The following is a 288,358-nucleotide window of genomic DNA, read 5'->3' on the forward strand; positions in this document are numbered from 1 at the left end:
GAGTATGAATTACCTGTGTTAGAGGCAGACGGTCTTTAAGATCTGCGACTCGAACCCAAAGCATTTTACGTTTAATTGCGCTGCCTTTAGAATCACGATAATCATTTTGAGACTGTTAGACCGGTCAGCCTTAAGGTGGTCTTCCCCTACAATTTTTTGCCCTTTTTGCCTCATTAATGACCGCCATTTCTGTTGACATAACAACCGAATAATCCGTGGTCTATAAACAACAAAATAATATAACTCTAGATACAATTCTAGAGTCACAAACCGCCTCTAGTGCTAGTGTACTAAGTGCAAACAAAGAAGGTCAAGATGCAGAGTAGAGATTCATATAGAAAAAGAGATAACCCATTCAGGATTATTGGTATCACATCAGTGTCATCATCTGGGATTCCAAACAACTCTTCTTCTTTCCTCCTTAGTCACAGAGGAATAATGGATGAGTTGTATCCTCTTGTTGAGTTCTTACCAGAGGAAAAAAACAAAGAGAAATCTTTCCTTTAAAAATAAGAAAAGTGTAGTTAAAATAGGATAGGCAAGAGGCAAAAAATGTTATTCCTCTTTCTTATAATCTCAAATTGCGTTCCTACTTAAAAACAGTGCAGGAGAAAGAGCAGTTATAACTATTCACTGCTTGTACCTATGGTTGACATGTTTCAGCCAATGGGATAACTCTCCCTGGCTTTCTTCAGGACCTCACCACAAACAATCTTTGCTACTGCAATAACCAAAATTTATACATACTGATGGGATATTACTATACCCTTATGTTCAGTGTTCAGATCCTCTGTATATACAAGATGTATAGGGCATCAATGCAATACGAGGACTAGACCTCACCTCTCTCGGCACCAGCTCCAGTCAAAAAAGCCCGCTCTGTCCGTCGTTGCCTGTAATCAATAGGAATAAGGGGATTTAATCCGTGTTAGTCTTTAAATGTGCCCTCAGACCCTATATATAGTATATTTGCCATTTTTGTTGGACACAGGACTCTGGGCGCCTTATCGCTGCTAAACAGTGCTAAGGTGCAGGTGTTCTCTTAACAACATGGTTGCCACTGGCCCCTGCTACTGCGGTGAGGCCCCTGTCCTATCTGCGTACTAGTAGTTGGGACAAGGTTGGGACTTAATGCTACTGTAACCTTGGCCGTCCCGCCTCATGTCACCATAGACATAAACCACAGAGTCCCCAGAGCCTTCTAGAACCTTCCAACCCCCCCAGGTTGGCACTAGAACTTGCCGCCTTTTTGAAGGGTCACCTGACCTAGGGATATAAAAGTGAAGGAGGGAAACATGACAAGTTAGTTACACCACTGGACCTGGGAACCCACCGCTGGAGTAAAGGCTGCTGAGCTAGGGGGGATTGCTACATTACTGAGGCTGACTGATCCCAGGACCTGCTGCCCCAAGTCAGATGAGTTGCCCTGCCTGCCGACCTTGCCCTGTGTGAGGGGAACCAGGGACACCAGCTCCAGTGTGCCTGCCCTGGACTACCCTAATCTCTTTCCCCTGCCACTGAAACATGCATTCCACTCCTAGCGCTGAGACTGGGAAGCGCTGTGCTGCTGCTGGCCCACCCCTTGAGGTACCGTAAAGCGTTGTATTGCCAGAGCTTGCAACTGTTCCCCCAGCGCTGTGCTAGCGAAGCGCTCAGTGCCCCAGGACCTGAACGTGCCGCCCGGCGCTGTGGCAAAGAGCGCCCTATGCCCAAGATCACCGCCCCGGCCCCTGCGCTGTAGAAGAAGCGCCCCACGTGGGAGACTCATCGCCACTGGCCGGGGAAGCCTTGAGTGAGTGCTGAGTGAGGAAGCGCTGCTGTGGCCATATCACCGCCGCGGCCCAGGCGCCGCTGGGAGAAGCGTCACTGTGTCCCCGTGTACCGCTGCGGCCCCTGACCTGAGGGGAGGGCCGACGCAGTTACTACCGAGGCCACGCTGGGCCTGAGCGCGCGAAGAGGAACGATGCTAGGCAACCGGGGCGCCAGCCGTGTCATCTGCCGCGCGCCCAGGAAGCCACGCTCGGATTGGTTCCCGGGCCCCGGGTCGAGCAGGAAGCCCGGAGCCCACCCAGGCATCGGAGATAGAGGCACCGAGGAGGCCAGGAGCCCTGATCTTCCCCCCACCGGGTCCCACAAAGCAGTGCGGGCCGGGAGATTCCGCCTCCCCCAGTCTAACCCCCGTGTGTAGGAAGGAGCGGGCTGACTGGAAAGGAGGTGGCCGGTGCTGCCTCGCTAGCGGACTTCCCCCACAAGGACTGTCGGGTGAGTCCTGGAGATCGGGGGCCTACGCTCACACGGAGGCCCCTTTCACCGACAGTGGAGGTAGCCCAAGGGGATCCTGGGGCCTGAACACTTGACCACAGAAGCGCAGACGCCAGCAACAACTGTCTGGGAACTGCCCCTGTGGGAAGGTCCCTCTAGCCTCGGTATTGTGCCCCTGCCTAAGAAATATTGCCTGTATTGACGAGATGCCTAAGAAATATTGCCTGTACTGAATAGATGCCTAAGAAATATGTCAGGTAGTGGATCTCTGCCTAGGAAATACTGCGCATATTGAAGGTCTGTCTAAGGACTGCTACCTGGAATGAATGTACATTTGCACTAGTATAGCTACTGAAATGTTACACTTGAATGCACAGTGCTCCCTGCCTGACCCATCTGATGGCGCCTGATTACCTGCATTGAATAGAGGCTTGAGAATGTTCACCCATATTGCCTAGTGGTTTAAAAGTGATTACCTGCCTAGGAATTGTTGCCTGAATTGACCTAATGTTACAGAAACCGTTTACCCTGCACACTGTGCGAATTTTGCATTTCTAGTCCTGACAAGAAATAGATAGATACACTTGTTCTTGTAAATGCAACTAGCGTGGTGTCTCCTTATTGTGTGCGCTTTACTGGGTCAATGTGAGAGTGTGCTGCACAACTACTTCACACACAGCCGTGGGCGTGCCTACCTGCCTTGCGCCAAGATACTGTGTTGGAGTCAGTGGTCCCCGGGACCCCGATTCTAACAGAGACCAAAAGAATAAGTTGTCATTGAAAGACTGAACACAGTAATATGAATCGCTTTCAATTAAAGTCATCACATTTGAATCCGCAAATTCCAGAGCCAGTACCAAAGCACGCAGTTCTGCTAATTGGGCTGTACAGTCTCCTAGTGCCTGTGTATGGACAACTTTGGACTTGAACTCCCCGTTCACTATGGTACCTGCCACTATAGCACAGGCCGCAGAGTAATAATGCTTCGACCCGGCTGCGCTGAACCGTCAGTGTAAATGATACATTGGCACTGCTCAAGGGGGGGCATTGACAGAGGAGGATGAACAAAATCATACTCCAATAACTCCTGTGTATGCAATGACGAGTCAAAAATAAACGTGACATCTGGAGAGGTCAACGATGTGGCCCATTGTATCCAACGGGGATGCAAAGCCTGACAGTTTGGTACACTTGCCTTTGTCACCGCTTCAAGAGCGGGACATGATGTTACAACCAATATTCGTTTCCCTTGTGCCAGTGCGCGTTCCTTTAGGATCGCCATCTGGACAGCTGTCAAAACTTTTTCAATAGAGGAAAACCGCAATTCTGCTGAAGTATACAAATGTGATTTGTAAGCAATAGGTACTGTGTCACCTTTATTAAACGTCAAGTAAGTGAAACCCACATGGCCAGGGACAATTTGTATCACCAGGTTAGCATGGTTATCATAATTCAATAAGATCAGACTGCAAAGATTGTAGTATAGTAGAATGTTCCGGAAGCCAGCAGGCATTTGAAAAAGTAGGTTGTATCAAAGCATACAAAGGCTTGATACGCTGGGCATAATCTGGAATGTAAGTTCGACCGAAATTCAAAAAACCCAGCAAAGACTGTAATTTTTTCAGTTTAGTCGGAGGGCACAAATGTGTGCAATTTTCCAAGCAGTGAGGCACCAAGCCTCTTCCTTCATTGTTGAGCTCGTAGCCCACATACAACACTGTGTACTCTGCAATGTGTGATTTTGCAAAGTTAAACTTGTAACCGTGTTGTCCTCTCAATCCACTGCCGGAAAGGTCACAAAAGAATAAAACACATCAAAGTGGTGAGCTGGATATGCCCCTACCACAAAAATGAGTGAGATACCTGCGTCGGGCACTCCAAAAGCAGTCAAATGACGACAGAGCGCCCCGCGGCTATATGCTTGGCAGCGCAATAGGGTAGTAATTCAAAAGAACTATAAAACCATTTCATCTTCAAGCTTGAAGAAAAACCATAAAAACATCAATATAGGTTGGTTATGCCGTCACAGCTGTTTACCGGAAAACAGAAGCGAGGGTATCATGGACAAGCATAAGGACTACTAAAGTGCCTCGTAAATAAGAACCAGACCAAACGTTAGGTGTGCCATGTTGCAGAGATTCTGCACATACACAGAACTATGGGCAGGAAACCAGGACCTCAGTGTGTACTGGTATAACAAAATACCCACCTCGGTGCCCAGAACCCCAATCCGACTAGCTATAGTGTCTCATTCGTTCTCCGTGCTACAGCAAAGCTACCAATGATTAGACATCCTAGAACATGCTACTCCGTCCCTCTCAGAATACGTGGGAACAAGAACACACTTTCCTTCAAACTCTCGTACTTGTCCACAACATGAGTAAATAGAGCTAAGGAATAGTTCAAAAAGTTTATTTTAACTAACGTGCTCTATAATGCAGTACACTAGCCAATACTAGCAGCAAAATGCATAAGATCAAACAAATCAGCATTGTTACAATTCCATATAGAACAAAAGGGGCAATCATATTATAATGATGGTGGAAACAGGACTATAGCGCCTATTCACCCTCCCCATGCTAGAAGCTAGTTTATTATAATTATAGAAAACCTCCATGCTTTGTCAGGGGGACCCCATACCTCAGAGTTCAGCTGCAGGAATTTACATCACCGGACGAGCACAGCTCTTCTATCCTGGAAAGCGTTTCTCCAAGTGTGTTAACTTGCATGAAAGGCAATATTAAAAGCACCAGATTTCCAGGTTTGCAGCTGTGTTCTATGTTATGGCTAGGGACGTGAAACTGACCAAAGCAAATCAACAGAGCTCATTGTTTTTCGACCTTGAACACGCTGTACAGACAAGGAGCAGAGTGTTCAACTAAATATGTGCAATGCAGACAGTTCTCATTTGAAAGCGAGCAAGCAAAGTGTTTACGAGAAATGTGGCATGTAGTACCGTGAGAAAAAGTGGCAAAATGGCGGTCGAGCATTTTCTAACTTAGCAATGTCCGCAGGTGTGTCCATATCCTCACTAAATCTTAAAAACAAAATGTCTAAGAGAACTTGAATTAAAAAAAAAACAGGCAGACACAGACAAAACTTCCCACAGTCGGCGCAATACGAAGTAAGGCTCTGGTATAGAGGTTTACAATCCTGAGCCACAGCAGCATCAGTAGGAGCACTGTCCCCAACTTGAACTGTATGAAAAGGACATGTAGAACCTCCCTTGTTGGCACCTCGCTTCCTCTTCATAGCAAATAGCTGCCTGCTGTGGTTTGTTCGCATGTGCTGCTACATGCCAAATGTATCAAATGAATCGTTTTTTGGAAGCCCTCTGAAGAACCCCTGCTCACACATCTTGCACATTACAATCAGTGCTGAGACCCTCTTCTGTCTCTCCGGGATGACAAACTAATTCCCAAATGAAAGACCCATGTGTGGGCTGTGGTTGAGTCTCTTGGTCCTCCTTCCATGCCCTCTCCAGGAGATGCAATTTTCATTCAATTACAAAAGAAATTTAAAAATTCCCCAAAAAAGCCAGGCGACATGGCAGAGGGTATGAATCTTCTGCAGTGCCACCTCCTAATAATAGAAACAGGTAAATGAGGAAACTTCCAGTCAACAAAATCAACCTAATGACACTAGCCAACAAAATAGTGTGCAACATCGAAAACACAGAAATTTCAGTAAATATTTCAAGACAACTTCCTTAATTGCGCCTGTGACAAAACCTCTAGTCTCACATTTAAGTTCAAGTCACCTTCACACCAATCCAATTATTATTTTTTAAGTTATTATGGTCCTACAGTACTTCAGCGGGACCCGTAGCAGGAAGTAAAAACCCACCAAGTTACTCCTGGGTGACACTCATTACTTGTATGAGACCCACTGGAGTACTGCAGTACCTATGGGAGGTAAAAATAAATAAATTAAGAAATCCACAGTTTTGTAAACCACTTGTAAGATACTACTATTAAGTACAGAAAAAAATGTACTTCTGTTATTAAAAAATATCTCAAATTAGTTTAACAACTAATGATTAAATGGACATCCTACTTTGGTACAGACAAAAAAAGAGCATAATGTATTGTAAACAAAATCCCTAGAAATTCACTGAAAACAATGGTTAGAGGGACATTACAATTTGGTGTCAATGTCAGACATGTCACAAAATTGATAGTGGAGCACTCGCTGTATGTATGCACCGATTAATTTGTAAAACTGACACCCTATTTAATACCAATGCAACAAATGAATGGAACAGTTTCCAATCCTGGTGTATTATATTAACAATCAAATGTCCAAACTTCAGGTAATGTGGTAAGTTTTTGTATTACTTCTTGATACAGCCACATATTCAATACTGTTGTTCCGGAAATGACAAGCTATAGATGATTCAGCCAGTAATAATAGTTACAAATAATTCAGCCGACATGTTTTGTCCGACCTGTGAACGTCTTCAAAGCTATATCAGGGAGGGTATTGACATTCCAGACAAAGTAGTAAGAAGTAGATGACCAAGATTCTTTTGAAAAATAGACAAAATTATACTTGAAACAGATCAGACCTGTTACAAACATGATTTTCCTGCCTTTTAACTGGACTAGCCACTGAGCATCATGAGTAAACCTCCTAATATGAGACAAAAATGCGCTAGATTTCCTGATTGGATTGTTTCCTCTGAAATCAAATACTGCCAATGATCTGTCTCATATAGGAAGAGATCAGATCCAAAGAAAGAGTGTCCAAGTAATCCGCAATGGAAGTTAATTGCATTGGAACTTGGGAAGTCTTAGAGCGCACCATGATTTAGCAGGGTGCCCCAGTGGTTGGCGTCAAATCGCCAGTAATATGCAGCATTTGATTTCGGGGGGTTGGACAATCCAAACCACTTATCAGGTTACATGAAGTCTGGGCTTTTGATTGTTAAAGTAATAAGCAAGAATTGGAAACAGTTTAATTGCATTGCTAGTAAATAGAGTGTAATTTTTATGAATTAATCTGTTCATACACTCCACTATCAAATTTGTGCCAGTGTTTGGGCTAGGGTTAAGGGCCTGTCTGGGAACTTGCCAAAACACACTGTGGCAACTGATGTGGAATAGTGTATGAGCACTAAATCAATTGTAATCACTATGCCATAAGAGTGGGGATTTGTGACACTCACACCAGAGTTGCCTTGGTTTGTTTATTAATGTCAGAAATAATGTTAATTCATCAGTTATAGTTCCGTGAGGTAACTAGAACTTACAACCCTACCATGCAGAGCTTATGCTATTACATCACTCATGACGTGTACAATGAGATCATTGATGACATTTCGATTTCATCAAAACATTTTTTATAAGGATTGGTAAAACAGAACACAATCAATATTTCTATGGAAACGTTCTGACCTAAAGACAACCGGACCATCAACTGTTTAATCTCATCAGGAATTTAACCAGTAACTGTAAAATTTAAGTACATTTAATATCCACATAAGTCCTCTTGGACTGCATAGTATTCACTGCCCAGCTTGAAATCTACAAATTTTGTTGACAAGGCAGCTTTCATTGTCACTAAATCCAAATGTCCACTGACATCTTTTTTCTGCATGTGAAGTTATTGATGCTTGATTTTTTTTCTATCTTATATTTACTTCAACAGTATTAATATAATCAGATGACCTGCCACCATACAGACATACATTTCATAGACATCTTTCAGTTTCCTCCTTTAAAAATATGGCCTTGTAAACTCCCTACCTGCACAGGTGCCGGAACCTCAGAAATTCAACTCTTATCTAAAATCATTATTGTACTAATACCTTAGTCTCAGCTTTAGTTTTCTCCCATGATCTAACTATGATACCATATCTAGGAGGTCTGCACATTCAGGAGGATTGTAAGCCTATACACGCAAGTCTTTTAACTCACTTTGTAGCTTGTGATTAAATAATGATGCTCTTTTCTGTTCAGGCCAACCAGTCTAAACCACAGATGGTGATGTTTCAAATTTAATAACTCATTATCCTGAGAAAGAGTCTGTGACTTCCACATCTGTTCGTAGAGAAATTAAATAATTGTGGACCAATTCTTTTCATCAATGAAATACCTCTATTCGCAGCATCACTCTTTTAATAGGACAAAACAAAGGATTCTTTGTTTTAGTCACCTGGAAAAGTTAAAGTTTTACATAGTAAAAGGAACCAACACTGATTTAGAAATAATATGAACTTTTCTGATCTCCCAAAGAGGCTCTAAAGGTTGTATAGGAGTAACTTGGGGATATGAACGCAAGTAACAATTAAGGGTCCGATTAGGAGTTTGGCGGTCTTACCGCCGTCCCACTGCAGGACTAACAACTCTGCTGCCCTGAAGGCCTTCCCGCCCGCTGTATTACGATGTTGTGGCTGTTAACATTTGACAGCACTCTGAGACTACTGTCTTGGTGGTAATACCGCAGAGCAGATTACAATGTTCCCGATAGGCTGGCTGACTCTCAGCGGCGGTGTCCCTGACAGCGGGGGACCGATGCAGGACGCGGTCAGCAATTCAAGTCTAGTCAAAAGAACTTTATTTCGGCAATTACTGCCATAAAAGCACAATAATATAACATTATGAATACAACATCATAAAATAACTTACTAAAATTAAGAGAAAGTGGGAAGTAGGGACAAATAATAGTACTTTTTACATATTAATCCCAGGTAACAAGAAAATGGCGATGAAAAGAGGTTCTCACTCCCTCAGATTATTAAATTGTAGAATACTTTAGGCATGGGCCGATATGTTGATTAAGGGCGATTTTTAACAGTGTATGGGAGAATGTCATCATATGGCACAATTCATTTAAAAAACATAAATAAGCTAAAAAAACATGATTTAAAATGTAAACAGCAGTTAATAACATTTAAAATCAAGGGAAACATTAGTTAAAACACCACCATCCAAGTCTCAACCCTAACTTTTCACTAGACATCTGCGTTTGCACTACAATGCAAAAAGAAATGTTGTTATAGCCGCAACAAAAACCGGATGTGTATCATACTTTAGTAGCCTAAAAACCTCTCTGAAATTTCTAATTCCCAAATTCCTACAAAGTTGGAGAACCCATTTAGATCTAGCAGCCTTGTATGCAGGAAAAAAAAAAGATCACATGGGTCTCTGTCTCTTCTGTCTCATTACACCCAGGATATAATCATTTATTGGCCTCCACCCAGTTGTTAGTGAATAAATAAAGGGGGAGCATCCCGTAACGGAATTGAAGGAACAGTTTCTTGGCTACAAGGGGTTGAATGAGGTCTAAAGCCGGCTCCAATTTGTAAAATAATTTAACATCTAAAAACCTAGAGGTTAGACTAGATGTCTCAGTCGCCCTACTAATGCACATCAATCGGTATTCTTTAAGAGCAGAAGTTAGTGACTGTTTGGAAGTAACAAGACATGATTCCTCAGGTGAAGACCACAAGTCACTCCTCCCTATTTGATGGAAAGCATCCGGAATATAGGACAACCAAGGGATTTTCCCCGTTCCCTGGATGTGCATGACTGATTTTAATTCCTCTCTATAAATAACCAGCTCTGGGGTGCTCCCTAGCCGTCGCCAATAGAGTAGTGGACGAGAGGCAATCACTTCGGCAATGGGGAGGATGCCCAGGTCCATCCTTAGAGGGATTAAGGGAGTTCTTTGAATTATTTTCGGTCACTGCCAGGGTTTTAATCTGGCAGTTACCCCATAGTTCAGCTCCGCACAAGGTGGCACCCCTTGCTTGAACTTTATACATTTCTACAGGGGGGCCAATAACCTTTACGGCGCAACTCCTATGAACTTTTGGAATCACCACCACTGGCCTGGATAAGTTTTAAGTTCGCCTTGGTGATCTGCGGCCCCCATTTCATTTTGTCATTTAGGGTAAGACCTAAGTAGTCAAAAACAGGGACCCTCTCTAGGGGCCTGTGGTCCATTTTAGGGTGTGGGCAATTTGTAGAGTCAGCATGGAAGACCATATACGTTGTTTTCATTATATTCACCTCAAGGTTCCTTTTCTTGCAAAACGAGCTAAATTTCTCTAAAACACGCTGCATCCTCATAGGTGTTTTAGATAGGAGCAGCGTGTAGTCCGCAAACATTAATGCAGGAATTTTGCGGTTAGCAAGTTAAGCGGAATCTATGTCCTTAACTGCTAAGAGATCCTCAATTAGCCCTTTAGAAAGAGGGAGAAAAGGGTTGGTGCGAGAACGCAACCTTGTCTCACACCCTTCTCTATGGGGATCTGAGCTGAGAGTTCCTCTCTATTCCCAAATCTAATTTTAGCAAAGGTGCCTTCATGGAGGCGTTTAAACTGTTGACAGAGGTAAACTGGAGCCCCCCATCTCTAGCAGGAGGCCCCACAACTGGTCTTGATCTACCAAATCAAACGCGGATTTAAGGTCCACGAATGTGAGGTAGAGAGAACCTCCCTCCAGCGTGATGGTTTTCCAATAGATCAGTTGCTCTATAGTTGAGATTTTGGTTCTAAAACCAGCTTGAATAGGGGTGACTATATTATGATCGTCCATCCAAATCTGCAGTCTTCCCAAAAGAACACGTGCAAAAATCTTTTGAGTTACATCGATTAGGCTAATAGGCCTGTAATTAGCCGGTTCTATGGGAGAACCTTTTTTGTAAATGGGAATGATCTTGGCACCCGCCCACGTTTGAGGAGGGGGGGGGAGGGGTGTCAAGTCATAAAGAATTGCATTAAAGAGGGACCGCAGGTATGAAGCCCAAACTACCTGATCGGTTTTAAATAGATATCCCGGGACCGTATCCAATCAGGGTACCTTGTTTGGCAAGACTTTGGCCAAGGCCGCTGTTACCTCAGCCAGAGAACAAGGGGGGGGGGATGTCAGCAAGGGGAACGTGAACAGAATCAATAACTGGCGGCCCCATTACAACAGTTCCTATTTGGGACTTTGTGTATAGCATTTTAAAATGGGATCGCCAGACTTCATCCCCAAGGTTTGGCTCAATTGCATTCTTACCCTCTGGTTTACCTGTCTTCACCAAATTCCAAAACCCTCTAGGGTCCCTGTCGTCTAGGGCTTTCTTAATGGCCTGCCACCTCTCAGTTTCCCATTCAGATTTCGCTTCTAAAATAAGTTTCTTGAAAAAAACCCTTGCCTCCCTAATACGTGGAATATCGCCCTCACGCAGTTTGGTCAACAGGGCGTTCCTTGCTTCTCTACATGTCCTATTGTACCAGGGACTAATACCTTTTTGTTCTTTTCTTTTATGGGTTGAAGTAGTATAAAAAAACTCTGCCAGGGTTCCAACCATATCCTGGTGGTTATCCCCCAGCTCCTCTAAAAAATCAGTACCACCGCATCTATCTGTGATAGAGCTAGCCTTTACCAAAAAGGGTATGATAGATTTATACAGTGAAGCCTTTGCCTCAGGTGATTGTAAAAAAGTTACCCAACGGATTCTTCTACCTCCCTCTATTACAATTAGATTAGAAGGGGGCGGGGTAGTCTCAGCTTGCCCTGCTACCAGTTGACACCAGTCCAGGGTAACAACCAGCGGATTGTGATCGCTTTCAGCACGAGGCTGTACCAGGAAATTCACTATCCTGGGCCAGATATCCACCTTCACCAACATTTAATCAATTGTGGATGCCTGGTCATTTTTTTCAAAGGTGTGTTTCCCTGGATTATCCGCAGGTAATCGACCGTTACATGCCCTCAGCGAGTAGTTAAGAGTGACTGAGGTCAACTGCAGGGCTAGAGGGGTCCAGCCCCTCAGCGGATAATGATTAGACAATGGAATTCCCCACGTTGAATCCTCATCACTCGTTATAGGATGGGATAACCCATTTAAGGGTTCAAAGTGGCAATTAAAATCCCCAGCGATAATAGGAAAAACTTGCTAAGGCAACGACGAGAGAAAGACGGACAGACAGTCTAACGTCTGTAAGGTCTGCCCATACCTTACAGGGCGAGAGTAAACATTGATAATAGCCACTTTAGGGAAGTCGTTAAGAGAAAGAATAATACATAGGATATCAGGGGAGTGGGTATCTATCGGCTTAACTGAGCAACCAAGGTGTGTACCGACCCAGATGCCCAACCCCCCTGATGGCCGGCCCCTGAACGGCCGCTTTACAATAAGTGGCAAACCCTACTCTATGTAAAGACTCCAATGCCCAGGTCTCCTGAAATAAACAGATCTCGTGGGTATCGATGAATTCACCCCACTCAGGAATAACCATTTTGGCATTTAACCCGGCTATATTCCAAGACAACATACTTAGCCCTGATGGTAAAACTGCCTTAGTTCTCTGCAGATCCGTGATGGTGATCCCTCTCTCAAGGGCCACAGACAGGGTCTCCTCCTCATAGCCACCAATGATTTCCACAGTGGCATCAAAGTGACTGACTAGTTTCCCTTTAGCATACTCCGTTAGTACCCTATCGTTGCTTATCAACGGAGGATTATCAAGAGCCACTACTCCCTGAGATAGTTGGGCTTCTATGGCCTGGGGAGAAAAAGTAGGTTCTCCCTGATTAATGATATTACCGGGCAGACTCCCCACCCTACCAGGCGGACTACTATATATAAATGTAAATGTCAAGGTACTTATAGAGCGCACTGTCACCAGACGGACACCTTGCGGTGTCGCCTTTTGCGGTTTCCTGGCGCTGATACTCATACCGCTGTGGAACCCCTCCTGGCTTTCCCTGTGAAGTGTCCACTCCTGGGCACCCCCAGGGTGAAGCCAGGCATCCTTAGCGCTGTTGGGGCCGGTGTGGAGGCTAAGCAAGCTATTGCCCAGAGTTGCAGCGTGGGGCCCGTGATTAGAATAGGCACCGAGGCGAAAATAGACAGGACCGAGGAAATTGAGCCCGAGCCCCGCCGAGGCGGGAATCGAACCCTGGTCCCTGGCCAGAACTCTGCTTCAGGGTCTGCCGCTCTAACCATTGAGCCACACTCCTCCATAATACCCTCAGTCTCATCAATGGATCCCCTAAAACTTTCTTCGCTCGCTAGTTCCCTATTCAGAATAGGTGTCTGGTCATTAATCACATCTCCCTCATCAATTCGCGGAGTTTGACTGCCAGAAGTCAGTCAATCTACTTGATCTAAACTGCTAAATCTATTAGTTAGAGGGAGGACAAAGGGTGAGAAAGTATCAGTTACGTCTATTGCTTGCTCTTTCCACCTGTGGCATAAAATCCCTACCTTCCCTTCGTTGACCCCAACTATCTGAAGAGAGGTAGGGAAGGTGAGGGGGATAAAAGTACGTTAAAGAAAGGGACCGTTTCCCTGTAGCCGCCCGCATCTGATGCCAATCGCATATATGATCGACTATCTCTAAAGTTAACCAAAATGCAATCGCCCTCTATGAGTTTCTTTCTTTGCCCCACCCAACTTACTCTACGAGCAAATAAAATGTCACTGTAAACCTGTGATGGAAGTGGTCTATTAGTGTTTAACCAGTGGGTACACTTGTTTTTTAGGTCAGAATACGATTCCTCTTTACCTTGATCCAACCCAGGGACACCAACCAAAACAACATACGGAATTGATTCGGGTGGCAAATCTATGCGTGGCAGGCTAAAGCTCTTTAAATCACAACTTGGGAGGCGCCTACGAGAATCATCAGCTTTATCTTTTCTCCTTGGTTCTGGCATTGAACCACCCTTATGGGTAGAAATCGCTAGATTCATGACCTCATTAGATGCTCCCTCACCATGTATTACATTGACAAGATTCCCAATGGTACCAGACTCAACAAACCCCCTTGAAGGGGCTAATGTTGTATTGGGAGGCAATGGGAGGGATAAACTAATAGGGGCAGGGAGATTGGGCATTGGGTTAGAAGTTACACCAGAAAACGAAGAATGGCCCCCCCGTGGCAAATTATTGTTCGAATGATTGTTTGTAAGACATGATTCAAGATGCAAGAGTTTGTCCTCTATTAAAGAGAGTCTTTCAAGGAGTGGTTGAAGGGATAAAGTGAATAAAACTCCCATTTTCGCCCAAAAATCCTCTCCGACTAGATGTGAATGGGCATCCATTGTATCTGAATTTGACGAGCCCTTCAAAAGAGTAGGTAATCGAGCCACCGTCCCAGGTGGTGTTGCTGTATGCTCCGTCACACCGATTCTAGTAGGTATTTGGATCTTCGTGTTTTTAGGAGTTTTTTCCTCTGGGGGCCCCCGCCCCGCTTTCTCTTTGTGGCAGGTTCCGGGAGTAGGGCCGTAGCTTGCAAAGAGGAATTACAAATTGAAATCGTTAAAGGACGGAGAGGTGAGCAACAAACATGCTCTTTAGATGCTGGAACAACAAGCTTGATGGTAGGAGCAGGCTCCGATAGAGACGAAATGATAAAGCTCTCTGGGGCCTGTAAAGGCTGGTGGCTTCCTCCAGACAGGGGGGAAGGGTTACTGTCCATGACAATATGTTGCTCTGGTGACCTTGCATGCATGAGCTCACCCAGAGATGATCGCTTTGATAGCGTAGGGTCCAGTGATAAAACACCGTTCAGTCAGGGCAATTTCGTGGTCCAGTACCGATGTTGCTCTAATTAGGAACTGATCCAATGTCCCCACCACTGACCCCCCTGTAACAGAGTTTCTCCCCTTTCCTCCTTTGGGGGCCATTAATGGATTACGACACTACAGCTGAACCATGGGTCAAAATGCCAGATGAAAATAATGGCACAACAGAACAAATCAACTAACAGGCACTGACCTTATAGTAGTAGTTGTGTCAGAGGGGAGAGCCCGACCCGACCTTTTACGATCTCAAACGGGCTCAAACGGGCCCACCCTTGGCCCGCGCTTCGCCGGGCGCGAGCCCGCACGGCGAGTGCCGCGACGCGTTAAGTAGCAGCTGATGGGAGGCAGGGGGGGCTAAAGCACCTCACGTGATGTGGCAAGTGGCTGCTGGGTTCTGGAGTCCATCTCTGACGCGCCCAATCTCCCTCGGAAAAAAGACACCTCCTGCGATGCGGCAATTCACAATATATATGTGTCAAAGCAGGTGTGTGACATGTACACATATGCATGATACATGTGGAAAATATTTAGCACGAGCACTTTAACATTGCTGGAGTCTGGACTATAAGTGACCAGTCCAATCAATGAGAGCAAAGGAAGAAAGAAATTACTTGGAGTTTGCACCCCATTTCCTCAGTTTCTGCTGACTCGAAGCAGAAGCAGGCTGTCTTCCTGCATAGTCGGCTCAACGGAATGCCACTTTGTAAGTTGGATGGCACAATCATGGTATGTACCGCCCTCTGGTAGATGCTTTCCCCATGCCGCCATTGAGGCAATCTGCGAATGTCTGGCAGTGGCATTTCGTTCTGCAAACAGCCAACATAGTCATAAGGCGGGCGGACCACCAACTAGGCAGCGGGGTGTCCAATGCCGTTTCAATGGCAGTTACTTCACTGTCAAATTCGTAATCAGGCCCTAAGAGTACTGTGACAGGTCGTAGGTCCCCAAAGTCTGTTTGTAGGATCTGAATGTCAAGTTATGTGGCGGGGTACAAATGTTTAAGTGGTAACATCTAGAGACAAGAAAAGATGTGGGATTTCTTATTGCTCTCATGCAACTATGTCCAATACTTTCGGTTACATATGATATACATTGAGAATTTCAATACGCAGCTCTCTAGGTTCTGCTGAATCTAAATATTATCAATGAAACAAATATTAAAAGTATTTGACTATCTTATTGCTTGTACTGCAGATAGCTACCTTATTTTATGAGAATACACTCCCTGATTCAAAAGCAATCACTTTTCCAACCTAAATCTTACCTTTAGACAATACTTTGTGCAAGAAAATATGAGTATATAATTCTTAAAGAATAGTTTTTAAACGGTACTAGGAGTTTTGGATTCCTGAGAAGTCTTCTCTAAATTCAGACTTCCATTGATTCCAGAGACGATCACAAAATGTTTCCAAGGGTTTTCATAACTGTGGAAACAGTCTTGCTTCTGAAAAAATTTATATTGATTGCTTGGAAAGAACTATCTAGATTATGAGGAACTTCGACTCAGTAACTTCAAAATGGTTATTTCCATTCTCAAACCCCGTACGAGTTTGGTGGCTTGAGGGGACACATCATTTTATTGACTATATTAAGGCGTATCCTTCATCTGAATGCATACACCGCTTGAAATTGGGACATATAGCACTCACTATATCCTGCCAAGGGACCTACTTTTAAAGACACCAGTTCCTGGCTAGTTTAAGTAACACAACTATTCATAGTGGCATAATGCAATGACCCACAACAGTCTAAGACCATCTGGACACTAGACACAATTTCATTCCGATGGACACAGGTGAAATACCCTGAATAAGACACAAAATTGGTCATCAAAAGTAGCCCTCTATCAAAACAATGTCGCTAATAATGAGTTCATCCCCACCCCTCAAAGTGGTTGCTGAACTGTAGCAGACCATTTGAAATAGTCTGAACAGACATTTTCTTGGCAGCAAGGAATGGCTGCTAAAAGATCTCCTGAAATAATAAAATGCATAAATATTTCAACTCGGAGACTGGGGACAGGTTATGCTTATTTTTCAATAAACCTTAAATGCTAGTTTACCAAAGGAAAGTATTTAACTTTTGCCAACTTTAACGTAAAACTGATTCACATCTGCATATTTAAATAATGTATGCACTTATTGCTGTAAGACAATAGGTGTATTACCTACCTAACATATCAGCAGCACAAAATAAGACTGGTACTATGATTGGGTTCAGGGTTGTGGATTTATGCAAGCTAGGCCTAAAGATTACTTTCAAAGGTACTAAATAAATATGGTGACAGGAGACAATCTTGTCACACCACCCATGGAAAAATTTATTTTATTGGATCCATTAAAATAAGTATCAGGTTTTAGAACTGTACGTGTATTTAGATGTAATTATGAAAGAATATGAACCAGACAGGACTGGGGAGCACCCAGGAAGGCTACTGTTGTAATATGGCACCACAAAGGCAGATTACTTCCTAAACTTCAGATCAATTTTGCAATTTCAAAAAAAGAATCCTAGGAGAATTAATATTAAAATTAGACAGTACTTGCCTGGGTCACTCCTCTATCCTTTCTTGAATATAGGGACTATTCTGTCTTTCTTCTGCCAGGATTCAAATCCATTTTCATGTCAATATGAAGTAAAAGATGCAATAATGTTACACACCATACATTATCAGCTTCTTAGGATGTCACTCTGCCAACTCTTCAAGTCAGACACTTTAAAGCTTTGCCTATTATCTGCGATGAATACGTGACCCTGAGGTATAAATATTTGTAATAGGATGATATTATGATAATAAGCAATAGAGCATTCATCAGTTTCATACAGGCCTCTAATATACTCAGACAACGTATTTTCATTTATGGGACTGCTACATCTGTCTACTCTGGATGTTTCTTCTAGGTGTTCTTATTCTACTGATCAAGATTTTCTTATAAAAATGGCGGCAATACAATATTGCATGACTGAGCAATTCTGGAGAAACTAAATTGTTCTTTAATAACCAATAGTGTTCTTAAAGAACCAGTTATTACTCGCCAATAATAGGGGAACACACATGCCATAATTCTTGCACTTTCTGGCTAAGGACATATGTTTTTCATTTTAATTATACTTCTCTATTAAACGATGGTGCCCAAAGCAGGTTTATTTGTGACTTTACTCTTTTTGCACTGATTGCTGCGTTAGCCGAATACATTAATAACCGCTCAATATCATCAAGTGATTTGACAGTCATGTTCAACCTTCAGATAACGCTCTCCCTTCTTGAAACTTCTTACGTTTTATGAAGGTCTTAAAAAGTCTTATATTTTTGTACCCCTATAGACACATTACAAAGCTAGTAACTGACATGCAACTTTGAATGGGCACAATTACAAAACAGGGACATTTTTATTTCAGACACACTTAAGGATCCACAAGAAACCCTAACCCAGTGCCAGAAATAATCTTCAAAGTCACATTAGTGGAATAAATGTAAACTCGTACAGATGCACAATTAAAAAAAATGTCTTCAAAAGTATCTTTAATTTACATGTTTTACATATTTATATACAATTCAGTAACAAAGTTTACATACAATTGTACCACTTTGTGCAGTGAAATATTTAACAAGTCTCCTGGAGTGCTGCCTAAGATGAAAAAGGGACTTGGCTACTGCAGTAGCTTTGCCATTTAAGAGAACCTTGTTTAACCATACATGGAAAAATGAGAACAAAGGCTTTCAGCAAAACATTTGAGGTCTATCAAGTTGCTCTGGATTTCAGATGGGATTTGACAAGCTTAAAGCCTTGTCCTGTGTCCAGCACAGCAGGTAGAAACCAATTCATTTTTAATCGTTTCATGCATTTGTAGCACGTCTTGCAAACCCAGAAAAGATTTAGACCACAAAACCAGTTTGCTAAATGTACCAATGGATATGTAATGCGTGGGAAATAAATCATCCAGTGCTTGGCAATGTCGCTTTCTGTTGGTAAATGTAGAGAATAGTCACTCCAGTGTCTTGACACCCCATACACTGCTTTCACCATACGCCCTTTTTCAGACCAGCTGATGTTATTTTCTGGGTTACAGTTGTATTCCACCCATTCTTTAGTGAAATCTCCTATTTGAGGAAAATCTGCATCCTCAACATCTACAATTTTGGTCATTTCTGCTCCTTGCACAGCAATGTAAAGGTTACTAACTTTTTTTATGTCTTTTACCCACGGTTGAGAATTTTCACAATCAAGAACAATTATTAGTCGAGAACAAAAAATGCCATTCTTTTCCCTCCACCATTCCAAAAGCGTGTCCAGACGGAACGTCTCACCACCTGCAGAGGAAAAACAAACTTTTACTAAACAGACCGTTTCACTTGCCAATCAGATGGAAACCATGACATGTAGCAACCATTCAGACGTGAACTGTTTACTTTGTTAGGTCAACTCAAAATATGTTTGTTCTTTGCCCTTTTGGGCTTTACTTAAACTTGACATTCAAAAAGTACACTAGAACTATCCATCAACATTCTGTAAAATCAGCATCACACATGCAGGGTATCAGATTAGCTGAAACATGGAGTAGAAACAGAGCAAGTACTTGCCCTGGTGAGTATTTACTGGTTCAGCAGCTTCTTATCTCATAGGATTGGAGAAAGATGCCAAAACTTCGTTTTAAAATGCTATATAGCTAATAGAGCTGGATAGTAAAGTATATCATGTTACAAGACATCTGCAGTAAATGCTAGGGCAGTCAAATGTAAGAAAAAAAGCAAGTAGGTGTCAGTCACTCATAGACCTACTCACACACCTACTCACCCACTTAGAGTCACTCACACAGCCAAGTACTCACCTTCGCAGTTATATGCAATCACTCACTAGTTCATACAGATACTAACATACTCACTCACCTATAGAGTCACTGACACAAGCACACACTAACCCATACAGCTATCACAATCCCTCTCCCACACAGTCACTCATATACTCCAACACTTACATATACTGCCTTTTACATATCCAGTTACTCACCCATATACCAATGACACACTCATTCACTCACTCACCGACACACCCATACACACACACACTCAGTCACCTATGCAGCTTCTCACTTACACACTCACTAACCCATACAGCCACTGATTCGCCCACTCACTCATCCATGCAGGCAGGCAGTCACACACCCTCTCACCCAGCCACTCATACAGATACTCAGACACCCAATCAATCACCCATCCAGCCACTCACGTATGCACTCACCAGCCCATACAGCCACTTACACCATCTGACAGAATGATAGAGACATTCCCAAAACCTAGTCACTCCCCCATACATTCACTGAGACAGCTAATCAATCACTTATTCGGTCAGTCATGCACCCACTGAATCATCCATACAGGCACTCATACAGCCACTGATTCATCAATACACCTTGTTATATACACATACACATATATATACACACATATATATACACACATACATACACATACATATATACATATATATACATATATATATATATATATATATATATATATATATATATATATATATATATATATATATATATATATATGTGTGTGTAACCCCTTCTGTGCTCATGACAGAATGGTTCCATCATGAGCACAAGTGCAATGAATGGTGACGGTATGTTGATGTTAGTGTACTGTTGTGCGGGATTGGGCCTGTGGCTAGTAGTATTAAAATCCTGTGTGTGGCGTGTTAATGGAGCGTGCATTGCCCATAAAGTGGTTGTTGCCTTGTTGTAGCTTTATGGCTAACCTTCAGTCGTCCTGGGTTCAAAATTCTGATACTGTGATTAGTATTTGCTCTTTGAAGCCAGCACTTCTGCAGGTGCCTAAGCCAACCTGTCTAAGTGGTGGTTTTACTTTGCAAGTACAGTTACAACCCCTCACATTTTTGAGAACTGAATACCCGGAGTTGTCCAGGGTAGTGTAACTTGCATTGTTCACATTCGCTTTCTCACATTGCCCGGCAAAACTTGAAAATTTGTGTTCATGGGTAAGATCCCTCATTTATTTACATTTTGTAATGGAAATTTCTGGAATCTGTTGTGATCAAGAAATTCTCAACCACTAGGAGTTTCCACCTCCACATAAAAATGGTACCACATTTTTGTTGGGGGTCTAGCTCTGGTGATGGAAGAGGGCACAAAAAGCCACATGGACAAATCACATTTTCCCACCGAAAGCAATGTGGGTAGCTCTGGATTTTGGGGCTTGTCTGTTCTGCCTCCCAAGGAAACCTTTCAAACCCGAACATTTTTTAGAACTTTGCAACCAGGGGCCCCCACAGTGGAGTGGCTTGCATGGACCTCTCAAGGTTTTCTTATCCAAAAGTCCTTACAAACCATGGCTAAAAAAAACACAGATTTTCCACACATTTCTGTGTTAGAAAGTTTTGGAATCTGTGGGATCCACAAATTTCCTACCACACACAGTTCCCACATGTCACCCTATGACAACGGTACACCACTGGTCACGCCACCCTGGACTCTTCCAGGTGTCTAATTTTCAGAAATGTGCGGGTTAGTAAGTTTCCCTAAGTGTACGCTGAGCTTAGGCCCCAAGTCCACAGCTAACCACACTGCAGAGAAAGCATGGTTTCTGCTGGTAAAATAGGTTGTCTCCAGGTTGCATTTTTGGGTGTATTGGGTCGCAGGTGCTAGGCCTAGCCACAAATGTGGATTACCATTATTTTACGGGAAAAGCGTGGGAACACAGCAAAGAATATTTGTTATTACCAATTGGATTTCTCTGCATTTGTGCCTTCCAACTGTAAGCCAGGGTATAAGAAAGAAGACATTTGGCAACATGTTCGCTGAATCACATGCTAGTATGGGCACCCACAAATTCAGAGATGTACAATAACCATTGCTACTAAACTTCAGCAACTGGTGTATGGTTCAAAAACACATGGGTATCTTTACACCCATTTTTCACCCTCTATATATTAACATGCAAGTTGCTCTATTCTCAGTACACAATGGAAAATCATTGTGATGTGCACCTCTGTTGTTGTTGGGTAACTCTGGTTCTTGGGGAAATCTACAAACTGTATATATATCCCCACAACGAAAAGGACCTAGCGGGCGCACTAGTGCATTTCTTTTGTAAAATCGCTCATTGTGACAAGAAGTTACAGATGAAAATGCTGTCACAAATGGATGTTTTTTCCTACTCACTTTTCATGTTTTCTTTTTAATTTCAACAGTTGGTTTATTTGGGAAAACCTTGAGGGATCTGCACAAATGACCCCTTACTGAATTAAGAATTTTGTCGTCCATGGGTTCACCTCTATTTTCAACACAAACTGAAAGTAGGCTGAAAGCACAAATACTCAGAATAAATGCCAAAACGGTCTTAAAAATGTGTTTGATACAGCTCCACATGCTCCTGAAATCTGGGAAGATGGCGATTATAGCACACCAAACCTTGTGGTGATGCAGTTATTAGCAAAACAAACCCAAACTTTTTGGCAGAGCATTTTTCCTGAAACCCCGAAACTTAAGCTATATTTTGGCTTTTTTCTCTGTCCCCTCCAACGAAATCCACCAACCCTGGGTATCTTTAGACTCCCATCATGTTGTGGGGGGGGGGGAGGGGAGGAAGGGAGGTAACGGATGAAAATTTGGCGTGGACATCTTATGTGGGGAAAAAAAATTATGAGTCCTCAGCGTAAACTACCCCTAAGAGCTTAAAAAAAAACAGGGCTCAGCACTGTGGGGCAAGGTCTCTTCAGTCAAGGTGTTAAGTGAAAACAATTTTGTGTGTGCACGGTTTCAGACTGGGGCCATTTCATGATGAACTGAGTTGGCACAGCGCAGAGCTGATCACCTCTTTTTTGCGATCTAAGTTCATAAATGTAACTTTAGACAAAATAAGTTGTTAACAGGAGGCAATCTCTTATCGCCGTTTCTGCCTTGTTCGGCCTAAAGTTCATGCCTTAACTCTGAGAAATTCTGAGGTACATATAGGGACTTTAGATGGCTCAGGCGCATGAAAACTAGTGCTTGGCTCAGCCTTGAACCAGTGCACTTGATCGCGATACGGCCCTATGAATGTATCACGAACAAAATGCACTTTTGCACAAACCTGTTTGCATGCTTCATTAGCACAGGTGGAGGCACATTTCTGAGATTTCTGCACTGACTCATCAGTGCGCACAGGTGCTCCCCTCTAATCAGTGTAAAAGCACATACTGGTTCATTAGTCAGCGCATGCACTCTGCTGACCTGAATATACTGTGCAAAAGGCATAACATGTCATATTAGAGGTTGAAGTGTTTCAAATACGAAGTTATTTTGAGCTGTATCACAGTTTGTTTCTGCAATATATGCATGGGCAAAAATACAAGGGAAATCGAAAAAAAAAAACCATGCAGCAGCAGCCAAGCCTTATATTTTTGTTTGTAACGGGGGGACGAACATTGAAGGGGACCCCAGGGGGAGCGGAGAAACAGTCTCCCCTTGGGGCTTTTCGCCCGAATGGAACGGGCCGCGCTAGCAGCGCAGGGAGAGGCGCGCGCGTTAGTTTTCAGTCAGGTGCGGTAGTGTAGGGAAGCGCGAGCGTGGGGGAGAGGGAAAATTGAAGTCCCACCCTCCCAACCCTAAAAAAAAAAAATATATATATATATATATTATTAGACAGGTTGCTCTTGGGCAACATTAATTTAGTATATGCAAGGTTTGGGGTGGGTGAGGCAGGAGCAGTCTTACCCGGCATCCCAGGAAGACGGGTAGGAAATAGAGGAAGAAAATAATGACAAGGTAAAGGTAACACAGAGAAGTTGGAAGGTTGGTTTAAAGTTTTGAAATGGGGAAATGTGATGTTAGAAATGGTTTTGGCTCAGTATTCTAAATTAAAAAAAAATAAATAAATCACTGAGTTATTTGAGAGTTTACCTGTTCTAAATAAAGTGGCCTTTCTACTATGCAAAGATGCGTGAGGGTCAGTTTGTTTTGGGCGATGCTTCCCCTGATAGAAACACTTCCTCTTGCCTTCATTACGCCCCTGCATACGTTCATCACCTGCTCAAAGCAGGTGGTAAAGTCAGATGGGACAGGGGATCCCATGCAGTTATACAGTGGAGCGAACAGAAGGGTAGTGGGGACCGGCCCAACATAGAAAATCACCATTCCATGACCTTTTAATCATAATTGTATAGTACTGGACTGATTTTACAAAATTGCTCAAGCACTGTACAATGAGTAATTATGCCTAGCCGAACTACCATTTCAGAGTCACTGATCAGACGTGATGAATTTCAAACAGCCATACTAGTCTTTCATTATCAAACCTGTTGTGTGACAGACTTCTAACCTGCTCTCACAGCTGCATTGTGGCTCCAAAATCCTACACGTCTTTTAGGGTTGAGGCAAGGATAGATAGATAGGAGAGATAGGAGAGAAGAGATAGAAGAGATAGGAGAGAAGAGATAGAAGAGATAGGAGAGAAGAGATGGAAGAGATAGGAGAGAAGAGATAGAAGAGATAGAAGAGATAGGAGAGAAGAGATAGAAGAGATAGGAGAGAAGAGATAGAAGAGATAGGAGAGAAGAGATAGAAGAGATAGGAGAGAAGAGAAGAGATAGGAGAGAAGAGAAGAGAAGAGATAGGAGAGAAGAGAAGAGAAGAGATAGGAGAGAAGAGATAGAAGAGATAGGAGAGAAGAGATAGAAGAGATAGGAGAGAAGAGATAGAAGAGATAGGAGAGAAGAGATAGGAGAGAAGAGAGAAGAGATAGGAGAGAAGAGATAGAAGAGATAGGAGAGAAGAGATAGAAGAGATAGGAGAGAAGAGATAGAAGAGAAGAGAAGAGATAGAAGAGAAGAGAAGAGATAGAAGAGAAGAGAAGAGATAGGAGAGAAGAGAAGAGATAGGAGAGAAGAGAAGAGATAGGAGAGAAGAGATAGGAGAGAAGAGATAGAAGAGATAGGAGAGAAGAGATAGAAGAGATAGGAGAGAAGAGATAGGAGAGAAGAGAGAAGAGATAGGAGAGAAGAGATAGAAGAGATAGGAGAGAAGAGATAGAAGAGATAGGAGAGAAGAGATAGAAGAGATAGGAGAGAAGAGATAGAAGAGATAGGAGAGAAGAGAAGAGATAGGAGAGAAGAGATAGAAGAGATAGGAGAGAAGCGATAGAAGAGATAGGAGAGAAGAGATAGAAGAGATAGGAGAGAAGGGAGAGAAGAGATAGAAGAGATAGGAGAGAAGAGATAGGAGAGATAGGAGAGAAGAGATAGAAGAGATAGGAGAGAAGAGATAGAAGAGAAGAGAAGAGATAGGAGAGAAGAGAAGAGATAGGAGAGAAGAGAAGAGATAGGAGAGAAGAGAAGAGATAGGAGAGAAGAGAAGAGATAGGAGAGAAGAGAAGAGATAGGAGAGATAGAGATAGAGATAGAGATAGAGATAGAGATAGATAGGAGATAGAGAGATAGATAGATAGAGAGATAGATAGATAGATAGAGAGATAGATAGATAGATAGATAGATAGATAATTTTCTAAAGTCCCAGCATCTTAAAAAGCAAAAAAACTGTCTCGCAAGGCCTGCCAATCCTGCTGAACATATACAGAGGGGTTCTGTAAGATCAACTTTCAAACATAATTCACTTTGTGTGAGTGCAGAATACATACCCTACCAATGAGCCAAAATGGCGCCGACTCCTGTCGCAAATACGTAGAAAGAGTCATGTAATAAAAACAAAAAAGAGGAGATCATAGCAGTCACTAGGAGATTGTATTTGTTACTAAACAGCCCAAAGAGCTGTACATTGTACTATTGGACAGATTGTCAAATATGTGGAGATCAATTGTATATAAGCAATTGTTCTAGCATACGCACTTCTTTGCACGAGCACTTCATTAAAAAAAAAAAGTGTCAGTGTTTATGTGAAAGGTGTAGGAACTACTTTGGCTCAGTGGGAGGATATATATAGTTACATTTACTAAGTAAATTTTATTTGAAAGTTGATTTAATAGAACACATTTATATGTGTTCTATACTTTAACAAGGTTCTGAAGAACGCGGGGTAACCCTATACTGTGTTGCGTACCAAATAATTCAGAGGCAGGTTAGTGTGAGGTAGCCCAGTGCCATACAATAACAAAAAAGCTTCTAGTATGGCAAGTCGAGCACGAATGGTTAGAAGATCAAACCACGGTCATCTAAAGCAATACAGAAATTGTGATGTGGCATATTGAATTTACTAGTAGTGTTATACAATGATTTCATTCCTCGATCAGCACAAGTCACTCACAGCTCTGCTTGTAAATCTCAGACTTTAAAAATGAATTAAGTTGAAAGAGATACGGCCACTGCCGTATTAGAATACTAGTTGCTTTCTTCAAGTAAAGAGACCAACATACATATCAATAAATAACTAGCTAGGGTGAGAGAGTAAAAACATTTTTCGAGTTGTGCAGAATTGCTTGCAGTTGTACTGGTCTGGAACGTAGATATACTCTTTAAAGACCAAAATAAAAATTATAACCTAATAAGAAATGTTATCGAAATTAATTACACACCTAACTGCTTACCTGTTAATGCCCATTCTCCACTACTGTGGGAGTGTCCACTGTAGTACAGAATATAGGTATCATGTCTAGGTCCATCTACTGTACGGAGTTCCAAGAAGGATTTAAGCTTAGAATGAAGAGTGTCCAACGAAAGCCCACTTGTCGAATAGTCACAACCATAAGTCTCTATCATGTGATGAGCAAAAAACCTCTGAATACAATTCAGCATGCCTGTAGATCTCCAGTTCAATTCTTGCACATGTTCAGGTGGAAGAAGGGTAGGCTGGCCTTCTGGACTATAGTAAAAGGAGAAGAGAAAATATATACTGTTAATGTTTTTTTCACACACGGACAAACTTGTTCTTATTCACTCTACAGAAACACAAAGACACACAGAAATACATCCCCTCCCAAATTACTTCGATTGCGTATGGCTACTATTTAAAACCTGAATGTGAAGGCTGGATTTGAAATACAGTTAAACACTGCTATTATGCCACAAAAGTGACAATCAAACCTTTTTTTCCAGGTGCTGTGATATTACTTGAAAAATTGGTAATTTCCCTGCTTTTCCTCCGTGTAAGAAGCTGGGTTATAAGTTGAGAGGGGTGGCAGTCCCAGTCAAGTATTAAACACAACCTTGTCAAGATGAACCATTAAAGTCACTAAAGTAACCTGTCCTTAACCATCTGGTAGCTTGGCATAAAGATGTCCAGCATATGTAAAGGCATCATGTAAAGCATTTATGCAACGCTCAAACAGTAAAAAAGTGAAAACACACTACAAAAAAATAGAGTCAATTTTACTTAAACAAAGACAGCAAAACTAGCAAACTCTCATTAGTAGAGCAGAAGATGTGCACTTTCAAAGTATAAAGTAAAGGCAATGCCAAAAAGTACAAAGCGCCAACTGTGGTTATCTGGTTGCACCAGACTGGGACAAAGTCTAGGCCAACCGTGATGGGGCGCAGGCCGGATACAGGGACCAGGTTTGTCCCACTGAGAGTTGTACCTTGTGTCCTCGATGCGAGGTCGACTTGTGTTGGTTCCAATGAAGAGCGGCAAGGCGATATCTGGTGTCAAACTGTTTAGGTTTTGAGGAGGCCGCTAAGCAGGAGCTGTAATGCGAGGTTCGGTATAAAGCTGTGTTGTGCTGTGTAGGGTCTGATGAAGCCGTTGATCAGCAGCCATGAAGCGAAGTCTGGTGTTAAACTGCAATGCGAGGTCTGCTGTCGGTTTGCGGCGGTCAACTTCAACAAAGTTGCTGACCAGGCGATGAGGAGTGCACTTTGATGCCAACCTAAGGTCCAGTTCCCAGGAGGGCACCTCATGGGGATCCGGACTCAGGCAAGCAGCTGGGCACAGGCAGGTCCAGTTAAGTCTGGTCAGCTGGGCAGATGCAGTATAGGTCTTTGTAGCTTGTTGTGTCCCTATAACTCACACAGAAAGCCAGCCAATTAACCCTTGAAGTCACTCTGGTGGTCCAAGTTTCAGTAAGCAGGACCAACCTTCGTTTCTCAGAGAGAAAGGTAATTTTTTCAGCGGAAGCACATCCCTACCAGTGGCAGGGCAGTCCGACTTCTGAATTTTCCACAGCTTCCGAAGTGGTCTGATGAGTGGCTCAGGAGGTCTAATATTTATACCATGTGCCACCCTTTGAAGTAGTGAGATTCCATATACTGCCCCCCAGCCTGTTTTTGAAAGTTTTTCCCTCACCCCGTCAAGGATCCAAGAAGTCTGAGGTGACTAGTGTCAGGTTCCTTTGTGTGCACTGGACGTAAGACCCTTGAAGTGTAAGTAGGCAAGGCACAGCTCTCTCCCTCACCCCCACCATCCTGGTCCATCCTGCCCAAATTGAGTACCCTGTTGAGTCACGTGACCCAGGAAGGCACAAATGGTTACAACACCTTTCTAAAACTGGTATTTTCAGAATTGTGACTTAAAATACGATTTTATTATCAAAAAGGAATTTAAAATACAATTAATTTGTGTAAACATCAATTTCCCATCTACAAACTTCACTTATTAAATGGCAAAAGGTTTATTGTGCCAGGTTTAAATGGCAGTTTAAAACGGCACTGCAAGCTGCAGTGGCAAACACAATACATGTTTTATCATGACCCGCCAGATTAATACAGTCGCCCCCACCAGCTACTACTGCCTCCGCATCCTCCAAAAGACCTTCAAATGGATCCCCACCGAGCACAGAAAAACCATCACCCACGCACTCATAACCAGAAGACTGGACTACCGAAACGCCCTTTATGCTATCAACAGGACCCTTCTACACAGGCTCCAAACCATCCAGAATGCCGCAGCCAGAATCGTTCTCAGGACCCCTCGGCACGAACACATGACTCAACATCTTCGTGACCTTCACTGGCTCCCCGTCGAGAAGAGAATACCCTTCAAGCTTCTCACCCACACCTACAAATCCCTCCACAACATCGGACCCAAATACCTCAATGAGAGTCTGCTTCCATGCAGCCAAAAGAAATCTCCGATCCGCCGACCTTGCCCTAGCAGAGATCCCCAGCATCCGCAGAAGCAGAGCAGGAGGAAGGGCCTTCTCCTACATCGCAGCCCAGACCTGGAACGAGCTCCCAATCAGCATCAGACGCTCCCCGAATCTGCACGTCTTCAGGAAGGACCTCAAGACCCTGCTCTTCGACTGAGCCGGAGCTGCCTACTCCCTCCCCCCCACCCTCCTGAAACCTCACGGATGAGTAGCGCGCTCTATAAACCCCCTGATTGATTGGGTGGCACAATGAGTGCTGCAGGCCAACTAATAGAATTACATTTTCCGGCCCTGAGTACATGTAGTACCATTTAATAGGGATTTGAAAGTAAATTAAATGTGCCAAATAGGTGTAGACTAATTGTACAGTGCTTGAGGGAGAAAGCACAAACACATTAAAACTGGCTGGCAGTGGTACGGTGCACAGAGTTCTAAAGCCAATAACAATGAATTCAGTAAAACAGGAGGGGTGAAGGCAAACCAATTAGAGGTCTACCACCCAAGGTGTCAGGTCTAGCACCCCGCATCACACACAACTCCAGAGACCAGAAAAAGCAATTGAATAGTATATGATAAGCTGGCCCCAAAACCCACATAGCTCTCAAGTGACTAGAAGGCAGTGGTGAAATGGAGAATGGCTCGACATACTTGCCTTCCTCCAGCTCCTTTGGGTTTATCCAGACCTGAAGAAGACATGGGCAACATTAAAGAATCCCCAATCACCATCCTCCATCAGTCATAGTTTTGTGCAGACATCACGCCTGATAGAGGATTTGTTTCCATTCTTCCAGTGACTAACAAAGCATCTATAGGAAGTTTCCTTCTCTCTGCACTGCCACTGAGAGAGGAGAGAATCACTCCAGAGAACACTCCCCTTTTGAATATTCCTTTTAAGCTTTTTCCCACATTTACTCTCCAGCAGCGTAAGATGACACCACACATCTCAAGCCCCGATTCCTGTTCCAAACATGACAACACTGGGCTACATTAGGCACCAACGAGAGGGATGACATCCGTTTCTGAAAATCTTTTTTGCTCAATTAAAGTGGAAGGAACTGAGAGTAGCACAACAGCAATAAATATGGCACAGAACATTTCTGCATACCTAGGGATCTTATTAATCACAGAACTAGCTGAACATGGGTGAGAGGGCAGGGAGCGGTGAACAATCTGTAGGAAAATTATGTATCCACCAGAAGGAAAATGCTACTTACTATGTAAGCATCTGTTTGTAGTGTGTAGTGCTGTATGTTTGGCATACTCCTGCTAGCTAGTGTTGGGCCCGAACATGTAAAAGGTGTTTTTTCTCTTAGCAGTCTCTTGATTCATAAGTTGTGGAGTGGCGGCTCCTCTAAGTGAACAATGCACTTGGGCACGTACTCCATGTTAGATCGTTTTTAGCACAGCTGGTTAGAGTCTGTATGGAGTGTGAATATAAATTAAGGTGCAGCAGTGAAATACAAAAAGTACAAGATCTACAAAAAAACATGATGAGCAGGGCGGGTGAAACCGAATCAATAGCACTACACGCTATGAACAGATGCTTACAGGGTAACTAGAATTTTCCATGAAAACACGTTTACCATTGACTGTAAAACAGTGCTCTCCAGAAGAAGTGGTGGTTAGAGTGTGAATGAAGCAGATTTCTAAAAAAGGTTTTTAACACCCCCGTCTGCCCCCCCCCCCCCCTGGAATATTGACTTGCTAACATGTCCTCACAGTATGCTTGGTAAAGGTGTGTGGTGTTGACCAGGAGGATGCTTTAAAAATATTCACTGGCAGGATGTTTCCTAGGAAGGCCATGGTCACTCCTTTTTAGGTCGAGCCTGGGCAGCGCATGCGCTACTGCGAGGCATGCAGTAGTGGAGTATGGCTTTGAAGCCCCACCCACTCAGCCCATATTTTTAATTGACTTGTGTCATTGTCCTTTGTAAATGATGGCTTCTGAATTGTAAATAGGCTTGTTAGTCCCTCCTTGGTACCGCCTTGTCTGCATTTGTTACCTCCCATACTGACTGGCCCTTTTACTTCGGTTGCTACACAGTGAGTCTTTGTTTAGTCTGTAACCACCATGTTCTTTAAATCGTTTCTTCTACTGCAGGCAGGACATGCTTCCTGCAACATTCAGAGCGCTGTGCGAGATTTCACTTTCTAAGCAGCCCAACACAATGGAGGCCGCTTCTTTGAATAGGTCTTGCATTTACACGAGTTTAAGCTATTGGCATTGTACATGACAATGCCCCAATGCCAATAGCTTAAACTCTCGCAAATTCGACACCTAATGCATTGCAAATGCTCGTCATTCAAGCACACGTTTATGCCATTTAAAATTACAACTGAGTTTTGCTCTCTTTCTAAGAATAAAAGTGTTTGCAAAACACTGAAATGGCGACTCATAACAGCATACACAGTAGAGATCTGAAAAAAAAGATAAGTGACTTAAGCAAGAGGTCTTCATCTTTTTAATTATTTTTTGACCATGCACTTAGGTGAAAACTAATTAGCTGGCCAGAGGCCTTTTATTGGTGTAATCTCAGAATGACTTTCAAAGCTCTTGCGCAAAGCGTACCAAATGCATTATGTGCTCACTTCAAGGGACAGTGCGCGCAAACAAATGCGTGCTAGCAATGCAGCATGTAGAGAAAAAGTTACATGGTAATAAATTGCTGTGCTTCTTCGCTGTGCAGATTGGTGGCTGTCATCCCACAACTGCACTCATTTATAAGAAAAGAAAAGAGGCTAATTCGGCACATGAATGAAAATGGTTGAGCACATGTAAACGAAAACAGGCACATTTTAACTCCATGTCCCTTGATCTATTTCTTTTTGATGAACCTACATACATGCCCACTGCATTTCTATGGGCTGGACGGGGGCCTGCAGTTGATCCGGGGAGATAGAAGGGATTACATATTCATTTTGTTTAGCAAATAACCTAAGCATCTGCACAGCTTCTCCATTCATGGACCAGTACCTTATTTTTTCCGTTCAGAGCCAGGAAAAAAAAAGCTTTGTTAAAGTCAATAGGCATTGTCATTTTAAATGCCAATAGCTCAAGCGAGACCTATTGCATTGCAAATGCTTGTTTGTGGCTGGAGTGTGCTCTGGGTAGAGCAGGTAGAATCCTCTTTGCTTTTTGGATAGCCTGTATAAAATATATTGGACTATCCACATAGGTATGCACCTACCTTGGAGATGGGTTGTCCTCTCTGACGCTTTGCAAAGGAGACAAAGAGTTGACCCAATTAATGGAATGGAACATCTTGTCAATATAGTACATAAGATCTTTTGACATCTAATGTGTGGAATGCTGTCTGTGCAATAGAATCTGGCTGCCCCAAGAAGACTGGGAGGTCTATGGTGTGGTAAAGGTAAAAGGATGGTACCACCTTAGGGAGGAACTTCAGACTGGTTCTAAGAAAAACCTTGTCCTTGTGGACCTGGATGAAGGGCTCTTGATGGGTGAACACTAGCATTTGTAAATTCGTCTAAGCAATGTAATGTCTACGAGGGAGGCCACCTTCCAGGAGAGGAACTGAAGGGAACATGAATAAATAGGTTCAAAAGATGGATCCATAAGCCGTGTGAGGACTCCATTGAGATTTTAACCGGAAGCAGGAGGCACTCTAGAAGGTATTACCCTCTTGAGACCCTCCATGAATGTCTTAATAACTGGAATTCTGAAGTGGGACAAGTGGTTCCTGTTCAGCATGTAAGCTTCGACTGCAGCTTAGTGGAGGCGAATAAAGGTGTTTGGAAAGGCCTGCTTTCTGTAAGTGCAAAACACAGGCAATAATATCCTGAACATTAGGGTTTATTGGTCCTGGTTGTTGGTGATGCAGTGATTAATAACCTTTTCCGTTTTGCTGTGTAACAAGCACGTGTTTCTACGGGCCACAGACAGCAGTAGGCTGTTGCTGCGGGCTATTGAGCTTCTTAAAAATGGACATACATTATTGAGGAAAGCTGAGGTACCCGAATTCTAGGACCTCCAGTGCCAAATCCCAAAGCTGGGCTGTTCGGGACCCAGAAGCCCAACTCAACCTGCAGGACAAGGTCCGGCAAGAGTGTCTTGTGATGGCTGATTAACATCTCCAGGAGGGTGGAATACCAGGATTGGTGACCCAGGTTGGTACTACTAGAACGAGGGTTAGTTATGTTTTCTTGTGTTTCCTCACCATGTAGGAAAGAAAACGGAAAGGTGGAAAAGCATAGGCAAATAATACTAATTCATCCATAGTGCATTGCCCATGGACTGAGGGTAGCTGTGGGCAGAGTTTGGGCATTTTGTGTTTTCTAGGGTTGGCATCAGGTCTATCTGTGGGATGCCCCAACAAACCCACTGTGGAGTTGCCACTTCTGGATATGTAGATGCATCCTGTTGAGCAGGTATGGAAAGTCATTTTCCACCTTTGCAGATGCTCTGCCATGAGGTGAATTTTGTGGTGGAGTGCTGGAAGCCAAATGCCCTGGACTAAAACAGATATCTGACAGAGAATATGTGCCGCCCTGCATCTGTGGGTAGTACATGGCGATCAAGTTGGCTGTTTTGATGAGGACCATTTTGCACTGAATGACTTGTAAGGAGGCTTGCTTGAATGGCCAACAGTTCCAAATAGTTAAAGTGGCAATCCAGTTGTTGAGAGGGCCACATTCCCTGAACAGCCACATTGTTGAGATGCGCTCCCTGCCTTGTGAGAGGAGTCTGTGGTAATGGTGAATAGGTTGTTGCAGTTTCACCGCTGCAGTGAGCAATCCACTTTGGCCTATACCAACACTAGACAATCCCAGTGACCTTCCGCTTGAGACAACCCTAGTCGTGAGGTACTCCTGGAAGGGGTGCACATTAAGACTTGTGTGAAGAAGTTATAAGTTCTAGAAGGCACAACAGTCTGGGCTGTGAGCTGATGATTGACCTGAAAAAGAGGAAGCATGCACTGAAAGGATGTAAATGACTACTGATGTGGGTAAGCTTTCCATGTGACTGCATCCAATATGAACCCTAGGTAGGGTTGTATTTCGAGAGGCTACAATTGGGACTTGGTAAAGTTCATGATAAAGCTCAGGCTGTCCAGGGACGTTGCTGTTTGAATGTGTGCTACACACTAAGGCTAGCTGCTGCTCTTGATCAGTCAACTGTTGAGAGAGGGAAAGGCATGAATGCTTTCCAATCTCAAGTGCACAGCCACCACTGCTAGGCACTTTGTAAACACCCTTGGAGCTGCTGTGACGCAGAAAGGAAGTACTTTGAATTTGCAGTGTTGTCCACGTACCACAAAGTGAAGGTACCGTAGATGAGGAGGGTGGATAAGCATGTGGAAATAAGCACCATTGACATTGAGTGCCATCTTGAAATCGCTCCGTGAAGAGATGTCTAGGAAAGTGCTTTTAAAGGATGTAGCGATCGAGGGGCTTCAAGTCGAGGACGACCCTGTTGGATCCGTCCCTTTTGGGGACTAAAAAAGTAGAGTAGACACATTCCCTTGGTGTTGTGAGGACACCCTCTCTGTATGCCCTTTTATAGAAGGGCCCACACTTCTTCCTGAAGGAGAGATGTGTTTTTTGCTGAGTGTGTGAGTGTAGGCTGAGATGTTGGAGGGGTAGTTCGAGGTAACCGCCATGTTAGACAATGGCTAGGACCCATTTGTCGGATGCAAGTTCCTCCCAGCAAGAGAGGAAGTTGAGTATGCCCCCCTTCCCCCCCCCCCCCCGCCGGCTGATCGAGGCCCTCCCCTCGAGGGCCATGTCACAACCTCTGTTATCCCAGTAGGAGCACTTATTGTGTTATATTCACGGGTTAGGCCCATGCCGCGAAGCAGCTCATTTCTTACATTGTCCTCACAAATAACATTTCCAAGCTGTGACCTTTTGCAGACATTTGCATGCATGACAATGTTGGATTTGTTTCTCTGAAACCAAACTTGTTTTACATCTAGCTTCGCCCAACATTATTACAACTCCCTGAACAACATGTACAAAGTCTTGTTCCTTACTACGTACAATTGTCATCATTATCTTCATTCAAGGGGCGACAGGGCTATCTACATCTATGCGTACACCACAAGGCTGCTTTCTATTATAAAAGATGAGCATCCTGATGGATTAGTAGAGGAGACTCTTTTGCTGACACAGAACGTCCTTGCATGTTGAGAAATCACCATAAAGCAATCTGACACCTTGAAAGGGGTGTCCAGTTCATGACCAAGACAGGGTCCTTCACGCTATCCCATCAGGTAATAAGGTTGAATTGTCCCTTGGGGGGGATTCGTGGCTCTACACCTACACACACTCTAGATTTGCATAGATTAGGGTTGGCATAATAGGAGTATGCTAGATTATGGCCTTGTTTATATGTCTGCATATATACAATTGTTTAGCACCATGGTAGAACAATATCTACTATTTACCCTGTTGGTGCTTGTAATTACGTTTATCCGCTTCTGTCTACTAATCATTGTAACACACGTATTTTATGCAAGAATAACGTTGGTTCAAGAAATATTATTGAAAACGTCTCACTGTGTATTCTCTGTATATTGAGAATAAGTAAGCACAAGTGACTGAGCGTAAGGTCCTGTACCGTTTCCACGATTCCTGAGGAATCGGGGTTGTCATTTTCAGTGGTTGCCAGAAACCATTCGCTCCCTGGTAGGTAGGTTAGGGGAGCTTACGGTGGCACTGTGAGCTAGCTGGTCTATAGGCCAACATATTCTGTGGTGGTGTCTGGAATCAGTCTTGACACCAAATCCTTAGTTTATAGTTTATGTTGTCCGAACAATGAGCAGGACCTACGGATTGGTAGGAACTACACAGCAATTGTATCCCTCCCAGCTTGCTGGTGGTAAGCCTACTGCTGTCTGTGGCAGGATTTGAATTGCTCAGGTGAGGTGGTGGTGGCGCATTCCCTCTAAGCAGCTGCTTACAAAAGGAAACCCTATGCAGAGTAGTCTGAAGTGCACCCATGGACTTTGCTGTCTCCGAATCTTGTTTGATTTTCTTGAATATTCTTGTCAACCTGGGGCCCAAAAAAGTGCTCCCCGTCTAGTGGGAGGTTGAGGAAATGAGGCTAGACCTCAGGCTTGAACCCAAAAATATGGAGTCAAGCATGGTGTTCAAGTAGGACGCTGGTATTGATACCTTAGACGCTGCATCTCTGGTGGTATCAACATGTAGAGGATGCTGGTGTTAAAGGAGAATTTACCCTCAGACTCCAGGAGGTGCTTAAAGAAGCCTTGATTTACCTATCAATGTGCCCTGTTATAGCACGAGAAGAGTGCCAACAAACTGCCTATCAGACAGGGAACTGCCACTTTAACTGCCACTCTCTTGACTACTTCGTCTATCTTCTTGCGCTCCATTTCTGTAGGAGGAACATCACAGGAGGGCTGGGTGGAGGTGTGCTCATGGGTGGTATTCACTTACAGAGTTAGGTTGAACCTGCCTCTTAATATACGTTGGGCTGCTAAGAGAAGGTTTGAATTCATTTTCAACCCTCAGGGTAAATACCCTAGCCTTGACAGGCTCCTTGAAATGGTTAGGAGCAGATTTTAGAATGCCATTGAGAATGAGAAGGAGTTGGACAGTATATTCAGATTTGGAGTGCATCTCTAGAAGTCATCCTCTGCCTGGATGACATGGATGCCAACCTTGTGAAAGGCTGTAGCCATCTAAATGACCTCATGATAGGCTGCGGTGTAGTTAGGGGGTGAGGTCCTGACTGGGTAATGTCCTAGATTGGGCTCACCCGGGGGAGATCCACAGTGTAGTAAATCCAGGGATCATTAGTGGGTCCTGGGCTGACAGTTGGTCATAAGGGTGAAATGAGCCACAGGAAGTACTTGGCTCTCAATACAAAAGAGGACCCCCTTAGTGACTTTGCTGGAGGCAGGACGGCAGGTGTGCATTGGCCAGGTGGTAATGGTGGCGGAGCAGAGTTTGGTAGTGGAGGTGGGCTAAATGGCAGAGGAAGACAACTAGTGGCTGTGCCCTTGTACTTTTTTGGTAGTGGCTTGGTGAAGGGGGCCTGCACAAAGGTTCCCCTTGAATGCCAGTCTCCTCTTACGAGCAAGAGGTTCCAGAGGCGGTAGTCGAGACAGTTTTGTAATTATTTTGCCTGTGACTGGGTGGGTGAACTGGCACTTATGTCTGGCATTGAGATCCTGTTGGAGCCCAGACGTCAATGGAGACCGCGAGGTCCGCTTTGGCATTAAGGTAGGCTTCAACATACAAGCAGGTTTCACTAATGATGGGGTCTTGTGCACCAGCACCGATGGAGCCTCTCGTGTCGATTTTGGGTGGGATATTGTTCTGAGCCCTTTGAGCAGCTCGAATGGTTCATGGAGGTCAAAGAACCAGTGGCATTCGTGCTCTGGATCAGACGGCTGACTCCCTCAGCTGCAGGGCTCTATCTCAGCGTGGGACTTCTTTTGTAGTCCCAGCTTGGTAATATGGGGCTTAGGGGCCAAAGATTTAAAGCCCTGGGCAAGGGCCAGTCTTCGGCAGGGTCGATATCCCCCATCTCCTCTCTTCCTATAACAAAATCTCTGGAGTGGATGTCGGTTGTGCGGACGGGAAACCAGGCAGGGAAGTCTTTTCCTGTTCTTCAGCACAGAGGGAATCTTCACTGGAAATGCCTGCTGTTTAGATGTCCCTCTGAGGCATCCTCATGTGTCCCCAGTGTCGTTCCCTTCAATACTAGAAGGTCCATTGGATCAGAAGGTGAGGCACAATGGACAAGAGGCGTTGTCACACCTCGTAATGGTCTGTCAAGGGATATTTCAAGTGGCAGCGTGTGCAGTTCTAAAAGAGTATCAATTCTGTCACCCATGGAGCATTCTCTGTGAATCTTTCAATGCTATGGGGCATCAATCGTATTTGTTGCTGCCGAAAGCATCTGTGCATCGGAGAGACGAAGATACTGGAGTTTGATCGAATCTGGCATGATCGGAATGAAAGGTAACTGAACAGAGCCACCGAAAACATGATCAGGACACATGGTGCATATTCGAACCCGATGGAGAAAAAACAATCTAACATGAAGTTTTAAGACCATGTGCACTGAGTCCACCACTTGAAGGGAGGAGAATGCTAAGTATGGAGTATGCTAAGCAGATGTATCTAGAGCCACATGTGCTGCAAAGATATCATTATCAAAAGTAAGCAGCTTATTCTTTAGACAGATTTATCTTCCTGCTGTTTTACCTTATGAACGAATCCAAATTTAATACAGGCAAGGGATGTAGGGCTGAGTATTGCTAATTAACTAAATAACATAGAAACACACTTAGGGCAATATTCCAGTCACTGCTTGCCAGCAGTGTGAAGCAGTAAGGTTTTCCAAAAATTTGCAAGGACAGCTACACAGTTGCCCGGCAGATATCAGCAACTAGGACACCTCTTGAAAGAGCTGTTGAGGCAGCAATGGCTCATCAGGAATGACCACAAATGCCCTCATGAGGGAGCGTCTTAGCCAGGACATAGAAGATTTGATACATAAGATACCCCAATGTGAAATGGAGCATTTGGCCTTTTCTCAGCTCTCTTCTTGGCTCCAGCAAAGTCCATAAAGAAAAGATCACCTACAGACTGGGTCCTGTTAAATGCAGTAAACATGGTAGGATACCACACACCTGCGATCTTATCTATGCAGTCATTCTTCCTCCTTGGTTGATATGGAAGAGGAAAGAAAGTTGGAAGAGTGGGCAATAAAAGGCTGAATATAAAAAAATTAAAAAATATTTTATATTTTGTATTAATTAAAAAGATAGATTATGAACATATCAATGTGTTTGTGTCACTATATGCAGTTATAGAGTTGTCAGGTCAGCATGCTAAGTGTTTTTGTAATTCGAGGTAATTCTGTATAATTGGGAGTCAATTTGCAACTATTGTGCATCTTACACTGTGCCCGGTGTTCCCTTTTTCCCATATCAATAAAAGGCTGAAACCACCATGGTGAAGAAGGATGGTCAGGTTCGAGGAACCAACTTATGAGAAGAGAAAACAGTCAATGGTAGGTGACATGAAAGGACATTTATGCAGTAGTAATTGCCAACAACTGAACGGTTTTTAGAAAGAGTTAGAAGCTGAACCATGCAACAGCTCTAATGAAGATACCATCAAGAAATTCAAAACAAGGTTCAAACTGCACAGAGCACCCACAGAGTGGGAGTAAACAAATATGGCAAGCCTTTCGAAAAAAGCACCACTAGTGGCAATATAAACAGGGACAGGTGATCAGGAATGCACATGAATGTAGACAGAGCTGCTAGATAGCGTTTGAGCATAGCCACCACCAGATCCTGCTATACAAGGGGCAATGCAAACCTCCAGACTTCGGAAAAATAAGATAAGTAGAATCTGGTCGTCCCATCGAGCCGACGTCTGATCCCATTTGTCCTCCAGGTCATGCTGCAGAGGTCTCATCCTCAGTCTGGTGTAGGGGACAAGAAAAATGCAAGATGTCATTGACTCCCGGAGTGATGCAACCTGCAGGACTAAAGGCAGATGAACCTGAAGAAGATGACTGCACTCCAGCTTGATTGATAACAGTCTCTCCTCCGAAGGAGACACTTTTCCTGTGCTGGAGTTCCGAGTAGCACCCAGGTAATGTATTCTTTGAGTGGGCTGATGGATTTATTTCTCCATATTGACATGAAGGCCCAAGCCTGGCAGATTCGATAGTGATCTTTCAACGTTTGAGGAGATGAACTCTATAGGAGCCAGTTGTCGAGGTATGAATAGATGAACAGACCTTGGAGACGTAGAGCAGCGGCTACTACTGCCATGCATTTGGTGAACACTCGAGGTGGATATTTTAGGCCGAACGGCAGGACTCTGTACTGATAATGCTTGGAGCCTACCATGAAGCTCAGAAACTTCAAGTGTCGTGGAGCAATTGGAACATGGAAGTACGGATCCTGGAGGTCTATCCAGCACATTCAATCCCTTTTCTGGGGATGAGGATATATATTTGATGGAGCGCCAGCATACAAATTCTTTCTTTTCGGATGACTTTTTTGAGGAAACGAAGATCCAGTATGGGTCTGAAACTCAATTCTTGACCCTTCTTTTGTACCAGGGAATATCTAAAGTACACTCCTTTTCCTCGTTGTGATGGAGGAACTTTTTCTATGGCTAATTTCTGTAAGAGAGTGGACACCTTTTGACGCAACAATGCCAGTTGATGATCTCTTGTCTTTACTGGAGGAGTGTATTTTGGAGGAGAACGGAAATGTAGAGCATATCCACTTTGCAGTATATTCACCACCCATTAATCGTTTGTAATGCTGCACCACTCTTCTACATGGTAGGCAATACTTCCTCCCACCAGAGTGGGCAACGGCGATGGAGGAAGTGATTGTTCATTGCTAGGCAGTGTTTTTAGCCATGGAGGAGGGCTGTCAGGGAGCACCTCTACTCCTGGAAGGTCGACTTCCTTGTTAGTGGGGCTTGGACTGGTGATACTGTCTCTGAGACCACTGAGAGGCCTAAACCCTCTGATGGAACGGTCAGCGATCATAAGGCCGGTACCGTTGTCTAAATTCCTTCCTTGTTTTTAAACCCACAGCCTTGAGTGTTCATTTCCGATTTCATCCTGGCCATCTCTTCATCTGTGTGAGAACCAAAAAGAGAATTCCCAGAAAAAGGAAGGTTCAAGATGCACTGTTGGGCTTCCGGCTTCAAGGCTGTAAACCGCAACCAGGAGGATCTTCTTGCGCAGATGCCATGCGAGTAGGAGTGAGCAGCTAAACATGCTCCATCAGCTGCCGCACTGATCATCTGATTCGCAACTAGAGCTCCCTCCTGGAGAATCTCTCCCAAGTCCTGGTGGTCCTTTTCAGGCAGTCTGTCTTTGAAACACTCTAGTCAATCTCACAAAGCCCTATCATAATGTCCCAAAAGGGCTGCAGCACTAGACACTTAAGGATGCAGCTGCAGAGCCGCAAGCTCTCCTCCCCTATTAATCTTGAGCTCTGCTCTTTTTGTCCGGAGGGACCATTGAGGAAAAGGCTACTGCGTGGGTCTTTTTTGAAAGCAGCAAAAATCATTGAATCTGGTGGGGGGGTCCACCCTGAGGAACAGAGGATCTTTCTCCGATGCTCTATATTTCTTTAGGATCCTTGCCAGAGCCATTGTGAGCATTGCTGGGGCAAGAAAAATGTCCATGACTGGTTGCTAAAGGCCAGGAACTCTTCTCGTTGTGCAGGAGGAATGGTGGTCTGCGGAGTGGATTTTTGCACTCACCGTTCTGGAGACTGAGAAGAGGAACTTCTTGACATTGAGATAATCTGAGGTGATCATACCCTCGACACTGAAGCGTCAGAGAGGCCCTTCGATGCAGAGCGGTGTCTCACCGAGGTCGAGTGATGTGTGGACATCGGTAGCGGAGAGTGTCTCGACGTCAAGCGGCTATGCGCTACTAAGACTTTAGTTCACCGACGGAGATCTTGTCCTCGACATCGGAGATCGTGTAGCCGCCTTCCGTTTCGACGTCGACCAATGACGGAGACTTGTGCTTGACATTGGGAGAGGAGTAACCAACGGAGTACAAAGCATCGACGTCGTACAAGGAGAAAGTGATACGGAGCGTCTTCTTGATGTTGCATCCCCTCGGCACACCGTGGACCTAGGCCTCGACGTTGAGCGCCGTCTCGTGGGCTGCAACGGAGGGGTCTGTTTCGATGTCGAATCCCTCCTTACATCGCAGATGATCTAGGAATCGACGTTGACTGCCGCCGGGTTGACGGCAATGGGGGACTGCGCCTCAACATCTAATATCGTGGCGACAGTGGTGAGCGATGTCTCGACGTTGGGCGATGGACCGGAACCAACGGGGAACGGCTTCTCGACGCCGACCGTCGCCGGGTTGACGGATGGTGGAGAATTTCGTCATGGAATTTGACGTACCTCTGTGTTTCAAAGTTTTCGAAGATGACTGATGTTTCTCTCAATGGCGATGCCACCGTCAAATGAGTTGTCATCGTCGTTTTCTTCACCGTTGGCGGCATTCGACGCCGAGCCAGACGCTGAAGAAGAACAGACCAGGAATTTACTTGAGTTTCTTTTTCTCAGAGAGACCATAAAGACTAATCCTTTCTTTCTCCTTGAGAGTGCATCTTGACAAATTTTGGCAGTGTTGGCAGGTCTCAGGAACATGAGAATCAGGAAGGCAGAGAATACAAACAGAGTGAGAGTCTGTTTTAGCCTTCTTTTTGCCACAGGAAGGGGAAGAATCAAACCAAGAAGGCATCTCTGAGAGGAAAAAAAAATGCCAAACTGCCAAAAAAAGAGTCGTTTCTTACTCCAACCGGTGTTGAATGTCAAAGTAAATGAAGTTTAGTGAAAAAAATAGATCTTTTCTGACCAAAAAGTTAAAAAATCTGAGGAGCAGAGTAACCAGGGTCCTGAATGAAGGAGCCGGAAAGAACAACTGACCTAACTATCACCCCCGAGGCATGATGGGAAGCTAGGGGTCATGGCTGCCTTAAAGGCACGTTGTCAGTTTTGGATGTACTACATTTGCTTTCATTTCTATGGCATTGAAGTTTCAATGCAGCTTATGGGCTAACAATGTCTGCCTGTTTCTTTGAAGAACTACTTTTCTGCTATTCATTAAGGCAGTTCAAGTGCCTCTTGGTCCTCCTGGTTTGTTTGCTTATGTGCAAAGACAGGGTCTCACAGTATTGCTTAGCCTTTTATGTGTTTGTTTTTCTAGGAGGCTGCATTGATTGTTTTTAAAAATTATTATATGTATGTTTATATACATTCACTGAAAAAGACCATAGGTTTCAGGTACGTTATAGTTAGAAATGAGCATTTAAAAAACCTTAGAAATTCCCTGAAAAAAACATAGGTTTCAGGGACGTTATAGTTAGCTGGACATTTCACTCTTACAAAACCATAGAAATTCCCCCGTTCTAGTTAGTTCAGCTAACTATAACTCGCGCACCCGCAATGGACTGCTCATGACGTCACATATTACATCATTCATGACATGGTCAGTGACATCAATGATGACATCCCAAATGACTTCACTGATGACATCATCCAGTGACTGTGTGTTTCTGTAAAGTTTAAATATGTAAAGTTTAAAACATGTTTTATATTTATATATATGCCAAGGTGTATTGAAGAATGAGAATGAGTGGGTGTATAAGTGTTTGAATGGATTATTTAGTAAGTGCATGACTGTCTGTATAAGTGAGTAATTAAATGTGTCTTAGTAAATGAATGAGTTAGTCACTAAACTATGTAAATGTCTGTATCAGTCTGTCAGTTGTGGTGTAAGCAGTTGCATGGGTTGGTGAGTAGCTAAATTAGTGTCTATATGGGTTATTGATTGGTTGTCTGAGTATCTGTAGGGTGCCAGTGTCTATGTGGGTGGGTGGGGGGGGGGGTGTGACTCCGTGCATGGATATATAAGTGGGTGATTCAGTGGGTGTACGGGTTGAAGAGTGCATCTGTGAAGGGCAGTATGGATGGGTGAGTGTGTGTATGGTTGCGTTAGTGAGTGAATGGATGTCTCAATGGTACATGTGTAAGTAACTACATATGTGAAAAGCAGTATATGTGAGTGACAAAGTATATAAATAAACTATATCTGAGAGTGATTGATTGTGGGAGTGGCTGTATGGATGAGTGTGTGGTTGTATCAGTGATTGTATAAGAGAGTAAGTATGTGTTAGTGTCTTTAAGAATAAGTGAGCTTGTTTTTCAATAACTGTATAGGTGTGTGAAAGGAAGTGTGACTGATCTTTTGCATGACTGACTAGGTGTATGAGTAACGCTATGGATGAGTGGCGGTGTGTGAGTGTGTATAGGTGTAGGAGTACATATGATTGTGCTGTATTAATGAGTGACTGCATGTATGAGTGACTGTATGGGTGAATGAGTGGATGTGTGTGAAGACCTAGGAATCAGTGAGTGGGTATTTAGTAACTGGTATTGGTGTGTCTATGGTTTTGAAAATGGTCGTTTCTATTTTAGAGTAGGTGTATCAAAGGTTATATTAGGATGTGAGGAGGTGCTTCATATTATCACGTGAGTGATGTCATCAGTGATGTCATTTGAGATGTCATCAGTGATGTCACTGACCATGTCATGAATGATGTAATATGTAACGTCATGAGCAGTGCATTGCAGGTGCGCGAGTTATAGTTAGCTGAACTAACTATAACGGGGGAATTTCTATGGTTTTGTAAGAGTGAAATGTCCAGCTACCTAGAACGTCCCTGAAATCTATGTTTTTTTCCAGTGAATTTCTAAGGTTTTTTTAATGCTAATTTCTAACTATAACGTACCTGAAATCTATGTTTTTTTCAGTGAATTTCAAAGGTTTTTTAAATGCTAATTTCTAACTATGATATCCTGTTAAGTCCCCTTGAATCCTGAAGGTCCCTGGTGGCCAAGTCACCCACCAGGTACATCCAGTAAACACCACAGAGCTGCGTTTCAGAGAGGTGTTCTGAAGCCACGCCCCTTTTTACACCATGCTGCAAACACGGCTTCGGGCGCACTGCTGCTCCTCAGGACACAAGAGGACCTCATCACCCCACCAGCAGTGCACCAGAAGCAGCATGTGCAGAGTGTTGTAAAAAGGGGCTTGGCCACGGAGCACCTCTCGGCTACGCAGCCCTGTGGCATTTACAAGAGGTACCTGGTGGACTGGTTGCTCCCCCAGGGACCCTCAGGATTGAAGGGGAATTAATCCCCCAACTTAAAACGTACCACAGGGCGCGTTTGCACACTTGTAAAATCAGGCCCCTCCCCCTCCCTGCACCACTGTGCAAACACGCCCCCCTGGTGCGTTGTAAGGGTCCCTGGGGTTCAACTAGCCCACCAGGTCTCTCCAGTAAGTGCCACAGAGCTGCGTTGCAAAGGTGAAAAAGGAGCGTGGCCTCGGACCACCTCTCTGCAAGGCTGCCCTGTGGTGCATACTGGAGGTACCTGGTGGGCTAGTTATCCCTCAGGGACCCACAATTTTGAAGGGGTATTAATCCCCCAACTTAAAACGCGCCACAGGGTGCGTTTGCAGAGTATTGCTGGGAGGGGGCGGGGCCTCCAGCACAATGCCAGTCTTTTTTTATTTTATTTTGTAGAAGGGGATTTTGTGGCCCCCCTTTTTTTTCCTTTTTTGGGCCCTGGGGACCCCACCCCTTAGGGCCTGACCCATTTTAAAATAAAAAAAAATCTAAACGGGAAGGGGGCCGCGTGGGCCCCCCTCTTGTTGCCTACTTCGGCCCCGGGGACCCCATCCCCCGGGGAATGGCCACTTTTTATTTTTTTTAAGGAGGGGGTTGCGTGGCCCCTCCTCCTGAGGCCTCTATTGGGCCACATTCCCCAAGGCCGGCCTTTCTTTATTTAAAAAAATATATTTTTGGGGGAGGGGGTTCGCGTGGCCTCCCTCCTCAGGCCAATTACCCAGGAACCCCATCCCCCGGGGCTGGCCTGACTTTAAAATTTTTTTTTTTATTTTAATGGGGAAGGGGGCCACTTGGCTCCCCTCTCAGGCCACTCCTGGACCCGCGGACCCCATCCCTGGGGCCTGGCCACTTCATTGGGGACAATGGCGGGTACCCCAATGCCCCCACGGTCCCGCCGGCTCCTTGCCTCCTGCGGGAGCCAGCATTGATTTTTCACATGGGGAGCTGCTGACATGCAGCTCCCCATGTGGAAAAGCAATCTGCTTTGGATTTTGAAAGAGTGAGCAGGTTTCCCTGCTCTCTCTTCCAAAATCCAAAGCAAGTTTGCTATGACAGGGCGGGAGCTGCACGGATCCCGCCCTGTCATAGCAAACAGAAGTGTCCTGGGGTGGGCACCCCAGGACACTGCAGGAGCCGGCCCTGGGGGGTGGCGGTCCCCAGGGCCATAGAGGGCTCGAGGATGGTGGACGCGCAGCCCCCCTCCCTTCAATTAGAAAGCCCCGGGGTGGTCCCAGAGGGTCCGTAACGGACCCCTGCATTTGCATCTTAGTGCCCCGGGGAGGAGCCCCCCCCACACACAGGTTACTTTTTAATAAATAAGAAGCCCTCGGGGGTGGCGGTCCCTGGGGCTGCAGGGGGGGGCATGTGCCCCCTGCGAATATTTGAGAATAGCCTCGGGGGTGGCGGTCCCCGGGGCTTAGGGGGCCTCTGGAGGCCCCCCATATAATTTAGGACAATGCCCCCGGGACCCCGCCCACCCGGGGGCTTATAGAAAACGAAGCGAAGTGCCCGCGCTTTGTTTGTTTTTTTATATTACGGTCGGATTCGCGACCCCAATGCGATTTCCGCCGAAATTATTTTTAAAAAATGCTTTTTTGGGCCCTGGGGGTCTTTGTGGGACCCCCTGAGCAGGCCTGGAGGGGGTCAGGTTGCTTCTACCCTGCCCCCTTTTCCTCATTTTTCACTTTGTTTTCACTGTTTTCTTGAGACTCGGTTCTACCGAGTCACAAGATGGCTGCCAACACTTCCTGGTTTGGAATGTTGGCAGCCAATTACAGTGAAGCACATGGTCGGGAGGGTTTGTGAATCCACCGCGTCCCTATATATCGAAACTTTTATTTTTTCAATTTCTCAGCAACTACTGAACTGATTTACACCATTTAAAAAAAGGACGCTTTCTGAACCAAGCACTATCTTTTTGCCAAATTTGGTGTAATTCCATTCAGCAGTTCGAGCTGTAGCCGTGTCTAAAGTTTCCTATGGGATATTGATTTTCCAACCTCTATTTTTTTAATTTCTCAGGAAATACTGAACAGATTTACACCATTTAACAAAAAGGACTCTTTCTGAACCAAGGGCTACCTTTTTGCCAAATTTGGTATAATTCCGTTCAGCAGATCGGGCTGTAGCCGTCTCTAAAGTTTCCTATGGAAAATAACATGGGGAAAACACGTTTTGGGACCCCCTTTTTTCTCGGCCCCCACCTCACAATCACCCCGGAACTTTCAAGACCGGAGCGCCCCAAAAGTTATTAGGAAAACAAAAAATGCTTTTCCCATGGAAAATAGGTCCTAACTATAACTACCTACTGGCGACCGCCAGTAGGTAATATATAGAGCTGTATAAACATGTTTTCATATATAATTTTTTATCTATTTTCCAGGGTCCCCACATGTGGGAGGGAATATTCAAGTGCTTATGATCATTGATGAGGATCCCCTCGAAGAGAAACTTAACCTACTCACAGGTGTGTCCCAGCAGGTAGACAGTACCCATACGGACAACACAGTGGTGGGGCCCAGTCCACCCCCAGGGGTGTGACTCCTGTCCCCCTCCCAGGGACAACTCTGTCCACCAGGACAGCAAATCACAGTGGCCACTGACAGCAGTTAGTGATGAGAGCCAGGCCCCAGGCCTTTCATGGTTCTCCACCTCTGTGGCGTCAGAGAGTGGGGGGCAGTAGCCGCAGGAGCCTGGCACCCTTTGTCCACTCTCCCTCCTGTAAGGTCAGGGATGACATCCTGAAACTGACCCATCAGCCCAGGGTCTGTACCCTGAGACTGGACTCGCGTGGGCTCTCCCAAACCCGATCCTCCTCCTTGGGGGCTCTGCACCCTCCCACCTGGAGCGGTACCTCCTTCCAGAATTGTCAGGGGACCTGAGGCAGGTGTCCTGCACAATTCGCCCACTAGTTCAAGGGTTCTACTCTGCAACTGGGATCCCAGCCTAGGGTCTTTATCCTTAGACAGGGCAGGGGTCAGGAGCGAGGCTGTCCTCTCTGCTCCCCCCCCCCCCCCAAGGTACCAGACTGTTTGTGCTGAGAATGACTTGGGCCTCGTTGTGCTTGATCTTCAGCACTCTGGGTAGAAGTGGTACAGGCTTAAAGGCGTACAGGAGGCCGCAACTCCACTCGCAACAAAGAGCATCGCCTAGCTAGTGCAGCCTTGGAAATTCCAACGCTCAGAACTGCTGACATTGCACGTTCTCTTTGGTGACAAATAAATCTAACCAAGGCACTCCCCACTGCTGAAAGAGACCTTGCATCACTTCAGAGTGAGGACTCCATTGGTGATCCATCATGCACCGGCGGCTGAGCTCGTCTGTCTGCCCAGGCGTTCAGGGAACCTGCCAGGTGTTGAACAACCACAGACATGCCCTGATGTTCCAGCCATGTCCAAAGGCAAAGTGCCTCTTGACATAGGATCCACGACCCCACCCCGCTGTTTGCTGCAGTACCACATGGCTGTGGTGTTGCTCGTGAACACCAGTACTACCCTTCCCTTGTCAGAAGGAAGGAATGCCTTGAGTGCAAGTCTTGAAGGGGAGGGAGTATCCCCTTCTGACTATTTGCAAAACCCACCTGTCCGACGTGATTGTGCGCGAGTGGGGGAGGTGATGGCGGATCCTGCCGCCCACTGGCAAGTGGTGGCCCTGAAAGGTCAGACTGGGAAGGTTTGGAGGCTGCTGCTGAGGGGGCATTGGTGGATTGGCCCGCCCACTGGCCACCAGACCCACAGTGCTGGGTCCCACGTCCCCAGTCGTGCAGAGGCTGGGCAGCTTGCGCAGGCCTGAGGCCCAGGGTGGAACGTGGTGATGCACCCCTCCCGTAGCCACGAAAGGCAGACTGTACTGGACGAGAGGTGACAGCAAGACCCAAGGATCTGGCCCTAGCCCTAGAATCCTTGAAGCGTTTGGGCGCATTGTCTGACTTGTCGCCAAACAAGCGACGGCCATCAAAAGGCATGTCCAAAAGGGTCGACACGACATACCCAGAGAAGCCAGTGGATCTCAACCAGGCATAGTGCCTCAGGCCTACTGACGTAGAAATCGTTCTACCCAGCGAGTCTGTGGTATCAAGCCCACTTCGGATGGCAAACCTTGCCGCGTCTCCTCTGCGACTGCATGGAAGAGTACGACCCGGGCCTCCTCCGGGCACTGTGACAGCACTTGAGCCTCCGTGTCCTACACAGAGTGGGTGTAACGGCCCAAGAGACATGAGGTGTTCACCGACCGTAGTCCCAAGCTGGCGGAATAAAACATCTTCCCAAGATGGTCCAGCTTCTTGGATTCCCTATCTGGGAGAGCAGTAGGGAAAGCACCTTTGGAGGTAGAGGCTTGTACTACCAAGGTCTCAGGGGTAGGGTGTTGGGAGAGGAAAAGTGTGTCGCCTGGGGGGTGGTGTCGGGCAATCATCCTATCTACAGGAGCCCCTGTGCTGAGCTTGGACCAAGTGCCCAGAAAGATGTCAGTGAGGACCTCATTGAACGGTAGCAGGGGCTCCGAAGAAGCTGCTGCCGGCTGACGCACCTCAGACAGCAGGGTAATCCGGATTGCCACCGTAGGAAGCTCAAGGCCCAAGGCCTTAGCTGCCCTACGCAACACCACAGCGTCGGATGCCCGCTCCTCCGTGGCCACGGTAGGGGAAGACACCATGCTAAGGTCTGGGGAGGTATCCAAACCACTGGCGTCACCCAACTCCTCTCGCCAGTCCGGCTCCTCAATTGGTCAGTTAGAGGGTCACCAGACCCCTCCCAGTCCTCCTCACCCTCCTCTGGCTGCCACTCAGGGCAATAGGGAACACCAGGAATGAAAAAAGTTGGACAAAAGTACCCTCCAGCACCGGTACCGACGTCGTGTTCAAATCGGGGGTGAGGCTGGGGTCGACGCCGGTTGGGAGCACGACCGGCGTTGGAAGCGTCATCACTAGGATCAGCGTCGGGGAAGGTACCGTGAGGTCGACCGGCACCGATATGGATCCAGGCCTGGATCCATGGGGGCCTTGTGGAGCCAGGACTAGAGCCGCTGACATCGAAGGCCTATGGCCCCCAGCTGAGTCCGTGGGGCCCGGAAGCGAGGCTGTGGAGTTGGGCTGCAAAAACAATGCTGTGCAGCGCTTCGTAGAACTGACAAAGCTGGGCAGGGGACGCTCAGGCTCCAGTAAAGGTGCGAAGCCATCCCAGAATTGGGCTCCAAACAAGGAGCCGGAGAGCAGCAACGCTCCAGGTCCCACGTCGCGTCGGCCGACGTACAGGGAGAAGGCGAAGAGCGATGGTGCTTCTTCGCCTTGTTTTTGTGCTTCGACTTACCCGAGGAGTGCTAAGACTTCGATGACAAATGGTGATTGCTCCGCAACCTGTCCCGCGACCATCCCCTCGAGCACCGAGGAGCGCACTGCATGGCCTACAAAAGCTTATGAAACCGCTCCTGCAAAGACTTCGGGTTTAGGGCCCGGCAGTCCGAGCACGACTTTGGGTCGTGGTCGCGCTCCAGGCACCAAAGGCACACGAAGTGCGGATCGGTCACCGACATCAACTTGTGACAGGAGTCACAAGGTTTGAAGCCGGGTCAACGGATAGACATCCATCGTGCACCAGGAATCGAGAGACTCAAAAAGATGTCGCCAAAAGTCGAAAATTAGTTAGCCAAAAAGTGACTAAGGGCACTGCTCTCTCCAGATCTGCGCTGGCTGAAGCTGAAAAGGAAGATCTGAGGTCAGCGCGCAGGGGCGGCCTCTAAGTAGACACCGCGACGCAATCCCGGCAAACACGACACAGACGACGGACGCAGAGTCGACTGATGCCACCTACAGATGCGCACCGGTACTGCTACAAAAAAAGTTTCTCTGGATCCAGTCTGACGCCTGGGGATAATTCAAAGGTAAGGAATCTATAACTAATATTCTATTTCAAATTATATATACTTTGCAAGATATCCTTAAAATTGCAGAAATATCTCAAAAAACACTTCTTCCGAGTCAGTTGCCCCGTCCAAGGTTACCACGATGCTGAAAACAACAGAGTCTAACAGTTCCAGCTGACCGCGTCAGTATGGGCCAGCTAAAGCATTGACAGACTTGTGAACAGTAACTTTTTCATTGCAGCTGACATGTTGGTGTGACTCGGTCGGGGCAACCGTTGCAGTTGTGTTGCAAAATGGAAGAAGTGCAGGGAGTTGCACCCTCATGATGTGGTGCAGGCAGCGGCACGGTGACGATCATCCAGATGGCGTTGGTGAGACCAAGGCGAGACGCCAGGCGGTGCTCAATGCTGTGCTGGAAGGTTGCGGTGCAAGCATCAGAGCCGGTTAGCGGGAGGTGCGTCGGTCGGCCCGAACTGCTGTGTGGGATGAGGCGGTGCGTTGTGAAACTTACAAGTGGTGCCTCCTGCCATGAGGCGGTCACGGGTGTCGAAGTCAGCAGGCAACAACGGTGTCGGCAAGACCAGGGTGCCAAAGTGAAGCGAGGCGGTGCAGAGTGTAGAGTCCAGAGGTCACGGTGCAAGCAGTGGCTCGGTGGCGGCAGTCTTCGGTGAGACCAGGGTTGCCGTGAAGACGCGTCAGTGCCTTCGGGACATGCAGCCAACGACGGAGTCAGTAACAGAGTCGGTTGCTTTTCCCTTCTCTGTGGCAACTGAAACAGCGATTCCAGAAGCAGTACCCAGAGGTTGGTGAAGTCTTTGCAGTCCCCAAGACTTCAGAACAGGAGGCAAGCTCTGCTTCAAGCCCTTAAAGAAAGTTCAATCCAGTCCTTTCACTGCCCAAGGCAGAAGCAGAAGCAGAAACTGTGTATACTTGTTTATGAACTGGCTTTTAGAATCGGTTTTAAAAAAAAAATCTTTACAAAAAAACAAAAATCTCAGGTAATTTTTTTGAAATTATCTGTTACTTTATTTGCAAAGTCTTATTCCGGGTCGTAGTATGGATTTATATATGGATGGTTTAATAATGTATAGAGTTGTTTTAAGTCTAGTATTTTACTATGATTTTTTATAATATTGTAGTTGTTCACATGATGATGATGATGATACTCTCAACAATATTACATATCTTTATACATTTGTGGCTACAACAATAGAAACCTAAGAGGGACTCACAAGCAAATTTGCAAACTGCATTAGCACATTAACAAGGGATTTGCACTATGTGCACTTAAGCCAATGAATGAGTACATTTTATGTATTCTTATATTTATATATTTCATTATTTATCCAATTCAATTAGCATCTTGTACTAATCGGGTATTAACACCAATATCATTGGCAAAATATAACGGTGCACATGCATAGAAACAACAAGTAAAATAAAATAACAGAAAACCAAAAAATCAAACTACCAGATGGTGGTCGTATCTTAAATACCCTTGAAAGACCATGTAATTTGTCGGCATAAACACCACTGGGAAGTAGGGCTTCAATTCCCTTGCGCACAATCAACAATGAAACTAACACAAAAAAATACTAATTAAAAATGAAACGCAGTTGGAGATAGATAAATCTAACGTGACTTTGGTGAATACTTTGGGCACCTATAGCAGCACTTAGGACACAAACAATTAGCACTCTTGCACTTTATTAGCACATATCCACATACGCCAAACATTATGGATCAGAATATAGATTCAAAACAGGATATATATCAGGGTTTGATGTGGGAAATTTGACTAGATGTTGATTTTATAAAATTGTTATTTATTTACTCTTCTTTTTTCTACATCTACAAGACATTGAATCAAAATCTTAACCCGTTATTTATGTAATAGCTCAATAAGGAACTACAATTGTATAGCCCTAAAAAGGAAAACTACAAAGGTAACTTTTATATGTTTATGGCGTAATTTGCACAAGGGATTTTAATTACGTTGGAACTGGGTACTTTAAAAAGATCAAACATAACATAGGACTTTGTCATGTGATCAAGGCTCACGTGTGAGCTGAAATGCATCATGCCGATCTACACCAAATAAAGGAGATAAAGCACTTACTTATTGGTCCGGTTCCGTCTATGGGCTATACAGTGGTAAAACGGAAACGAGTGGATATGATAAGCCGATGTGGTCTCTTCGCGGCTTAACAAGGGGACCCCCTTTCCTCGAAGGAACGACACATTTGGAAAGACAAAATTTCCGGGGCAACCTGGAAGTGCTTAACGAAATCCGGAAGGAATTATGTGGTCATGACCCCCTGTGCCGTAGGAACACTAAAAAACCAAGGTACAACGGAACAAAACATATCGGAGAATTTGGAGGGACTGAGCAACTACCGAGGTACGGAATACTGGCAATAAGGGGTGGAAAGGTGTGCTGATATATGAGGTGAAGTCTTACAATAATATATGACGAATACCTCTTGATTTCGTAATTAGTAATCAACATTGTGCAAGTATGTCGGCTGACATAGTTCGTGAGAGAGAAGCTGCAGCGTTGGAGATGTTCGCCGACTGTAAACAAGTGACAGTCACTGAAAAAAATATAGACACTGTCACCAAAAGTCACGATGAAACATTAAAAGAAAAATACAAAAAAACTTGAAAAGAAAATGCGCGCTGAACAAAGCAAGTGGTGGGAGTCCCGCTCGCTAGAAAGATATATAGATTTGGATCGGATACCGCGGGGCTTGCGTATATTGCTGGCTCCGAGCTATGAATCTCCAAACCCCGCAATGTTGCAGGAATAGGCCCAATGTAATCTCGAGTCCTCCAAACGCCTGGTAACAATTTTAATAAAGTAGGCTGACATTGACAGGGCGACACTCTTGGAGGAAAATGATAAGATCAATGAGGAACTAAAAGAACTGGGTGATAGTGATGTGCAACACAAATTACGGCAGGAAATGTTGGTCAGATTAAAACGGGGGGGGAAGACAAAATCAAGGAGCGCAAGACATTTTAATTCCATCAGGACAAAACAGATTATGAACTTGGCCAGATATTCACATTTGCAAAAAAGTATGAGGCAATGCGAGCAGTCATAAGCAATAAGTCAACAGTGCAAAGACCTGGACTCTCAAAGAATGGAGAGCCAAATTCTAGTACCTCCCAATCAGACCTCAGCTCTGCCATTGATAGTGAAACAGAACAGAACATAAGGACAAACACAAAACACTCACTAGATGAAGAATTTGATTTTTTATGTAGCGACAGGAAGCAAACCCTACGACCAAGACCTCAGAAAACAAATTATGGCCAAGCAAAAGCCACAAATGCGGACAGAGAAGGAAGGCCAACCGAAACAAGTCAAAATGCGAAGAAACAAGGAGGTTGGAGGAGGGGCAAATAAATACAAATAAAACGATCGTTAATCTGACAAACTTAACTTTAAAAGATACAGACATAAGGATTTTAAGTTTGGACTGGTCTTTCTGCCCTGCTAGAAATTTTAACTACTCCAAAACCAGACTGGACATTTACAAAGGGGTAAGAAAGCTAATACTAAAAAAAAAAAACATGTACTTAACAAAGAAAAGGGTACCCATACTAATGTGGTTGGCACCGTGAGCAGTGACACAAACAGCGAAGTGACATCAACACAATCAGATGCTTCCTTCTCTGCAGAGATGCAGGAGCTTTGGCTGAACAATGAGGTTGAAATTGACACGGATACAACAATGGAAACAACCACATCAAACCGACCCAATGTAAGCAACAGACCGCCAAAGGCAATAAAAACAAACTTCTAGACAAAATCAACGTTTAACCCAATCATGATACGAGACTCTATCGACATCACGAGTGTGATAGAAGAATTAAAACAATGAAACTTGAAAACTCAAAATTCCAAATGGAAATAAATTAAAAGAAAGAAACTGAAGGAAGACAACAGTATAGTAATTCGAAACTCTGCTAAGAGTGGTAATATTGTTTTGATGTCTAAAAGTGATTACACCAATGAAGCTTACAGACAATTAAGAGATAACTCGTGTTACGCCAATAGTACTATGGCGGAAATGAAATCCATGAATACAAGATACTATACCCATTTGTTGGCATGGAAAACTAATGAAATATTAACAGCCCAGGAATACAAATACTTGAAAAATGAACATCCAGTCGTACCCACGATTTATTTCATTGCCAAGATTCACAAAGACCCACTCGGACCACCTGGTAGGCCAATAATATCAGCCAGGAACAGCCTACTAGAACATATCTCCCAATATGTTTACTTTTTTCTTCAAGACCTAGTGAAAGACCTACCATCTTATGTATGCGACACTGGGGATTTTCTCAGAAAACTCAAAGATTTCAACTGGAAACCTGGATATTTGTTCACAGCTTTAGATGTAAGCTCATTATATACCAGCATTCAACACCACGATGGATTGAGGGCACTGAGATTTTACTTGGCCAAACTAACAGGAATGCCAGTGGACCAAATAGAAATGCTCATTGCAATGGTTGATTTTTGTTTAACGAACAATATATTTATGTTCAACATCTTACTGTATAGACAAGTCAGAGGCATAGCCATGGGTGCCACCTTCTCCCCCAGCTATGCATGTTTGCATATGGACTGGTGGGAGGAGCTGGTACTAAATACCCAATATCAACAGGTGAGGATCACGAACATAAAAATATGGTTTAGTTTCATAGACGACTTGTTTGTGATCTGGGCGGGTGGTATTGATGAAGCCAATGATTTTATTAAAGCTATGGACATTAACAACTTAAACTTACAGTTTACAGCCACTATGAGTGACATAGAGGTGATCTTCCTAGATACCAAAATCTACGTGCGGGATGATAAAAGCGAGTCCAAACTATACCGCAAGGAGACGGCAGGTAACTCCACGCAAGTAGCTCCCATGCCAAGCATCTGATTAACAGCATCCCCTATGGGGAAATGCTTCGGCTGAGGAGGATTCACAGTAATGAGGATGATTTAAGGGAAGCTCAGACCTCAAGTAAGATCAGGTTTCTAGAGAGAGGATATTCTGGAAAAGTGATTGACAATGCCATCCTGAAATCAATGCGCAGGGACAGATACGAATTACTCTCCATAAATCGCCCCAGTGAGTCAATACACGATACAAAACTAGTAAAAACAGTAAGGAATTCAGAATAATTGTACAGTATGGCCAGCAACAAAAGCAACTTCAATCAATCATTTTACGCAATTGGCATATGGTACTAAGCCATCATAGGGAAGGATTTACCAACCCGACCTTCCATCACATACAGCAGAGGTTTGTCAATGAGGGATGAGCTGGTGAAAACCAGCCCAGAGGTCATTGAAAATACAAATTGGCTTCAGACACACAATGGTTTCTTTAGGTGTAAAACCTGTAAGGCATGTCAGCAGGGAGAAAACCGAACCACTTATATGACACCAGTCAGCACAAGAAGTACTAGAATATCCAAACTTCTAACGTGCAAAACCGAGTTTGCGGTATACATACTAATTTGCCCTTTCAACCTACATTATGTAGGGAGCACTAAATTACCGGTGCATAAAAGAATTTTACAGCACCTCAGGGTAATCAGTAATCAGGATAACACCTACCCAGTGACACGCCATTTTAAAAGTAAACACAACTCAAGAAGCCAAGACCTCAGATACTTTGTGATTGATACGGTCCCACCAAGTAGACAAGGGGGCAACAGGTAACATCGGTTACATCAATTGGAGACCAGAAATATTTTAGAGCTAAATTTTAAACAGCCAACTGGACGGAACGTGACCGAGGATATATATATTTGTTTATGAACTGGCTTTTAGAATGGGTATTTTAAAAAAAACCTTTAAAAAAAAAAAAATCTCTGGTAATTTTATCGCAATAATCTGTTACTTTATTTGCAAAGTCTCATTCCGGGTCGTATTATGGTTTCATCTATGGATGGTTTAATAATGTATAGAGTTGTTTTAAGTCTAGTATTTTACTATGATTTTTTATAATATTGTAGTTATTCACATGATGATGATGATGAAACTCTCAACAATATTACATATCTTTATACATTTGTGGCTACAATGATAGAAACCTAAGCGGGACTCACAAGCAAATTTGCAAACTGCATTAGTGCATTAACAAGGGATTTGCACTATGTGCACTTAAGCCAATGAATGAGTAAATTTTATGTATACTTATATTTATATATTTATTTATCCAATCTTGTACTAATCGGGTATTAATACCGATATCATTGGCAAAATATAATGGTGCACATGCAGAGAAACAACAAGTAAAATAAAATAAAATAACAGAAAACCAAAAAAATCAAACTACCAGATGGTGGTCATATCTTAAATACCCTTGAAAGACCATGGAAATTGTCGGCATAAAGACCACTGGGAATTGGGGCTCCAATTCCCTTGCGCGCAATCAACATTGAAACTAACACAAAAAAATACTAATTAAAAATGAAACTCAGTTGGAGATATATCAATCTAACATGACTTTGGTGAATACTTTGTGCATCTATAGCACTTAGGACACAAACAATTAGCACTCTTGCACTTTATTAGCACATATCCACATACGCCAAACATTATGGATCAGAATATAGATTCAAAACAGGATATATATCAGGGTTTGATGTGAGAAGTTTGAATAGATGTTGATTTTATAAAACTGTTATTTATTTATTCTTTTTTTTTTTTACATCTACAAGATATTGAATCGAAATCTTAACCCATTATTTATGTAATAGCTCAATATGGAACTACAATTGTATAGCCCTAAAAAGGAAAACTACAACTGTAACTTTTCTATGTTTATGGCGTAATCTGCACAAGTGATTTTAATTACATTGGTACTGGGTACTTTAAAAAGATCGAAAGTAACGTAGGACTTTATCATGTGATCAAGGCTCCCGTGTGAGCTGAAACGGGTCATGCCGATCTGCATCAAATAAAGGAGATAAAGCACTTACTTTGTTGTCCGGTTCTCTTAGGGCTATCCAGTGGTAAAACGAAAACGAGTGGATATATATACACACACACATACATATGCACATAAAAATGTACACATATACATACATATACACACACACATACATATACACACACACACACATATATATATATATATATATACACACACACACACACACACACACACACTATCTACTGGCGGTCGCCAGTAGATAGTTATAGTTAGGACCTATTTTCCATAGGAAATCCGCAACATTCTATTGGGAATATCTTTGGCGCCGATTGACGAATCTTCGCGAAATTCTCCAAACTTTTGGCCCGCTCCGCTCCTACCCTGAAAGTTTTGCGGTGATCCGTGAAGCGGGGGCCGAGAAAAAAGGGGGATCCCAAAACGCGTTTTCCCCATGCAATTTCCCATAGGATCTGTTGTCGCAGCTACAGCCCGAACCGCTGAATGTAATGACACCAAATTTGGCAAAGAGGTAGTCCTCAGTTCGGACTCGTGCCTTTTGCCTATTTGGTGTGAATCTGTTCAGTAGTTCCAGAGAAAATTAGGGTAAAAATGTTAGTGATATCTAAGGCCGCGGAGGATCCGCGGACCGTACCCGCACCATACGCGCACCCACCCAGAACCGAGGGCGCACCCTCCCGATCGCGCGCTGAATGCTAATTGGCTGTCGAGTGTCTCTCTACATTCGAAACCAGGAACTGTTGGCGGCCATTTTCTGCCTCGGTAGAAGCAAGGCTGAAGAAGCAAGGGGAATAAGTGTGTAAACATATAAAGGGGCAGAGTGGAAATACTCTGACCCTCTTGAGGTGCTTAGGGGGTCCCAGAAGGACCCCCTGGGGCCCCCCTTTTAAACGGCGAAATGCGCGCATCCTAACCCGTTGGATGCACGGATCCTCTCGCGGTGGGTTCGCGGATCCAAAAACATTGAAAAAAATATATAAAATAAAGTTGTGCACTTATAGTTAAAAAAGTATTTAGAAAAATATAAAAAAATATGTTTGAAAAACCCATTAAGTTCAAATATTTTTAATTTTTAAAAGAATTAATTGAAAAAATACATTTAAAAATGGTGATAAAAAAGTATTTTAACAAAAATGTAATTAATGAAATGACACACTGAATTTGAAAAATATAGAAATCCAATCAAAATCATTAAACATAATATCTTCAGAGATAAGTTATAGATAGGAATTAGCATTTAAAAAACCTTTGAAATTCACTGAAAAAAACATAGGTTTCATGCACGTTATAGTTAGGAATTGGCATTTAAAAAACCTTAGAAATTCACTGAAAAAAACATAGGTTTAAGGGGCATTATAGTTAGCTGGACATTTCCCTCGTACAAAACTCTAGAAATTCCCCTGTTATAGTTAGTTCAGCTAACTATAAGTCGCGCCCCCGCAATGCACTGATGATGACGTCACATATTACATCACTCATGACATGGTCAGTGACATCACTGATGACATCACTGATGACATCTCAAATGACATCACTGATGACATCACTGATGACATCACTGATGATGTATGTGTTTCTGAACAGTTTTATTATGTTTAATATATGTAGGGAAGGCCTGTTGAAAAATAAGTGGGTGTACAAGTGAGTGAATGGATGATTTTCTAGGTGCATAACTGACTCTATAAGTGAGTCATTAAATGTATCTTACTGCAGACTAGTGACTAAACTGTGTGAATGTCTGTATGTGTCTGTATGTTGGTGTATAAGTGGCTGCATGGTTTTTTGAATAGCTATACGAGTGTCTATATGGGTTATTGATTGGTTGTCTAAACAGAAGATCTTTGAGGTTTTTAAAACAAAACTAAATGATTTTAGAGATGATGCAATGGTGTTTAACCAAAAACATGTTCTTGTTTGGAGAAGAAATGTTCCAACAGGAACAAGGGTCGGCGATGGGCACCTGCTTCGCCCCCAGCTATGCCAGCTAACATCTTGGCTGGTGGGAGGAGCAGGTGCTCAGGGGCCCACCTTTGGAACACTGGAATGACAATATACTTTTGTGGGTGCGATTTATCGACGATGTTTTCGTGCTGTGGGAGGGCACGGAAGCATCAATCGAATTGTTTATTAATGAGATAAACTGTAATACACTTAATTTGAGATTCACTGGACAATACAGTAAATCCTGTATAGACTTCTTGGATGTAAGAGTAAAGGCTGCTAATGGCAAACTAGAAACTACTGTTTTTAGGAAGCCCACCTCAGGGAACACGATTTTACATGCTGGGAGTGCTCATCCTGCCCCCCTAATCAGAAGTATTCCCTTTGGTGAATTTTATAGAGCTAGGAGAACATGTAGTAAATTTGAAGAATACCTAAAAGTTGAAAAGGAAATGAGCCAAAGATTCCTACATACACATATACACACACATATATATATATATATATATATATATATATATATATATATATATATATACCCACACACACACATATATATATATATATATATACATACACACACACACATATTTAAGGATATGTAATTTTAGAGTATACCCACTGGGGTTTTATTCTTTTATCATATTTATTACATGAATGAGAATATATATTTATTTAGATATTTAGATATTTATATTCATGTATTTATACATCTATACATATATACATGGTTCCTTTAAAAACTGAACATTGTCTCGGTTTTTTCAGTAATTTGAGTAAACGGTTACTTAAATTACTGGCTCTTTTTGCACATTACAAAAACACGTTTCTTAAGATGTTTTTCATTATGATGACAAAATAATGATGCAAAGATGTGTGCTTTCTTGACATTATGCCAACCACGAGAAACTTGACTAGTTCGGTGAAAACTGTTTCTAGGTCTACGGTGACCTGATTAATATATACCACGTGATCATGCACTAGCACTTTAAATATGTGAATATCCTTCTCACATGTCATGTGATCAAGGCCTCTGTGTAGGCCGAAACGCGTAATGGCGGCAGTGCTGGGTGAAATAAAATAGAAACTTCTTGTACTGATACCTGGGTCTGTGTTAGTCTTTTCCGAAGCGACGTGGAAGCTGGTGACGAATCTTGCAATATTGATTCTACTGGGATTGCTTCCCCGGTATACACGAGACCCCTCCTTCAATTCTGGGCCGGTGGCAGGAAGCAGATTTTCGGTCATCCGGAAGGAACTCTACAGTCCTGTAAGGACCAGCCGCGGCAGCCCCCGGACTACGGAACAAACCCCTATGCCCTAGACGAGAGTGGTGGAGCACGAGTCGGAGGACCCGAGCAACGTCAAGGAACTCGCTAAGGTAACGGAGAGATAACCGTATGGTCTGGTGAAGGAGTGTGCGTGAGCTCAGCCCGTGATATTTTATCGGAGGCGCTTTGCTCGCAAGCTGACATTGCACCCGAATTATAGCACAATGGCCGCTGACGTGTTAAGGAGCCGAGAGGAAGCGGCAAACAAAATGTTTGAATTTCCACAAATACCCCAGGCAATGGCCACAGTAACGGGATCTCCCTCACTCAAGGAACTTTTTAAAAAACTAGAAAAGTTAATGCGCACAGAGCAAGCCAAATGGTGGGAGCATTGTTCACTTTCAAGATATCTGGAAGTAGGACGAATTCCCAGGGGTCTGCGCATTATGTTAGTTCCAAGTTATGAACAACCGGACCCTAACATGCTCAGTGAATGGGCAGAAAGCAGCCTAGATTCATCGGGTCGGCTAATGAAAATTCTAATTAAGTATGCAGAAAGTGACCGGATAGCACTACAAGTTAAAATTGAGAATGTTAATGCTGAAATAGAAAAACTGGAACCATCAGAGCATGCCAAGAAACTTTGTGAAGAAATGCTTAATCGCCTAAAAAAAGAGGAGGAAATAATCAAAAAAAGAAAAGCGTTCAAGTTTCAGAGGGATAAAATAGATAACCAAAATGGGCAAATTTTCACTTTTGCAAAAAAGTTTGATTCCCTAAGAACCCCGAATCGATTCCCAATCAAAACTACGCAGGTTTCAGAAAAAGATGTTTCAGAACCTACAGCATCTGATCTAAGCTCAGCAATAGATAGCGAGTCTGATAATGAACAACAACGTTCAAGATTGGGGTTTCCATGACCATCCCTGGCACAAGAGGTGGATTTTTTACGCCAGGGCCGACGATCAACACTACGGCCACGCACGGCAAATGCAGCCAAGCCAAACGAGCAAATGCGAAACGCCGTGAACGACGACTCAGCAACAGCAGGCGCCAAACAAAGCAGCAACAACAACAAAAAAATGGCATACAAACAGAACAAGCGATGGAACCGCAAATGAATAAACATGATAAAGCAACGAACCATTCACAAACAATCATCAATCTCACATCAACACCATTGAATAAAACAGAAACTGATATCTTATCACTAGGTTTAACCTACAGTTCAGCTAGTGATTTTAGTTACACCCAGACGCGGATTGACATTTACAAATTCACCAGAAAAATGAAGCTACGCAAATATTTCATTCTCAATAAACATCAAAGAGAAAAACAATCAAAGACTACGATGCAAATAACATCAGATTTGAGTGCCAACGATTTGCAAGCACTACAAAATCTTTATGATCTGGCTGAAGAAAGCAACAGTGATATCAACCAAGATGCTATTACATTGAACATGTCTGGTAATACACAATTTAAGGCTAAATCTACCTTTACCCCTATCATGCTCCATGATAATATTGACATTTTCTCAGAATTAACCACAATTGAATTAAAAAGACTGTATAAATCTATTGGTTATTCCAAACGCAGATACACGCATCAAAACCAATGCTATTCTCAATTGATCAAGAAGCTTCAATCCGATGGCAACATTATAGTGCGACAGGCAGACAAAGGGGGAAACATTGTTTTATGGTCAAGAGAATTGTATCTGGAAGAGGCAATGAGTCAGTTGAATGATCACAACTGCTACAGAAGGAGTGAAATGGGCAAGGTAAAACAAATGTGGTGCGATTTTTATCTAAAATTGACTGCCTGGAGAAGTGCTGGCCTGATAAGTGTTGATGAACTGAAATTTCTCAAGAATAATCATCTCGTCATACCGGCCATATACTTTATCCCCAAAGTGCACAAAAACCTTGAAAGACCACCAGGCAGACCCATCATATCTGCAAGGAATAGCATCACTGAAAACACCTCCAGATACGTAGACTATTTTCTACAAGAACATGTAAAACAGCTACCATCTTACATCCGTGATACCAGTGACTTTTTAAATAAGATCAAAGACATTAAATGGGATCCGGATTGTCTATTGATAACACTTGATGTTACAAGTCTGTACACCAGCATTCATCATCAGGATGGGATTAAGGCCGTAGAACACTACCTTGGCACCAAATCCATCCACATGAGCAATCATAACAAAATGTTGGTGACCATGATACATACATGCTTGCATAATAACTTTTTCATGTTTCAAAACCAGGTATACCAGCAGACCAGAGGTGTTGCAATGGGGGCTTGCTTCTCTCCCAGTTATGCCTGTCTGCACATGGGACTGTGGGAGGAGCAAGTCCTCAGATCAACATACTCTGAAACACTAACCACTCATGTAATTTGCTGGTACCGATTTATTGATGACTTGTTTATCATCTGGAAGGGCTCTGAAACACAGGCTAGAAATTTTGTTGATCAGATTAATGACAATACTCTGAACCTTGAATTCACGGTCAACATCAGTAGGGAAATTATCACATTTCTGGATGTAGAGATATACATCTGGGAGAATCAAATTCAAACTAGACTCCACAGAAAACCGACAGCTGGGAACTCCATACTCCACGCCTCTAGTCAACACCCAGGCCACCTGATTCGCAGTATTCCCTACGGGGAAATGTTGCGCATCAGACGGATCTGTAGTCAACAGAAGGAATGTGTAATGGCACAAAATGAAAGCAGAAAAAGATTTCTAGCAAGGGGTTACTCAGCAAAAGATGTTGACCAGGCAACTAGGAGAGCTAATCTAACATCCAGAATGGATGCCCTGAAAAACAAACAGATGGCCCCTAGTCCCACTGATAGCTCAACTACAGAGCCCACTAGATTGATACTGACTTATAATCGACAACACCGCACTATCCGCAGCATAATCAAACACAACTGGAATCTCATTCGCAATGACCCTGTGATAGGAAAACAAACTACACTGGTCCCAAACATTACTTTCAGAAAAGCACGTTCCATGTCGAGTGACTTGGTCAAAAGCAGTCCAGAGATTATTCCAACTAAAAATTGGCTGAATTCTAGGAAGGGATTCTTTCGTTGCACTAATTGCAAAGCATGTAAACATGGCGTCAGCACAACTACGTACAGGACTCCATTTCATATGGAAGAAAGAAAGATAAGCAAATTCTTAAACTGTAAAACAGAGTTCGCTGTTTATGTGCTGGGGTGTCCCTGTGGCCTGCAATATGTTGGGAGCACCAAGTTGCAGGTTCATAAGAGGATACTCCAGCACATTAGAGCTATATCTAACAGTGACCCTGCTTATCCAGTCGCGAGACATTTCAAAGAAAGTCACAACAATGCCATTGAACATTTGAAATACTTTGCGATAGACTGTATATTGCCACTCAGACGAGGTGGCAATCGTGAAGCCATGTTGCGCAAACTAGAAACCCGATACATTCTAGAACTAGATACCAAGTCACCAAATGGCCTGAATGCCAATGAGGATTTTTATACGTGCCTATGAAATTAATACCATGCGCTGTTACTGTTCCCTAACTACAAAAATCCCCAACGATAAATGATAGATGTATATTTTAACACTGGGTAGCACTTTATTCAACTTAGGCACCTTTGCTTTAAGAAACAGCTTTGATTCTTAAAAGGCAGTGTGATTCTCGGGTTTTAGCACCAGCACTTTATCCTACTGTATTTATGAAACTATGTGAATGATATGTGCATATGGTTGAACCATCATTATTTATTTGTGGATTTTAACTAATCATATGTAATTTTAGAGTATACCCACTGGGGTTTTATTCTTTTATCATATTTATTACATGAATGAGAATATATATTTATTTATATATTTAGATATTTATATTCATGTATTTATACATCTATACATATATACATGGTTCCTTTAAAAACTAAACATTGTCTCGTTTTTTTTAAGTAATTTGAGTAAACTGTTACTTAAATTACTGGCTCTTTTTGCACATTACAAAAACAAGTTTCTTAAGATGTTTTTCATTATGATGACAAAATAATGATGCAAAGATGTGTGCTTTCTTGACATTATGCCAACCACGAGAAACTTGACTAGTTCGGTGAAAACTGTTTCTATGTCTACGGTGACCTGATTAATATATACCACGTGATCATGCACTAGCACTTTAAATATGTGAATATCCTTCTCACATGTCATGTGATCAAGGCCTCTGTGTAGGCCGAAACGCGTAATGGCGGCAGTGCTGGGTGAAATAAAATAGAAACTTCTTGCACTGATACCTGGGTCTGTGTTCGTCTTTTCCGAAGCGACGTGGAAGCTGGTGACGAATCTTGCAATATATATATATATATATATATATATATATATATATATATATACACACACACATGTATATACACACACACACATACATATACACACACATACATATATATATATATACACACACACACACATACACATATACATATATATAGTATAGATGGCGGAAATAAAACATCTTTATATGGAGACCAGCAAAAACAACACACCGATTAACAACCAAGAGCGGAAATACCACCAACTGATGGAGAAAATAAACAAGAATAAACAGGTTGTAGTGAGGAATGCAGACAAAAGGGGAAATGTGGTGCTGTGGTCACTCAAAGATTACTCAGAGGAAGCAGCAAAACTATTGAATGATATGGACAGCTACCGCAAAAGCACCATGCAGAAGTTCAAACAAGTACAAGATAATTTCTTTGGGAAATTGTTGGCATGGAAGAGTACGGGCCTATTGAATTTACAGGAATTCAAGTACCTAAAAAAGGAAAATCCAATTATCCCCCTGCTGTACTTTGTTCCAAAGGTACATAAATCTATGGAGTAACCGCCAGGCAGGCCTATAATTTCAGCCTGCGATGGACCATTAGAGAACATGTCTGTGTATATTGACTCATTTTTGCAACACCATGTGAAAAATCTCAACTCTTACGTGCAAGACACAAGTGACTTCATCAGAAAAATAAAGAAAATCAGATGGCAGGAGGACTATTGCCTTATAGCCTTGGATGTAACAGCCATATACACCAGCATACAAAACCACGACAATGGAGTCAAAGCAGTGGAATACTTCTTGGCAAATTGACCCATCAAATATGCCAAACATAACCAGATTTTAATAGACTTATTGACATTTTGTCTGGAGAATAACTTGTTTTTGTACAAGAATCAAGTTTACCAACAAATACAAGGTGTAGCAATGGGGGCCGGCTTCTCCCCCAGCTATGCCTGTCTCTTTATGGGATGGTGGGAGGAGCTGGTCCTCATGAAACAATATGCCCACATATTCTTGAGCAATATAGTGGCTTGGTTACGATTTATCAATGACCTCTTTGTTGTTTGGAATGGGTCAATACAGAGTGCACAAGAGTTTATCGCTGAGATTAACACAAACAACTTGAATCTAAAGTTTACATACGACATCAGTTGTGAAACTATCACATTTTTAGATACTAAGGTTTACATTTCCCACAAAGGTCTGGCAACCACACTTTTTTAAAAACCCACAGCGGGAAATTCAATATTGTATGCGACTAGTGCCCATCCCCCTCACTTAATAAACAGCATCCCCTATGGGGAGATGCTGAGAATCAATAGAATCTGCAGTGAGGAACAAGATATGCAAGAGAAACAACAACAATGCAAAAATAGATTATTACAGCGAGGGTACAAGAATCACACTATAGAAGCAGCAATATCTAAATCCAGAGCTAGAGCAAGGCAGGATTTACTTCAATAAAAATCCAAGTCTAATGCAGCACCCCCAAGGAACCAACCAGGTTGATGCTGGGGTACAATAGGCGGGAAGGACAGATAAGGGCGATAAGACGCAATTGGCCTATAGTAATGGGAGACCCTGTCATAGGAGAAGCCATGCCTAAAAAAACATCTATCACATTTAGAAGAACAGCATCTATGGGTAATGCATTAATGAAAAACAACCCAGAAGATGTGGATTCAAGTACGTGGCTGGCCCCCAGAACAGGTTTCTACAAATGTGCCAATTGCAAGGCATGCCAATTTGGTGTGAATACCAAGACTTATCAAACAGCCTTTAGCCCTAAGATACACACCATATCAAAATATCTGTCATGCAAAACTGAATTTGCTGTTCATGCACCGATATGCAGTTGTAATTTTATATACATAGGTAGTACGAAACTACCAGTGCATAAAAGAATCCTGCAACACACACGAGCTATTGTAAATAAAGACCCCAGCTATCCGGTAGCTAGGCACTTTAAGGAACACCACCAAAGCAGCCTTAAATATTATGTGCTAGATACAGTGCCTTTTAACAAGAGAGGGGGCAACAGAGAAGCCAGACTGCGGCGCTTGGAGACAAGATATATTTTAGAACTGGACACCAAGCAGCCCAAGGGTCTCAATACCAGTGAGGATTTGTATACATACCTTTGATATCTTCCGGATTTTTCCGAGTCACTGTAATGATTTTACACATTTATTTAATATTTATTGTGCATTTATTGATTTATTTAGGTGATTACGCAGTATGATTGGGTATTTAGTTGCTGACCTGCCTATACATGGGGGATTTACTTTGTAAAGCTCTCGTATCGCTCTTAATTATTAGACAGTATAGCACAGGTTTCCAAAAACTTGTGCATATATATATATTTTTGATTCTAGAGGTACATATCAACAATATGGTTGCATCTCAAACTCACAAATTGCTTCCATTACCATACATTAGAATGTTATGATGTTTGAGAGAAATATATAACAGGAGGTTTTAGCTAATTTATTGAGATTTTAGGTTGAAATGATTTTATTACAATTTTATATTGTGAATATCATTATGTGGGCATCAGCCTATTTTTCATCTCTTTAATTAACTTACTGTTTTATCCTCCTTTGCTTAATGTATCAGTTGTGATTTACACTATATGAGGTCATTTTTAGGTAATTGGCATTTGCCCGTACCTATTATGCTGTTCGTACTTGTCATGCTGCTAGCAATCTCTTTGCACATATGAACTACTCTGCACTTTATATATATTTTTTGCACTTTTTTGCGCATAACTTTAATTCACACGGGTTTCGCACATTAGGAAGATGGGGGGTAATTTACTTAGCACTTAGTCACTTTATTGAATACGGCAGCTGGATTTTCTATCAAACCAGGACAAAAAGAAAAAAAGTGCCTGATACAGGGGTTCATACCAGTAATTTTGACTGTAATATATCCCCGCACCCATTATAACTTAGGATATTTCATCTAGTAGGTTTTTACAAGCACTTTACTGTATTTTACAGCGATTTGTTTTCCTGGTTTTTATTGTAAATTGTAATTTCATACACACATTTTAAACATGATTTTAGCACTTTGCTGCAATTTATGTAAATTGTTGAATGCGTAGTATGTTTACTATATCTATTGCTGCTGCATTTGCACTTTAAATGGAGGTAATGCCGCCCATGCGCTGTCTTGTGATCAAGGCCATCTCTACCAGCCGAAACGCGTCATGGCGACATGGTGATTGCTTAATAAATCACTTGGAAGAAACTGGGTCCACTCTTGCCTTTTTTCAAAAGCGGAATAGAAAAGCGGGCAAGCACACAGATATATATACATATATATATATATATATATATATCAAGTATCACCGTCCCGTCTGATCTCCAATTTCCGGAAAGAACAGGTACAGACCACAGCGTGTTGATGAATTCAGTGCAGTTTTATTGCTCAAAGTTGTCAGCAATTTTGGCTAAGTAGCAGCATAACGCGTTTCGACAGTAAACAACTGTCTTGATCACATGACATGCTGGCGGCCAATCAGAGCTTATATATCGGTGATCAAACAGTGAAAACAGACATTAGTTGCCGCCAATTTTTTGAAATCTCATAAGTAACTATATTACACAATATTATTTAACATATTCTTGGAGATTTTACAAATACGTATTTGTATGCGGACAAATGTGCAAAGATCGCAGTTTACACTAAAAGAATAAATATGTAAACATAGTGAAAGTGCAAGTGCTAAAAGTCTATAAGTTAATAAAAGATTAAATTCAAACACCGATAATAATAATAATTAAAATACATCCTGATAAAATATCCATATTAAAATCATATGAAGATTAATCAATGTAGAGAAGCTAACTGCGTATATTGTGCAAATATATATTATATAGAAACCCATACAAAGGCAGAGCTGGAACCGAAGTAAACAAATAAATGAGACTGAACGTTGCTCATATAATATCAGCCTCCTGTGAGGTTGTGATATAAACTTCATGTTCCAACTAAATGTGATATACCATGCTAGTGCTAAAGGGATATATATTGAAATTGGTGGTATAACATGCCTATAGGGAGTTTATAAGTAATAAATACGCACAGATAAAAGCAGATGCTAAATACGTATAAAACCAAATGTATCTGCCTGTATTGGCGATCATATCATTAATAGATTGTTTAAAACCATAAGTAAAACCGGAGCCCCAGTAAAACCCATGATAAGAAACACATCTAAAAAATTCAATAAAAGCCTGATAATATGGCACAATATAAAGGTTTAAAACATGGATGGCAGATATACAAAAGGATAGTAAGACAGTATATTAGTCCCAGATAAATAATACAAAAATAATTTACAGGAAATGGTGCAATTCTTCACTGTTATTCAGACCATTAGGCATTTTGGAATCTAGAGTTAAGATGTAATAGGACTCTAGTTGCCGCAGTTTTTTCTCCCTATTGCCCCCTCTGATGGATTTGGGTATCATATCTATGACAAAGTAGCTAAGGTCATTAAGGTTATTGTTATGCACATGTTTGAAGTGACGTGCTACTGGGTAACTGGGGTCTGAGTTAACTATTGCTCGCAAGTGCTGTAGGATTCGATTGAAGACTTGAAGTTTGGTACTTCCTACATATCTGAGTTTGCACGTACATTGTAAAACATAAACTGCAAACTCTGTACGGCATGTGAGCATTTTGGAAATTGTGATAGAATTAGATGTCACCATTCCTGTAACCACCTGAGTATTGATGCCGAATTTGCAAGCTCTACACGAACTGCATTTAAAAAAGCCTTTCTTGGTGGTAGTTAGCCAGTTGCTAGTGGCTTTGGTAACTTCTGGACTCGATCTTACTAATGCATCTCTCATGGAAGGAGCTCGTCTAAAAGTAATATTGGGCAATTCGGGCACTAATTGGGACATGGTAAGATCTGTTTTGACAATAGGCCAATTTTTATAAATAATCCTTTTGATTTGTTTATTTTGTTGGCTGTAGGGTGTAATCAGTCTAATAGTATTTTCAGATTCTGTCTTTTTAGTAGTGGGAATTGTTTCATCATCCTCTACATTAGCACTGCATGTGTTTGCTCTATTCATAGCTATGGAGAGTTCCTTTTTGTTATACCCTCGATGGATGAATCTATTAAATGCCTCACTCTGGCATATCTTGAGATCCTCATCAGTATTACATATTCGTTTGATCCGCAAGAATTCTCCATAAGGGATACTTTTGATCAAATGATAGGGGTGAAAGCTCGTAGCATGTAATACGGCATTACCCGCAGTGCTTTTTCTTTTTTTTGCAAATCTGTTTTTATTGCTTTTTTTTTTTTTTTTCTAGGTATAACAAAGAAAGCATACGTGGTTCAGCAGGATACATTACACATGGAAGTACATAAACATATGCGGGTCGCCGATCCGTGTCTGGCCTAGCCAGCCAGACATCCCCACAGTTAAGAAATGTACCAGTCGCAACCTGCCCGGGGGTTGGATGCCTGTGTCTCATCAGTTCCAGTGGTGTCTCTTAAAGGGGGGCAGCAGCCACCACACAGCAGCCACTTAGCCATACCAGCCAGTGTGAGCCATCCAAGCAACTTAGACGTGGAGAACCAATGAATCACAAACTGATCAAACGGAAAAAAAAACTCAGAACAGTGGCAGCCTGAACAGTTGTACACGGAAAGTCCCCCCCCCTTTCTCGCCCGCGACCCCCTCCCCCCCCCCCCAACCCTGAGAATGCAGTTGTCTCCATATGGCCGCAGGCGCCCTTGTCTACGGGTCAGAAGCATCAGGGACTTTGCTATCCCATCTACGGGGCAGCTGATCGCACGCCGACCCGCAGTGCTTTTTCTATGCAGTTTTGTATGAATAGAATTGTCCCTGATGTAAACTTCTGTGTCTAAAAACTGTGTAGACTTATCATTTATATCTGCCGTGAAATTCAGGTTCAGAGCATTGACGTTTATGGTTTCAACAAATTTGAAAGCTGATTCTTTGTTTCCCCTCCATATCACAAACACATCATCTATAAAACGCCACCATCTAATGACATGAGTGTCAAACAGTTCCCTGTGGGTGGCTCTGAGGACACGCTCCTCCCACCAGCCTACATGAAGACAAGCGTAGCTGGGGGAAAAACATGCCCCCATCGCCACCCCGCGTAACTGCTGATACACTTCCTTGTTGAAAATAAAAAAATTATTTGTTAAACATATGTTGATCATGTCAAGTAACATAACATTATGTTGATAAAACATACTGGGGCGTTTGGATAAATAATATTGATTGGCCGCTATGCCATCGGCATGTCCAATGCTTGTATATAAGGAGCTAATGTCCATAACCAAGAAGATGTATTCTTGATGCCATTCAATGGTTTGTAGTTTGGATAAGAAATGGGTAGTATCCCGAATGTATGAGTCCAATTTTTCTACGTGTTCATGTAGGAAGAAATCCACATATTTGGACATATTTTCTAGTAGTCCCTTTTGAGCTGATATTATAGGTCTTCCTGGGACTGGATTAATCATTTTGTGTACCTTCGGGATAAAGTAAATTACCGGGGTAATAGGATGGTCATTTTTTAGAAAATCAAATTCATTTTTAGTTAGCAACCCCATTCTTTTCCAATTGGATAGGTCCTTGAATATTTTTTCTTTGGTTTTTTTTAAGTCATTGAAAGTAGCTTTGACATAGCATTCATTATCTCCCAAATGTCTGTGTGCTTCCGCCATATACATTTGTCGTGGCCATAGGACAATGTTACCACCTTTATCCGATTTGTTAATAATTAGATCGTCATGTGATTGAAGTTTTCTCATCAATTTTGAGTATTGTACTTCCTTATATTTCCTTTGTTTGTTTGTGCGTAAAGTTTTTGAATTCCATTTTTTTAAATCTTCTGTAACGCAGTCATTGAAAATATCAATCGCATCCCGGGGCATCATCGGGATAAATGATGAAGGTGGTCTGAAAGGTGTTGGGATAATTACATTGTCTCGTATGCCCATAGCTAACATATCTTCTTGTGTTGTTAGGGGGGTGTCAGGTTCTTCTTGTGCTAGGGCGTGTACGGAGCGTAGCAATGGGATATCACATATATATATATATATATATATATATATATATACACACATACATACATCCCTCAGCTGAGCGTTGCAAAGCAATGTGATCGCCTCACCCTTGCGGCGTTCTACGGAGGGACGGCGATACAAATGCTGATTATTCCTTGTCAAACAGCACACCGTAGACCAGATCCATTGTGAAGCGGTTGTTTATTTCAGGCTTCTGACACACTCAACGCGTATTGGGGAGAACCCCTTGATCACAAGCAGAAGTGTCTTTGGTTTGTTGGTTTAAATAAACAATCACATGATACATAAACACAGTGAAAAGACTATATATATATATATATATATATATATATATATATATATATATATATATATATATATTCACTGAAAAAAGCCATAGGTTTCAGGGGTGTTATAGTTAGCTGGACTTTTCACTCGTACAAAACCATTGAAATTCCCCCATTATAGTTAGTTCAGCTAACTATAACTCGCGCGCCTGCAATGCACTGCTGATGACGTCACATATTACATCACTCATGACATGGTCAGTGACATCACTCATGACATCACTGATGACATCTCAAATGACATCACTGATGACATCACTGATGACATCATCCAGTGAATGTCTGTTTTTCTGAAAATTAAATATGTTTTATATATGTATATCTCAAGGTCGATGGAAGAATAAATGGGTATATAAGTGTCTAAATGGATGATTTGTTTTTGAAAAATTGATTGTGTAACTGACTGATTAAGTGTATCATAGTGAATACATGGCTTAGTGAGGAATGTTTAAATATGTAAATATCTGTATCAGTCTCTCACTTTGTGTATAAGTGGCTGCATGGGTTGGTGAGTAGCTACATGGGTGTCTATATAGGTTATTAGTTGGTTTTTTGAGTATCAGTCTGAGTGTCTGCATGGTTCGGTGGGGGGTATTACGTAGTGCATAGGTGCATGAATGAGTGACTCACTGTTTGTATGTGTTGAACACAGCATGTGTGCAGGACTGTATGGGTGGATGAGTGTGTGTATGGGTGTGTTAGTGAGTGAATGACTGTCTCAATAGTGTCTTTATGAGTAACTACATATGTTTTAAACTAGTATATGTGACTATTGGTGTATATAAGTGAGTATATGTGAGAGTGAGAGATTGAAAGAGTTCCTGTATGAATACGTATGTGTTTCTATAAGTGATTGTTTAAAAGACTAAGTATGTGTAAGTTTCCGTAGAAGTAAGTGTGGTGGTGTGTGTATAACTGTATATGCAAGTAAATGTATGTTTGATTCTTTATTAGCATGAGTGACTATGTGTGTGAGTAACTCTATAGATGAGTGGCATTGTGTAACAGGATGTATAGGTGTATGAGTACATATGATGAGTGAGTACATGTATGAGTGACTGTATAGGACTGTTGGTGAATGAGTGGATGTGTATGTGGATCTTAGAATTACTGAAGAGGTTGTTGTAACTGGTATTGGTATGTCCATTGTTTTGAAAATTTTAGTCTCTATTTTTGAATGTGTGTATCAAAGGTTGTATTAGGGTCAGAGGAGGTCTGCCACTCTATCACAAGGATGATGTCATCAGTGATGTTATCAGTGATGTCATTTGAGATGTCATCAGTGATGTCATGAGTGATGTCACTGACCATGTCATGAGTGATGTAATATGTGACGTCATCAGCAGTGCATTGCGGGCGCGCGAGTTATAGTTAGCTGAACTAACTATAACGGGGGAATTTCATTGGATTTTTACGAGTGAAATGTCCAGCTAACTATAACATGTGTGAAACCTATGGTTTTTTCAGTGAATTTCAACGGTTTTTTAAATGCTAATTTTTGAATTTTTTATTATATTTTTTTATATATTTCTTTTACAACAAGTTACCTATGTATATATTTATAGATTATCTGTATCCTTTAATTTGGAATGGCTCAGCTTTTTTTTTGAATTTGGATAAAGTTGAACAGCATAGTTAATATCTTCTATTAACTTATATACATTTTAATTCATTTTTTTTAATTTAATTTTTTTTACCGTGCGCGCTCGGTGCGCGCACCCAGTACGCATGCGTACGTTTTCCGTGTACGCATGCGTACATTATCTACGTACGCATGCGTACGTCATAGTGCGCGCTCGGTGCGTGCACCAAGTACGCATGCGTACGTTTTTCGTGTACGCATGCGTACGTTATCTACTTACACATGCGTACGTCTTAGTGCGCGCTCGGTGCGTGCATGAAGTAGGCATGCGTACGCAGATAACGTACATATGCGTACGTTGTCCACGTACGCATGCGTACGTTGTGTGTGCTCTGCGCGGTACGTTCGCACGTGCGCGCGTACTACACGCGCCGAGTTTGTGCATGCGCGCGTAGTACGTTCGCGCATGCGCGTGTGCTTCTTACGCGCGCAACGTACGTGCGCAATTTGCGTATAGATATTTAAAGGCTTTTAAATGCTATTTTCTCAGGAACTACTGAACAGATTGACACCAGACCTGCAAAAGGCACTTCCCTGACCTGAGGACTACCTCTTTGCCAAATTTCAAGTAATTCTGTTCAGCCGTTCGGGCTGTACCTTCGACTAAAGGTCCTATGGAAAAATGCATGGGGAAAACGCGTTTTGGGACCCCCCTTTTTTCTCAGCCCCCCCTTGACGAATCACCCCGAGACTTTCAGGGTAGGAGCTGAGCGGAGCGCCCCATTAGTTTTGAAAATTTCGCGAGGATTCGTCAACCGGCGCCAAAGTTATTCAAAATAGAATTTTCAGATTTCCTATGGAAACACGGTCCTAACTATAACTATCTACTGGCGACCGCCAGTAGATTATATATATATATATATTCACTGAAAAAACCATAGGTTTCACACACGTTATAGTTAGGAATTAGCATTTAAAAAACCTTAGAAATTCAGTGAAAAAACCATAGGTTTCACACATGTTATAGTTAGCTGGACATTTTACTCGTAAAAAACCAATGAAATTGCCCCGTTATAGTTAGTTCAGCTAACTATAACTCGCGCGCCCGCAATGCACTGCTGATGACGTCACATATTACATCACTCATGACATGGTCAGTGACATCACTCATGACATCACTGATGACATCTCAAATGACATCACTGATGACATCACTGATGACATCATCCAGTGAATGTCTGTTTTTCTGAAAATTAAATTTGTTTTATATATATATATCTCAAGGTCGATGGAAGAATAAATGGGTATATAAGTGTCTAAATGGATGATTTGTTTTTAAAAAATTGATTGTGTAACTGACTGATTAAGTGTATCTCTCACTTTGTGTATAAGTGGCTGCATGGGTTGGTGAGTAGCTACATGGGTGTCTATATAGGTTAGTAGTTGTTTTTTTGAGTATCAGTCTGAGTGTCTGTATGGTTCGGTGGGGGGTATTACGTAGTGCATAGGTGCATGAATGAGTGACTCACTGTTTGTATGTGTTGAAGACAGCATGTGTGCAGGACTGTATGGGTGGATGAGTGTGTGTATGGGTGTGTTAGTGAGTGAATGACTGTCCCAATAGTGTCTTCAGGAGTAACTACATATGTTTAAAACTAGTATATGTGACTATTGGTGTATATATGTGAGTATATGTGAGAGTGAGAGATTGAAAGAGTTCCTGTATGAATAAGTATGTGTTTCTATAAGTGATTGTTTAAAAGACTAAGTATGTGTAAGTTTCCGTAGAAGTAAGTGTGGTGGTGTGTGTATAACTGTATATGCAGGTGAATGTATGTTTGATTCTTTATTAGCACGAGTGACTATGTGTGTGAGTAACTCTATGGATGAGTGGCATTATGTAACAGGATGTATAGGTGTATGAGTACATATGATGAGTGAGTACATGTATGAGTGACTGTATAGGACTGTTGGTGGATGAGTGGATGTGTATGTGGATCTTAGAATTACTGAAGAGGTTGTTGTAACTGGTATTGGTATGTCCATTGTTTTGAAAATTTTAGTCTCTATTTTTGAATGTGTGTGTCAAAGGTTATATTAGGGTGAGAGGAGGTCTACCACTCTATCACAAGGATGATGTCATCAGTGATGTCATCAGTGATGTCATTTGAGATGTCATCAGTGATGTCATGAGTGATGTCACTGACCATGTCATGAGTGATGTAATATGTGACGTCATCAGCAGTGCATTGCGGGCGCGCGAGTTATAGTTAGCTGAACTAACTATAACGGGGCAATTTCATTGGTTTTTTACGAGTAAAATGTCCAGCTAACTATAACATGTGTGAAACCTATGGTTTTTTTCACTGAATTTCTAAGGTTTTTTAAATGCTAATTCCTAACTATAACGTGTGTGAAACCTATGGTTTTTTCAGTGAATTTCTAAGGTTTTTTAAATGCTAATTCCTAACTATAACGTGTGTGAAACCCATGGTTTTTTCAGTGAATTTGCAAGGTTTTTTAAATACTAATTTTTTTTTTTATTCTTCATTTTTTTCAAACATATTTTTAATTTAATTTTCTTTCATTTTATAAAGACTATGCTTACATTTTTAAAATCCTTAAATATTTTTTTTTAATATATTTTTTAAAATAAACATGTAAAATTTATTACCAGATTTTTATTTTTTTTTTTATAGTACGCGTACCGTAAGCTCACGGTAAGCGTACGGTTTACGCAACGTCCGCAATCTATCTACGCTGCTTGCGTATAGTTACGCACTTCGCGTAGCCGCGCGTACTGCGCGTGGGACGCGTGCGCGCTTACGCCACACGCGCACGTTACGCGGAAGTGCCGGGGAGTGACTGTTATGCGCATGCGCGCAAGCGCGTGTCTTTTTTACGCGCACGCGTACTTTTTGCCGTAAGCGTACCGTAAGCGTACCGTAAGCGTACGGTAGGTCATGTGATCTTGAAACACAACTTTTGATTGGTTGAAACTACTTTCAGTTCTAGAACTCTCCTACACCACACCCATTCCCCTCATTTCTGCTTGTGATCCCTTGGGAGAAGGAGCTGGTTTGTCTTTGGGATACGATGGCAGAACAGCAGAGCTCTTCTGAGAGTGAGGCTAGCACCAGCAGCACTGTCTTGAGGCAGAGATCGAGGAAACAAAAGCCTTCTTATGTTTGGGATTATTTTACTTTTCCAGAAGGCCAGCAAAAGGTGAATGCACCCTTAGTTACTTGCAAGCTGTGTCAGCGTGTACTTTCTAGAGGTAATCCTAACAGGAAGTATTCCTTTGGGAATCACACCATGAAGAGACACCTCCAGGATGTACACAGAAGGACACATGGTCATCTTTTTGGAGGTAACTCTTCAGAAAGACGAGCCAGTACATCCACAGCAGCTCAGCCTGGACCATCATCTGCAGGGCTGACTCCTTCTTCTGCAGGTCAGGTGAGCCCTTCATCTGTGGGGGGAGAATCGCCTTTTGCTGGCCCTCTGGAAATGAACCTTCGATTTCGGAAGGTTGATATTCATTGCACATTTTGTAAAGGTCTAATTTGTCATAGGGAGACCAGTGTTTCCCTAGTGAACAACAAAATAGATCAGCACATTTGTAGCTTTGAATGATTTTCCCATGCTTCCTTTCCTCTGTCCCTGCATGAACACAACGGTTCTTTTAAGAGCCAACCTTATCTTTCATCTTTTTTTTACATATGTTTTTTAAAACCTTTTTTTTTTTTTTACCGTACGCGTACGGTGCGCGTACCTTTTTTTTATTTTTTAAAAAAAACACTAAAAATCAATTATCAAATTACAAGGTCCTTGAGAGACTACAATTATTATTATTGACTTACCATACTCACTCAAAAAAATATTTATTCATTTGTTTTTAAAAAAAATAGTTTTAAAAATGGTTGTAGTTTTCGAAAATTTTCTATATCGATCTGAAAAAAAAGAAAAAAGTATTAATATTTTTTTAACAATTTATAATACAGTATACATATTTACATTTTTTTCAAAAAAATATTTTTGCCTTATTTTTGCTGTTTTCAGAATATATTGCATTTCACTATAAATTGTGAAAGCAATTGCATTCATCATTTTACAGCGGGCAAAAAAAAATAACAATCACAAAGATTGTATTAAAAAAGCCCAGAATCTCTTCTCACTTAAACTTATCATTACAGAAATGCATATTATTCTAAAAAAATATCATCTAAAAACAATACTTATTTCTTTAAAATACCGTCTGATATGTTTGTTTCAGAAGTATAATCACAATATTATATCTCAAATAACTCCAAAATACATCTGATTTCATTTCCTTTAGGCCAAATAGTATTTTTTTTTTTTTTTTGGAATAAATTTCCAAGGGAAATCCATTAAAATTCTAAAGTTTAATCTGTCCAGATCTCACCGATTCTCTGTAACATTTTGGTTCACGAAAATTTTTTGAATAATTTATTTAGTCCACAATAGAATTGCTTACTTTTCCACATGGCCAAATAGTAATTTTTTAAATCATTTTTGAAAAAATTTCCAATGGCAGTCCAATAGCATTCCAAAATTTAAAATATGCAGAAGTTACCGATTATCTAAAAATTATTGGTTTTTCTAAATTGCATTAAAAATTTAAAAAGTCCACATTACAATTGGTTATCTTTCCTTTAGGCCAAATGATAATTTTAAAAATATTTTTTCTACAAAATTGCAATGGTAATCCAGTAAAATGGTAAAATTATTTTGTCCAGATCTTGCCAAGTCTCTCTAAAATTTAGGTTTCAGGAAGATTAGATAGGAATTTGCTAAATCAAAAGGCAAACGTTGTTTGAAAATCAATTGGGAATCATTACACAGTGTCCAGCCTTTTTCACATTTTAGATAAACTGTGTAATGTCCAGAAGTAACAGTAGGTCCATCATGGAAAATTATTGCAACAGTTACAAAAGTTTTTCCTGAAATTGATAATTGCTGTCCTGTAAACTTCTTTATTAAAGTATCCAATTTTGAACCATCAGCTCTACATCGTTGCATCATTAAAATTACATACTGTCCGTATTCCCTTAAAATTAATGTTGAAAACATGTCAGAATTACACTCACCACATTTCATGCTATGATTAGCATCTTTAACTAATTTTGCAAAAGTGACTGTTTTACTCTCTGGCAATGTCAAATAAATAAACCTTTCATTATCAACAATAGAGCCACATATATTATAACAATTATCACAACTATGTTCCCATTTATAAGAGAGACCAAAAAAAATGTCAATGGGAACTCCTTCTTCTTCCACTACCTGAAGAAAATACATCAAAAATTCGTGTGCATCTTGCTGATCATTTTGAGAAAACTGTGTTCGTCCTGAACATACATCTAAAAGTTTTCTAATATCAGTAGCACTTTCTATTTGAGTTTTATCTTTACTCAGCTTTTGAAAAAGGAGACTCAGCTCTGAACAGAATCTTTTTCCCTGATTTACTATTATCTGCTCTTGCAAACTTTCCAGATAAAATGCAACATTCAGCACTACATTAGCGTAGCAGTTGACACCAGAGCTATTTTCAAAATGACATCCTACAACCTGTTCTTCATTGTCCTTTTTCTTTTTGCTTGCAATTACATCACTCCTCTTTTTTTTCCTCTTCTCTATATCTTCATTACAGATATTCTCATTTCTCCTTTTACGAGAAACTACACGTTTCTCCAACACAGGATACTGACCTAAATGAGGAGCATAGCTTCTTCTTAATCTATTATACTCCTTTACACAGTTTGTATCAGCACTAACTTTTGAGTCATCAAAGTCTATCATGAATAAACCTGATAATGTTTTGACTCGTGACAAAGCTACATATGCCATACCTTCTTTGAACACAGTTGAACCAATGTTCACAAATGCACAATCTACAGTCAATCCTTGAGACTTGTGGATAGTTACAGCATATGCTAGAGAAAACGGAAACTGCTTCCTACGTACATATAAGTCTTTCACAAGCATAAAACGAACTGTACAACGACAAATATCTTTAACTTCATCTATCTGATCAAATTTTATCTGTAAACATTCAATTCCTTCTTTTTTCTGATAATTAATAAAACCCACAACTCTTCCCATCGCTCCATTCACTAAGCCTTTCTCAACATCCAAATTTCTCCTTAAAAATACTCTACAGTTCATGCAAACATATAGATTTTTTTCTAATCCTGCTGTTTTGGAGATGTTCTTCTCTAGTGAGTCCAATTTATTTTTCAGTTTGCCTGTTACTGTGACAGTAATTCTTCCATCCTCAATTTTGTCCACTGCTTCCAATTTCCTGATCTCTTCCTTTTCCAATTTCAAAAGCTCCTCATTAAATATTGAGCATTCACGTAGAGTTGGCATTAAGCAGATGACACTTTTGTTTTCTGCAATATTCTTGTATATTTTCTCTGCAACTATTTCTTCCTTTGGAAATAAATTATGTAGCAGCCGACTCTGTAATGCTTTTTTCCCAACTTCTGTGAGTAGTCCAATTCTGATATCTTTCAGAATACTTCCATATTCTTCATCGTTTGCTTGCCTCATATTAGTTGTAAGTTCCTTGTACTCAAAGAAGGACCAAATATTTGTATTTCCAATGCTTCCCAATGACTTCTTCGTGTCTTCATGTGTCACAGTATTAAACACTGGTTGTCCTTTAACTGGAGTAAGTTGCAAAAGATCCCCAAAAACTATGACGTGTTTTCCACCAAATAACACGTCATAGTCTGTCTTCAAAATTTGCTGCATTCTTAAATGCACAAAGGCAAGCATTAAGTTTGATACCATGCTCACCTCATCAATAATGAGAACTTGCATCTTCTTCAATACTCTTGAAACTTCCAAGGATGCTTCTCCAGTTAGCTTGTTGAATTGTATTTTGTTCTCATGCTCCACTGGTAACATTAGCAAACGATGTAAGGTGATTCCTTTTATGTTTTACTTCTAACCCAGTTGGAGCAGTAACCACACAAGACAAAGTAGAATCCGTTTTTTGCTTTAGGTAGCTTCTGATGACTTTAATTAGGAAACTTTTTCCAGTGCCAGCTTGTCCGCTTACATACATCCTGATTGGATGAAATGATGTGCATGAGCACTCTTTTTTTATATGTAGAAATCCGTGATCAATTTTGTTTTTGATCTCTTCATAAATGTGTTGCTGCTCTTGATTCAGTTGTCTTTCCAAATTTTGTAAGTCTATAAATTCTTCTTGAGCTTGATTCATAGCCGTTTCCACTTCATTCATGGCTATTGATGCTTCATTTTCAACGATTGGTTGTCCTAGGGGATCTTGACTGTATGTTCCTGAACTTTGGCTGTCCTGAGAACTGTCTCTAGCTATTTCTGCTGCAATTGTAGTTTCCTGTTCTATTTCTTCATTTAACATTTGCAGATAAGTTGAGAATGTACTGCATTGTATGCTGTCTTTGCAAGCATTAAAAGAATCTTCATAGCTCTGGAATTCTCCCAGTAGTTCATCCTCTGTACGCCATGGTTTAAACAACTGTAAAAGAGCCAAGTAGTAAAATTCTTTCTTGTCGGTTGTGTCGCAACTCAGCTTCCGGTGATTTATCAAACTTCCTTTGGTTTGCTTCACCAAACATCCTTCTTCACCAACAACTTTATATTTTCCACTGTTGATGTCTTCTGCAGCTTTCCGTGAATAAATGTAGTTCTGCAGCACTTCATAGAGACACATGTTCTCCAGATGATGACTTCTCTTGGGATAATATGTGTCCAACATGTTTGTTTTCAATATATCTGTACTTTCTGGGTCATTCTCGGCCAAATATTCAATTTCTCCAACAGATTTCAGTACCCGATTTCTCATTGCTGCAAGGCCTAAACTTGCCCAAATTATTCTTCTTGACTTCGAGTAGAGACTTGCAGAAGATAACCTATCTGAACATTCGTAGGATCCAATTTCTCGATGCGATAACATCTTCAAACTGAAACTGTACAGCTTCTTACTGACAGTCTTCTCGTGAGAAATCTCTTCCCACATTTCCTTCAATTCTGTTTTTTCTGATTTCGTAATGTAAGACGTTACATATCGTGCAACAGCAATGGAATTGTCAGCTACATACTGTATATCCATGTTAGCGTTCCACATGGATAAAATGACTGGGTTGTAGTCATTTATATTTTTTGATTCTTCTTTTCTTTTAAGGTTGTAGGTATTCTTAGGTGATTTTCTTGTGATAGTATGTCTCACAGCTGACATAAAACTGTTGACTCTTCCATTTGAAAGAACAGGTCTAGGAAATCCAAATCGACATTTAGTGTAGTATTTTTCTTTGCTCTTGTATTTCCGTCGACAGTATTTTCCACACCGATGACTTTGGAAACGTAGAACTTGCTCCTTTAACTTGTTCTCTTCTTTGCTTTTTGGTATACCACATGTTGCATATTCTTCAATGTAAGAGAACACTGCTTCATCAGTATCTGTTCCAAACTTTGGGGCATCCTTGATCCACAGCAGCATATGAATATGAGGAGCACCTCTTGCCTGGTACTCTTTTCTCCAAAAGAAATCCACTACTTCTCCAAGGGGTGGATTTTTTTTATTGCAGATGAAGGACATCATAGCCTCAAATCTATGATTGAAATATCTGCAAACATTAACCGGATCCAATGAGCACAGTTCTCCTGCTGTCTTGTATTCGATGTTTTTAATGTTTGAATTGGCCTCTCGTAGAAAATCCAGTAAATCATCCCAAGCGTACTCGGCACAGCTTAGGGTAAGGAACCATGTTGGTGTTCCTAAATTGCGTAACATGCATTTTAGTTCACCATGGCGTCGGTACCAATATTCATTTGTCCCACGCTGACAAGCCATCAGATTGATCAGTTGTGTTTCCAAATGATCATCTCGGTGCTGCACTTTCTCCATAAAATCCTTAGCAGACACATTTTGTAAATGTACTCCACTTTTTAAAATGTGATTTACTGCATAAGACAGTGCAGACAAGTCGCTTTCAAATAAAAGATGGAACAAATAAGGAATACTTTGTCGAAATCTGGGATCTTCAGCATATAGTCTTGTAGTCCGATACTCTGAAGCTGGAATCTGTTCTGGACGTTCATCGTATCGTCCTCCTTTTCCTTTAGGAAACAGCTGGGGAAAACATCGAGCTTCCAAGCTCTCCTCCCATACACTCACGGGATTTCCTTTTGCTTTCTTCATCTGAAAGAGATCAATATTGTCTCCCATAACTTCTTTCGAATGGAGAGGATGTATGCTAAAATGTTCATAAATTTCTTCTTCCTTTGACTTGTCCACTTTTTCAATTTGTCCAGTTGGTGTTTCTGTGTGTTCTTGAAAATCTTCTTCTTCTTCTTCTTCTTCTATATAAATTGATTCATACCATTTGTTATTTTTTTTCAAATACAAATTTGCTCTTTGTACTTTCCGCACATCTACCAGCTCCTGCCAAATCTTCTTATTCTTTGTAGGTACACCATTAACCAGAATAATTAATGGTTCAGTTTCCAAAGTATCCGCATCAATAGTTTCCATATTTTTTTTCAAATCCAAGGGCAAATACACCACTCTACCTTTTAAACCTCTCAGTAAATCTGAAGGAGGTAATTTACCAGTTTTGGGCTCCATACGTACTATGGTCTGGAACGGATGAACACATTGAATGAGTATAGACTCATATGTATTTAATTCAGAAAGTTCAGCAGGAATAGCATCCAATTCTAAATTATTATGTACAGCTCTGGTCGGCATTCTATTTTCCTCTAACTTGTTGTAACAGTATTTACAAATACGCTGATCTTCACCCAATTCAAAACAATTTTCAAGAAATATATATGTGGCAAAATCCATCCACTTATAATTATCTTCATTTTCACTCTTTCTGTAGAGATCAACATTCCTAGTTTGTTTTCTATAATGAGTTCTGCGGCAACAAATACAAGTAACATTTGGTCTTTCATTAGAGACTATTGCAAATTTTGTTATGTGATCATTAAATGTCTTACTTACAGAGGGTTCTACATTCTCTTCCACTTCTGCCTCATTTACTGTGTCCTTTTCTGCACTGTCTTGTTCAGGACCAAAGTAACAAAACTGAATTTCATCAACAACCTTCTCTACATCTGATACCGTTCCTCGGAACAGAGCCCTATTCAATTCATTTAACTTTATTGCTGGACTTTTGGCAAAATACAACCGTCTCACAAACTTTCTCATTTCAGTATGATGAACAGCCAGCATCCTAAAATGATGGAAAACACTATTGCACACTTTTCTAGATAGACAAGCCAGAGAATGACCCTGCAAACCAGTATTCTCTCTCACTCTGCATGGATCCAGACTTTGAAGCACCTTAATCTTCTGTTTTACACTTTTTTTTACTATATTCTCTTAGAAACTCTCGAAATCTGTCAATAGATTCCTGACGCACAGTGCAAATACTACTACAATTCCAAGTGTACACTGGGGCTTTAGGACGTCTCCCCATTGCCTCATCTGCCATCACTTGTACCTCATCTCTTGGAACCATTATCTCCTTCTCCATTATGCAACCATTTTTTACTTCGTATGAACGACCTCTGGTGTCAACTGCATGCAGCAAACTATTACTTTGAAAATAGCTCTCTTCATTAAAAAAAGGTTCACTACTTGAACTATGCATCCACTTTCCTAAAAACACTTTACAAAAGTTTGTTCTGTTCACTACTCTTTTGCTTTTGCTTTGTGATTTCAGTACATTAACCATTTTATCTAATGTACGCATCCTATTCAAAATTAATATGAATAGTTTCCTTTTTAATTCTAATGCTTTTGCTGCAATGGCTTCAATTTCTTTTTTTCTCTTGAAATATTTTGCCTTTTGCTTATATTTCTTTACATCCTTTATCAAATTGGACATAACTCTTCTCTGAAACATTTTTCTACGTATCTCTTTAAACGCTGTTTTTCTGTTTATGTTAAACTTTTCAATTGCAGAAGGTATATTTGCATTAACTAAATTCTCAATTTTTTGCTGTTCTCTATGTTTTGTTACATTTTTCCGAGGACAGACATTTTGTACATTTTTCTTTGTTTTGAATAGTTTGTTAAGAAATTCTTTTTTCTGCTTACCAGAAGATTTTTTCTTTTTCCCAACATGAGCATCTTCTACTAACTTTGGTCCTCCAGTTGTCTTCAAATATAGTTTTTTTTTTAGCGTTTTTTGAGCTCGAGATTTTGTAGGCATCTTAAATTTTGTTCACTGTTCTTCAGCAATACCTGAAAAAAACTAAAAAAAAAATCCTTTATTGTATTTAAATATATTACTACATTTGTTTTCACAATAGTCATAAAACAAAATTTCTTTGCCAATTTGAATGCACACAAACTGCTCTTTTTTTTGGGCAAGTGAAAATCTCTTTTACAAACTGTCACATTATGAAACCACTTTTCAGATTTTTTAAAAAGCCCATGTCCACAGTGCTACACTCCAGCAAGGGCAACCAGCCTTAGTGAAGCTCAATGTATTTGCATTACAGACTGAAACCTGAAAACCCCACTCGCTTGTAAATACTTTGCATGACTATACACGGCAAGCACATGGGTGTGTGCTAAGCCTCTGCTTCTTCCCCCAAAAATTCGCTCCCCCTTTCCATCTAATGCAACTGTGAAATCACCAGAGCAAGACGCAATAAATCTCTGCCTATAATTCCTCTAGGCACACAGAGTCATGTTTTCACATTAGTCCTAAAACGAAATTTCTTTGCCATTTTGAAAGCACACTTACTGCTCTTTTTTTTTTCGGGCCAAGTGAAAATCACTTTTTACAATTTGAAAACACTTTTACAGACTGACACATTATGAAACCACTATTTTTTCTTTTATTTAAATGCACATGTCCAAGCTGTTTTTTCAGACCACCACCATGTGCATTCTCTGTGACTGCCTACACTCCACCAAGGGCAACCAGCCTTAGTGATGCTGAATGTATTTGCATTACAGACTTAAACCTGAAAACCCCACTGGCTTCTAAATACTGTGCATGACTATACATGGCAAGCACATGGGTGTGTGCTAAGCCTCTGCTTCTTCCCCCAAAAATTCGCTCCCCCTTTCCATCTAATGCAACTGTGAAATCACCAGAGCAAGACGCAATAAATCTCTGCCTATAATTCCTCTAGGCACACAGAGTCATGTTTTCACATTAGTCCTAAAACGAAATTTCTTTGCCAATTTGAAAGCACACTTACTGCTCTTTTTTTTTAGGGCCAAGTGAAAATCTCTTTTTACAATTTGAAATCACTTTTACAGACTGACACATTATGAAACCACTTTTTTTGATTTATTTAATTGCACGTGTCCAAGCTGTTTTTTTTTCAGACCAACACCATGTGCATTCTCTGTGTCTGCCTACACTCCAGCAAGGGCAACCAGCCTTAGTGATGCTGAATGTATTTGCATTACAGACTTAAATCTGAAAACCCCAGTGGCTTCTAAATACTGTGCATGACTATACATGGCAAGCACATGGGTGTGTGCTAAGCCTCTGCTTCTTCCCCAAAAAATTTGCTCCCCCTTTCCATCTAATGCAACTGTGAAATCACCAGAGCAAGACGCAATAAATCTCTGCCTATAATTCTTCTATGCACACAGAGTCATGTTTTCACATTAGTCCCAAAACGAAATTTCTTTGCCAATTTGAAAGCACATTTACTGCTCTTTTTTTTTCGGGTCGAGTGAAAATCACTTTTACAGACTGACACATTATGAAACCACCATGTGTAACTACAACAAAAACAATTCCCATTTCTATTATTCATTTCTTAAGTTACCACATACATCCCCTCTCAAACTGTAAACTCACCTTTAAAATTAGTTAGTTGTGAAAGAAATGTGACACTCAAACAGCAGATTATCAGAGCCAGGATCTCTGTTGTGTTCACCTCTCTCCTCTCAGCAGAACCAGATAATGGCAAACTTTCCCTCTATTTTTCCACACATATACATGTAAGTTTCAAATCTCAGTGCTTCCCCCTTTTTTTCAAATGTAATCACACATTTCTATTGGTTGAAAACCAACCCTTTTCCAAAAGTACCCTGCCCCCAACTTGACTTCTGCCTAGTACCCTTCCCCCAACTTGACTTCTGCCTGCTACCATAGCAACAGCTCATGGAACACTGCTGTGTGCAGTTAGGTCAGAAGTTCGACACACAATGTTTCAATTCCACAGAGCAAGAGTGCTTGACTTTTCAAACCTTACAGCAAATCCATAGTACTGTTCTTTGGTTACACATTTTTTTGTACCAATACAAAACATGCTTCTATTAATTTTCACATACAGCCTAGTTTTTATTCTAGAATGGTATGAAACAGCCAATCAGTTCTTTTTTTTAAAAATAAATATGTATGCCTCCATTTCCAAACTGTCTTTCTTTTCATATTGCCATTCTACTGAAAGACACCTCCTGAGTGCATCCAGTTCTCCTTTGAAGATGTTCACAGTGTGGATTGTAGGGCACAGCTATGTCTTCTGGAGTGAAAAGTTTGCAGAGAAAACAGATATGGTGAGAGACCTTGCTTTGCCAAATGTAGACATTAAATGGATTGGTCAGAGAGGGTTAAAGTGGCACCAATTGATGCCATTGGTGAAATCCTTCATTCAAATCCAACACCCTGACCTCATAATAGTGCACTGTGGTGGCAATGACCTAGGCACTTTGACTGGGGTAGGTCTGGAAATGCTTATGAAGGACACCTTTGCACAACTGTTTACACTTTTCCCTAAAACTGCCTTTGTGTTTTCCAACATATGCCAAAGGCAAAAATGGAACTGGTCCAATCATTTCTGTCCACAGATTGACAAAGCAAGAAAGCACGTCAACAAATCTGTTTCTGCTTTCCTCCGTGACTATGGTATGGGTGCCATTTACCACAACAACTTGCGTTATGACATGCAAGACATTTATAGAGGAGATAGTGTGCACTTCAATGATGAAGGGAACAGAGTCTTCCTCTTGAACCTTAGACTCTGCATCGGTACTTACTTGTAGGTACCACTAAAAAAATGACTTCATAAACACAACAGCTCTTTTTAGAGCTCCCTAATTTCTAAACTCTTAAATCTGCTTTTCATTTATTTATTTTTATTTTTTTTTACCGTACGCTTACCGTAAGCTTACCGTACGCGTACCCCGTGATTTTTTTTAAAATCAATAAATGTTTTTTTTGTACTTTTCTGTCCTTCTTTGACCCCCTTACAAATGTTAGGGGGTCTGTAACTCTCCTCATTGCCCCCTTTCCTTGTTTACACTCTTTTTTTTCAGAGTGAAATACACAAAATGGCGGCCGCCGCTTCCTGGTTTCGACCGATTCGAATGTTTACTAAGATCTAACAGCCAATCAGAATCGCGCTCGCGCACGCCGCCGTACGCTTACCGTAAGCGTACGGTAAGCGTACCGTAAGCGGGCTCAGATATATATATTGATTTAAAGGCTATTTTCTCAGAATCTACTGAACAGATTTACACCAAACCTACAAAAGGCACTTCCTTGACCTAGGGACTACCTCTCTGCCAAATTTTGAGTAATTCTGTTCAGCCGTTCGGGCTGTAGCTCGTTCTAAAGGTCCTATGGAAAAATGCATGGGAAAAACGCGTTTTGGGACCCCCCTTTTATCTCAGCCCCCGCTTGACGGATCCCCCCGAGACTTTCAGGGTAGGAGCGGAGCGTAGCGCCCCACCTATTTTGAGAAATTCGCGAGGATTCGTCGACCGGCGCCAAAGTTATTCAAAATAGAATGTTGAGGTTTTCCTATGGAAACGTGGTCCTAACTATAACTACCTACTGGCGACCGCCAGTAGGTAATATATATATATATATATATATATATATATATATATATATATATTCAGACGCTCTGTTTGTATTGCGTACTCCTTCTGGCAAACAAACGGATACGGACCACAAAATAGGTGCAAAAATTGAAATCGGTGTAAGAGGTCGCCATGATGCGTTTCAGCCCTTCCCACGGGCCTTGATCACATGACACAGTGTAAGAGTCTACATTGGTTTAAATAGCATGGATTTGCAGATTTAGTCATTGGAGCATTTAGGCATACAAAAGCAAATGAAATGGACGAAAGACTTATAGTGAACTACAAGTCTGTCGGTTATGTTCACTCCATAAAGTTAAAAGTTAATTTTAAACAAACATAAGTTATGAGAAGCCTAATATAACAAGATCAATCTTCATAATAATCAAAGCATGGAGTACAACATTGCTACAGATAATGCATCAGTAATAGCGTTCATTTGGAAGTCCAAGTCTATCGTAAATGACATACAAACTGCAAATCTTTATACAAAGAAACACACAAGAGAACGTGCATAATTAGTGCAAAATGTGAGCTAAAAATAAAAAAGAGATTCTTTTTTCAGACAAGTTATGGCACTAAATAATCAGGGAAAACTTAAAGTTTTGGTCAAATACCATTTTTGGATATGTAGATGTAAAATACATCTCGTCTGATACTGGAATAGCGATTTGAATATTTATTCAAAAAGGATATGGTAAAGGGGTAAAAGAATTGCTAGGAGCCCCTGCAATTCCCCTTCTATGTTTATCGAAAAGTGCAAGTGCAAAACGTCAGACAGTAACTTAGCTAATAGTCAACCAAGTGGGGGATTTTCAAGCATAATCTCACGTTCATTTCTAGAATGAGTATTTTGGAGATAACCCCATGTGGAAAATATATTGAAAGAAGTTGTAATATCACATTTATAATTTTAAGAGAATCAGTGACTTCCACACATAGATGAATGACTGCATAAATATTAAATATTAAATAAGCAAATAAAATACAATCTATAATAGAAAAAATATATGCTTATATATTAAAATATGCATCAAATAAATATGTATAAAAAGTCCACTACATCATTCTTCAATAATTAATAAATATAATGATAAAATTCACAATTTCTTAAAATCCCACATAAAAGGCTAAAAAAGATATGTAAAAGTATTATTTTGAGAAATGAGAGCAAATGGCAGTATTTATAAGTTATGAAAGTCATTTTTATAAGCATGTGAAAAGATCTTCAGTGATATTAAGGCCAAAGGGTTGTTTAGTTCAAGGATGTATCTGGTTTCCATAGAGCGTAGTTTTTGTTCCCTGTTTCCGCCCCTTCTGCTGGCCGGAATAGAATCAATTACAAAATATTTCAGTTCTTTACTTATAGAGTCATGTTTAGCCTTAAAATGACGAGCCACTGGGTATGTGTTGTCTTGGTTATTGATCGCCCTTAGATGTTGTAAAATTCTTTTATGCACTTGAAGTTTTGTGCTTCCTACATAAAGTAGATTGCATGGGCATGACAAAACATAAACCGCATACTCGATTTAGCATGTGAGTAGTTTGTCTATTTTATGCTTTTTTTGATCAAGAGGGGTGATATATGTGGTTTTATTTTCACCCTGTTGACATGCTTTGCAAGTTTTGCAATTGAAAAAGCCAGTGTGTGTTTGTAGCCAGTTTGTTGATTCTATGGTTTCAGGGCTTGTTTTAACCAGTTCATCTCTCATTGAGCGACCTCTGCTGTATGATATAGAGGGCCTTTTAGGCAAAATGGGGCCTATCACTGGATCACTTAAAATCAGAGGCCAGTTGCGAGTTATAATAGACTCGACCTTTTTATGTTGCTGACTATATTGGATAATGATGCTGAATTTGTTTTCATTATTCTCAGTGTTTGTTCCTATTCTAGTTTCTGTGGTGCTGGTCATAGTTTTTGTTTCTGTTTCTTTGAGAAGTTTAGCTCTATTCATGCGCATAGATTTTGTAACCGCATTGGTTATGATTTTATCAAAGTAGCCTCTTTCTATAAATCTTTGTTTACATTCCAATTGGGCTATTTGTAAATCACTTTCTTCGCTATGGATTCGTCTGAGTCTGAGCATCTCACCATAAGGAATGCTGTTCAATAGATGATTAACATGCGAACTGCTAGCATGTAGCGTTGAATTTCCAGCAGTTTCCTTACGATGGAGTTTGGTTTTAATTCTGTTGTCATTAACATATACTTCCGTATCAAGGAAGTTCACCGAGGTGGTACTGATACTGGCAGTGAATTGTAAATTTAAATCATTTTTGTTAATGGCCTGCACAAAATCCTGTGCGCTATTTAGACTGCCATCCCATACAATGAATAGATCGTCTATGTAGCGTAGCCATAACTTGACATTAACTGTCATAACCTCAGTGTGTTCTGTCATGAGGACCAGCTCCTCCCACCAGCCCATGTGTAAACATGCATAGCTTGGGGAGAAGCTGGCCCCCATCACAACTCCTCTTAATTGTCTGTAGAGAAGGTTGTTAAACATAAAGATGTTATTAATCAAACAGAACTCAACCATTTCAATCAACATCAATTTGTGACCCATCAGGTTACCCATAGATTTATCCAAAAAGTATTCCAATGCCCTTAAACCATCTGCGTGTTGAATACTTGTATATAGTGAGCTTAAATCAAGGGCAATTAATAAAAAACAGGGTTTCCAAATTACATTATCGATCTTACGTAAAACGTCACTTGTGTCGCTCACATATGAGGGCAGGGCCTTCACCATACTTTGTAAAAAGAAGTCCACATATTGTGATGTGTGTTCCAGACATCCATTCCTTGCCGAGATGATGGGTCTTCCAGGTGGATTTACAGGATCTTTGTGGATCTTGGGTAAGAAGTAGATGGTAGGCACCACAGGAAAGTCATTTTTTAAGAATTTGAATTCTTGTCCAGTAATCAGGTTGTTAAATTTCCAGGTCGATAACTTCTTATTAAAAATTGTGTACATTGTTTTTAGATCAGTTCCATTACATCTAGTGTAGCAAGTTCTATCATTAAGCTGATTGTAAGCTTCTTTCATATACTTTTCTTTGGTCATCAATACAATATTGCCACCTTTGTCAGAGGCTCGAATTACTATTTTATTGTTCTTTTTCAATTTAGACATCAGAGTTATGTAGTCAAATTTGTTTTTGTTAAATTTGGGTTTGCCACCAAATGTCCTCGTATTTAACTCCTTCAGTTGGTCCGTTATTTGTTCGTGGAATAGATCAATCGAATCCTTTAGCATAGTGGGGTTAAATGTTGATTTTGGCTTAAATTGGGTTAAAGGATGTCTATTTGGTAATGGCATGCTGTTGAGTTCGGTAGAGGAAATGTTTGGATCATCTTGAGAAGGGATTGGTGAATTTTCATTTTGTTGAGGGTCCCATAATTCCTGCATTTCAGTGAGAAAGGTGTCATCAGATTGAGTGACTTCTCTAGAAGCTGTAGTTTTTGTGACTGCATTAGAGTTGTTCATGCTAGGCTTCGGATTGAGTAAGTGAAATTTCTTTAGTTTTAATTTTCGGGTACTCTTGAATATGTCTAATCTTGTTCTTACATAATTAAAGTTGTTGGCAGGACAGTATGTTAGACCCAAACTCAGTGTTTTCATCTCATTGTCATTTAGTATCACTTCTGACAAATTCACAATCGTTCTGTTCGTAGATGTCGGTGCAATCTCTTTCATTTCCTCCACCCTCCTCTTTTTTTGCGAAATGTACTTGTTGCGTTTTGCCTTGCGCCGTTGTCGTCGCTTCCAGTTTTTGTTTGGCCATAATTTTTCTGAATTCGGGGACGGAGAGTTTGCCGTCTGTCCTCGCATAAAAAAGACAATTCTTCGTCTAATGTACGCTTTTGTCTGCCTTGGTTGGATGCAAGCTCCCGTTCTGAATCACTATCTGGGGCTGAACTCAACTCAGAATTTGATGTGCTCGAGGATGCCCACAAAATAGGTGCAAAAATTTAAATCGGTGTAAGAGGTCGCCATGACGCGTTTCAGCCCTTCCCACGGGCCTTGATCACATGACACAGTGTAAGAGTCTACATTGGTTTAAATAGCATGGATTTGCGGATGTAGTCATTGGAGCATTTAGGCATACAAAAACAATTGAAATGGACGAAAGACTTATAGTGAACTACAAGTCTGTCGGTTATGTTCACTCCATAAAGTTTAAAGTTAATTTTAAACAAACATAAGTTATGAGAAGCCTAATATAACAAGATCAATCTTCATAATAATCAAGGCATGGAGTACAACATTGCTACAGATAATGCATCAGTAATAGCGTTCATTTGGAAGTCCAAGTCCATCGTAAATGACATACAAACTGCAAATCTTTATACAAAGAAACACACAAGAGAATGTGCATAATTAGTGCAAAATGTGAGTTAAAAATAAAAGAGAGATTCTTTTTTCAGACAAGTTATGGCACTAAATAATCAGGGAAAACTTAAAGTTGGAATTTTCAGATTTCCTATGGAAACACGGTCCTAACTATAACTATCTACTGGCGACCGCTTCTAATATATTATGTCAACTGCCATGTATAAAAGTTTTATGTATTTATTCCAATATTATTGAAACGCCATCACGTCAAAAGATATTTTATTCTATATATTTTGCACATTTGTAATAACAGCCAAAATATTTTGTCTATGTCTATGCGAAAATATGCACTGAGCACTTGTCACTTTAAGGGCTAACAACACAAAAGTAAGCAAAAAAGAGGTGAAAAAAACTATGCGAATGTGAAAAGAGAAAAACATGGTGGTGTATAAAACAGGCTGCATCTGGTACATGCGCATCACGTGATCAAGGCCCTTTCGGGTACCGAAACGCGTAATGCTGCTAAACGCTAAGATGGACAAATGTAAATAAAGAAAATCTGCACCTTATTTGTTCGTGCTCCATGCAGGAATCCAGGAGGCAGTTGGAGTTTTTTGGATGTTTGTAGGGGGATCAACCTTTACAACGCAACTTTTACAACGCACTACACTTACAATGCAATTTTTACAACGCAACATCCACTACAACGCATTCCATTACATCGCATGACACTACAACGCATTTTTAAAAACTACCTTTACAACGCATTCCATTACATCGCATACTACCATTACAACGAGGAGCTGGTACTCTTAAAACAACACACCACAGTTTTTCAAACTAATGTTAAATGTTGGCTACGTTACATCGATGATTTGTTTTTAATTTGGCAAGGTAACGAGCAGGATGCTGAACATTTTATTACAGAACTGAACATAAATGATCTTAATCTGCATTTTACCTTTAATATTTGTTCCACTTCCATTAATTTTTTAGATGTAGACATTTATGTCCAGGCAGACAAATTGGAAACTAAGTTGCACAGAAAACCCACGGCAGGCAACTCAATTTTGCATGCCAGCAGTTTCCACCCGCAACCTCTTATTCAAAGTATCCCCTTTGGGGAAATGCTGCATTTAAGAAGGATTTGCAGTCTAGAAGAGGAACTAATAGAAGCACAACAGGCTTGTGCTAGCAGATTTAGAGCCAGAGGATATTCTCACAAAGTCATTGACCAGGCTATTATTAAAAGTATGGAGCAAAACAGGGAAGATCTAATAGGAGGGGTTAATAGAAAGAAAGAACAAGCTTCAAAACCTCCCGTGTTCAGATTTATCCTCAGATACAGTAAACAGGATAAACAACTAAAAAAGATCATCAGAAAATATTGGCCATTAATTCTAGACGACCCTGTCATTGGCCATACTTTACCTAAACAGGCATCCATAACCTACACTAGATCTACCTCAATGAGGGACGTCCTGGTCAAGAATGTCCCCTATACTCAACCAAAGAATACATGGCTATCACAAAGGAAAGGATTTATCCGTTGTAAAACATGCAAGGCATGCCAACACGGAGTGAATAAATCATCCTATACTACTCCCTTCTGTTCAGAAGAAAGAACTATAGAGAAAGCACTGACTTGCAAATCTGATTTTGTGATATACGTGGTGGAATGTTCCTGTTCCCTTAAATATGTGGGAAGCACAATTCTACAGGGACACAAACGCATACTTCAACATATCAGGGCCATTAAAAACAAAGATACAACTTACCCAGTAGAGAGACATTTTTCAGAGAAGTATAACGCAGACCCCAAAGAATTGAAATACTTTTTAATCAATGCCATCCCTCCATACAAAAGAGGAGGTGATAGGGAAAAAGCACTCAGAAGGTTGGAAACCAGATATATTTTAGATCTAGATAGTAAACAACCTGGAGGCTTAAACGTCACAGAGGGACTGTATACGTGCCTATAAAATCAAGGTTTTAGCTATTTTACCCAACTGAATACCCAGAAATATTAATATTAATTTTAAGATTAGGGTTATAAATTGGGTAACTTAGAACTGTCAGCCAAAAATATAAATCAGCTGCGGAATTAGTCCTCTCCCCCCTTTTTTTCAGATAGACATCAAATGCATGTATTATACACATTATTTTACATACACTTTTTTTACACATCTTTTACACATATTTTATACACTGTTTAAGGTAACTTTATAGGATTTTAGTAGGATATATATATATGGGTATTTAAATATTTTAGCATGGTTTTTAAATAAATAAATAATTTTGGGCGGAAAAATGAATGCAAATTTATAAGATTGTAAGCTCTACATCAAAGCATTGCAAAAAGATATTTAAATCTGAATGCTACAATGAACGCTTCTAATATATTATGTCAACTGCCATGTATAAAAGTTTTAGGTATTTATACCAATATTATTGAAACACCATCATGTCAAAAGATATTTTATTCTATATATTTTGCACATTTGTAATAACAGCTAAAATATTCTGTCTATGTCTATGCGAAAATATGCACTGAGCACTTGTCACTTTAAGGGCTAATAACACAAAAGTAAGCAAAAAAGAGGTGAAAAAAACTATGCAAATGTGAAAAGAGAAATAAAATGGTGGTGTATAAAACAGGCTGCATCTGGTACATGCCCATCAAGTGATCAAGGCATTTCGGGTGCCGAAACGTGTAATGCTGCTAAACGCGAAGATGGACAAATGTAAATAAAGAAAATCTGCACCTTATTTGTGGTCCGTGCGGGAATCCGGGAGGCAGTTGGAGTTTTTTCAGATATATATATATATTAAGCGGATGAAATAAACTAAGCTGGATGGTGAAGCTTACCCCTGTGTCGGAGTCCGATTTCTGCAGTAGGAGTCGGGAGTGGTTGAATATATATCTCTATATATATATATATATATATATATATAACTAATAATGTGATCAAGACAGTGTTTCACTGTCGAAACGCGTAATGCTGCTATGCCGGAATTGCTGATAACCTGAGCAATAAACTGCACTGAATACCTGAACACGCTGTGGTCCGTACCTGTTTTTTCCTGGGATTCTCAAGATCAGACGGGACGGTGATACTATATATATATATATATATATATATTCACTGAAAAAACCATAGGTTTCACACATGTTATAGTTAGTGGAAATTTTACTGATAAAAAACCAATGAAATTCCCCCGTTATAGTTAGTGCAGGAAACTATAACTCACGCGACCGCAATCCTCTGCTGATGCTAATACTGTATTTAGACACTTATTTGCCCATGTCTTCTTCCATAAATTTTTAGCTATACATATATTACAAATATTATTTTTTCATAAAGACACATATGTCATCAGCAGAAGATTGCGGTCGCGTGAGTTATAGTTTCCTGCACTAACTATAACGGGGGAATTTCATTGGTTTTTTATCAGTAAAATTTCCGCTAACTATAACATGTGTGAAACCTATGGTTTTTTCAGTGAATTTGCAAGGTTTTTTAAATGCTAATTCCTAACTATAACGTGTGTGAAACCTATGGTTTTTTCAGTGAATTTGTACGGTTTTTTAAATGCTAAGTTACTTTACGCCATTCGTGGCGTGCGCGCCCACTTAACGCAGTTCGTTCCGTGCGCGCACGGTGCGATTCGCGCACCGTGCGCGCACAGTGAGCACGCGGTGCGCTTCGCGCACCGCGCGGCCACTTTACGCAGTTAGTGCCGTGCACGCACGGTGGGCACGCGGTGCGCTACGCGCACCGCGTGCCCACGTTACGCTAGATGGGCCATGTACGCACGATGCGCTTCGCGCACCGTGCGCACATGGAGGACATATTATGCGCTTCCTTGTGATAGGTAATCTGTTGAAATTTTTTGGGGAAATGATGTGCTCTTGTATACCATGCACAAATGGTGGCCTTCGGCCACCATTTGCACACGGGGTGGAGAGAGTGGGTTTTTTTTGTTTTTAATAATTTTTTACCGTACGCGTATGGTAAGCGTACGGGAAGCGTAATCGACGAAATTTTCGAAAAATAAAAAATTACCGTTTTTTGCCTTGGGGGATCTTTGAAGACTCAACTAACATGGACTGCGTGTAATTCATAGACCTAGAAAACATGTATATGTGTGTATGCACCCAGGTGACGCTGGAGTTCAACACAATTTGCATATGTTATGGTGCTTTTATTGTTTTATTGCACAGAATGCAGTAGTATGAACCCTTATATCATAGGGAACAGTGACATTAGGATAATATTTTATGGTTGTTTGTGCAATATTGATTTCATCATCATGACAAATCTCAAACCACTATGCAGAGCTTTAAAACTGTCAGAGTTACGCTTACTATCATAACGTTGATCAGTAACAAAAACCCTATTGTTTGATAACATCCTACTTCCAGTATGTATGTCAACTTGCTGAACATTTCACGTGTCTATGCGTCTCCAAGTGCAAAGCAAAATTGACACTGCTTTTGCTGAATACATAGAGTCTCTTAAATAAAATACAAAACTACTCTGATCATGTACCCTCTGACAGAATTCGTCTTTTTACTTTGGTGAACTGGATAGCCCTATTTTAGATGAAGCAGAAAACCTCAAAAATATCCTGAATATTAAAAAAAATGCTTCACAAAAGTTTTCACCCCTGAAAGCAACAGAAACAACACAGTAAAACATGGGTGGTGTTCGCCAATGCACTAAATAAGGCTCTTCGTCTTTTTTATTTTTTTATTTTTTACAACCCACTCGACAACAGGTAATTGAATTTTGATGAAATCAGATTGGAAGGAAATCACTGACAGCACTGGAGTGGAGAAAAGCACTCAGATAGATACAGATTGGATCATCAGTACAATCTTCTAACTTTGCTATTTAATTTTTGCATCCGCCGACTGCCATCAAGTGTATGTGATGACACCTAGAGGCAACATGAGAGCTAGTACCACATAGACCAGGGATCACATATTTCAATTAATCAATTAACAACTTATGTCTCAGTGGCTAAAAACGGGTACAAGCACTGGGTGACACTTAAGTTCAGCATTACCTTCACATGGCTATCACTTTGGCATAGCTCCCGGGTAAGCATCTTGCCACCATTCCTACAAGACAATCTCTGCGTCAAGTTAATCAGAGCTCTGGACACTGTTCCTAACTACTACAATCTACTCCGGACTCACAAAAAACCCCATCTAATAGACCGGTTTTAACAAGCGCATAATCAGGAACCTATACGCTGTCCAAAGCTAAAGAGGTGAAAATACATGAAAGAAACTTAGAATACTAACATGCACTTAATCCGAATTATACACCCAGACATAGCCACAGACCCAGCAACGCAAATGTCATTACTAAGGATAGATTCAATCGAAAGACAAATGGAAGCAGATCAATACAGGTGACAGAGGCATAGTTCTGGAATGAGTTGCCCCCAGGCGTTGTCACCCAACCAAATTCTTTCATCATGCAAAGGGAAATCAGAGTATGTGCAGAAGCTTATTCCACATTATAGACGATCAGCCGCTCAAGCCACAAGTGTACAATCAGTAAAACTAAGTACAGAAAATATCAGCATGAGGGCACATCCCTCAGAGGAGGTGCATGGCTCTGCTCTGACCAACTTTATCTTTTCCATGTCTGAGAGCAGAAAAAAACGTAAACTACAAGCTCATTAGCAGAGCTCTAAAATAAACTACTTAAGCAAGCCGTGAACTAATGACAACCACTTAGCTGTGTGCAATGATCAAAGAACCCCTCTGAGTTCCATCTTTCATTGCCCACCTCAGACTGGCGTGTAACTAAAGCTCAAGAAGTGCACAACTACATTTGACACAACTCTTGGTTCAGTGCCCACCCAGCATTCCTTAATGGTCCACAGAAGCATTGGCACAACACTAGGGTCCTTAGTCTTAAATGAGATGGATGGCTACGGAATGATTTACAAATTGATACCAAATACATTTAAATTAATAAGTTTCAATTGGAACACCAGCAAATTACAGTCCCCATGTTACGACTGCGCTAGAAACATTTCAAGTTGCCAAAGAATGCCCTTCAATAAATATTGGGAAAGGAAAGTTGATTGCACCCTTCATGGTTTGTTATCAGCACAATACAGTGGAGCTTTCGGTACTCAAAAAATAATCTGTAAATTCTTGAAACCATGTAAGGTGATGTCCCCAAGACGACATAACTGGACGCTCCCATTTAAACTTAATAAGCTAGTAGTCTTGATCCATAAGAATATACACATACAGCAACTGGGGAATTCTCCATCTGATAACGTATTCTCCTCCATCTTGTGAGTTGCAGCCTACCTGTGCCCCAGATTGCAGCGAGCAGAGTCCAGGAAGTGGTAAGGAGGCAGACTAGTGCTGTCTCTTCCCTAAAAGAGTTAAAAAAAAAAAAACGATTTTCCCTATCTGTGATTACTGTCTTTGCCTGTGGTTGTTACAGTTTAAAATTATTATTTTAAGATGCCCTTGATTGCATATTTAATTACCTGTGTGCTCTGAGGTAGCAGTGATCTTCTGTGTGCTGTTTAAACTGTGTTTAATAGGGACTGTGCACTTAGTTTTTTGACCAGGAGACGGGAGTAAAGTTTTATACAAACACTATTTTCAGAGGACAAGTTAGGCCCTTACCTGCAGAAGACCAAAGTGTGGATTGAGCCAGTCTGTCTCCTAGGAGATTCTGAACAAGAGAAGCAGCTCCCAACTCCCTGGCCAGCAGACCTATGTGTGAGGTCGTTGGGACCTTATATAATCTGCTAGTGGTAGGTACATGTATACACCAATTGGTGGTTGTATCTGATGTTTCTATTGGATTAGGGTTAGTGTCCTCATTTGTTGGGTATTTGAGGGTTCTGATTGGTTTCTGGGTCTGTCATTCAATCAATGCAGGGTTGGGACTAGAGCTAGGGTTTCTATTGGAAGTAGGGACTAGGGCTTCCTGTGTTATTGGTTGTTGGGACTATGGTGGGACTATGGCTAGGGTTAGGCCTTTAATTGGAAGTAGCGATTAGGGCTTCCAGTGTGAATGGTTGCTGGACTAGGTGTGGTACTAAGAGTAGGGTTAGGCTTTCTATTGGTTGCTTGGACTTGGGTTAGGACTACTGGTAGGGCTAGGGCCTCTATTGGACATAGAGATCAGGGTTTTCGAAAGTTATTGGGTGCTTGGACTAGGGCTGAGATTGGCTGTAAGGTCATGGTCTCCTATTGTTTCTAGATTTTAGAGCTAGTGTTGTGATTGGATAGGGTTAGGGCTAGGGTTCCCATTGGCTGAAGGGGTCACCTGATTACTAGGGTTTTAAAAGGCCTAGGCTTAGGGTGTCTCAGCTAAGGGCAGAGAGGATATGGGCAATTACCTGTTTGAGCCTGTTCGAGACTGGTCGGAACTAGGGCTAGAAATGCTGCCCATGGTCACATTCAGTAATAGCTACCCCACACCATCCACAAACATAGTAACACATTCACACCAAATGTACATCACACACAACCCTATGCACGGACCAATGTACCAGCATGCACTACAAACCCAACCAAACCACATCAATACACCCTTCTATCCCAACTACCACGTTTCCACCATCACCTACAAACAGTACACAACTTTATCCTGTACCACTAACCAATCCACTCCTCACTAACACAACCCCCTTCAACACCATACATAACTACATCCCATCCAGACACACGCTCCCTGCTCTATTTACACCTAACAGACCACCTTTTATCACTAACATACATTCATCCTTCCATCATTTGTCCAACAAACACCCTACTACCATAATAATACTAACGTACAACACACACACTGCACACCCCCACACTTTTTAACTCATGCAACAAAACTATCTAAGACAAACACTTTCACCTATACTTCATTCCCTCCTACACACAACATACACTCTACTCATAAACACATCACCACCCCCTCTACCTTACAACCTCATCTCACAAACAATACTATACAACCAAATCCATTGCATGAAACAAATACACCAGCACCCCTTTTCACTACTCTGCAAAAACAAAATATATCACACACCAGCACACCAAGATCTTCAAAGCGAAACACCTCGAAATACATACCATCACAAAATACAAACATACACCCACCTATCAAACCACACAAAGGAACAAACTCCAATGCCAAACTTCCTCTCCTCCACCATACCCAACACAGATACAGCAACACAGCAACTCTCTTCTAACCGCCTCTCATCCATTGGACAATTTAGAACCTTACCACATGACCCACATGCTGCACCACCACCCCTGACTCATACACCTTCCACCAAAAACAAACGCAAACATAAGTGACGTGCCACACCTCACAACTTTGCTTTCCCATGTCTACTGCACAACAGTGTTACACCAGAAAAACAACATAGCACACCAACTCACTCTCAAACACCATCTCCACCACATACACACGCAGATCCATCAAAATGCCTTCTTAGCATGCTGGATGAGGAACATGATACAGAACAGCTACACAATTGCTATCCTAATACAGCTAATGCCAGCACTAAAAACACACCTGCCACAAGCACACACAATACTGTTCACTCTACTAAAAAACAAAGTCTCACTATCACCAAAGGCCATTCTCTAAACTGTGTACTAATAAATGCTCAATCCCTCTCGAAAAACAAACATCACATCTACGACCTTCTCACAGATGCAATACCAGACATACTATTCATAACTGAATCATGGTTGGGAGATGATATGGCTCCAGTCCTGCATGAAGCCATTCCTCTAGGCTATCAAACGATCACCCAAAATCGTACGGGCAATAAAGGAGGTGGTCTAACTGTTGTGTTCAGGCAAACATTACATATTACTAAAGTTGATGACATCTCCATAAAGAATTGTGAGGCTCTTCTAACAAGATGCAATACTATACAGTCTTCATCCTGTAACTTCCTGCTCCTTTACAGACCTCCACCTAGCAAGGCGACATTCCCAGATGCACTTCTAGACACAGTTTCTAACCTGATAACAATAAACTCCAACTTATGCGTTCTGGGTGACCTCAACATTTGGTTTGACAAACCCAATATGACCCATCCAAAAACAATAATCACTGGCCAAGAGGCACTGAACATGCATCAGATTGTCCACAAACCCACACAAATCGCTGGACATATCCTAGATGTCATTTTTGCTAATACTGAACTAGTTACCTTTCAAACTATAACCCCAGTCACATGGTCAGACCATCACTCGCTTGCTTTCCAACATAAAACAACATTAAGGGACTCACCTAAAACTAGCTTACATTCATCCACCTATCGGCTATGGGACCAACTCAATTTGGAACACTTAGAAACACAACTAACATCAAGTACAAATCTGGAAACAATAACTTTGGTTCAAAATCTATATTAGTGGCTACAGGAAGCTTTTGACATCCTGATACCACTCAAAACCACACAAGAGAAAAAAAGCACCTTGGGGAAACTTAGAAATAAAAGACATAAAACAACAAATTAGAAAGCTGCAATGTACCTGGCTCAAAACAAACGCCAAACAAGAAACTTCACCTACAAAAAATTAACAGATTATACAAGTCAGCTATCAAAAAAGCTAAGAAAAGGTACTATTCAGACAGAATTCAAAATGCTAAATGTGCAAATAAAGAATTCTATAAAATACTCAATGGATTTCGCAAACCAAATTGCCTAGAAGGAACTCATCCTGTTACTCAAGATTTTACAGACAAACTGGCAAATCATTACACAGACAAAGCAGACACATTGGACTCATACTTAAAACGGAAACAAAGCACCAGCACGAACCCCTGTACAAAACAACAATCCAAGAATACTCTAACCCAGCCTCTCTGTTCCTTCCGACACATCTCACACGATGAATTTATGACCCTGGTCAAAGCAAGCAGGCCTGCCGGCAGCCCTTCTGACCCCTGTCCAACACAAACTTTCAAGACAATTCTTTTAACAACCTCTGCTGCCACTCCAGTAAGAAGAATCCTCAACGATTCCTTAACTACCGGAATATTTCCAGAAGAACTCAAAATATCACACATCCGCCCTTTACTGAAGAAAACAAACTTGGTCCCGCTGAACCCTGACAACTATAGACCCATTACAAATGGACCTCTCCTGGGCAAACTGATAGAAAGAGCAGTGTTCGCCCAGATGTCACAATTCATTTAAGAGAATGACATACTCTCAGACTTCCAAACAGGATTCCGTCCGGGAAGAGGCCCTGAATCTGCCCTCCTGGGATGACGTGAAGAATACAGTTGACCACAGCGGGGTTGCTGCACTCCTCCTCGTGGACATGTCGGCTGCCTTTGACTCGGTTGACCATGACACTCTGAAACAAAGACGTCCTACCTTCGAAACAGAACTAATGTCATCCATACCCCACCTTTCTCGTCCAATCCATAATCCACAAAAGCAGGGGTCCCTCAAGGTTCTATCATCTCACCCATGCTTTTCAACATATACATGCAGTCATTACCGGTACTCAACCAATTTCCCCTCGCGTGCTATAACTATGCAAATGACACGCAAATACTCCTTCAACTGGAATGCCCCAAAGACATTGAAAAATTGCCAATTTTCAGTTGTCTCAGAGCCGTGGATCAGTGGATGACTTGGAGACATCACAAGTTGAATGCTTCAAAAACAGAAATGGTCACGTGTGGCGATTGGAAACATTACGACCCACTTGCCGCCTGACCTGATGTACTGGGATCACCACCTAAATTATCGAAGGAAGTAAGAAACCTCGGAATAATCATAGACTTCAAGCTGTCGATGAATGCCCAAGTGGAGAACCTAGCAAAATCAAGCTTTGTCATTATAAAAACGCTGCAACAAATTTTCCCTTATTTGGGATTTCCACACAAGGTCCAAGCTACCATCTCCCTTGTCCTGTCCTCCAAACTCGATTACGCCAATAGCCTCTACCACGGATCACCTTTAACGAGCATGAAAAGACTACAAAGGATTCAGAACTCGGCTGCCAGACTACTCTTGCATATCAAACCGCGAGACCACATTTCACCTACCTTGAAAGCCCTGCATTGGTTACCGGTTGCCAGAAGATCCACGTTCAAGCTACTTTGTATCACCCACAAAGCAATACATGGGATCGGACCGCTCTTCATCAGGAATAAAATCACCAAACACATTCAACAAAGGAACCTACGCTCTAAAGGGGCATCTCGCCTCAAAATCCCAAGATACAAGAATAAAACCATGGGTGGCACATCCTTCTCTGTTCAAGCAGCCAAACTATGGAACTCTTCCCCCAACATAAGATCCACCGACAACCACCTTATCTTCAGAAAAGTACTCAAGAATTGGCTCTTCCCCACATAAGCACCATACGCAAACAGAAATTTACAGCATAATCCTCTGTATATAATCATTTATTTTCACTATAGATATGTACCTAGCGTTGTATAAACATGTAAAATAATTATGTTGTAAATAAATAAATTAAAAAAAAAAAATATATATCATCTTGGTCTACATGTACTTACTTCCATTGTGCATCTATGTACCTTCCATGTACTTGGATCTGTGTGTCTGTTACCTTTCTCCTGAAAAAGCATATACAATGCACTACCCAATTTCTCATCCTGTACCTATATCAAGATCTTTAATCTATATATACTTACCTCCTTTATGCATCAATATACTTTCAATGTACTTATGGATCTATATGTTTATCACTTTCTTATAATTTAGCATTTCAAATGCACTACTCTATTTCTAAGCCTATACTTCTCTCAATATATCCTCTGGCCCAACCTTCTGACTCATCTCAAACTTCTTTCTACTACTCTTTCCAAGGCACTACCAAATCTCTCACCCTCTGCATCTATCAATATATCCTCTACATTCACTCTCTCATTTATCCCAAACCCCATACCACTACTATGATCCCATAATAACCCTTTCTAGACTCTCTCCTACTCTACCCCTCCTTGCATCATCTGACACCTATTTTACTATACCAATCCCCCAAAAGGATTAGTTACTTACCTGTAATCCTAGTTCTCTTCCAGGGGTATCCTCATCAAAGTCATAAGCACTAGAATATTCCCTCCCTTGCGCGGGACCCCGGAAACATAATCATATATGTGACAAACATATATATACACGTCTCTATGTACATCTCTAGGAATGCAAAGACAATTCAGTAAAATGAACAAAGTGAATACTTGAACTAGGAATGGTGTGAAATACACTATACCATTTAAGGAAAGAAAATAGTGAAAAATGTTGTCTTGAACTGAAGCGTTAACTGGTTGGTAGTATCTAAGAACTAAGTCACCATGTAATAGAAAGTGGGTTCAATACTGGTACTATACCAGGAACTGAAAATTATAATTCAATCGAATTAAATAATGTACTATACAGATGCACTACCAATGCCTAGTTGTTAAACACAGAAATATGTGATACAATGTTAAAATCTGTTGATATTAATAATATCAGGAGGATAATGTAATCCTAAGCCTAACACAATTGGTTAAAAATTTAATTGATTCTTTATTATAATGTATTCACTTGTTAATATAAATTGTCCAATACACACTACAAATCCCACAATGCATCATTGTGGCAAAAGTGGGTATAAATAAGTGAGAGACAAAGGACTCACTAACTGTGAAAAAAGCCGAGGGGCTGAAACGCGTTGGTTTGTGGAGGTTGTGAAAAGAATAAATATATGCTCAAAACCAGTTCCAGAGTGCCACGTTCCTTGCCTTGTTATATTCATAACCAGAGCTGAATAATGCTGTAAGGACTCTCCTGTATATAATAAATAATATATCCATTATAAACAATATATCATAAAAACAGGGAAGAAATAACAGCAAAGCACGTTTGAAAACTGTTTTAATGCTTAGCATTTAGCACTAAAACCTCAGATAGGACTGAAAGCATTGACAGCTCACAGGCTGCATTGCAGAAAACTACAGCCTAGAAAAGGCTAGAGAGCTAACTCATAGCAACATAGAAAAACTGGCACCGTGCCTTTAAGGCAGCCATGACCCCTAGCTTCCCATCATGCCTCAGGGGTGACAGTTAGGTCAGTTGTTCTTTGCGGTGACACAAAGCCATGATACAAAGAGTTGACAATTTCTTAAAAATAAGGCTCCTTTGCCCGGGGAGGCGGGAGGGTTGATTATGACTTTGATGAGGATACCCCTGGAGGAGAACTAGGATTACAGATAAGTAACTAATCCTTCTCTTCCAGGGGATCCTCATCAATAGTCATAAGCACTAGAATAGAATAGCGAGCCTCACCTCATCCACTGCGGGCAAAGGAAAATAATAATTAACAACCAAGCTCAGACAACTAAACTTGAAAACCCAGATATTTCTCTTATCTGATTAGATTTCTCAAGGAGGCCTGGCCTACTTGAGTATCCGCCCGGGAGTCGGATTCAAGACAATAATGCCTTGTGAAAGTATGCACCGATCTCCAGGTTGCTGCCTTGCAAATTTCTGCCATCGGAACGTCATGGAAGAAAGCTGTTGTAGCTGATTTCCCCCTAGTGGAGTGTGCTTTAGGTGACAACAGGGGTTTATTTGCCAGCTGGTAAGCCACTTTTATACAGGACACTATCCATCTCGAAATGGACCTTTTGGAAGCTGGAAAGCCTGTCCTCATAGAACCATAATTTAAAAACAGTTGCTCTGATTTTCTTACGTCCTTCGTTCCCTCCAGATAGAATTTAAGCACTCTCTTAAGGTCTAATGAGTGGAGTGACCTTTCCGCAGGAGTAGCGGGATTGGGAAAAAAGTACGGTAAAGAAATGGACTGATTAACATGAAAATCAGATGCAACTTTCGGTAGAAAAGCAGGGTGAGTCCTTAATACTACTCTGTTGTGGTGAAAGATAGTATATGGCTCTTTGGAAGACAGCGCTTGGATTTCGCTTACTCTGCGCGCTGATGTAATCACGACTAAGAAAGCGGTCTTCCATGTCAAATGCTGCAGCGTGGCTTTATGGATGGGCTCAAAAGGAGGACCCATTAATCTAGAGAGGACTAGATTCAAAACCCAAGGAGGAGAAGGAGACCGAACAGATGGATACACTTTCTTCAACCCCTGTAAGAAATCCTTGACCACCTGTAGTTGAAAAAAGGAAGGCTGGTTTGGAGACTTTCTGTAGGCCGTAATGGCCGCTAAGTGTACTCTGATCGATGAATATTTCAAAACAGATTTAGCCAAGTACAGGAGGTAAGGAAGAATAACCTCCTCCTGCCCATTGGTAGGATTAAAATGATTATGAGTGCACCATAAGTAGAACCACTTAAAGGAACACGATGGCCTTGTGGAAGGCCTCTTTGCCTCCTTTAGTATATGCATACAGTCCTGCTGTAAATTCAAATGTCCATATTGCAGGACCTCAGGTGCCATGCTGCCAAGTTCAGTGAGGGAAGGTTGGGATGTAGAATCTTCCCATCCATCTTGGTCAACAGGTCCGATCTGTAAGGAAGCCTCCTGTGGGGGCGCACAGACAGCTGCAACAAGTCTGGGTACCACCACTGACGAGGCCAGTCCGGGGCTATCAGGATCATTGACATGTTGGACCGAATGAGTTTGGATACCACCTTTGGGATCAGAGGCAGGGGAGGAAAGGCGTATGCAAATATTCCGGACCAGTCCATCAAAAGAGCATTCCCCCTCGTCCCTGGACGGTGGAACCTGGAGGCGAAGGCGTGGCATTTTTTGTTTTGATCGTCTGCAAACAAAGCTATGGAAGGTTGCCCCCACTGAAAATTTCTGCCACTACCTCGTCGTTTAGCACCCAGTCTGGCTGATCTTCGAAGTGCCGACTGAGTGCATCTGCTCGCATGTTTCGTTCCCCTGGAAGGTGCACCGCTGTGACGGAGAGGCCTCGGGCTAGAAGCCAATGCCATATCTTTTGAGCTTCCAGGGAGAGAGGGAGAGAACGCGTACCACCCTGCTTGTTGAGGTAATACATGGTGGTCGTGTTGTCTGTTTGGATGAGGATTGAGTCGGACATGATCGAGGGCTGAAAAGCTTTCAGAGCTAGATGGACTGCTGGCAGCTCTAACATGTTTATGTGGTAGGATTGTTCCTTGACGGACCACTTCCCCTGCATCTGTAGGCAATCCATGTGCGCTGCCCATCCCTGTAGGGATGCACCCGTTACCAAGGATTGGGTCGGAACAGATTGATGGAAGGGGACTCCCACTAAGAGGTTCTGTGGACGAGTCTACCATAGAATAGACGACTTTGCTGCTTGTGAAAGCACAATTCGGTCTTCCCAGTGACCCGATGTTTGGTCCCACTTGTCCTCCAGGTCCTGCTGTAAAGGCCTCATTCTCAGCCTGGCGGTGGGAATGAGGAATATGCAAGAAGCCATTGATCCTAGCAGAGAGGCCACTTGCCGGACCGTTGGACGATTTGTCTGGAGAAGAGCTTTGCACTTCTGTTGAATTGATGAAAGTCTCTGTTCCGAAGGAAACGCTCTTCCTAGGTTTGTATCCAGAGTGGAGCCTAGATAATGGATCACCTGAGTAGGCTGGTGAACCAATTTCTCCATATTCACGTGCAGACCTAGCCTGTGGAGTAGAGATAGACACATTCGGAAGCTGCTCTGTACTTGATGAGGAGATGGACCTTTCAGGAGCCAGTCGTCCAAGTACGGATACACGAAGAGACCTCTTCTTTGTAGAGCCGCCGCTACCACCGCCATGCACTTGGTAAAGATTCGAGGGGCAGATTTTAGACCGAAGGGCAAGACCTTGAACTGGTAGTCATTGTTGCCCACCACGAATCTCAGATATTTGCGATGACGGGGAATTATAGGAATGTGGAAATACGCATCCTGGATATTCACTGAACACATCCAGTCGTCTGCCTGCAGATGTGGACATATTTGATGCAGAGCCAGCATGCGAAATTTCTCCTTCAAGATGGTTTTGTTCAGTACTCGAAGGTCCAGGATAGGTCTGAATTTGTGCTCCTGATCTCTTTTTGGTACAAGAAAGTACCTGGAGTACACTCCCTTTCCCCGTTGAGAGGGAGGAACTTTTTCTATGGCCTTTTTTCGTAGAAGGGTTATCACTGCTTGTCGTAGCAACTTTAGCTGGTGAGGACGAGATCTTTTTGGAGGAATGTCCTTTGGAGCCACACGGCATTGTAGTGCGTATCCATTGAGCAGTATACTGAGCACCCAACGATCTTTTGTTATGTTGCACCACTCTTTCAGATGATGTGAAACACTTCCTCCCACTGGAGTTTGCAACGGCAGCAGAGGAAGCTCTGGCTCATTGCTTCCCTGCTGATCTAGCTGTGGAAGAGGACTGCTGCTGATTACCTCCTCTACCTCTGTTCGACTTTCGAACTGTGATCTTCCTTGGTTTTTGCTTTGGGACCATTGAGGGGTTTGAACCCTCTGTTGGTATCCCTTGCGTTGGTTGGGTCTGTATCTCCGCCTGAATTCTTTTTTCTTCTCCAACCCCACCACCTTCAAAGTGTCTAATTCCGCCTTCATTCGAGCCATCTCTTCATCTGTGTGGGAACCAAACAATGAAGAACCAGAAAAGGGCAGGTTAAGGATCCTCTGTTGAGCATCCAGTTTGAGAGCGGTAAGCCTTAACCAGGCAGACCTCCTTGCGCAAATGCCATGAGCATACGAATGCGCCGATAGTTTGGCACCATCCGCTGCAGTGCTAATCATTTGATTAGCCACCAGGGATCATTCTGTAATGACTTCCTCAAAGTCCTTTTGATCCTCCTTCGGTAGTCTCTCTTTGAAACGATCCAAAGAGTCCCATAAGGCTCTGTCGTAACGACCCAATAAGACTGCTGCGCTGGAGACTTTTAGTGAGGACGCTGCAGACCCACAAACCTTTCGTCCCCAAGAATCCTGGGACTTACTCTCTTTATACAGGGGGACCAACGCATGTGCAGAGACTGCGTGCGTTTTACATGCCACCGCGACGATAACTGAATCTGCAGGCGGATCCGTTTTCAAAAACACCGGGTCTGTATCAGCAAGTTCGTATTTTTTTTGTATTCTGGCAGGTGTAGCCTTAATCGCGGAGGGCGTTAGAAAAATGCCCATCACTGGTTCCAAAAGCCCAGGAACCAGAGGTAGTAACGGACGAGAAGCAGATCTTTGGTGCAGCGTCTCAAAGATCACTGTTGTAGCGACCTGAGGAGTGGACATTTCAATGTTCAGATTCTGGGCCCCTCTCTGTAGCACATCATGATATGTGTTAATGTCATCTATCAGAGACACTCTGGACCGAGGGCTGTCCGACAGAGTAGGCGAATAGTCTCTTTTAGAGGAGTGGGTGGAGGAAGATGATCATGAAGGAGATCTTTCTTCGGTGATGGGACGTAGAAGGCCTGCGTTCGAGATCTTCCTGCACGGCGCTTACGTACCGGCGAAGGTGATCTATCCACCTCTTGTACCAATCTTTGTAGAGGAGATCTGTGGATAGGGCTAGTATATTCCTCCTCCCTTCTTGATGCTCCCACTGGAGCCTTACTCCAGTGATGGACTGGTAAAAGCCATCTTGGACATAGGTGAACAGAAGGAGAGGCCCTCCTTTGATGTGATAGGGACCTTTGCCGTGACCTCCTCGAATGGTGTCCGGGGGACGCAGATGGAGAATGCGTCGACGGACGTCTCGAGGAATGGGAGGATGAGTGTCGTGACGCTGATTCAGTCAACAAAACGACTAAACCCTCTCCAGATCTAAATGATGTGGGTCTCGACGTCTAGCGTATAGCCCGCTCCGATGGAGCCCTTCTCGACGTTGATCTAGATCTTTTTCTAGCCGCCGAACTTCGACCAGGTTTTGGGAGTGACCTCGGCGTTGACTCCACTTGTTTCGACGTCGAATGTCGCATCGACGACGTCAAGGTACTTCTTCGTCTCGACGTCGAGCGTTGTGGGATCGATGACGCCGAAAGACTCCTTCGCCTCGACGCCGATCGTTGGTGGGATGACGGCGGCGGAGGGCTTCTGGTTCTCAATGCCGATCGTCATTGGATTGACATCCTGTGGATTCCTTATCTATCTCCCCTTGCACCTGGTCCGACCATCATTTGATTTCATTTCTCCTTCCTATCCTTCCCCCAGCTATGCCCCCCCGACCCAAAAACACCTGGGTCCGATCATCATGGGGCCGGGTCAATCTTGAGAATCTCTCCTCTCTCCTTGCCGATTCTCTCCCGCCTCTTCAGGGCCTCACCACCGTCTCCCAGGCTGACGCTATAGACCAGTGGCTCTCCCGCAGCTGCGACTCCGTTGCCCCGCTCAAGCGCATCACCTCTAAACGCGACAAAGACGCCAACCGGTGGTTTAACCAAGAGCTTAAAGCCACCAAACTTATAGTTCGCCGTGCAGAGCGGGCTTGGAGGAGAAACTACTGCCCCACTTTGAAACTGGAATATATCAATATCCTTAACCAGTACAAAAAAAGCATCCTGGAGGCCAAAACAGCTTATTTCTCCTCCAAAATCCTAACAGCGGAGTACCAGCCTAAGGAGATCTTCTCCATCGTTCACAACCTGGCATTCTCGGACAGAACTACGCTTAAACCTGCCCCGTCAAATGATCTCTGTCTTTCTCTTAATAATTATTTCATCCAGAAAATTATCACCATTAAGGCCAACATCCCCCCACCTCCCCCTTCTTTTTTGGATCCCCAATGTCCCCCTCCCAAAGGCAAACTAACCACCTTTCCCCCTATCACCCGGGAAAACCTGACTACATTGGTGCCTCTGATCAAATCTGGCTCCCCCCTTGATCCCTGTCCTGCCCATATCCTCCGCCACATCTTTGTCTCCTGTCCAGATCCCCCCCTTCACCTCCTTAATTGCTCCCTCGCGCAAGGCATAGTTCCTAGCCCATTGAAGTCTGCGGTAATTGTGCCCATCTTGAAAAAACCTGGGGCAGATCCTTCTGTCCCTGCCAATTTCCGCCCCATCTCCCTCCTGCCATTTCTAGCTAAGGTGTTCGAGCGCCACGTCACCTACGCTCTGAGCTCCTTTGTGGAGAAATATGGAGCCCTTGCCCCCCGCCAAGCTGGTTTCCGCCCCGCACACTCCACGGAGTCCGTGGTCATGTCGGTCCTCGACACCCTCAGGGAGGGTATGGACACCAATCATCACCAGGCCCTTGTGCTCCTCGACCTCTCAGCCGCCTTTGATACGGTGGACCACAACATCCTACTTTCCCGTGTCAGGGCGGTGGGGATCGAGGGGACTGCCTTGGTCTGGTTGTCCTCCTTCCTGAGCGACCGCACCCAGGCTGTTCGCCTGGGTGACTTTACAGCGGACTTCCGGAAAGTCCAGTGCGGGGTTCCTCAAGGTTCATCTCTCTCCCCTCTTTTGTTTAATCTATATATCGCCCCTCTCATCTTCTCTCTCCAACAGATGGAGGTCGCCGTATTTAACTATGCGGATGACCTCCAGCTGGTCTTTGATCTCTCCTCTCCTTCTGCTGTCCTCAACTTTCAAACTGTCATGCTTCACATCAGGGACTGGATGGGCCACAATCACCTCAAACTTAACCCGGACAAAACCGAGTTGGTTTTGACGGGCGGCTCATCCAGCCCCTGGTCCCCCCTTTGCTGGCCTCCCTCTCTTGGTTCTCCTCCGGTCCCCTCCTCCTCTGTTAAAACACTAGGCATCAAGCTCAATTCCCAACTCACCCTCCACTCCCAGGTTAGCTCTGTGGTATCTTCCTCTTTCCTTTCACTGCGTACTATCCGCAAGGTGTCCCGCTTCTTTACTTTTTCCGCTCTCAAACTTATTATTCTGGCCATGGTGGTGTCCCGCCTGGACTACGGGAACGCTCTGTATGCCGGTATTCCTGCATACAGTTTGCGCCGCCTACAACAGATCCAAAACCAGGCGGCCCGCCTAGCCTTCAACCTTCCCAAATTCCACCATTCCACCCCACTCCTGAAATCTCTCCACTGGCTCCCAGTGCGGGCTAGAATTCAATTCAAACTCTCATCCATCGCTTTCCTGGCCCGATTGGACCTGGCACCTGCCTTCATCTCCTCTGAGATTGTCCCCTATGTCCCCTCTAGGGACCTATGTTCTTCTTCTCAGTTTCTCCTCACCATCCCTCGCTTCCGGAGAAAGAAGTGGGGCGGCTCCAAATTTGCCATTCTAGCACCAATCCTTTGGAATTCCCTTCCCCTTCATCTCCGTGCCATCACCCTCTATCCCCAATTCCGTAAAAGTCTTAAAACCTACCTATTCACAAAATCCTTTGAATAAATGCCCATCCCTCTCTCCCTGCTCTTAACCCTCAGTCCCCACTAGCTACAGCGCCAAGAAACCGCCGGTATACGTGCGCTTTTATAAATGCTTTTAAACTCAAACGTCAGCAGAGGGCTTCTGGTCCTCTACGCCGATCGTCGCCGGGATGACAACGGTGGAGGGTTTTTCGTTCTCGACGCCGATCGCTGCCTGGTTTGCGACGGCGGAGGACTCTCTCCCCTCGACGTCGATCGTCTTTGGAGTGACGATGACAGAGGATTGCCAGCCTTCGAGGCTGAACGTCGAGCCGACGCCGGCGGAGGGCTGCTGATCCTCGACGCCGATCGTCGCCGGGTTGATGATGGCGGAGAACTTTTGCTCTTCGACGCCAATCTTCGCCGAGTTGACCTCGGTGGTGGACTTGGAACTCCTCGACGCTGATCGCCGCCGGGTTGACGACGGCGGAGGCTCACGAATCCTCGATGTCAACATTGAATGTAGGGATGTACATGCATGCCTGCGTTCTCTCGACGGCGAGCCCGCCGTCGAAGGTCGTTTCTTGGACATATGTCCCTCCGGTGGTGGTTTTCCCAGCGCCAAGCCCGACGCTGATGGATTCCTACTTCTAGAAGAGGATCTGGGCCTCTTAGAGCCCTTTCTCACCGGAGACCTGCCTCTGGAAGCCTTTTCTGCCAGCCCATAAAGATGTATACGCTCCCTGTCTTTCAAAGTTCTTTTAGAGAGAGACTGGCAATGAGGACAAGTCTTGGGAACATGATCTTTAGGCAGGCAGAGAATACAGACTGAGTGAGAGTCTGACCTGGCCTCCTTTTTTCCACAAGAAGGGCAGGGATCAAAAAGGGTTGGCATTTTGAGTGGAGAAAAATGCCAAAATTAGTCAGAAAAAGCAAACACCTTACTTGACTAGATGTAAAACGTCGAAGTAAAATAAATTTTCCTGAAAATTGTAGATTATTTCTGAATAAAACCAGAAAAAGAGTGGAGCTGTGTAACCAGGGTCCTGACTAAAGGAGCCAGAAAGAACAACTGACCTAACTGTCACCCCTGAGGCATGATGGGAAGCTTGGGGTCATGGCTGCCTTAAAGGCACAGTGCCAGTTTTTCTATGTTGCTATGAGTTAGCTCTCTAGCCTTTTCTAGGCTGTAGTTTTCTGCAATGCAGCCTGTGAGCTGTCAATGCTTTCAGTCCTATCTGAGGTTTTTGTGCTAAATGCTAAGCATTAAAACAGTTTTCAAACGTGCTTTGCTGTTATTTCTTCCCTGTTTTTATGATACATTGTTTATAATGGATATATTATTTATTATATACAGGGGAGTCTTTACAGCATTATTCAGCTCTGGTTATGAAAGGTTGCATTTGTATATATATCACATATATGATTGTGTTTCCGGGGTCCCGCGCAAGGGCGGGAATATTCTAGTGCTTATGACTATTGATGAGGTTCCCCTGGAAGTGAACAAACCTTTATAAACCCTCCCCTCTGACTCTTCCCCTCAAAAACCCCTTTTTACTCTTCCAAAAGCCTCCTCCTACTGCAATGACCTCCAAAACAAACTCACTCCTCTGTCCCTCCACTATCCTTTTCAATCAAAATAACAGACTAACATGTTCACTTCTCAATTTCCATATTGCACTATACTAATTCACCACTAATCCTTTATGGGTTCCAGAGTAGCGTGCTACTCGCCAATGAAGCTTTTCAACACCCCATGAGGGTTACCAGCGCTATATAAACGCAAACCTTTTTCTACCCCTCCCCAACCCTTCTCAATCCAAATAACTGAATAACATATCCACCACTCAAATTACTTCATGCTTCACTATACTAATGTTTAACACTAATCCTTTATGGGTTCCGGAGTAGCGTCCTACTTGCGAGAAAAGCGCTTGAACACCCATCAGGGGTAACAGGTGCTACATGAATGCAAACCTTTCTTCCCTTTTATGCCTCCGCTACCCTTCTCACTCCAAATAACTGACTAATATCCACCATTCATCTTTTTTCAGAAAACAACAAACTTTGCAGAGCAGGTCCCTTAAACATCCATCAAATAAAGCACCCGCTATTGCTTTCAATAGTCATCACAGCGGCTGCTCCACTCACTGCACAAAGATTCCAACTTGCCTAGCAGGAATCTCTAAACATAACTGGCGGTCTTCCACCAGAGGAACTAAGGCCTTAGCCACCGGTGACTTGCCTGAAGATATAAAGTCCTTAGTGGCAAAAATGTTAATCCCTAATAAACAAATGTAAGTTTAAGTAGGGGTACAACTTTAAATGGTCCATTGAAAGTTGCTCAAAATCTTCACTGTTCTATCTATCATAGGTTTTGGGTATGAAGGTCACAGTGATAGAAGGAGAAACAGGACTACCTCGTAACACATTCAAATTCGAGTTCCTATCACATAATACACACAGTTGATATCCACTCACCCACGTGCATAATTCTAAATCAGCAGCCACTTTGTGAAGATTGTAACTTGGCAGCCTCTGGGGGAAGGCCCTTCCGGCCCACAGTAACACAAAGTATAGTCACTGTTAAATAGTACATTGCTTTGACTTGGCAAAAGCTGATGTGCAGTGAGGAACAAAACAGCTAGAAATAAATATGTAAATACTGTACCTGCAGAAGTTGGTGGGAATCACAATAGCATATCCAACGCATGTTCCACCAAGACAACTTCCCAATTCATGAAAAAGGCCATGAGCCATAGATTCCAACGGTAAAACAATCAGGAACACACTCATAAAAATCCCTTTCGTTGGCTGAATGGAAGCAAACATTATGTTATTATCTGCATTTAGTTAGTAGATAAAAAATAGAACATTGCAATTTATCACTGGTGGAAACACATTAAATAACACTGAACTACAAAACGCATACCAGGACTAAGTGGTAGTAGAGAAGATCAAGATCTGACTATACATAGACAGTATTTCTAATCAAGCACCAAATCCGACCAGAAACACTAATTAAAACACAGAGGATCTTTCTAGGCAAGTCCACATGTCGCTTCACTACAGGAGCACTCTGGTGCAATTAACTGTAAATAACTATTAGAAAAAAATGGAAGTCCTCCATTCATCTGCACATTACGACAATACATCACATGATGTAGGCAGAAAACGTCCAAGAACACTTGCTCATACCCTAGAGCATTGCCACTGTTTAAGAGGGACTCAAAATATTTATTTTCAAGACTTCTGGTCTTTGGTCACACTAATAAAAGCATGATATACACATGCACAAATAAACGAACGTCACAGTAGCAGTGTGGTAATGACTTTAAAATGAGCTCAAGAAGAAACACATTTAAGTACACGACAACAACATGCAGCGCATGTCTTTCCATGCTTTGAATTGATTTAGAAAAAAAAGACGATTTTTATTTCGTTCTCATGCCTGTTTTTTTCGGACTGTAGATGGATTAGTCCCCCTGCCTTGCCTTTCCACTTATCCAATTTCTGCTTTAGCAGACGTAAACATTTGGCATGGCATAATACCTCCGTGGAAAACTTTTCTACTTAAGCAACTCCTGCATCTCAAAAGAGTTATGCAGTTACGTTCCTTGTTTGCATTTAGAGAGGTTTAAGGTCAGACCTTTGAAATCACTTGCACCGCACTAATTATGTATTGTACTCATCATATCCAACACGAGCTACATCTTTTTTGTGGGGCCACTGTTCTTTAATATACTTTAGATATTTAAAAAGTACCACGCTGACTTACAATTATGCTGGCGGTTTAGGAATTTCTGTGGTGGTTCATCCATTGTCCAGGGATTTTGCGAAACTTCCTCGATACAGTGCATCACTCTTTATGCAGCCATGCACTAGTTCGCTGTGCCTATACCTCCGCTTGCATCACCATCACACCACCATCAGACCATCCAGAACATCTGATCCTGTAGTGGCATTGTCCTAAGTACCTTGAAATGGCGCAGGGCCTGGACCTGTTACCGTCTGCCATACGTCAAGCCAGTCCTAGAAATTGTCAGAAGAGAGGCAGTGCCATGATTTTCCTTCAGTTACAACCTTTGCACGAGCAGGGAAATACGAACTGCACATATTTTCCATTTCGACTTTTCAGTTTCTTTACATCAAAGTTTCTGCCCTGTTATTGCTCTGCCTGTCGGAAGTCCACGAAAATGAGAATTCGTCTTTGGAAACTGACCGCACCGCAACCTCTGTACCTGCAGGATAGCTTCCCTGTCCACTAAGGCAATGCGATGTGGGCGGAGAGAACTGGAGCTCTAGGTTCTTGCTCCACAAAAAAAAAAAGCACTAAAAATGCCAATAGGTTCCGCCTATATGGCATATTGGATTTGCCAATGTTTTAGCTATCTTGTATTACAGCGTGGCTGTTTCACAGCATGGCTGAAACTTTAAAATAAAGCGGTATGACACAGTGTTAGACTTGGCATCTTTTGGCGTGTTTCCCCTGAGTTTTTGCCTTCTGCCCTCCCGTTTTTGACTTTGTTTTTGCTGGCGTAGTGTTTCTGCGCACTTTTCTCACCGCTGATCAGTTTCAAAATGCAAGTGCTCCTGTGGCAAATTGTGTTATGGATTGGTGTTTCCATGATTGGCCTATTTGATTTATGTGTCAGTCCCTAGTAAAAGTGCACTGCGTGTGCCAGGGCCTGTAAATCAAATGCTGTTGGTGGGCAGCACTGGATTGTGCCACCCACACAAGCAGCCTGCAGAGCCTATGTGCAGTCTGGGCCTGCCATGTTGACTTGGCAAGTGAACCCACTTGCCAGGCCCTAAACCTTCCCTTTTCTACATATTAGGCACCCCCAAGGTAGGCCCAAGGTACCCCTGTGGGCAGGGTGCAGTGTCTGTGAAAGGTATGACATGCCCTGGTGTGTGTGGCATGTCCTGATAGTGAATTACAGCCCATTTCTTTTTTTTCACTATGGCAAGGCTACTTGTTCCCTATAGGACAGAATGGGAAGTTTGTTTATAACATCTTATAAACATAACTGGCCCTGGGAACTAGATAGGAAAATACAATTTAGTTTGCCTGAACTCAGAATCTAAAGATGCATCTTTCAGTGAAGGTGATTTTTACATTCTGTGTTTGAAAATACCACTTTTAGAAAGTAGGTATTTTCTTTCTCAGTCATCCTGTGTGCCTCTGCTGGAATGTAGATTGCCTGTCTGGGTTTTGGATGACAGAAGGCTGGGGAGAAGGAGTGGCTCCAGATAGTCTAGGTGGGTCAGGAAAGGGTTGAATAGACCTGGGCTGGGGAAGGGGGAGGAGATTTCCTTGCACCTCAAAGGGCCTGGTCTGCCTCCGACAATGCTGTCTCCACCGCCTGCCAGGAAGTCACACCAGAGAAGGAAGAACTGGTACTGACTGGGCACAGACACTCTCTGCCTAAGAAATCAAAGGATTTTGGGATATAGATATTGGGGCCCATACCCCTAAACTTTAGAACTCTTTTGGATCAAGAGGACTGCCAAGAAGAAGAGCTGGAGAAGCAGTGAGGAGGAACTACCACTTTGCTGTGTGCTTTGCTGTGTTGGCCTGCAGTGGCTGCTTCTGTCTTAGGCAGTGAAAGGACTGGGCTGAACTTTCTGCAATCTAATTTGTGAGTTTCTCCAAGGGCTTGAGGTAGAGCTTGCCCCCTGTTCAAGATGTCTCAGGAACAGCAAAGACTTCAAGCTCTTCTGCCCTCAGTCTGTGGACTGTGTTTTTTGTGCTGCCACAGAAGAAAAGCAACTCGACGATGTCTACGACGCCGCTGCTGACTCCATGTCCCGAAGGCACCTCAGAGGGGCACCACCACAACACAGCAACACAACCCTGGTCTCACAGACCATGCCTACTGATGCCGCCACCGAGCCGTTGCTTGCACTGTGACCTGTGGGCACCGCACTCTGCACCGCTGCACGACGACGCTTTGGCACTGCAGAGGACACCGCCACAACGCATCACAGTGACCCTGGTCTCACCGACGACGCCTGCTGATGTCGCCACCGATCCATTGCTCGCACCGCGACCTGTGGGCACCACACTCTGCATCGCCTCGTTTCACGACGACGCCTTGGCCTCACGCCAACGACAACACTTCACGCCAAAATCTACGCCGCTGCTTGCACTGTGGTTCGAGGGCACCGCTCGTTAAGTTACATGACACACCGCCCTCATCCCACACCACAGCCCTGGGCCTACCGACACCGGCGCCATCGACTCCAGTTTGTCAGCCAACGACAGCGCTTCAGCAACGACGACGGCGCTGCTTGCGCCGAGACCTGCCAGCACTGCGACGAGCACTGCTTTCATCTCGCACTGTGACCCTGGTCTCACCAACACCGCCACTGAGCCGCTGCTCGCACTGCGACCTGAGGGCACCGCAGCACACGACGCGTGCCGGCGTCAGCGCTCCTGACTCCAACAGAGAGGAGATCGACCTGCAGCGGGTGTGACTTCGAGGGCCCCGACAACTCCTGCACCGACCTCCGGAACAGACGCCTGCGGACACCGTGTTTTCAAAAGCTCAACAAGAGTTCATCGATGCCCAACATTTCTAAAAGGTACTGTTTGCGGGTCTCCCCGATACTGTAGCTGGCCCGCGACGCCGCGGTCAGCCAGAACTGTTTGGATTTGTTTGTTCACAACGCCCTGATAGCCCCGGACGGAGCTATCTACATCAAGGAACTGTTTTTAAAGCATATTTTGATAAAAGCAGATTTTGAAGTACTATATTGTGGATTTTTATATACAAATATTGGATATTTTTCTAAACTGGTGTAGTGTCCTTTTGTAGTGCTTACACCATAAAAAAGTTGGATATGTGCAAATGCTTTACACACTGCCTCTAAGATAAGCCTTACTGCTCGTGCCAAGCTACCATGGGGGTGGGCAGGGGTTATTTTAGGAGTGTAACTCCCTTATCCTGACTAGGAAGAAGGGTCCTATTTGGACAAAGGTGCAAGCCCTTACCAACTAGAGACCCCCATTTCTAACACAGCCAACAAGACTGTTCTATAGCGTTTTTTGTTATGGTGGGAGCAAGCAAAAGCCAGAGGGAGGGAAGGCGTTTGGGAGTTGCAACTTGCAAGTGCCAATGTTTGTGCGAGGTGCACGCTACAACAGAGGAAAAGAGGAAGAATGGGGTTGGTTGGAAGAATGGAGGGAGGATGTTGGGGGTTACAAGCAACTATAGAGGGAGGGAGTGTGGCAGTTGCAAGTAACAATGGAGGGAGGCAGGCGGGAGTTCCAAGCAACAACGGAGGGAGGGTAGAAAGAGCCAAAAGACATGAGGGAGCCCACTGAAAGAAATACACATTCTGGTAGAGTGCTTAAACTCAAAGGAAAAAAAAACAGTGCCTACAAAAGAAAAAGAAAAAACAATGGCAGAGCCAATAGGTCTTTCTTTGAAATGCAGTAGCTGACCTTTTTGCTTTGGGAATGCTTGTTGCTCAACATCAATGGCAATAAGAAGAAAAATAAAACAATTGCAAAGCCAAAAGTCGGTTAAGTCAGATGAATGTTTCCCTTGTGTTTATGGCTGAACGTTGGATGGCTACAGAAGGTGAGAAACTATATGATCCTAGAACCTACACAAAGCTTTCCATAATGTTTTATGTGCTCTGCCTCTCTGGACAAACTGGAAATTAAGGTTTTTTTTGCAATAGGTTTACTCTGATAGTAGTGTAGGTCACTAATAAGTGCACTAAATTGCAAAACCAAAGATTGAATGAGAAATGGAATGCAGATGCATTAAAACTAGGTTTTAAACTTATACTATGTTTCTTGGTTATCTCTCCTGCAAACGTCTTTACAATTAAGATGATAGCTGTTCCAATTCTGGGTTAAAGCCCTTCTGATTTAGTTATTGAGCACCGAGAGCATGTAATTTCACGAGGAAAGTTTAGCAAAATGCCTCTGTAACATTTTGTTCTTTTGTGTCTCTCTTCATACTATATATCCCCATTTCTAAGTGCTTTAAGTAGTAGTGTTACCTGCGTTTGTGCTTTTACCCCTCTGATTGCCAAAGGTGAGGTTCTTTGGCCATAGCAACTTGCTTCCATGAAACTGGTATTTATCTCCCTTTTCAAACTTCTGGTTAAGTGGAATTTCTGCCACCCTGGTTTCCAATTTCTTTTTTCAGTTCTCAGCAGTGCTTTGCATAAACTGCTCTGGAGGGGTTTATGCTAACTGGCAAAATAAACGTGCAATCTTTGATGAATAATGTGAGATCAACCTAAGCAGAAAGCATACATGTTAGACCTCTCAGCTTTACTGTCATCTTCTTCCAAACCTTTAGCCCTACTTCTTCATTCCTGCTGAAGATTTGTTTTCTTTTCTTGGGCTTAGGACTTTGTGCACTATCCCACTGCTTACCAGTCCTAAAATGTGCGTGCTCTCTTCCCTTTAAACATGGTGAAATTAACAAACCCAATTGTCACAATTAAATGACCTGTAAGTCTTTAGTAAAGCGGGGCTATATGAACCCAGGGCCTGTAAATCAAATGCTAATAGTGGGCCTGCAGCACTTATTGTGCCACGCACTTAAGTAGCCCTGTTAAACAGGTCTTAGGCCTGCCATTGCAGCTTTTGTGTTCATTTTGAACACCCGTATCCACCTGGCAAAGTAAAGCTTTTGCCAGGCTCAATCTTCCTCTTTAATACATAAAGGGCACCCCTTTGGTAGACCCTAAACATCCCAGAGGGCAGGGTGCAGTGTATTTAAAAAGCAGGACATGTACTTTTAAGTTTTACATGTTCTGGTAGCGAACACTACTGCAATGAGTGCCCTCTCCCATAGAATAACAGTGGGTTCCCTTATTACATTTAATAAGTAGTAACTTTCAATTGAGTAGAGGTCGGAATGTCGAGTTTGGTGTCTAAAGAATTAGAATTTAAAGCCTTCTTTGATGGTAAAGTCTGATTTTAAGTCACAATTCTGAAAATGCCACTTTAAGAAAAGTTGGCAATTTCTTGTCCTTACCATTTAGTGTCAATTGCCTGTATCCTGGTTCAAAAGACTAGGTGTAGCTGGCAGTTAGCCTTTGTGTATTGCTCCCACACAGTGAAACAAAGGGGAATGGTGTCTGGCAGGATGGGCCATCTCTGACTTGATGAGGGGAAGGAGCCGTCACCCAGCACACCACAAAGGCTCTGCCCAGCATACTCACAGAAGATTCTGACACTAGTCTTTTGTGACCCCAGACAAGCTGCAGCCAGGAAATTCCAAACAACTCTGAAGGGGGAAAGCTCCAGAATATATATATATATATATATATATATATATATATATATATATATATATATATATATCCCTCAGACCCAACTCTTTAGGACGCTTATGGACCTGAGGGAGCTCAGAAGGCAGCTGTGCTGCTCTAAGGACTGCTACTCAGTTGCTCTGTTGCCCTTCTGCCTGAGCGAAAGGCCTGGAGCTGTATATTGATCCCAAGACCACCAGAGACTCCAAGGGTTAGTTGGTTGGCCTCCTGATCAGAGCCTCAAGGACAGAAAAGGCTCCAACCAACTTGAACCCAGCATGTGGGCTCTACTTGCTGTGGGTCATGCCCTTCACATGGTGCCACCACAGTTCTGGACCCTTGGAAGTGGGCCTGAAGTTGCTCTGCTAGTCCTGCTCTGTCCAGTAAGCAGAACTGGCACAGTGTAACATCTCTTTGCAGCTGCATCAGAACCGCCGCTGTGCGATGCATCCTCAATCCAGACCTTCGCATCGCAGCCCCAAGGCTTCTTCAAAACCACCTGTGTGCAACACACCTTCGACACAGGACTTTGCTGCGCAAGCCCTCTTTGTTTCTCAGCTTTCTTCAGTGTTCCCCAGATACATAGGCCTCCTCTGATCCTTCCAGTGGAGTAAATACTCCTCCAACCTCTGGAATTGAGGCCCAGTACACTACGTGCCCGTCATTCTCCCTCAGTGCAGACCATCTTACTCAGCAATGGGCCATACCATTCAGTCCTACAGCACCAGGTCATATCTTCACTTCATACCAGGAATTACTCCCCACCACAGCCCCGTAAGTGTGATGAATGAGGGACACAGGCGTTCTCACTTCTACATCTCATATGAAAGCAGATGAAATGAGGGCTCTGCATCTTCAATATTCCAAGACTCCCAACCGCTTTCACCACCTCAGGATACCCAGTTATTAGAGTGAAAACTACATTTTGCAGGAGATTGGGACCTGGCTGCAGGAGCGGATTCGCTTCTCAGGTGTTCATGCTCTCAGCAAAAATACATTCATTTTTAATACATGAAGAAGAAACTAACATTTACTTTTTTTTGACTGTTTATACATGCGTTTACTTGGTGGGTTAAACGATTAGAAATCAATTTTTACATTTCAGAAAGTTGTACATTTCTATTCCAACATGGTTATCAATTCCTTGCTGAAAAGTTACAATAAAAGTGAAAAAAAGAAACCAATTATAGAACACGTACTTTTCATTGATAAATATACCTATGAAAGCAGTTACGCCGTTACAAGGACATGCCACTGTTAACAGTAGGTCTTAGAAAAATGACACTTAGACCAAAGAACTGAACCAGGACTCACACCTTCCTATGTGTACTGACCGTGCATCAATGGCCATTGAAAACCTTTGATATTAAAAGGTAAACTCTGCTTTTATGTATTTAAAGAAGAAAACAGGAGAATGGTCAGAAAATGTGCAAAGAAGGTGTCTGGCGGACTCCATCCAGAAGGCAACATCACTAGACATAAGGGATACATCTATTAAAGTACGCATGCCATGCACTATGGAGTAATATGTGTATATTTTTAAGGAGCTGGATTTCCAGGTCTTCAAATGTCCAGTAACTGTTCCCAGGCAACAATACACTTTAATTCACGGACTGCTGCCAAATTTCACTTGGGAGGACCAGTCTATCTGTCTAGATTCGGGTGCATTGTACAATTAAAATCATCTCCCCATAATAAAGTATTACATTGAAAGGGGGGAATAGCTCGTTGCAGGTATCCCAGAACTGATGATTACCATAGCTGGCCCTATAGGGGGGGCAAGTACTATTCTATGGACATTGATTTCTCCCAAAGCCACCACATATCTACCATATTGGTCTATATTTGTGTCTATAATCCTTAAACCACATCACTTTCTCAACCAGAGTAGAACCCCCTCTGTCACGGGAGCTAAATGTGGAGTTATAGCATGTACCTCTGTGTCTATTATTAAGACTACAGGCCGATTGCTTGGTGAGGTGTTTTTCCTTTATGAATGACACATCGATGGGATGTCGCTTCAAGTAGGCAGAAAAATTCCAAACCTTTCTATGGTAATGAAGACCTCTTACGTTCCAGGTGAGTAACTTAAGGGAAGGTTTACTAATCGTGTGCAATAAACAACTATATTGTATGAAGTAAAAATAAAATTGCCTATATGATGCTTACTGTAGAAAGACCTGTCTTTACATGCATGTAACTGTAGGATTCCTTTAAAATGATGCTCCCCACGCCCTCCCACTACCTCTAATACTATGACCCCCAGCTGCCAGTGGATAATACCCATCCCTTGCTCACCCAAACAAGAACAGAAACAAAGCGAATCTGCAATGAAATAGGTCTCGCATTTGAGAAAGTTAGAGCTATCGGCGTTGAAAATGATAATGTTTTTAGGTCTCGGCTAGGCAGCGCATGCGCTGTCTCGTCGAGAGATGCTATATACAGTACAGCGGGGGAAGCTCCGTCCACTTTCCAGCCTTCTGTTTGATTCGCTTGCATCATATTTTCTGCATTGTGATTGGTGCTTACCTTTATAATCCCGCCTCCCGACGGGCATGTCGTCATTTTTTCCCTTCCGAGGCTATCAGCCCCTTTACTTCATAAACAGTTTTGCTCCCCTGCCTCTCCCCATTCCCTCCCTTACTTCGTGACTTTTTCGACCATAAACACCTTCCAACCCCCTCCTGTTCGTGCCTTCTTTTACGTCTGCCCTTACGTTAAAAATGCAATAGGACTCGCGTAAATAAGCGTCCTATTGCATTTTCAGTGCTTGTTTGCTTTTTGATTCGTGGGTGCATTCGCACTATTTGTCTTGCATGCGTGCGATGCCTTACATCGCGCGCATGCGCGACAAAACACCACACGCATGTCCAGCTTTTTTGATGTTCTTCCCTATTTGATGCTTTGACCACTTCCTGGGCACCGATGACCTGGTGTACGGCGCGCACTACCGGAAGATGGAGTTCAGCTGCAGGGGCACGGTGGTGAAGGTGGCGCCGGGCCAACAGGCCAAGGAGGAAGCCGAAGAGGTTCTCGGGCAGATGAGGACAAACGCCGATAACTACGCGCTGGAGTTTGAAGAGACGCTGTCCCACAAGCAGGAGTACACCTGGGTGGACGGTGGCAAACAGTACCTTTGCTGCGTAGAGACCGCCGAGCATTCTGTGTGCGTCGAGCAGGAACTTCCTGCTCTCCCAGGGCGGCAGAGGTGAGTGCAAGTGTGCCACGAGCAGACACTAACAGAGTTGTAAGGGATGTCACAAGTACGGGCAGCCATTGGATACTGAGATCTAGGGTCCTGTAGCTAACCGTTCTTCCCCCTGTTTATGTCATCACCCATGTATTTGATTGGCTGCACCACATGCATATATATCTGTCTTCACTTTCAACTAAGTGCGTGGATTTGGATGTTTCAGTGTTTGTAATGTGTTTGTAATGTGCATTTTGTGTGTCCCTGTCACCTGTGTGTGCAACTAGCATGTCTTTGTATTGGACTCCCATGTGTATGTACGCTCGGTGTTACTGACTTACATTGAATGTATTAGTTTTCTAACTACGTTTATATGTGTGTTCGTTTTCATCCTCTGTTTATATGATGTGAACATACTGCACTCAGTATATGTGCCACATACGTGTGTCACTGTCACCACCTTGTGTGTGGCACTGACATCGCCTTTCATGTGTCATTATAACGGCTATGTGTGCCACCAGTTCTCCAGTTACGGATTTTCCTGTAGACAGTAATTTCTATCAGGTATGTTACCTTGGATTATTGGAGTCAAACCAATCATCTTCTAGCCACTAATCTGTTTAAATCGCTGTACTGAAAAACCATTGTCCAGGTGACATGAAGTACTCTTTTCACCCAAATCTTGATACTTACACCAGGTCTTTGGTAGAATGTGTAATTGCTGTGAAGACTACGGATTTGCCATTCTTCAACCTGTGAGATGTTTTGTATTACACTGTATATACCCTGTATGTTACTGGTTAAAAATATCGTTTTAGTGTATGCTCCCATTTGTGTGTCATTATCTTTATTCTCTGTGTGTTACTATTTTTACACGTGTCTGTCACAATCACTGCTCAGCGTGTCTGTCATAATCACTGCTCAGCGTGTCACTGTCCGTTTATGTTTCTCGGTCTCCAGTCTGAACTAAGCATGTGCATCTTTTGTGTTCTTGGTGTGTGTCAAACTTTGCATCCTTTGCTTGTCATTGTCTGCAGTCTGAGTGTTGTCCCTGTCCGCTTTCTGTTTCATTATCTTCTTAATGAGTGCTTTTTTTCAGTATTTTCTTCTTGTGTGTCAGTTGTGCGTTTTCTGTGTGTCACTGTCTGCGTTATGTTGGTATGTTGTACTTACTATGTGTCTGCAGTACTCTGTGGGTTCCTATCTCTTTATACAGTCTAAGTGTCGATTTGCTCATGCTCTGTGTTTCTGATGTGCACCTTGAGTGTTTTTGTCCATTTGTAGTATATGTTTTTATTAATAAAGAACCTCCACTGGACACACTGTGCCCCTTAACATGATGGTACATTAGATCTATCACCTAAAATTGTTGGTAAATAGGCGGTGAAAGTGACTGGCTGTGAAAGTGATATTACATTGAAAGTATAGTACTTTTAATAGTACTCTGCGCTCATTTCATTTATTAATTTTGCAGTGTTAATTCTTTCTCGAATTTTGTAAAAGTCAGTGTGCTCTCAGTTTCACTCACTGGACATTGTGTAAGTAAGAATACACACTCTCTTTGGGTGTGATGTGTGTGTGCACCCTGTCTACTTACTACCAGTGTAATAACAGTTGTTATGTTGATTGTATTATTATACCATGTGTGCTGCCATTGGTATGGCCTCACAGCATTAACAGAGTTTGCTTCTTTAAAAACCTGGTTTTGAGGGTTTCGTTACAGATCAAAGTCTAATTTGGTTTATGATGTGTCATATAGCATATTTGTATGCGGTCCATGTGTTCCCATACCTGGCGTGTCACGCAGTTTGGTGCTTACTTTCACTCCATGTTAAAGAACATTATATGTTTCAGCACCCAGACTAAGTGCTGCATAGCTAAATATATATAAGGTCCCAGAGGCGAGACCAATTGCATTGCAAATGCTTGTTTATTTTTGTTTATGTGTATGCAGTGGAGTGATGATATTTGCGGCCCTGGAGAACCAGAAAAGGGGAAATAGGTTATGAGGGAGGGGAGACAAGTAATATACTGGCTGCAAAAAAAAAGTAACAACATCCTGGTAACAGCAAACACTTGTGAAAGGTAAGCAAGAACAACATAGTTAATGCAGGCCTCGGGACTTTAAGGTAGCACTACGAGCAGAAGCGAGGACCCTCGGGGCTAAAGTAGAGCTGACGAAAGATAAGGGATCGCTGCACGGGATGTGGGTTTACGAGGAAATTAAAGCAACACGACATCAACATTTTGTATGCATTTGCTTGGTGGAATGCATTTTAATTGAGAACTGTTAGACAAGACTTTAGCATCCTCATCAATTGAGGCCTGACACAAATACGTGGATCTATGAGTTACGATCTGAGAAATTTGTGACACTAATGGAGTTTTTATATACTGGAGAGTAAGCTCTGACAAAAGGAAGAAGATATCACTGGAAGTACGGAGAAATCTACCGATGTGCAAGTGAAATGTGCAGAAAAAAGAACCAACATATCGTCCTCGTTGTTTGCTCGGTACTTAAAAGGTTGCTGGTGACGTTTTGTAGCACGGAGGGGGAAGGACGAGGTAGTGGCACATGGGGCAGAAGGAGGAAAAAAACAAGGGATGGTACTAGCAGGACCACTAGAATTATGTGGAACTGGAGAACCAAACAAAGCAGAAGCCTGTCTAAAATAACCAGCAAAACATTGCAAATTACACAACAGTTGAAGTCAAGTTATGCAGCATATCACGCAATTAAATACATATTTTATGCACACATTTAGTGACATTGCTATCTAGCTATTTGGGGATTTTAACACATTCTAATGCAAAAGGGACCACAACAATACAGACAAAATAGCTGGCTTAAAAAAAAAAAATGTAAACATTAAATAAATCCCATTCAAATAGTTATTCAGGAATGGTGAATGTGTTTTTGTATTGTCCAAGGAAGCAAAGCAACACCATTTTAGGAGCACTGATTTTTCTACCTCAAAGAGGAAAACGGAGTACATCAAACACAATGTTGCACTCGACAGAAAGCAAGCCTAGCAGTGTTCATTTCTGGTCGCCAAGGCAAGGTTGCACAGGTTTTACTCAGCGCCTCTCAGTCAATTGCACTTTAATTTTTGGGTTCACTCTGTGCTTCCGCTGTAGGTCCTCTTTAAGCACCTCCTCTTTCACTACAAGTTCCTCTCATGGAAGCGGAACAAGACGTCACCAGAAGAATGTCCCGCTTCCAGAATCTGTTTTTCTCAGACACGGCTCAAGTTAAAAATGTGGAGTCTTCTTGAGACTTAATGACTGGGGTGAAGGAGCGAAATTGCGAGGCAGCAAAAACACAAGTAACACTAACCACAGCCTTTAGAAATGAAAAGGGCAAAGTGGGGGCTGGTTGCTAGAGAAGGATGAGCCAATTAAAGCGGCCCTTATGAAATACAAATCCAGTGGCGCAGAGCCTCACATAACTGAAAACAGGAGAACTAAACTGAAGGCGCCACTGGATGGGAGGCAGCTGTAGAAGAGGAACAAGGAAAGTTATTGGAAAGTTCCTAAATCTGAGGACTGGAGAGATCGGCAGCACAGGGCCAAAAATGTGGCACTGTGCAGAAATAGAAAGCGCAGCGCCCGTGGAGAAAAAAGTTATGCTTATGGCAGTCAGTGAAGCGGGCACCATGCTAATTACAAACATCTGCAATGTAATAGCTCTCGCACTTGCCAGAGTTTAGGCTATTGGCATTGTAAATGACAATGCATTTAATTTATGTGTAAGTTTTCAAAACAGATAAAGAAATAGCATTGTCATTTACAACGCCAATAGCTTAAACTCTAACAAATGCGAGACCTAGTGCAATGATTTCTGTTTCTGTCCAGGCTTGCAGGTCTCCAGATGGCGAGCAGCACAGAGCCTGGATGTCACCTGAAGAATCTACGCTCAGCCGCCATGATTGAAGCTGAGGGAGTAGGGAGCTGCAGCCAAAGAGAGGGAGTGAACGGGGAGGAGGAAGAGTCAGCTGTAGTGAGCCACGCCAATGAAAAGAAAGGCGCATCTCGTTGAAACCTATTTTCATTTAATATTGATAGCTTTTGGTAAGCTGTGCAGCATGCCGCCTGTGGCGTGCTGCTTATTAAAAGCTTACAATATTGAAAAAATATACTTTGGCAAGCATGCCTTTCTTTTCTTCGTGGCAGCAAGCAAAGTGGGAACCATTGCAGGAAAGCATGTTGTGCCTGCAGTAGGAGAAAATCATTAAAGAAAATAGTGCTCACAGACTGTAAATAAAACATACGTTTAACTACACAAGTAAAAAGGCCGGTCCTCATGGGAGGTTACAAATGTAGAACAAGCGGTACTAAGGAGGGACTAGCAAGCCTATTAACAAATCAGAACCCAACATTTACAAAGGACTATGACACAAGCCAATGAAAAATATGGGCAGAGAGTGGGCGAAGCTTCAAGTCCATACCTGAATACAGCATGTCTCAAACAGAGCGCAAGCACTGTCTAAGAAAGACCTAAAAAAGCAGTGCATACGAGACAAAGTATTACGAGCCCCGTTCTCACTTCAAGAAGCAGTGGCTGCCACTAGTGAATAGGAGAAGGCTTCCTCAAGACCTCTCCGTTTACTGCTCATAGCATTTGACAAAAGAACTGCTGATAGTGGTATTGAAAACATATTTTGAAAACAAACCACCGGGGAAATGAACTGTAATGCACCATACTGTGCCAAGATAAAGAAAGAAAATAAAATCATACACGTGAGAAATGCATAGAAATGCAACCTAACAAACTAGATCACAGCTGATTTACATGATTGCAGACAAGAGCACTCTATCTACCATTTTCCTATAAAATATAAATTGAGCTAACAGAAGAAACAAGCATTTACAATGCAATGGCCTCGGCATTGGTAAAAGAACTATTGGCATTGCTCATGACATTATTTTTGTTTATGTTTTTGTTATTAAAACATTTAAAGGAACGGCATTGTTATTTACAATGCAATAGCCTAATTACTCTCAAATGCGAGACCTATATCATTTGCACCCACACACAGAGCCACCTACACACACACTGATTAAGCTATTGACATTGTAAATAATAATGCCGTTTCTTTACATGCTTTAAAAAAAAAAAAAAAAAATAATGTCATGAGCAATGCCAATAGCTCGGATACCTTTGGGTCTTGCTAGCACTATATAAAACGCTTAAATAAAATAAATAAATAAGGTGGTTCTGGCGTTTCTTCGAGTCTCTTTTGGAAATAAGCCCGCGCTTTAAAACAGCCCCAAATAAATGTATCTTACCCCAATAAGACAATCCAGTAAGATAGCTTACTGCCACATCTATGGCATACATCCTTAAATGGACAACATGAGAACCATTCTGCTGCAAATCAGCAGGTAATTAAAGTGCCTAGCGCCAGCCATGTCTGTGGGGAGCGATGTACGATTATTAGGCATCAGAATTAAAAAATAAACCACAAAGAATCTGCTTGTGGTTTTGCATTTCAGCATCAAGCATTGCTACAGGTATAAAAAAAAAATACAACAAAAAGTACAATTTGATGGCAACACTTGACAAAATCCTTAGTCCAGTACCCATAAAAGAGTCCAATTAGGTAGGGTGGTTAGTCTTTATGTTAGATAAAAGAGTTTCGTTTATCGGATGGTTGCAAAATAACTAACAAAATGGTGCTGAGGCTACTGGACCAAAATGCATTACATTCACATTGCTACCAGCACCCACGATCGGGACGGAGTTCGGGGATTTAAAAGTGATTTAACACGCAATACATTGAAAACATGCCACTTCATACACAGTAAACTTGACGAGCTAAACTAACATAGCAAACGTTTTTCAACACAACGGGGATCGACACCAAGACACGGCTGGGGCTTTAAGAAGACGTCACCGTCCAACGTGTTACTAAGGCGGAAGTGAAAGCACAGTTCCTTTTCACTGGCCTCACACGCCCATAACATTGCTAGTCGACCCGCTACACCGAGTCATTACTATTAGAAACCGCATCCGTCTTTAATCTTACATTTTACAGTTTTTTTTTATTTTTTACACGTACCCTCTAGACGGTGCTTCCGGATAAATGCCTAAATATTTTTTACAAAAACGGGTTAAAATTGATAACGTTTCCACGGTGGAGGATAGATTATTATTATTCTAAAATTGCCTTAGACAAAATAAAAAAACAATGATTTAAAAAAATACTCTGTCGCTGCCTATACATGCGTGCTGCAAACTCGAGAGGTGGGGCCTCCAAGTAGACACTTCTCTGCGGTTGCTGGGGGATGGGCGTGGCGCCCCTAATCTGGTTGTGCCCGAGACTTCCAGTTTATACGTAACCCAACTCGAAATATCCAACGGGCTGCTGGTTCACACCCTGCGTTTTAGTCCGCGGCGAATAGTTTGTATTTTTTTTTTACCTGCATGGTCACTTCCTCCGGCTTCCAATGTGGCCTCAGCTCCTTAAGCAGCCGCATCGCTCCTTCGCGGCACCCGCGCTCATCTACAGTCAGGTTCATCCTGGGCACGTCGGGGGAGCCGGGAGGGACGTGAATGTAATGTGACATGGTGGGTCTTAAGAAGCAAAGCAGGGTGGCGCGGGCGAGGCGGTTAATTTTGAAGTATTTCTGGTTTTAAGGGGTACAAAAAATTTCACCTGCTTTACTGTCCGTGTATTACCAGCTGCCCGGTGTGTGCTCGGCTTCCTGTCCCCTGGCAGAAAACAAGCACACCACTGCCTTTCTCCGAGGCATTTCTGCTTCGCCTCGGAGAAAGGCAGTGGCGATTTCGGATTCAGGGGCGTGTTCTCCTCTTGCCATTGGCTGGAGGAGAGAATTAGAAAAGTTGCAAAAAACACGCCTCCGAATCCGAAAAGGACGGGGCCTGTTCGGAGTGACGAACCTCTTCTCCAATGGCTGGCCAGCATTCAAGAGGCCAGCCAATGGAGAAGAGGGGAGAAGAGGGGCGGGTTCAAGCCCCTCTTCTCCAAGTCATTATATCTTGCGAGCGAGACTGCGCAAGCGCAGCCTTCGCTAGCCGAGACCTAAAAAGGGCAACTGACAGGCATTAGAAGTAGCTATTCATTGTGTAACTGTAGAATGAAATCCAGGAATAGACAAACTTTGGAGTCAGTATCATAAGTTGGACAATTCTCTTGCTTAGCAGAAAGCCCCATCTCGGTCCCCACAGTTGACCAGTTTAGCAATTATCTGCCAAGGTCTGGATCCCTGAATCGTCTTTGGAGTTGGAGAGCGGTGTGCTCGCTCAGACATAAAGAAAGTGGAGAAGGTGTGGGACCACAGAAGATCTATTAAGAGCTAAGACTACAGAGGCAGAAGACTCTGGAATCCCCACTATTCTGATGTTGTTCCGCAATGACCTAGCAGGTAAGTCTTAATTTTTTGCCTTTATCAATGCAAGCTCCTTCTCAATTTCAGTCTGACTCACCTTCCCTGCAGCAGAATAGATTTCAGCCTCAGACACAAGTCTTTCCACCATGTCCAATCTGGAGTCATGTTTGTCAAGGCAATCAACTGTCCACACGCTAAGGGCTTTATTTCTTCCAGGATGTTGTGCAGGCCGTGTGCCTTGGGGTCATTGTTAGTCAGGTTTTCAGATGGTTCCATCAAATCCTCCTCCTTTCAAGTTCTGGTGGATTTCCTGGAGTAAAATTTAAGTTTAGGCTGAGATCGGTCTGTTTTAGCCATTGTGAGAAGTCTGTGAAACAGTGATCATGTGATAATTAATACTGCCCAGTCAGAAAGCACTTTATTGTCCATTATAGGCAGAGCGATGGAACAAAAGATTTTAAAAAATACATGAAGCACTACTAGGTTGTCAAGGACAGGGCATTGTATTAGAGTCATGAAAGCTGTAATTCTTGGAGAGGATTCCAGTCTCAGACTTTTCAGAGTAATGCGTCACTCTAGGCATGACAATAGCTCCCAAGGACAACCAATGAGTTTCAGGAAGCTTAGAGAAAGAAATATTGGTAGATTAATATCTAGTAGGCATAGGCGGTAGTGGCAAGCACTGCAGTATTCAATGAATACAGTATGTACTGTGTGTTACAGAGTCAAAGCAGTGGCCCATTTGTAGTATTGTATCGTCATGCTGTCGGTTTCCAGGCTTGGGCCCATTCCAGGCTCACAGCGACAGTGGTCGCTTACTAGTCGCTGCCAAGTTTCATATCATGTTCCCCAATGATGGATTGGTCACTTGGATCTCTAGGACCAATCAACTCTGTAGCAACTCAGCTGCCTCACAGTACTACCAGCTGAGCAGCCACAGGGAGTGTTGTGTAGTTCATATAAAACCTATATAGGATCTGCACGTTTAGACAGACAACATACACTGTAGGATTGGTGGCAGACTGATTATAAGCACCCCTACCGGGTAAGTTAGCCTGTATACCAGCTAGCTCACAGTGCCACTAGAAACCCCTCTTACCAAGGAGAGAACAGTGTTTGACAACTATCGAACATGACAACCCTGATCTCTCTGGACTGTGGAAACAGTGTAGTACTTTTCGCTCAGTCACTCGTGCTTGCTCAGTTTCAGAGGGATACACAGAATAAACGATATGGATGTTTTTCAATAAACATTTATTGAACAGTCGTCATTCAAGTGTAAAATAGGAGTGCTGAAACAATCACTAGACAGTAACAGATATAAATGATTAGAAATACTAGGAAAGTAAAAGGATGGTAGATCTCTACCATTATGCAAAAATCACGAATACAGGCAAGTATATAAAATACAGGACAATAAAATGTGTACTCCTACGATGCGATCCTAACTAGATGTACCTATGTGTACCTAGCAAGTGTGTAGGTGTTAAGCCAAGAATCCCTATAGGATAAAGTCAACCCCATTACCTAAAGTGAGAGACTGTGGGACCCAGTCTTGGTCTTGAATTGGACACCCCGCTAGAGAGGTTAGACCACTGCAAGCTGGAGTATCTGCATGCAGGAGCCTCAGCGCCTCGCGTCAGTGTATCGGCATGGGAGTCCTAGTTCTCCTCCTCTTGTCTCAGCAAGATGTGATGTTTATATACCCAAAGGTCTCCCCGGGGGTTCTACCTTGCTGCGCTACTTGTCAGACTTAGGATAACGTCTGGAATGAATGTTCTACATAGTTATTATACAGGAGATGGTAGTCCTGCTGAGTTTCCAAGAATCCTCTTGCATAATGTATGAAGCTTTTACAAATCCCACGTTCTGTGTACAGTGTCATATCTAGGTGAAAAGTCAGTCCCAAAGAACTGTGATATGTGTAATGTAGGGGAGAGTATAGGTGAAAGGTTACGATGTATCTGAGCTTATATTGGGGTGCCTATATGGAATATAACAGGAGACAGGCCGTTGCTCTGCTGCCTGGGGGCTCAGACACTAAGGCATCACCAGCTGACCTACATGTGAGGAAGCGCCTCTGCCTCCCACGCCGGTTTTACGTCCAAGTTGCAGCCCAAGTAGGCCAAAGGTACTGAGAGGTCACAGGATAGCAAGAATGACTCCTATTCTATCTAACAGAGGTGCGCCGTGCAATGTGGATATTTTACTCTATTTATAGGATCAGATTAGAAAGCCAAACAGGCCATAATGATGGATTCATTTAGTGGTCGAAGGAGCCACACAAGGTAATGTCAAGAAAATGTAAATTTTGTTATTGAAGAACACAGTCAATTCCTCACTAACAGGGGCTGAAGCTCTAACTGTCCGATCCAAAGCTACTGGATGAGTTAATTTCTGAAATATCTTAATTCCATAGACTATCCACTGTTCTCCTCAATTCTTCTTACAAAATATGAGCTCTTCACTTGTCTATGTTGTTTGTGATAAGCTTTGAGTGCATTTTTGTAGATCAACCAGTCCTTTAAAACCAGAGTGCGGCGGCGGCGGCACCTAAGATCAAGAAGTTTGCATTCCAGTTTTATTGTCCTTAACTCATTTGAGTACCACTTTTCCGATGACCATCATCTCGAGCAATTACGTCCCTTTAGGGGGACACAAACAAAAGCTTATAGTCATTACCTTCAGGGACTCATGAATTGCTGTTTCAACAGAACAGTCTTCCCTGATTATAGGGGGTGGCCAGAGGGGGTGGGGCGGGGGGGGGGACTTAAAGTATTAGTAAAAACAAAAATAGAGTTCACTTTGCACCATGATCTCTATAAAACAGGAGAGTCTCTGGCTGACTGGAACACCACTTAGGAAAGAGAAGGAGAAATTCATCAGAAAATGATCCAACCTAATGGTAGGATCAATTGCATGAATAGACACCATATTTAAATTAGTCAATAATAGATCAAGAGTGTATCCTTCCTTGTATGTTGGACACTTTATCCACTGTTTTAACTGCAAAATCAGCATCTCATTCTCCAACTTCCTACTCAAGGAATCTGACTGGTCCTCGAAATGAAGATTGAAATCATCAATTGGAAAAAAGTATTAACATTTTACAGCAAATTGGGACAACAGACTTGTAACCAGTGGGTCTGTAAAGGATGGCACCTCCCAATTTTACCGTTTTATAATGGAGATCCGAAAGATAAAATAATTGCAGTTTCCCACGGGGGAGTGACACACTTTCACACACTCATATGCATCTCTAGATTTAAAAAAATGCACCACCACCACCCTTCCATCCAACACAATCACATTTTTGCATCCTATGAGTAACTGGCACTGCCAAGGTCAGTTCAGGCATGGAATGGCTATTCAGCCATGTCTCAGTAATGAATACTAGGTCTGGCTCTGCATGGCAGATATAATCCCAAATTTCATGCAATGTTTGGGAAGCGATCTGGAATTAAAATAAAGGCACCTAATCACTAGGCTTTCCCCCACTAGCCTCACTCAAAACATACTTTCTCAGAGGACAACCGCCAAACTGTTCCTCAATGGGAGAGCTGGATTTCCTATTCCCTCTCCAACATTTGTCCCTAACTCAGACTGGTTCATGTTAGACCACCACCAACAGGCACAGGAGAACTGTCCAAATACCATCCCTGGAGCACCCTTGTAGGAACTAGCTATAGTGTAGTTATTATTTACCCAAGCAAGCAAGACTTCTTGAGAGTACCTGACCGGGCAGTCCTTACCGCTAGTTAAGAGGTTAAAGAAAGCACAACCATTTTGACACAACAACATGGTTGCACTTCTGATTAAATACTCGTAAAGATACACTTTTTTTGAGAATGTGCTGCATTTGGTTACAAAACCAGTAATTGTGCTTTTTTAGGTTACTGACTTGCGTAGTGATTAAGATTCAGAAGTTCACAACATTCCAATGATGGGAATGAAAACTAGAATACATCTCAACGCCCCCCCAGGACTTTACCTCCACATCCCACTGTTGCACCCTCTGGTAACACCTGTTACAGGCACCAGGCTGACATTGTTTGTGCACATGGATCACTGTGCTGGTGCTGATCATACTCAGCAGAAGAGAGGAGCAAGTATGTCCTAAGAATAAGGAAAATTGTAGAAAGAGGCTGAACAGAAATTAACACAAGGCCAAAAAGGAAGCCAGAACTGTGGGCAGTGACAACCTGAACAGGAACTGGGCCACCTTTTTGCTCGCACACACGTTTTATGTGAAGATAGAATTACAATCCGTACTATAACATCACTTTAACTTTTCTATAGACACACATTGTGTTAATTGCATTATAGGTTACCGAGTTGTAATGGAACAAACACACACAATGGACCGACATTCTTAACCGCTCCAACCTCGACCCGATACCTCAAACGACCAGGGAGTCAAGAACTTCAACGCATGGATCATCAACTGTGCGAACAATGTCACACCCGTCAAAAACAAACACCACAAAAGGTCCTTCAAACAAGCCAGTAGATACACTGAAGACCTCAGGACAGCTAAACGCTCTTACAAACAGCGGGAAAGAAGAATGCGCTCCTCCAAGCACACAACTGACCTCTACCATTGGCTTCTAAGAGAAAAGAAGAGAGAGGCCTTAGCAGCCCGCATTGACTCCAACTCCAACCACACCAAAAAACACTTCTGGATCATCAAGGAGTTCTTCAACCCCGCAGACACTGAGAACAGCATCACGCCGTCACGGAAGCTCTGCGATAACCTCGCAAACTATTTTCACGCCAATCTCTCCACCATGTACAAGAATTTCAAACCCCAACCCGAGCCTACCAACTACCTCAACTCACACAGCCCCACCAACACCGGCACAGAATCTCGACAAACCACCCAGAGCACCCTCACCACCAAGGAAACCGCTGCCCTCATTGAACTCCATCCAATCAGGGTCACCAAATGACCCCTCTTCAATCTCGGGAATGACAAATGTAGACAAGAATTCACCTTCCTGATCAACTTAACTATAACCACAACCTTGTTCCCAAAAGACTAAAAGTACGCAGAGATCAAAACCTTACTCAAGAAACCATCAGCTGACCCCAGACTCAAGAACTACCAACCCATCTCCCTATTCGCCTTCCCAGCCAAAGTACTAGAAAAAGCCATCAACAAAACTCTTAATCCCACCTTCAGCTACACCACCTACTCAACTGCTCCCAATCCAAATTCGGCAGCAACTACAGCACCAAGACCGCCCTTCAACACAGCTAGAGATGAGATCCAAAACCTCCTCGACCAAGGAGAAACGGTGGCCCGGATCCTCCTCAACAGCGTTCGATACAGTATCGCTCCACACTCTGATCACCAGGCTTCACAAAATCGGGATCTAAGGAAGCACCCTCGGATGGATCGCCTCCTTCCTCACTGGAAGAAACCAGAAAGTCCACCTACCTCCTTACACCTTTGAACCCAAGGACATCATCTGCGGAATCCTCCAGGGCTCATCCATCAGCCCTACTCTCGTCAACACCTACATGACCCCCCTGGTCAACATCATTAGATCCCACGCTTTCAACATCATCTCATATGAAAAAAATAAGCAACTTATCCTCTCCAAGGACCGCCCCACCACCAGAACCAGATTCCACAGCTGCATAATCAGCGTCGCCGACTGGATGAGAGAGAACTGCTCAAAGCTTAACACTGACAAAACGGAAGTCCTGATCTTGGGCAAAAACTCCACCTGGTAACCTACAGAACTTAGACCTGCACACGCCCTGTCCAATCACGCAAGGAACCTCTGCATCATCCTGGACGGAAAGCGGACTATGAGAGCCCAGGTTAACGCAGCCTCCTCTGCCTGCTTCTTCACTCTGCACATACTTCGGAAGATCTTCAAGTGGCTCCCCACCAATATTAGACACACAGTTACTCACTCAAGCCCTCGTCACAAGCAGACTCTACTTTGGCAACACCCTCTACCACGTTATCTCTACACACCTCAACAGGCTACAGGCCATCCAGAACGCCGCAGACAGACTCATCCTCAACCTTCCATGTCAGACTCACATCTACCCCCACCTCAAGGAAATCCCCTGAATCCTTGCGAAGAAGAGATGCAAATTCAAGCTACTGACCCACGCACACAAATCCCTCCAAAACCAGCGATCAGCATACATCAACCACTGCCTGAATTTCTGCCAACTTGCCAGACAACTCCACTCAGACTCCCTACCGACCGCCTACACACCCTGCATCTATAGAACCACCAGTGGAGGACACTCCTTCTACCTCACAGCAAAGGTATCGAACAACCTCATCCTGCAGCTCTGCACAAACCAGTCTCTACCGCAGTTCTGTAAAGCACTCAAGGCCTGGCTTTTCGACTGAGCCTACCCCACACTGCAAGCACCTGGATTCCCTTGCGGGTGATTAGAAGCACTGTACAAACTGACTGATTGATTGAACGTGTGGCTACGACTGACATTCTTATGTTTCGCCCTCGAGGGGTAATCATGTCCCAATTTTACATAACTGCAATACTCCATACTTCCTTAAATTCACTAATCTCAAAAATGCATTATTTTCTCACTCAGAAAATTACAAAACTAAAAAAAAACACTACATTTTCATAATGTCTTTATCATAGAGTTTCAATATTCAAAACATTGCTAATTCACTTATGTCGACTCACCGACGCAAAAATCAAAGGAAATGATGGACGGAGTGTTTAACATTGCAAGCACTCACCGCCAGTCAACTGATCTGGGTTTAATCCATCACCGTTCTTTAGCCCACTCTGCCACCCCAGTTCAGACATGGCCATATGCAAATCAGTCTGACCCTGTGCCTCATGGGAACAGTCCAGCCCGAACTGCCAAGCCATGTCTTCAGTGGACCGGAAACAAGCTTCCTAGGACTGGTTTCTGGCATTTCAGCAGTCTTCAACCAGGCTTGCTTGAATCCAGTGGCAAAGTGAGCAAGGGACTCACGTCTGAGCATACCCTGCCAACTTATGGGGAACAAAGCAAAAACCAAAGGAAATGATAGACGGAGTGTTGAACATTGCAAGCACTCACCGCCAGTCAACTGATCTGGGTTTAATCCATCACCGTTCTTTAGCCCACTCTGCACCCCAGTTCAGACATGGCCATATGCAAATCAGTCTGACCCTGTGCCATCATGCTCTGTCCCACTAAAATTTCTAAACTTCTCCATCATTTCCATCGACAATTCAAACAATCATTGGCAAAGCCAATAGGTATCGACCTACTGGCTTTGCTAATGTGCAACACCGCAGAATGATGCAGAAACAATTTTAATTTTAATTTTGTTATTTACCCATTGAATGGCAGAGGTCACTTGAATCAGTAAACAGAAAACATTATTTTGTGTTAGTTTGGATCAGCCTAGCAATTGCCCGCCCACCCCAAAACATAGTTAAATATGTATTTAATGCACTGTAAGGGTGGGAGAGCAATAGGGAGTAGACAGGGGAGAAAGAGCAAGAGCGGCACACAAAAATCACTCTTTGGACTGCAGAGCAGCCTGTGATCAAAGGACAGCTGCCAGGCCCTTCCAAAAAATATGAATACAATGAAAGCATTCGTTTTGACCATGAAGGGCATGGAAGCAACAGAGAAGGAGGTGGAAACCGGTGAAGGGGAAATAAAGGGAGAGGGTAGGTATTTGAGATAGGGAAGCAGCACAGGAGAGATCAAGAAAACGCATGTATTCTTATGGACTGTCAAATAAACAAATAATTCCTAAAATGTGAGCAGTAAAGGATATAAGTCAGCCAACCACAGGGATGGTAAAGAGGATATGCTCTAGGGAAGGGGCCAACAGAGAAAGAGGAAGACAAATCATTGAATAAGAAGCAAACAAACGAGAGTAACGACTAAGTCACCAAGTATGTAACAAAACCCACTGCAAATGGGAACTATAATGTAATGGTTAAGAGTAGGAAGGTTTCCATTGCATAGGTCAACCCCCATGTTGTCACAACAACCACATTCCAAAGAGAGATTTTGTATAGTCTAGGGTTTCTTCATATAAAGACATCTAACAGGAAACAAATCCAACCCCAACTTGACACATTGCTCCTATTTACAAAATACAAAGTGTGTGCCTCAAATTATACGTGGCTGTCGGACACATAAAAACTCCAGATGGGGACATGGCTTAGCCACTGATAATGGTCATGGCTACAAAAACTCATCGGCACCACTAGCAGAAACAGATGCAGGAGTGCAGACTGGATTGTGGCCTACACATGTAACATGCTTAGACTGCCTGCATCCTTCTGCTGGGCTGTGCATGTCAAGCAGGCTATCCCCCTGCACTGGAGGGCGGACAGACACCAGCCTCAGCTGCAGTGGCCCAGTTGCACCACTGGGGACGCATTGCAAAACGGAGCCAGGGGCCCTGACCATGTTGGCCTCTCCACTAGTACTCAGCCTGGGACGCCAACCCACATCTAAGGTAGGAGTCACACTGCTCACCAAGACTAGAGCCTCGTTGCGGTTTCAGAAGTAGTTTGGGCCCGCATCAGGTGAGCTTTGGCAGCCCAGTCCCCTACACTGAATGATTGACACACTTGAGCCTAAGTAGTCAGGGATCAGGCCTACAGCTGGGGGACCCGCTGTGGACTGATTGCAGGACCCTGTGGTCTCCATATTCCTCAATAACTGAGCAGCTCGCTGATCCGCTGCAGCGGAAGCCATACTCTACAGGGGCCCATATCTGGACGCAGCATGCCAGAGTGTCTCATGCCCTCCTGCTGGCTCACCAGGCGTTGGGCTGGCTCCAAAAGAAGGCCTGAACATGTTCTGAGAGCTGATCTATGCGGACCAGAGCCAACAAAACACTTTTTTGAGGTCCTGCCATTGTTACAGTGACCGCAAGGGAGAATAGGAGGCTGAAACGTAAGCACTACTAGAATACCTGACTGAAAGTTATCCGCTTGGACTCCCAGTCCCTCCAGAACGTCAGCACATAACCTATCATCAGCAAATGATATTGAACACCAAGGACAATTGATTATTGTGGTACTAATGCTAGTCTCTGACTGACAGTCAGGGCCTTCATCGGGGTACCAGCAGTGGACCCCAAGTGAATAGTAGAAGATGTGTACTGCCCAAATGGAGTGGTAGAGTAGGGCAGCCCCACAGACTCCAGCTCTCTCCTGCTGTCAGGTGGCCAGAGGCGCACATTGGAACGGGAGCGGCCGTGCAGCCCCAGCTGGCGAAACAACAGACCCTGTGACACAAGGAGACCCAAACAGGTCCAGACACTCTAGGTGGTCTTCAGTCAGGCTCGGGCAGGGACGCTGAAGCTCAGCACTCGCTCACCTGCATGGGTTGGAGATGGGTGGAAGGGCGTAAACAAGAAGCTAAGTCAAGATCAGGGGGAACAATCTGAGGAACAGGACTGACCTCCTTGCCTATGCATCAATAACCTCAGAACTCCCATGAACCTGCTCTCCGACTTGGACCTTCTATACTGGCTGGGACCAGAAGTGCAGGATCTACAGGACCTATCCTCCCCCCCCCCTTCCTCTCTGACCAGGCAGGCTGGTGGGAGCTGCATCAGAGGGCCACAGCCCAGGCCTCCTATACCTTTACAATGAGTAAAGACAAGGATGGCCTGTCAGGTGGCCAGGCAACAATAGACACGTTTAACAAATTCACTGCAGTGGCTGGCCCTGCCACAGGCCCTCCAGAGCGAGGAGTGGCTCAGATAGCATGACCTCCAACATCCTGCAGGCCATACAGGAAATGCGTGTCATTAGAAGAAAGATAAGCGAAGTGAGCCTTGAGCAGACTCTCTTTCAGGACCTGCGAAAAGTGGTAGATTGAGGAGGAAGGCAGACTGGGGCAGAAGACACAATAGACACCTTCCATGGTCGAGTCACTCAGCTCCTTAAGGGCACCACAGAGGAGAGGACACGGAGCGCGTCTCCCGCACAACAATATTTAAATGTTGGGTGTGCTGGAGGGGCTGAGGGGTTTCTGTCAACCTAGTTCATTACAACATGGTTCAAATCCTGAATACCAATGGAAGGGCAGTCTAAATGTTTTGTGGTAGAGCGGCCCATCACTCATTGCTCAGGCATCCCATCACCTGACTCTTCAACTTCAGGGAAAGTGATGTAATCCCTATAACTGCACAAAAGAAAGCTACCATGTCAAAATCATTGTCTCCTACACCACCCGACTATAGTCCAGCAACAGCGATGATTATTCTCCAAGGCAAATCAGAAACTGTTGCTGAACTTTCTTTCTCGGCTGAAGGTTCTCCACGGCAGGAAATAATACTTTTTGACACTTTAGAGAGTACCTGGAGAAGAAGCAAAGTCTCATGTGCACTCAACCCTGGGAACCCATGCCAGGCTGAAATGCCAGAAACCGGTCCTAGGAAGCTTGTTTCCGGTCCAGGGAAGGCATGGCTTGGCAGTTCGGGCTGGACTGTTCCCATGAGGCACAGGGTCAGACTGATTTGCATATGGCCATGTCTGAACTGGGGTGGCAGAGTGGGCTAAAGAACGGTGATGGATCAAACCCAGATCTGTTGACTCGGTGTGAGTGTTTGATTGGTTCTGATGCTCCGTCCATCACCACCCCCTTTTGTACCGCTTTGTTCGCCATAAGTTGGCAGGGTATGCTCAGAGGCGAGTCCCTTGCTCACTTTGCCACTGGATTCAAGCAAGACTGGCTGAAGACGGCTGAAATGCCAGAAACCGGTCCTAGGAAGCTTGTTTCCGGTCCAGGGAAGGCATGGCTTGGCAGTTTGGGCTGGACTGTTCCCATGAGGCACAGGGTCAGACTGATTTGCATATGGCCATGTCTGAACTGGGGTGGCAGAGTGGGCTAAAGAACGGTGATGGATCAAACCCTGATCTGTTGACTGGGTGTGAGTGTTTGGTTCTGATGCTCCGTCCATCACCACCCCCCACCACCCCCTTTTGTACCGAGAGGCTGTATAACCAGCACCATGTTAGGATATTGCACCTGGTTATAGCCAGATGACATGAATTGGGTGGCCCCCATGCACTTCTCCTAGACTTTGAGAAGGTGTTTGACTACATAGGATGGGGGTTCTTTTTGGAGAGCATTCAAAAAAGGAACATCATTCCTCAGTTCTTAGTTTAGGTCAGGAAACTATATTCATCATCATGGGCAGAAAGAAGTGAAAGGAGCTCTTTTAAGTCCCCATCTCAATCGAAAGGGGCACCAGACTGTTGTGCACTCTTTCCCCACTTCTCTTCTCTCTAGTAGTAAAACCCCAGTCGCAATGGATTAAGAGACATCAACTGGTGGAAGGCTTCAACAAGGTGGGCAACCAGAAGACTGCATCTCAAGTATGCAGAGAAAATGCTATTTTTTCTACACGACCCTCACTCAACGGGTGCCTTCATAATGCAAATAGTAAATCTTTATGGGTATGCAGTGGGCCTGATGGTTAACTGGAGTAAATTGGTGCTTGTGCCGCTTAGAGAGCCAGTTGGGGTGATGGCATGGCAGCCTAACCTCCAGGTCCACCCAACAAGCTTCAAGCATCTCGAACTACACATACTCCAACCACAGCTAACATGGCAACTCAACATTACCTCCTCCCTATGGCCCAAGTCAACCAAGACCCAGGTAAATGGGCAGGGATGCACTCTTCCAGATATTGCCCTCCCCATTCTTATCTATGTTCTGCAAAATGTCCCACATACAATCCAACAAACTTTGTTTGTTTGTTAGTGAAAGCCACACTCAGAAGGTACCTGTGGGCAGCTAACAACCATTAGTCTAAGAAGTTAGCGGCCTATAAATGAGCATTGGGTATGGCAGACATTTAAATTTAACATTGGGGGGGCCCTTCTCATTACTATTAACAACTGGATATTCGGAGGGAGGAATAACGCCCACATGCCAGCTGGAAGAAAAATGTTACTTACCCTGTACACATCTGTTAAGGACATCGTGCAGTAGATTCACATGCTGTGCATACTCCTGCCATTTAGTATTGGCCCCTGATATGTGCAAGTTGCTATTCTTTGAAGAAGTCTTTTGAGTCATAAGGTAGAGTGACTACTGCTCTTGGTGATGACTTCATTCTTAGATTGCTTTCCAGCACTGCGGGTGAGGATGGAGTGTGAAACAAAGTGATAAGTAAAGACATGTCCATGCATAAGATGAAAAAGAGATATTAGAAGATACTGCAAAGGCCACATATCTCTGGGGAGGTGTGCAGGCACATGTGAATCTACAGCACTAGATGCCAAAAACAGATGTTTACAGGGTAACATTTTCTGTTCGAGGCATGTGTGGCTGTAGATAAATATGCTGTGCATAGACTGTAAAACAGCCCTTCACAAAAGTGGTGAAGAGCCTGTGGGTGTTGTAGTGGTTTGGAAAAATGTAAAAAGATCTGCCTAACCAATATTAGTTTGCTGGCAGGCTAGAACATCCACACAGTAGTGTTTTGTGAAAGTGTGTGGTGTGGACCAGGTAGTTTCTTTGCATATATCAGCTATTGGGATGTTCCCTAGGATGACTAAAGATGCTCCTTTCTTTCGAGGCACGTTTGCTCTAGGAGGAGTAGGTAGAACCCTTTTGGCTTCACCATAACATGTTTAAATGCTTTTAGCTATCTGGCAATGCCTGATTTGAATATAGCTTTCCCTTTATGAGGTTGGAAGAGAGCCACACATTTGTTGTGTTTTACTAAAAGTCCTATCAATAAAGTAAACGAGGGCTCGCTTTACATCCAAAGTTCGGAGAGCCCATTCTGCAACGGAGTCTGTGGGAAAAAACAGGTAGGTCAATTGATTAAGATAGACTTGAGACACAGCATTAGATAGGTATTTAGGGTTGGTGAGGACGACAATCCTGTCCCTATGTATTTGGAAGAAAGGTTTTTCCAGGGTTAATACTTGAAGTACACAGACATGCCTGAGTGAGGTAACAAGAAATGCCATCTTCCAGTAAAGGAATTGAAGGGGGCAAGTGTGAAAAGGCTCAAATGGAGGGCCCATGAGTCATGCAAGTACAATGTTAAGACTCCATAAGAGTGGTGGTGGAACCGGGGTAGAATCACTCTTTTGAGGCCATCCATGAAGGCCTTAATAACTGGTACTTTGAAGAGAGATGTCTTTTCTAGTCTGAAGATAGGCAGCTATTGCGGCTAGATGTAAGCGTATGGAGGTAAAGGCTAGCACAGAAATTTGTGAGTAAAGCAAGTAACAAACAATGTTTTGCACTGTCCCTTTGGAAGATTCAATTTGTTTGGAGTGACAGTAGCAGACAAACCTTTTCCATTTGGCTGAATAGCAAACATGGGTGTTAGGTCTGTGGCCTTCTTTGAGAATGCTCATGCACTCAAGTGGAAGATTAAGGTATCCAAATTCTAGGACAGCACAGACCAGATGGCAAGGTTGAGGATCCTGGTGATCTGGGTGCCTGATTTCTCCATACTTACGCATGAGAAGGTCTCGCCTGTTGGGGAGCCTCCTGTGCGGAACCATGGAGAGGTCCAGCAAAGGTGTTAACTCTGACTGTTGAGCCAATGTGGCAGCTAACAAGATGATCGTGAGAGATATTTGCCAAAGTTACCATACCACAAATGGAAGAAGAGGGAGAGGCGGAAAAGTGTAGTCAAATATCCCTGACCACTTCATCCATAGTGCATTACTGCTGGATTGAAGGTGTGGTAACCTGAAGTTGAAGTCAGTGCATTTGCCGTTGTCAGCGGTTGCGAACAGACCTATTGGAGGGGACCCCCCCCCCCCCCATTTGTGAAAGTAACAAAGGAGGACATGCAGGTTGAGATTCTACTCGTGGACTTGTGCCACTTCCTGCTGAACAGGTCAGCAAAAATTGTTGTCCATTGCCAGAAAGTATTTCGCTAACAATTGAAAGTTGAGGCGATGGAGCCCAACGCTAAATAGTCTGAGATAACTGAGACAGCTGTGGAGGGCTTGTCCCACCTTGCTTCTGAAAGTACTACATGGCTGTCATATTGTCTGTCTGGACGAGGGCAACATTGCCCATCAGGTGAGGCAGGAAGGCTTTCAACGTCAGGTGAACAGTTAAAAGCTCCAGGTAGTCGATGTGAAGACCCTGGTATTTGGTGTCCCATAGATCCTGCACAGTTAGATCCTGTAAGTGTGCACCCCAACCAGAGTGATTTGTAACAATGGTCTACGGAACATGGTAGAGGAGCAGCCGCCCCTGCAACAGGTTGTTGGTGTTCCACCACTGCAGAGAATGGACTGCGGCGGCCGGTCAAGACTAGATTGCCCCAATGACCCTCTCTCTGAGACCACTGTTGCAGTAAACATTCCTGCAACGGACGCATGTGAAGTTCTGCATGAGGTACTATGGCTATGAAGGAGGCCATCATGCCCTTTAAGAGACACATGACTGAGTAGTTGAACTGTTTGGAACATGGAAGGTAGCACTTGAAAAGACTGGATCCACGCAGAATTGGGATAGGCTAAGCCTACATCTGTGTTGAGAATAGCCCCTAGGTTAGGCTGGATCTGCAGTGGTTGGTGGTAGGGTTTGGTTGCATTGATGGTAAACCCTAATTGATAAAGCAGATCTATTATGACTTGCGTGTGGTTTTTGGACTGCTGGCAGATTGCAGTTTAGATGAGCCGATGATGCAGATATGGGAAAACGTAAACGCCCTGTCTACGGAGATGGGCGGCTACTACCGCAAGGCATTTGGTGAATGCCCAAAGTGCAATTATGACAACCAAAGGGGAGGACTTTGAATTGGTAGTGACTTCCATCAATCACACACTTGAGACAGGGACGATGAGCCAGATGTATTAGAGTGTGTAAGTAGGCATCCTTTAGGTCTACTGCACCCACAAAGTCACGTTGCTGGAGAAGCAGGATGATATCCTGAGGGGTTACCATGTGAAAATGCTTTGGTAGGATGTATTCATTCAGGTGCCTGAGGTGCAGAATGGGCCTGAGGGATCAGTCTTTTTTGGGAATGAGGAAGTATAGCAAGTGCAATCCTGTACCTTGTTAATGATAGGGGACAAGTTCTACAGCCCCTTTGAAAAAGAGGGCTTTGTCCTACTCATTGAGTAGTGTTTGAGGTTCTGCTTATAGTCCGTTTGCGAGGTGGAAAGGTTGGAGGCGTGGAAGTGAGCTCCTGACAATAACCATGTTGGATTATATCCAACACCTACTGGTGTGAGGTGATGGTTTACCATGTGGGAAAGAACCCTTGTAGACATCCCTGATAGATGTTATGTGGTCGGTAGGAAGAAGTCATAGTTTGATTGTGGGTGTAGCTGCTCTGGGAAGCCACCCCTGCCTCTGCCTTTGGAGTTGTTGCTCCTATAGAACCTTCCAAAATAACCACTGGGAGAGGATTGCTGGCCCTGGGTGTGTTGATAAGAGGTGGAGGCTTCAGAGGAGGTGGCTTTTGAACCTCCACACCAGGATGAGTGGCGAAAGCCAAGCAGGCAAGGGGAGCTGGTGTTAGAAGTGCTCCCATTGCTTTTGCAGTCTCTCTATCCTTTATATTTTCTAGAGTTTTGTCCACCTGTGGGCGAAAATGTTTACCCCATCAATGGGCATGTTCAGCAGATTTTGCTGAACCTCAGACTTAAAGCCAGAAATATGTAGCCATGCATGTCTGTGGAGGCGGATACTAGTATTTAACTTGCTGGCTGCAGTGTCAGCTGAGACTAGGGGACAGCAAATTGAAGCATTAGAAATGACCTTTCCACTGATACTATTTCTTGGCTAAATTGCCTATGCTAATCAGCAAGGTATTGGACAAGCTCCTCCATTTCAGCCCAGTGGGCACGGTCATATCTTGGCAAGATGCCCATTGAATTTGCATTACGCCAGTGGTTGGTTTGATTGCACTGCCACCTTTTCCCCCACAGCAATTATGAGTTTGCTCTCTTTTATCTGGTGGCAGGGAATCTACTCTGGTCTGGGAGTTTGCTCTTTTACGGGCAGTGGTGAAGACTAGTGTGTCAAGTGGGAGCAGACCACAAATACATATAGGGTCATATGGTGAAGCAATATATTTTTTTATCCACCCTAGGTGTCATAAGCCAAGCTCTGACAGGATCTTCAAAAATGCCAGGGGTGTGACGAAGCATGCCCTTGAGCATCAAGAGAGATTGGGTGAAACTATGAGTGGAGGAAAGGGTTTTGAAAAGAAGATCCTCTTCTAAGGGCTCCTTGTGGCGTTCGACTTTGTGGAATGAGGCAGCGCTACTAATTAGTTTTTGGAAGGATGTAGAGTCTCCAGAAGGGTAAAGGTTTGGATACATGTCAGCTGGTGGGCCTCTATCATATAACTCCCATGGGTCACCTTGTGGAGGAGTATATAATGTGTCTACCCCGCACCATGGCCACTTGTGTCTGATTGTAGAGAGCCCCGAGGTGTAATGTCTAGGGAGTTCCTGGTGGAAGAAGGTGGGGGAAGGCAAAAACAAAAGGGGGGGGGGGAATGGGTGGTGGTGATGGTGGAGCAAGAGGTAAGGGGCTAGTAGCCTTCTCGAGCGGTTTTGTAGGCACTAGAGCATCCAAAGCTTCCTGGAAGGATAGCTGCCGTTTAGAAGGTAGAGAAGCTGGTCTTGAAGGGGGGCAAGGAGGCAGTCCGTGTGAGGGTGGATGACCACATGCTTTTGTCCTGAAATTTGTTCCTGGAGCTTATGGAGGATGGGCTCATCTGTTGTGCTGGTGTGGACTTGGAGGTCGATGTTGCAGTCTTCGGTTCAGAAAATGTCTTGTTTCGGCGCATTAGTCCACTTGGTGCCGAGGTGAATGAAGTTGATGCCATAGGTCAACTCAGCACCAGGGTAGTCGGAGCCAAAGCACCCAATTTAGAACTTTCTTTGGTGTCGGAAGAGCATTCAAACAGGCTTTCGGGCCACCCCTGTCTTCCGGCCATGGTCGGCACTGAGCAACGTCTCTGATGTTCCACAGGAGCTGCATGCGTCTTGGCTGCAGACTGCTCAGGATAGTGTCAATGGGGAGGAGGTACCATAATCACAGACTATGAGTGGAAGGTCCTCATTCTCTAGGTCAATCTCCAGGTCAAAAAGAAAGCCTCCTTATCTGCAGCCAATGGCAGTATTGTTCCCCCTCGATGTCGCCGGGATCAAAAAAGGTCTGGTGTATCTTATACGCTCCTCCGTGACCTTAAGTCGATGGTCGCAAAGAGCATTCTGAGAACAGAAGGAGAAGAAGGCGTCACAATCAGTCCAGTTGTGTTCTGGTGACAGATACAAATTACAGACCTAATGTAGATCGGTCTGAAGTAATTTCGTGTAGCAGCGAGGATAATACCAAAAGGGCATCCATGCAATCACTGTGAAGGCATGGTGGAAACACGAGTTGAAACAGGAGTAGGCCTTGACAGGTACGGCACAGGAGGGTCCGCTGTGGAAACACACCTGACTTGATCAACGTATTCGAATGTCGATTTGGCACAGGAAAAGAAGTGGCATGCGATCGCAGTACAATACCAATGGAAGGAAGGTATCATGTGAACTGAAAAAGAGCTCAGCGACTGTGTTAAAATTGATCACACGTCCGAACCAGACAGTGGAAAGAGAACAATCTAACAATGGAGACGATGTCCATGCAAATTATCACCAAGAGGGGTAGTTACTCCACGATGACTCAAAAGACTTCTCCGAAGAAAAACAACTTGCACACATCCAGGCCCAACAAAAGATGGCAGGTATGCACAGCATGTCTATCTACAGCCACACATGCCTTGAACACAGATTTCTTTCAGGATGATGGCCTCCTACACCTTCTGTATCAATACAAGACCCCCAACACCCTGCCAATGGTCACGATATTGAAACTAACTGCATGGTATAGGACAGCATTAAACTGGCTGGCATAAAAGCAAAAAAAAAACAAGTAGCAGATCCCCTTGTATCCCAGAGATTGGCTCTGTTCCACTCCTAGGTCACTGTAATTTAGAGGTCGGTATTGCATTGGGATCCCCGAGCTGAAAATCTTAGCGGGGAGAACAAAATGCATATTTTCTTATTTTTTATATTCCTCTAACTGGGACATCTGTTTAAACAACTGCGAGACCAACTGATGCACCTCCCACAGTTTAAACCTCTAGAAGATAACCCAATGCTGGATGCATTGGGCAAAAGCGTCATATCCTGGATATACCATTCCTTGGTCAACAATACCTCAGGATCAATGGCACAGCTAGGTGCTAGTTGGGAAGTAGATTTGGGCATGACAGATCATGAGGAAAGTAGAGAGACCAGAATGCATCCAGAACGTTGGCAATCTCATCAACCTTCAGGCTTATTCAATTTACTTATCTTCACAGAATTTACTACAGCCCAGAAAGGTTGTGGAGGATCAAAGCAGGCATTTCCACTAACTGCACTAGATGTCACTGCACGAGGGGTACCCTAATACATACAATCTGGGACTCCCCCAAAGTCGTACCAGACTAGCGACTGACTGAGCAAACCCAAGCCAAAGGAGTGGTTCAGCCAGTCAACCTAACACCGAAAATAGCGCTACTGGTACATATTGATGACCTTGGTGGAACTTGTATACTTATTAGACTAGGACTCCTAGTTGCAAAAAGGGACACAGCAAAGAAATAGAGGGATAAAGTATCCACCACAATGCAAGAATAGAGACAAAGCTCAATCCTTGACAAAACGGTCTATAGTGCAAGGGGATTTCCACGGAAACATGACAGGATTTGGGGGTCATGATTGCCATGTTGTAGATGGAAGACAAGCCTGTCCCCCTTCAGCTGACTAAAAGACTGATCAATCCACCAATTTTCTTAACTCTTTGGAAATTGTAGAGTGTTGCTGCCTGGGCTGAGGTTGTGAGTGCATGCCTTCGTGCATAGGAATGCTAATATGATTAACTGCCACTATTAGTCCTTTTACTGTGGATTCGCCATTTTGCTGACATCCAATTGTGGTGAGTATTTGATGGGTTTGGATTTGTTAAAGAAATTGCATGCCACAATTTATTTTTCTCCGGCAGGTGTCTATATGACAATGGGTCCAAATGTAGCATGTGCTAAGCAGTGATGCTCCCCTTCCTGTCGAGTTTAAAGCTGTGTCACCCACTCTGTGGGCGACAGGTGACACAGATGTGGGATTGTTGCAGATATCGCCGGTTTTAATACAGGTTAAGGACGGTGCTATTCTGCCTCATATCCCTCAGTATAAAATGCCACAGGCAGGAGAGCGAGCTTTATTGCAAATTATAAATGATTTGATTGGGAAGGGAGTGGATGAGGAGACAACTGCAAACATGTGTAATAGCCCCATTCATCCGATTCTTAAAAGGATGTCCCCAGGTTCTTCTGAGGACCATGAAGATGTTTATCGTTTTGTGATTGATTTGCGCGAAGTTCATGAAATAGTGGTCCCTCCGTTTCCAGTGGTACCTGATATTACTACTCTTTTGACAATGATTCCTTCTACTGCTAAATTTTTCTTGGTCATAGATTTCAAAAACGCATTCTTCAGTTTTCCTATTCATTCAGATAGCAGCTATTTGTTTGGTTTTACTCTAGCTGGCGGAAGCTTTAAATTCTGTCGAGCTCCTCTGGGCTATACAGAAAGTCTGAGTATTTATAGTCAAGCAATAACGAGTCAATTGGATTCCCTTTCACTTCCCCCAGGTAATGTATTGGTGCAGTACGTTGATGACTTGCTCATCGCTTCTGATACAGAACAAGGTTGTAGGCACAGGACAGTTAAGTTATTGTAGCATCTGGCACATCATGGACAAAGTTTCTCTTCCCAAATTTCAGTATGGTCGACAGGATGTCACCTATTTGGGTCACCTACTGTCAAAGGAAGGTAGGAGGTCGACCCCGAAGGGAATCAGTACCATTATTAAACTCAGAAAGATGTGCACCCTTTCATAGGTATCACTTCCTACTGTCGGCAGTGGATACCTAGCTACTCACTACCAATTAAAACCCTGCTTGTTCTAACATTAAAAGATGTGCATGAGCCCCAGCGCTTTGTTCATCTCCAGTACTTGGCACTCCATATTACATTAAACCATTTGAGTTGTACGTCCATGAGATGGCTGGTTGTGTGCTTTCTGTTACAACACAAAAGCCTGGAGACAAGCAGCGGCCCGGTGCTGATATTTCTGCTGTCCTTGACCCAGTCGCAAGAGCCCTCCCGAGCTGCGGTCGTGGCTGTGGTCATTTCTATTAGACAATCGCTGGACTTGTACTTGATACTGATCTCAGTCATGGTACCCCATGCGGTGGATACACTTTTGAATAAGACCAAGGCACAGCACCTCACCAGTGCACGTCTGACAGGTTATGAAATAACATTGTTCGCAGAACATATTACAATTAAAAGATGTGCCAATCTGATTCCAGCCACGTTACTGCCCCTCCCTTTTGAGAATGAGGAGATAGATAAACAGGATTGTACCTTCCGGACAGAAGAAGAGACAAAAGGACGGGTGACTTGACTGATGTTCCCTTATCTGACCCACAAGGGGAACTATATGGCTCTTGTTTTAAATTACCAGATGGCACTACAACTGCTGCATATGCTATCACCACACTGCGCACAGTGGTTGAGACATCCCGAATTCCCTATCCATCGTCTCAAGCTGCCAAGCTTGTTGCCCTAATCCGAGCTTGCGAATTAAGTGTGGGACTGGTTGTCAATATTTATACTGACAGCCAATATGCTTTCGGAGTCGCGCATAACTTTGGGCGACTCTGGGGAGAGAGAGGGTTTCTTACTTCACATAGCACCAAAATCCAGAACAGACACCTTATATTGCAGATACTGTCTGCTTTGACACTCTCTAAGAAATTGGCCATAGTGAAGTGTAGTGCTCACTGGAAAGTCACTGACAATGTAGGTAGGGGAAATGCTTTCGCACATCAGACAGCTAAAGAGACAGCCCGGACCAAAATGAAAAGAATGTTTGTAGTGGGACCTGCTAGGTGGGTGCCTGAGGTTACTATGTTTGAAGACATGCTTGAAAATGTGAAGGAGATTCAAAGCGAGGCCACAATAGAAGAGTTAGCAATGTACAAGAAAGTACAGCACAATTGAACGATGAGGGATGTTGGATTGACAAGTCAGGGAAGCAGAGGTTGATGTTGCCAGATGCATATATTTTCCCTGTCGTTATAATGGCCCATGGACCAGCCCACATTAGTGCTAAGGGTATTTGCAAGTTGCTAGATCCTGTATGGCAGAATGATAACATTTCAAAGACAGCTGCACATTTAGTGAAGTAATGTATGGTGTGCATGATGCACAATCCAGGAAAAGGTACTCCTACCCCACCCGGAAATTTCACACCACCTACTTTTCCTTTTGAAGTCCTTCAGATGGACTTTATAGAGATGGAGCAGTGCAATAATTTGAAGTAGGTCTTAGTGATTGTTTGTGCTTTCAGTAAATGGGTTGAAGCATATCCTACTAAAGACATACAACTATTACGACGGCAAAGGTACTCCCGAAGGAGTTCTTACCTCGTTTCGGCTTGCCCGGTTTGATCTGGAGTGAAAACGGAAGTCATTTTAATGCCAAGGTCAATCAGTTAATCTGCGATGGTTTGCACATAAAACAGAAGTTTCATTCTGCAAACATCCCCCAGTCAGCAGGCTATGTTGAGAAGTACAATGGTACTCTCAAGCTGAAGGTGGCAAAGATTCAGGAGACAACAGGGTTACAGTGGCCAGATGCTTCGCCATTAGCACTTTGGTCAACAAGAACGACATCACATTCTAGGACAGGATAGTCACCGTACGAGGTCGTGTTTGGACGCTCAGCAAATGTCTGGGACGTCCCGCGTCCTCGGCGGTTCTCAGATACAGAGTATCCGTTGTTGATCGATTACCTTTGCCAGTTAACTGAAAATGTGCGTTATATCACCAACAGGTCGGGGAAGCCCTGCCAGCCACACCAGAGGGGCCCGGACATGACATTCAGCCTGGTGATTTCATCCTGATCCATAATTTTCAAAGGAGAAGAGTTAAGAGCTGTGTTGGAAGGGGCCACTCCAGGTGTTGCTGGCATCTTGCACTGCCAAAGTTTCCGGACGTAAGAACTGGGTTCATGCCTCCCATTGCAAGAGAGTGCCCCTGCCTTTGCCTTATGACCAATGGATCAAGGATGGAGCAGGGGCCTCGGAGTCTGAGACGGTGCCTCAGTTTGTCCCCTTCAGTGACGCCAAGCTGACTTTGACCAAAACGGATGCAGATAATGATGAAGTGCTGAATGCAGCAGATCCACCGGTAGATACGAGCTATCCAGGAGCCTCTTTTCACGAATCAATCTGTGCCTGGAGTCAACAGGTACAATGTGCGACCCCACTGAGTAATAGTGCACAAAAGGAGAAGTCAGATTAGACAGGGATGGACTGTGTAAATTAGGGTGTACTTTGCTGTAGTACCAAAGGGGTTAGTTTAGGGTGATGTCAGATGGGTGCACTGTTTTTGACATTGGACAGGATAGCTTGAACGTACTCTCTTAAGGAGAACATAGTCCTGATCTACGTGGGATACATCAAGAGCTTAGGACAGAGCAAGCTCCGCAGCCGGTGCTCAAGAGCGCCAATGTTTGATGAACAATAGGAGCCTGTACCAGTGAGGCTCCGACAGACACTGGGAACTTGTATACTTCTCTTGCTGGAGATTTGCCTCTTTTGCTTTATTATTGATTATGCACCCCTTTGGCAGAATGATTGCTGACGAAGAGCAGCCAGTAATTCCTCTTGTTTACGTACAAAGAGTTTGGTCTATTAAGCACAGAGTGCTCTGTGCGGTTATTGTGCTAGTATGGTTGTTGATTCTGGGTGGGGTGTCCTGGGTTTTGGAATGTGATCGAATGCCCCATCATGTACTACACGCAGGATTGTTTCTCAAGTTCTCACAAAAAGGACAGCCCCTAGTAATATATTTCTAGATACACATAAAAGGTTCTTCAGAGAAGGTACTGCTTGTAACCCCACTGAGTGTCACTAGCTTATGGACTGCATATCCATTGTCGCGTGTTAATTATACTTACACTCGGCCCCCTGGTTTTGTAGAAGTGAAAGGAGTGTTTGGTTATCCAGGCCCATGTCAGTTTTATCGAAAGCCACAAGGTATAGGTTATCTAGGATGTAACAATAACACTTATTGTGACAACTTTTATATGGAATAATGCAACATTGATAGGATGGCAGTATAAACAATTGACAGTTCTCCGCGAGGCTGGTTATTACCGTGCCTGTTGCCCAATTGTTAATTTTACTGACCTCATTTTGTATGTCAACTGCTCAGGGATAATTTTGCGTAAGGGCACATATTCTACGGTAAACCCAAAAGACTCTAGTACCATTGGGTGGAATTCTAGGTATGCTGCTGTGGATTATGATAGGCCTATGTATGCACACCCAGGGTTTTTCTTCCTATCTAATGGGACTTACTTCAATATGCACAATGGTACAAATGATGTGGCTCTTGGCATGGTGTTGCCTCTGGGTGTGCCTTGTAAACATGCAAAGCCTAAGGTCAAGTGGATTTAACGAACTTTGACAAAGGAATTTTGCGAGGGGGTGACAGACCTGAAGGTCAATAATTATAATAATGAAAGTACCTTTGGGTACATTCTTTCCTCCATTATTACTTTTGGTGGTACCGCCATGGCCAGGGGTGAAAGGGCTAGGGAATATTTTGGATGTAAACTGCAGATACTATCTAACTCCACTACAGTGGCTTTGAGTGACATCACCACCCAATTAGAAAGTATGCAAATATATTCTGAGAAAACTAGATATGCTGTTCATTTCATTCTAGCTAAGAGTGGTGGTGTGTGCGCAGCAGTAGAGCAATGCGTAGTCGGAATCACCAATATGGAAAAGAATATTACCCAACATATTTTAGATATCTTGGAAAATGTTAAAGGAATGAAAAGCGGAAATTGGAGATGGTACCTCCTTGGTGTATGGGGTTGGATCCTAGAAAGGGTGATCTATTTTGTTGTGATCCTGATTGCTTGCTGTGTTCTGGTGCAGTGTCTCCCCTTATGTTGCTCTTACTGCACCACCCTTATCACCCCCTTAAGAGAGTCTCATTTCATGATGCTTATGCAACAATTATGATTCAAAAGGAAGTGCAGATTATTATGCAGATAGACAAAGGTATTTTTGAGACTTCTTCCCTCATTGACTGATTCTTTCCCTGAACCTTAAGACGTAGAGTGTTTCTAAAATCACATTACCATGCTTTATTGAATGATATATCTTTTGTTATCCTAATATGTTTGCTTAGCTCATGCTAAAAGGAGGGTCTGTAACAATAAAATATTATGCTTTTGTATTGTTCTGAGTAAGTTAGCATTCGCTGCGCCATTTTGTATACCAAAGCCATTTTGTATCATAACTGAAACTAAACTTTTGCCATTTCCGAGAAACAGCCTTCTCTAGGTTATGTTTCTTCGTAACTGTTAGACCTGGCACCTTGGCGTGAGTCTCCCTTCCACTTTTTGTCGCTGTGCCTCATGTGTTTTGCTGGTGTTAGCTGCTCAGAGCACTGTGCCACTGCCAACCAGTGCCACAGTGCAAGTGCTCCCTTTTTAAAATGTATATGTTGGTTGGATTCCATGATTGGCTTATTTGGTTTACTGTCAGACCCCAGTAAAGTGCACCAGGAGTGCCCAGGGCTTGTAAATACAAATGCCGCTGGTGGGCTTGCAGCACTGATTGTGCCACCCACAGAAGCGGCCTAGTAAAATGTGTCCAAGGTCTGCCATTGCCATTGCCGTGCAGTCTGGTACTGTCATGCTGACTGGGCAAGTGCACCCACTTCCCAGTCCCTAAACCTTCCCTTAACTTCATATTAGTCACCCCTATGGTAGGCCCAAGGGCAGGGTGCATTGTAAGCCTAAGGTAGGACAAGCCCTGATGTGTGTGGCATGTCCTAATAGTGAATTACAGCCATTTTCGTTATTCACTATTGTAAGGTTACCTGTTCCCCATAGGCCAGAATGGGCTGTTAGAATTGTTACATCCTATGATCCTAACAGACCCTGGGAACATGGTATAAAATCGAGTTTAGTATGCCTGAACTCAGAATAATAAAATACATCTTTTAGTAAAGTTTATTTTAATATTCTGTGTTTGCAAATACCACTTTTAGAAAGTTGGTATTTGCTTGCCTAACCATTTCAGCCCGCCTCTGCTATGATGTGTATCTGCCTGTCTGGTTTGTGTGAGTGACAGGGCTGGGGAAACCCAGAGGGGCAGGGCTAGGTAGCCTGGTGGTGAATAGAGAGATTGACATTCAGATGGGTGGGAGGAGTGCACCAGGACTCTGAATAGGGGTGTGCTCTGCCACCACAATGCTGGCTCCACCTCCTGTGGAGCGGCTGATGTCTCTGCCTTGCACCTTGAATAGAAAGGCAAGTCATGTCAACAAAGTGCTCAAGAACTGGTTTGGACTGGGCAAAGGCCCCTCTACCCCAGAGGAACAAAGGAATTAGGGGTATAAGTATTGGGACCCTGCTCCCAACAAATTAGATCCTGCTTGACAAGAAGAACCTCTGCCTGAGGAGAAGGAACTGGGAAAGCTGTAAGGAGGAGTACTGTCCCTGACCTGGGGGATGGCCTGCAGTGGTTGCCTTGCTGCTGGAAGGAGAGGAGAAAGACTACAACAACTTTATTTCAACTTGTGCTTTAAAGATCTCCATGGGCTTGTGCTGAGCTTGCCCCCTGAACGAAGTCCCAGGACCAGTGGACTTCACCCCCCAGCTCCCCAGAGTTCTTTGGAAGTGCCTGCTGCTGTTGTTGGGTCTTCTGAGGGACTGCGTGTCGCAAGGAGCTGGAAGCGCGACTCAAGAAGGAGAAGCGTGCCGCCATGGGAGCTGTTGTCATCGCATCTCGCAAAGGGTGTTGCCGCTGCAGCATCGCATCGAGCGGAAGCGTCTCGCATCATTCCGGAAGTGTCTCGCAATGCCGAAGAAGCGTGTCGCCATCGCAGCCATCGTAGCTGACGCATTGCACCGCATCAAGAAAAGCACCTCGCATCCACGGAGGAGCGTGCCGCCGTCGGAGCTGCTGTCGTCGCATCGCGTAAAGGGGTGACGCCGCTGCAGCATCGCATCAAGCGGAAGCGTCTCTCAAACATCGGAGAAGAGTGCCGCTGCCAAGGCCGCTGTCGTCGCATCGCGTAAAAGGGTGACGCCGCTGCAGCCGACGCATCGAGACGAGTCTTCTTGCAACATCGGAGAAGCACAACGCATCTGGAAGATCTTCACGTCTTTATTTCTTTGCATCAAAAGCTTAATCGCATCAGCATCGTTGCAACACTTTCGTTGCCCTGCGTGTCGCATCCAAGGTACATTGACTTAAAGTGTTGCATTTAAGAACTTAAGAGAACCAAGCAAACTTCTACCATCTAAAGTAACAGTATTGTGTATTTTTGTCGTTTAATGGTCTTGTGGTAACTCTATATAAAGAATCCTTATTTTTAATATAAAAGCCTGTGTGGTGTCCATCTGTAGTGTTGTCACTTGGTTACTGTATGTGTTCACAAATGCTTAACCTATAGCGCTCTGAGATAAGCCTTGTCTGCTCGCGCCAAGCTACCTAGAGGGTGAGCAGGGGTTATTTTAGGAGTGTAACCCCTTTCCCTGACTAGAGGAAAGGTTCCCTGTTTGTCACAAGTACCTACCTGTGCCAACCAGAGAACCCGGATTCTAACAGTAACTGTGTTTTGCTACACTAATGAATGCACTGTTCTTATTAGCGCATACCTTTCCTTTAGATGTAAGCCCTCACCCACTTATCTAGTGACGGGCACAACCAGGATGACCTTGACTGATATATAATGTGTGCCTGGCTTCAGAACTGAAACTTACTCCTTTGTAATTTATTGTCCAGCTACAGTTTTCTGGAAAATTCTATGGTGGGCGTGTTTTCATTGATTCTGAAATGTACATAATGTATCTCTATACTTGTGGAAGTCAGACTCTCTCTGCAGCACTCTTAGCGACTGGGAAGCCAGGGACCCGCTCGGAGCAAACTTTGAATAAACTAATATTGGTTTATAGTCTCTACTGTCTGACCGACTCTTCATTTCGTAGAAGGCAGAGAGGTGGTCGTGAATGATCCGGGTGATCAGAATCGGATCATTTCCTTCAGTTGGCGCCCGAACAAGGACTCCTTCGGGTGAGTGGCCCATCGCCATCTGCGGGCGGGGTGGGGGGGGGGGGACAGAGGTTGAGGCTATTGTCGGGTCAGACAGACGGATCAGGGATGATCCCTGTATAAGGAGCACGGATTGCTCGCAGCTGCCCCTTCTGTCTGACCGGTCGGGACCTTGCCCAGTGGTCATCCCGACTGGAGTCCTGAACGGCGAAACCCTTGGATCTGACCGTTTGGTCTGAAGAGTCGGCAGTGGAGCATAGATTAGTTTTGATCTGCATGTATCAGGGGAGTTTGTTTTGGTTTTTTGTGGGGAGAGGATGTAGCCTTCCAGCTAGAACGGACGATCTTGAAGCTGGGGAACCGGGTTTTCCTTCACCAGTACAGAGATCTGGGCCTAAATCCATAGTTTTTTTGCTATCAATGCCATTCCAGTTTGAAACCAGCCATTTGCAAATCAGTCTTGACCCTGCACCCAATGGGAACAGTCAACGACGACATTTATAGAGCACGCTACTCACCCGCAAGGGTCTCAAGGCGCTGGGGGGTGAGGGGGGTGGGTGCTGCTACTGCTCGAAGAGCCAGGTCTTGAGGTGTTTCCTGAAGGTGCGATGGTTCTGGGTCAGTCGTAGGTGGGCGGGGAGGGAGTTCCATGTCTTGGCGGCCAGGTAGGAGAAGGATCTTCCTCCGGTGGTGTTCTGCGAATCCGTGGGACGGTGGCGAGGGCGAGGCTGGTGGATCGGAGCTGGCGGGTGGGAGTGTAGAACGTGAGGCGGTTGTTGAGGTATGTGGGGCCCATGTCGTGGAGAGCCTTGTGTGCGTGGGTGAGGAGCCTGAATGTGATTCTCTTGCTGACGGGGAGCCAGTGCAGGTCTCTCAGGTGGGCGGAGATGTGGCTGTGGCGGGGGATGTCCAGGATGAGTCATGCCGAGGCGTTCTGGATGCATTGGAGTCTTTTCTGTAGTTTGGGTGTGGTTCCAGCGTAGAGGGCGTTCCCGTAGTCCAGTCGGCTGGTGACGAGGGCCTGGGTGACCGTCTTTCTTGTTTCAGTGGGGATCCACCGGAAGATCTTACGGAGCATGCGCAGGGTGTTGAAACATGATGACGAGACGGCGTTGACTTGTTTGGTCATCGTGAGGGAGGAGTCCAGGATGAAGCCCAGGTTGCGTGCGTGGTCCGTGGGGTTGGGGGCGGTTCCTAGTGCCGGGGGCCACCAGGAGTCGTCCCAGGCGGAGGGGGATGATCCGAGGATGAGGACTTCCGTCTTGTCTGAGTTCAGTTTCAGACGGCTGAGCTTCATCCAATCCGCTACTTCTTTCATTCCTTCCTGGCAATTGGCTCTGGCGGTGGCGGGGTCGTTGGTGAGGGAGAGTATCAGCTGGGTGTCGTCAGCATAGGAGATGATGTTTAGGTTGTGTTGGCATGTGATGGCTGCGAGGGGGTTCATGTAGACATTGAAGAGGGTGGGGCTGAGCGAGGATGCTTGGGGGACGCCGCAGATCTTGGTGGCTGCTGATCGGAAGGGAGGGAGGCAGACTCTCTGCGTCCTGTCTGAGAGGAATGAGGTGATCCAGTCCAGAGCTTTTCCTTGGATTCCGGCGTGGTGGAGGCGGGTTGTAAGGGTACGGTGGCAGACTGTGTCGAATGCGGCCAATAGGTCGAGGAGGATGAGGGCAGCAGTCTCTGCGTTGTCGAGCAGGGACCTGATGTCGTCGGTGGCTGCGACGAGGGCGGTCTCGGTGCTGTGGTTCGCTCGGAAGCCGGACTGCGATGGGTCTAGGGAGCCGTTAGTCTCGAGGAATGCGGTCAGCTGTTTGTTGGCAGTCTTCTCGATGACTTTGGCGGAAAAAGGGAGGAGCGAGATGGGGCGAAAATTCTTGAGGTCCGTGGCATCCGCGGTAGGTTTTTTCAGGAGGGCGTTTATCTCTGCATGCTTCCAGCTCTCCGGGAAGGTGGCCGAAACGAAGGAGCTGTTGATGATGTTCCGCAGTTGGGGTGCGATAATGGAGTCGGCTTTGATGAAGATGTGGTGTGGACAGGGGTCGGCTGGGGAGCCGGAGTGGATGGTGTTCATCACATGGGTGGTGTCCTCAGTGCTGACGGGGGTCCAGGTGCGGAGGGTGGCGGTGAGGGGCATTGGTTCGGTGGTTGGGATCGTGGTCTGGGCGCCGAAGCTGTTGTGTATGTCGGCGATCTTGTGGTGGAAGAACGAGGCCAGTGAATCGCAGCGGTCTTGCGAAGGCGTGATGTCGCTGTTGCTGGCGCTGGGGTTGGAGAGCTCTTTGATGATGCTGAAGAGTTCCTTGCTGTTGTGGGTGTTGTTGTCCAGTCGTTCTCTGATTGCTGCCCTTTTGGTGGTGCGGATCAGTTGGTGGTGTTTGCAGATGGCGTTCTTGAGGGGTGTCATGTTTTCTGTTGACTGGTCGTGGCGCCAGGCTTTCTCGAGGGTGCGGCAGGATATCTTGGAGTCTTTGAGGTCGTTGGTGAACCATGAGGCTTTCTTGCTGCCGGGTCTGCTGGGAGGAATCTTCAGTGGAGCAAGGGTGTCGGCACAGTTGGTGAGCCACTGAGTGAGGTTGCGGGCTGCTTCGTTAGAGTCCGTAGTGTTGGTGGGAGGGTTCTGGCTCAGCGAGGTGGTGAGCTGGTCTGTGGTGATCTTGCCCCAACATCTTCGGGGGATCTGTTGCGGGTGGTGGTGGGTCGTTGTTTTCCTGAAGTTGAAGTGGACGCAGCTGTGATCTGTCCAGTGTAGTCCGGTTGAGTGGCTGAAGATGTGGTTGCTGGAGGAGAAGACTGGGTCAAGCGTGTGGCCGGCGTAGTGGGTGGGGGTGTTCACCAGTTGCTTGAGTCCGAGGTTGGCGAGGTTGTCTAGCAGGGCGGTGGTGTTGCTGTCATTGTTGTTTTCCAGGTGGACGTTGAGGTCTCCTAGGAGGATGTAGTCTGACGAGGTGAGGGCAAACGGGCTGATGAAGTCCACGATGGCTTCGCTGAAATGTGTGCTTGGTCCCGGGGTCTGTAGATGAGGGTGCCTCTGAGGGTGGTCGTGGGGTTGGTGTGTATCTGGAAGTGAAGGTGTTCGGCGGTGGTGAGGGTGTCGTCGGAGTTGGTCGTGATGCGGATGGTGTTTCTGTGGACGATGGCGATGCCTCCTCCGGTTTGGTTGGTGCGGTCCCACCGGGTGATTTTGTAGCCGTCCGGGATGGCTATGGCGATGTCGGGGGCTGAGGAGGCGTTCATCCAGGTTTCTGTGAGGAAGGCGACGTCCGGCGCTGTTGTGTCGAGGAGGTTCCAGAGTTAGATGGCGTGCCTGTGGATGGAGCGGGTGTTGAGCAGGATGCACTTGAGGTGATTGTTGCTGGGGCCTGGTCTGGTGGGTGCAGTGCAGGTCTGGAGGCAGGTGAGTTTGCAGGCAAGGCAGGTGAAGGGTCCGTGGGTGCGTTTCGGGGTGGCTCGGTGGCAGGCGGGAGCCCGGCCGGTGTTGAGTACGTTGAGGGTGGTGGCGTTGTAGCTCAGTCGGGTGGGCTGGCGTCAAAGAGGGCCAGGGGTCCTGGCGCTGGGCGCGGTCCTGGCGCAGACGGGCGCAGACGGGCGCAGACGGGCTTGCCTTAGGCAGGCTAGCGGCGCGCCAGCGGCGCGCCCGCTGCGTGGCCTCCATATGAGGGAGAGAGGGAGGGAGGAGCAGCTGGGAGCGGGGCGGCCAATGGGGGGCGGGGCCGCGGGGAGCGCGAGCGGCGGGAAACCGGGAAGGGGGGGGGGGGGGAAGAGGGTACAGCAGCACCGAGGCAAACGAGCAAAAACACTGAAGATCAGGGGCACAAAACAAGAGAAAACCAAGGGGCAAAAACAGAGCACAAACACTGAGGGTCAGGGGGACAGCGAGAGAAAACCAAGGGGAAAACGAAGCAAAATACTGAAGATCAGGGGCACAACGAGAGAAAACAAGGGGCAAGAACCAAGGGGCACAGAGAGGAGGACAAAGGGGCAAGAACCAGGGGGCACAGAGCGAGGCACAAGGAGTAGACCGGGGCAACACAGTCAGCAGACAGTACAATCACAGTCTGCTAAATCGACACAAACTAGACTTCTGATCGAGAGAAGCAGCGGCGCACAGGGGGTCTGCGCGGTGGCAGAGGGAGCGACCTGCCTGGTCACAGGGTCAAGTGTCAGGGTCAACAGTCCAGCCCGAACTGCCAAGCCAGGTCCTCCCTGGACGGGAAACAAGCATCCTAGGACCGGTTTCAAGATTTCACCCCTCATCAGCCAGGATAGCTTGACTCCAGTGGCATGGAAAGCATGGGACCCACGTCTGGGCATACCCGTCCCACTCCAGGTGAGAAATGTAAAAAGAACAATTGATGGACAGAATGCAGAGCAATGTTATAAATTCACTGGATTCACGCAAGCCTGGCTGATGAGGGGTGTTACACCGAAACTGGCCCCGGCATGCTAGTTTCCGGTGCAAGGAGGACCTGGCTTGGCAGTTCGGGCTGGACTGTTCCCATGAGGCATGAGGCACAGGGTCAAGACTGATTTGCATATGGCTGGGTTCAAACTGGGCTGGCGAAGTGAGCTTAAGAACAATGACTGATTCAACCCAACCCAGATCTGTGACTGGGGGGTGAGTGTCTGAAAAGTTTCAGCACTCCGTCCATCCTCTCTTTCTGTGTGCGGTTTCCATAGGCCATAAAGTGGTATACTAGCCTCACATTGTCATCTACCTGCGTCCAGTTCTTAAGCTTAATTTCACACTTCCCACTTCAACTTTTTCACCAGTATTAGGTCAACCAAATCTAGTCAAAATTAGGTTTTCAGAAGGGCATTCTCAATATTTCCAAGACTGTGAAAACCTTTCTTACTTGTGAGAATAGCGCTCTTCCCTCTCCAAAATCGAACTCCTCGCTGACGAGTTAGGAGAACAGAGTATGTTACTAACAGCAGACTACAAACTACCAGTGGCTGAGAATTCAGCCTTTTGTTTCTAAAGGGTTCAATCACAATATTGAGGCAAAATGGCATCACTGACCGTAAATAAAAGACTGAAACAAAACATATGCAAGCCCAGATTGACTTGCACTGTCTAATGACACTAAAGAAAACCTCTGGAATGACTCTCGAGGTGGTGAGCATACACATTGGTGCCTATAGCAACTCAGCAGGTTACCCATCCTCAATGGCACAATCGTTATGTTTACCTAAAACACATAGCTAAGTCTGTGAGATAAATCTACTAACAGAGAAACAAAAGTGAGAAACCTGCCATAAGTCAACACTTGAATACAAAGTCAATCAACCAGTGTCAAAATATGTTCTAAGAACGTTTTAAAGAGACAAAGGTTGGTTTGTATAGGAAAGATCAAATGACCATCTTTCTTCACAAGGCTATTTCTCGGTGCACAACCTGATAATTGTTTTTGAGAAAAAAAATACAACAATCAAGGATTCGGGATGGCGGGTTACCTTTCAACTTCTGGTTATTTCCAGTAGCGGTTTAACCTTTGTGTTTGATGCAATCATCTGCTGAGTTTGCTATTATTAGTTGCATTCTTTTGGTCTGCAGCCTAAAACTCTTTTGATCTGCTTATAAACGTTGTTTTGGAAAGCATTTTAATAGTAACATTTTTGTAGTCTGCTAATTCCCTCTATAAATAATCTGTCAACCCAGGTAAAAAAAACAAATCTATTGCAAACACAATCCTTGAGAATTACAGGAAGAAAGAGAATTATAGGAAGAAAGAGAAAAAAATGTAAATCTTCCAACATGAATTTTTCAAAATGCATTAGTTAATTTACCTGCCAGGAAACTGCACCAAAAATGGCTGTAGCTACAAGGCTGAAGAAAACCAGGCGTTCCGAAATTAGGCAAAAATGACGCATTCCTTTAGAGGCCATGACTCGATCTAGGCTGTTGTTCTCCGCTTTGTGTGTTGAATACATTTTGTGACAATCATTTAGTTTTGTATGGAAGCCCCAAAGGGTGATCAGAAAAATAATATGGCATACTAACCAAAAAATCCCAAAAATTGAAAATCCTGGTATTACAAAGTACCATAACTTAAGATGGCTCAGTTTAAAGGTCGAGAGTATAAAGAATATGAGTTCAATACACCCAACAAAAATTACTGAAAGTCTTCGACAAATTGCCCCACGGAACAAATAAGGTTTCCAACGTTCGGTAACAGAAAGTCCACTGAAGTAAACATCAAAAAGTGGATCGCACACCAGGCAGCTGAAGAAGCAGGCCAAAGCAAATGGGTTTATAGGAATCTTTAAGGATGGGAAGAACAATAAAGAAGCAAGAACTCCAAATATCACCAGGTTTGGAATTGCAAGGAAAGACTTCATCCGCAGGTCAATCATCAGCATTGCAAGCGCTGCTACCAACAAAATGATACTCATGCACTTTTCAACCAACATGGTCGTGCTTGCAATAGCAAAACCAGTGAGCTCCAGAAATTCCACTGATGTCAGCAGGGTGGGTCGATGTCGTACACAGCCACAGATCCGCTCCACCAAAGAGCACAGCGTCCTTATGGCCATAGAGGAAATGAGCAGGCATTTGGTTGCTTCTTCTTTCATATCATTCTTAAAAGAAGAATTATCAAGGAAACAGAGCAGGCCAAGCAAAAAGCCAAACCACAAATGGGAAAGACTTAAACTTGCAGCCTCCATTGAAAAATAGTAGTAGAGTATGCTTGCAATTCCTAGAACAAAAAGCCCAAGGATAAAAATTACTAGAATTAGTGAGTCCTCCGTTTTCTCCCATCTCACATAAAGACCCATGCATATGGCCACCAGCAAACTGATCCTTGCTAGATAGCCAAGGTATCTGATCGAAGAGTGCATGTTTGCCTCTCTATTTGCTTCATCCAATTTTGTCATTGCTACATAAAGACAGTGACTAACACAGTAGCGAAGTGATCTGCACATGTAAACAGGTAAGAAAATGTTCACACCACACTAGGAAAAGTAATCTTTGAGTTTCTTCCAGAAAATAGTGGGTACCGATGATCACACTGTAGTCTCATCTCCACAAGCATTATCAGTTCACATATCAATCACAAACTTTATTTTTGAAATCCTAGAAGAAAAAAAAAAGTAGAATTAGATACAAAGTAAAAACACTAAAAAGATTTGAATCAGCATTATTTGTGCCCGTTTAAATTTTTTTTTTTTTAATTGTGATGGAAAGTAAAATAGGAACTCTATTAGGAGTCTCTGCAAGTTTGTCTTTCAAAGTGACCATACTGCTGCAAGAGTTTTTATACACAACACACAAAGGCATGAAAAATGGTTGTTTAATCTAAATACGCATCAGCAGAATTCCCCAATTAGTGCTTTACATTTTAAATGAGTGTAACGAAGAAATGCAAAATTAAAATTCTAACCATCATCTCGTTAGTAGTAGATACAGTATCATATAAACAGGATCCTCACAATGCTGCTTAGTGGTCAACAACACTCCTACAAATAGAAAATACCAAATACACTGTTGTTTAGCAAATGATGTATCTAAGAGAGATGCAGATTTAACAGTAACAGTTGAAAATATTGTGGCGAGGAGTCTTTTTCTAAAGATCGAGCAGAATTTATGGGTAGTGTCAGACTTGGCATCTTTTGGCGCGTTTTCTCTGAGCTTATGCTTTTTGACCTCCCAGTTTTGACTCTGTTTGGGCTGGTTTAGTGTTTCTGCACACTTTTCTCACTGCTGATCAGTGATAAAGTGCAAGTGCTCCTGGGGTAAAATGTGTTATGGATTGGTGTTTCCATGATTGGCCTATTTGATTTATGTGTCAGTCCCTAGTAAAGTGCACTGAGCGTGCCAGGGCCTGTAAATCAAACACGGATAGTGGGCTGCAGCACTGGATTGGGCCACCCACACAAACGGCCCGTAAATGTAACTCTGGCCTGCCATTGCAGAGCCTGTGTGCAGTCTGGTACTGCCATGTCGATTTGGAAAGAGCACCCACTTGCCAGGCCCTAACCTTCCCTTTACGTACATGCCAGTCACCCCTAAGGTAGGCCCAAGGTACCCCTGTTTGCAGGGTGCAGTGTATGTGAAAGGTAGGACATGCCTTGGTGTGTGTGGCATGACCTGATAGTGAATTAGGCTACATGTTCCCCATAGGACAGAATGGGGAGTTTGTTTATAACATCTTATAAACATAACTGGCCCTGGGAACTAGGTAGGAATATAAAGTTTAGTATGCCTGAACTCGGAATCTAAAGATGCATCTTTTAGTGAAGGTGATTTTTACATTCTGTGTTCGAAAATACCACTTTTAGAAAGTATATATTTTCTTGCTCAGCCATCCAGCAGGCCTCTGCTGGGTTTGTGGATTGACTGTCTGGGTTTTGGATGACAAGGGCTGGGGAGCAAGAGTGGCTCCGGATAGTCTGGGTGGGTCAGGAAAAGGGTGAATAGCCCTGGGCTGCATTTAGAGTAGGGGGGAGATTTCCTTGCACCTGAATGGGCCTGGTCTGCCTCTGACAATGCCGTCTCCACCTCCTGCCAGGAAGCCACACCAGAGAGGGCAGAACTGGTTCTGGCTGGGCACAGACACTCTCTGCCTGAGATTACAAAGGATTTTGGGCTATAAAAAGTGGAGCCCAAACCCCTGAACTTTAGAACTCTTTTGGACCAAGAATACAGCCAAGAAGAAGAGCTGGAGAAGCTATGAGGTGGAACTACCACTTTGCTGTGTGCTTTGCTGTGTTGGCCTGCAGTGGCTGCCTCTGTCTTGGGCAGTGAAAGGACTGCACTGAACTTTCTGCAATCTACTTTTGCGAGTTTCTCCAAGGGCTTAAGGTAGAGCTTTGCCCCCTGTTCAAGACGTCTCAGGAAAGACTTCAAGCTCTTCTGCCCTCATCACTGGGAACTGTGTTTTTTGTGCTACTACAGAAGATAAAAAAAGCAACCCAATGCCATCCATGACGCCGCAGCCAACTCCGTGTCCTGAAGGCACCAGAGGGCACTGCCGCAACGCTGCACTGTGACCCTGGTCTGACCAACGACGCCTGCTGACGCCACCACCGAGCCACTGCTCGCACCGCGACCTATGGGCAGCGCACTCCGTATCGCCTCGCTTCACGCCGCCGCCTTGGTATCCCCGACGACTCCGCTCCATGCAGAAATCGACGTTCAAGGGCACCGCTTGCAAAGTTACACAACGCACCACTTTCATCCCACACCGCAACCTTGGCCTACTGACGCCGGTGCCATGAACTCCAGTTCGTCAGCCAACGACGGCGCATCAGCAACGACAACGCCGCTGCTTGCACCGTGACCTGCCAGCACCGTGACCCTGGTCTCACCGACGACGACGCCGCCGCCGCCGCCACCGGGCCGCTGCTCGCACCGTGACCCGAGGGCGGCGCACGCCGCACCACTGCACTTCGCACCGCAGCACCCGATGCCTGCTGACGCCAGCACTCCTGACTTCAACAGAGAGGAGTTCGATCTGCAACGCGTGTGACTTCGAGGGCCGGACGACTCCTGCACCGACCTCCGGAACCAATGCCTGCGGACGCCGTTCTTTCAGAAGCTCAACGAGAGGTCGTCAATGCCCTTCATCTCCAAAGGTACTGTTTGCGGGTCTTCCTGACACCGTAGCTGACCCGCGATGCCCCGGTCAGCCAGAACTGTTTGGATTTGTTTGTTCACGACACCGTGATAGTCCAGACAGAGCTATTGACATGAACTGTTTTTCTAGCATATTTTGATAACTAAAGATTTCAAAGTACTGTATTGTGGATTATTATGGTTTTTGGTCTCGTCTTAAGTATATAAATATATTAGATATTTTTCTAAACTGGTGTGGTGTCCTTTTGTAGTGCTTGCACTGTATTACTGTTGGTTATGTGCAAATGCTTTACACACTGCCGCTAAGGTAAGCGTGACTGCTCGTGACAAGCTACCAAGGGGGTGAGCAGGGGTTATTTTAGGAGTGTAACGCCCTTATCCTGACTAGGAAGTAGGGTCTCCAACTTGGACAAAGGTGCAAGCCATTGCCAACTAGAGACCCCCATTTCTAACAGGTAGCCACAGTTTATGTGATCATCGAAAGGTCTTATGGTATTTGGCATCGAGATAAACAGGTCTTAGTGTTAGGCTCAGGTGGTCCTTCGTAGATTTTCCTGTGGCATTCAATAATATAGACATATTGGCTCTTAAGTAAAGTAAAGCAATAGGAGCAGTCAAAGTTGACCTCTGACACTGCTGATACTCCATTTAGGTCAAAATGGATAACGGCCTGAAGCAAGGCTGCTTCACGACTCCAAACCTATGTACACTATTTTGATTGACTTCTCTAGTTCTAAATAATGTACAAGTATTTTACTCTTAAACTTCTCATATGATTGTTAATGTATGTTAATAAGTTATCAATTTTATGTTCTGTTGTGTCAGCCTTCCAATGGCAACCTGGCACACAACAACAACAACAAGCATTTGCAATGCGACAGGTCTCGCATTTATAAGAGTTTGAGCTATTGGCATTGTAAAATGCCTTTTATTTATGTTTTGGTTTTGGTTTTAAAACAAATAAAGGCATTGTCATTTACAATGTCAGTAGCATAAACTCGCATAAAAGCAGTGTGTGGAGTGCAGCAGTGTGCGGCGTGTAGCAGTGTGCAGCAGTGTGCGGCGTGCAGCAGTGTGCGGCGTGCAGCAGTGTGCGGCGTGCAGCAGTGTGCGGCGTGCAGCAGTGTGCGGCGTGCAGCAGTGTGCGGCGTGCAGCAGTGTGAGGCATGCAGCAGTGTGAGGCATGCAGCACTGGGTGGCGTGCAGCAGTGTGCGGCGTGCAGCAGTGTCGTACAGCATGCAGCAGTGAGTAATGCAGCAGTGTGCAGCAGTGGGTGGCGTGCAGCAGTGGGTGGCGTGCAGCAGTGCGCGGCGTGCAGCAGTGCGCGGCGGGCAGCAGTGCGCGGCGGGCAGCAGTGCGCGGCGGGCAGCAGTGTGAGGCGGGCAGCAGTGCGCGGCGGGCAGCAGTGCGAGGCACGCAGCAGTGCGAGGCACGCAGCAGTGTTTTGTGTAGCAGTGTGAGGCGTGCAGCAGTGTGAGGCGTGCAGCAGTGTGAGGCGTGCAGCAGTGTGAGGCGTGCAGCAGTGTGAGGCGTGCAGCAGTGTGAGGCGTGCAGCAGTGTGAGGCGTGCAGCAGTGTGAGGCGTGCAGCAGTGTGAGGCGTGCAGCAGTGTGAGGCGTGCAGCAGTGTGAGGCGTGCAGCAGTGTGAGGCGTGCAGCAGTGTGTGGCGTGCAGCAGTGTGTGGCGTGCAGCAGTGTGTGGCGTGCAGCAGTGTGTGGCGTGGTTTGTAAACAACAAGAAAAGCGGACATCAAAGGAAGGGTGGGAGGGAACGAGCATATGGGGTGTGAGTTATAACAAAAGTTAATTGTTGTAAGAGGGGATGCAGGAAGTGAGGCCGAGCGCGCGCTGACAAAAGCAGTCTGCTGCTTTCAAGTCCGATGGCAGATGCCAGCTTCGCGCTTGAATGCCTCACATGCACTGGACATAAACCGCATTCCTAAGGTCTTGTGCCTCTTACTAAATCCCTCTGAATGCGTGAGGCGGCGCACGCGCAGGAAGTAGCTGGTGGCAAATGGAATACGCGTGGTTGTGTGCGTAACCGCCACCCGATCCGCCTGGGAAGCCTTTGGGAGCATTTCTGAAGCCCCTACATAAGTCTCGCTGAGCCATCGCTTACGCGATAGCCAGGCGAGACCTAAAAAGTGCAATACTAGCAGATTGAAAATAAATACAAACTTATTAAGTGTTGTCTTTCTGGGATGAGGAAAATGTGTTCAATTTGATGACTTACAGAAAAGACAATTAAGATACTGAGCTTTTATAAATACTCAGTGTTTGTATTTACAAAGTCCTAACACTGAAAACAGGATAGGAAGCAAATAACTAATGCAGTTATATCTGAAATAGTCTGATAGGGTTAAATGGACGATTATCAAGTAAACTTGTGTAAAAGCATAAAACAGAAAGGCTGTACTAATCGTCCTGCATGGTAGTGATGTTGCTTTTACTAATAGATGGTGCCGTGGCATTGTTGATGTTTGTTGTGACTCTAAAGAAAGGGGGACCCAAAGTAAATCTCAGGAATCTGCTGGAGGGACATGCAGAGATGGAAATGCATATATAATATCGTAAAACCTGGATGTAGTTTTAAAACTTGATTTTGCTTTCATAGAGCCCACATAGATGTCCCAATGCTAGGCAGAAACCCATGGTCATAAGTGAGTAGATTAGAGAGTTAGAGATTTAACAGCCAGCTTTTGAGAGGTTTCCTGAAATTTAGGTCGAGAACGGTACTGTAGAGAAATGCAGGGATGGCATTTCCGGCTGATAGGGTCAGAAAAACGAAGCAACAATCCCTGAATCCGACCTTCCTGCTGCGTGCCACTCGGACGTTTAGCACAGGATGACAGGTGGATGGAAGATAATTTGGAAAATAGGGTGCAGGTATGCAAGACCAGAAGTGAAATGCTTGTGACATATAAAATCAATGTGAAGTCAGGCAGCCTTCTAAGATGGAGCAAGATAGCATCAAATGTATTGATGCCCAAGAGAAGTTGGGCAGCCACATTTTAAATCTTATTAGCAAGGTGGGTGGAGAAAATTGTTTTTAATATATGTGTTTTAAATTTCAGGCTGTTATCAAAAAGGATATCCTGATTTTTTTGCAATGTGAAATGGGTTAGGAGCCTAGGAGAACAAGAGCTCTGATTGAGGAATTAAGTCTTAAGGAGCAACCATCCATTCATTCATGTGGATATCGAAAGTATGCATGGGTTGAAGAACAGCTGAATGTCGGAGATGTCGCCTTCCAATTTAAGGACGTGTTGTGTCATCTGCATAAAAATAATACGCAAAGTTGGAAAAATATATTAGACTCTATACTGGGGTAGCAAACATTAACAAGCATTAGCAATGCCAATTGGTTTTGTCTATGCAAGATGTATTGGCTTGGTCGGTGTTTTTTTAGACATATTGCACGGCAGCAAAAGCTGCTGTGCAACATGACAAATTAAATTTTAAAAAGTACTATAATGTGGCAAGTGTTGACTGCATCATAGAGATTTTTTGTTTTTCTTTAGGCCATGTTGCACAGAAGCCCAGACAGCAATGCAATATGTCTAAAATAACACGGGGGCACACAACACGAGGGATGCGGCGGAAGAGGAGGGTGGGAACAGAAAGAACGAACAGACAGTTGAGTAAAGCAACACTAGAGAGGTGTGTAGGAGGAGGGACAGAGCGCGAGGGAGCAAGAGGGGGGAGCAGCAAGGGACAACAGGAGGAATGCGTGGTGGGAAGCAACACAAAGGAGCGGCAAGGGAGAGGTGAGGGAGAACCAACAACAGACAGCAAGATGAGGGTGGGGGAGACAGCAAGATGAGGGTGGGGGAGACATCAGAGTCCAATGAACTATTATAGAGAGCATAGCAAAAAGTGAAAAGAAAAAAAAGTACCTGGATGAGCGCGTGGCTAGTGGAAGGACAATAGCCACAAACAAGAAGCTGGGCTAGGTTAATACTCTACTGCAGGGACAAACGCAAAGAGAAAAAGCAGGAGGCAAACAGTGAGGAAGATGCAAGAGGTGTGATAAATAAGAAGCAAGCAAACAAGAGTGGCGTGGAAGCCAAACAATAGTAAGTATTGATAAATAATGTGCTGCTCTAAGCCCACTTTAAGCTTTTCTTCTTTTTATTCCATAAACGATTTTGTTGACAGTACATGTGCTGTGTGAGGCGAAACTTAAAAGTGCAGGTCGATGGTCTACTTGAGTCTCAGTCGCAAGCAGTTTGTTACAATTGCATTGCTCTTTCCAATGTACTGAATCAACCTAATTATTTGGTCCTTTTTTATTCCATCGAGGTCTAGCAAGACAGGGAACTGCAAAATATTCGTGCTTTCAATAAACTGAACCATAGCATTGTCTAACATGATATGGAATGACACAGTGCACTACCATAGAAGTGGGGAACCCACCCCTACTCTAGCCTTGCACAGCTAACCTACCGGTCTCTTAGAGGAAGGAAGTGGACATAGGCCGATCAGGAGGCCCAGGCTGCACGTCTGCCTACAGTGCTCTCAATAAAAATAACTGCATATTTAATTCATTGTCTAGATGAAGACAACTCTCTTCATCAATTTATACTATCAACACATCACTAAAACTAAACGTTTAAAGCAATAAAAAGATGTAAAAAGTACAACTAATCTAAGGAGAAGTAGACAGTCTTGCACTCGTGGAGGAAAGTTAATGATTTCCAAGAGCAACTTTCAAGAAATCCCACGCAGTAGAAGATACACACTTTAAAACATCAACTATCCAACACAAAAAAAACCTTTGGCTTAGTATGCCCCAAATCGAACAAAACACCATCAAGTGGGAGAAACAAATTGGTACATAACACTGTATGATTTGCCAGTGCACGTTATATTAATCTCCTCAGACATTGATTTTAGCAACAGCATGCATATGCATGCGAATGCTCCCGTAAGCCACTAGGCACGAACATGTTTAATGCACCACAACAAGAGCCGAACTGCAAACACTTATCAACAAAAACCTACGACTGCTGTTAACGCCCATCAAAAGTCGGTACTGCAAAATATTTTTTTTATGAAAACACCACAGAACTGATCTTTTGGATTTGAAGGAACGTTCAAGCCTTCAACAGAACTTTGGATCTTGCATTCAGACTGGTTAACTGAGGGCCAGGTTAACTGTAGTCAGCAACAGGTGACTGAATGAATGGGCAGAGCTGTGGCACGACTTAATTGTATTCATCTCCCCTTTTTATTTTGTAAATTAATCTGCACACATAGATTGAGTGCACAATGCAAACTGTCTAGATTCTACAATTTGTTTTCACACTATTCTATATAGTTTAGTCACATCCAGAAAATTGTACACAATATTATCCATTTACATTTAGGACATACTAGATTGTGCCCATATAGCAATTTTGTGCACATGAAAAGTTGTCTCTGCATATACTTGTTTGCAACGATCCTAACCAGTCTACCTTCCCCCCTCCCCCACAGATGAAGCACACAAAATACACCGACTCAAAAAGCGTTTACAAAGCCAATAGGTTTCACCTATGTGTAATCTATTGGCTTTGGATTTTTGGTTTTTTTTTGTTAACAGTGACGCGTAACCAATGAATGGAACCATTTATGTGCTCTAATCCTTCTTTGCCAAGTTTGCATTATATAAATATACCCAAAAAGAAGCGCGGTATGGATCTGCAGTGCCTCTAGGTAGACAGCCATTTGAAGGTTCGTAGCGCTTTATGCACTAATTTCCACTGCATTTGTTTCGACGCATTTACCCCAGAGCGAAGAATACCAAGGCTGTATTGTGTTCCTCAGCAGCAGTGGACTAAAGGTCATTTTGTAGGTAGCAGCAAAGACCTTGGCCTTATTAAATCCACCGAACACAGCTGTGTGTACAAAAAAATAAAAAGAAAAGAAAAAGCACTATGCCGTGGTCAGCACTGACTAAGTCATAGCGTTTATTTTTTTACCCTTTAAGCCATGTGGCTGTGCAACATGTAACACAACATTCCTTTCTTGCCTGCTATTTACTCACAGGCGCCACATGCTCTCCAGGTTTGTCAACGTTTATTTAAGTGCTTACTAGCGTGCTTAGGGGCTGGTGCAAGCAAAAACATGGGGAGGATGCTCTGGGTGCAAGGAACAGCGCAGAAGGAGTGCGTTGGGAGGAGGGAAGAGAGTAAGAAAACATGCACTCTTATGAAGTGCTAGAAGCTAGGCAAAAATAAGTCTCTCAAGAAGCATGCGGCCAATGGAAAGACACTGGCCACCAACCGGAAACTGTACTTGGTCCAAGCTCCTGGTAACAGCCAAATGTCAGGAAGAAGAAAGAGGAAGTGAAATCTGAGGGCGTTACATTGATGCGGTTAGCCAAAAAGAAGCAAGAAAATAGGAATGACCGCGCAGTCAACCAATGGCCACTAAAGATTCTTTTTTTTTTTTATTACAAGAGATTTTGCAGGCACAGTGCAAGAGCTTTGCAGGCGAAACCTAAAAAGAGCTGGAGTCAGTGCTCAGCCCTGACAAAAAACAAAGTCCAGATCTTTGAACTCAGACTAAAAAGGAGGAAGTGAAATAGCCTACGACCTATTGGTCAGAAATGAGTTAAACCAAGCAAGGGCATTGACTCTCACCTTCACGTTCCTGAGATGCAAATTAGGCAGAAAGATCTTACAGGATCAACAGTGCTAAGAGTCCTGCCTCCTGACACATATGGATTTCATTGAGAACTGAGATTAGCTGGTACGCTGTGCAGACGTTGGCCCTGAAACTAGATTTGTCAGGGTCAAAATAGTTATGAAGCTCTAAAACTCAGCTTTTTATTTACATAGGATTCCAAAATTATAGAGTTAGTGGAAGGACAGAAAAAGGCTTGAAATTGGTAAGTGCTTTTTTTTTTGTTTTTAAGCGTGGTATCACCAGCGCAAGTTTCAACAAAGTAGGAAACATGCCTGAAGTAAGAACAGCCGTTCGGAATGGTTGTAAGTTCAACAAACAGCAATTTGAAGGGCCCACAGTTTAAGCTATTTGGCTGGACACTGTTCCAGAGGGCAGTTTAGAATTTCGTTTAGGACTTATTGGATCTTATTTCTGTAGAAATCTTAGTGATTTACCCATTAATGCTTAAGCAATCGACATAAAATCGCTCCTAACGTTAAAGAGGTAAAATAGAAAGTGATAAAGAAAAAACAATTAATTTATTTCTGTCTACTCGGAACAAGCTGTTACAACTTCAAACAGGAATGAAACCGAGGTGAAAAATTCGAAGTTTTATTTTAAGGAAATAGAGAAAAATCAGAGTATATTATGAGGACATAAATGTGAAAAATACTTAATAAGCATCCTCGCTCTAATGTTGTAACTGTTAATCGAAAATAACAAAAGGAGTTCAATTTACTTTTTCAATGCAGAATGGAGAAAAATGATCAATTAATCCATAGTGAAAAACACTCTTAATAAAACGGTGTGTGAATTATGTAATAGTGTGTTTTTAAGGGTCTGAATAAGCCCGATTACTTACTTAACTATCACAATAAAAACATTGACAACTTAATCATCTGCACAAGGCAGCAAGCGAAATATCCATATTTTGAATACTTGTTATTTCTTTTCCAAGCCACTTATGTAGACCCAATAGCAAATGAGGTAAATATTTATCTAACAGAGTATCAAGAGGAAACAAATTCTCTGTAGTTTACATCCTCTTATTAAAACCTAGCTTTTCAAACGAGTCAGACCAGAACCAGCTTGCACTCTCAAACTTGTGGAACATATGATGTGAAGAACTCAATTTCGTTTTGGGGGTAGAGATTGAACATTAGTACTTTACTGGTATTGCAGCTCTCCCAGCTTCTTAATCAGGTAGGACAGTTTTCCACTAAGCATAAACGTAGCAGAGAAGACAGGATACAACAAGAAGTGCAGCACAGGAAACCACAAGCTGATTGGTTCACTGCACATTCAAATTTCAGTCACACGAAGGAGTGCAACAATAATTAGTTGGAGAGCCTGAGGATTAGCACATCACCAGTATTCCAGCTCCCCGCTAACCCGATGCCTTCTTCACAGGCATCCACTCTCTACTAGTTAAAAGTGGGGTGATGAAGACCGGATAGAGCTGGAGAAATGGCAGAGGACACCAGAAGCTGAATGATTCCCTGCACATTTATATTTCAGTCACAAGCACTTGTAGTGCACAGAGGGCGACACCATCGTGGCCCCTAGCTTGAGGGCTCGACCACGTCATTCTGCCTCACCAGTGTGTACGTTCATAATCAGATCCAGGAGTGAAATCTCTTTTTTTGTAATCAACTGAACTGTATGCAATCATTCACCTTAAGGGACAGCAGCATAATGAGAAACAAAATGCCTGTTTAGGGACTTATGTTAGGGAATTAAAGCTAGCCCCCAGATCCAAAAACTTTCCCAAATAACATTTATTTTAAAAAGGTTTCTGGAATGTAGACTGTTGATGAATAGCAGGAGGCTGTCTTAGTCAGCACACTTGAAGACTGATTTAAAAATGTTAATGGCCAAGAGCCAAAGGAACACTGGAGAAAATCTAAAGAGTGAACAAATATCTAAATAATTCGAACTGTGACAGTCAGGATTTCCACTCTCGATAACGGTGTAGACCTATTTACAAAAAGCCATACTGGGATCACTACTTCTAAATTGTGCTGGCAGCGTGAGGCAACAAGTGTCCTGATCGGAAAGTCATGCAAGCTTGACTCCCAAGTAGACTAGTTACAAACCTGATGATTGTATAAAGTTTGAATTGATACCTACTTAGGTACATTAAGATCTATGCAGCCATCAGCTAGAGAAGACTCTACAGCAGTTATCCCATTCTAAATGAGCAAATTACTTTACCTGAAATGGTGTGTGATCTAAATGGAGGAGTTCGAAGTTAGTGCAAGTGGGTGGTTCAAACTCGAGGTGAGGAGGCTAAGCAAGAACACACAGTGAAAAAGAACAAGATTATAATAATGGACTTACCAGCTGATTCACAATTATCTTCTGAGCAAGGTACTGACAGAGACAGCTGCCTGGGTCAGAATGATGTGACATGGGAACAGAATCACAGTGCCCTTCCCACTTCCTTGAACATTCCCCAAACAGGAACAGGGATAATTTCATTGGAGACGAAGCCTGAAGAGATTTCAAGCAGAACCTTTCTGTAGTATTGAGGATGATGGAGCTGGCAGAATGGTTGCACGTTCTCACATTCTGTATTCTATATTCAGGGGTATTTATGGTAGGCTTTGGAATGTTGCGGGCAGCAAGCTTGGGAGGAGGCACAGGAGCGGTTTCCTTGAGCATGTTCAGGGCTGATTGGACTAAAGTAGATCTTACCTCGACCGTGTTGTCTCAGAGAATCATTAGTCTAGAATTTGGCACCGAGGATAGGCGCCAATCTACCCCAGATCCTACAGTCTACCAGAATCATCAGAGAAGATGACTCACCGGCAGAAGTTTATTTTCACTTAAACGTATGTGAGTGACTCTGTGGTTTTTGATCAAAAGAACTATCTGGCACCATAGAAAGGTAGTCAACATTATTTAAGACTTACTCGCATAGCCAGTTTGGCATTGTGGGAGTTGCTCATTGGTGGTTGGCGTAGGCTAACACGGTCTCTGTGTACGTTCAAAAGCGAGCCACGCGAACCTTCACACGCAAACACAAGTTTGCTGTGTTATTTGATGTGTATTAGGTCATAGCATTTATGAAAAGGTTGCGCTGAGTCGCCTACGTGCCGTCGTCGTTATTCTACTTCAAGGATATACAGTATTCTAGTCTTTTACTTACCAAGGTCAAGTGATGTGATACACATGTAGTCATTTTCTTGTATTGCACTTCAGAGTCTCAAGAATTTTTAACAATCTCTTCAAGTAAAACATGTTTGAGAGGGGCGTTTTCACTATCTTTAGACATTTGAAGGTACGATTTAATTTGTAACACCAATTTTCATTTTACTTCACGATCACTACTTCCACTCTTGTTAAAAATATTTTGAGGACTCCAAAGGAGTTTTTGCCTATTTCTGGTGAAGCAAGCAGATAGAATGTAAAGAGTACTTTATGAACTATATTGTCACTGTAGAGGATAATAGTGTACTCACCTGGAAGAAAGAAACGTATCCTTATGCACTGTTTGGGTCCGGAAGGTCTTCGTATTTATGATCAAATGCATAAAATTGCCATGGATATATTGATGTATCGAAACATGCCTTTTTGGATTTAGAAGAACATTTCACTCCTACTGTATGTGTTGCTGTGGTTAAGATACATGCGTTCTCTGAGGAAACAGGAACAGCGGAAAATTGTTCAAGACTATGGGGCTGACTAAGATGGTGGTCTGACGAGCGTTCGACTGCCATCATTGCAGGAACGGCGGTCCCGCCCCCCCAAATTATGAGACCACTGAGGAGGCAGTTGGAAACATGCCTCTTAGCACGGAGGCTTGCGTTGCAGCCCGGAAAATGGACGCAGCACAAGCCTCAATGCCAAAAGGCATGTTTGTAAACATCCCTGCACCCTGTGACATCTCCATGCGGTAACGGTCACACGATGCAGGGTTATTTAGGGGCATCAGTGGAGGGCTGGAGGGGACAGGGGCCCTATTTTGGGCCCCAAAATGCCTGACAGCCTTTTCATGTCGGAATAACCAATGTGAAATGCCTGGCGAAAAGGTGGATAGTAATCCCCACAGTGGTGCCAGAGAAGGCACCGCCTTCATTATTGGGAATGCGATCTGACCGACTTTCCGATGGGCCCCTTGAACACTTCGGAAGCTGTCGCTCGGTCCCTGGGGCAACACGGTTCAACTGATTGCATCGTAGTGTGGCAGTCTGACAGCGGCTATAGATGTCGGCGAGACAGACAACACGTCGGTGTCAGTCCCACCAACATCATAATTGGCTTCTATGTTTCTTTCTGAAAGAAATTAGCATCAGCATGCAATTTATATGATGAACGTATTTGTGACCAAATAGTTATGTATTCTAAAAATAAAGGAATACAAAAAAGGTGTCATGTGTCTTAGTTAGGTCCACCTAGAAATTACGCATCTTTCACCATGAACACGTTTCTTAAGTTGCCTTCCCTTTCACACAATAACCTTTTACAGACACATTTGCGTGTGTAACAATGCTGGATTTGTTTCTTTGAAACATCTTCACTTACAGATTCCACTTTGCAAGACTATTTTCACAACTCCTTCAACACCATGTACAAGTCCTTGACACGCATTGTGTAAATGTCGTTCTATTTTCCATCCACAGATGCTTTTAATTATAAATAATCATTTCTAAGCTTAGTTAGAGGAGCGCTTTAATTGTCATTGGCGAGATTTCTCACACCACCACCACTCTAGACAAGAATCATGTTGGTCCAATAAACCTTGCAAATGTCCCACTGTGTATACCTTTTATATTTCTCGGAGGGTGTGAAAGCACGAGTGACTGGGCAAAAGGGTTCCATATCTGTTTCCACAATCCCTGAGGTATCTAGGTTGTAATGTTCAGTGGTCGCCAGAACCATTTGTTACCTACCTACGTTTAGGGGTACTCACGGTGGCATTGTGAGCTAGCTGACCTATAGGACAACATATCCTGAGGGGGTGCATAGAATCGGTCTGGCACCATTCCAACGGTTGTACTGCCCACAAACATGCAATTCCTCCCGTAGGGTGGAATTTACACAACAAAGGTTGTGGATTGAACGGGAATTCAAGTTTGAAAGATACTATTGACTTAGTAATAAATAAAAAAAAGCAGCGCTATCAGAAAGATGAGCAGATGCTACCATGCCTCATGAACCTGATTTATCTGTTAACATGGATAAAAAAAGGGAATAACCACAAAAGTAATAGGAAGTAGTGTAGTGATCGCGAAAATAATAGGAAAGAGTTTCACAAAGGGACCAATAATGGACAGGGGGTAGTAACAAACTTTACGTGCTATCAATGTGAAAGCAACACACATTCAGCAAGATTTGACAAAAGAACAGCTAAAGCAGTTAGGTGCTTAGAACGTGGCAACTTAGGCCACTCTGAAAGTTTGCAGAAAAAAAACACAAAGAAGGATTTTTTTATGTGTGTGACTGATAGTATGTCAGATTCATTAGAGAATGAGGTCAAAGAAGACATCTTAGTAGGTTTGAACATTAATGGCAATTAATCATGGCAAGCCTTTGTGTTACTTTTGGTGGTTTTGAAATTCAAGTGGCAGATTCTGGATCCTCATTTACTATTATTGCTTGTTCTGTTTGGGAGAATAATTTGTTCAAATTATTGGTCCTCATTTACAACCTACGGGCTTCAACTCAGAATGTTTCACAGGAGATAAAACTGGACATTTTGGGATGCTGGCTTCTAGTTTTCAATTTCAAAAACAGACAAGCCACATGCAAGATATATGTGGCAGTGGATGGTCCATCTGTATTGGGTTGGAGGACTGAAGAGCATTATAAACTGTCTTTGGTCCTAACAGCCCAGAATAAGTGATACTTGCTTGTGGTGGTGACGTCACTAAAAACTGGAGTATAAAGGAATTTCAAGAAGTGTGTAATAGTAAAGTTGGAAAGCTTAAAGGCTGCACACATCAGATTAGAATTAATATTTCTGCTGTACCCAAAATACATAAGACACAGAATATTCCCATCATTGTGAGGGAGGAAGTCAAGCTAGAGTTGAAGAACAACAGGCTGCTGTTATTAGTGAGCCAACTGAACCATCTGAATGGATTTCACCAATGGTCGTAGTTAGACGAACAATGGTATAAGTAGTTTGTGTGCAGATTTGATATGCTTAAATGACAATATATTCTGCATATCACCAGGTTTCCTTACAATCATCGAACATTTTGTACTCCATTTGGCTGTTTTCAGTTCCATCATCAAATTTGGTTTGGGCTTGCTTCTGCAGTTGCGGTGTTCCAAAAGAATTATGACAGAATTATTTGGGGGATGTACCAGGGACAGTGTTCTTCCAAGGTGATATTTAAATTTTTGGATAGACAAGAAATAACATAATGGAGGGGTTAAAAAAAATGTTTGGCACATTTTAAAAGGAAGGGGTTTAACTGCTGGAATTTCTGAATGCAGGATTGCGGAAAAGAAAGTAACATACTCCGGTCATGATATTCATGACAGGGGATTAATCCCAACAAGAAACTTTTGGAAGCAATTGTTAATGCACTATTGCCACAATCCAAGGATGATTTCAGGTCATATGTGGGTCGGAGTTCTATTTGAAATTTGTGGGCACCTTCTCAGAGAAAAGATATGCTATGCAAGCTTTATTAAAGTAAAAAACGGTCTTTGTTTTGTCGATTGAGTGTAAAAATTATTTTGAGGAAATTAAGTGTGCCATTAGTAAATCTCTCAACTTACAAGGATTTGATCCCACAGCAACCGTGTTTGCAACTACAGATTCCAGTAGTAAAGGTTTAGGTAGTGTTCTCACTCAAGTTGATGATCAGGAAAGAGAAGTTGCTATTGCCTTTGCATCTCATTAGTTATCATCCATGGAAGAAAGGCACTCAGTCAAAGAAAGTGAAACTTTAGCCTGTGTGTGTGCGTTGGAACTTTTTTTTTTTATATAACATTTTTCTTAAAACAAAAGCACAGAGTCATCATTGTGATATCCCAGTACAAATCAAATATGATGAATTACAATACTTCAGTAGTCATGTATTACAGAAATTAAGCGGTTAAGAGATTATTTTTCTATTCTTCTTCGCATCGCCATGTCTACAGCTGGTGACGTGCAAATCTCCCCTCTAAAGGCGTTCCACCCCCCCCCCATTTCTTGTCCCATTTCTTGGGGCAGCCTCGTAGTTTGCAAACCTCCTTCTCTGCTATCATGCATCTATCCATTTCCGCCACCCATCCTATCGTGGAAGGTCGTTTATTAGATCCCCATAGCATTGCTATAGCTCTTTTTAGGTCTCGCCTACGCAGCGCGAATGTGCTGCGTAGGAAAGAGACCTTCAGCCATCGGCACAGTTTGGGGGGCAAAAAGATGCAGGCATTGCATTGCTTGCAATGGCAACGTGTGCACGTCTAGCGAATCCCTTGCGGGAGCACGCCGTGCCATATGGTGGCGCCATATGGTCGCAATCATGGCGCCTTGCTGCACGCTCCCGCAAGGGAATCGCGCAGGCCCCCTCCCCCTGCTGCCGGGCGAGGCGCGTGCTTGTTTAACATGGACCTGCTAAAAGCAGCTGCGCCGCACAACCACAACCCCTATTCTAAATTGTGGGTACCCGCAGCAGAGTCTTGCCACGGCCTCAACCAGCTGTCAACACTGCCCGACCCTTGATTGACTCGACCAACATTTTGCACAAGTTAGATCAAAAACGCCTGGCACTAGCAAACAGGCGTATTACAGGTTGTGCAGTATTTTACACACATCACTGAAAACATGTGCGAAGTCCACAGCCAATAAATACTTGGAATTCTGTACAGCGCACTATGATTGGCTAAGTTTCAGCCCATGCTCCAAGCCATAGTCACTCTACTTAATACGAGTCCCTCCCGCCCCTAGACAACTACAAAAGACAGCTATTGTGATTCGTTGTCTAGTGACCCGGAAGCACTAAAACAACTGCAACTATTATTTTGTTAAAGAAGCCAATCCTGGTTGTAAGGTTTAATTCACGGACTGCCCATGTAAGTAGCAGACATGTGGTCACCTTAATGTTAGGGTGTTTGTGTCTCACCCTTCCTTAGATTATACTTTGTAAAACAGATGCTCACTGCATCCATATATGGGGAGGGGAGAGGGTGCCACTGGGTTACTGCTCCGCAAAGACTAGCGATACAGCACGTCAGAAATGCTCAGGCACTCAGTACTTTTGAGCCATTTTGAAAAGTTTATATAAAAGGGTTATAAGTGCTTAAATTATGTTATTGCTTAATATGCAACATTAGTACTTGACTAAGGACCCCATTTATGTGCCGATTTAGTTTGATTAATTTTGTTGATGCTTTCCTTCATTCACATCATGTATCTGATATTGCCTTTGTTATTTCGTATAATACTGTTCTCTTACGATTTTTCATCATATTCTGTTTGCTATGTTTCCAGTTCGAAAGTGCACTGCCACCGCACCTGAGGTTTAAATGATTCTATATCAAACAACGTAAAATAAAGACTGCAGGTGCCCTAGCCCAGTCTGCAATTCAGCTGCGCTTCTGTTAAAAGAAACGAGTACTTCAGCCAGTACAGCACTGTTGCAGATTAATATTCTTGGTATTTGGTAGGTGAGGCTAGATGACTACCACATAAATGTATACATTTTATACATCGGTAAACATGCCCATGGCCTAACAGACCAATGTATGTCTATGGCACTTAGTGAAAGCAAGAGTTGTTGGGGGCCATAATAGCTAGTTGTTGGCATATTTTGGCTTAGTCGCATGTATGTTAGTTCTGTCTTAATGCTTTCAATTGTTTAATAGTGTTTGGCGTGTCCTTGGAAAGATTGCTGTTGGTAGCACAAGGATCATCAACTACAGGGAATATCTGTGGTGTGGAAGATGTGTAGACCTTGTCCTGTCTAACATACTATTGGATGTGACTTGTGTGGATCATGAAAATGGATGCATGCTGTAGTGAGTGCAACAATACACAACTGTGTGGCACATCTGTGCTGTTTCTGATGTTTGCTGTGTTCTGTCTACCATATGCAGGACGTTATGCATCTGGCATGTAATTAAAAGTAACTTCTTCAGTGAGTACGGCCATATATTACTACACGGCGCATCTGTTTTAAGTAGGATGCTTGTGCAGTGTTTTGTCTAATATGTCCTGTTGGGATACTTTGTGTTTCCCAGCCGTTAGTTGTACTCGAAGCTTGTAGAGGGAGCGTTACAGAGCTCCAAATTTCTCCTTGCCCACTTGGAGTAGTTAGAAAGATCTATTGAAGTTTAGTGTTTTGAACTCTTTACTCAATGAAAGTGGTGAGTAAATTAATTTACCAGTTATAGATTACCTATGAATTTTTTAGAAATTCTTGCAGGCCTGGAACCTTTGACACATGTCAAAAATTTCCTCTACACTTTTTTTTGATGTAGCACCACGAAGAAGCCTAGGTTAAGTACTGTATCCTAAATGCCACACTGGATTTATGATAGTAGATGTCACACTGCCACCCTTTCAACTCTGCGCGTCATTTCATGCGCAGAGTACCCCTATAGGTTATTGCAAGCACAGAAACACCATAACAGGCAAGGCGGAAGCCCTCCTCAGCTTCTGAACTCGGTGGTGTCTTATAATCTTTTGGAACTACCCTGCCCACAAGTATTGGTACAGATGTAACAAATATACATTTTACTCTCAAAGAAAACAAGGCCTATTGGAGATCTGATGGGCCTACTAACTTTATTAAGTAACTCGAAATGAAGATCTTATAGCAGTGGATACATTTATAAAGACCTGGTATATCTGGATTTTGTCATATGTATGTGGACCAAACCAGTCCAGCTTCCAGGGAAGCGCATGTGATGAAATGGGTGTAATCCACTGGGAGCGGTTCAGTTGTTATTAGACAATGTTTTAGAGGGTTTCCCAGAAGTGGTTTGTTAGGAACATGGCGGATTATTCCATTGTCAAGCAAGCACGTATCAGATCTACCAAAGAAATGACCTACAAGCTTCAAAGCAAGATGCAGGTGATATTTTGTAGGGACTGAGCAAGACCCACCGGTATGTAATAACAAGCATTGGCATAGCCAATAGGTCTCGCCTTTGGGACGTTATAAGTGTTTAGTTATCCAGCACAATATCCTTGGTGCAACAAATATTAACTGTTGCATGGCTAACCACTTATAAGGTCCCAAATGCGAGACCTATTGGCTATGCCAATGCTTGTTACTAATAGGTATCCCAATGCCACCCATTGCTGCTCAATTTCCGTCAAATCGGTAGCCTCCCACACATTCAATATTCCCAGCCTTGGTGAAAATTGGAGTTGTTTGCCCAGTGTGTCCTTCATTTCTTTGGTTGCGTTATTCCATAGGGGGCATATCTCAGGACAGTCCCATAAGATATGATAGAAGGTACCATCTTGACCACATCTTCTGAGGCATTGTGCGTCCGCCCGGCTGCCTATCGTGGCCAGAAGTACATCAGAATAATAGGTCCTATGAAGGATTTTCAGTTGGATAAGGCGAAAGCAATGATTTATCGCCGTTTCCCTAGGGGACATTAATGCGGTCTGCCAGTCATCGTCATCTAGAGGCCCTATGTCTGTCTGCCATTGATCCCGAATAGTTTGAATGGAGTCAAGTAGTTTATTACAAAGCTTCCGATATGTGCAGGAGGCAGCCTTTGTCGGGAGTGGCTCCAAAAGCAAGCAGTCCTCTAGACGGGAAGAGTCTGGTAAGGAGGATATGTTTGGAATGTTGGTGAAAAGTGCATGTCAGATCTGTAAATATCGGAATACTTCGCCCGGTGCAAGGGCGTGTTTGGTTTGCAGCTCCTTGAAGGTGAGAAGTTTGCCCCTGTGCATTAGGTCCCCTATACTAGTAATACCAATAGTGTCCCATTTATCGAATCCTGCCTGATGACAAAGTAGACTCAGCTGTTGGGAGGACCAAAGCGGTGTGGCTTTTGTAAGTTTATTCTCCCACCCCAGATGCTGATTGGCCTGGTGCCAAATAGTTACCGTTTGTGACATGGGCTCCAAGTAGCGGCCCCTTTGAGTCTTACTGTAGAGGGCGCCTAAATCGCCCTCCTGTCCAGTTTGATAGTGTTCTTAATGAAAGGACGGATTCGATGGGGAGCCATGGATCCAGTGGTTAGTAGCCACTAGTTGTGTGGCCCAATAATATAAGCGCATATCTGGAAGGGCAATTCCTCCATCGTACCACCCCTTTGTCAACTTGCGGAGGGCAATGCGAGGTGTCCCTCCATCCCACAACAAATTGCGGATCTCCCCTTCGATAGTGGTAAAGTAGGTGTTGGCAATTGGGAACGGACAGTTTTGGAGCACGTATAACAAGCATTGGCATAGCCAATAGGTCTCGCCTTTGGGACCTTATAAGTGTTTAGCCATGCAACAGTTGCATAACTAAATACTTATAAGGTCCCAAAAGCGAGACCTATTGGCTATGCTAATGTTTGTTTAATGGAGGGCTAGGCTTGAAACCTGGTGGGCGTGTGAAACATGTGTTGGGGGTAACTGTGGTGGTAAGAAAACTTTTTAATATTTGAAGACTTTACAGGAGGATTGGGGAGTTTTAATCGCAGAGTTTGGGATATATTTAGTGGCAAATGTTGCATTTGAAGATAGATTAGGCCAGTAACTTAAACTTAAATGCTACATTATTTAAAACTTTAGAGGGGGTTCTGCAGCACTTATGTACTATGACATTTAGTCAGAAGTGGTTACGGAGGAGAACATCAACGTGGGGACTTGCTACGTCTTTCAAAGCTAAACTAAAAATGCTAATAACGTCCCTTACTATTATTGAGGTACTTTTATCCACCAACTTTGTCATTGTACACAACAGTAGCAAAAATATAAAATTTAAATTCTTCTTTCACCATTACTCCTTTAGGGGTTTGACAGGCTCTGGGGAGATTGGAATATTAAAATGCTTGTCAACTATACAAAAGTCACACAAGCCTTCTAGAAAGCAGCAAAATCTATTTAAATACGACTTATATTTAACTGTCACGGACCAAAAGAGAAAGAAGAGGTACAACTCTGCCCACTGCATGTAGCAGTCTCTTTTTCAAAAGAAAAAAGTGACAAAGATATTTTTTCATGAAGAAATAGAAAAACACACCCAATAAAGTGAATAATATATATATTTTTTTTAAATGGCTGAAATAAATAGCTTTCATTTGAACAGACTGCATTTCCACCATTAACCGTTTAACAGCAGTGACAGAAAAGCCCAAAACGGGTCCTCCTATCCCATGTTTAACAAGCATTGGCATAGCCAATAGGTCTCGCTTTTGGGACCTTCTAAGTATTTAGTTATGCAGCACAATATCCTTGGTGCAATAACATCAACTGTTGCATGGCTAAACACTTATAAGGTACCAAAGGTGAGACCTATTGGCTATGCCAATGCTTGTTTACTTGGCTACTGGTCTCTTGGGTATTTCAATCTCTTGTATATCCCCCTTGGTGCACCTGGTTTGTTGAATGGTCCATAAATATATGTTGTTTTTCTTCAGATGCACCACTGTGTTTTAACACCTTGTGCGCTCATGACGGAACCACACCATCATGAGCCGCGGGCGGCGTGTGCTCATGACGGCCTGGTTCCGTCATGCTGCGGCCGTTGGCGGCCGCTCCTCCCACGCGGCTCCAATTCCCCACCTGTGCGGGCGAATTAGAGAGTGGGCGGAGTCGTGACGGAACCACGCCGTCATGAGCACAGCTCGCCCGTGACTCATGACGGCGTGGTTCCATCATGAGCATGGCGGCGCCGCGCTCACCCCTCACCCCCCCCCCCCCAGCGCTGCGGTGGAATTCGGGCCGCAGCGAAGGGGTTAATAAAAATGGTGATTGTTATTGTTGGATTTACTTTGTGTTGTGTTTTTGTATACAAAAGTTAAATTCACAAAAAACGAATTCAGTCACCAATTATTCTTAGCACATTTTTGTTAGGGGTGTGTGGAGGTTTTGTTAAGCGCCCAGAGTCTTGTATAGATCATGATAATTTAATTATATGTAGATCGCTGAGTTTCCTTCAATTACGCCCTGGTCTAGTTTGTCCCAGTAAACGGACAATATTTCCTTGGAGTGCTAGTTATTGTTAGAAATGGTTGTGACTTTTTCTCGCGAATTAACTTTAGAACTGTTTCTTTACTTTGCAACTGCATGGATGTTGACAGTCTGTTTTTTTCAAACAAATTTAAAGGAGCTTGGAAAGTCTAATTTTGCAGTGAGAACTCATGGGGGAACATTTTGCTGTAGCAATCATTATTTATAGAACTCGGAACAATTACAGCAAGCTCACACTCTAAAACTTCGTCTTACACCCCTAATTTCAAGAGGTAATCTATTTGTGGGGAGATTTTGTTCTTGGATTTACCTCCACCAAGCTATCTAAAATGGTAGTACACTTCCAAACGTAAATGCACACCACAGATCGAAAATAGAGTAGGTTACTTGATGGTGAATAGGTCACATCGAAGTACAAAGATTAACAGCCTCATTTAGAGTTCTGTGTTAATGTAGGGTGCGAAAACTCCTTTATAAAATACCAATTGTGCAAATTGTCAAGTCAAATGTTTCGTTTGTTTGCTACTTTTGTGATTTTTATGAGGGGTTGCAGTCTTTGTGGCACTGCCTGTTGGCCCTTTGTTCTGCCGGGACCTTATTCTGTCACGCTTGCTCTAATAGCGAATGACACTCATTTATAGATGGAGTCCATTTCATAGGTAGGATATTATCTCAAAATGAGCGCCTAAGTGCTGGTGGTATGATGAATTCTCCGATATTGCTTTATGAAAGAAAGGACAGGAAAGGTAGGATCGTGTGGTAATATGATCAGTTCACATTTCTGCCATTTTCGCACCATCAGAACGAGTGCAAACGTTATGTCGCAGAAGATTGTGCAAAGCAACGCTCTACTGAAGACAACTTTTGCTTTACAAGGAGCAAAATCATGAAATGGAAACTCCTTAAACAGACAAATCTGGGCTACATTTGGTTTCTTCGAATATTTTTTTCTTTATTTTGGCAACCGCGTTTTAAGATTATATAAACACGATTTGCAACTTCCTTTAGCTAACTAATTAATATGTGTGGGCAATAAATGTGGCTGCAATGCAAGTTATGGTAAATTGTAAATGTCTGTCAGAGATAACTGAGGGTATTTAAATACGGAGCCTGTCCAAATGGCGATACTGACATGCCCACAACAAGTTTTGAACTTGAACCAAATATGCTGTAACTAGGAGGCGTAGAAATTGTTCCCGCCTCAAAATTAAACCGTACGGCCAGATGCATCTATAACATTTTAACTTGCAAACGCAACAATGACACAGGCAGATTCTGAAAACACCTGCGAAATCAATGCGAGTAAAGCACAGTTCTGAAAATCAGACTCCTGGATGCTTTAATCATCGACGGCGAAGAACAAAAGCTACATAAGTGCAAGAGCCTTTGGCATGGAACAAGCAGAGCATAGCGCCGTGCACTTCTGCATTCGGAGAAGGTTGGCAGGTTTCACCGTAGGGAAACTAGTGGTCTTTGTGGGGGGTTCGGTTGCACAGATGCCAGAGATGCATGAAGCTAAAAAAGAAGGGGATCATATATAAAAGAGGCAAGAAATATATATCTCTGCAAAACGGATAACCAGATGTTAGGAGCAGTGGTGATGCACTGGAATGCCTGGGTGCACGATTGGGTTGAACAATGGTTATACAGAGGACTTTTCTGATATAATTACAAACTAGTGGCCCCGGTGTATCCATTAAAATACAATTACATTTGAGAGACACCGAGATAAAAGGGGAGTGTTTCAAAGGGGCCTCAATATATTTACAGACTCCTTATTAGAAGGGAACGCTAGGGGAAACAGGTTCTGGAGATAGTTCTTCCAAATACAGAGCGAAGAGCACATGTGAGAGCATAGAGAAACAAGTACAGGCTATGCCAAGCGGAAGTGATCGCGTTTGCGATCAAACATCAAAGCGGCGAAAGTGATCGAGCAGAGCATCAAAGGGCTGGGTGAGAAGGGAGGCGGGAATGCAAGGGTCAAAGCGGCTAAAGTGAAAGTAATCGAGCAGAGCATCAAAGGGCTGGGTGAGAAGGGAGGGGGGAATGCAAGGAGCAGCTGTGCACGTGCACGCCATCGTGCACTCAAGCCCTAGGCCAGCAAAACCATGTGGGTTGCACTTTTGAAAGCCCACTTACAAAATGTCTCAAAGAGACAGCTTTTGCTGTCTCAGCGAGACCTAAAAACATAGGGAGTCCAAGCATTTTAAATAGTGCTGCTCTTCCCAGGAGGGATAAGGGCAGAGATCTCCAGTGTTTGACATCATCTTGTAGTCGGCAGAGGGGGCCCAGAAGATTACGGTCATAAAATGTTTATGGGTCAGGCGTTGTATAGATCCCTAAGTATTTGAAACCGTCAGTGGCTACTTCAATTGCATATCCACACGGCAGTTGAGGTGGTGGGCCACACAAAACGTAAAGCACCAATTTGGACCAATTGATAGTGTATCCCACATATTTCCCAAAGTTGGTAATGACGTTGAGCAGGTTATTAATTGAGGCTCGTGGGGATGCCAAATAGATCAGGATATCGTCAGCATATAATAAAATTGTATCTTCTTATCCTCGCTCCAGCGCAGTCAACGTATCGAGACATCACGCCTTATTCAATGTGCTAGTGGTTCGAGGGCCAAGGTGAATAGTAGGGGGGGGGGGGGGGGACAACCCTGTCTGGTCCCTCTTTGCAAGGCAAATGTACGTGACGTGTGATTGTTTATTCTAACCTGCCCCAATAGTGCGGTGTACAGCAGTGCCAACCATTGTCGAAATCGAGGATGATCAAAACCAAACCTCGCTAGAACCTCGAAGAGATAGGGCCATTCTATCAAATCAAACGCCATGGCGGCGTATAGTGACAATATGACCGTTTCTTCCTGTATATATGGCTGTCTGCCAAGGACGTTATGAATACGACAGATATTTAAAGCGGTGTTACGGCCTGGTACGAGCCCCGATTGGTCATCATGAATCAGTGAGGGGAGAACCGTGATCAGGCGGGACGCGAGGAGTTTGGCTAACACCTTGGCTTCTGAGCTTATTAAGGATATGGGCCTATATGAGCCACAATCGGTAGCCGGTTTGCCAGGCTGATGTAGGACGACAATTTATGCTAGTCTTTGATCTAAGGGAAGGACACCTTGCTCCAGACTTTCTTCGTACATGTTTTTGAGGAATTCAATCGGGATCCCATTGGCTCCCATCGTTTTCCCAGAGTCAATAGCAAATATGGCTTTACAGATTTCTTTTGTTGTTATATCTGCGTCTAAGGCTTCCTTATCACTATCTGAAATTGTGGGTAGGGTCATTTCCTCCAGGAGCTGACATGAGTCCCCAGAGGAAATGATGGTTTTGTAGGTATATACCGCCTCCAGATGGTTCGCAAATGTTTCTGCCTCCTTTTGCGGGTCAGTTATCTGCTTCCCGTCCTCCAGTAGGAATTCTGGGACCCATCTAGCCGCCTGATCTCGTCGCTCTAGCCATGCCAGCAGTTTTCCAGCTCTTTCACCAAGCTCGTATACTCTATGGCGGGTACGGAGGAGTCTTGCCTGAGTTTCTTCACGTGCAAGGGAGTTATATTCTAGTTGCTTATTCCGGAGATTACGGGCTGTATCTTATGTAGGGGATGTGGCATGGTCTGTTTCCAGTTGGAGCAATTCGCTTTCTAATTGCGTCAATTGTGCGTTTTGGTTCCTGATATACCCGATCTTTAACGATAATGCATGCCCCTTAATTACTGCCTTATAGGCTTACCAAATTGTGTTCGCCGAGAGAACTGAACTGACGTTTTCATTAAAATAGTAGTCCGTGTGTTCAGCAAGGTCTTCTTTAATATCTGGGATTGTGAGAAGCCATGGATTTACGACTAAGACCTTGGTTATAATGCCGCTGAAAGTTGAGTTCAACCCAGAAGGGGGAATGGTCCGATATACCTCTTGGGAGCACCCGTGGATGTTGAAATTGGCCTATATCTGCAAGGGAGGTGAGAAAGTAGTTAATGTGGGACATACTTTTGTGTGCATTGGAGTAGTGAGAGAAGTAGACCGCGGTGGGATTCAATGTGCGCCAGATGTCCGTGAGACCCATTGCTTGTGTGAAGTCAGCCATGTGTGTGCTGCGTCGGGGAGACTGTTTCTGGGGGTGTCTGTTGAGCCTCTCGTCCATTATCAAGTTGGCGTTGGAACTTTTTACAAACATTTTTGTGGGGAAGGAAATTTACTTTGAGACGTGATCAGAAGCCATCAACCAAATTATTAACTACTGAAGGGATATTTAGAGCCTCAGATAGAATAACCAGGTTGTCTATGCGCCTATAGGATTTTAGGTATTAGGTTCAGTATGTACCTGGAGCAAATAATGTGACTGCTGATTTCCTAAGTAGGATGTATACAAAACAGTGATGGGTGGAATGCTTGAATTAATCTCAGCCACTGGTAATCCCCAGGTCGCAGTCTAATCCATCATTATTTTGCACACCATTCCACCTCAGTTTGAACCCAGCGGCAGGTAAATCTGTCTTAACCCTGCTCTAATAGGAACGGTCCAGTCAGAACTGCCAAACCAGGTCCTCCCTGAACTGGAACACTAGCAACCCAGGACCGGTCTTCGCTGTAGTAATGGGGTCATCAGCCCAGTACAGCTTGGTTCCAGTGGCACAGTGTGCATAGGACCCACGTCTGGCAATACCTGTCCCACTTAGCTCAACTGAAGAAGTATACAAAACACTGATGGATGGAATGCTTGAAATAATCTCAGCCATTCATGCATTCCATCTATAAAAATATAAAAACTAGAAATTTCGTTAAAAAAAATGGGGTTTAAGTAACTTTACAGTTAGGTGAAGATTTCAGTGACAACGTAACATTTTAAAAGTACAAAAACAATTCACCAGTTATAGTTATCTCAAGTAACTAAAGTTCATGCCCTAAGGTAACTATTTCTCGTGGCCTAAGAGAACTTGAACCCTGATGTAACTATATCCCCCGCCATGCACAGTTTTCCCATCAATCATTTAATTGCAAATGTTGCAGTGATATTATCAGTGATGTCACAGAAGAGGTCATGACTGATGTAATATGTGGGGTAATTAGCAATGCATGGCGAGGGCGCGAGTTACACTTACTTTAGGGCATGAGTTAAAATGTTATGCGGTCACTGAAAATGTTACCTCACTTTAACCTTTGTTTTCTTCACTGAATTTCTAGTTTTTTTTTTTTACATAAAGTAATATTTTATTACCATATGTAAAGCCAACCCACCTGCCACGCAGGGCTACTGCAGGCAGAAAACCCCACGCTGCACACTCCCGTGGGGTAGGCTGCCTGCATCCACCCATAAATGCAGCCCCCTTTCCCCAAGCAACTAAGGACGCCAGGGACCCTATCCTCCAAAACCTTTTTTTATTTTTCATAAAGAGTGGGGGGGGGGTGCCCGGTCCCACTTCCTGACCCAAGAGTGGCCCCTGGGACCCCATCTACGGAGCTGAATCCCTTAGAAAAGGGAAGGGGGGGGCATGCAGCACCTCTGCCCGAGCCTGAATAGGCAGCGGGGACCCCATCCCCTGAGGTTGCACTTAACTTAAAGGGGGTTGGCCGCAGGACCAGATCCGCAGTCAAGACCCTGCATCCAACCCCATTAGTGCAGCCACACTCCCCAAGCCACTTCAGACCCCAGGGACCCATCCCCTGAGACACACCAGCCCCCTCCCAGAGCTAATTGTGGCACTGGGGAACTCATACCCTTGGGCCAAAAGAGATTTGTATAGGGGAGGAGGCGCGTGGCCCCCTGTGTTGAGCCTCACTTGGCCCCGGGGACCCCATCGCCTGAGGCCCATCTTTCTTCTAGGTGGCGGCGTCCCGGTGCCCTTCCGGGGCACACACCTGATGCATGCTGCGGGAGCTTGCATTCTGACCACCTGGTGGGAGCAACGGTTTGTGCTTGCTCCCGCCCAGCGGGAACAATATGTGTTTTCCTGCCCGTATGACAGCGGGCAGGGAAACAAAAGTCTGCTCCCAGTAAGCGGGATCGAAGTGAGAGCAGATTTGCCTTTCCTGCCCGCATTCTTAAGAATGGAAAAGGCATGTCTGCTACCACCCAGCGGGAGCTTTAAAAATGCAGGAAATGACGGTAATCCAGCTGGATTTTGAACCCAGCAACTATTAGTTTGCTGCATCCAGGCTGGCCCCAGGGAAATATACTGAATTTGTCTGTAGGAAACTGGCTCCACTAGGTGGTAAATACTGTGCACAGAATCCAAGGGTTCACCAAAAGTGTACAGGGCTCGATGTAAAACACAAAGTGCTCTATTAGAGGTAGTGTGGGTGAGCAGCCTTAGGCCTAACACAGAGGAGTGTAAGACATTTATTGCTCAACAGTGATCAATAATGGGCAGACGACTCAAGGAGGAGTTCCAGACCAACTTTAGAAAATTATACTTTGTACCTTATTGTAAGACCAAGATATGCGCAATAAGGTAAGTATGTTTTTAATTAAAAATACTTTTCCCTTTGAAAAAAAACAACACTTAAAAACTTTTCAGCACAGTTCAATGTTATCCTATGGGGAAAAAATATTTTGGTTAAACAGGTAAGTGATGCATTTACAATCCCAGTCGTCGGACCCACGAGTCAGCTAGGGACATGGGTCAGGTGAGTACCAAAACTGCACCATCAGCGGCACAGGGGCAGCCAGGTGCAGAGGTCAAAATCAGAGTTCTGCCCAATGGTTTTCAATGGAGACTGAAGATGCCTGGGGTCACACTGCTTGCAGAAAGGTAAATAGGTTGCAGGGGCCAGGCTTTGGGGGATAGCACCAACAAGGGGGACCACAAAGCAGTACCAAACATACAGCAGCACAGTGGCGGCCATATGCAGGGTGCAAAATCAGCGTCGGGAGCCTGATGCTTTTCTGTGGAGTTTTTTTGGGGGCAAACAGGCCGCAATCTTGGCACCGGAGATCGCAGGAGGGAGATCAATGGCAGCCAAGTTAAGTAGAGATGTAAGGGCTGTAGGGGCACCATTGGTTCAGCTCACCAAGGCCCAGGGGCTCTGAGTGCAGGGGTGCCATTCGACGTCAGTGTCTTCTTACCAATGACGGTCGGGGGGCGCTGAATTCACACTGCAGGTGCCATTGGGGAGATCAGGAGAGGTCAGACAATGCTGGATGTGAGGTTAGGAACGCTGGGAAGACTGCACTGAACAGATGAGCCACTCAGACTTGGGCCGTGGGCATAGGGTGCAGAGAGGGCAGGAGACTGCATACGGGGTCCTTGGAGCTTGTTTCTTCTTGGACAGATCCGCTGTCAACAGGAGATTGGAGTCTTTTTCGAAGGCAGCAGTCCTCCCGGGGTTTTCAGCAGTTGCTGTCTGCAAATCTGGAGACAAGGCAGTCATCGTCTTTAGTCTTCTCTGCGGGGTGGTCTTCTTTCTTCTTAGGTTGTCGCAGATCCAGTTTCCAAGTCTGGGGGAGCCACCTAAATACTGGATTTAGGGGAGTAGTAGGTAGGGCCAATGGGAACCTTACCTGGGGTGACACACCCTCTATTATGCCACCCTCCTATGGGAGGGGGCATAGACCTAGCCCTGATTGGATGGGGCCTTCCCGTCTTCAAGATGGCAGGGACTGAAAGATGTGCTTCACTTTGCCTCCCCCACCCTAGGGGGAGAGTTAGAAGAGGTGGGCACACCTATTTTTCTCATTTTTGCCACCCGAAGTGGGGGTGTAAACCAGGAGCTGTCATCTGCTGCTAGCAGCAAAGGCTGGGGATCACATTACAAAGGCGGCAGGCCTTAGAAGCGTCCCTCTTCGAGCACTGGCCCATCATGGGGGAGAAGGAGTGACACCTATGCTCAGGATGTGCATTGTTTCTGGTCTCAGAGAGCAGGGGCTCTCTACTCAGTGGTCAAGAAACATAGTCTGGTGGTGGATGGCTGCCTACAGCCAGTCAGAGACTGCACTAGGTCAGGTAGGTTTTCAGGGGGCATCTCTGAGGTGCCCTCTGGGGACATGGTACAATATATCATCAAACTGGCATCAGTGTGGATTTATTGAAAGGAGTAGTTTGGTACCAAACACTCCTGTGTTCATTGAAGCCATCATGGTGCTGTGGAACATGAGTTGTCTAGTTTCCAGCGCATATATTCTCTATGGCTTCCCTGGCACTTACACTATTAAGGAATGGACCCCAATATTGTAGGGACATATCTGCTCCTGTAGATACGCCCTCACCTGTGGTATAGTGCACCCTGCCTTAGGGGTGGGAGGCCTGCTAGAGGGGTGACTTACCTATGTCTTTAGGCAGTGCGGGTTGGCATGGTACCAAGGAAGAGTGCATTGTCGACTTTGTCATTTTCTCCCTCACAGGGGCATGCAAGCTATTGATATAAAGCACAATCAGCCCTTCTTTTTTGTGCAAGTATCATCCTGGCTGGTAGCTTTTTGGAGCCCCACACTCAGATGCCAATTCAACAGAGGAAAACAAAGGCAAACAGCTTGTCATAGCTTCACAAGTACACCTAGGAAAAACTATAAACCCTATTGTGGGAACTGAATAATCATTGTGCAGTTGAGGTGCTTTCCTTCGTAGAAAATATTTTCTTACATCAACCACATTCCTTTGGAATCAGCAGTGAGTTTCACTACCAAATGTATATAGCTTAAGATACATTACTTAAGGAGATCAATAAAGTAACCATGAGGCAGAGGTCATAGAGGCTAGAAATGTAAGAGTTTGTGAGGGATTGCATTTATGATGTCCTCTAATATAGATACCTGCCAACTGAAAATATCTATACTGTGGTATGTCAGTCTATTTTCTTACATCCAGTGGTCGAAGTGGGCGGGAACAGCAGGGCATGGCGTGCCCCTACTTTTTTAATTTAATAAAATTAGTTCCCCTACTTTTTTATTGGAAAAATGCATCCCAGGACGGCAGAAATAGCCAAGGCCAATATATAAGGCTCATCCATTTGCGGCAGTTCAGGGACTCTGCCTTCAGGGACTCTGCCTTTTCCTTCTTGTCCAGAGAAGACCAGGACAGTATTCACTTCTGCTTTGCCGCTCTCAGCTGCTCCCCTCTCTTTCTTCCTCTTCCCTCTCTTTGTCTTTGTCTCGCTCCTCCTCACTCGCTGAATGAAAAACGTGATTTCAAGAAACGTCTCCTACCCTCTCTTTCCTTCATTCATTCCTGTGCAATTGATCGGAAAAAGAAAAGAAGAGACACTTTTGCTAGAAATGTCGTCTTTTTCTAACATTTTTCTATCCCAAAGGGAAGCCTCAAGGCGGAGACGGAAAAAAAAGTTTAAAAAACGAAAAATAAATAAAAGCAAGACAGAGTGGTCGCAGATTGGTTTTATTCACACCCAAACACATTAGCGCCACTTTACCGAGTTTGCCAGTGTATCGCTACTTTCGTTTTCTCATCCTTTCTTAATAACATTGCTTTCTCCAGGTGGGGGGGGGGGGGGGGGAGGGAGGGAGAACACCATTCCTAGAGGTACTGCAATACCTGGTTGATGTGTGAAGTGCAAAACGCTTAATGTGATCCTACTCATCCATTTTCCTTGTTTTCATTTATAAAGTGTGTACTGCTGCTCTGTGTTCAGGGTGTGGTCTTACCATACGCCATCGTCTCAACAGACTACATACTCATCGGAGACCTGAACTTCCACCTCGACAACCCAAGCGACCACAACTCCACCCCCTACCTAGACAGCATTGCCAACATCGGACTGAATCAACTCGTCACCACGTCCACCCACAAGGCAGGACACACCCTCGACCCCATCTTCGCAGGAGGAAACAGAATCCACTTCAGCCACACCACGCAACCCCCATGGATGGACCACCACTGCGTACACTTCTTCGTCAACAAACCTAAGCCACCCAAGCCTACTCCACGCCCGCCGCAAAGAAACTGGAACAGAGTCACTGAGGAGCAGCTCAATTCCACCCTCAACCACATCACTCTCACCGCCACAACCGTCGTCAACTCCACACTTGGATCTCCAGCTGCGCGGAAAAACTTGCACTGCTACGCAACTCGGACAAACAGCGCCACAGAAGAGCCACCTGGTTCACCGCCAACCTCCAAGAAGCAAGAGGCACCTGCATACACCTCGATAAGAACTGGTGAAATGACAAGTAGCTCGAAAACCACACCGCCTACAAAGACGCCGTGACAGAATACCACCAACACATCAAAAACCACCAAAAGAACCTTCATTCACCACAAAATCCTCACCAACGCCAGCAACTCCAAGGAGCTCCTCTCCGTCATCCAGCAATTCACCAAACCCCCCAGCGAAACCACGGACATCACCCCTTTCCAGGACCTCTTCCACCTGAAAATCAAGAACCTTTACGATAATTTCAACGACATAACACCTGACTCCGCAACCACCCTGCCCCCCAGCAACACCAGCCAGCCCACCATCGCATCCTGGACACCAGTCACCACCGAAGAGACCGCCTCCACCATGAAAGGCATCCACTCAGGGGCCCCCACGGACCCCTGCTCACCACACATCTACCACAGAGCTGCCTCCATCGCACTGGAATTACGACGCACCATCAACACAACCTTCATGACAGGCACCTTCCCCGATGACTGGAAACAGGCAGAAGTTTGTCCCCAGCTTAAGAAACCCACAGCATATCCCATGGACCTCAAAAACTACCGGCCCATCTCTCTCCTCCCCTTCACAGCAAAAGTCGTGGAGAAGACCGTCAATGCACAGCTAACAAAGTTCATCGAAGACAACTCCATCCTCGACCCCTCCGAATCCAGATTCCGCAGCAACCACAGCACAGACTGCCCTACTAGCCGCCACAGATGACATCCGCGCCCTCCTCGACCAAGGCCACACCGCAGCCCTAATATTACTTGACTTGTCAGCAGCTTTCGACACTGTCTTACACCGCACACTCGCCGCCTGACTATACGCCTGCCGGCATACAAGGAACCACCCTCGACTGGATCCACTCATTCCTCACTTGTAGAAGCCAAAGAGTCAGACTGCCACCCTTCCACTCCCAACCTACGGAAAAATCAGCTGCGAAGTACCCCAGGGATCGTCACTCAGCCCCACCCTTTTCAACATCTACATTGCCCCCCTCGCCACCATCTTCAGACAACATGGCCTCAGCATAGTATCCTACGCCGACGACACCCAGCTCACCCTCTCCCTCACCAAGGACCCCACCACCACCAGACTCAACTTCCAGGAAACATTGTTTGTGCACTAAATTGTTCTATCAGTAAAACCACATCAGTGGGAAAGATTGTGGCCATTTCAATGTAAAATCTTCTGAATAACAAATGACATTGTGCTACCACTTCATACCTCAATTATGTATTTTTTGAAAGGAGAGTTTTTTAAACATGATTTGAGAAACATTCCTGCCCCCGCCCTGATGACAATGCTGTTAATGAACTAAGATGCAAGTCAGAGGCCATGTGTATCTTGTTGCTAGGTTTGTATTATATGTGGACAAAAAAATTAAGTTTATTAAATAAAACTAAAAAGGTTTTTTGTACAGCAGACATGCTGAACTCGCACATTTGAAGGTGATCTTATATGTGATAATTAAAAAAATGGTGCTCAATGAATAAAATAGTTGCCCACGTTCACATCATTTGAAACCAGTTTATGGGGTCAAGAGCAATACAAATAGGTTGAGTGGATTATTTAAGTAACTAGACATGCAGGTTTAGTAATAATTTTATGATTTTTCATGGCCTGGTTCAAACTCTCACAAATGCAAGACCTATTCCATTTCAAATGTTTGGTCTAGGATGTTGCTGCTTATTTTTTTCCAGTAGCATATTACTCCTGTGTCATTGTAAATGAACAAATCGCAACGCTTTTATTTTCATAAATTCTATTAAACATAAATGTTACTGTCAACCTCTTGACTTTCAACTTCCATTAACATCATTATATTGATTTGCAAAACCGACAGAATAGGCAAAAAAAATATATCAGTGATAATAGAAAACGCTGAACACTTATGTGTAAATACAATTACTATAAATTGCTGGAACTCTGTAATGTGCTCTTTGAATGAAAGAACAGGGGAGTTTAGATGTCCAGAGCTGAACAAGCTTCAATCGATTACCAGTACCTTGGGAATGCACCGCTCTTTAAACGCTTTCGTTTTTTACTGGTTATAAATTATTGTATAATGACGATGCTACTGACCTGGAACGCCTAATAGAGACACATGAAAGCCTCAATCCTACAAAGAACTGTAACTTTGACTACCTGAAGTATGGGTCAAAAAACAGTAGGCGCCAGTGCTAAATTTGTGCTGGTGTTTAGCACCGGCACTTGTTTCACAGGGCCGGGACTATACATTTCTTCACTTGCAATCGGATTGCCTGATAACTGTTCAAAAATAAATAATTAGCTGGGTGACTGTCTGGCCGTTGGCGGGGTAGAATTACACTTTTTCATCTTGTGTGATTGGGAGATCAAAGAAGTCCTAAGGTCAGAAAGAAAGAACATGTTAATCAAAATGAAGGCCTGTGATATGCAATCTGATGGAGTGCAACAGGACTGTGCCTCCTACTGGAGAAACGAAAGGTGAAGACGAGTGTACAGGACAGGTAGTCTGGCAGCTTACAGAATGGTTGTAAGCTTCGCTGATATTCGATACCAAGGATTTAAAGTACACCCCCGCAGCCCACATAGTGCGTGGAGGGGGGATGAGCCCTGTAATCCTGAGGGGTCCCCTTCAAGTTGAGTGGTAGTTGCGGCATGGCTGTCTTACACTGTTTTTGTAACTGACAGTGCTGTGTGCAGCAAACTAGTAGTGCCAAGCTGCTGAAAGGCAAAAAAAGCATATTGAACGAAATAGGAGGATGCCTTTCAGTGACTAAATTAAACCGTCCTGTCACTGTGCTCATATTAAGAGTTACGAGGATGGTCAGTCATTGGCAGAGGAAACACCCCTTATTTACAATACCAGCCCACTTGGGACCACCAGTCACCCGCCATCACCCGTTGGCTCTGCAAGGACCCATTTTTCTCGTTTGACCAGTGCCACAGGAATCCATGGCATGCCTCTGGATGTGAACCGTAAAGTAATATCAGTGCTTACTTTGAGCTGGTGGCTACAGGTGGGCCACCAGCACCTATTTTTGGGCACTAGCACTCATTGTTCCTATCACACTTTGACCCAAGACAAGAGAGAGAAAAACACAAGAGGGGTGACAAAGAAAAAGATGGAACAGCTACAAAGGGTGGAAGCAGAGACAACAAAGAACCTGCAGGAGTGAGAGAGCGAGAGGGGCACAGAGTGTCTAGTGGTGGGATAAATGTGCATGAAGGGTGCTCAAGCCTCCCGGTCTTTGGCACAACAACGTTCCGCAGTGCTAGTGGCGGCTTCTGAGCAAAACTTTGAGCCCCGGCACTTAATATTTTACAAATTAAGCACTGGTAGACACTAGTGTGACTGATGCCAGTATCAGTGTCCGAATTTCTGAGTCAAGATAGAATCGGAATGTCTGTGAACAGGCAAAATTCTGCTGTCACTCCACTTGCAGCAGGAAGTGGAGGGTTCAATGTTGCTGTTACCAAAGCAATCAGAGATGGTTGGCTTCTGGTGAAATCGAGCCCACAGCGAGGCGGGCAAAAGTCAGCCGCGGGTAGTTTCAGTGTGTCGAGGAAGACGTTTACGTGAGTGGGTGCGCCGCACACATCAACTTTAGATGGAGGTGAGGCGAATACTGTGTACCTTGAAGTCCAAAACGACATCAAAAACAGTACACGGACTAATGGGCATCTAATTTCTATAGAGGATGAAGGATCGGGTGTACAGTCCAAAATGATCTGCAATTAAAATATCTCCCTCGACATCCCCTCTTAAAGCCCCACACCGCCACAGCTCGGTCTGACGTTTCCTCCAGACTGTTAGCGTCTTTGTTTCTTCCCCGCTTTTCCCTCGGCTCTTACCTGTGGCTGCCAAGGTCGGAAGCACGGAGCAGGCACGGAATCCGAGGCTTATACGGGATTTCGCTTTTGAGACAACGCACAACTCCTTCTCAAAAAGTTTATTCCTCCACTGGAGCTGCCGCCATGTTAGCGCCGCGTCACCGGAGTCTATGGAAGCTGGGAGGGATCAGCTGGGTAGGACGCATGCGCATGATCTCCACAGAGCTGTCATTCTTGGAACTTGGTCCCTGTGTCACGGCTAGACCAGGGCCTCCTTCCTTCCTTTACTAACGAGCCACAGGAAAAAGTGATATGCATGTTACATAATATTTGCTATTTTAAGAACCGTACCAAAATGTTTTAGTATTCTCAGTGCATTACGATAGCTTAAGATGCTTTGAACAGCAACTCCTTATCAACACTGCCTCCATAATCAGTTCGTGACCACCTAGCACTTTGAGTGGGATGGAAAGAGGGCAGGAAGCTACATAGCTGCCAAGGTTTCAGATGGCTATGTGTGACATTTTCAAAATTTTAATGCAATTATGTGTGACATTTCGACGAGTACGAGTGACACTTTCGTGCGAGCAAAAAAATCAAGCAATGAAGAAAGGGAAACATAAAAATGTCCGAAATTAGACCGAGAAACTCTAAGATCTTAAAACTGGTGCAAACAACTGGGGTGGCTGACCCACAATTACAATGAAATTATGAAAATGTCACATATAGCAATCTGAAAGCTTGTCAGCTATGGGCAGGCTGGCCTATACCCTCACCTGGGAGAGTGCCTGACCAAGAGTTAATGAACGCCTTTGCTCACTTATAATTAATGCTTCAGTCCTTCTGAAACAGACAGATGGAATCAGGAGCAGAAATCGAAGCTCTCAGCAGGTGGGTCCCTGTCCTATCGTGGCCTAGGCCCAGGGCAGCTGGCAATGATGACACATGGAGGCCATTTAACATTAGTGGCCGGCTCCGAACTGAGCCACGCCCAGAGCCCTGGGCTATTTATTGACACCTACCATGTTGTCCCAGCGTGCGCCAGGCCAAACCATTCGGGCACGCTCACAGGGGCGGTGGCTTAAGGGGGCCACCCCCCAACACAGTAGGAGACGTGGAATGTTCCACAGTCTCCACAACATTTCATTCCTCCTTTACCAGAAGGGACATGTTAACAGAACTTAAGCACTAAGCAGAAATACAAAACATAACAAAATGCAATGTGCAATCCAAAACACACTACTTCTAGGATGAGATACAAACGGAACAGTCTTACTTGGTTGTCTTTCTCAGCAGTTCATTCAGGCTGCGACCCGCCCCACGGTCGCCGAATAGCCACTGGGTACATAGTCTTTGTACTTCTGGGATGGCTTCGGACAGGGCAGGAGGTGATACCTGTTCTGGCCACTCCGCGGCAGCGATGCAGGTGACTGTTCCACCGGCTGTTGCAGGGGGCTGGGTTCCGATCACATTCAAGACCTCGGTCTTGGGTCGGTGCGGCCACAGGACTGGAAGATGGATCCACGGCGGCAGGTTGATCAGGTTCAGATCATTCGCTGTCAGGGCTTGAGAATCCCTCGCCGGATGCTTCGCTGCGTCCGTCGGACACTGGGAAGTCGTTCTCTTCTTCAGATGCGACTCTTTTGAAGAAGGACACATTGCGAGTTACCTTCTCGGACCCTCTGTGGGCAGTCACCATGGTGCCTTTTACTGCCGTGACCGTCCAAGGTTGAAGCTCGAAAGGCAGACAGAACTTTCCTCCGGGGTGGCGATCTTGCACAAGCACCTGGTCACCCACAGCAATGGGGCTTTCTCTGACATGTCTTTTTCGTGACGCTGCTTTGTTGCTCTTGTCTCGCCGGTAGTCTGACTGGTTTGAGGGGGTTGGGTGTCTCGGCCCATATCGGATGGTGTGGAATGGTGTCTGTTACAGTCTGGCCGAAACACAGTCGACTGGGGAATATGCCAGTAGTGCAGTGGGGGGTAAGCCGGTACTCCCTGAGGAATTGGTACACTGCCCGTTCACGGTTGAGCCCATCAGCTAGGGCGATTTGAATCATTTTGTTCAATGTCCTCATTAGACGCTCGACTTCCCCATTGGCTTGGGGCCATCTTGGTGTGATTTTGTGGTGCTTTATTTTGTGGGAGGCAAAGTATTCGGCTACTTCCATGCTGGTGAAGGGTGGTCCATTTTCTGTGCGGAGTTCGCCAAAGAGCCCGTGGGTTGCAATCAGCTTTTCTAACTTGGGGTTTACCTCCGCTGCAGACGTAGATGTAATGAACTCGACTTCTGGATACCTTGAGAAGTCATCTACTACCACCAGCATGTACTTTCCTCCTGGCAGACTGCCAAAGTCAGCACTCACACGATCCCATGAGGAGCTCGGAGCTGCTTCAGTGATCACGGGCGCCGGATTGCTTGGTAGACTCGTTGCAAGGCACACTGGGCAGTGCTGCACCACTGACTATCTGTTGGTCCAGGCCGGGGAACTAGACCTTGCTGCAAAGTCTGTTCTTCGATTTGACAATTCCCTGGTGGGCACCATGGGCCAGGAGGGCTGCCTGTCTGGTGAGGCTCTCCGGCAGGACAAGGCGCGGGTCTCGCAGTAGACAGCCGTCAGCTGATACCGATAATTCATGACGGACCATGTGCAGGGACTTCACGGTTACTTGGGCTGCAATGTTCCATAGAGATGAAGAGTTCTGTAGAAGCCTCCAGTCACCTAAGGAAACCGCCTGGATGGCGATTTGGAAGCAATCATCATCCAGGGTGGCTGCTATGACATCTTGCAGGGACATAGGGAGGAGCCGGGACCTTTCCGCCACCATCTCACGTAGTCTTCTGTGGCTGCTGCTTCAGCCACTTCTGGAGGGGTGACTGGCCAGGCGTGCCGCGACGGAAAGTCAGCTGGATTCCGGGTGCCAGGTCTATATTCTACGGTGAGCTGGAACTCTTGCAGGATCCATTTCTCTATTCGCGGAGGAGGACGAGATGAGGAGCCTTGGAACAGCGGGATCAACGGTTTGTGATCCGTAATGACTGTGAACGGACGGCCGTACAAATGTATGGGAAGGTGGCGGCACCCCCTTAGGATCGCGATGGCTTCTTTCTCGATTTGAGAATACCTCTGCTCGGTAGGTGTAAGGGTCCGGCTTGCGTATGCGACAGGTGCCCATTCGCCACAGTCTTATCATTGCGCTAGGACAGCACCTAGGCCTGTGGGGCTGGCGTCGACTACAAGCTGGGAGTCATGTCGCAGATCAAAGTAGACGAACGTGGTGTCCCCGGACAGGGCTGCCTTCGTTTGCTGGAATGCCTTCTCTTGCTACGGACCCCATGTCCAGTGGGTGGTGGTTCTGGTGAGATCTCGCAGAGGGTCAGTCAGATCTGAGAGGTTTCTGATTAAGCGTCCACAATCCGTGACCATAACCAAGAAACTGCGGACTCCTGACACCGATGTGGGGGCTGGCGCCTCTTGACCATCCTTCACTTTGTCTGGCCCGATGCCTTTGTCCGAGAATCAATATCCAAAAAAACTGATGTCTCGACGCAGGAATTCGCATTTCTCTCTGTGCAGGGTCAACCCACAGTCTCGAAGGCGAGTGAACACCGCGTTCAGGCGTTGGATATGTTCTTCTAGGTTGGGAGCGTGCACTAAGATATCATCGCTCACATTGAGCACCCCCTCCAGCCCTTGCAGGACGGTCTTGATGATGTTTTGGAACACTTCGGCCGCGCTTAAGATTCTGAAGTTGAGGCATGTGTAGCGCCAGAGACCGGCGTTGGTGGAGAAGGTAGCGATTGGGCGAGAGTCCGGGTGCAGAGGGATCTGATGGTACCCTGAGCGGAGGTCCATTTTTTAGAACCACTTGGACCCCGCGAGTTCGCCAAGAATGTCATCTACCGTGGGTGTCAGGTGGCGCTCCCGTTTGATGGCGAGGTTCGGGATCCGCATGTCCACACAGATGCGGACCGCGTCAGGCTGCTTTGGCTTTTTTGCGACCACGATGGGGGATACCCACGGGGTGGGGCTGCGCACTCGCTCAATGATTCCTGCCGCTTCTAACAGACGGAGTTCTGCCTCGACCTTTGGGCGGAGATGGAATGCAATCCTCCTGTGCCTGAGGGCAATCGGGGCTACGGACTAGTCTATGTGCAGCTGGACAGCCAGGCGTTTGAGGCATCCAATCCCTTCAAAGAGGGGTGTGAAGTCGATCAGCAGGCGCTTCAAGTCATGAGCCAGCACGGTAAAGGCAAAATGGATGAGACGAAGGTCCTGTGTGGTACGGCAGCTGAGTAAGAATCCAGAACATTCTTGGGAGACATAGATTTTGGACCGTTGGTGAATTTGGTCGTGAGATAGGTCGGCTAGGAAGACGCTGCATATTCTGAACGGGGTGTGGGTACCGAATGCATACACTTGGACGTAGGTGTTGTGGAGGGTCGGCAGGTTGGGCAAAAGCCTGTAGACGCTGGCAGCCATGAGGTTGATGGTTGCACCTGTGTCTATGAGTGCTGCTTCTGGGTGGTCTTGCACATTGACAGTGCACATGGTTGCTGCCTGCGGGGAGGCAGAGAGGGCGTGTAGCATGTGTACCACATGCACAGTGGCGGCCTCGTCTTCGTCCAAGTCGCCGCTTGATGAGTCATCTGGGAGAGGTTCGAGTGCACGCACCTGGTGAGGTGGGCCTAGAGTCTGCTGCTGTGGCTTCGAGCAGCAGACATTGGAAAAATGGTTGAGCTTTCCGCACGCACTGCAGGGCTTTCCTTGGGCTGGGCAGGCACCGTCGTGTGGGAGTGGGCCGCCACACCATTCACAGAGGCGAGTCTTTGGGCTATGTCTGGAGCTTTGGGTGGAGGACCTCCGGGGTCTTTGTCGGGGTTCACGGGTTTCAGGACGGACAGCACAGACTGGTTCTTCTTTGACAGCCGCTGTAGCTTTCAGCTCTATGTGGGCTGCCCTGGCCTTGGATAGTTCCTTGCAGCGTCCTAGGGTCAGGATTTCCCTCATCGACATTGTGTTCCTGTAGGACGCGCTCGAGTAGCTTAGAGGAGGCGCAGCGTTGAATGAATTGTGCCCGGATCTCGTCATCCTCATCAGGAAGGGTGCACGTGCTAGCTAGCTCTTTTAGGCGGGTGTAGAATACATCAACGGACTCGTCTGGGAGCTGTTTTGCTTGGCGGAGGAGGAAGTGCTCGTAGTCCGGGTTGGCATAGGGCTCAAAATGGACTGTGATGGCGTCACACAGCGAGGCATAGTTCCTCGGGGGCCGGACTTCGCGGACAGCTTTCGCTATTTTGTCGATTTCCGCGCCAGCAAGGTGGAGAAGCATGGGTCTCTGCCGTGGGGCAGGGATATCAGCGGCGTTAAAAAATGTCTCTAAACGCTCCACCCACGCTTTCCACCGCGCAGCTTGGGAGAGCGGCGGCCCGGTGACCATAAAGGGCTCCAAAGGCGGGATGGACGTCAGGCCGGCCAGAGAGACAGTAGAGATGACAGGGCGAACAGTGCGCGCCTAGCCAGTGCAGGAGGCTGTAGGCACCACCAAAGGCAGAGTGCGGCAGAGCGCCTGTCGTGTGGCTGGTGACTGCGAGTATATGCCAGCGCGGGCAGCCAAGAACAAGCGTCTGGGGCCTGGGCTGTGAAGCAAGAGCAGGGAGTGCGTACTGAAGGAGCAGGTGGCCAGGTCTCCGCAGGAATAGGCGGAGCGTGGCAGGGCACGAGCGTCAGCCCTGGGAGCAGGTTGAGGCAAGAGGAGGCCCCCGGGGGGCAGAAGACTCCCTGAGCAGAGGTATCGGAGGGCCTCGCTGGAGCTGCCTGCAGGGTGCACCACGTGTGGATCAGGATTGGCGATGTGCAGCTGGGGGCCAGGGAGTGGCAGGGCTGCGCAGTGCGGCTTAGCAGGAGTTGAGGCAGCAGGCTGTGTCCAGACTCCGCCTGCGGCGTAGAGCGCCGCGATGCCACGCGGGCCGGGTCTCGGGCCTGCACGCATGCACACGCACAGTTGGGCCCACCGCAGGAATCTGGGCCGGGGCGCCGGCAGAGGGCCGCGGGGTCAGCAGGCAGGTGGAGCCGCCGCCAGTGGGGCCGCGCAGATGTGCAGGCTGGGCCAGCCACGCGGCAGGGGCACGCCGGGCCGCGGGTGCAAGAGGCGCAGCAGGAGCGCTCTCACAGGTTCAGCAGCGTGCGGCACGGTGGGTGAGAGGTCAGACAGCAGAAAGCTGACACCACGTCGTCGCCAGTGTAGTATCGTGGCCTAGGCCCAGGGCAGCTGGCAATGATGACACACGGAGGCCAGTTAACATTAATGGCCAGCTCAGAAATGAGCCACTCCCAGAGCCCTGGGCTATTTATTGACAACTACCACGTTGTCCCAGCGTGCGCCAGGCCAAACCATTTGGGCACACTCACAGGGGCGGTGGCTTAAGGGGGCCACCCCCCAGCACAGTAGGAGACGTGGAATGTTCCACAGTCTCGACAACATTACAGTCCCATTCAGTAGTATCCTGACCTAAAAGTGAGCCGAGAGGGTTAGTACTCATAGGTTAGAGGTTACCCCTCCCAGCCCGCAGGAGTGAAGAAGAGAGGCCCCAGCCATCCCGATTGACACTCCAAGGCCTGTGCCGGCAGTCACGCAGCCGCTCTGCTAAATTAGAGACCGAGTTGGTCACTAAAGACGAAGTGCCGGCACAGGGTAGCAGAGAGAGTGGTACCCCTAACCGACACCCTGGGGGTGCCTCCTATGGTCCCAGGAGTGTGGAGGCAATGGCTTGGTGACCCCAGCCTGTTTGGATTAAAGTTCAGAGGCCAAGGCTGCGCTAATAAAATTGCAGCTGAACGGCCTTGCTAAAGGCCGAGCGGGATAGTGGAGGCGATGGCACCCCTGAGCCGCCTGCATGTGAACAGACACAGACAGGGTCCACTCTCCAGTAAACCTGTGAGCCTGGTGGTGCTGTGGAGTGAGGGTCTGACTGCCCCTGCAAACACAAGACCCCAATAACTCGGCTGGAGCCCTTCAATACCTACAGATCAAGTTAGTGCTATTAAACTGCTCAAAATGCAGTGGGCCAACACTGCACATCAGGATATTAATCGGGCTAAAGTCACTGTCAGACAAATAAAGGTGCCACTGCCGCCACCGGGCCAGACTGCCTGCTGATCTCGATCTGTTACATGACCTTAAGTACACTCACTCACAGAGGCATGTTCCGCTTAATGTGCACGATAATTAGACATTGAGGGCATGCATGTGTGACCTTTAAATCGTAAATTCCAATCAGACTGACTCGAGTCAACCCTACACTGATAACGCAGAGTATTGTATAATGTAACAAGCAGAAGTCGACTCGAGTGTTCCCTTTATATTCTACTCCAGTGCTGCACTGACTTTATGCACAGCTGAATTCCACTTTGCGCAGACTACCTACAGAGCTGCTGTATTTAACTGTACACAGGCTGAATGACTTGCTCCTAAAAGTAAATTACAGTTGGAAGACAAGAAGAAACAGTGTGTGACACTGATCGAGCAAGGATTCATAAAAGAAACTTGCTTGGATTCAATCCTCTCAAATAACATGTAACAATGTAATCAATCTGTTTTGTGAATACTAAAACTGCAATATATCACAAACACCATTATCCAGCAGAAGCTTTCCTATGTGCATTACTAACCCGTAACTTGAATGTCCTAAAATGGCCGACAAAACGTGGGATTTCTATTGCGCCTGAGTCTACTGCATCTACGTAGTATGACTCTGTCACTTTTGGTGGGAAACTTTTGCAGCTGCGCAATGGCACTAAAAATGGCCGCTTCGAACTCACATGCTAATGCTCCTGCTGCTGATAAACTAAACCTCGTAAGTTGTATTAAACACTAATGCAAAAGATTTAAATAAGTAAATGGGGATAGAGTAGAGATAAGTGGTATACAGTGAAATCATTTGTTTCTGTGTTCTAACATGTCTTTTTCTGACTTTATTATTAGTTCTTATTTGGGCCTCAGAGGGTGACTGGAATCCCTACTACGCGCATGCTCATAAAGATTGGCCTAAAACAATGACGGCACCCGTGTCACTTAGCCAAGGACACCTTGAATGAAGAAGCATGGGAAATTCAACTGATGACCCCAGCGAAAGCAACAATGTTAAATAAAATGTTTAATTTACTGAGTAATGTGAAATGCGTGAGGGAATAAAGCTATGGGAAAAGAAAATTAAGGGGCGGGGACATAGACAATGGTTCATGGAGAAAATGTTAAAATTCTAAGTGGTGTGATGAACTCACCTCCTCATCCCAACCAATCAGAATAAGGTAACACATAAGAATTGATACTTGGGGGGGGAGGGGGGGAGGGGGGTACATGAATCAAGGACAGTATAATTGAGGTAAGATAGCTAAAAACCTTGTGCGACTTGTCAGATCTGTCATTCCGACTCGTCACTGACCCAACGCGTTTGCTGCTCCAGTTCTTGTCTGAGACACTGTCTCAGACCCTGCTGCTGCCAGAAACTCTGTCCGAGAGTTTGAGATACCAATCGATAAATCTATTCATCTAGAGGGATTGTGGAAAAGGGACACCCGAGGAGAGTAGTGTCAGAGAGGGGTGCAACGCTGGCGTTGTACTTTAGAAGAAGATATCCTTCCAGATCTGAATCTTCCTGTTCCTCTACCTGTGACCTGCTTTGAAGATTCTATTCTGGCCCCCCATTACGGTGTTGGGTTCATCTTGACCAATAGGTAAATATAATTAGAAAATCTGTGTTTATGCCTTTAGGAAGGTGGATATCTGACTATGGTTACCCCCAACTTTTTGCCTAGTGTCTAGCTGGTTTTTCGACTTAGTTGGCCTGAGATCCTGCCATTCAGGGTCTCAGGCTGTCTGCTCTCTCTTTAAAATGGACTCCATGTACCCTAGGTACATACCCAATTGGTAAGGATCACCTTATTGGACCCTGTACAGTGTACCCTAGGTACCCAGGGCATAGGTGTACCCTAGGCCTCCCAGGGGCTGCAGCATGTATTATGCCACCCCTGGGCTGGCCTTCCAATCAGACACAACTGGCTGATCACTCAGCTGGGGCAAGGTTGTGTAATCACCCCTTGCTTAGATATAGTATACCTATATCTATCCTTAAAATAGACACATGTGTACCTATCAGCCACTCCTATGGCAGGCCTTAACAATCCTGGAGGCAGAGTGCTTGGTAACATGTGAGATGGTGCTCTAGCATGAGCTGAGCCTGTCTGCAGCTTTCGGAACCATGTCCTTATAGCTGTTCTATGATATAACCTACCATATACTCTTAAAGTGCCTTATAATCTTAAACGGTTATGGTAACTATGGTTTGGCTTTATCAAAACATGTTGTGTAAGGTGTCTAACGCTTTGGAATAATACCCCCATACCATTTCTGGTGATGAGGGTATTATTCCTCCCTTCTAGAGGGAGAGACATGTTAAAAGCCTACTTTGCTGTTTAACTCTAACCAAAGCCTCAGCATCATAAAATGGATACTGCTGCCACAGACACGAGTCTGACCTCCTGCTGCTGGGAGCCCTCCCAGCCAGGTTGGCCTGGACAATAGGTTTCCTGCTTGGGGAGGTGCTAGCACCTCCCCAGACAGACTTTAGTGTATTGGGGCAGGGAGGGCTGAAAGGAATGAGACATGCCTGGGGCACACAAGGTGTCCCATGCATAGTCCAGTTCAAACCGGTGCGGGGGCACACCAGCCCCAGTCCTGGTGCGAAACTGGACAAAGGGAAGGGGGTGTAACCACCCCCCTCCCAGGTCCCACCCATAAGGCGTGACCTCGCAGGCAACCCAGCCCCCCAGATTAGTATAAGAGTGGTAGCTGGGCCCCAGGAGATTAGATTATCCTGAACCTGCAACTTGAACAGAAACTCTGGACCTTCGACATTCGACGAAAGAAGAAGACTGAAGAATCTCCCTTGTGGCCAAGGAGTGGCTACCCTGTGCAAACAGGCACCATCAAGAGACTTACCCTTTGCTTTGCTGAAGTTCTACGAGGGACCGACTGCAGAGCCCAACCAGAGCCTTGACTTCCAGACTTCTCCGACCCTGATCCACATCCACAGCCGAGCTGAGATCCGTGGAGGCGACGAGAGACGTGGGACCGGCTACCTGGGAAAAGTGGCGAGTATCTTCCAGCGCAGCTTCTGAGGCACCCTCGAAGTTGTGCACCGGGGATTGAGAAGCCCCAACCCCAAGCACCATCTGTACCGAAGATCAGCCCCCCACACTCCACGAGTCCTGCGTGGGGCCCTTCTGCATTTTCCTGCTTGCCGCGTCTGTCCGGTTGCTTGCCCGTTGGCTAGTGGCCTTTGTGACGACACACCTTGAAATCTTCACTGCTGGTTTGGCTCCTCCAGACTGGCTCCCGCTTCTTTGCAAAAGAGAAGCACCCCAGACCTTACTGGTCTGCACCAGAAGCAAGTCCTCCGTTCTTCGTGGGTTCCACTTGCCAAGGCTTGGTGAGTCCTAGTTCGACTTCGACGCCGCCGACAGCAAGAGCCTTCGTGGGACAGCTCGCCTCCTGGTCCTGGTCGTCCTCGACGTCTCCTGGTACCCGTGGCTGCAGCGACAAGCTTCACCCTTCACCTGCAATCTTCACGACATCGCCTGGTTCCTTCCTGGTTCCACGTGGTCACTGGCTAGTGACCTTGACTCTGTCCCTTCTGCTTGCAGGTAACCTCTCTTCTTGATCCCAGCCTTGGGATCCACCGGACACTTTTCACTGACTGCCTGTCAGCAACTTTCCTTCAGGCATCCATAGAAGTCCACGACGAAACCCGACGCAAGTTCACACCTATGCACCCGCAGCCTGTGGGCTAGGTAACTTGGGTACTTCGGTGCTCACAAGGGTAGTGACTATCCTAGCGTCTAGTTTCCGAGTCTCGACTCTCTAGCTGCTTCAGAAGTGTCCTTAAACTGTTAATTTCTAACTGCTAGTAATTCTATCGACTTTTACGCATTACGTGTGAGTGTTTCCACTCTGCACCTGAATCCCGTGGGCCTCCCACTTCCTAACTGTTGCTAGTGTAGTGTAGCCCCAGCGATTCCCTAGGCCTAGGCCTATCCTATTTCCATGACAGTGGTCCTTATACCACTTCTTTAGTATATGGTTTGCGTGGCCCCTAGGGCCTAACTGTATTACTTACCTGTGTGACTTAATGTATGCTTGAATAAGACTGTGTTGTACTTACCTCTAATCTCATAAAGAGTGCTGAGGGTTGACTAGAATAAATACACTTTATTTTATATATATATCTGTTGTGGTGTCCTTTCATTTGGTATTCAAGGGATTATATATGGTATCACAGCTGGCTTCACATGCCATTCAGAGTTTAGCCTAAGACTGCTCTTGTCCATGCTACCACTAGGATAGCTGGTCTATAAGGTTGACTTTACAACCAATCACCATAAGGGTTGTTTAGACTGATATAGGGTGTACACTAGAACTAGTGACATCATACATCAAGCCAACTTCTCACATTGGTGAGCAGCGGTTGGGATCTGAGCTTGCAGTTGTAATACCATTGTAATCTTGAGATACTAAATTGAAAGATCACACAGATATTGTCTAGGTACATATAACATAGATTATAAATACTTAAGTCCTACTGGACTTAGTTGTTGTAGGTTGAAGGGCCTAGCACACCCTGACTACAACTACTAGAGAGGTTTAGTAGATACAACTAGTGTAGGTAGGTGCACACACCACACCCTCACTAGAATCATGTCCCTGAATGGAGATCACACTGATACTCTCTCAGGAGAGGAGAATCCTACACAGATTCCCTCTAGATATGATGCATTCACTTTCCAGGAGATGAGACAACTGTGTACCTCCAGGAGATTAAAACAGGGTTCCAACCCTACCCTTAGACAGCTAGTGGAGCTTCTGGAGGCCTATGATGCTGAAAGAGCTGCCAAGTATGGTGCCATAGCTGTAGATAAGGGCCTCCCCTCCACAGAAGAGACCCCTGACTTAACTGATACAGATGAGTTAGAAGAGACCTCAGAGGAAGAGAGAGGTAGCAAGACCCCAGTCAGGAGACTTAGTCAGGCTAACTTAAGCTTGCATGGGAGCTTGCATGGGAGCTTCCCTTACAGGCCCCCAAGTAATCTTAAAAAAAGAGATAGAAGGGGTAGATCTCCCTCAGGGGACTCTCTCCACTCCTATCACTCAAGAAGCTCCAATGCTTCATCCCACAGGGGGATGACTTCCCCCCCAAAGGAGAGAGCATGAGGCCAGAATGAAGGAAGCCAAACTGAGGATTGAAAGGGAAGAACTTGCCCTTGCCAAAGAGAAGCTTGCTCTGACCAGAGAGCAAAAATTGTGTGGGTCAGAACCCACTGGTGGCAGCAACATTCCTAGAGATAGGGATAGGTCTTATGACCATAGAAACCTAAGCAAGATAGTCCCCCCATATCAGAATGGGGATGACATCCACAAGTGGATGACTGCTTTGGAGACGGCCTGCAAAGTACAGCAGGTACCCCAGAGTCAGTGGGCAGCTATCTTGTGGCTCTCCTTTTCTGACAAAGGTAGAGACAAGCTCCTCACAGTCAGTGATGAGGATGCTAACAAATACAAAGACCTGAAGAGTGCTCTGATAGATGGGTTTGGCTTAACCACTCAGCAATATAGGTTGTTGTTCAGAGACACCCAGAAGACACAGACACAGGACTGGTCTGATGTTGTGGATTGTGCCACTAAGGCTTTGGAAGGTTGGTTAACTGGCAGCACGGTGCAGGACTATACAGGATTGTACAACTTGATTATGAGGGAGCAGATCCTTAGTAATTGTCAGAACCAGCTTCTCCATCAACACCTGGTAGACTCAGATTTGACCTCTCCCCAAGAATTGGGAAAGAGGGCAGATAAATGGGTCAGGACCAGGATTAGGCCTAACAATCAGGGTGGTGACCAAAAGAAAGATACGACCAAGCCTCAAGAGAAGGGTGGGGATAAAACAAAAGAGAAATCTTCCTCAGGGCCCCAAAACTCCACACAGGGTGGTGGGTCCCAAGCTCCCTCCTCTACCACAGTTAAAAAGCCTTACTGCCATGAGTGTAAAACTCCTGGGCATTGGAAAACTGACAGCAGTTTCCCAAAGGCTAAAAACAAAACTGTTCCTCCAACTACTCCTGTCACACCACCTATTACTGTCAGCAGTAATCCCCCAGGTGTGGGAGTGCCCCCAAAAATTTGGTTGGGTTTTCTTGGGGAACACAGGGGGACCCTGGCTTAGCCAATTCCCCTACAGCAGCTACTCCTGTCTGTGATGGTGGCATGGGGTTTGCCAACTTCACTGCCTGTCCCAACACTTTGGGTAGGTACAGATAGGAGCCCTACATCAATGGTAGAAAAGCTGAGGCCTACAGAGAAGCTGGAGCTAGCATCACTATGGTGGCCCATAGGCTTGTTCCCTCTGAGCAGCTTTTGCCTGGTTTATCATACCAGGTAACTAACATTGACGGCAAACAGAACAGTCATCCCATGGCAGAGGTATGTCTCAGCTGGGGAGGTGTCACTGGCCCTAAAAGGGTGGCAGTGTCTCCAACCTTGCCTGTGGACTGCTTACTGGGGAATGACTTAGAACTCTCAGCTTGGGCTGGAGTTGAACAAGACACCCATTCTAAAATGGTAGGCCTTTCACAAAAGGGTAGTGGGGTTGTGCCAGCCACAACCCCTGTCCAAGTAGATTTCCTCCCTGAAAAGGTTGGAAGGGCAGTGGTAGCCACAGCCCAGGCAAAGACAGACTTCCCTGTAAAGACTGGCAGAGCTGTGACAGTCACAGCTCAAACCCAAACTGAGTGCCTCCCTGAAAAGGTTGGCAAGGCTGTAATGGGGACGCGTTTACTGAGAGGAGCCTGCCCAAATACGCCGTGAGGGGAACGGCTACAGTGGAATACTAAAAACTGGGAGCAGAGAAGTTCATAAATTGTTCCCTGGTCTCACTTACATCGCCGTGAGGGAAACGGCACACGGGGGATCAAAAACTACATTTCCCAGCTGGCTTTGACCCAGGCGCTTGCCGCTACCATCATCAGGCAGCGCCTGGGCCCTTTATCTCCATCGCCGGTGCCGCGCAGCGCGGGACGCGCGTGGGCGGCGCCCGGGCAAAGCCCGGGCCAAGGGCGGGCCGGTCCTTGCCCGTCAAGGACCGTTTGAGGCCGGGCTGGGCATTCCCTCTGACATCCGCTGCTGAGCATCAGAACTGTAAGTGTTGCCAGTGCTTGTCTGGTCCTGCTTTCTAGTCCTGTGTATTGGTTTTTATTGCTCTTACTCTGTGCCTTTTGACCTATTTAGGTCTGGCCATACTATCAGCAATTGACTTCTAGGACATACGTTGTTACTCCCTGTGGATTGTTATGGGCTGGAGATAGGCCTGTTGTGGGCCAGTGACTCTGATCGGGACTTTTCTGAATTATTTTATTTTGTGTCCTTCTTCTTTTGTGCTGTGCACCATTGCTGCACTATCCTCTTGTCATCGCTTTTCTGAACATCCTTGTAGCTGCTGTGTGGAAGACTCCATATTTATAGGCACGGTAGTCTCTGAAGGCGGTCCCTGAGACTTTTGTCGACGTACTTGGAGGCACGCTAAAACTTTGCCTGTCTCTCGCAAAGTGGGTAGCAGGTAAAGGGTTATTTATATACCCGGAGGCGTCTTAAATACGAGCATACCTCCTGCTTCCCGTTAGAGGGCAAAGGGCGGTTACTTTGTGAGCATCAGAGGAGGTTGGCCTGGGGCTATTCTCCTCACTTTGTGAACTACAGTAATTGTTTATTTGTCCATTAACATATTATGGCTGAGAGCCATGAACATTTGTCTTCTGTAAAGATTGGTGGTTTTGCTAAAGGCACACTAGACCATAACTTTAGTAAGGTTTCCATGGATCCAGAAAGGGAGGACACACTAGCTGAGCGCCGGGCCGAGCGCCGCCAGTCAGTCGAGTGTTTGAAGAATACGCCTCTTATTGATCTATCACAACAAGATATTTTGCCGGTTGTAAGCCCCTCTATTGATAGCAATGATTTGTTTTCCTTAGATAGTGTTCCCGCACTTCTTCGGGAGTTATCTCCTTCACTTTCCCTACCTAATTCATTTGATAGTTCACACATAAACACCATTTCCCACTCTTGTGATTCCTCGCTAGGAGCAGAAGTGCTACCTAACCCCTCCCTGTTAAACAAGGAGATTACGAAAAGGAAGATTCAGACCCAGATCTTGTCCGAGCACTACCACACAACTATTCTATCCTGAGACACGATCGCCCAGATGGCAGGGGGGGAGGGATTGCCATAATCTATAAATCCGTACTGGGTTGTAGGGTTGAAAAAACAGCAATAAAAGGTGCGGAAAGCTTATTTTTTTTGCTATTACCGTTTCCCCAACTTGCACCCTGTCGGGCCTCCTGCTATATAGGCCACCAGGTCCCTACGGTCAATTCTGTGATGACCTTCCCATTTGTGCCACTAATTATGCTAGTTCCACCTCTAATTTCACTTTACTGGGTGACTTCAACATTCATTCCGATGAGGCACATTTACCAGCCTGCATTAGTCTCAACGCAGGATTAGAAGTGCTCCAGCTGAGGCAATTAGTGACAGGCCCTACTCATAAAGCTGGACATACCCTTGACCATTGCTACACAAATTTGGATAATCTCATTTTTGAGAAATTAATCGATATTCCTTGGACTGACCATAAATTGCTGCTCCTCTCCCTGGTTCCATTGATTTTGTCTGAGCCCTCCAATACAACAAGGAGGTCCATACGGGTCTGGTCCAAACTCTCTACCGAGAGGTGGAGGAAGGAACTGAGTGACTCATTACCTGCGCTCTCCCAGGACCCTTTGATAGCCGATACACAATTTAACCAATGGCTATCGTCCTCTTTGGATGTCACCCTCCCCAAAAGTGAACTGTCCCATAGGATGGGCAATAATAAAAAACCCTGGTATACATTGGAACTTAGAGTTTTAAAGCGCCAATGCAAGCAGCAGGAGAGACACTGGCGCAAAAACTACTCAGAAGAGAGTAAGGACACCTATAAATTGGCCCTGAAGAAATATAAACAGGGAATCAAAACTGCCCAATCAAATTACTATCAGGAAAAAATTGATTCGGCATCCAATGCCCCCAGGGAAATTTTCAAAATTTTCAAATCCTTGGTCACTCCCCCTATGCCTGTTAACGACCCTGGACTGGCAAGTTCCCGCTGTAATGAATTGGCGCATTATTTCTCCGATAAGGTGGATAATATTTTCTCCTCGTTTAAGCCTCTGCCCGCTGAAGAGATCCTTCCCCCCCTCAATGGACACCGGCATTACCGGTTTGGATCATTTTTCTCAACTAGATTATCCTACTGCATGGGCCCTCTTGAACAATCTGAAGTCAGGCTCTCCAGCGGACCCCGCCCCGCCTACCATCCTAAAGTTGGTGTCAGATGTTTTAACCCCAGCTATTCAAGGGGTGATCAATGCTTCACTTTCATCAGGCATAGTCCCTTCTTCTTGGAAACAGGCAAAAGTGAAAGCTTTATTGAAGAAGCCAAACCTAAACCCAGAAGACTGGGCTAATTATCGGCCTATCTCCTTACTGCCAACCATCAGTAAGCTGGCGGAGAAGCATGTGAACGCATTGTTGGGATCCTATCTTGAGAGCAGCAATTCCCTCCATATCACTCAAACAGGATTTAGAGCTAAGCAGGGCACTGAAACAGCCCTAATCACTGTTGTAGAGGAGGCGAGGAAGATTGTGGACAATGGAGATAGGGCAGCCATTTTGTTATTAGATCTTAGTGCCGCCTTCGACACCGTGAATCATTCCATCTTGATTCATAGATTGATGGAAGTAGGTGTCGGAGGAGGCGCACTAAAGTGGCTGCGCTCTTTTCTGTCCGATAGGACTTTTGCGGTCTTTGAGGATGATGCCTGTTCCCCCCAAATGCGTCTGCAATGTGGTGTCCCCCAGGGTTCTTCCCTCAGCCCTACCCTATTTAACATTTATATGAGGCCATTGGCTGAGGTGGTGTTGCCCTGGGGAGTACAGCTGGTAACGTATGCAGATGACACGCAGCTTATCATCTCCCTGGCTTCTCAGGGTGCCCCATTTGAGAACCTCTCCCTGTGCCTTAATAAAGTTAAGGAATGGATGGACCGATCCTTCTTAAAGTTGAATGGATCAAAAACGGAGGTGATGCTGCTAGGTTATAAACCATCCAATACGGTAGAGAACTGGTGGCCGTCTAATCTGGGCCCTCCACCGCCACCTAAAGAACAAATCAAGAGCCTGGGGGTCTGGCTTGATCCTGCCCTGAACTTTGGTGTTCAGGCTCGCAAGGTGGCAGGAACCTGCTATGCCTTCATTAGACTACTTCGGAAGATAATTAAACTCCTTCCGTTTGAGGCCAGGAGAATATTAGTGCAGGCGCTGATTCTCTCACGCTTGGACTTTTCTAATGCGCTGTATTTAGGCACCACACAAGCTACTATAAAAACCTTGCAGACAGTACAGAACTGCGTGGCCCGAATGCTGCTGGATATCCCTCGTCGGACTTCTGCTAAGCCAGCACTGCGTCAACTACAAGAGTACAGTTTAAAGCGCTGACTACGGTCCATAAAGCTATTAATAAAATAGGACCCTCCCTGATTCAATCTATGTTTCATTTATTTCTACCAGGACGAGCTCTAAGGTCTGAAAATAAGAAGCTGATTGCAATTCCCAGAACCAGGAGAGTGCGAATGGGAGGCAGGCGCTTCTCCCTCCAAGCCGCCACCCTTTGGAACAAACTTCCCGACTCCATCAGATTGGAAGCTAACCATCTCAGGTTCAGGAAGAGTTTAAAAACCTTCCTGTTTGCCTGATTTCCTCAAGATCTAGTGAGTTAAGCGCTGGGATGCCTTCGGGTAGCTATGCGCTATATAAGACTGTAATCATTCATTCATTCATTGGTGTCCAAAGTTCTCGGCCCACCACTAAAGAAAAGGAGAAAGAAGGGCGGAGACCCATGTAGACCCAGGATCAGTCACTCCGATTTCGGGAAAAGTGCTAACACTGCCAAACCAGCTGTATCTATCCCCAAAGCCCCCACATTGCTTGTACCAACCCCAAAGGTTGTTTCAGACTCTGTATTAAACCTAGTGGAAGTAGGCATCCCCATATGTGGTCCTCCTAAGGAAATGCAGTTTGCTGATCCTTTGGAAAGTATTGAACACCTTATAAGGTCTTTTATTTTACCAATTATTGAGAGGTTAAAGAGGGTTGAGGAAAGGCTGGGGAATATAGAGTTGGTCATTAGTAACAAAGCGGGGCAGACCAGGGACAAAGTGACTTTGGACCGTCCTCCTGTTGTAATCATGCCATCCTCTCGCCCTGTTGTGAGTGAAGGTCCAGTTGAAGCTAGCATGACTACTGGTCCTAACGAACAGAGACAAATACCCCTTAAACCTGCAAGGCAATCGGCTTTGCTTGTTCTTAATGAAACCCAGAGGGTCGTGGAAAAACTGGGTTTAGGAAATATGGGTGTTGACGAATGTAGGAGTTCCAGCATTGTTAGGGGTGCTAAATGTAAGGAGCCTCAGGTCGAACTACCGCCAGAAGCTGTTCCCTATGTGGTAGTGCTTGCGGGAGTTCCAACACTGACAGATGGCAAGAGGGAGGGGTTCTCTCAGCTTAAAAACAAGATTGTACATTGGCTGAGCCAAAATCGTCCACTCCCTTATAACATTAATGGTGAGATCCTTCATGTTCGCCGACTCCCCTGGTTGGGAAGTAGGGTAAAGGACATTCAGGGGGATTTAATTGTCATCAATTTTAGAGACCCCGCGGCCGTTAGGCATATTCTTAATTGGCCAGTAGGGAATTCTGGTACTTCTATTGCTCCTTTGGAGCTGACCTTCTTCTATCCCAGAATCCAAGGGAACAGAGTTAGGCACCCTGTGGCTCCTGCCTTCCCACAGATTAATTCATGTGCATATTGTAATAATGGCCATACAATGACTGAACCTAACTCCAAATTAACAACCTTTGATAGCATCCTAAGGTGGGACACGGTATTGCCAAGGAGTTATAGGAACCGAAATGGGAGGATGGACCATCTGGTTCCATTTACGCCACTTGATGTTTCAAATCGATACGAGGCCCTCTCTGGCCTCGACGGTTGCGATTGACAGATGAGGCCAATGACTAAACCATCCCTCGCTGCAACTCAGTCTGACCCAATCAATAATCTTGGGTTATTGCATATTGGTAAATTTGATCTAACTGAACGACCTAGACCATTAGAGGGGATCCTGATAACAGAACCAACTGCTTCTCCCTTTATTCCTTGCTCTTCTCCAAATTGTGTACCCAAGCAGGGGGCGGGTGCCGGGTCCTCTATCTTGAGTGATTCCCTTGGTCCACTGGACTCTTTAACATCTAAGCAAGCCCCTAATGCTGAATGTATTAAAGTTGTTTCGTGGAATGTGGCAGGTCTTAAAAATAAACTTCCCATCCCTGTGTGGGGTGCATTTATTGCTTCTTTTGACATTTGTATGCTGCAAGAAACCTGGATGCTTAAAGAGAGTGTGGCTCCGGGTTTTGCAACCTATGATATTTTGGCAAGTATGAGTAGTAGGGGCAGGCCCTCAGGGGGGCTGTCCATATGGGTTGGCACCCATTTGGGAGTTAAGGCATTAGATATTCCAACTAACTCCCGGGATGTGCAACTTGTTCTACTGGACGTAGTGAATGGCCCAAGTTTTGCAGAGTGTCTCACCAAAGTTGGTGCAGGTTAGCGCTGTTAATCTCTAGACACATGTGTGCAAAATTTCAAGTAAGCATTTAAATTGAACTGCATGTACCAGGATGCAAAGGGGCGAACTGTGCTGGGAGGTAGCAGTGTGCTCTCATCCCCCTTCTGTTTCAAAAAGGCTCCCTTGAGCCACTGGGCTGACGAGCTCATGGGAGGCACCTGTGCGCCTGGGAGTGGTACAGAGACCTGAGAGGATTGTGGCAGCTTTCTCAGCACACCCCAGAAGAATTTCGTTTTATCTCTACTGAAGAAGGAAGAAATCCCGAAACACATGTGTCTAGAGATTAATAGCACTAACCTGCACCAACTTTGGTGAGACACTCTGGAAAAATTTCAAGTAAGCATTTAAATTGAACTGCATGTACCAGGATGCAAAGGGGCAACTGTGCTGGGAGGTAGCAGTGTGCTCCCATCCTCCTGTTTCAAAAAGGCTCCCTTGAGCCACTGGGCTGATGAGCTCATGGGAGGCACCTGTGCGCCTGGGAGAGGTACAGAGACCTGAGAGGATTGTGGCAGCTTTCTCAGCAAACCCCAGAAGAATTTCGTTTTATCTCTACTGAAGAAGGAAGAAATCCAGAAACACATGTGTCTAGAGATTAACAGCACTAACCTGCACCAACTTTGGTGAGACACTCTGCAAAATTTCAAGTAAGTATTTAAATTGAACTGCATGTACCAGGATGCAAAGGGGCGAACTGTGCTGGGAGGTAGCAGTGTGCTCCCATCCCCCTTCTGTTTCAAAAAGGCTCCCTTGAGCCACTGGGCTGACGAGCTCATGGGAGGCACCTGTGCGCCTGGGAGAGGTACAGAGACCTGAGAGGATTGTGGCAGCTTTCTCAGCAAACCCCAGAAGAATTTCGTTTTATCTCTACTGAAGAAGGAAGAAATCCAGAAACACATGTGTCTAGAGATTAACAGCACTAACCTGCACCAACTTTGGTGAGACACTCTGCAAAATTTCAAGTAAGCATTTAAATTGAACTGCATGTACCAGGATGCAAAGGGGCGAACTGTGCTAGGAGGTAGCAGTGTGCTCCCATCCCCCTTCTGTTTCAAAAAGGCTCCCTTGAGCCACTGGGCTGACGAGCTCATGGGAGGCGCCTGTGCGCCTGGGAGAGGTACAGAGACCTGAGAGGATTGTGGCAGCTTTCTCAGCAAACCCCAGAAGAATTTCGTTTTATCTCTACTGAAAAAGGATGAAATCCAGAAACACATGTGTCTAGAGATTAACAGCACTAACCTGCACCAACTTTGGTGAGACACTCTGCAAAATTTCAAGTAAGCATTTAAATTGAACTGCATGTACCAGGATGCAAAGGGGCGGACTGTGCTGGGAGGTAGCAGTGTGCTCCCATCCCCCTTCTGTTTCAAAAAGGCTCCCTTGAGCCACTGGGCTGACGAGCTCATGGGAGGCACCTGTGCGCCTGGGAGAGGTACAGAGACCTGAGAGGATTGTGGCAGCTTTCTCAGCAAACCCCAGAAGAATTTCGTTTTATCTCTACTGAAGAAGGAAGAAATCCAGAAACACATGTGTCTAGAGATTAACAGCACTAACCTGCACCAACTTTGGTGAGACACTCTGCAAAATTTCAAGTAAGCATTTAAATTGAACTGCATGTACCAGGAGGCAAAGGGGCGAACTGTGCTGGGAGGTAGCAGTGTGCTCCCATCCCCCTTCTGTTTCAAAAAGGCTCCCTTGAGCCACTGGGCTGACGAGCTCATGGGAGGCACCTGTGCGCCTGGGAGAGGTACAGAGACCTGAGAGGATTGTGGCAGCTTTCTCAGCAAACCCCAGAAGAATTTCGTTTTATCTCTACTGAAGAAGGAAGAAATCCAGAAACACATGTGTCTAGAGATTAACAGCACTGACCTGCACCAACTTTGGTGAGACACTCTGCAAAATTTCAAGTAAGCATTTAAATTGAACTGCATGTACCAGGATGCAAAGGGGCGAACTGTGCTGGGAGGTAGCAGTGTGCTCCCATCCCCCTTCTGTTTCAAAAAGGCTCCCTTGAGCCACTGGGCTGACGAGCTCATGGGAGGCACCTGTGCGCCTGGGAGAGGTACAGAGACCTGAGAGGATTGTGGCAGCTTTCTCAGCAAACCCCAGAAGAATTTCGTTTTATCTCTACTGAAGAAGGAAGAAATCCAGAAACACATGTGTCTAGAGATTAACAGCACTAACCTGCACCAACTTTGGTGAGACACTCTGCAAAATTTCAAGTAAGCATTTAAATTGAACTGCATGTACCAGGATGCAAAGGGGCGAACTGTGCTGGGAGGTAGCAGTGTGCTCCCATCCCCCTTCTGTTTCAAAAAGGCTCCCTTGAGCCACTGGGCTGACGAGCTCATGGGAGGCGCCTGTGCGCCTGGGAGAGGTACAGAGACCTGAGAGGATTGTGGCAGCTTTCTCAGCAAACCCCAGAAGAATTTCGTTTTATCTCTACTGAAGAAGGATGAAATCCAGAAACACATGTGTCTAGAGATTAACAGCACTAACCTGCACCAACTTTGGTGAGACACTCTGCAAAATTTCAAGTAAGCATTTAAATTGAACTGCATGTACCAGGAGGCAAAGGGGCGAACTGTGCTGGGAGGTAGCAGTGTGCTCCCATCCCCCTTCTGTTTCAAAAAGGCTCCCTTGAGCCACTGGGCTGACGAGCTCATGGGAGGCACCTGTGCGCCTGGGAGAGGTACAGAGACCTAAGAGGATTGTGGCAGCTTTCTCAACAAACCCCAGAAGAATTTCGTTTTATCTCCACTGAAGAAGGAAGAAATCCAGAAACACATGTGTCTAGAGATTAACAGCACTAACCTGCACCAACTTTGGTGAGACACTCTGCAAAATTTCAAGTAAGCATTTAAATTGAACTGCATGTACCAGGAGGCAAAGGGGCGAACTGTGCTGGGAGGTAGCAGTGTGCTTCCATCCCCCTTCTGTTTCAAAAAGGCTCCCTTGAGCCACTGGGCTGACGAGCTCATGGGAGGCACCTGTGCGCCTGGGAGAGGTACAGAGACCTGAGAGGATTGTGGCAGCTTTCTCAGCAAACCTCACAAGAATTTCGTTTTATCTCTACTGAAGAAGGAAGAAATCCAGAAACACATGTGTCTAGAGATTAACAGCACTAACCTGCACCAACTTTGGTGAGACACTCTGCAAAATTTCAAGTAAGCATTTAAATTGAACTGCATGTACCAGGATGCAAAGGGGCGAACTGTGCTGTGAGGTAGCAGTGTGCTCCCATCCCCCTTCTGGGTGATGTACCCTACACCTGGTTAGGGGCAGAAATCGTGCCCGTTCTTAAAAAGGGCTGTCCACTAACTCCCTCTAATTATAGGCCTATCAGCCTTATTGATACTTCGCAAAAATTAATGGGGAGGGTCCTTCTGGACAGGGTCCTGGGATGGATTGAGGAGAATGGGATTCTGTCCACATTTCAGGCAGGCTTTAGGGCTGGTACCTCTACTCTAGATCATATTTTTTGCCTGCAGGTCTTGTATTGGAAAGCAGCTTTGGTGGAGGGTGGCAGCCTCTACCTAGTGTTTGTGGACCTGCGGGCAGCTTTTGATCTAGTTCCACGAGCTAAATTGTGGTAAGTTCTAGCAGACCTGGGTCTTCCGCCTTATATATTGGCCGTTTTATCTAGGCTCCATGATAATAATTTAGCCCAGGTAAGGTGTGGTAAATACGGCGACCTTACTGACCGATTCCCTGTCCAAAAAGGTGTTCGCCAAGGGTGTGTGTTGGCTCCCACACTGTTCAGCCTTTATATTAATGGTCTTGTTGACCATCTGAATAGTGTGGTAAACAATGATGCCCCTAAATTGGTTTCAGGTTGAGTGCCCGCTCTGATGTTTGCAGACGATACTCTGTTACTGTCTAGAACATCATCGGGCATTCAAAATATACTGAATGGCTTGGTGAAGTTTTGTGAGTTAAGGGGACTGGAAATAAACCTGGGGAAAACTAAATATATGATTTTTAACCCCCCCGAAGCGGGTGCTTCCAAACCCAGTTCTATCTGGTATTCCCCTTGAAAGGGTTAAAACCTTTGTTTATTTGGGCGTCACTTTAACTGAGAATTTTAGTTGGAATACGCAGATTGCAAAGTCGACGCTCAAGCTTGTCCAGCTGGCAGGGGGCTTAAATAAAGTTTTTTAAAAATCAACTTTTAAACCAGTGTCTCCTGCCTTGGAAATTTATTGTCGGCAGGCAAGAGTGGCTCTAATCTATGGGGCTGAACTCTGGGGACATAAGCATATAGGGACCCTTTTAAAGGCTGAGCAGTCCTTCTTAAGGTCTCTTCTAGGGCTCCCTCCCAGTACGCCTTTGATCCCCCTCAGGTTCGATCTTGGTTTAGTTTCAATAGAGGAGATCATTAGTGAAAGACCAATTTTGTACTGGAAGAGGTTATGGTCAGTGCCTGAACTGGCCTCATATAGAGCAGAATTCGCTGAGATTTGGCCTGCCCTTAAATATAAAAAGATCCCCTGGCTCCTGCATATTAATGCAGCTAGTATTCGACTAGGACTTCCGGAATTGTGGGCAAATCCAGAAGCATATGGTCCCGGGTTGCCAAAGAAAGAACTTCTTTCTCTGATATCCACACACAATTTTTTATCTCTTCTGAGCTCTTCAGCGGTGGGTAGGTTGACCTCAGAGTTCCTCATAGTCAAACAAGATTCTAAACTAGAGGAATTCATGGACCAAATTGAACCCCCACTAGCCCGAAAATTATATATCCAGTTAAGATATGGCACCCTACCGGTCAGGTCCTTTTCATCTAAGTGGCAGACCCAGAACCAGGAAAATTGTCCTGCATGTAATTACAAAATGGAGACTGTCGCACATGTGCTGTTTTTTTGTCCTGCTTACCATGTAATCAGAAAATGTTGGTTGACTCCCATCTGCAGGAACTTGGGATTTCGTTATTTTATGCAGGCTTGTAGGTCCTTAACCTATGATACTCCTCCCCATATTGTTTTTGCAGTATCTCGTTATTTACACAGTATGTGGCGCAGGAGACAAACCTTTTTAAACTAATCATTTTCTCACTGATAACTCGTAGTTTAATCTTTTTTAAACTTTAAACCTTTTATGCTATTTATTGTCTTATTGTAATTGTTGATGTACTTATGTGTACTTTTATGGTCTCAAGACCGAAATAAAGTTATCACTGTAATGGTCTCAGCCCATACTCAGACTGACATAGGTGTAGTGAAGCCTGAAACTATGGATCACTCCACACAAACAGAGAGTAGTGAAGAGGAAGAAAAGTCTCCCTCTCCCCAGACATTAGGAAAAGGTCAGCCTCCTCAGGGATCTGACCTCACCCCTTGTGAAGGAACTGCCCCAGAGGTAGCCAGGCCTGGCCTGGCAGAGCCTCTGATGTCAGTGGCCCCTTCCAAGGTGGGACCCAGTCTGGTGCAGGTAGCCTGCCTCTCTCTACCCTGCCTCAGTCAGCCCAGGGCTGCAGAGGTCAGGGAGGCCAGTGGACCCCAAGAGGGCCCCTGTCCACAAGAACCCCCCCATCAAAAGAATGAGGATTGCCTGGCTAGTAGCCCTAGCCAGGTGATGGTTAAAAACATACCTGAGGGATCTCCTTTACAGGTAGTTAGGGACCTCCCCCAGAGGGATTCTGTTGGGCACAGGCAAACATGGTACCTTAGGGCCCCAAACCTGACCTGTCCCTCCAGTAAGCCCACAAAAGGGACCCAGCCTCCAGCTTTAGGTAGCCAGAGGCTGACCCTGAGAGCACAGTGCAACTCAGTGAAAGAAAGAAAGGCATCCATGGTGGAGGATGATTGGAGGAAGCTGAGGCCTCACTTTGAGGACACTCACTTCAGTACTCCATCTCAACACCAGCCTTTTACTTTGCAAAGACACACCAAATGTAGAGATTCCCTATGGGGGAGACCCTATGATACCTTTAGGGTGAGGGATTGCTTAGTGGACCATGAGACAGGGGGTAACCATGCCAGTGCTGGTTCTTCCTTATATGGCCACTTAGGCAATAGAGGCTTACCTTGTCAAGGCCAGCCTTATCTCCTTTCGTTTGGGGGGGGGGTTGTGTAGGAAGGTGGATATCTGACAGGCTGTCTGCTCTCTCTTTAAAATGGACTCCATGTACCCTAGGTACATACCCAATTGGTAAGGATCACCTTATTGGACCCTGTACAGTGTACCCTAGGTCCCCAGGACATAGGTGTACCCTAGGCCTCCCAGGGGCTGCAGCATGTATTATGCCACCCCTGGGCTGGCCTTCCAATCAGACACAACTGGCTGATCACTCAGCTGGGGCAAGGTTGTGTAATCACCCCTTGCTTAGATATAGTATACCTATATCTACCCTTAAAATAGACACATGTGTACCTATCAGCCACTCCAATGGCAGGCCTTAACAATCCTGGAGGCAGAGTGCTTGGTAACATGTGAGATGGTGCTCTAGCATGAGCTGAGCCTGTCTGCAGCTTTCGGAACCATGTCCTTATAGCTGTTCTATGATATAGCCTACCATATACTCTTAAAGTGCCTTATAATCTTAAACGGTTATGGTAACTATGGTTTGGCTTTATCAAAACATGTCGTGTAAGGTGTCTAACGCTTTGGAATAATACCCCCATACCATTTCTGGTGATGAGGGTATTATTCCTCCCTTCTAGAGGGAGAGACATGTTAAAATCCTACTTTGCTGTTTAACTCTAACCAAAGCCTCAGCATCATAAAATGGATACTGCTGCCACAGACACGAGTCTGACCTCCTGCTGCTGGGAGCCCTCCCAGCCAGGTTGGCCTGGACAATAGGTTTCCTGCTTGGGGAGGTGCTAGCACCTCCCCAGACAGACTTTAGTGTATTGGGGCAGGGAGGGCTGAAAGGAATGAGACATGCCTGGGGCACACAAGGTGTCCCATGCATAGTCCAGTTCAAACCGGTGCGGGGGCACACCAGCCCCAGTCCTGGCGCGAAACTGGACAAAGGGAAGGGGGTGTAACCACCCCCCCTCCCAGGTCCCACCCATAAGGCGTGACCTAGCAGGCAACCCAGCCCCCCCAGATTAGTATAAGAGTGGTAGCTGGGCCCCAGGAGATTAGATTATCCTGAACCTGCAACTTGAACAGAAACTCTGCACCTTCGACATTCGACGAAAGAAGAAGACTGAAGAATCTCCCTTGTGGCCAAGGAGTGGCTACCCTGTGCAAACAGGCACCATCAAGAGACTTACCCTTTGCTTTGCTGAAGTTCTACGAGGGACCAACTGCAAAGCCCGACCAGAGCCTTGACTTCCAGACTTCTCCGACCCTGATCCACATCCACAGCCGAGCTGAGATCCGTGGAGGCGACGAGAGACGTGGGACCGGCTACCTGGGAAAAGTGGCGAGTATCTTCCAGCGCAGCTTCTGAGGCACCCTCGAAGTTGTGCACCGGGGATTTAGAAGCCCCAACCCCAAGCACCATCTGCACCGAAGATCAGCCCCCCACACTCCACGAGTCCTGCGTGGGGCCCTTCTGCATTTTCCTGCTTGCCGCGTCTGTCCGGTTGCTTGCCCGTTGGCTAGCGGCCTTTGTGACGAAACACCTTGAAATCTTCACTGCTGGTTTGGCTCCTCCAGACTGGCTCCCGCTTCTTTGCAAAAGAGAAGCACCCCAGACCTTCCTGGTCTGCACCAGAAGCAAGTCCTCCGTTCTTCGTGAGTTCCGCTTGCCAAGGCTTGGTGAGTCCTAGTTCGACTTCGACACCGCAGACAACAAGATCCTTTGTGGGACAGCTCGCCTCCTGGTCCTGGTCATCCTCGACGTCTCCTGGTACCCGTGGCTGCAGCGACAAGCTTCACCCTTCATCTGCAATCTTCACGACATCGCCTGGTTCCTTCCTGGTTCCACGTGGTCACTGGCTAGTGACCTGGACTCTGTCCCTTCTGCTTGCAGGTATCCTCTCTTCTTGATCCCAGCCTTGGGATCCACCGGACACTCTTCACTGACTGCCTGTCAGCAACTTTCCTTCAGGCATCCATAGAAGTCCACAACGAAACCCGACGCAAGCTCACACCTATGCACCCGCAGCCTGTGGGCTAGGTAACTTGGGTACTTCGGTGCTCACAAGGGTAGTGACTATCCTAGGGTCTAGTTTCCGAGTCTCGACTCTCTAGCTGCTTCAGAAGTGTCCTTAAACTGTTAATTTCTAACTGCTAGTAATTCTATCGACTTTTACGCATTAAACGTGAGTGTTTCCACTCTGCACCTGAATCCCGTGGGCCTCCCACTTCCTAACTGTTGCTAGTGTAGTGTAGCCCCAGCGATTCCCTAGGCCTAGGCCTATCCTATTTCCGTGACAGTGGTCCTTATACCACTTCTTTAGTATATGGTTTGCGTGGCCCCTAGGGCCTAACTGTATTACTTACCTGTGTGACTTAATGTATGCTTGAATAAGACTGTGTTGTACTTACCTCTAATCTCATAAAGAGTGCTGAGGGTTGACTAGAATAAATACACTTTATTTTATATATATATCTGTTGTGGTGTCCTTTCATTTGGTATTCAAGGGATTATATATGGTATCACAGCTGGCTTCACATGCCATTCAGAGTTTAGCCTAAGACTGCTCTTGTCCATGCTACCACTAGGATAGCTGGTCTATAAGGTTGACTTTACAACCAATCACCATAAGGGTTGTTTGGACTGATATAGGGTGTACACTAGAACTAGTGACATCATACATCAGGCCAATTTCTCACAATGCCCATTTTCTTTTTCCCTCCCCTCTTTTCCAGGTACCGCCATCATTGATCATTTAGTTTGCTATGAAATTATAAGTGTATTTTTGCCTCTTGAAATGAAGGTGGTTACTATTATTGAAATTTGACTCACAAATTAAATTATTTAAAGGTTTTCAAAACTTCTTGAGTCTGTGCTTATTCAGAGTAAAGAGGTAATTGTCATTCTACCTTAAACTAACTCAGCAACCTGATTCATTGAGGAAAGGAAACATTATTATCAAATTGGTAAGACTTGGTAAAGGTGAATAACAAAGTTACAGGTATTTTTACACAAAATTAATGCCAGCGGGGTTTACTAGCTTACTGTGTGAATGTGGTTTGGGCCCAGGTGAGTATTAGGTGTATGAGTGACCAGAGCTGGTGACCCGCTCTCCATCAACACTTCACTTACTCTGTCAGCGCAGAGCTCCATTGATGGTAAGGCAGCTCAGAGCTGCGATGATTGCACAGTCCCGGGTAGCACCGCGGGCCCAATCCAGATCTGACATTCCTCTCCCACCCACTTGCGTGGCATTGGCAGAACTGGCTGACTTGGAGTCGCTGCAGGGGGCACCTGAGGCAATCATGCTGATGCACCACCGGCTAGGCCGCCTGCTGAGAGCTGCATACCTGAAACTATGCCGCGCACAGCCACGCCTGCCCACGGCGCCTATGGTGATTGGGCAAATTAAATCATGGGACCTGGTTCACCTCTGAACTCCTAGCCTCCAAGCGAGCCTGCCGAAACTAGAGAAGAAATGGCACAGCGAACAGACTCCGGACAGCCACGCAGCCCACTAGGACGCCTCCCACAACCACCATCACCTCATCAGGACTGCCAAGAGGACCTCCTTCAAAGACCGCCTCGACAACAACGCACACAATAGCAAGGAGCTCTTCAACATCGTGAAGGAACTCTCCAACCCCAGCTCCAACACCAACGACATCCCGCCGTCTCAAGCCCTGTGCGACTCCCTCACCACTTTTTTCCACCACAAGATAGCAGACATCCATGACAGCTTCAACACCCAGACAGCCCCAAAAGACAGCAACACAACAGACTCTCCGCACACCATCGACCATGACCCCCTGCTAGCCTGGGCCAGCGTGAGCATCGATGACACCATCAAGACCATGAGCACAGTCCACTCCGGCTCCCCGTCAGACCCATTCCCACACCTCATCTTCAACAAAGCCAGCAGCTCCATCGCACCCCACCTGCGCAACATCATCAATCTCTCCCTCAAGACCGCGACCTTCCCAGACAGCTGGAAACACGCTGAGATCAACGCCCTACTAAAAAATCCCAAGGCAGACCCTAGAGACCTCAAGAACTTCCGGCCCATCTCTCTGCTCCCGTTCCCGGCCAAGGTCATCAAGAAGATTGTCAATAGACAGCAAACCCGATACCTCGAAGAAAACAGAATCCTGGACCCCTCCCAGACAGGGTTCCGCAGCAACCACAGCACCAAGACCGCCCTCATCGCCGCCACCGATGACATCAGGACCCTGCTGGACAACGGGGAGACCGTAGCCCTCATCTCCCTTGACCTCTCCGCCGCCTTCGACACCGTCTGCCACCGCACACTACGCGCACACCTCCACACCATAGGGATCCGAGACAAGGCTCTGGAATGGACCACCTCCTTCCTCTCCAGCAGAACCCAGAGCGTCCGCCTCCCCCATTCCAATCCGAAGCCTCCGAGATCATCTGCGGCGTACCCCAGGGATCTTCCCTCAGCCCGACACTGTTCAACATTTACATGGCCCCGCTCACACACGTCGCCCGACAGCACAACCGCAACATAATCTCCTACGCCGACAACACTCAACTGTTCCTCTCCCTCACCAGCCAAAGCAAACCTCCATGAAGGATGTCGCCGACTGGATGAAGATCAGCCGACTGAAGCTGAACACGGACAAAACGGAGGTCCTCATCCTCGGCTCCAACCCTTCAGCCTGGGACGACTCCTGGTGGCTGACGGCACTGGGGGCAGCCCCGACACCCACCGACCACGCACGCAACCTGGGACTCATCCTCGACTCAATGCTCTCCATGATCAAGCAAGTCAACGCCGTCTCCTCCTCCTGCTGCTTCAACACCCTCCGCATGCTCCGCAAGATCTACAGGTGGATCCCGACAGATACAAGAAGAACAGTCACCCAGGCCCTCATCAGCAGCAGACTCGACTACAGAAACGACCTCTACGCAGGAGCCCCGACTAAGCTCAAACGACTGCAACGCATCCAAAACGCCTCGGCACGACTGATCCTCGATGTACCATGCCCCAGCCATATCACCCCCCACCTGAGAAACCTGCACTTGCTCCCCGTCAACAAGAGGATATCCTTCAAGCTCCTCATCCACGCACACAAGGCACTCCACAAGACCGGCCCAGCCTACATCAACAGACGACTTTCCTTCTACATCCCCAACCGCCAGCTCCGCTCCGCTGACATCGCACTCGCCACCGTCCCGCGTGTCTGAAGAATAACCACCGACAGGAGATACAAATGTTTGCTTGATTGATTGATTGACAGGCTCATGACGTCAGTGTATGTGCGGTATCGCAATAAACATTGTAATGAGCCGTGAGCTGAACCAGCCCCCTGAAATGTGTTAGTCTAACGCCTGATGCGTGGCACTTGGAAGAACTGGCTGCTAGGGTGACCAACTGGCATGGGTGCAAATTCAGGACAATGAGTGTAAAAAATCATGACAAACATTCAAGACAGAAGGTCAAAATTCAGGACAACACTTCTGGACAAAAGGTGCATTTTACAGACACATCAGTTCCATTGTGAGATGTAAAGCGGCACACATAGGATGTAGCTAATTGGGACCTGCAGTGCTGGACTAGAGTACAGTCCTCCAAGAGGCCAGCTTTGTGTGTCAGATCTCTTCAGTTATTACATGTCTGTTCAGCTGGTGATGAGTGGGTTAGGAGCTAGTACAGTACTGAGTGATGGATAAGACCCATAGCAGACAGGTCTTGTGTGAGGGTAAGAGCATGAATCAAAAAAAGGGGGTTATTGACCAGTCTGCATGAGCTATAATTGGCTGCAGACTGCTGAGCGTTATGGGATTATTGTGGGTTAGAACGGTTAGATGGGAGTTGACATTACTATAAAATGGCCTGGTTAGCCATATATCAGCCCTCCTTATTTTACCTGTAAATGGGTTATAGTATACTGATTGGGCTGTTTAATATCTGTGAGCTGTAAACTGCAGATTCTCATTGATGCACAGAAGTGTGCTACAGATTAGAAACTGTATACGTTGTTGAGGCATTATTGTAGGTCAGAAGGAGGCACCTTTACATACAGAACATTTTCAATTGAATGGAAGCAAAATGCCAACATACAGGCTTACTCATAAAACTATATGCCGCACAAATACTAATGTGTAAAAATGTGGTTTCTGCACATATGTATCATTTGAATATCACCAAGTAAACTGTCTTGATTGTTTTGATCCTATTAAAACTCTGTTTCCAGCACACTTCTAAATTACAAACAAGTGGTCCATTTGTGGTTACCTACCTGCTGATATGTTTTGAAACATTTGCACAGTTCATTTGCAGATATTTAGAAGTTGTGTGTTACAAACAAACTGACAGCTTATAGCCTTTGCTTTCGCACACCCCAAGATATTTTGCTAAAAACATGGTAGATTCTACAACACGTTTGTCATTCTATATTCAATTGTATTAGCTTCTAAAGCATAGTAAATGATGACCTTACTGTGCACCAGGATACGACAATCTTTGATGGGGCTCTTCAATGATTCCCTCACTAATACCAAAAGTGCCTTTCTCTCGTATGTATTTCATTTGTTTTATAGCATCTCTCATACCAGTGTAGGGTGCCAGAGCTCTTTACATCACGCACACATATAGAGAAAATAAATCATATGTGTGTAAATCAGTGTATAGAAAATATTCTTTTTTTTTTTTTCAATAGCACATACAGCTCAGCCAACGCGAGTCGTTCATACATTAGGAACTGCATCAAGGCTGAAAATTAACACACAAAAGAACCAAAATCAAAACACACAAAGAATATGATTCCAATTAATGTTTGTAATAGACCGGGGCCAAACCATACCTACTGATCAGTATAGTCATAGCTTAAACCGTGATAAGTGTATCGTCTGTCACCGATATGTTATATCCAGAGTGCTTGTTAAGTCACGTCCTGAGTCCTAACATACAACTGCAAGCATGTCCGCCATCTTAGAATGGTGATAATCGCAAGGGATATAAAGTCAAGGTAATAGACCTTGGCCAACTAATTCCAACTAATAAATATCGGCATAGCTTCAACCATGATAAGTGTGCTGTCAGTCACCGGTAATTAATATCCAAATATAGAATTAGTAAGTGGGTAGAGAACATCGGGACAGCAGTCTGCAATATATCCATTTACACATTTTACTCTCCTGATAACTGTTTTGTCTTGAACCCCCCTCTTTTTTATCTATATATAATTACTCTTGATGTGCTTGTCGTTCCACATGATATAATATGTAGGAAGTGGACTATTGTTTCACTGTGTTCTCTACATGCTTACTAATTCTATATTTATAATTTCTAATCTTGTATTTTCAGTGATATGACCACTGGAGGCCCTGATTTTATATTAAAAACAGAGCTTTGGACTATTTCATTTCCTGCTGAAAGGCAATATTTCTAATACCTGGCGTGTCACGCAGTTTGGTGCTTACTTTCCACCATGTTAAAGAACAGTAGATGTTTCAGCACCCAGGCTAATGTGCTGCATAGCTAAATACATATAAGATCCCAAAGGCGAGACCGATTGCATTGCAAATGCTTGTTTACTTGTTTGTTTGTTTTAGGAATGTCCTTATCAATGTCTTACATGTTTAAGTTCTGTGCCATTTGTGTTTTAATTGGAGTCATTTTCTTTGTGTGTTTTGATCTTGGTTCTTTTATGTGTTAATTTTCAGCCCTGATGAAGTTCCTAATGTAGGAATGAAACACATTGGCTGAGCTGTATGTGCTATTGAAAAAAAAAAGAAAAGAATATATTGAAATAAAGATTTTGAAACTACGAAAGTGTTTGGACTTCATTACCTGGCGCACCCCCACTGGCTTCATCATTTAAGGATCTGGAACACAGAGGCACCACACAACGGCTGGTGCTGGAGAGTTAGCACGCAGGACTTTACATTTACATTTACGAAAAACAAGCGTGAGGTGCAGACCTATAAGTCCGCCGTTTGGTTTCCCTTTGTAGTAGTGTATAGAAAATGTTACATAAGGCAACGGGGACTACAAGGTGTAGGATGAACGTCACCCATACTGGTAGGCATTTTGTAAGAGTGCTTGGTCTGAAGAAGCACAAATCAGTATCCAGAACATAACACAGTAGTTAGCGTTGACTTTAATGATAAGAATTTATTTCTACCCAAGCAAATCCTTTTTAGCAATATCAGGATAATGAAAAACTGGGAAGAAAACATAACTTTGTAACCTGTACCATGCAGCTTGCATTCAGCTCTTTGATGGCAGTTCATAGCTCACTGTGCCAGATTACATATGTAACTCATTAACTGCATGGCAACAAAAGAATCTCAGTGATAAAAGCAGTAACCGACTGAGCTGTGCACATAAAATACTGTTCTTTGTTATGCATGGTACACATTCTTTGCAGCAGGCAGTGGGTACATTAGTCACCAGAGGTATCGTGACACTCTTATTGTTGCCTGAAAACTGCTGGCTATATAAGGAACTTTGTGGTACCAGCCCCCAGTAACAAACCACACCCCCACCCTTCCAGCCTCCCAGGGAAACGCCCTATGCCGGGTAGAGATGCTACCCTCCTTCAACGGCCCCATCATCTTCATATAGACCCCCTCTCATTTGTATTTAATTAATTTTATAGTGATACTCACCCCAAGTATGTAGGGCAGGGTGTCAGAGTGTGTTACATCACACATGTTATATAGAGACAATTACTCATAAATGTGAAACTCAATGTATAGAAAATGGTACTTAAGAAAATGAGGGCTACAAGGTGTAAGAGTCAGATGTCATCCATACTGGTAGGCGGAGGCGTAGCGTGGGCTGGGCCACAGGGGCGGTTTCCCCGGGCGCAATATTCTTTGCGGTGCAAAATTTTAAAGGAAAAAATGTCCAGGTTATGTGTTCTTGCCTGCGTTTCCCCGCAGAAGGGCTGCACAGTGACGTGCCCTCAGGCATCTCTCACAGCCTCGGGCAGGTGGAGTGCTGCTTCCCGGTGGCATGGGAGCAGTGGCTCCCAGTGGCGCAACAGCAGAGCATCCCTTGTGGTACCACGGCACCGTACAAGGAATTAGTTTCTGCTTTTTGGCAAGCAGAAGGAGCAATTCAAGCCCGAGTTCCGCGCTTGCTGCCTGGCATCATGTGTCGGTTTGGGATGGTGGGTTGAGTCACCTGGGGGTGTGGTATCCATTCATCTTTCATCCATCATTCAATCTTTCACCATTCATTCTGTCCTTCCATCTGTGTGCCCATCCATATCCAAACCTATTCAACAATTTCCAAACCTATCCATCATCTATCCTTCCATCCATCATTTCACTCATCCATCCCTCCATCCACCCTTTCACTCATCCATCCATCCTTTCACCCCATCCATTCTTTCACTCATCCATCCAGCCATTCACTCATTCATCCAACCATTTACCCTTTCACCCCTCCAGCCATTCTTTTACTTACTCATCCATCCATTCACCAAGTCTCTCATCCGTTCATTCATTCTTCATTTTATTCATCCATCCATCCTTCCAGCTCTTCACCCTCCCTTTCAATCATCTATGCATTAATTCACTCATCCATCCCGACATCTTTCTTTTCACTCATCCGTACACCCATTTGTCCATCCATCCTGTCAATCATCCATTAATCCTTCTCCCTCCTTCCCCCTTTCACTTAGCCATCCCTTCACCCATCCATTCATGAATCCATCGATTGACCCTATCACTCCTCCATCCTGTTGTCATCTACCTTTCCCTTTCACTCATTCATCCACCCTTTCACTCCTCCGTCCATCCATTTACCCTTGCACTCATCCATCCATCCTTTCACTCACCCAGCCACTATTTTACCCATCCATCCACCCTTTTACTCATACATCCACCATTCCAACAATACATCCACCATTCCACCCATATGTCTATTTTTTACCCTTTCTCTCATCCATCTTTCCACTCACTCAACCATCCATCCTTTCTCTAGTTATCCATCCGTTCACCCATTCACTCATCCATTCAGCCTTTCACTAATCCATCCAGCAACTCACCCATTCCTTCATTTACTTACTCACCCACCTTTTCACATTAATTATGAGCTGAGCCTTTGTCTGCAGAGTTGCAGACAGAAGAGGCCCAGCAAGTGCCTCACTCTTGCTGTAGTTCCTAAAGCAAGGGGTGGGTTAGGGGAGGGTTCACTATCCCCCCTGCACATAGGCAATCTGAAACCTTTGAAGTCATGAGTCTTGCCTGGTGCATGGTGCCAGGATGTGAGGTGACTGTGACATTGTGTTGTTTCCAGGGCTTTAAGTGGGTTGAAAAAACTTGGGGGTCTCTCCAAAGGGTGTGTCCGATGTAATGAAGGGCATGGCTTAAAACACATAAGCTAAATATCTGTGCTTGGCATAGTGTGCTGCCCGAGTGGTATTCTGTTACTTCTGTTATTGCATCCAGATATATAATACATTACACCTACAACAAGACAGGACTATCTACTTTTCTAACGGCTGTTAGTTGCATAAAATAAAGCAGCAACTATGGCTTCATTGTAAATAAAATTGAAAATGCTTCAGTTCTAAAATGATGAGACTTTGAAAGAACTATAACCCCTCCTTTTTAACTTCTTGTGCTGGCTTCTTTTCATGATCTGGATTCTGTGCATTTCTTCCATCTGGTGATGTGCAACATTTTTCTTTATGCACCGTTAAAGCAGAATGCCCTGCCCTAGACCGAGGCTGGAGGAGGCCACCAAATGCTTTAACAGCCTAGACTGGCCCATTGTCATTCTGTATGTGACAATAAGCCGCAGACAGAATGACAACGGCCAGGGTGGGGCTGCTCTTGTGCCCCGAGGAGGAGTACGAGGTGGCTCCATCATGGAGTTGAGGCTTCTTGCAGGGGAACAGCACCGCTCCGGACAAAAGGCGTTCGTAAAAAGGATCATCATGGACAACGGACGGTCCGTGAAATTTACGGACGGTTGGTCACCCTACCTCAGGCAGTGCTGACTTTGTGAAAGAATGATTGCCCGTGCCCAAAGCTGTGCTCAGAAGCCTGCGTACGGCACTATAAAATGTTTGGCTGCTGATTACAAAGTCTGAGTAATCTTCACTCATTCCCCTTTGTCTCCCTCTTGCAGGTTCCTCCTCCGTTCTCCCTGTGTGACGGTATTCCGGCTTTCTGTTCCTTTCTCCTTTGTGCATTTTTTCCTCATTTGCTTTCGGGAAATGTCTGAAGAGGAAACATAAGTGTTGGTCCCCAAAAATAAGTGCTGTTGGCCCCTACTGGTAATCACAGACTCAAATTAAGCACTGTAAGAGTTTGGTGGCTTAGGTGGCAGACAGGGTTAAAGTGGGCTGAAAAAAGTTTGGGGGTCTCTAAAGGGTCTTTCTCAAAGAAGCATAACTAGAAATCCTTTTCTAGATGCGTGGCGTTTTTGTAATTAAGGGAAAAAATCCTATGCTTCATAGCCTTAGGGACTTCAATATGAAGTTAAATATATAAAAATGCCAGAGATTTCATTGCACTGCTGATATGGAAAACCGTGATGGTGTTTGCAGTAGTTGTTGAGAAATTCATCAGCTTACATTACACAAGGGTAGATTTTGTTTCTTCTTTTAGGCATGAGGGGATGAAGCGGTTATGCCAAGAAACATCATTTTCAGTCTATGCCAGGGCTCAAACATGATTGCGCAGTCCCAAGGTCCGCAGCTCTGGCCCTTAGGTCACATCTCCTCCCTATATATTATTTGTTGAAAAGTAATAAAGTCACACACCTGCTAAGTGTTGGCAAAGGTTTCAGTGATTTAACTGAGCTCAACCTCAGTAAATATGGCACAGAGTAAACAGGCTTAAAAAATCAAAGACACAACACAATAAAATCCCACTCCAATGTATAAAAAAATGGAACAATGTAAAAGGCAAAATAGCACCATAACGACAAATATTAAATAAGTGGAACCAAATAGATGAATTTTTAAAGATTGAAGTGCAAAAAGCACCAAGAAGAATATAACGCCCAATGTAAGTCAATGTTCATCGTTGTTCGGCACCAATGTGCAATTTCAGGACAACCGCAATGGAGACCAATACATCAAGTAAAGTGGTCCCGGTCAAAGTGTGGAAGTCAAACATTTTTAAAGACCCACTTCAGATACATGTATGCTTTGAAAATTAACACATAGAGACTTCTTTCATAGCGATAATAATTAAAATCAGCAAGCAACCAGACAGAAATCAGATCATGTAGCACACTAATTCTGGGCTGTTAGCAATGACACATTTGACAAGGTAAATGTAAAATATATGCAGCGCAATGCAGTCAAATAATTACCATGACAGACCCTCATTATGAGGAGCTTGGTAACAGGGTTACTTGTCCAAATCAGGATTACAAGTAGCGTGCATTTACTGCACTCCTGAGTTCATTTCTCCTTGCAGGTTGCACCAGGCAAAACCTGGAGAAATGTTCACTGGGAAAAGGCGTCAGATAGAGGTAAAGCAGACCTTAATCAGGTGTGCCAACTGCAATACTGCGTTTCTTGCCTCATTTTGACCTCCCTAACTCTGGTTTGAGGTAAAATACCAATCCATAGAAAAAAAAATAATCAAGCAATTTCATAGTTTCCCTGATAATAATACTGTCCCAATTGCTTACTGGTAATCTTCACTCTTAGTCCTACTTATTCTCATCCCAGTCATTACCAATAAAATGACTGCCACCCCCAGAGGCAGGAACAACTCCAGGAAATGCTGGAAATGTAAGCCTTGCCCACCCTTAGTTGGGGTTGTAAGAGGGCTGACATTTCCTGCATCCTCCTGTCACTATCAAGTATTGCTGAATTCCGTGACCCTTCATAACGACTGGAACAAAGATGCTTTGACTCAGAGAAATGAAGACCACCAGTATGCAATCATGACATCACCTCTAGGCTCTGCATCTTCATTCCTGCAAACATTAATGAGGTGTGCCTAAACTTAGGGGACTTTGGCAAAAAAAGCGAAGGAAGAACCCATTAAACGTTTAATGGTTACCCATAACCCATGGTTCACTGCTAACATAATCAGAACATTATAATCACAGGAATGTAAGATATCATGAGTTTATCCAATTGAGAATTCCTGGTCGAAAATATTCTTTATTCATGAGTCCTTGAAAATCTTTTTTATTAATGGATTGTTATTGAGAGGCCAAAGTTCCAGGTCTACATGTATATTCAAATAAAATTACTTGAAATGCTGCTCAAGATGCAGCCATACTGCTTATAGAACATTCTCTAAATCTTTCAGGAAGCTAACCCTGTTGTATTGAATATGCTAAAGCAATGGTGGATATGATCCATTTGCTTACTTTTAGCAGACCAAGCAAAAGTCAGCAACATGTGGCTTAATTTCTTGAAGGAGCTGGACCTGCCAGGATGGATTATTAATCCTCTTTCAACATCCAACAAATTATGTCTTTGCTTCTCCAAAGAAGGGGCAGGAAAGAAAACTGGCAACACACCTCATGAGATGCACACAATGAAGAAGTCATATTGCACAAAAAAGCTGGATCAGGTTTCATGATGGCAAAACCATAAAAAAATTATCAAAAAGGGGGGATGGCATAACAAGGCAGACAATTCCCCCACTGTACATGCTGATATAATGGCCTCCAGAAAGACTACCTTAAAATACAAAACCTTTACATCTGAAGAAGTTAATGGTTTGAAAGGGCGAACCTGCAGAGTTTTCTACTCTAAATATGGGTCCACAAGAAGAGACGGGATGAATTACAGGTCTGGACAAGGACACATTCTCACACAGTCTGTTAACAGAAGAGACAAAGCGAACTGCCCATCACTTCTGAAAGAAGGGATAGTGTCTGCAGAATGATTAGATTTTGAATAGCGTGTGCTAAATGGAATGGAAGACCTTTGCCTTGTAAGATTTACTTCTCATCCTGCAGACATAGATCAGGGGTCGCAGCTGTGACCTCTGCCTTGTCATCTGTGACCCCTAGTGCTGCTCTTGCAAGCCCTGGCACAATGTTCTCAGGGACTGCCCTAGTAATGATTGCAAATGTGCGTCTTTCAGTTGGATGCCTTTATTATGCATTTCTACTAGTTCCATAGCTAGAAGTGAAACAGCAGGATGAAAGGGAGAACAATGTCAGGAATAAACTAGATAGTGGGAATAAGAGAGTGAAGGAAAAAGAGACGTTACAGTTTAAATCATAGATTAAGTGTTGATGTGGCCTGTTAATTTTCGATGGTATTTAAAATGAGGAACTCCAAGTTTAAACCATAGTGAAAAAGCAACAATTAATATATACCTTGTCAAAATCATCATATCTGTTTGTAAGGGAGATATGGGATTTTTTAAACAAAAGTAGGATTAGCTGTTTCTTTGAACACAACAATATTTGCACATTTTATTTCAATTAAATTGTTCCTGCTATTTAGTTTTTGCAAAACACAGTTTTATCCACATAAAACTACCCCATGCATGAAAGGCGTGGTGTCAGAGAGGCAAAGGAACACTGTTGAGTCAATGTCAAGTTATCATATAAAGGACATATTTTAGATGAATTGGTCTATTAAATATACAATGCATGTTTAAAAAAAGAATATGTTCTTGGTGGAGGCAAACAAGCATTCATACACAACCTTGGTGAGTGAATACACCTTGAGACAGCTGTACATAATGGGAGGTTCAAGGGTTCAAAACCAGCCACTGCTTAATCCACAGAGACTATTATCCTACTGACCTCTGTTGACTTGGCATTATTGAGGTGATTATGTCCATGATATACACGAATGAATTGTCCTGTATTATTATGTACAGCAATTAGAAGGTGCTTTGTGGTCATTTATTAGGTTTGAAATGAAATCAAGCTAATCAAAGGAGAGATTTAACACAAGTTTATATTATTTAGCAGCAGAAACCCTAGTCCTGTAACTTTACCAGAAACATTTTCTCTTTTTGTCAGTGTGAGGTTAAAAAATACTTTGAAAGTTCACTGGTCCAGGGTCTGTAAGGTCCTGCAGTACATTATTGTAGAGACATAGGGTTGTGCAGGAAGTGAGGCCAGTGCAACTGATAGGTCCATAATTTCCCCTTACTGGGAACCAAACATCCCATTGTAGCACTTGACGCTCTCAGGGTAATGAAGCCGACCAGTCCAATGTCTACTTGGGGAAGGTGGTGTGGGCTAGTAATCACCATTCGCTTGCACCCAATATTAACACTCAATAAAGGATTATCCAATCAATGCTTTTTCTCTGAAAAAGGGATAGTACGTTTATTACACACATGACAAAATATTACCCACTAATTTACAAATATATACATCAGGCAGATAGAAATACCTTTAGTGGCATTCTGAAATCATTTTAGACCCCTAATGGGTTATGACCTTCAAAATCACTTTACCCTCCCACCCATGCCAGATAGATTATTACAATATAGGGATTGCCACTTTAAATAAAGCAGGCCTATTGGCTTTGTCACAAGTCCCCACATCAATAGATAAGGCAAGCCTAATGGCTTTCTCCAGGGGTCAGCACAACAATATATAATCCAATCTATTTGCGTTGTCAAAGCTCACTACATTAAAAATAAATAATCCATAGGTTGAAAAGCACCATCTTAAAATTGGAATCAATACCTGTGTTTAAATGCAATAATTATTATCAATAAAGCATTGTAATGTTTATAACAAATCATTGTTTATAACCCCCCCCCCCCAAAAACCCTTTTTATTGGCATTTATGCAATAGTACATACAACAACACATCTGTTAAGGCAGTTGATATTGACTTACAAGCAAGATCGCAAATTTGTGCCCTATGTGGACGTTAGAGCGTGTGAACCTAGAGTATGTAGGCTCCCACTCAGTCTTTGATCTAGCGACAGTCCCAAGAGGCCTGTATCAAAGTATAGCTAACCAGCTTGCATGGTGGTCGCTGGGCCTTGCTGGGGTTGTGGGGTGCGTCTGTTCCCCCCCCTTGTACTTTATCATAGGGGTTATGGGATGTCAGCCGTGTGTTAGCCATGAACAAACTGGGGATATATAAAACTGGGGCGCACTGTGACGCAAATGATGATCACTTTTAGTATTTCGCCTGAGAGCTATAGCATTTCGAGGTATTATGCTGGAGTTACACATGTGTGGGGAGGGAGGGATGTGGGTTCACTGATCACTGCCCGTGCGAGGGCGTGGTGAAGAATTAGTCGTGGCCTGTAGTTGCGACCTGTCGGGTGTCTGGACCCCCTGTACGTCTCACTGGGTGGTCTCACGGGCCATGGGAGCCCCGGGGGAACCTATCGTTCGTGGTCCAGCCTCTGTTATTGTTTCTTGCGCAAAGGAATGTAGTAGCATGGCCCAGGGCATGGAAATTGGATGTTTGCGAAATCCCTGGACTTCCACCGCTCGGAGTAGTCCTTCCTCCACCGTACCCCACTTTTTGACTGCGCCCACCCATGCCTTTCCCCAGAGGGTCCGTTTTTGACCTCCTCACCCTAACCTGCAGTAAGTTGCGGCCACCACCACATCACCCATCAAGATTCCCCCTTTTTCGTCCGCCTTAGAGCCTGGTATAAGCTCAGATATCCGGAATGCCCCAAAGAAGGCTAACAAATACGCTAAACTCAGCAGGTGCACTTCGTAGGCTGACACACACACCTGCGGTAACACTCCCAAGATATTTACCAGCCTTCTGTCATCTATGGGTCTCCTGTTATCCTTCACCCCTGGTGCCAGTCTCTCCCAGCCTTTTATAGCCCATCTGACGCGGATGTCCTTAGTGGGATCCATCACCCCTTTTAATCCCGCAAAGAAGGCAATTGCCGACAACTGCCTCCTAACCAGCGACAACGACCTTCCGTTCTCTCTCTGCCGGACTATGAACAACAGCACTCTCTGCATTGTGAATTCCTCCACACACCCTGCTCCCTTTGTGACTGCTAAGAAAACCTGCCATGCCTTCTCATACATACACTTAGTCTTGGGTGCAACTGAGGCCGCTATCAGGTCAGGAGCAATGGGGCACCAAGCTTCCACAGGCTTTCCGGGAAGACCGTCATCTGATCATCTGCTTGAGGCCATCGCGCTCTTAATTCCGTCAACTTAAAACGAGACAAGGCGTCAGCGACCATGTTATCCACACCTGGTACATGTTTGGCCGTAAAATACACATTACGCCTGAGACAGCCCCGCACCAATTCTTTAAGCAAACGGAGTACCCATGGACATTTCGCCTTTTGATTATTCACTGCCATAACTACCGACATACTGTCTGACCAGAACAAAATATGTTTGTTTTCCAGCAAATCCCCCCACACCTGCAGAGCGACAATAATGGGAAATAACTCCAAGAAAGTGATATTGCGGACCAACCCCATCTTGACCCACTCCGCTGGCCAATGCTGCATACACCACCTTGATCCTAGCACTGCTCTGAAACCGACACTGCCCGCTGCATCCGTGTAGAGCTCTAGCTCACCGTTTGCTTGTACTGGTTGGTGCCAAATCACTGACCCATTTAAATGCTCCAAGAAATCTCTCCACGTGACCAAGTCGTCTTTCACTTCCACTGATAGCCTAGTGTGGTGATGTTTCGCCCTTAAACCAGACATAGCCCTGGCTATATTCCTTGAAAAGACCCTGCCCATGGGTATGGCCCACAATGCGAAATTGAGTTGCCCCACCAACACCTGTAATTGATGCAAGGTCACTTTACGTGCCCCTAAGCACTCGTCTACTTATGCCTGAAAAGCCCTTATTTTGTCTTGTGGAAGCCTGCACACCCCCTCCACTGAGTCTATCTCAATGCCCAAGAAAGTTATGCGTGTCGCCGGCCCCTCCATTTTCTCCCCCGCCAGCGGCATCCCCAACGCCTCCGCTATTCGCTGGAAGCCCTGCAAGGTCTCCTGACAAGTTGCCGAGTTAGGGGGACCTAAAAACAAGAAATCATCCAAGTAATGCACTACATCTTGCGTTGCCACCACATCCCGCACCGCCCATTCTAGAAAACGACCAAATGTTTCAAATACCGCACACGCCATGGAACACCCCATAGGCATACATAGGTCCATAAAGAAATTGCCATCAAACGTGAAACCTAGCAACCTAGTGTCTTCCGGGTGTACCGGCAAGAGGCGAAAAGCAGACTCAATATCCGATTTGGCCATCAATGCGCCCTCACCTAGCCTCTGTAATTTATGAATAGCGGTGTCAAACGTGGTGTATCGCACTGCACACAATTCTGGATCCAACCCCTCGTTGACTCACAACCCTGGTGGACTGGATAGGTTATGTATCAGGTGATATTTCCCCATCTCTTTCTTTGGTACCAGGCCCAATGGTGAACAAACTAAGTCCTGTCTTGGCAATTACTGAAAAGGCCCCGCTACCCTCCCCAGCGCTATCTCTCTCCAAATTTTTTCTCTGGTCGCCACTGGATTTCTTAGTACAGAGAGTTGATTGCGCGGTGGCACTAAGGTGGGCAGGGCCCTAGACGGGATATGGAAGCCAAATTTAAACCCTTGATACAAAAAATGAGCCTCTGCCCGCCTCTCGTATCTGGCAAGCAGGTGGGCCAACACATGCAGGCGTATGGGAGTAGGCAAGCTCTTATGATGGTTGGGCAGGGCGCCCCTTGAGTTGTGCATAGGCAGGCGTGTGCAGGTCCTTAGGTTTACCCACTTTTTTGAAGCACTTGGTTTCTGGGTGCCTAAGCATTCCACAGAAGGAACATATGTACTTGAACCTACATGCTGCTCCTCTAATGCAATCGTTCTTGTTGAACTGCCAGCACGCTTGCCTCTTATACCCCGCACCCCTGTCTCCCCGAAAGGAATGTATTGTCTTGGTGCCTGGTGTGGCTGAATAAAACTCCCCATGCCATATATTGATCTCCCGCTGATCCCACGCCACTTCGGGCCTCACAGCCTTCATCTGCCTGAATTTAGTATCATATTGCAGCCAGGCCGTGCCCTGAAATTCAGAGGCCGCCCCATGAATCAATGACATGTAGCTTATCAACTGGGCTGCCAGCGTTGGGAACAGCTCTACCATGATAGCTGCATAAATAGCAAACCTGGTCACCCAGTTCTTTAAAGACCATTCCACCCACACTTTCTTCTGTTTCAATTCACCTTCTTTGCCTGCACTGATCTTCCCTGGAACCACACCCGCATTGATCAGATCGAAAACGTCCACATAATCACCCCTAAAAATCTTCTCCTTGGTTTCCGCCGGCACGTGCCAAGTTATACTTGCCGCAGGCGACACTGCCAGAGATGCGGAACCATACAGTACTGGGCTGCATGAAAGTGGGGTTTGCGCCGAAGCAACCGTCGCCGGAGGTACCACCGGCGCCAATGCAACTACCCCCACCCCCGAAGCCCCTGTAGTACTCACCGGACCTTGCGCCGTTGTAGTAACTACCACAGGTGATTGTAATACTCCCCCTGACTGGACCCACACCTGAGCCACCCCGCCACCTTGTTGCGCGACTACTGGTGCTGGCGCCTGCACGGTATCTGTTGTCACCTGCGTGGTAGCCCTTGTCATAGCCAACCCTTCCCCCTGAGTTGCCGAATTTTGCTGATTATTGGCCGCGACTGGCGATAGCATTGCGACTGGTGCGGCACTTTGTGTAAGCCCCCCCACTGGGGACACCACCACCTCCGCCGGCCCTTTCAGCACAGCAGCGCTTGAAACCTGCCTATTGTCCGTGCATACTGGAGGCTGGCCCACCGCCATCGCCTCACCTGTAATGTTTGTCCGCGATTCTGTGACCTGCTTGTCCTTCTCCTGATGCGCGTCCTTAAAACGATTCGGCGTCCGCCTTATGCGCTTTGGCAAAGAGGGCTCTAGCTGAGTGCTCGGTCCAGCCTCCTGAGCCAACGTCTTCAGTGCCCAATCGATGCCACCTTTCTTCGCCACTTTCCACAATGCTGCCAGTGGTCGAAAATCCTCTGCCGATGCTGGGGCCTCCTTGCTCCCCCGTGTCCTCTTAGGCGGCATCATGTCCTCTACGGATATAAAAGAGAGTTAAAGACTGCCCAATGACCCTTCCTTTCTGTTTTGAGCGTCCTTGCCCCTGCGAGTGTCCATTCCCCCTGCATGTCACGCCCCCCTGGGCCGAACACTATGACCAAAATTGCCCCTTCCACAGAATACCCAGCTTCCACTGAACACTCAGCATCCTTCTAGCTGCATACCCTGTACTAACGTGCACATACCCAACCTGTGCCCCCAGGTCCAAAGCTTGTATACATTTTTATTTTTTTTATTTTTATTTTTATAGTAATTCACCCCCACCCTCTCGTGAAGACTCCCACCATCGGCCTGTCTTTGACCATGACCATCCCCACAATTGCCAACCATAAGCCCCGGCTCTGTGCACCCCCTTCTTTTTTTTTTTTTTAGCGTGAACGCGAGCCGAAGGTATTGCCGCGCTTTACCTAGCCCCGTATTTACATTAGTCAACACAGTAGGGCACGTGTAAATTAATTGATTATTCTTGTTTTTTTGTTTTTTTTTTACTATTTATATATTTATTTACTATTATTTAAAAAAAAAAAAAATTAATCCCAAACTGTGGATGCAACCCCGAGGCTCGAACCCTGGTTTCCTGCATCCACGCACTCGACCCGAAGGTATTGGAGCACTTTACACAGCACCGCCTTTACATATCACATTCCACTGCCCGGAGAGCTTAAGTGATTGTTTGCCCCGGATCACAGGATCGAACCCTGGTTTCCTTCACCCAAGGCGATGCCTATTTATCTTATTTATATAGCGCGAACTCAACCCGAAGGTATGGAGGCGCTTTGCATAGCTCATTACACCTCAAGGCCCGGGGAGATTAAGTGATTTGCCCCGAAACAAAGGATGCCTACGCAACCTGGAAGCTCGCACCCTGGCGTCCTGCACCCGAGGCGATGCCTATTTATATAGCGTGAAACTCGACCCGAAGGTATTGGAGTGGTTTACCTAGCCCCGCATTTAAATATAACATTTCCCTGCCCGCGAAGATTAACTGATTTTTGTCCTGAATCCCCGGATGCGTGCGCAACCTCATGCCTAATTATCCCTATTATGTAGTGCGAACTCGACACGAAGGTTCGGAAGAGCTTGACTTAGCACCGCATTTACATCATAACCTTTCACTGCCCGGGAAGATTAACTGCTTTCTGCCCTGAATCCCCGTATGCGTGCGCAACCTCATGCCTATTTATCCCTATTATATAGCGCGAACTCGACACGACGGCATGGAAGCGCTTTACCTAGCACCGCATTTACATTACCCTAAGGCCCAGGGAGATTAAGCGGTTTTTTACCCCGAATGATCGGAGGTGTACGCAACTTCTAGTCCCGAACCCTTGTTCCTTCCCTCCGATGTAAAATAGCATAAATTCATTCCTCGATCAATCCTCTTTTACCGCTGCATCGAAGCGGTTCGTATGGGCGCTTCCTCGCCACGAGTCATTAGATGCGATGTGCCTGCCGCCAATCTCCAACACTCCCTTGCTATCCCGCTGCGCGCCCATTCACACCCAGGCTTACGATGCAAAGCCTTTTTGATTTTCTTTGCTCAAGAAGGCAGCTCTCGCCAATGTTAGGGAATCCAGTTTTCCACCGACAGTGAATTTTCTGTGATGTCAGCATAGGTGGACCCTAACCTACGGCACTGCATACAACGAAGTGTTTGATACGAATGTCATATATATTTTTATTGGTAGTTGATTATTGGGAATTCTAACTTTGCACTGACAATATTTTCTTTTCTGCCTTATGACACGGGACTACCAAGTAAATCTAATGACATGTATTCTGAACCATCTACATGTTTATGTTCTTTTTTGGGTTAGTCTGCCTAAGAATACGCTGGTCAAGATTTGATGTTTCTGTGAACAGCGCTCTATCAAACAGTCATCTAATTGTACAACTAAATTTATGAGTTCAGCACACTTTATATTCGCAACTTGTACTAAGAGATTCCTCAATTCATTCTATAACCCTTAATAAAACAGAGTAGATCTTTGCTGGAACACCAGTCCTAACTACCAGAGAATTAAAAGTGGTGATGTAACTTAATAGAAGTTAATGATCCTGATTTAAACTTAATAGCGTATTGTCTAAAGAAAGGCATGTGATTACCTGTCAAATCATTTTGAACTTGCTCACAGACAGGCAAAAAATTATACAACAATGGGTAGTTGTGCTCTACTAATGGAATGCTTCAATTGACAGCTTTCCTACTTAAATCATATAGAATGAAAGATACTTTTGTTTGGTCATCGGGGAAGGTCATAGGTTTACATAGAGAATGGAATTAACACTGATTAAGAAATAATGCAAACTTTGTGTGATCAGCCCAAAATCTCTCTAGGGGTGCTAGAAGAATTATAAGTTGTACCTGGGGTAAAAGATGCACATATGGCTCAGGATCCTTCACAGTGGATGGTAATGCCCAAGGACCAGAGGCTTTAGCTTCTGCCAGTAACTGAATTTGATTATCATCTTTGCTCTCTGCCTATAATTGACACCATAGTTCTTTTTTGACTTGCAATAACTGAATTTAAACTCTTATTCTGTGATATTGATGAACTAACTTCTTGCTGTTGCTTGATAACTAGGTCTAGGGTATGAGAAAGGGTAACATTTGGGTCCATCGCTTGGGTTGTAATGATAATGTGTGCTAGGCAGTCTGTGAAGGTTGAACTAACTTGGCAATCCAGATACAACAGGAGTGATGCTGATATCCTCACTTCCCGGAACCTACTGATGACCATGCAAAGGATTTAAATGCAGGTCAGCAATAATTTGGGGGAAGTGGAATGGGGTAATGATGAGGGCCCGGCACTTCTTTTTATTACAAATTAAGCACTGAGCATAAGGTCCTTAATAGAACACCAGACAAATATCCTTGGCTTCACGGCAAAACGTGACCAAATTATCAGCACTTGCACTGCTCTCTTCCAGGAAAATCATATACACCCTACCAACATAACGACACACATAAATGAATAGGAATGCACCACCCCAGGAAAGAATGCAGAGCTGAGAACCCCACCCACAATGCACAGTCATAGGTTCTCCTCTGCGGCAGCATGCACGACTGCAAGATGCAAGAACCTATGCATACAGAGTAGGTGCAGTTACAACTCGTGCCTGCCTCGTACTTCACATTTCTTGTGTGATGCAGCATTACACTGTTAATTCCCCCACCTGAACTGCGACTCATGCGCTTCTCTGACCCAGACGGCAGCTTCTCATTGTCAGCTATCTTGTTTGGTTTATTAAGTGAAGTACAAGAACCAACAAGGACCACGCCCAGCAAGCTGATGTCACCGAATCTTGTAGCGCTAGCCTCTGATTGGCTGGAGGGAGAGAATAAGGCTAGGTTCTTGGATCCCATGTCAGCTAGGTAAAAACAAACTGACTATGATTGATTAATTTTTAAAGTCCCCCCACCTAGGTCCAGCGCTCATTGGCTTATTTCCTAAAAATTACATAGGATTGTCTTTGCACTTGGACATGTGTGTCCCTTTCAACAGACATTTTGCAATGGCACAACTTTTGTTGTGAGAATATAAAAACAAAAATTACGAGGCTCCAGAGATCAAAAATATTTGATTTAATTAACATTTTATGACAGAATATTTTGACGGTGCTAAGAGAACAATTTTGACGGTGCTAAGAGAACAATTTATTTAATGTGTTACATGTATACTAGTGGCGCTGAATGCATTTGATTTACTGGTTTTTGGATGTACGGTTTTATTTTTGAAAACTTGCTCTCAGCTTAGTAAGAAGATAAGCGATAAATATGCCAATCAATAAAAAGCAAGGAAAGCAAGGAGTGGGATGTAAGCCTCTTTTAAGATTTATATTAAATACAATAGGTTTCACAGGCACAGCGCTGTGCAGGCAAATGGAGAAAGCAGGAACCTGCAAGAGTGAGATAAATAGGCAGGTAGTGTCTGGTGGTTGGAGGAGGAGGCATAAGCTGAAATCAAGATTACCAAGCATTGGAATTCGACGCCTCAACCTCCGATAGTTGGGGCTGTGTGCTTTTAAACAAAACTTTGGGCCCCGGCACTTTCTCTTTACAAATTAAGCACTGCTCGCAGTTCATGCTGAACAAAAGTTGTCTCAAAATTGACAGTCATTCCAATATACTGGAAATGTTGTCAATTTGCTCATGTGTTTCCTTGATCTTTACTAACATAGGGGCATATTATCATGGACGGCGTTAAAATTATCGCCGGTTTAGCGGCAGAAAACTGCCGCTAATGCGGCGACAATGGGCTTGATAATATGCCCTGGAGAATTCCAATAGAAGCCCAGGCTCACACCAAAACATGGAGTTCTATTGGAATTCCCAAGGGCATATTATCAAGCCCATTATCGCCGCTTTAGCGGCAGTTTTCTGCCGCTAAACCGGCGATAATTTTTAACGCTGTCCTTGATAATATGCCCCATAGTTCTAGCTCTCCCTGCACTTCTAAGCCACCTGTTGCAGCAATTGACTCGCTTTGTAATTTCAAAACAGGAGCCTACGATGCACCATTAGCTTTGCTGTTACTCATAATCAAATTCCCGAATGCCTAGTACATGAAACCACTCATTTCTCCAATTGACTAAGCCAAGCAATGTTTACAGGAATGTAATTCCCTTTTAACAAATGTAAACACATGAAATTCGTTTTGTTTCCAACAAAATATAGATGTGTCAATTTTGGAGCTCACTAAGTTTACTGTTAATTTCTATACAATAAATATCGGGTTATGAAACTACCTTTAAATTCGCATTCTTGCATTAGTTTATTTAGTAGGCATGGTGTAACTGAGTTTAGCAAACTTTTGGAGAACCTTATTTTTTACCAAACAATCTGTAAATAGTCTTGGTTATTTTGTAACCTAGTCACTATCATCTAAAACAGTGTGCCTGTTACAGGTCCTGTGAAGGCAGATCTAATTCAGATTTGCACATGGCCTTTGAAGGTCGAGTCTAATAAGTGTTTGACCCCTTATTCTACATTCCATAACAGCCCACACACCCTAAACTTCACACTTCACTATGCCACATGCACATACATCTTGCTTCAATTGGGTTATTAGGTGAGAGGGAAGTTAGCCCCAATCAAACAATAAACACTATCCTTGTCAGGGTGAACAACAGTCACTAAATGAAGCTGTGCTCAACCTTCTGGTAGCTTGGCACAAAAGCAGTCCGGCTGACTGTAGAGGCAATGTGCAAAGTATTTAGGCAGCACACAAACAGTTTAGTTTGCACCAATTTAGTGAAACAAAGTAAATTTGAATACATAAAATGACAACAAAATGAATTAAATCCAATCAGTAGAACAGGAGTTATGTAATTGTAAGCTGTTAGTGAAAAATAGCACCTAAAAGCCCCAAATGCTGGTATGTGGTTGAGTGTGACTGTGATAGAGCATGGGCTGATTACAAAGGATGGATTGGGCCTGGTCTTGATTTACCATCAGACTTATAAAAATTAGTCCTGGGAGGGTACAGTCTCAGTGAGGCACGGCAGCAGGCTGTATCTGAGTATGCGGCGATGACTATGGAAAGTCACTGGACAAGGTCTTGGTGAAGCCATCGATGATGGCAGGGAAATGCTTTGAGCAGGAGCGGTTCCAGGCTGAGGAGGTTGTCATCATCTATAGGGTGCTGGTCGTCATCGAGACCAGTGAAGATTTCTACCTCCAGAAGTTTTTTTAACCTCAGATTCACCCAGCCGGACGAAGTTGCAGGCCGTAGCCAAAGGGGGCTCCATGAGGTCAGATACTGCTGCCGAGACGTCCCACTGGAGAGGATTTGCTGTTGTTGAGAAGAATGCAGCAGGAGCTACTGCAAAGTCAGGCAGACCGGCATTGAATCTTAAATGTAATAGGTAGCAGGTAAGTCCTGGTCTTCTTTCGGTTGTCCAGAGAGTTGTTGGTGGAACATTTTCTAATTTCCACATTTTGGATTCTGGTAGGTGGAGTACAAAAAACACCACTTCCAGAGCAGTCCTTCTTCTGAATGAACCTTCCTCAGGTCCAGGAGTGTACTGAAGAGTGGTTCTGGGAGTCCTCTATTTATACCTGGTGCCAGCCTTTCTGAGTGGGGGGGGCGGAATCCTGGAAAGCTCTTCCTCACTCAAGGCTCCAAACTATCTGGAGTGACAAAAGTCTGGTGTCTTGTTCCTTTGTATGTACTGGAGGCAAGCCCTCTGAAGTGTAGGCGGGACAGAGTACAGCTATGGCCCCAACCATCCTGGCAGGATGGCCAATCCAAACCACATCTAGTCCCCTTTGTGTCACTGTTTGGGAGGAATACAAAAACTCCATCAACAGAGCCATTCACAGTCACGTGACCCAGTATACTGGCAGAAAGCAAAAATGGTTAGGAGAAGAAAATGGCACCTTGCCGACAGTGGCTTTTTCAGAATTGTGAATTAAAATCCAACTTCACCATTAAAGAGAATTTAAAAGAACAATTCATTTAAGTCTAAACAGTGAATACATATCTGCTAACAATCCAAAGTTAGAACTTAATAAATGTAATAAGTTAACCCAGTGTGAGTCAGTGGGAGAGATAGGCCTCACCACAGTGAAAACAACTTAAGTACACATGTCCTACTTTTTAAATACCAGGCACCCAGGCCCAGGAGCTAGTAGAGCCTACCTTAGGGGTGACGTCTAAATATTGAAAATGAAGGTTTAGGCTTATCAAAAGTTACATTTTGCCAAGTTGAAATGGCATAAAACTGTACTCCAGGCTGTAGTAGCAAACCTGAGACAAGTCTTAAAGTGGTACTTTAGTGGGTGGCACAGTTAGTGCTAAAGCACCACTAGTCGCATTAAATGTACAAACTATGGGCTAACAAGTAAATTAAATGTGCCAACCAGGTGTAGGCTAATTATACCATAGCATGTTTTAGGGAGAGATCACACGCATATTACCATTGGATAGCAGGGGTAAAATGCACAGAGTCCTAAAGTCAATTCAGTTCAGTTAAAAAATGGTATTGTTTAATTAATAAAAACCATTACAAGTGTCAAACTCCTATTAAAAGTTCAAGTATTCAAAGTGCAATGTGCAAATAGCCAATGTACACTAACAATAGTTAAGAAAAATCCTTGCAGTTGACTAAAACCAATATAACAGCTACAATGTTCAAAGTGCAATGTGCAAATCACCAAAGTGCAATTACAGCAGTTATAAAAAAACATTGCGGTTGGCAAGATTAGGTAAAAACAACTAAGATATTCAAAGTGCGATTAGCAGATGACCAGTGTGCAATTATGGTGGCAGTCAGTGCAGTGCTAGGCTAAACTTGGTGCAGTGATCGCCAGTTTGTTATGAGGTGTTTTACATCATTTGGCTGCCCCAATGAAATCACCGGCTACTTTGTGGCCTTCCTAGCTAGGACCGCATATTTTGTTATTCGTTTCTGACCTTGATTACAGCTGGGTGCTGCTGCCATTGTTTGAGAAAGCTGATGTCTGAATGTTTAGACAAATTTGGAGCATCTCGCTAGCGCCCAAGGAGAAATGGTCATGGAACAGATAGAAGATGTTTCCTGGCTTTTATGCACCCCAATGGCCAGGAAGACTGTTTTGTGCAGGAGTCTCGTGTGGTAGTCCCGGGCAGAACAGCAGCATAGCGAATATAACCATGATTCATATTTGTAGTTGCATAGTCTGCAGTCACTTTTATCTCCTAGTCCCGTCCAGGCTGGATTAAAGTCTTTTATTGGGAGCACTAGTAATCACATATTGTGCTGCTGCTGTACCGTTTTCACTGAACCACACACCCATGTTATTATAGTTCCTAGATGTACTGATTATCTTGATGCCCAAACTCCAAGTCACAGTCTTTTTGCTCCAGTATCTTCCAAAAATCAGAACTTTTGTTTTGTCCTGGTTAACCTGCAGTGATTGGCCTCGTTAAATCTGTTCATAGCATCCAATGCCCATTGTATTCTGGATTTTGAGTGTTCCATGATCACAATATTATCCGCATATTGTGTGATTTGCAATTTGGTGTTTCCTAGTTTGGGAAGAACCAGTCAGTTGGAATCCAATGATTTCCCTAAATCGGCCGTGTACAGCTTGACCAGCAAGGGGGCCAAAACACAGACCACGATTAGTGTCCCTTTTACTTGTAACCATGCTGAGGCCAGTTTTCACCCGAACCCATGCCTCTGTATATAATGAGAGGCACCCCCCGCGCTTAGGGGAGGGGTGCCGTTAGTGGCATTTCGGGCAAGAGAAAACAGTTTTGTTTCTCCTGAAGTGGTCAAGGGGAGGGTCGCAAAGGAAATGCGAGAAGATAGGGAGGTGCGCTGGTGATCCCTCCCCGAAGCTGTTAAAGGTGCCGGACTCAGGGGAGTAGCCCTCTTTGTCCTCTCGCCTCAGGGGGTTGCTGAAGGGTCGCAGCTGGTGAAGTTTTTCATGCGGATTAGCTGGCCTTGCGGCGCTTGCGGCGATCCACACAGGTGAGGGGTCCTCACGACGTAGCAGGACAGATGGGGGCATGCAGGGAGACGGGTCATGCTATGTTTTTAGCGGTATATTTACGGCCCGGCAAAACACGTTTCAGTGCGATGAATCGAAACAGGATAATGAAGCTTTGATGTACAGAGCAGAAGCGGTGAAGCAGGCAGCCGCATCGGAACGGTATGTCCGGAAGGCAGCTGGCGGCGATTGCATGCTGCAAAGGCTTTGCCAGTCAGTCAAAGCTTTTATTTCGGTAAAATACCATAAAAAGACATAAATAGTGATATACATTAAAACATGATTAAATAGACATTGTATAGAGTGTAATCCATTGAAGCATTAAAATTATTACATAAAAGAAATTACACAACGAAGGAACAGAGTTATTCCACAAAAACAAATTATTAAAACTGTAACCGGGGCCAAAAATGTACTCACTACACCACAGAGTTCTATGGTAGCAATGGTGACAATACTAGAATCAGGAGGGTTGTGTGACAGAAATCATAGTTTTGGACCTTGTAAACCACATGGAAAGAAGAAATTTGGCCATTGCAAACACTATCAATGGGGTAGTATCGTATTTCAAAAATCTAAACGCCTCCTTGTAGTCCCTAAGACCCCTAGACTTGCATAACTGGACGATCCACTTTTTTCTTGCGTTGATATATAAAGGGCAGAAAAGGACAACATGCAACTCTGTTTCACAGGTGTCAGTACATAAAGGACACATGCTTAAGGGATCCGAAACATTAGACCATCTATGAGTAAAATCCCTCAGCGGTAGCGAGCCGTGTCTGAACTGGATGTAAAGTTTCTTTGCCAAAGGTGGTTGGATGACGTCCAGAAAAACTTCGAACTGGGGACTAATCTTAATATCCAGGAAGGTGTCGGTAAGCCTACCCAAAGAGGAGTGGAATAGCGTTTCCTTCCGATATGAATTCAAAACCTCCCGCAATGATTTCTTCGAAAGTGCACAGCATGTCTCTTCTGGGGCAGACCATAGGTTCCCCATCCCTATGGAGTAGCAGAGGTTCTTTACATAGGTAAGCCAAGGGATTTTATCCAATTTTCCCCTTGCCATTATATCACCAAGATCGTACCTATAGCTTGCCAGCTCGGGCGTTGACCAAAGTCGTCTCCAGAACTGGAGAGGGCGATTCAGGGCAATCTCTTCTATGGGAACCAGACCCAGATCCCATCTCAAAGGAGTTAAAGGAGTGCTAACAGGTAGTTTCAGCAGTCTCCTAATGAAAGAATTCTCAATTGAAGAAAGGGAAGCGGGAATGGAGTATCCCCAGAGTTCAGCGCCATAAAGCGCCCCCCCTCTAGCTTGGGATTTGTAGATTTCCATGGGGGGGCCCAGAGGTTTAAAAGAAGTGTTGTTATACACCTTCAGGATACCCCCCACTGATTGAGCTAGTTTCAAATTAGCCTTCGCCAAATGGGACCCCCATTTCATTTTGTCATTAAGGGTCACCCCCAAATAATCAAAAGTGTCGACCCTATCCAGCTCTACATCTCCCATCTTAGGGTGGGGGCAGTTAAATGAATTGGAGCCGAAAACCATAAATTTTGTTTTGGATAGATTCAGTTCCAAATCCCTGTTTTTACAGAAAGAGCAGAAGGCCTCTAATGTACGCTGGATGCCCATGTAAGATTTAGACAGCAAAAGCGTGTCATCCGCGAACATTAGGGCCGGTACCTTACGCCCCGCCAGGATAGGGGAGTCCAAATTAGCGGTGCACAGGAGATACTCAATCAACCCATTGATGAAAAGGGAGAAAAGAGTGGGGGCCAGGACACAGCCCTGCCTCACACCCTTTTCAACCGGAAATGGCCCAGAAATTTCCCCACATCTCCCATATCTCACCCTTGCATAAGTGCCTGAATGGAGACGTTTGAATAAGTGGCAAAGGTAGGGGGGAACACCCATCTCTAACAAAAGGGCCCATAATTTTTCCCTTTGAACCATATCAAATGCGGACCGAAGGTCCACAAAAATCAAATAAAGATTGCCAGCACCCATGCTGACTGACTTCCAGTAAATCAACTGTAATCTGAATAATTGGTCAATGGTAGAAACCTTTGCACGGAACCCCGCCTGGAGGGAGGTTAGAATTTGGTGATCCTCCATCCAGGTCTGCAATCTGGTTAAAAGGACTCGGGCAAACAGCTTCTGTAAGACATCAATCAAGCTTATGGGGCGGTAATTGGCTGGATCCAAAGGGGAAGATTTTTTATAAATGGGTATAATTTCTGCACCCAACCAGGTATCCGGGATTCTAAGGCCCTGCAAAATGGCGTTAAAATATACACAAATATAAGGGGCCCAGATTTTTGGATCACTTCTGTACAGGTCACCAGGGATCCTGTCAAGCCCCGGGGCTTTCCCTACTGATAGGGTGTTGAGGGCCAATTCTATTTCTGAAAGGGAGAAGAATCGGCTCTCTAGTTCTTCCTGGCCCAGCTGGTCCGTTACAGTATCATTCAGCGGGGTGCCCGGATCGGGACCTTCCTTGGACTTACTGACAGAAAAGAGGGGTTTGAAGTGGGCAAGCCAGACCTCCTCGCTGAGATTAGAAATAATTGCGGGGCTGCTGGCTACCGTACCAGTTCGAACAATGTTCCAAAACGCCCTCGAGTCACGGTCTGCTATTGCTTGCATTAAATTTTGCCACCTTTGATCCTCCCACTCGGATTTTGCCTCCTTAATCAGATTTTTGTAGGAGGCCCTCGCCGCCCGGATACTAGACTAAGTGCCCTCTTTTACCTCTTTTATCAGGGCAGTCTTAGCCCGCCTACAAGAACCATTAAACCAGTGCTCAGGCCTTAAAGGCCTTGGTTTTGAGGCAGTAGGACTATAAAAGAAGCCAGCCAGGCTGCCAAGGAGATCCTTATGGATGTTCTGGAAATCTAGGAGGCGGTTCTGCGAAATGTCCCCATTGGGGCTCAGAAGGTAGGAGACTGCCTCCAGAGAGCGGGTCACACTGCTATATAAAGCTGCAAGCTTTAGTTCATCGGTCACAACCCTTGCCCACCTAATCCGTCTACCACCTGCAGCTAGCACCAGATTCTCGCTATTTAATGGTGATAGGTGCTTATGGATTCCACTGCCACCAATGTTATTTACCAGTTCCAGTGACAGTAGGTTGTGATCACTATCGACCCGCGGAACAACAGAGAAGGCAGCTAAATGGCCCCAAAATTCCACGTTCACCAAAAGATAGTCGATAGTCGAACAGCTCCCGGGTCTATTAAAAGTAAAAGACCCCGGCACGTCCGGGCAGAGTCTGCCATTGCAAGCCCTCAAAGAGTGTGCAATGGTAAGCTTGTTGATCTCAAGGGCTAGAGGGAGGAGACGTTTGGCAGGATAGATAACAGGGTCTGGGATTAAATTATTTTCATCCTCGTCACAAGTAGGGGAGGGGATCCCAGGAAGGGGTTCGAAATGGCAGTTAAAATCTGCACCTATTAATTTATGGGACGCAGGTGGAAGAGAATGTAATACATCATCCAGGGTGCCCAAAATCGACAGGCCCAACTGTACCGGGTGAGGACGCAGGTAGACATTTATTACTACCAGCGAATAACTAGCAGGGAAAGTGAGTATCAGACACAAAATGTCGGAGGACTTTGAGTCTAAGGGCTTTACAGAGCAACCTAAATGGGTTGCAACCCAAACTACTAACCCCCCCGATGGTCTGCCTCTCGCCCCTTGGACTGCAGGGACCGAAAACGATGCATAGCCCACCCTCCGTGGTATGAACCGTAACCATGTTTCTTGGAATATGCAGATATCGTAATTGTCCATTAACTCTCCCCACTCGGGGTCAGAGAGTTTGGACTCCAATCCAGCCACATTCCAAGACCCTACTAGAGGTCTTCGAGTAAGTGTGCGGGGAGGACTAACAGCCAGAGGTAGAGAGGAGGGGGAGCAGTGGGAAGCAGAATGCTCAAGGGGGCCCAACACGGGGCGTCCATCCATGGCGCTGGAGTTCAGAGGTGAAGAAAGGGTGGGCCCAAGACCACTCTCCGTACCAAGTGCGGCCAGGGGGAGACCCATCTCCGCACCAGGATCATCCCTACCCAGGTTCCCCCCCGTAAGCATATGCCTTCCCTTGTTAAGCCTCAGGGGTGATGGTCAATCCACAGAGTTGAGCACATCGAAACGGTTTTCGACCGGAATATTAAAGTAGGCATTGTGAGAGGCTTGATGAAAATAGGGTAGTTCCACCGGGTTCAAAACATTGGGGAGGGAGTAAAAATACCCCAAATGGGATGTATCAATAGCTCCTGGCTTGTGGAGCCCGCCCAGATCCAGTATATGTCCTACTACTCTAGGGTCCCTAAAGTTGATCAGGACACAATCCCCACCAATGTCCTTTGGACGGGTCCCTAGCCAGCTAACCCTCCGAACAAAGAGGATCTCCCCTCTCCCTGCTCCCTCCAACGGTCTATTTTTAGACAACCAGTGGATGACTTTATTTTTTAATTCGTAGTAAGATTCCCCCTTACCATTTGTTAGTGGAGGAACTCCAGTGAGCACAATCACATAGGGTGCTGCCTTGGGGGGAAGCTGTACAAGAGGAAGGGAACCGTCCGGGCTCCGTGGGGCTTTGTACCCCCCCCCCCCCAGAAGGAAGGGTCCTACCCCCACCAGGGCTCCGTAGAGCTAAGTCCCTGCTGCTATGGGGATGATCACGTGATGATACAACAATAGGGGCTCGGGGAAAGGTCGGGGGCATAAGGGGACCAGCAGGGAGAGAGGGGGCAGTTAGCTGCACCAATGCAGGCTGGGCTGTGACAGGAGCAGTAGGGTTCAAGGGTATATTTGTCTGGCCTAGTGGGGTAGGGTTGTTAATCGTTGCTTGGGTACCAGCACCCTCCGTACTACCAGAGTTATGCAATAGATCATGATTTAACTGCTTCTTCCCAATACCTTTGGTATTAACTAAAGATACCAGCCTGTCAATTTTGGATGACATGGTTTTTAAAAGGAGGTTTAGGGAATGATCTATATGTGACTGTAGGTCTATTAATAAATTAGTAGCCCAAGTCGGTGGATTAGAAATAGGAGGGTGATGGGTCAAGACCGATGGGGCAGGAACGTCTGCAGGGGGGGCTGGAAGAAAACTCCTTTTTCTAGATTTCTGTTTTTTTTTTCTTGGCTTTACCTGCTTCATGGGGGCCACTATAGAAACAAAAGAAGATGATAATGGGCCAGCTTCCTCTTGTTCAGGCTCGTCTAGTAGCTCCTGAGCACACGGTAATTGGGTAAACGAGGGCAACATAGATGACATAGCTTCCAAATCCACCTGGTATGAAGATGAATCAGCCAATCCATCAGAGGGGGGGGGGCCATAGTAAATGCCGGGGTGATGGACAACCGTCTTTCGGTATTTTCTATGGCTGTAGCCACCACCCCAATTGTTTTCTGCAGCATTTTATCTATCGCTGTAAGACTGGGGATCGGCGGGTTGGAATTGGCTAGCTGTCTAGTCATAGGGCGACTTGCTGTAGATTTAGAATGTTTCCCCATAATTCCAATGAAACCTAGCAGCTAGTATATTGCAGTAAGAAACCCCTAAACACAAATAACTAAAATCCAAACAGTATAAGTTAAAAGAATACACACTCTATGCACGGCTTAAGACTGAGAGATACATAAAAATGTCAATAACCATTAAAGGTTAGTCCGGACTGACCCGTAATCCACGGCTAAGGGATGCGGCCCAGCCCGGCCTCCTGCAGCCCCGGACGGCCACAGACGGTCCCGCCCTTGTCCCGGGCTTCTCCCGGCGCTGCCCGCGCGCGTCCCGCGAAGCGGGAGACCAGTTTCAAATTTAAGCGCCACTGAGCGCGAGCTGGCGGTGTACGGCGTTCGGCCGCTAAGGCTCCTGGGTAGTGTAGTCTCCCCACACAGCGGCCGCGCCCTCAGGTGGAACGGGGCTGCAGGCGGCGGGGGAGACCGGCGATGTACCCAGGGATTCAGCAGGGACTCGGCCAGGGAACACAAGGACCAACAGGCAGGTAATTTCCCCTCGCTTCGTGCAGGACTGTTAATGAGGCTCCCACTCGGCCGAAGACCAGTTTCAAATTTAAGCGCCACTGAGCGCGAGCTGGCGGTGTACGGCGTCCGGCCGCTAAGGCTCCTGGGTAGTGTAGTCTCCCCACACAGCGGCCGCGCCCTCAGGTGGAACGGGGCTACAGGCGGCGGGGGAGACCGGCGATGTACCCAGGGATTCAGCAGGGACTCGGCCAGGGAACACAAGGACCAACAGGCAGGTAATTTCCCCTCGCTTCGTGCAGGACTGTTAATGAGGCTCAGGATAGCAGTTTCTGTGCTATCCTTTATGCACTTCGACCACCTGTCTCTACCCTGGAAAACCTGAACTACAGTGACTTGACGATCAAGCACGGGAACAAAACTAGATCATGTTTTAATGTATATCACTATTTATGTCTTTTTATGGTATTTTACCGAAATAAAAGCTTTGACTGACTGGCAAAGAAAATCAGTCACTTTCAAAATGGGTAGTGAATATCATGCAGTCAACCTTTACTCATTTAGTAGTGCCTATGACAATATTAGCAAATGGAGAGGATAAAATAATTCAGGATATTAACATTCAAGTGCCTCATGGAACTATAGGCCATATTTACAACCGTCAGGTTTTTGCGGCTCACAAATTGCGATTTTTAGCAACTCACAGTTTGCAAGTCGCAAAACCTGATGTACAACAGGGTCTCAGATACTGTGATTCCAACATGGGTCCCAAAGTGCTTGCCTCATTAATATTCATGAGGTAGGTCGCAATTTGCGACCCATTGGGAATGGAAGCACACTTAGGGATGGTGTCTTGCTGGGGTCAGCAGACCACCATGTCTGTGACTGCTTTTTTAAATAATTCAATTAAAGGATCCCATTAAAAAAAAATCATAAAATATTTCATTACCCTTGAAAAGATATTATCAAAAGATATATTTTTAATTGGTAGAATATTCAAATATATACAATAATACCGAGGGTGCTCAAAGAGTTACACAAACATTTGTCAATAACAAAGGACAAACTAAAGCGCAAACACAAATAATAATCATAGCAAAAAAGGAAAGATTATATACAATACCAGGTTTATAGGATCACAAAAAACAAACAACAATCAATGTTTCCTCTTATTTTTTGCCAAGGAAGGCGTCGACGGCGTTTCGACTATATTGAATTATCAGGTCATCATCAGGACATAAGATATACAGAGCAACCATCAGTCGTTCAAACAAAGCTGGTTCATCTCAAGCAGCAAGAAAGTGCAATTAATGCACTGCGATTCATTCAAATTATAGATCGTGTGAGGCCGAAATAAATTTAACATAGCTGAGGGACTCTTACAATCTTAAATTATAAAGTCTCTCCAAGATCAAATCCATATAATTTGAGTTGCTTGAGAAAGAATCCATTGCTTAGGTCTATGCATTCCAAATTGTGGGATTCGGATTGAATCGCAGTGCATTAATTGCACTTTCTTGCTGCTTGAGATGAACCAGCTTTGTTTGAACGACTGATGGTTGTTCTTTATATGTTCTGTCCTGATGAGGACCTGATAATTGAATTTGGTCGAAATGCCGTCAACGCCTTCTTGGCAAAAAAAAATATAAGGAAGCATTGAGTGTTGTTTGTTTTTTGTGATCCTACAAATCTGTTATTGTATGTAATTTTTCCTTTTTTGCTATGATTATTATTTCTGTTTACACTTTAGTTTGTCCTTTGCTATTGACAAATGGTTGTGTAACACTTTGAGCACCCTCTGTATCATTGTATATTTGAATTTTCTAACAATGAAAAATAGATCTTTTGAGAATAACTTTTCAAGGGTACTGAATTATTTTAGGATTTTTTTGAATGGGATCCTTTAATTGAATCAGTTGAAGTCGCAAATGTTTCTTTTTTGAACTAGGAATGTGACCACTGTTGCATTTACATTGTTTATTAGCCCCAGGTTTGGGTTACAGGGCTACTCATGTTTGTTGTAATTGCTTTTTAATTAAAGCAGGTTTTTTGTTGGGAAATGCAGCCCGTTTTCTTTAAAGGAAAACAGGATGCATTTCAAAAATAAAAATGAAAAGTATTATTTTCATTTTTGTACAGTGGGCAGTGATCCATGGGGCCACTGCCTGCTCTGAAAAAATAATGGCGCCCGCATTCACGAAGGGGAAGGGGTCACTTGGGGACCCCTTCTGGTTTGCGAATGGTTTACCACCAATTTGAAATTGGTGGTCATCTGCAAATGTTTCGTGACCGCATTCCCGGTCGCAAAACATTCATACATACCAGTGTGACACTCTATTAGGAAAGGATGCCCTTAATGCGCCCCTTCTTAATAGTGACTCGTAAACCCTATTTTGCAAGTCGGTAATAGGTACTGATTCTCAAAATAAGGTTGGCACATAGGAAAATGAATTTTACCAGTCACAAATAAGATGGGTGGTTTAAGATCGGCAACATGCATTGTACATCTGGCCCTAAATGGATATTTAGTTTGCACAATTTCTACAGATGTCAATGATCAAACATAAATTTCCTGAAAAGGTTAGAGCAGTAGATGGTGCAGCAGTTGTTGCAGGGTTAGTACGTCAGCACAGACACATGATTTCTTTGTCATATTTTGGAGGTTGTCATGCAAAACATTGCTTTGCTTCCCATCATGCAGAGGGGCAAATACTGTGTAAGAGGAATGCAATCAATTAACAAATGCATCCAGTGGCTTATTTTTTCAACTGCAGAGTTAACTTACACCATTAGAGAAAAAAAGAACTTCTAGATAAGACATTTTTAAAAGAAAGAAGGCATTATATATTAGGGGCCAAATAAAGTATTAAAGTATACACTGATTATAGAAATGTACAGTATTTAAAGTCTGCCATAGCACTGACTACTAGAGAGCTCTGATATGCATTGTTCTTTCTGATTTTGACTCTATAATTAACTATAATAGTAAGACAGATGCCTTAACCAGATGGAATCAACCCGGAGAAAAACAGCACTGTTAATGAACCACCAGTGAATTTGCCAGTTGACACTCAGGACAGTAATTTATAAATATGGATGCTTTTTGAACCAATGTACAAACTGTAGTGCAGTCTGTTCATAAAGGCACTAGGTTGAAGGAGAATATGTCAGGGGTGAGAAAGAGTTGCTGTTATATGAAAAGGAAATTTTGCATTTACCTTCAGAGCAAATAGAAAACTAGCTATGAGTCCTCTTCATTATTTTAAAACGTCTTGGCATCCTGGAATATCTAAAGCAATCACAGTTGTTAAAAGTTATTTCTGTTTTTCCACTTTTTTTTACAGATATTAAGCATGCACAGACTTGTGTCGTATGTACCCAAATGGCTAGGACACTCCTGGTGGATCCGGATTGCCAGGTTACTGCTACCTTGACACAGCTTATATGGGTTTGAATTTGGCTGTTATTGCAATATCTGACCTAATAAGTCATCCCTTTCAATATTCTGCATCTCTTAAGGTGACCACCTCAATCCAGGTCATTATGGACACTGTTAATGGTTCTGGACTTTCAGGTGATAACCTAATGCATTCTGGGAGTTGTAATCTGTTTTTCATTGAACTAATGTAACAAACACACCTGATTTGAAGGCGAAGGTTGACGACTAGAGACAGTGTTGTTCATGACCTAGAGTTAGGTGGTCACCATAGCATCTCTTTATCACCTATATATTTACTGCAAGGGATCTGACAAGTCCTTACTAAATTATAAGCTAAACATGTTATGCCTCCATTCTTCTTCAGTGGATCACAGAAGACAGCCTTATGGTAGGAGGTGATAGGCTCTGACCATGCATTGGTGGAGAAAGTGCCCACTGTGAGGGATATTACAAAATGGCAAGATCTGTCATTCACCCATGCCTACATTGTTAGGCACACACCACATGCATGCGCCTCAAAAACACCCTCTAACACACACCCTGGAAATATACAGAGGTTTTAAATATATTTATTTTATTTATACTCTAATCATACCGCCACTCCTTTGAGTCGATTGGTTGGTTTGTCTGGGGCAGGAGTCATTGCAAGTGCAGTGGGGTAGCACAACCCAACTACATGCAGGTTATGTCTTTATGCTAATAATGTCACTCTCACACTATAGGGGATTGCTATCACTTGGTTCGTTAAACCCTAACACTTTATTTTATATGCTTCATAATAGCTTATATTGGATTGCAATTCTGACCTTGACATTTATATTTAAGCCTTTATGTAGTCATTTTTTCCCTTTTAAGGCACTTTTTTGTTGTCCCATCCACCACCTGCCACAACATCGACTTATGCTCTAAGCACTGCTCCAACACCTGGACTGGCACCACACAGCACATGAATGTGTAGACTAGTAAGTGAAATGTCTGCTCTTTTGTCTATGTGTCTAACCTCTGCATTTGTTACTCAGATGGTAGCTGCTTATATTTTCAAATAACTCTATTTTCACCCTTCTTAATATGTAGTGCAATTTTTGATTTAATTATATATCGTCTTATAACATTGCCCTTAAACTTGGCAGTGGAAAGGGAAGCACTATAAAATATCTGTTAGGCCTGGTCTTAACTTACATCTTTCTGGGTTTAAAAATGAGTTATTAACTCATTTAAATAGCTTCTTCTTGTATAATTTAGAAAAAATCACACTCTCACACACACACTCTCACACACACACACACTCACACTCTCTCTCTCTTCCACATTGCAAACAACAACACCAATGTCATCAGGGGACATCCTTGCAACAGCTATTAGGTTTAGGGTATTTATAAATCGCATGACTACCCTTGGGCATCTCAGCGCTGAGGTAATGCAGGATAGAGGTTGTTAGCACTTGGGTTTAGGGGAAGAGCCATGTCTGGAGTCTTTTTTTTTTTTTTGAAGAATACTTCATTTTCAATCAGTCGGAGATCTGGGTCCAGACAGTTCCAGAGTGTTGGTACCAGATGGGTGAAAGACCTTCCACCCCATCTGGCTCTCTTGAATGTGGTTGCATTCATCATGAATATTGAACTTGACCTGAGTTGTCGACAGGGAAAGTAATGGGAGTTCAACTTTTGTATAAGGGTTGGACCTCTCCCATACATGGCTCGGTGGGCCAAACTTAAGGACTTGAATTTGATTCTGGCTTGAACCGGGAGCCAATGCAACTCTCTCAATGCTGGTCTGACCGAGTGGTGTCTGGGTATGTTCAGCAGCAGTCGGGCATCTGCATTCTGCACGACTTGCAGTCTATTCATGACAGAGTTAGGAGAGCCTAGAAAGAAGGAGTTGACGTAGTCCAGCCTTGACTTGGACTACAGTCTTCCTAGAGTCCTCTGGGAGTAGGGATATTATTTTTCTAATCAAGCGTAGTATCCCAAAGCAGGTGCCTGATAATTTTTGGGCCTGGACCTCCATCGTTAAGTTCTGGTCCAACCACATACCTAAATTCTTTATATTGTTTTGGGGGGAGGAGACGGTCCCCAGCTGGTGGGCCAAGAGATCTCCGAGCGAGGATTGAAGTTGTTGCCCAAAATCATTAGTTCTGTTTTGTCCCCATTCAGTTTGAGACTACAGTCCGCCATCCAAGATCAGATATTTTCCAGGCAAGGGACGAGTTGTCTGTGGTCTGATTTGAGAGAATCTGACATTGAGAACACTAGTTGCGTGTCATCGGCATATGACACGATGGAGAGGCCAAATTCCTGTGTTATATGTGCCAGAGGGCTGAGATAAATGTTAAAAAGTGTTGGACTCAGGGAGGATCCCTGAGGGACTCCCCAGGGTGATGAGAGGGAGTCTGACTTAAATCCGGCCTCCATACATTGGAAGGTTCTGTCACTCAAGAATGATGCAACCCATTGATTAGCTGTTCCTCTGATTTCGACATTCTCCAGTCTTTGAATTAGCACTGTGTGGTCTACCGTATCAAATGCAGTGCTCAAATCCAAAAGTACCACAGTTCTCCCTTGGTCAAGGAAGTGTTTGGGTTTTTCGGTGACCACCAACAAGGCTGACTCCGTTCTATGTTTTGGTCTAAACCCCATCTGAGTCTGGTGAATCGTGTTATGCTTTTCAAGGAAGGAAGAGATCGTGCTATTCACGTGTTTTTCTGCCATCTTGCCTAATATAGGCAGCAGCAATATTGGGCGGTAGTTGGCTAGATCTGCAGGGTCCAATTGTGTTTTTTTTAGCAGGGGTTTAATGATGGCGTGTTTCCACTCTATGGGTACCTTGCCTTTTTCAAAGGAGAGATTAATTAAGTTACATAGTTGGTTGAGAACGGTTTTCCCACCTTGGGCGAGGATGTAGGGTGGGGCCGGGTCTAGCGGGGAGCCTGACTTGATTTTCTGTAATAAGGAGGATTCCTGATCTACTTGCACCATCGGGATGGACAGGAGGACAAATGCGGCGTAGTGGAGTGGTCCCATGTGGTCACTCTTTTTAAGGGCGTTTGGAGTGCTATGGGTGCCTTGTGTAGCACCGAAGGTCGTGATAGAATTAGGGTGGAGGGAATTGTAGTATTTTCCACTTTGCTCTTAAAAAAAGCGGCCAACCCATTGCATCTTTCTTTGGAATATTGGGGGCTGTTTATTCCTTGGCCTACTGTGGTAACTGATTTGACGATTTTAAAAAGCTCCTTAGAGGAGTTAGAAGACTTTGCCATTTTTCCTTCAAAAAAGGCTGCCTGTGCTTTCCTAATGCTCTTATGGTAGAGCTGCATAGCTAGTTTGTATGCTTTTTTGAGCTCTGGGTCATAAGACTTCCTCCTGTTACGTTCAAGTTTTTACAGCCCTTTTTTTGTGCGACCAGCGTAGGACAGAACCAGGATGATCTGTTAGATTTTTTTTTGTGTTAGAGGAACTGACTTCCTAAAATTCCGGTCAATAGAGCTATTGATCCAGGTTAGCCAGTTGCCATGGGCCTCTTCAAGATCTTTGGTGTCTGGTGGTGTGGAGCACTCCAGATCATTAATCCAGGCCTCTGGAACTATCCTAGGCCATTTGTATCCCACTACTACAGGTTCTTGTTTTTGTTCACCTACAAAGGTTTTATGGAGGCGCGGTGGAATCATGGCATGATCTGTCCACGGCATCCACTTGGGTGCTAGTACCTCCAGTCTGGGGCCATTTGAAAAAATTGGGTCTAAGAGATGGCCTTTTTCATGAGTGGCGGACGGTACCAGTTGTGAAAGCTGTAGGGCTTCCATGTCAGCTAGGCATCTCCTGGCTGACTAATCATTGGGATCATCCAAATGGATGTTAAAGTCGCCTAACACTGTGAGAGCACTTTTCCCTATGAGCATGCTCGCCAACAGGTCTGGAGCTGATTCTAAAAACTGCGTACAAGCTCCTGGGGGTCTGTAGATCAGTCTGCCTGAGAAGGAGCATGACGGAGAAAGGGATATTCTAAAGGTGAAGGCCTCGGATTTAACGATATTGAGAGGAGTGATGGTACACCCTAGCTGAGCTTTACAGATGATTGCAATACCCCCTCCTATGGCTCCAACTCTATCAAGGCAGAGAATTTCATAGCCAGGAGGTAGGTCCTCTAGGATTTCAGGGGCTGAACTTTCTCTGAGCCAGGTTTCGGTTAGAAACAGGACCTCCAATTCCTCTTCCTCTATTAGAAGTTTGATTTCTACAGCGTGCTTGGGTAAGGATCTGCTATTAATTAGTCCCACTTTCAAGGCTTTGCAATGATCAGACCTATGATCCAATCCCTATGCGGTAGGCACCCTGGTCGCTCCCATGAACCCACAAAGCAGCCACCTCAAGGGCTGTTCTGCTCTAAGAGCATGCATGCACAATGGATGGGCTTCTACATTCATAGCTAGAAGCTCCGAGTTGGTGCAAGAGATTGTTTTTTCAGGAAGGATGGGGATTTGGGCAGGTTTCCGGCCCCTGGTCCCGGATGGGCACAGACAGGTGCAGAAGGGCTTGCCTTAGGCGTGCCCACTGCGCACGTCACCTGCGTGTTGGCGCCATGCCCAATTTAAGTGTAGCCTGAGCCACTGATTGAAGTGAAAGACTAGAGCGCCGACTTCCAAGATGGCCGTCACATAGTGGCCACCCGGAAGTAAGGATGTTCGGAGTGTGATCCTCCCTCCACAACAATCGGTTATGGAAGCTGAGGTGGACCGGGGAGTCACAGAGCAGTCAACAGTGCCAACTAAGGTATTTTAGAGCAGTTTAACAGTGCTAAAAACGATTAAAAATGTGCGCAATTGCGCTATGCAAAGAGCGCTAGCAGCAGTGAACAAGATCAGTAGCAGCTAAAACAATTTAAAAAACAGCGTAGCAGTTTCCCTCAGCCAGCGTGTGCATGTAGTTCATGGCTGCCTCTACCTGATTAGTCCCTCTGCCATCTGTTGGACAGATAAGTCTACCTAGCTTTGATTCTAATGTCTTCATCTCATAATTAATCCATTCAATAACTTTTTTTTTCCATTTTAATTGTTAGGAGTTTTTTGATTGGTATTGATTGCTTTCTTTTCTTGTATGAATCTCCAATGTATCAGCATTTGTGGTCATGATTACTTTTATAGCTTAACAATAAACATTAAGCATTATTCTTTTCTCTATAGTTGACGGATGCGGAGAGATCTTGGCAACACTATCTACAAGGACACAGGATCAGCAGCTGACCTCGTTGAAATCATCAAGAAATCAAATTGTAGATCAAGCTGAAGAGTTGATGTTTGTTGAGATATAATGATTCAATGCATGGATCAACCCTTAAATTCACATGTTTATTATTTTTTGGCAGGTAAATGTCAAATAAAGTCCTTTGTTTAACTTTAGACACAACACTATATTTGATGTACTTTGATGTACTTCAACTGATTACCTTTTCTTCTTCCAGATACTGTGGGCATTGCGCTGGACAATGATGCTGTGCCATCTACAAGCAGAGAAAAGTGGAAAATCCAAGGAGAGAACCCAGTACTCCTCCAAGCTACTATCTCAGTGTCCTACACTATTTCAGAAGAAAAGGAAAAAGAGAAGAAGAAGGTGTTGGTCAAAGGAGAGGAGTTCCTCTTAATGGCTGACTATTAGCTAAGCAGTCCCAGATGCATTTTCAGCCTATGCAATACTCACCCCCACACAGTTCTATGCTAACAGATACCTCTGTACAATTTGATACACACTCCTTCCATAAAGGTGCATCTCCAGTCCTCTGTCATTAATCTAAAGGACAGAACACCACAGCTGAGGAACAGGTATTTCCAATTCATAATCCACCCTCTCTAAGCTTCCAAGATGGCATCCCTTTCCATACTGGAAAATCTGCTGGCCCTGTCAGATGGCAACACATGCCAGGTAGGTTGGCATATCCCAATACTGCTCACTGGAAGGATTATTTTTTCAAACAGCAGTGTAACTTGCGGTAAGAAATTAATGCAGTGGGGGTGAATATCCCTGAGATAGCTATCTCCTGAAAAGGTCTCTCTCAGGTAATGGAAAGTCAGACCCATGCCTTGATAAACCTTGCAAAATTATACCAGGACATGGCAAAGATGCACCAAGAACCTTTTAGAAGTTTTTCAAAAGAGAGTGCAAGACAACATGCCTTAGCCATGAAGATGATACAGGCAATTAGCAAACATGGCAATTGCACTCTTCATGGCCAATACATGCACAACATTATACAGAGGCACCTCAACCTAGGAGGGGCACCTCATCTGACTACATCACAACTCTGGGATACCAACTGCACAACATCTGTCTTCTCCACCTCCACCTACGCCACTTCATTCTCCAACACGACCTCCTCAACTAACACAAACTCAGCCACCCACAAGAGAAGCACACTCTCAACCAATCCCACCACCAGTATTGCGTAGGCAGAGTAGTCGGATCAGCCCCCAAAAATAGCTTGTGTTTTGTGTTCCTTCTATCGTAACACACTCATTGAAAGCCTTTTGTAAAAATAGTATTGTGTAACCTTCATTTCTAAAATATCTGTCTGTCTTTCATCTGTGTTGAATATTTGGTGTTGAAGATAGTACATGGGAAATTGTTATTTAGGTTATGTTTTTTGTTGACCTTCAAAGTGTATAGCATTTTAAAATATCACTATGATATTTAAAGATTTTTCTGAATAACTAAACGTTTATTTTTCCTGGCATACAATACATTGCAAATATTATAATAATCAAGTAAGGCATTAATGTTTAAACTTTTGGAACATTTTTATATATCAGAAAATAAAGTGTCATGCAGAATACAATATCTTTGATATTGGACAAAATGAGTCTTTGTTGCAATTTTAATGGTCCTGTAGAAACAAGTATGGATCAATTGGCTGAAGTCCTTGAGTCTAAAACATACGTTAAATGAGTTTCATGCACATGGACAAGCATAATATAATATCCCTCTAATTTTTGGGAACTCATCCGAATTGTATCATTATTAAGTTTTGAAATCAATGGGTTTTATTGTGAGCTTTTATAAATGTAATGGTATTAACTACACATGTTAAATAATAATATTAATGATAATAATATTAATTATAATAGCAAAATAAAAATGGAGTCTCAATGTGGAGGCGAAATCCAGACTTGGAGTGGCGTGGGTAAATAATAAAAACACATCAGGAAACTTCAAGGGAAGATGAATATACACAGAGAGGACCAAATAAAACAAATGCCCAGAAAGAGTTAAAAAAAAAAACATGTCAATTGTACTAAACTATAATAAAGTAATTGCAGAAGTTCCTGGCCATTTGTATTTTCACTCTTCACCACAACTATGGTAAAGTCCTTCTCCGACACAGATATTAAATAGCTGGCCTTGGCAGGATCAGTTACTCCACAGAAGCCTAGGAATATTAGGGGAAAGAGAGATGACCAGGGAGATGGAAAAGGACCTAGTTGGGGAGGAAGACGCAACATTATACCTGATATCAGGGTAGTAATGAGGCCACATAAAGTTGGGAGCGGCCAATGACCATCTATCGGAGGGTCCAGATTAAGTTTTGGATACCCTCAGAGGTGGCTCCCTAAATCACTTTGATTGGCCTCAGTACCTCCTTGAGAGCAGCCAATGATACATATTCTAGGGGACGGGTGTGGGCTACACGAAAGGGCTGTGGGCAGCTGATATGTCCCTCAATTGCTGGTAATCTTGATGGGATTGGGGAGGAAACGAAGATGCCCATGCATTGGGTCCATCTGTGGGTCTCTGGAATTAAGGATGAAGTGGGTGCAGGCCCGGCTTTTATGTTATGTCATGTTATGTAGATTTGTAGAGCGCAATATCTCATGGGAGGGTATTCTGCTGTTGAGCAGATGAGTCTAGCCAAACCGAAGTCTAGTACGGCTACTTGAAATTACTGGTCTTCAGATTCTTACAGGATTCAAGAAGTGGGGAGGAGGCTTTTATGTGTATGGACAGGACATTCCACATTTTATGAGCAATGTGGGGAAACGCTTGACTGCCAGATTGTGGAGGATCCTGCTCTTTGGGCACCACTGGATGATCTAGCTTAGAGCCAGAAGGAGTCCCAATATCTGCCTCTTCCTGGCTGGTGGTGCCTACATTCCCCTTGCACTCAGTTGCCTCTTCAGCTGCCGCCTGTAATATTTTGGTGACAAATCCTGTTTGTCTCTGAGTAGTGCATTACGCCTGCTGGTGTGCCTGCCTCGCAGTCGAGAATCTTTATTGCCTTTGTTCCAGCTGTGATGTTCACACAGCTCAGTCTGCTGAACAGGAATGTGAAAAATTAAATATCGAGTTCATATATTCGATAATGCATATCAAATGTAGGGATATTGTGATAAATTGGGCTGCCCATAAAGAGGGTGAAACCCCACATTACAGCAATCACAATCCTTGTCAGAGTGAGGCACAAGCAAACCCCAAATTAACCTGTGCTCAACTGTCTGGTATCTTGGCAAAGAACAACCAGGCTTAACTTAGAGGCAATGTGTAAAGTATTTATGCAACACTTAAAATAGTAATAAAGTGAAAACACACACCACAACAATAAATAAAACCAGACCAACAGGACAGAAATCCAATCAGTAGAACCGGAGATGTGCAGTTTTAAAGATTTGTGTGAAAATAGCGCCAAAAAGCACAAAGTGCTAACTGTGGTACACAAGTTCAGGCTGACTGCGATGGAGTGTGGGCCAGATACAGGGAACCATTTAGTTCTGCTGAACACCGCGTCTTAAATCCTGGTGCATAGTCTGCATGGCGTTGCTGTGCGAGACTTTGCAACGCCCAGCGTCGGTTCTGAAGAAGCTGTGCGGTGTCGCTTGGAGGGGCTTTGCGTTAGTTCAGATGAAGCTGGCAGCTGTGCGGCGAGGCTTTGCATAGCTTTGCGTTGCTCGATGTTGATTCTGATGAGGTTCTCAGCAGTGCAGCAAGGCTTTGCGAAGTTTTGCATCGCTCTGCATTGCTTAGTGTCGGTTCTGATGGGGACCACAGATGGCTTTGCAGAGCACCTTCAGGCCCACATCCAAGGGTCCAGGACTGGGATGGCACCACTTGGGAGGTCAGGACTGACAGTTGGAAGATTCTAGGTGCTGGGTTAAAGGTTGTTGGATCCTTCTTTCCCTGAGGCCGGCCAATTAGCCCTTGGAATCACTCTGGTGGTCCTGGGTCCAGATGCAGGTTCAGTCCTTCTCACCCAGGCAAGATGGTAGCATGTCAGCACAGCAAGCCAGCGGTTCTTCAGAGCAGCAGTCCTTCAGAGTAGTAGTCCAGTAGAATGGTAGTCCTTTCAGCAGCACAGCAGTCCTTCTTCCTGGCAGAGTAGCCACAGGTCCAGAGATGTATGAAGAGTTGGTGTCTGGGGTCCAATATTTATACCTGGACATTCTTTTGAAGTGGGAAAAGCTGCTAGAGGTTTCCCTTTGAGGTTTACAGGCATCCCGCCTGCTCTATTCTGGTTCCAGACTAAATACAGGGGGTATACAGCCCTTTGTGTTTGAGGCAGGATAAAGTGTAAGTAGGGCTGTTGCTAGTCCTGCTAGTGATGGCGCACCTAGGCACAACTAAAATCTCTATTGTGTGTGGCTGTCTAGGAGGAATGCATAAAGTAAAAATGTCGGCAACACCCAGTCATGTGATCCAAAGACAGACTGCAGACACTACATGGCTAAGGCAGAAACATTTAAGTTAAAGAGAATTAGTAGTAATGCACTTGGTGAGAACTGTGTGTAGAATATAATAGTTTACGAAATCTGTGATGGTACTTGTAAATCAAGCATGCTTGGTGAGCACACGGTGGAAAGGGCTCCACTCTAGCCCAATAATGAGTAATATGAAAAGGAAACTAGAACTGATGTCCTGGACACTGTGTACACGACTGTGCCCTAAGGCTGCTGTGTCATCTGAATAAAATACAATTATTCAAATATTAAACAAAAGATCATAATCTTGCCCAAATGAATTATCGACAATCAATGTGTTTCTTTTAGATTCTATTAATTCATCAATCAAAATATCTTTCATAAATGTTGTAGTTTCACATTCGTGTCATCCAAAATAGAAATTTGATTTTTCTTTTGCTCATCCTTGCAAACAAACCCAAGGCATTTCGGGTCACAAAGACCGTTCTTCAGGGGCCACTATAATCAAAGAAATGAAAATGCTTGAATCTGATGTTCAGTGCTTTGTGCCAAGTTCATCATGCGACTCATCTTCTGGAAGTGACTGAGTGGAGGAATAGAGAAGAAAATAGGAGTGAAGTAAGTAACTGTGCGATAGATTATCTGTGAGATGAGTGATTTTAACATGCATGTGTTAAGGGACTACCATTCCCAGCATGCAACTTGAGATCGAGCCCTAAAATCATGGCGATGTACACCGATAAGAGCGACCAAATCAAAACAGTATTTTAAAGCTTTTCGGTGTTTTGCTTGGGGTACATGGTTAATGTTCAGATAACCATGATGGATTCTAACCTCTAGACCGACGTCATCTGTCTGCGGTCTAAGTGGTGTTCGTATTTAAAAATAAACAAGTTCTGAAAATTTTGGCTGCAGTAAAAGAAAAGTGATTGTGAGTGAATATCCAAAGATGGATTTTTAGAATGTTCATCCTAATAAAGTAACGCTTACCAATGAGCAACTGGCTGTGGAGTTCACCAACGTTCTTGGCGTTTAGAGATTAATAATCCGTGTTGCTCCTGGAGGGCAGAGTGAGTGTGTATTAGTTGTTCATACGATTACCAAACATAGACAGCATATGAAATGTATAAAAAAGGTATTGCTTACCCGTCTGCAAAAACCAGTGGGCGAAACTCTGCCGCAGTGCAAAACCGTAGCAAGCAAGAGCCAGTGCTTGTTAGTGGGAGTGAGCTGATCCTATACACTGACGTGCGTAGCCGTGCGGTATAGAGTGAAAAAAGACTTTGAAAACGGTGGACAGAAAACTCATAGACAAAGATTCTAGCAAAAGAGAATGCCCTGTAAATGCAAACAAATGTTTTGACGATATTGCTAAACAATTTAAGAGGATTCCATAAGTCTGTTTTACAGTCCAATTAGTGGTTGACAATTAACCATGGATTTACAATATGTGGGTGCAAAAGCTGGTGAATTAATTTTACACCATGTTTAGCTGTTAACAATCAACCTTGTCATTCTACGAATTTTACAGGCCTGGCCAAAGAAAGATAGTAACAGTGTAGCACAAGAACATTAAAAACGAATACAAACCGATAATATACATCTTGTGTTTGATAACACTATGTCCTGTGATTAGAACATGATACATTTTACAGGTTCATCCAATGAACGATAGTAACAGTGTGGCACATATAAAATAAAAACCAATACAAAAACGATAATATGCATCTTCAGTTTAATGACACTATGCCCTGTAGTTAGAGCATGATACATGAAAATGGCTGCTTAATCAAGTGTTTCTGTTGGGCTGGCTATGGTTGCTGATTGCTATATCCTGCTCTAAGTGTTTATATCTGTATATCCCCTATTGTAAAAGTAATATCTGAGTCTATATCATAATAAATGTGAATGGTACTGTTGATGTTCTTCCTACATTCTAAAGAAAACACAATAGTTCCAATTTATCATCAAGACCTTTCAGAAAAAGGGTGTCTATGTATTTAATCCAATGTATTTCTTGTTGAGAGAGTAGCTTGGAAGCGTCTCTGCCTATTTTTTCCGAAACTTTCTCTAGAATCATAAAATGCAATTGGGCTATGTTGTGCTCTCTGTAATTCTAGTAATTCGCCAATGGTGAGTTGGGATTCTTGACTCTTATCAAAATCTTGTGTTCTTTTATACGAATCTTGACTTTTCGCTGTGTCTTCCCCATGTAATGTAACCGGCAAGGGCTTTTTGTTGACATAAATCACACATTGTGTGTTCCAATCAGATGTCTGGTTCAATGGAATTCGTTTATCTGTTCTTGTGTGTGATATGCTTGCTCCCATCATGACATTGTTGCAGTGCGTACAATTGTAGTATTTTGTCATGCCTGTATAAGATGCTGGAGTCTGCTCTTTAAGTGGAGACAAAATATCTCTCAAGTTGCTCGTTCTGGTGTATGCGAAAAGTGGCGGCTGAGTAAGCATACCCTTAAAATCTGGTTCCGTTTGTAGGAGTTCCCATCTTCTGAGAATGATCGCTTTAATGATGGTGGGTTTTGTTGAAAAGTTCGATACGAATACCTCTCTTTTCATTGGTTCTGTGATGTTTTTTTCCAGAAATGTTGTCCTGTCTGTAGCTTGTATGCACTCCACTGCTGAATATACAATCTCTTGTGGATATCCACATTTAAGAAATTGAGTTTTTTATTGTTGTATTGTGTCAGAGAGTTCCTCTTGATCAGATGTAATTCGTTTGAGATGTGTAAATTGAGAAAAAGGTAGGTGTTTCTTCAGATATAGTGGGTGGAAACTATTGATTAATAATGTGTTGTTCAGATCTGTCAATTTTTGGAATACTTTAGTTTGCATGCCTATGTCGGTAGATGATATCTCTGCATCCAGATATGTGATGTGTGATTTATCAATAGTGTATGTGTGAACCTGAGTCTAGTTTTTTTTAGATTGAGTTCTTTCACTTGATGCTGTAAATCCTGTTTGTTTCCATTCCAAAGTATAAAAATGTCATCCATGTATCTTCTGTACCTGATGAGATGTTTTTTCTAATCTTCTGATCCAAGAATGTAATCTGTTTCAAATTTAGACATAAAAATGTTCACGTAGCTGAGGGCTCCTGAAAATCCCACGGATGTGCCATTGGTCTGCATGTAAAAGCTGCCGTTCCAAACGAAGTAACTGTGCAATAGACTGTAATGGAGTCATTCCAACAGAAAAACTTTGTTGACTTTTAGCTCATGTGTGTTCAGGAGAAACCATTCTACTGCATCTATGCCTTCTAAATGCGGAATTGATGTGTAGAGTGATACCACGTCTACAGCGCATAAACACAAATCTTGAATGTCTTCGGTTTGTATGTTCCTGAGTAGTTTAGGCAAATATGTGGTGTCCTGGAAATATGAAGTGCTTGCCTGTCCAAAGGTTTTAGGAAAGTATTTAGATATTTACCAATCAGCTCATGAATGGACCCACAACCTGGGACTATTGGTCTAAAAGGCGGATCATGCAAGTTCCTATGACTTTTGGGTAACATGTAGAGAATGGGTCTGCTAGAATGTTCTATGTACAAAAACTGTCTGTTTTTTTCACTAATCTATTCCATCTCAACTGCTCTGACCAATACGGTTAAGAGAATCCGTTTGAATTCCATTGTGGGATCCTGTTGTAGAGGTAAAATTACATTTAATCTTTGACATGTTCTCCTACTTTCCACATGCAAAAATTATGGGACATGACGACCAAAGCTCCTCCTTTGCTGCTGGCAGGAAGGTCAAAGATTTGTTGGATACTAAAGGGTTCAATGCATGGTTTCTCTCCTTGACATGTTACTGTGTTTGGCCTTAAAGTTTGTGATTTTCTGTAAATCCTTTTTCACAAGTATCTCAAAGGTATCAATCGTTTTGTGCGAAGTAGGAGATGTAAATACACTTTTTGGTCTAAATTCCTGGTATCTAGGTTCCTCGTTGTCTGCTTTTGTAGTATCTAGGTTGTCAAAGAAGTGTCTTAAATGTAGTCTTCTAGTGAACTTGAATAGAGATAATTCAGCCTGAATTGAATTGGTGAGATGTGTGGGAACAAAACAAATTCCCTTGTTCAAAACTGTAGTTTGAGCTGGGGTTAAATTATATGATGAAATGTTGATCACTAATGTTTCCTCTGGTTCCTGGTGGTGACTCCGTTTTCTGTTGTGTCTCCTCCCTCTCCGGGTCTTTTTCTGCTTTGCTCATGGAGACCATCTTGATCCCTGGGAGGATTGTTGGCTGCTGGGCTGGTCTCTAAAAAAGTCCCCTTGGTGGTTGTGGAATCCTAAGCTGATCAGTCTGTTTGTCTGCTTATTGATTACTGGTTGCCGGTGTGCGTGTTAGTTGAGTGTCGCTGGTGGATACAATACTTTCTTCAGAAGATGTGGTAGTTTATTTCCTAAATCCACCTCTCTGTGCATAGACTTCAGCCCAGGTATATACTTCATCCGGTTTGTAGTCTATTGTGTCCTTCTTATATTTGCGTATCTCACATTCATGTATATCCTTGGCATAGGAGTCCAACTTTATGTTGTTCTCTGTCAGTGTTGATTGCCAGGTGTCGAGTTGCAATCTTTGTTCTAAAAGATTCTTCAAGTCGTACATCTCTTTCCCTAGATATTTAAAGACCTGGGAAAGTTCTTCTACTATTAGGAGAATTTGATTCAATGAACACTTATTAAGTATAGCGTTCCATTTATCCATAATTTTTTATTATTGAGTTTGAACATCATTGGCTTAATTGCCAAGCGTAAGCCCCTTGGGATCCTCCTGGCTTTGTGATATTGGATGAGAGTAATGGCATGTAGTCTCTGACTGATTTCTCGGTGCATCAGAAATTTTAATTGTCTAATGTTTTGGGTAGGTGAACCAGTTCATGAGTCGAATGACCTGGCTTCTCAAATGAGTTTATAAATGTCATTTGCCTCTGATGAACTATAGACTTTTGTGAATGCTGATAAAGTTAAATAGAATTTGTAGTAATGCTCTCAGTGAGAACTGTGTGTAGAATATTATTGTTTACCAAATCTGTGTTGGTACTTGAAAATCTTAAATATGCTTCATGTGCACATGGTGGAAAGAGCTCCACCCTAGCCCAATAATGAGTAATTTGAAAAGGAAACTAAAACAGATGTTCTAGACACTGTGTGCACGACTGTGCCATAAGGCTGCTGCGTCATCTTAATGCAATACAATTATTCCTATATCAAACAAGACATCATAATCTTGCTCAGATGAATTAATGACAATCAATGTGTTTCTTTTAGATTCTATTGATTCATCAATTCAAAATTTCTTTCACGAATGTTGTACTTTCACATTCTTGTATTCTAAAATGGAAATTCAAGCACTGAAACTGCATATGGCTGGGTCTGAACTGGGGTGGCGAAGTGAGCTAAAGAACGATTATGGATTTAACCCCGATCTGTGACTGGGGATGAATGTCTGAAAAGTTTCAGTGCTCTGTCCATCATCTCCTTGTGTTTGCTTTGTTCGCCATAAGTTGGCAGGATATGCCCAGACGTGGGTCCCTTGCTCACTTTGCCACTGGATTCAAGATAGCCTGGCTGATGAGGGGTGTTATCCCGAAACTTGTCCCAGGATGCTTGTTTCTGGTCCAGGGAAGACCTGGCTTTGCACTTCGGGCTGGACTGTTCCCATGAGGAACAAGATCAATATTGATTTGCAAATGGCTGGGTCTGAACTGGGGTGGCGAAGTGAACTAAAGAACGATGATGGAGTTAACCCTGGTCTGTGACTGAGGGGTAAGTGTGTGAAATGTTTCAGCCCTCCATCCAACATCTCCTTGTGTTTATTTTTTAAATGCACCGCACCCTGCCCTGTGGGATGTCCTGGGCCTACCCTCAGTGGCATAACGAAACTTGAGGGGGCCCCCCTGCAAAGTACCTGGAGGGGGCCTCCCACAATCTGGTCCCAGTCAGGAGCTGTTAGGCCAGGGACCTGCTGCCCGTGGACAGTGCCAGAGGGGGCCCACTCAGCAAGTGCTGCGGGTGCTAATGTTACATCACTGACAGTGTCATGGTCACTCCTAAAGGTATTAAGGTGTGCCTGTACATTTCTAGGTGCCATGGGGTACAGGACATTCCACCCAAAGCACAGGTGAGTGTACATATGTGTCTTAAGGGAGCCCTTAGCAGGAGAAATCTACAGCTGGGGTGTGGAGGAGATGCTGACTGACCTCTTTAGGACAGAAGAGTTTGAGGCTCTTGACAGTTTGCATTCAGGTACTTGCAACCTCATCATTGGGGCAATAGGAGGAAAGTGCTTCAACGACTCGTCTAGATTAGTAAGTGTTACATAAATGCAATTTCGTTACAATTCAATACAGTCTAGCTAGTCATGTGGATTAGGGTACAGCCTTGCGGCGAGTATTCAACAGTGAGCGAGAAATGTATCATTGAAGTAGATGTGAGAACGAGGACTAAATGACTGCCATTGAAGTGGATGGGTTATAGTGAGTGTTGAAAGATAGTGGTCTGAGAATAGGTGAGCTGGTGTTTCTTCAAGCTAATGTTAGAGTTCATAGGACATTGAGGGTGTCATGTGTCAGAGGTAGGCCTGGTAGGAAATAGTGCCAATTTACATTCACAACGTTCTTTCCTAAAGTTGCCTCCCCTTTGTCATATCGACTTTTGACCCACATTTGCATTTGTGACACTTGGGTTAGTTTCTAAGAGACACCAAGCTTGCTGACACAAACGAACTTCATGAGAATACTATCACACTGCCTTGGCATTATGTGCAAGGCCTTTATGTGCGTGATACAAATGTGTTATTACATCCATATGGCAATTCAGCTATCTGTGGAATACAAACAATAGGCAGCCTGATCACAATCACGGCCCAAGGCAAGGATGCCATTTTCTATATATATATATCCTTTTGCTTCCAAGGGGTCCACGCTTTTCCTTAGCAGCGGACTGACATCTCTGTGAGGGGTGTCCAGTTCGTGACCAAGACAGGGTTCTACATTCTTATCCACCAGGTAAAGGGGTTAGATCATCCAGAAGGTTGTTTCTTGGCAGACCATACACTCTAGACACGTAGGTTAGGGTTTGCATTGAAGGTGTACTTTCGGTCGTTATAATACTGTACACGTATGCCTATATCAGGGTGTCTCAACAAGATGGTGGAACTCTTCATTTTATTCACTGTTTTGACACTCATTATAATTTTTGGCTGCTTCTGTCTATTAATCATTGCAGCACACATTTTCTATCAAGAATCACTATGGTTCAATAAATATTGGAAAACGTCCCTTCGTGTATTCTCTGTATATTTCTCTGAGTGAAAGAGAGCACGAGTGACTGAGTGAAGCATTCTGGTCTGTCACCACGATTCCTGAGGGAACAGGGTTGTCATGAGCAGTAGTTGCCAGAACAGGTCACTCCCTGTCTAGGTTTGTGATGGCTAACTGTGGCACTGTGAGCTAACTGGTCCAAGGGACAACATATCCTGCAGGGGTGCATGGGACCAGTCTGGCACCATCCTACCTTTATGTCGTCCGCAAACACGCAGTTCCTACTGATTAGTGGAAACTACATGTCAAGGAGTGCTGCTGGGGAGTTCCAAGAACTATCTCATTACTTTTAGGGAACCTTACATTGGGGTAACCTGCTGTGTAATGTGTGGGACAACAGATTCCATTATGTCCACGACCGGAAGGCCTGGAGTCCAAGAGTAGGATGGGGATTGAGCTGAGGGACTTCTTGAGAAAGAGACTGGCTGGGCCGCTGCTGACAGAGGGCTTGCAGCCTGTTCAGTCTGGGTGTGGTGATGAGGTTGGCACTGGAGTGATCGAATAAGCCAGTGACCATGGGGAGTGAGTGACAAAGAAGGAGTATGGGTGTAGTGATGTGAGAAAGAACAAAGCAATGCCCTAAACACTCACTATTCTTTTTAAAGAATCACTTATTCCTAAAGTTGCTTTCAGAACTGAAATTCTCTTTGATTAAAGGCGTTACTCAAGTCGGATTTAAAAGACTTGACCAAGCATTTAATAAAGCAGATCTCTGGCTTTCCCACAGAAAAGACACATACAATTTAATTTCAATCACAAAATGTTAGACTGCTTCATAAACCAATGCATGCCGCTTTGGCTCAGTGGGATATGGTGCTGTGCTAACAATGCCAAAGCTATAGGTCCAAACTGTACTGGCCAGGAATGAATTAAGCTTTTTAATAAAACTATTTGCATCCCATTATGTTACACAAATGTATAATTGCCAATTATATTACATCTTTGTTAAACTTACCTATTTTGCAACAGCCATTCTGCCTTTACACGGCCACCCTATGCCTTTTAATCAGTCCAGCATTCAGTGGCACTTTCTGTACACATGTAGAGAAACCAGCATTGGCTACCCTTTTGGTACTGCCAAAGCTTGTTTTTTTGTCACAGTATGCAGAAACGTTTATTGAGGAGGGGATGCTGCTGGCCTCTCGTTAATCTGGAAAAAAAGCTTTGGGTAAAACCAAAAATATTTCTTGGTCTCAAAAACCTCACATTGCCAAAGGGATCCCTTCTACTGAAGGAAACTACTTTGTGTGTAGATGTGAAAGGGCAGAATGCAGTCACTCACAGTGAAGTTAGCCAATGGCTCAAGTGGGCTGATTCGTTGCCCGAGGTGTATGCTGTAGTTGGCGGAAGAAAAATGTGGAAGATACAATAACAGACCAATCCATTAAGAGAGCTCGCTCAAAGTCCCTATAAGTATACTACAAGTATCTTACACATAACATTTTTGTAAAATCAAAAGGTCTAGGCTAATGCTAGACCTAACAAAAATGACAAGTTCTAGCATTGTCTAAAAGTGGCTGCCCAAGACTGTCTCAGCCCACCCTCCCAGCGAGTACAGCCAAGGGAGGTTCGCTTGTACTGCAGTCCACTCTTTGAAATGCATTTAGCATGTTATCAGCCATAACAATTCTTTATACTTTCAAATAAACATTTAAATGTAGCTGTTCACATCCTGAGGCATGGAGAGACTGGCATCTCCCTCTTCCATGATTTCTGCACCCTGCTGGGCCACTACTTGAGACAGGCACTCCCAGTACTGTTGGCAACGGGTGCAATGCTTGGACCTGAGGAAAAGCGTTTGCAGCAGTGAGCAAAAACTGAGAGGGGCAGAGGGTGCATCTTGCAACAAGAGAAGAGAGGGAAAGAGACAACAAAAATAAGAAGGAGAGAAAGCAGTAGAACAAAAGAGAAAAGGGGTGCACTTTTATGATATTATTTGGGTTAATATCTGTAATGTCCCAGAGCAGGGGTGTTCCAGTTAACCACCCCAGCTCTGAGGGCCTTTTTGCTTGTGCCCGCGGTCATGTTAACACAAAGCATAAAACAACACAATTGGATCCACAAACGACAGTTCCTCTCCCAACGGGAAAGACGTGTAAGCCTCTGGTTTTTGCGCCACCCCGACCATGAATGCTGGCATCCCAATCAGGAACGCTGGCATCACTTGGGCCTAGGAATCCTCCTTGACTAGGAAAGCCATGGACATATCAATATGGCAATGTGGTCAGCTTGTCCAGTGCTGCCACCCGCCTGCCGCCTCCCCTAGAGTCATGGCGGCCCCACCGCTATTCAGCCCCTTGCCTTGCCTTCTGAGTGGGCCGACTGGCAGCAACCAAGCCAGCACACTCAGCATGGGCCCCAGAGGGCCCCTTCCTCACAGTCAAGCTCCGTTGTGCCGGTGCCTCATCCTTACCTCTACACCATCAGGCAGGCCCACAATCAGCAGCGCTACCTGCATCCGATTTCACTGTAGCCCCGCAAATCCCTCCAAGCGTCAAGGCAGACTATGGCCCTCAGTGCCCAGCGTTGACAAGCCACACCCCCAAGAGTTTGGCTCTGAAAAGTGTGTGCACCACCAGACTGCCTCACTGCAATGGTATAACAAAACTTGAAGGGGGCCCCCTGGAGCTTGGCCCCCCCCCCCGCACCATGGGGGCTGCGGGGGCCTGTGTTACGCCCCTGCCTACCATAGGAGCAACTTATATGTATAAAAAAGTAAGGCAAGGGCCTGGCTACAGGGTTATTTTGCCATGTCGACATGGCAGTTAAAAAGCTGCGCACACAGACTTCAATGGCCGACCTGAGACATGTTTAAAGTGCTACTTCGGTGGATGGTACAGTGCTGCTGGACCACTAGTAGCATTTAATTTACAGGTCGTGAGCACAGATAGTGCCACTTTACTGGGGACTTACAAATAAATTAAATAAGCCATTTGGGTATAAGTCAACTCTACCATGTTGAAAGGACAGAGCACAAGCACTTTAGCACTGGTTAGCATTTGTAAAGTGTGAAGGGTCCTAAAAGCCAACAAAGTCAGGTTCAGAAAACAGAAGGGCGAAGGTAAAATGTTTAGGGATGACACTGAAGAAAGTCCAACATATGTTATATCCCTAAATAAAACAACACATATTCTGCAGTCTTTACCAAACATTTACCAAGCAAATGTTTGTCTAACACTTTTTAAGGGCTTCCAGATAGTAAGGAATAGTAGGATATTATAATTTACTAAACGGTTTGTAATCAGCCATTCAAAGGAACTGAAAGGTTTGGTCAAAGAGGGTTGTTTTTTGCATAATTCTGTGACTAAATGTTTAAAAGATATTTTGCAATATCTGCAACACATTGCCTATCATAAATTCAAATGCATTTTTCCAAGGCAACAAAGCAATCTTAAGGTTTAATTGTTGTTGTTTCAGTGGTCTGTTTTTGTACATTTTTTAAACCAATTGAGTGAATTTACATATTTTTGAATGACAATAAATCTGGTGTTCTGAAAGTAAGGTAAAGATAAACAATATCAGCAAGACATAGACAAAGTTTGACAAAATACTAACGAAACAGTTCCCAAATGTTGAAGTGGTGTTTTAACTGTTATGTTGACTGAAAATATACTGTTTGAAATTCATTTACATTATGTTCAGATAAGATTATTAGTAAATCTAACCAAACCCACATCAATACAGTCATGTTATTATTTTTCAAATTTCATACATTTCATTGCACACAAATAGAAAGGTTAATAGACAGGTTAATTACAACACAGAATATTATGAAAAAGCTCAGATGGACCACATTTCTGGACACCATGCTCAAAACTCTGGTGCTCTTAAGTGAATATGCAAATAATGCACTTACTGCCTGTTTGCTGCCCAGACTCTTCCACCAGGTGAGTGTTGAGGATCAGCTAGGCTGC

General features: G+C 44.3%; 2 protein-coding genes across 2 annotated transcripts; both read right to left on the bottom strand.

The window, feature by feature from the left end:
* Positions 1-18,295: 18,295 nt before the first annotated feature.
* On the bottom strand, positions 18,296-203,824 carry TMEM168 (transmembrane protein 168). Its single transcript, XM_085653177.1, has 5 exons — positions 203,657-203,824; positions 166,175-167,462; positions 116,069-116,211; positions 26,332-26,606; positions 18,296-19,101 (listed from the first exon to the last, which is right to left on the bottom strand). Exons 2-5 carry the CDS (start codon positions 167,309-167,311, stop codon positions 18,533-18,535), a joined length of 2,124 nt encoding a protein of 707 aa, XP_085509303.1. The 5' UTR covers positions 167,312-167,462; positions 203,657-203,824; the 3' UTR covers positions 18,296-18,532.
* On the bottom strand, positions 107,019-110,376 carry LOC146855408 (uncharacterized). The gene is made up of 2 exons (XM_085650604.1): positions 108,481-110,376; positions 107,019-108,320 (listed from the first exon to the last, which is right to left on the bottom strand). The coding sequence occupies exons 1-2, from the start codon at positions 109,872-109,874 to the stop codon at positions 108,248-108,250; spliced, it is 1,467 nt and encodes a 488-aa protein (XP_085506730.1). The 5' UTR covers positions 109,875-110,376; the 3' UTR covers positions 107,019-108,247.
* Positions 203,825-288,358: the final 84,534 nt, after the last annotated feature.

The sequence above is a fragment of the Triturus cristatus genome, chromosome 4_1 (genome assembly GCF_964204655.1).
Source record: "Triturus cristatus chromosome 4_1, aTriCri1.1, whole genome shotgun sequence".
Classification (NCBI taxonomy): Eukaryota; Metazoa; Chordata; class Amphibia; order Caudata; family Salamandridae; genus Triturus; species Triturus cristatus.

What these genes read in the sequence shown, in the direction of transcription:
- LOC146855408 (XM_085650604.1), bottom strand. Translation starts at nt 109,874, where the DNA reads ATGATTAGCACTGCAGCGGATGGTGCCAAACTATCGGCGCATTCGTAT. An exon ending in CAGCAGGACCTGGAGGACAA is followed by an intron (nt 108,321 to 108,480) that starts GTGGGACCAAAC and finishes GCATCCCTACAG; the next exon opens with GGATGGGCAGCGCACATGGA.
- TMEM168 (XM_085653177.1), bottom strand. Translation starts at nt 167,311, where the DNA reads ATGTGCAGATCACTTCGCTACTGTGTTAGTCACTGTCTTTATGTAGCA. An exon ending in ATTCCCACCAACTTCTGCAG is followed by an intron (nt 26,607 to 116,068) that starts GTACAGTATTTA and finishes CTTTTACTATAG; the next exon opens with TCCAGAAGGCCAGCCTACCC. An exon ending in TGGAGAATGGGCATTAACAG is followed by an intron (nt 19,102 to 26,331) that starts GTAAGCAGTTAG and finishes TTTCCTCTGCAG; the next exon opens with GTGGTGAGACGTTCCGTCTG.